The 288,358-nt window shown below is 42.4% G+C and overlaps 3 protein-coding genes and 2 pseudogenes across 18 annotated transcripts; 1 reads left to right on the plus strand and 4 right to left on the minus strand.

The window, feature by feature from the left end:
* Positions 1-484: 484 nt before the first annotated feature.
* Positions 485-139,686, minus strand: adcy9b (adenylate cyclase 9b). Of its 2 annotated transcripts, none has more exons than XM_078240497.1 (10): positions 136,988-139,686; positions 41,208-41,395; positions 27,586-27,690; positions 26,460-26,659; positions 21,675-21,777; positions 10,462-10,667; positions 6,305-6,464; positions 5,719-5,867; positions 3,825-3,863; positions 485-1,782 (listed from the first exon to the last, which is right to left on the minus strand). In XM_078240497.1, the coding sequence occupies exons 1-10, from the start codon at positions 138,699-138,701 to the stop codon at positions 627-629; spliced, it is 4,020 nt and encodes a 1,339-aa protein (XP_078096623.1). In that variant the 5' UTR covers positions 138,702-139,686; the 3' UTR covers positions 485-626. The 2 variants fall into 2 exon arrangements, with proteins under 2 accessions (XP_078096623.1, XP_078096622.1); XM_078240496.1 differs by having other exon boundaries at positions 485-1,785.
* On the minus strand, positions 115,383-115,535 carry LOC144510733 (small ribosomal subunit protein uS14 pseudogene; annotated as a pseudogene).
* A 36,207-nt stretch (positions 139,687-175,893) lies between the features above and the next one.
* Positions 175,894-184,194, plus strand: LOC144510734 (G patch domain-containing protein 11-like; annotated as a pseudogene). The gene is made up of 2 exons (XR_013500683.1): positions 175,894-180,533; positions 183,751-184,194. The product of XR_013500683.1 is annotated as a G patch domain-containing protein 11-like (transcript).
* A 4,573-nt stretch (positions 184,195-188,767) lies between these two features.
* srlb (sarcalumenin b) lies at positions 188,768-243,895 on the minus strand. 9 transcript variants are annotated; one of them, XM_078240498.1, is made up of 8 exons: positions 243,779-243,883; positions 212,603-213,739; positions 209,426-209,551; positions 206,257-206,352; positions 201,969-202,001; positions 193,930-194,046; positions 191,392-191,625; positions 188,768-189,729 (listed from the first exon to the last, which is right to left on the minus strand). In XM_078240498.1, exons 1-8 carry the CDS (start codon positions 243,834-243,836, stop codon positions 188,918-188,920), a joined length of 2,613 nt encoding a protein of 870 aa, XP_078096624.1. In that variant the 5' UTR covers positions 243,837-243,883; the 3' UTR covers positions 188,768-188,917. The 9 variants fall into 9 exon arrangements, with proteins under 9 accessions (XP_078096624.1, XP_078096626.1, XP_078096625.1 ...); XM_078240500.1 differs by having other exon boundaries at positions 212,603-213,794; positions 243,779-243,849; XM_078240499.1 differs by lacking the exon at positions 201,969-202,001.
* A 1,769-nt stretch (positions 243,896-245,664) lies between these two features.
* Positions 245,665-265,690, minus strand: tfap4 (transcription factor AP-4 (activating enhancer binding protein 4)). 6 transcript variants are annotated; one of them, XM_078240486.1, is made up of 8 exons: positions 265,569-265,690; positions 264,356-264,453; positions 258,914-259,079; positions 258,157-258,255; positions 257,074-257,244; positions 255,450-255,593; positions 255,090-255,257; positions 247,531-248,282 (listed from the first exon to the last, which is right to left on the minus strand). In XM_078240486.1, the coding sequence occupies exons 2-8, from the start codon at positions 264,442-264,444 to the stop codon at positions 248,106-248,108; spliced, it is 1,014 nt and encodes a 337-aa protein (XP_078096612.1). In that variant the 5' UTR covers positions 264,445-264,453; positions 265,569-265,690; the 3' UTR covers positions 247,531-248,105. The 6 variants fall into 6 exon arrangements, with proteins under 6 accessions (XP_078096611.1, XP_078096612.1, XP_078096613.1 ...); XM_078240487.1 differs by having other exon boundaries at positions 264,415-264,453; positions 265,569-265,585; XM_078240485.1 differs by lacking the exon at positions 265,569-265,690 and having other exon boundaries at positions 245,665-248,282; positions 264,356-264,937.
* Positions 265,691-288,358: the final 22,668 nt, after the last annotated feature.

Raw genomic sequence — 288,358 nt, forward strand, 5'->3', positions numbered from 1 at the left:
TTTGATATGTGGGTACAGTCAAGGAAAGACAGATGCTGTGCCCTCAAGTTTGAAGTGGCACATTAATAGATCCTTTGAAATAAATCAGGACTTACTTGGGGCTTGCTTTTAATGCATTTGACCAAGTTCTTCCCACTCCCACCCCTTTGTCCATTATAGGCTTTCACTGACATCAGGCATTCACTGACCATCCACTCTCAGTGGTTATTTTCAGAAGCCCAAATTAAACATTACAATAATGACAGGTACAAAAAGTACAAAAAACAAAACTGCACTGAGAAAACAAAAAAAAAAATAGACTGGGTTCTAGTGGGAAAGGTGACATGGAAAGGGGAGGAAAGTTATAACCACAACTTTATCCAGGGTTCTAAATTATGCCATGCTTTCTGTTACCTCCTTCCATATTACCTGAAGTACATACTTCAGTTTTTCCAAAGGCACTTAATATCCACACAAACAGCACAGACATTTGCAATGGAGTTGGATCCTGTGTTACTGTGATCCACACAGAAATCAGGATGTAAAACAAAAATATTAAAAACCGGAAATAATCATCATGTCACGCAGACTACCAACGTGAACTGGTTCCTACCGAGTGAGGCCGGTTTGTGGTATGAAAAGATGCATCATAGTCGGCTAGAGATTTGTAACTTTGTCAGTTCATCTGTTTCCTCTGGATCCTTGTCACTCACTTTGCCATCTGTTTCCTTGGCCTGTTCTTTATTGACCTTCTGACATGCAGAAAGCGAGTTTTTAGCCTCAGTGTTATCTGAGTAACGAACAGATCTGTCTGATATTGGCAGAGAAGGCACAAGGTTGGCAAGCTCATCTGTGGGCGAACGCCCAATACTTCCGTCCACTTGCACTCGGATGTCTGGAGACACTGAGTGCTGGTGTGATGGGATGATCCCACTGTTTGTGCTTTTTGGGTACAGGTATGTTTTCATCTGGCCTTTGCCCTTAACATTGACCGTCCCTCGGTAATCAAAGTCATAACCCATTTCGCTCAATATTCGATAGCTCTCTTCACTCACCTGGATCCTACACTCCACTCCTGTAGTGTCCATCCTACTAGCAATGTTGACTGTGTCACCCCATATGTCATACAGTAGCTTTGTAGTGCCGATAACACCTGCAGTGAGGGGTCCATGGTTGAAACCAATCCTTAATTTAAAGTTGAACCATAACATGTCCTTGTTGAACTCATCCACGACCCTCATCATTTCTTTGGCAAACTCAAAAAGCGTCTGCAAGTGACTGTGCGGATGGTTGCTATCACGTCGTTGCGATGGATTCAACCCAGAAGCTGCCATGTAAGTAGCTCCAATGGTTTTAATCTTTTCAATATTGCTGTTGTATTGGGGTTTGCTCAATAATTCATCAAAATCACCAATCAGTTCATTCAACACTCGGTAGCACTCCTTTCCCCCTTCATAGTTCTCCTCATAAAACTCACTGAAATTAACTATGCTGGCAAAAATAACCCCAACATCCTCGTGGTTTTTGGAGTAATGGGGAGTCACCTTGAGCTGATCAGCCACATGGGCTGGGATAATATTATGAAGGAGCCAGTCTGCTTGGTCTTTCATGCTCTGTATCTTGTGCCGATGAAGATCTGCCTCCACGTTGCCATGGTAATTGAGACGGTAACTAACCTCAAACTCCCGGTTCAGGAACCAGACGAGCAGAAGCAACAAAACAATATCCAGAATCACTTCTTGTCTGATCAATTCCAGATTCTTTGAACTTCCACCTGACATTGAAATATTGCATCCAACTTCTCTGCTTTTGGGAGGTGGGATGGTGGGGAGAGAGAGAGAAAAAAAAGAGCTTTTTATGACAAGTGGCAACAAACAAATGGCATGTTTTACTATATAAAATATGTTCAGAGTCAAGATTTGCCTACAATATACATTGATGCTAGCCTGTATACATCACAATATATAAAACTTTAGATAAACACAAATGATGAAAATAGCCAGAATGATTGAGGAATTGAGGGAATTATGTAAATTGGCATGCTTTCTCTGGAAAAAAAAAAGTCAAGAGGATTCTCAAGGGAGTAAGGATATTAGAATCACAGAAAAGCTATGGCACAGGAAGAGACCATTTAGCCCAAAATGCCTCTGCCTGCTGAAGAAACAAGCTGCCCATTCTAGTCCCACCTTCCAGTAGCTGGACAGTACCCTTGCAGGCTACAGCAACTCAGGAGTAGATCCAAGTACCTTCTGCCCCAACCACCGTTCCCGGACAGCAAATGCTCGGCACTTACCACTCTCTCTTGGTGAAAAAGTTTAACCTAGTATCCCCTTTAATCCTACCAATCACTTTAAATCTCTGTTCCTGGTAACTGATCGTTCCACTAGGGCAAACAAGTCATTCTTGTCTGCTCCATTTATGCCTCTTATAATTTTGTACACCTCGATCAAGTTACCCCACAGCCTGCTCTTTTCTAAGGAAAACAACCTTAGCCTACCACATCTTTCCTCATAGCTGTAACTGTCCAGTCCTGGCAACATTCTTGTAAACCTCTTCTGTACTCTCTTCAGCAATTATGTTCTTCCTGTATTGTGCCGACCAGAACTGTGTGCAAAGCTCTAGCTGTGATCTAACCAATCTTTTATACAGTTCCAGGTTTACATCTTGCTTTTTTAATATACATCTCTTGAAATAAAGGAAAGCATTCCATGTGCTTTCGTTGCTACCTATATACCTGCCCTGCCACCTTCAGGGACTTGTGGACATGCACTCCAAGGTCCCGCACACTCTACCCCTCTCAATAATCACCCATTTATCGAGTATTCCTTTACTTTGCTTGCTCTCTCAAAATGCACCACTTCACACTTCTCTGGAATGAACTCCATCTGCCACTTTTCCACCCACTTTGTTCCATGATAAGCTACATCACCTTGTCCAGACCAGCAGAGTCAGAGGATATGTATGCCCTGTACTTATAGCCTGCTTTTAAAAATACATGATATCACATAGCCAGGGTAACTCAAGGCCCTGAAGTCCCAGTGAATAAGAAACAAAGCACCTTTTATGTCCTTAGTTCTCAAAGCATTTTACAGCCAATGAATAGCTTCTGAAGTAAAGTCAGTGCCGCATAGGCAAATGTGGCAATCAATTTTGCACATAACATTGAACAGAAAATTAGATCAATGTCTAGATGGACTGTCCTAATGATATTGGTTGAGGGATGAATTTGGACAGGACACCAAGAGAACTTCCTGAAAAACTGCGGTGGGATCTTTAACAATCAATTGGCCCATTGTGTCTGATTTTGTCCAAAGAGCTATCAAACCTGATCCCGTTTTCCAGCTCTTGGTCTGTAGCCTTCTAGATTACTACACTTCAAGTGTATACCTCAGTATTTTTTAAGTGCAAAAAGGGTTTCTGCTATTCACGCAGTGGGTTACACGCCCCACCACCTTCTGGACAAAAATAAATTCTCAATTCACGTCAACCTTTTTGGCCAATTACTTTAAAATTTTGCCCCTGGTAATTAACCTCAAGGCCTCAGTTTTATCGCAATGATGACACCTCAGACAATGCTGCACTCCCACACAATCTAGGCTACTAATTCAGTGCAGTACTGAGGTAATGCAGTATTCTGTGAAGTGCCATTATTCGAAGTACTGTTGGAAATGTCATTTCTTTCAAATGAAACTCCATTTCCCTGCTCAAGGAATGCAAAAGATAAAAATCAACCGGTAATCCCAAATTGACTGAGATGTTTCGAGAAAGCATTAATTGTTAAATTATTTGCTACAGACTTTCCACAACCTATTTTAAGAGACACAATAATGAATCTTAAATCTTACCCAAATGATTCTAAAGGTTCAGATTGGGGATCAGGAAAGCTGTAAAGAGAAAACAAAAATAAGTCTGCAAGCAGTTGTCTTGTCATTCATGTTCAAGATCCACCACTTTCTCCCTTTGCACTTCCCAAGACATCTAATTTCTTCAGCTAAAATGCAGTTTATACAGGTTCATCATTCCTTTGTCCACAAGTTATAATTATCCTGTTAATGTCTGTGATTGACAGTTTGGGAAGGTCTCGTGTAACATTGCTTATAGGCGAGGAATATGGGTGCTGATGTTTAGCAAAGTGCTGTTTTACTTGAGTTAGACCCATCGCTGTAATACAAAATCTCCTTTAGATGCTATTAGTAACTTTGATCTATCCCCTCCAAAATGTATTTCCCAGTTAAACCCTATTTCCAGATATTTATAGTATCTTTTCTCTACCGTACCTCCTATGATTGACTTGCACTACTAAAAACACAAGCACTTTAACTCCCTCTTTGAAAGCTCCTCTTTTTTCAGTTATTTACATGATGTAAAATATATTCCTCTTGCTTTACACAATGTAACTGTAGTTCTTGCTGAAACGATCACTGTGCGGTCTATTACCAAGTCATAAATGACTAGCAACCGTGTAAATGATCATTTGCCTTGTCTGGGCTGCAGCATCAACATTCAAGATCAACATCTTAAACAGCTTGGTTTGGCCCAGCTGCAAACATCAGCTGGGAGTCAGTAGAATCCAGGCCCAATCCAACTGAAATTTCCAGCTCCAGACCAAAATGAAAGCCTACATGGTGAAAACTTCTTGAACAGTGGGTTTAGTGATTTTACCCCCATCAGAATTACACAATTTAACATGTTCTTTTTGGCTTACCCAAGGAAGGAAGATAGTGAAAGTTGAGAATATTTTAGCTTATAGAATTTGAGGGATTTATTGTTCTTTTTCTGCTGGTTACTTACATATTATTGCTATTTGGATATTTGATTAACTTACACAGAACATTAAAAAGTAGGAGGTGGCCCCTTAACCTTGGCTGTGCCACTCGATGGCTGATCAGATTGTGGTCTCAAATCCACTTTCCTGCCCGCCCCACCTTGGCTCCATTTAGTTGGTCAGAAATCTAACTCAGCCTTGAACATATATTACGACCCACCCTCCACTGCTCTCTGTAGTAGGGGATTCCAAATATTAATGAACCTCAGAAGAAATCCTCCTGATTTCCACCTTAAATGGGAGATTCCTTATTCTGGAACTGTATCCTTGCGCTCTAGATTCCTCCACAAGACTACTTGTTATTTGACCTCAATAATTTCTGTCTTGGGAATGGGTCAATGCCAAAAGGCAGCTCTTCTGAGTGAGACAGAGAATAATCATATACTTAAAAAACAGAAGTTCCTCGTGGAAGTTCAAATGATTACAACCTGATTTCAAACTAGAATATTGCTGCTGGAATCCAAGACTATCCATCCTAAGAGTTTATTCATCTTGATTATGAAGGAAATGTTTGCAGCACAAAGTGGTTGTCACAGTTCTCAGTCGTGTGTGTGTCCCCCGCCCCGCCCCCCACATTGCCCAGCAGTCCCTTACAAAAACCTTCTTCCCACCTCTCCCTCCCCTATTGTTAGAGGTCTTCTCACCTCAGGTTAACAGCTGAACTGATCCCATATCTCCGAAACCAGCCAGTGGGACACGGTCCTCTGTAATGCATTCCCTTCTGATAGTGCAGTGTAGGTGTAAACCCAAACCCTGAAATCTCACAGCTGACTCGCTGGTGCTTCAAACTCATTGTATCAAACTCAATTTGATGCTCTTTTTTATATAAAGTCCTCACCAAAGAGAGGTGAATGTAACATCTGCAAAGGAATCCAACCCCATATCAAATGAAGTGAAAGGGATTTGATACTCACGTGGAAGGACATAGCGTCACATACAGCAGGATGAGAAGCAACACGCCTACTATAGTAGCCAAGGAGAATCTCATCCAGGAGCTCAACTGGCAGAAGTTACAGTAGTGAATGAAAGTGATGATCATTGCACAACAGAAGAACATGGTAACCTGCAGAAAGAGCCACAAGTAAAAAGAAGATGCATTTCAGTTAATTCAGCACAGACCAAGGTGCTTTTCGGTTGGCAAAGATCTCTGGCATATTACCATTTTGTTTTGTTTGAAACAATATGGTAAGATGCCTTCACTTGAAAGGCCATATTAAAAATCAGAATATAACAGTGATAAGATAATAGAATAACGCACAGCAGAGGAGGAAGTCATTTGTTCTCTGAAAAAGTTACCAATTAATCCCACCATCCCCATCGCCTTGCAAATACTTCCCTCTTGGAAGTTACTATTGAATCTTCAACCACCCTTTCAGAGTGTGCATTCCATTTAAATAACCCAAAGGGACAATTAATTCAACAGAATTAAGGCAAATTTAGTCAAAATCGATTCACCACTTGTTTTGTGGATCTTCCCCATTATGATCCAAGGATACTCACATTGATATTTGTTTTAAATTCACATGTGAACTGGGAGAACACAGCAACAGCAGGGAGAGAGATGAGAATGGCTCCGAAAAAATGACGAGGCAGCCAACCTGAGATTGCCCTCATTAGTCTTTTGGTACACGGCATCACCTCATCCAAGTAAAACGCCATTCTACAATGGAACAGTGAGCTGAGGTTAGAATAAATGGGTAATACATTAAAGCAGCAATTCCAAATTACATTCATATATTTCCTGCAAATACCCACAGCCTTTACATCTAAACTGAGGGTACAGAACTGCAATGTAAAAAATAACCTTGATTCTGTTGACTAATAAAGTGGCCCAAGTATGAACTGTGCATTTATATTGGACCCTGAATACCAGTGCCTGCACTTTGTTATTCTGTATTCTAGCATAAACAGACAAAGTTCGAAAAATACACAAAAAATGAAAGATCAAGCATCTGATACGTTACTCTGTCTGGCTCTCTCCGCAAATGCTGCCTGACCTGTTGTGCTTTTAGCAGTTGATTGCACGTTGCTGCATGTGTGCAATACTAGTTATTTCCAGGAGATGGAGCTGTAGACAGTTTTCTAAAAGAAGCTGGAGCTGGCCATGAAACTAAAATAACCAGAGCTGGGCAGTCATTTGGAGAGAAAGCACGGCTCAATCGTCTGCACTGAAACGCAGCTTCTGCTTTGCAATTCAATGTTATTTCACAGGCTATTCGGACCGAACTGGGACAGGCTGTAAAATTTAAGAAAATTGCATAAATTTGTGCTGCATTGCACAAATTCCAGATCTTTAACACCCAAACGACAAATTACGTTTCATGTCACCACCTTAAGTCTAGATTTTTTGGGGGCTTGGTGGGGGGGGGTGGTGGTGTCAGCTGAGGTGGCCTGAATGCATTTTGCAGGTGGCTGGCTGGAGTATCATTTCTAGTCACCTTATGGGGAGATGGCCAGCTACATTGCTGGTGGCAGCATGGGACCTGGAGAATAAAATTGAGAATGATTGTGACAATTTTAAAAGTTTTTAACCTATTGCAATCCATCACTACCTTCAATTCAATTCTCTACAATCAGAGAGCTAGGTGAGGCAGCCGCCAACATCCAAAGCACCCACAGAAAGTGCAATATCTTTCAATTATTAAACAAGTCCAACATCTGAAAACTCTGTCACTTGCTGAGAGCTTGTTGAGATCTAGTCTCACTCTAGTGCACGCATTAAGATTGCTTGAGGCAACTGGTTGGGTAACAGTGAGGACACAGAAGTTTTCTCACCCAAGCAAATTTGTGGGGAAAGCAGCTTCAAATATGACAATGGGAAAAGTGCTGGAATGTGGCAGGGAGAAAAAGAGATGCTGTTGAAATTTTTTGTATTGTTAATAAAAAAGGCCCCATCATTATAAGACGTGACAAAATATAATCACCGAAAGAACCACCCAAGTATGGATCGGGCACTTTCTTGCAGGTAACATTTCTATTTAGACTATTTCTTCACGGGCCTCCTGACCTTAATCAAACAGGTCCACTGGAGGATTTAAAAATCCAGGTTGGTACTCCAGTACAGTACTGAGATACCACTGCACTAACATGGTGCTGAGGTCAACCATATCATTCTACTCCTTTTGCCGAGATCAGATATTTCAGTGCTGAAACAGCAGGCTAGCTAAGGCAAGTCACCCCCCACCCCTTACCCCAAACCACTCAACCTGATTGAATTTTACATTGAGGAAAAGACTAATATTTTTAAACACTGACATTTCAGAACACACAGAATAGCTACATTCCAACGAGAGAAAAAAGTCCAAAGGGAGGTCCCATCATTAGTGGTTAACTTAAACGTTTAAAAAAAACATAATTGAACAAAGATGGGTGGCAGGTCAGAAGACTGGACTGAATATAAAAAACAGCAAAAAATGACAATAAGTGTATTAAGAAGGAAAAAATTAGAGTACAAAAAAAGAGCTAGCTAGAAATATAGACAGATAATAGAGTTTCTATAGATATTTTTAAAAGAAAAGAGTTAACAAAGTGAGCACTGATCCTACAGAAAGTGAGTCTGGGGATTAATAATGGAAAATAAGGATATGTCAGATGAATTCAACCATAATTTGTGTTAGTCTCACAAAAGAGGATACGAATAACATCCCAAATATAGCTGCAAGTCGGGAACTGGAGGGGAGGAACTCAAGAAAATTACAATCACTGGGAAAGTAGCAAATTGTTGGAACAGTGGATTCGCAAGTTCCCAGGTCCTGATGGATTTGATCCTAGTGTCTTAAAACAATGGCCGAGATGGTTGATGCATTGGTTTAAGTTTTCCAAAATTCCCTAGATTCAGGGAAGGTTCCATTAGATTGGAATGTGGTGAACGTAATTCCTTTATTTGAATGGGTAAGAAAAAAAACAAACTATAGGCCAGTTAGCTTAACATCTGTGAAAGGGAAAATGTTGAAAGCTATTAGTAAAGACATTAGAACACGGCGCTTAGGTAAATTCAAATCAATCAAGGAGAGTAAACATGGTTTTGAGAGAAGGAAATTATGTTTAACCAATTTATTGAAGTTCTTTGAAGTAACACGTGCTGTGGACAAAGGTTAGTGGATGTCCTGTACTTGGATTTTCAGAAGGCATTTGATAAGGTGGCACATCAGAAGATTATGGCAGAAAATAAAAGCTCATGACGTGGGAGAACATTGACATGGATAGAAGATTGGCTAAATAATAGCAGCGTGAGCATTAATGGATTATTTTCTGGTCGGCAAGATGTAATGAATGGTGTGCCACAGTGATCAGTGCTAGGGCCTCAACCTTCTACAATTTATATAAATGACTTGGATGAAGGGACCAAAAGTATGATTGCTAAATTTGCTGATGATGCAGATGGGTAGGAAGCGGACAGGCTACAAAAGTATATAGATAGGTTAGGTGAGTGGATAAAGATCTGGCAAATGGAATTTAATGTGGGAAAATGTGAAACTGTTCATTTTGGCAGGAAGAATAAAAAAAGCACTTTATCTAAATGGTGAATGATTGCAAAGCTCTGAGGTGGAAAGGGATCTGGATATCCTAGCACATGAATTGCAAATGGTTAGTATGCAGGTACTGCAAGTAATTAGGAAAGCTAACAGAATGTTATTGTTTATTATGAGGGGAATTGAACACAAAATTAGGGAGTTATACAGACTACATCTGGAATACTGTACACAGTATTGGTCTCCTTATTTAAGGAAGGATGTAAATGCATTGGAAGCATCTCAAAGAGGATTTACTAGACTAACACCTGGAATAGGTGGGTTATCTTATGAAGAAAGGCTAGACAGGCAAGACTTGTTTAGAAGAGTAAGACACGACTAGATTGAAACACAAGATCCTGAGGAGACTTGACAGAGTGGATGTGGAAAGGATATTTCCTCTTGTGGCAGAATCTAGAACTGGGGGTCATTGTTTAAAAATAACGTGTCACCCATTTAAGGCAGAAATGAGGAAGTTTCTTCGTGGGTCATGTGTCTTTGGTACTCTTTCTCAAAAGGTGGTGGAGGCAGAATCTTTGAATCTTTTTAAGGCAGAGGTAGACAGATCCGCGATCAGAAAGGTGATCAGGGTAGGCTGGGATGTGAAGTTGAGGTTAAACTAAAATCAGCCGAGATCTTATTTAATGGCAGAGCAAGCAAAGAGTCAACTAGCCAACTACTGCTCCAAAATTGTACTTATGCAACTCATAATAACCAAAGCAACTGCCCAAACCTGTACTCTGCATCACATAGCAAATCAAACATCTGATCAGATGTTGCAGTTAAATAAAACAATCTAACCCAAAGCCCAAATACCTAATTACACATCTTGCATTGTAAAAACATGGGAATTCAACATCATTAAGCTGTTATACAAAATGCAATGCTGCATCAACAACATGGTAACACAGGCCTCCCTGATTTGTGTTTTTTTCCCCAATTATCTTTTTTATATAACAAAGCTTCACTCGCACTTAAAGCTAAGCAACCTGTGGGAAGCACCCGATGAAGAACTACAGAGTAGATGCACTGAGACATTTACACAAACAGTGGTTTATGGAGGGTGTTGAAATTCTGGCAGCCCTTTCCCATGGAGCATGGACCCCCAATGCACACAGCCATCTACACACAGCATGCTTGCCTCACCTGATGGAGATAACCAAGGAAAGCACTTGAAGCAGGATCGCAAGGACAAAAACCACAAGAGAGGCATGCGAAGGTGATGTACACAGTCCCTGCTTCATGAAACATGTGATGGAGAGAAAGAGGAAGACTATGGTGGAGAGAAAGACATCAAGGAGTGAACTGAATGTGGCACTCGCAAACGTCTTCTCTGATGCATTGTTCACAACCTATTGGGGAAAGAAACAAAAATAAAAAACACTGTCTGTGTTCAAGAAGATCAAGTACCAGGGCATCACAAACATATAAAGCAGAACAGATGGGAACGGCATGATCTTTACAGATGCAATTCCACGTATAAAATGTTCGATGTAGAGAAATTGGTTCAAGCAAGCAACGGTATTACCAGTCTGTTACATCCAACTTCAATGAAATATTGTCCTACAAATACCAATTCCATTGTATTTCAGATGTCTGGCTCCCATTTTTGTTATATCCATGTATTGTCCTATTCTCTCCCTTCATAAGGTTTTGATCGTTTCTCTTCATTCCTGCTCATTTCTATATGATTTGCAAACATTTCTATTAAAACTGAGCTGCTGCATCCTTTCCGGAAAACTGGAGTGACAAGTTTTATATTTCTGCACGGAGAGTGGAGATCATAGTATAAAGGCTGACTAAGATGTACAAAATGTCAAAAGAAAAGGATTAGAGTCCAGGTAACTGGAATGAGCAACAGGTACTAAGATACAAAATGTTGAAATCATTAAAAACAGAGCTAGATGCAGTAAGGAAGATTTGCGTGGCATTTGATGAAAGCACAGACGTTTGGCACCATCCAAGACAAAGCAACCAGCTTCATCGGCACCTCATTCACTACCTTAATATTCATTCCTTCCACCACCAGTGCTCAGTGACAACAGTGTGTACTATCTACAAAACACACTGCAGTAACTTGCCACAGTTCCTTCGACAGCACCTTCCAAATCCCAAACCTTTTCTGTATTCATTTACGAGATTTGGCATCACTGGCTAGGCCAGCATTTATTGCCCATTACTAGTTGCCCTCAAGGTGGTGGTGAGCTGCCTTCTTGAACCACTGCAGTCCCTGAGGTGAAGGTACACCCACAGTGCTGTTAAAGAGGGAGTTCTGGGATTTTGACCCAGCGACAGTGAAAGAACGGCAATATATTTCCAAGTCAGGATGGTTGGGGAGCTCGAGGTGTTCCAGGTTATCTGCTGCCATGGTCCTTCGAGGTGATAGTTGTTGTGGGTTTGGAGTGTGCTGTCTAAGGAACCTTGGTGAGTTCCTCTATAATTGAAGTTGAGGAACGGATATGCAAGGAGATTCTGGACAGGTGCAGAAAAAATAGTGTTGTTGCAGTGGGAGACTTTAATTTCCCTCACAGACTGGAAATCGCTTAGGGCTGGGGGCCTGGACGGGGAAGAATTTATAAAATGCGTACAGGAAGGTTCTTTGGAACAATATGTTGACAGTCCAACTAGAGAGGGGGCTACACTGGACCTAGTACTGGGGAATGAGCCCAGTCAGGTCATCAAAGTTGCAGTAGGGGAACATGTGGCAAATAGTGGATGATATTTATGGATGACATTGGAATAGTGTAGGTTAGATGGGCCTTTAGATTGGTTTCACTGTTCGGTGCAACCTCGAGGGCTGAAGGGCCTGTACTGCACTGTAATGTTCTAGTGACCACAATTCTGTAAACTTTAGGATAGTAATAGAAAAAGACGAGTGTTGTCCTGTGGGTAGGGTACTGAATTGGGGGAAGGCTAACTACAGCCGGATTAGGCAGGATTTGGTGGCTGTTGATTGGGAGAGGCTGTTCGAGGGTAAATCCACATCTGGCATGTGGGAGTCTTTTAAGGAGCAGTTGATAGGACTGCAGGACAGACATGTGCCTGTAAAGAGGAAGGATAGGAAAGGTAGGATTCGAGAGCCGTGGATAACCAGTGAAATTGTGGGACTAATCAAAAAGAAAAAAGAGGCATACATGAGGTCCAGGCAGCTAAAAACAGATGGAGCACTGGAAGAATACAGAGAAAGTAGAAAAGAACTCAAACAGGGACTTAGAAGGGCAAAAAAGGGTCACGAAATGTCCTTGGCAGACAGGATTAAGGAGAATCCCAAGGCATTTTATACATACGTTAGGAACAAGAGGGTTGTTAGGGAAAGAATCGGACCTCTCAGGGACAAACGAGGGGAATTATGCTTAGAACCAAAGGAAGTAGGTGAGATCCTAAACAAATACTTTGCATCATTATTCACAAAGGAGAGGGACATGTTGACTGGTATTGTCTCAGAGATGTGTTGACCCGTTAGAAAAAATCTCAATTACAAGGGAGGAAGTGTTAGGTTTTTTAAGAAACATTAAGACAGACAAATCCCCAGGGCCAGATGGCATCTATCCTAGACTCCTCAGGGAGGCGAGAGATGCAATTGCTGGGCCTCTAACAGAAATCTTTGTCTCTTCACTGGACACAGGTGAGGTCCCAGAGGATTGGAGGATGGCAAATGTGGTCCCGTTATTTAAGAAGGGTAGCAAGGATAACCTGGGTAATTATAGGCCGGTGAGCTTGACATCCGTGGTAGCGAAGTTGTTGGAGAAGATTCTTAGAGATAGGATATATGCGCATTTAGAACTGAATAGTCTCATTAGCGATAGACAGCATGGTTTTGTACGAGGGAGGTCATGCCTCACAAATTTGGTTGAGTTTTTTGAGGAGGTGACAAAAACGATTGACGAGGGAAGGGCCGTGGATGTCGTCTATATGGATTTTAGTAAAGCGTTTGACAAGGTCCCTCATGGCAGGCTGGTGCAAAAGGTTAAATCTCACTGGATAAAAGGTGAGCTAGCTAGATGGGTGGAGAACTGGCTTAGCCATAGAAGACAGAGGGTAGCAGTGGAGGGATCTATTTCCGGTTGGAGGTCTGTGACTAGTGGTGTTTCGCAGAGCTCTGTACTGGTGACCTCTGCTATTTGTGATATATATAAATTATTTGGAGGAAGATGTAACTGGTGTGATCAGTAAGCTTGCAGACGACACAAAGATTGCTGGAGTTGCGGATAGTGATGAGCATTGTCAGAGAATACAGCAGGATATAGATAGGCTGGAGCATTGGACGGAGAAATGGCAGATGGAATTTAATCCAGATAAATGCGAAGTGATGCATTTCAGTAGATCTAATGTAAGGGGGAGCTATACAATAAATGGCAGAACCATCAGGAGTATAGACACAGTCCACAGATCCTTAAAGGTGGCAGCACAGGTGGAGAGGGTGGCGAAGAAGGCATATGGCATGCTTGCCTTTATTGGACAGGGCATAGAGTATAAAAGTTGGCATGTGATGTTGCAGCTGTGTAGAACGATGGTTAGGCCACATTTGGAATACTGCGTCCAGTTCTGGTCGCCACACTACCAGAAGGACGTGGAGGCTTTGGAGGGAGTACAGAGAAGGTTTACCAGGATGTTGCCTGGTATGGAGGGTCTTAGCTATGAGGAGAGATTGGGTAAACTGGGGTTGTTCTCCCTGGAAAGACGGAGGATGAGGGGCGACCTAATAGAGGGCATAGATTGGGTGAACAGTGGGAAGCTTTTTCCCAGGTCGGAGGTGACAAACACAAAGGGTCACGGGTTCAAGGTGAGGGGGGGCAAGGTTCAACACAGATGTCAGGGGGACGTATTTTACACAGAGGGTGGTGGGGGCCTGGAATGCACTGCCAAGCAAGGTGATTGAGGCGGACACGCTGGGATCATTTAAGACTTATCTAGATAGCCACATGAACAGACTGGGAATAGAGGGATACAAAAGAATGGTCTAGTGGGCACATGAGCGGCGCAGGCTTGGAGGGCCGAAGGGTCTGTTCCTGTGCTGTATTGTTCTTTGTTCTTAATATAGAGAAACGAGGTCAGCAGACAGATGGGAACATCAATCTTTAAGTCCCCTTCCAAGTCACACACCATCCTGACTTGGAATTGTTGTTCCTATCCTCGAACTCACTCCCTAGCAGCATTATGGATGTACCTATATCACATGGACAGCAGGGGCTCAAGAAGGTAGTTACTACCATCTTTTTAAGGACAATTAGAAGGAGACAATAAAAATGCTGGCCTTACCAGCAACGTTCACATTCCAAGAACAAATATAAAAGCAAACACGCGAGGAAAACTGTTTTGGGTCACCAATAAATGAGTCTCATTTCCCACAGCATGCTTCATGAGCTAAGAATCATAGAATCCTACAGTGCCAAAGGAGGCCATTCAGCCCATCAAGTCTGCGCCGACACAATCCCACCCAGGTCCTATCCCCATAGCCCCATGCATTTACCTGAGCTAGTCCCCCTGACACTAAGGGGCAATTTAGCATGGCCAATCCACCCAACCTGCACATTTTTGGACTATGGGAGGAAACCGGAGCACCCGGAGGAAACCCACGCAGACATGGGGAGAATGTGCAAACTCCACACGGTCAGTGACCCAAGCCGGGAATTGAGCCCGGGTCCCTGGCGCTGTGAGGCAGCAGTGCTAACCACTGTGCCACCCCATAAGCATTTGTTTTGTGAAGGGCAATTCTGAATTTCATCTGAAGTGTCCAGGTGATGACATATGATGACAGTTCCACAAACAGAAGGGTCAGGAGAGATTTTGTCACAGCAATCTGTGAACACTTTTTGTTAATGCAGAATATTGGTTGTCAATGTATGCATGGCCAAAAGCAACTAAATGGTCAAGTGTAATTTAATTCCTTTGGTTGGAGTTGATAAGAGTACAGAAAGTTAAAGATCACAGGAGCAGAGACAGATCAACTGGGCACAAATAATTTGAGAAACTATTAGAAAATAAAAACACATTAAATGAATTTCAAAATGCAGCGTTATGTAGATAGACATTTGCACATTTTGTGCACAGCAAGGTCCCATGAACATCAAAAGTGATAAATGGCCATGTAACATGTGGCACTGGTTAAAGGATAAACATTGTCCAGGATATTAGATGGTTCAGGTTGTGTAACTTCAGGTGAGCGAATCAAGACAAAAATCAGGAGATTTAAAGACCAGTCATGTAGCACTGGTAGTAAGTCAATAAGAATTGATTATAAATGTCATCATGCCCAATTCCGAGAGATCCTTATCTTAAAACAAAAAGGTGGGCAGCACGGTGGGGCAGTGCTGCTGGCACAGCTGCCTCACAGCACCAAGGACCTGGGTTCGATTCCTGGCTTGGGTCACTGTCTGTGTGGAGTCCCGTGTCTGCGTGGGTTTCCTCTGGGTGCTCCGGTTTCCTCCCACAGTCCGAAAGATGTGCTGATTAGATACATTGGCCGTGCTAAATTCTCCCTCAGTGTACCCGGACAGGCGCCGGTGTGGCGCAACTAGGGGACATGGGGATTTTCACAATAACTCCATTGCAGTGTTAATGTAAGCCTGCTTATGACACTAATAAGTAAAGTTTGAAGTATTGCACCCATTGGAATTTTGAAGTAGAAATGGAGAATCTTGGTTACACTCATTTAGCAAATAGTTTAGTGAGTGAGATAAATGAGGGGAAACATGCATTTGTGCAGTTGCAGGTTGATCAAGTCTCACACAAGTCCATGAGAGAGAGTAATGTCTCCAAGCTCATGACTATGCACACAACCTTGTTTCTTACAGTACAGTAATTAAAACAGCCAGTTGTACTTTAAAACTATAGAAACGTTTATAAATCAAAAGCACAATTTGTTTAAAATTTGTTAACATAAGCAACTGTATTTCAAAGTAACTCATTGTAATGAAGCATATGGAGATGTTTGAGAAATGAAGTGCTGTACAAACACAAGCCAACTATCTCTTTGTGCAGTTGTCAGTCAGTAGGGGGCAGCATGTTCATTCCCCCACAATACACATCTCTGACAGAGGCAGCAGCACAAGTTGTGCAATTCAAAAATGCAATAGCGAGTGTACTGGAATGCACTGCCAGAGAATCAGAAAAAAGATAATACACTGAGCATCAAATTCACAAAATCAGAACACTGTTACTAAGCTATCACCAAGGCTATTGGATTTCAGAAACTAATAGCTTAGTCAGTTACCATTTATATTCTCAGTCTGGCTGTTTACGAGACTTACAGCACTGATGCATCAGAAACTGATCTGTTCCATCATCATTAATTTACTTCCTTGCATGAACTGAAAATTCTATTGGAATACGCAGACAGGTCACCTATTTTAGGTTTTAATTGGGCAGTGAGTTAGGAGCATGGAAGATAATCTATGCTGCTACGAACTGACATGATTGACTGCACAGTGGACAGCAAATTAGACCCGGGTTATGCAGTTTGAAATGCTCGAGTGCAGAAGTGCATCCACGCTTTGATTTTGATCAGTTTGAGGGGGGCAAGAAAAGGCAGTGTGTTTTCCCATAAGGGAGGGCATGAGTAACAAGTTTCGCCAAGCTGCTCTCCTACAATCAGTTTAAGTTCAGCAGTGTGAACAGACAGAGACACAAGAGTAATGAGAATATCTTAACAGGAATCAGCGAACAGCCATGCTGCAGAGCTGTGCTTTACTTACTGGTCTGTAAGGAGACACTGCACAGGGACATGCGCTGTTCTGATGAAAGGTCACAGACCTGAAACATGAACTCTACTTTTTTCTCCACAAATGTTGCCAGGCCTTGTAAGTATTTCCAGCATTTTCTGTTTTTACTCCAACAATGCTTGTGTTTGGAGTCAAGCACTGTTGGAGCAAACTAAGGTGGGTCAGAAAGCACTGGGGCAAACGTGCACTGGGTACAACAGGCTGGATTCGTGCTGTAAACTTCTAATTCAATGCACTATCTTCCAACAAAGTCAGCACAAAGTGCCAAATGAAAATTCTGCATCGTAAGTGCTCAGCAGAATTGAGGGGTTAAAAACTAGCCGTCAGAAATTTACCATTTCAACAGTTAAGTGTTCAGCCCCTTCCAAGTTAAAATCCAGTCCGGACACACGTAAGAAGAACATCTGCAGAGCCATGGGCTGGGAGAGACTGTTCTCTTCGTGGCCTTGTATTGCATTACTTGTTTTTGTAGTTTTAGTTTATCTGAATGAAGCCAATAGCCCTAGTCTCAGTTTATTTGATTAATCGATGATTCAATGCCAATAGTTTTAGCTGCCTGACAGGAATGCAAACAGAGCCAGAACCTCTTAAGATTCTAGATTCAGCAATAGGAAACAGCAGCCTTACAGGCAGAATGATTGGCACCTATGCCGGACCAATCTATAATTAACAAGGATAAACTGTTGGGAGTTGTAGCTTATCCATTTTTGAACTGTAAAGTTAGTGATTAAACAGAATTTTCAGCCTCAAATGTTCATTTAACACACAAACTGCACAATTACCAGAGTCAAGATTTTGAAAGTTAATGGAAACCATCAATATGGGATTTTAAGAACTGGGCTATATAAGAAAAGGGTTTTGCTACACAAGTAATATTATTGTACTCTGGGGAAAGAACAAAAAAATGTAACTAGCTTCTAGATTTCCATGCAAGCTCAATCAACAGAGCAACACCTAATGATGACATGTTCCTGTATTTAAAAGCTGCTGCCAGTCTTTGGAAATTTCCATGCCTGATGGGATTTGCAATGCAATGGTTGACATTTACAGCCACAGGAGAAAACTTTAAGACATCAGGTGAGTGAAGCTCAATACTGAACCACACGGGATGCTGGAAATATCCAAGAACCTGAATGCTTGGAATCATGAGTAGACAGAGTACGAAAATAGTTCTTTGAATCTGTGATGGGCAACCTAGGTTAGTGAGTGAGCCGCACGAGCGCCTTCCTTCATTTCAGTGGGCTGTAAGATTGAAATCGTGCTTGTTCACCAACCATGACCCCATGAATAAGATTAAATACATTTAATACACGCCAAATATTTCATAATGAGTTATAGAAAATGCTAAATCATTTATATAATAAAACTATCAACTTTAAATGATAACAACAAAGGAAATATTTACACTTTGGACACAGAGGGAGCGCACTGCTCTCTCAGTAAACCAGCATGCAACTCACTTCATTTGTTTTTGCTCGACATGTATATCACTTCAATCATACCAGTAGGAGAAAACGCCGATGGAAATCAGTGGAATACGACAGCCATGCACATGGCCAACGGTCAACAAAATGTTGCGTGGGCAGCACTTAGAACCCAGATGGGCCGGCCACATGTGGCCCCCCGGCTGCAGGCTGCCCACCACTATTATAAATCCCATCACTCTGGAGCGACTTTGGAACTCTTAATCACCCCAAACACAGTGAACAATTCATCACCTTTAGGTTGCATTTCTCTGCAATCCAGTAATGTCACACCAGCATTGCCACTTAAATCAGCATCTGTATAACCATCCATAGAAACAGAGCCAGCCAGATCTCGAATTTGGTTAAGTCTGGATTCACTTTTTACAGTAAGCCAGTGGGATCAAGGTTAGAGGTTTGGGCAAGACTTAAGGTTGCCAATAGAATCTAAATATTTAGGCAAACAGGGATCCACTGGAATCTTCCAATGGAGCAACATTAGCCTATGGTGAAATGAACTTTGGATAATTTGATGCAAGGCATATTTACCTATTTGAATCCTTTTCCCCACCACGTCTTGCCCCATTAGGGAGAAAGAATTATTACCATTGCGAATCAATGGGGAGGGGGGGGGGGGGGGCAGGCAGGGAGAGCGCTTTGGGGGGGGGGGGGGGGGGGGGGCCTGGAGGGGTGAGGCCAGGGAGGTGGAGAGAGGGGGGAGAGAGAGAGGGGTGAGGCCGGGGGGGGTGGGGGGGGCTGGAGAGAGAGAAGGGTGGGGGGAAAGAGAGCGAGAGGAGTGGGTGGGGGGAGAAGAGAGAGAGAGTGAGGGGGAGGTGGGGGGGGGAAAGAGAGAGGGATGGGGGGGGAAGAGAGAGAGGGGTGGGGGGGGAAGAGAGAGAGGGGTGGGGGGGGAAGAGAGAGAGGGGTGGGGGGGAAGAGAGAGAGGGGTGGGGGGGGGAAGAGAGAGAGGGGTGGGGGGGGAAGAGAGAGAGGGGTGGCGGGGGAAGAGAGAGAGGGGTGGCGGGGGAAGAGAGAGAGGGGTGGGGGGGGGAAGAGAGAGAGGGGTGGGGGGGAAGAGAGAGAGGGGTGGGGGGGGGGAAGAGAGAGAGGGGTGGGGGGGGGAAAGAGAGAGGGATGGGGGGGAAAGAGAGAGAGGGGTGGGGGGGGAAGAGAGAGAGGGGGGGGGGGGAAGAGAGAGAGGGGTGGGGGGGAAGAGAGAGAGGGGTGGGGGGGGGAAGAGAGAGAGGGGTGGGGGGGGAAGAGAGAGAGGGGTGGCGGGGGGGAAGAGAGAGGGTGGGGGGGAAGAGAGAGAGGGGTGGGGGGGGGAAGAGAGAGAGGGGTGGGGGGGGGGGAAGAGAGAGGGGTGGGGGGGGGGAGAGAGAGAGGGGTGGGGGGGGAAGAGAGAGAGGGGTGGGGGGGGGAAGAGAGAGTTGTGGGGGGGGTGTTGGGGGGGGGGTTTGTGTTGTGGGGGTTTTGGGGGGGGGTTGTGTGGGGGGTTGTGTTTGGGGGTGGGAAGAGAGAGAGGGGTGGGGGGGGAAGAGAGAGAGGGGTGGGGGGGGAAGAGAGAGAGGGGTGGGGGGGAAGAGAGAGAGGGGTGGGGGGGGAAGAGAGAGAGGGGTGGGGGGGGAAGAGAGAGAGGGGTGGGGGGGAAGAGAGAGGGGTGGGGGGGGAAGAGAGAGAGGGGTGGGGGGGGAAGAGAGAGAGGGTGGTGGGGGGAAGAGAGAGAGGGGTGGGGGGGGAAGAGAGAGAGGGGTGGGGGGGGGGAAGAGAGAGAGGGGTGGGGGGGGAAGAGAGAGAGGGGTGGGGGGGGGAAGAGAGAGAGGGGTGGGGGGGGAAGAGAGAGGGGGTGGGGGGGGGAAGAGAGAAGAGGGGTGGGGGGGGGGGAGAGAGAGAGGGTGGGGGGGGGGAAGAGAGAGAGGGATGAGGGGGAAGAGAGAGAGGGGTGGGGGGGAGAGGGAGGTGGGGAGGAGAGGGAAGAGAGAGGGGGAAGGGGTGGGGGGAAGAGAGGGGGGTGGTGGGTAGGAGGGGGAGGGGGTGGGGGGGAGAGGGGGGTGTGGGTGGGGGGGGAGAGGGGGGTGGGGGGGAGAGAGGGGTGGGGGAGAGGGGGAGTGATGGGGGTTGGGGAGAGAGAGAGTGATGGCGGGTGGGGGGGGAGAAGAGAGAGAGAGAGACAGAGAGGGGGTGGGAGAGAGAGAGAGAGAGGGGGGGAAGAGAGAGGAGGGGTGGGGGGGGGAGAAGTGAGAGAGGGGTGGGGCGGGAGAAGAGAGAGAGGGGTGGGGGGGGAGAAGAGAGAGAGGGGTGGGGGGAGAGAGAGGGGGGGGGAGAGAGAGAGGGGGGGAGAGAGGGGGGGAGAGAGAGAGAGGGGGGTGCGGGGAGAGAGAGAGAGAGGGGGTGAGGGTGGGGGGGGAAGAGAGAGAGAGGGACAGAGAGGGGGGGAGAGAGAGAGAGGGGGGGGTGAGGGTGGGGGGGGAGAAGAGAGAGAGAGAGAGAGAGAGACAGAGAGGGGGGGGGGGGGAGAGAGAGAGAGAGAGGGGTGGGGGGCGGGGAAGAGAGAGAGAGAGAGGGGTGGGGGGGGGGGGAAAGAGAGAGAGAGAGAGGAGTGGGAGGGGGGGAGAGAGAGAGGGGTGGGAGGGGGGGGGGAGAAAGAGAGAGAGGGGTGGGGGGGGGGGGGGGAAGAGAGAGAGAGAGAGAGAGGGGGGGGGGGTCCGAAGTGTGTGAAGACAGCACAGGAGGGCCACTTGGTGGCAGCAGAGTAGGGTACGGATTAGTGGACTGAAAAAAGCAGATGGCAAGCTCAGCCTAACGACAAACTTACCCTGACAGGCCAGAAGGGGTGCGATGATGGAATTAATAAATGTATACTAATGTTTTGCACACGTAAACGTATTCAAGCTGTTACACTGGACGGACACTGAGCATGCTGAACAATACCTACGTTAATACAAGAGCAAAGATTTGTGCACATTGGAGGTAATTTAGTCTCTTCTGCTTTCTATCCTACACGTACCGCCCCTTTTGTTCTTCCCTCCTTTCTCTAGTGAATATGATTGAATGATCGGAACCACTTTATTAAGAGATTATCTGAGTGTTTTGAAGAAAAGACTGCATTACACAAGACACACTGTAGTTAGTCCAAATAAGCAAATAGATCAACAAATGCGGGCTATACCCATACCTCATCTTGATAGCTGCCTCTATAAGCTTTTTCCAAGCTCGAGTCCAAGAAATTCAAGCTGAATTTGTTAATCGGAGGTTTGAAGAAGTATTCATCCATTAGTCTGTAAATAGAGAAAACCAAGTCAAATCAGAGAATGTCAAAAAAGCTGAAATTCATTGCCAAAACCTGTATTTTGAAAATGGGAAAGTATAGACATAATGGTAATAAGATGGACATACCGTAATTTTAAAAAAAGAACAAACTTGCAAATATAAAGACAATGAATTGCAACTTTGATTTTGACTAAATGAGGAATATTGGCTTGAATGCTTGAAGAATTCCAGTGCTATTTGAATTCGGCTATGGAAACTTTCACATCCACAAGACGACATAGTGGACCCTAGTTTATTGTCTCTTCCTAAAGATGATAATGCAGCACTCCCACGGGATCAGTGTAGATTTTGATTTCAAGCCCTACGTGAACCCAGAAAGTTTCAGAGAGTGCTCCCGCTGGGCCAAGTGAGGATTTCTCAAAAATGTTACCGACAACAATTGCAGTTTTTTTGGGTGGGTGGGGCAGGGGAAGGAAAAGTGAAGGCACCAATATTTCAGAATTCTTCTGATCCTAAATGTATTCAAGCTATTACACTGGACAGACACTGAGCATCCTGAACAATACCTACGTTAATACAAGAGCAAAGATTCGTGCACATTGGAGGTAATTTAGTCTCTTCTGCTTTCTATCCTACACGTACCGCCCCTTTTGTTCTTCCCTCCTTTCTCTAATTGGCTTCGAACTGTCACATTTCTAACCAACCGACCTTTTTCTTATGTATTCAGGAGCGCCACTGGCAAGTGAGCATTTATTGCCCATCCCCAATTGCCTTTGTGGTGATACTGAACCACCTACATCATTGTTTAGTTATAGTCACAGTGCTGTTAGAAGGGAAGTTCTGAGATTTTGACCCAGCAGTGAATAAACAGCAATAAGATCCGAGTCAGGATGGTGTATGGCTTGGAAAGAGGTTTGGTGGTGTTCTCATGTGCCTCTTGTCCTCGTCCTTCTAGGTGGTTGAGGCTGAGGGTTTGATTAATGCTGTCAAAACAAAACCCGGGAGGTGGTGCCCTGGAGGGCGGCGGATATGCTGCAATGTTTTTTTTTTGTTGTGTTGTACTGATGTTTGTCACTTTGTAGGTTATGATTTGTAAATGGAGGTGTATTTAGCGGACAATGCCCTGGACAACTATGACCGTTAGTGAACCCTTCCTAAATAGAAGGTAGTAACTGATAAATGGATGGCGTTAGCCATTGGTAATGTATTTTTCACATTTGTTCTTTGTGTATTTGTAATTGTTTTGTACTAACGTATTTGTAATAAACAAAAAGAAACCAGAAAAAAAAAGGAGTTTGTGAACTGCTGCCGTGCACCTTATACATGGTACACACTGTGTCAGTGGTGGAAGAAGTGAATGTTGAAAGTGGTGGATGAGTGCTGATCAAGTGGGTTTGCTTTGTCCTGGATAGTGTTGAGCTTCTTCAGTGTTGAAGGAGCTGCACTCATTCAGGGAAGTGAAGAGGATTCCATCACAATTCTGAAACATAAGCGCTGTTTCTCTTCCTGTAGTTGCTGCCAGATCGGTTGAGTATTTCTTTTTATTATGCAGCTGAAAAATCAAGGAATGTAGCAAAACAAATGGAGTATGAAACAAAGTTTAATGCTAGCACAAACTTGCTGAAAGCGAAGAACAGATGAGAAAGCAAAAAGGGCTCCTTGTGTAAAACCATAAACCAACCCCCTTCTGCCTCGGAAGGCAATCAGGAAATAGATTTAACCTATTTATCACTAACTGCTGTTTGGTTGGAACTCCTGCATTTATCTTGAGGCATGTGCTGTAATCCTTCAGAGAATGCACACATGTTCTGGCAACTTTTAGCAGTAACTGCCAGAGAGACTGGCATCAAGAAAAACCTACTTATATCAGACTTTTAGCAGTTAAATTTATTTGATGTATTTCAGATAATCTTCAAAGCAAATCTTAAAAGCATACTTATCTTCCCAAAATGTGTAAAAGTTGCTACTACATTCCCCTTAATCTGCTCAGTTTGTATTGGAATTGTAACAATCTTAGAAAAATGTGGGCAATCCACAAACCGATTTTTCTTTTAAATGAATGGTTAACACAAAAATATAACATAGCACAGCTTAATTTTTTCCGATAACAAGCCAAAGCTAGTCTTTTTTATAACTAAAAATATTAGGCTTTATTCTCATTTGTACACTTACTGTACTTCACTGTGTTTTAAACCTCTCCGATCTGATTAGCTCGGTGATTGTGAACATGGAAACCCTAAATTCTGAGACAGATGGGAATGCAAGCCATGGTATCTAAATACCAACTCTGTTCTGTAGATTAAGATACAGCATGGCAGGCCCATGCATCAAGAGCAAATGAAGCAAGAGAAGCAATCCAGGACTAATAATCAACAGAAAAGCAAAAAAGGAAAATTGCAGGTAATTTCTTTGCAGTAACCAGATAGCCAAAATGAATAGTAGACAGCAAAGCTTTGCTTCCAACCATGGATAACCTAGTCATGCCAGCTTAGAAGTATCACAATATTAGCCCAGAACTTTTGAGTTCTAGAAGTGTACTCCCACCCTCAGATATCCACACACAAGGACTGCAGGGTAATTGCCTGGAAAAGTTTTAAACTTCCAAAGGGCAATTATTCTGCAATGGGAACAATTTGAACCATTGAATTAAATTGGAATAGTTACATGACAAAGGTGGGAAAGGTTAGAAGGATTAAAAGTACTTCTGACGCATGGATAACTATGATATGGACTTATCCCCCCCACTTGCCCACAGGACCTCCTGACAACAGTCCCCATCCACAACCACCCACTCCATGTACCCTGCCCAATACGCCACCTCCCACCTGACCACCCTAACCCGTCTTCCCTAGTTCCTCAAAGTGAATGGGACATATAAACTTACCTGGCTTATAACAGCCAGAACTGTATAAAGGGATGAGGCTTCACTTCCCCCAACACTAGGAAAGGGAGAGTCCATAGAGGCATTTGGAGGTTCCAGCAACAGAGTTGGAATTCACCAGGCAGTTATTCACTGGTTGAACTTAAAGTTCTTAGGTTCAATTAATTCACTTGTCTTTACAGTTTTGGATATATCAGTGCACTTTACAACAACTCGTGTCCGGACAAGGACACTGAAATTAGGGTGCTTGCTCATTAGTCAGCTTGCTTCTGTTTATAAACTAATAACTGATTCAAGACCAGAACATTGTTATCTTATTAACAGGACACAAAGGGTTATTCTCACAGGGGAAGTTCATGGTGAAGGAATAAGCATTTATCACTCCTTTTGCATTCTTGTGGCTCCCCATTAAGTGGTCCACATGAATTTCTGGCAGTTTGCTGGACTTGAGCCAAATGCATTATGAAAAGGGCCATTTCTAGAAAATCTAAAAAACATTTGGGCCACTAGTGGGTAGAAAGCTAAATGAGTGATCAGAATGGCTATGGGTTGAGTTCACACTTTAGGAGAAGGGATGGCAGATGATGCTAGAATTTACCAGGACAAGCTTTTTTAAAAAACATTCATTCTTGAGACGTGTGCATCACTGGCAAGTCCAGCATTAATTGCTCATCCCTAATTTCTGCAAAAAGGTGGTACTGAACTGCCTTAAATTGAAATTCAGTTGGTGGGAGTACACCCATAGTGCTCAGGGAGGGAGTTCCAAGACTTTAACTCAGCAACAGGAGAAGAACTGCGATACTGTTGCAAGTCAGGATGGTGCGCCTGAGAGACAAAATTGCAGGTGATGGTGTCGCTATGTACCCTGCTCATCCTTCTAGGTAGCAGAGTTGCAGGTTTGATGTTTTAAGTTTCATTTCTACTTTGTCTTTTGTTTCAGGCGCTTCTTTTTGGGGACTCACCCTTTTGATTTTCCCTCAGCTAATTTCGTTTGGTTACATTAATTGTTTTGCCAAAAAGAGTAACAGAATGTTTATTTGTCCCTCAGTTGATTTGATTCAATTTAATTTAATTGTTTTACCAAAAAGATTGACACTCTGCTGCCATTCTGCACCGCTGGTAGCCAGAGTTAATATTTCAGGTGGTTGATGAGGTGTTGATCAAGGCGGCTGCTCTGTTTGGATGGTGTCAAGCTTGAATTGCTGGAGCTTCACTCATGCAGACGAAGAGCATTTCATCACACCCCTGACTTGTAGGTTGCATTAAACTTTCTTGCTTACAATAAATGCCACTATGTGGCAGAATTGCTGAGTGAAGATATGGCAGCATGCTTGAACTATACATTCAGTCAGCTAAGCACATAGAGTTTCTGCCTATGAACTAAAAGTTGAAAGGAAATCAGGATAGAGTGTAAAATCTCAATGTTGTTTCAGGCTTCAAAATGGCTAAATGACAGAACTTTAAAGCACAGATATGTCTGACTGAGGATCTATAAATGAGATTTCGAGAATTACTGGCATTCCATAGTTGGCCTTCATTACTTTGCATCGAGCTAGTATTACTGGTTAAAAGTAACTTGTAGCAGAACATGGATAGGGAATGCCTGTCCATTCAAAACTGCAGGGGAACCTCACACTGTATGATGTAAGACAACAAAATGGAAGCAAAGCTGTGTTAAAGTACCACTTGTCATTGCTCCAAAAGACCCACAAACCTGTTCTACCATTCAATTACAACTAATCAGTACCTCAACTTCATCCACCCACCTTAATCCCGTAACACTTCATAACCTTGCCTAACAAAACATACCTGTCCTCCTTAATGACACTGACAAACTGAGCGTCCGTTTTCTCCCGGATCTGCTTGGAGCGTAGTGGAAGCAGTCCATCCAGCTGCCTCTCACTCTGCAGCATCTCAAACAGCGATGTCTGGCTGTTGTTTAACTTTTCTTCTTCTGGGGGACTCAGCAGGCCATTTTGGGCCTTCAGACTTCGCCCTGCTGTTGGTGCCTACATGAGAGAAAGGGCTCTATGACCTCACCACATTACAGAACAGAGGGAGTTATAGATGGTGTTACAGTTAACCTGTACTCACAAATTCTAGCAACCTACAGCAAATTCACCCAATGCAAAACATGGACAAGCAAATTTTGTGCTGATGCTGAAAACAATAATGTATTGAAGTAAAGAGTCTCAATTACAACTTGCAAGCAATGCCAATTAAGAAATCAGGGTGGCACGGTAGCAGTGGGTAGCACTGCTACTTCGATTCCCGGTTTGGGACACAGTCTGTGTGGAGTTTGCACGTTCTCTCCGTGTCTGCGTGGGTTTCCTCTGGGTGCTCCAGTTTCCTCCCACATTCTGAAAGATATGCTGGTTAGGTGCATTGACCCGAACAGGCGCCGGACTGTGGTGACTAGGGGAATTTCACAGTAACTTCATTGCAGTGTTAATGTAAGCCTTACTTGTGACTAATAAATAAACTTTAAATCATTATAATCTGTACAATTCTAGCTCAAGATGAAAAATATAATTGAATTTACTGAGGCACTTGTAGTATATTACTTTAAATTTTGCAGAAACAGACCATTTGGCTCAACTGGGTTGGTGCTAATGTTTATGCACTACATGAGCCTCCAACCACTCGACTTCATCCAGCCCTATCAGCATACCATTTATCTCCTTTCTCCATCATGTACTTATCTAGCTTTCTCATAACTTCCGTTATAGTACAAGTCATTAATAAAACATACCACATGACACAATGGTACAGTAGTGTAGTAATACCTTGGAGCCCAAACCCAAACCTCAAGCAAGTAAATTATAGGATTGGATAGAAAACAAAAACTCCAGTTTCATCTAGTTGATTTGTTTTTAAATTTCATCCTGTTCCAAGTCTTTGTACTACAGGGTCTACATTTGCTATGGATTGATACCTTGACATTTTTGCGCTCATCTTGACAGCCATTTTGTACAGCACTTTCCTCTGCACTGACATTGGATCCAGGGAGCAGCATGACGTTACAGGATGGACACATGGGCTGAAAAACAAAATACAGGGTATAGTTTAGAGGACTATCACTATAAGAGGCCTCAAATATTATTTAGTGTTCATGGAACACTATGCACCATCTCATTTCAACTGATGCGATATCCTCTATGTTTGAACAGCATGATGGCATTCACCATCTATTATCGCAAATAAAAGTGACCACCACCCTTCTCAGGGTCTATTATTGGCATAGATTACACACATCCCTCTCAAAACAGATGGGTTAAACTAGACGATAGTCCCCTAACAGGAAAGATGCTTTCTGGTTAATGAATGGATGCAAAAGAACCAAATTTTAACTTCCTTTTGTGCTGCATTTCTCGTGATTTGTATCAGCTCTCAAATGTTCTGCTGTGCACAAAAGTTTAGTATGTATCACTTATTCTTTGAAAATTCAGCCGTCACAAGGGGGGGAAAAAACTTGAGCACCAAACCAAATCTGAGCTTTAGGTCCCTGTTCACTCAGCTGCCCATATGGCTTTATGCTGGAGCCAATAGCAGACAGCAAGTATTTACACTGGACTAGATTCAAATTCTTTGGTCACAGAGTGAGCTAACCCAATCAGAATATAGGTTTCAATCTAAAATAAGAAGTCCTCTGCCAGAAGCAACAAGCCTAACTTCAGCTTCTGTTGGATTTGAACATTTTTGAACAAAGCTTTCAGGAAGAGGAAGCTCTTTGTTCATCATGGATCTTATGAACATAAATAATGCATAGACATGCAGTTGTAAACACTTGCTTTAATGACAGCTTTAGCAGCAGCACTTATAACAAGATAGGATGCAGGCTGAACTGGAAATTACTGGACAGTCCACTGTTTTATCCATTTATGAAGTATTAATTGAAATTTTAACTCCTTTGCAATCTGATAAATCAGAAAAGTGCATAATATTTAAACCACAGATAATTCTGCTTCTGATCCAGACAGCAAGCTTGATGTGTAGACTTTTGCATTTAACCTAGATAGTGATTATTGTCCAACAATATGTCAGAATGAGCCTTTTGTGTAATCTGAGAGCACAGTGTCTGACATTAGACATAGAACAGGAAGCATTGCAACACTCAGTAATCCTGCAATCTTGGTAATCAAACATGTGTTTTAAGTTGTAGTTGGATATGTTTTTTGTTGAGGCCAGTGTCCCTTTAAGTTGCTGCCCTTTTAACTTTGGACCTTAGTTCATTTGATTTAGTTTAATCGGTTCATCCAAAAAAGATGGAAAATCCAGCCCAAGAATAAATACAAAATGCAGTGCACCTGCGAATGATTATCCCCCTCATTAATACTGCACAGTACATTTACAAGGACAAAGTCTGGTCTGATATTAAGGACATGCACAAAACATTGGAATGTTTAAGTGCAAAAAGTAAACCTCACATGAACAGGACTATATTTGTTATGCAACAATGTGAACCTGTAACTGCACAAAGAAAATGATCTGGTTGGACCACAGAAGTCAACTTGCAAAACTCATGGACATTTAGGTAGATTTTGTTGAATCTCAGCTGATAGGCTAACACCCAAGCAGGCTAACACCCAAGCAAGCACACCCATAGATACACAAAGGAATGGGTGCAGTAACTAATATATTCCTCATTCCAGAAGTAGAAATTCAAGGTCCCAAATGTGTCATCCCAAACTATTTAACATGGAGGTTACACTCCAATTACTTCTCACACAAAGACATCATGTCAATTTACAGGAAAAAACAGTGATCTGCGCCATACATCCGCTCATTTCACTCCACAGAATCGAGTGAAATGAGCGCTCGTCAACTCTCTCTCTATTAGAGGATGGTCTCTACAAAAGAGTCACAAGCTTCTAACATGGGTGTTCATTTTATGTGACTGAACAAACTAATTCTCAACCCACAAATCATTGGGCACATGGGGCATGGAAGAAACAGTCTTTAGGATATTATAGAATTAACTGGCATAGTATTATAAACACCTAGAGGAAGGCCCTATGCTGACTTTGTCCTTTTGAAAAAAAAATATTCTTAGCAACCAGGCAGTGGTAAACAAAGATAACCATGGAAAATAGTGGCATCAGGAATCGTACATGGAGTTCTCCTGGTACAGGTTTGCATATTGACATCCCCAAGTCAATAGGATGGCATCTTGTACCCTCTTATTTATATGACTGTGATGGTACTGTGCCTTTAAGAGATGTATTTTAGTCATGTTTCTGTGCAGAATGTTTTTAGCAGTCCTTTCCATTTTACCGGTGCTGCTGGGTCTACAACTGGCATCCTGTATAGTTACTGCAGCAACATAATTGTTCCTTTTAGCCAGAATGTTTGGTTTAATCTGGACTAATGCTGTTCTGTTTTTTTAGTGGTTCCACTGGGGTTTTGCAGAGTAGGACTTGACTAGGTTGATTGACAGGCAAGGTCATATGGTTGGGTAGAGCTAGGCTTACATAGAGAATTCAAGATTAGTTGCTGTTTGGCAGCTGCAGAGAGGTATCCTTTCTGTCTCTGAAGTCTGGATGCTGGGAGCTGCAAGAGACTAGGTTTACTTCTCTGAAGTTCTGCTGTTTGAGGATATATCCTTCTCTGGAAATTGCTGTCCGGGTCTCTATCCAGAGGTGATCAAAGGCTGGAAATTTAACACCCACATAAGCATCCTTGCTTTCTGTTCTAGCTGGTTCTAAAGGAGGGATTTGTATGCTGCTAAATTGGAGACAGTTAGCTGTTAAGAATTCTACTTTGTCATGTTTAAGCAATTTAATTGGGAAAAGTTATGCTAATTCTTTGTTACATTCTAATTGTGTTCTTAAATAAAGCTTGTTTTGAGGAAAGCTTCCTAGTGAGAATGTTGCATCACACCTGGAGTGAAACACTTTAACTCACTCTAATGCCAAAATCAAATGTAAAAATTGGGGTCTGAGCCAACTGCATAATATACCTCGAGTCTCTGGTCTGAACCCTAACACGAGTGCCTGCCATGAATTAACAAATGGCATTCCGCATAAACTAAAAAATGACCAGAACCAAAGTTAGCAGTGGAGGTGGTGACATTTTGGGTACCTGTTCGGTGGTCAATAGCCAGAGCTATCTGAACAAGTGATTGATATTGTATAAACAACAAGCCCACAAACATAGTATACTAGTGGGTGCTCAGGGGTTAAAGGAGCAGTGCTCAGCAGACAGCTACCTTCTTCAGACAGAGGAAAACCAGGGAAGAATAAGGAAAACCAGGAGAACGATACTTTGGCTCGAGATCTGAAGGCTGCTACCACAAGCTACAGAGATCAACAGTGATCTGCGCCATACATCCGTTCATCCTCCAGGATCAGTAAACCAGCCTCACCTGTCACTGGTTCTATCCTTTTTTCTATCTGCGTAGCTTACGTAACATATCCAAATGATTGCTTCTTAATAAATAGGGAGTGCTCCATCACCCTATTTGGGTAATCTGTGACTCCCAAACACAACCTAAAGCTTACAGGCAATACAGCCCAAGAGGTAGTAGGATCCGGCGTAGAGGATGTATTTTTTTCTTTCCTTTCCTTCTAGGGATTTAAATGATTTTTCAAAATTCTGCAACAGTCTCAGTAGATTGGAAGTTTGCAAATGTCACACTCGAAAGGAAGAGAAAAAGCCATTCAGCCTAACAGTCATCAGGAAAGTGCTGGAATACTATTATTGAGGAAGTCTTAACTATGATTCTCTAAATACACTATGATCAGACAGAGTCAACATGTTTTTTGTTGTGTGGCTTTTTGGTATTAAGCCTTTTAATTTGTTACAACTTTGTTCCCTTTAAGTAGCCAGGCCAAGTCAGAGCTTTTCACAACAGCTGTTTACTGGAGCAACATAGCAAGGACCCTGGAAGCCAGCTAGTGGTCAGAGTACAGAATTCAGGATTACACAAGCAAGTAGTTTCAGATAAGTAATTAATATATACCAATCAAGCTACAGGAATTATCTCTATCCACTCAATTATTGGTTAGGGTTATATCATGCATAAGATACAAATGTTAAAACTAATCACCACCATTGCACACTTGCTTACTTATGATTTCCAATCAGCGTGAGGTTTAATTATGTTAGCTGACCATTGTTACAAGTTATCCTCGACATCCCAGCTTGTGTCTGGATTTGTAGGTAACAATTACTTCTGCCATGTCCAGATGTCTGATTTAATGAATTTTTTCAGATGCAAAGGCTTTTGTTAGATAAATGAACCTATATTCTATGGTTTCCTCCCTCGTAGCTAGGCGTTGACGCTTATCTGGGTCAACTTTAATAATAACCCATGGTTTCTTTCATAGCAGCTTGAAAGATTTTCACACGTGTGATTATTAACCCTTTCAGTTTTATTAAAGGAAATCATATTTGACAGGCATATGAAGTAGTTTTGAGGATGTAACGAGTAGGGTCAATAAAATATTAACCAAAAGATGTAGTATACCGGGGATTTCCAGAAGTAATTCAATAAGGTACTACACAAAGTTAATAAGCAAGATAAGGGCCCCTAGAGTTGAAGATAGTACATTAGTATGGACAAAGGATTAGTTAACAGACAGAATACAAAGAATAGGCACAATGGGGGTAGCTTCAGAGGTTGGAAAGCTGTAACTAGTGAAGTGCTGCAGGAACCAGTGCTGAACGTCAGCTATTTACAATCTGCGACCTGGGCGAAGAGGCAGTGTAGCGTATCTACGTTTTCTGATGATACAAAGCTCTGTGAGAAATGTAAGCTGCAAGGAGGATACAAAGGCTGCAAAGTAGTCTATACTGGTTAAGCAAGTAGGCAGATGAAGTCTAATGTGGGGAAGTGAGGTTATTCATTTTGGTCACAGTGTAGAAGGGCTGAATACTTTTTAAAAAGGTGCAGAACTTGTAAATATTGATGCTCAGAGACTTAGTGTGCTCATACAAGCAACGCAAATTTAGCATAGGAGAGAGAACCAGCTTTGAAGACCTCAGCTGGAATACCACATGGGACACTGCATTTGCCATTTTCATTCATTTGATTGCATTTTGTAGCTCTCTCACCAATGGCAATTCACCCATGGATCTGACCACAGGGTAACGGACAATATCTGCTGTCACTTTGAATTCATGGTTGACAAAACCATCTTATGAATGAAGGTCCACTTGACCTTGTCTTTAGAACTTCACATCCAGCTTTCTCTTCCCACCACATATCCCATGTGCAATTCATGATCATTATAAATAGAACAGAACATGGCCTAGAACAGAATATGAATTTAAACAGGCGACAAGTTATGTTCAGCAAAGCCAAGGTGATCGATTGGGAAAAAAAACAGCAACGCGCAAAGTCAGAGCAGTGAATTAAACTAAGAAACGTATTTATTACAATAAGTAGGGACATGACTGGACACCCGAGTCCTGTCTAAAGTAAATCTCGTACCATATGGAAAAGAGAATGCTTCTCATGCCCTGGACAACCATGCCGGAAAAACTGTCAGTTGGAGAAACTCGGTCTGACTTTTAAAGCTTAAGCAGCAGGTGGGATCGCTGTGGTGCATCCACAAGGCTGAGCGCTACATGGTTAACACATTTCAGGAAGTGATCACCCCACAGCTTAAGAATGTGCAGGCAGTGTGGGACTGGGTGGCTGTCAAAGAAACAGTGAGGACAAGACAGATAATATGAAAGTCCGAAGAAGATCTCACTCTCTAAATCTTATTCATTGTGGAGAGATGATGGTGTGGTGGTAATGTCACTGAACTAGTAATCCAGAGGCCCAAAGGCAAGAAAACAGACAAAGGAATTATTCAATGATTAATGGTATTTACTTCAACACAAGGAGTCCAGTGAATAAGGTGGATAAGCTGAAGGGGCAGTTTGATGCTTGAAGTAGAAGATATCTAAAGCTGGAACATGGCTTAAACAAGGCAGAAATGGCAGCTCAATCTTCCTGGCTACAAAGTTTTTAAATAGGAGGGAAGGGGGTGCAGTTGCAATATTGGTAAAAAAAAAATCAAAGCTGTGAAAGGGACGATATGCCAGAAGGATCATCATGAGGCCACACGCATTTAACTGAGCACAAAAATATGCAGTCACTGTTGACGAATGGTGGAAAATGGAAGAGCAACTATATTGGCAAATTGCTGAAAGTGCAGAATCAATAGAGCAGTTTTCAGAAGGGATTTCAACTACTCTGTTAACTGTAATGAACTCTGTGCAAAACATAGTTTAAAAAAGCCTACCAATGAATGCTTCTACTTTCTCAGGAGACTAAGGAAATTTGGCATGTCCTCTACAACTCTCACCAACTTCTACAGATGCACCATAGAAAGCATTCTTTCCAGTTGTATCACAGCTTGGTATGGCTCCTGCTCTGTCCAAAACTTCATGAAACTACAAAGGTCATGAACGAAGTCCAGTCTTTCACTCAAACTATCCTCCCATCCATAGACTCTGTCTACACTTCCTGCTGACTCGGAAAAGCCAGCAGCATAATTAAGGACATCACGCACCCTGGACATTCTCTCTTCCACTTTCTTCCGTTGGGAAAAAGATACAAAAGTCTGAGGTCACGTACCAACCGACTGAAGAACAGCTTCTTCCCTGCTGCCATCAGACTTTTAAATGGATCTACCTCACTAAGTTGATCTTTCTCTACACCCTAGCTATGACTGTAACACTACATTCTGCGCACTCTCCTTTCCTTCTCTATGAACGGTATGCTTTGTCTGTATAGCACACAAGAAACAATACTTTTCACTTCATACTAATACATGTGACAATAATAAATCAAATCAAAATCAAATTAGATAGAGGGTGCCCCCAGTAGGTAGCAAGCCCAACAAGAGATGGGGCAATTCTGGACTTGGGTTTTTACGGAATGTAGATGAGCCAGTTAGATTTAGAGTAGGTATGGAAAAGACAAAGTTAGACCAAATGTCTAAGGGCCAATTTTACTCAGATGCAATATAAATTGGCAAAAAGGATGTGGATACAGCAAGCTGAAGGCAAATCAGTGTCAGTGTAGTGGGAGATTTTCAAGGAGGCTATAGATGGAGTTCAAAACAAAAAGTGTGGGCTCCCAAATCTAGACCTTGTAAATGTCAAAAAATATTCACGGTAGGATAATAGAAATCATAAATAGGGACGGTTATGGTCAATGAAGAGCACGCAATACTGTAGAAAGCCTAGGAACACAGTGTGCAAGTGAAATTAAAGACAACTAAGAAAGGAAAGAGAAAGCATGAAAAACATTGGCAAGGAAAATCCAAAGAGGCTTTATAAATTGAAAGAATTAAAGGATAACTAAGGGCAGAGTTGGACCTATAAGAGACCAAAAGTAAAAGGAACAGGTGTGTGGAAGCAGCAGCCATGGGCATGGTTCTTAATGAACACATTTGTCTTCACAAAATTAGGGAGCAATGCGGAGACTAGTTTAGGAGTGGTGTGCAAATATTTGGCACATCAAACCTAGCGAGAGCAACTTTAAAAGCCGATTAATTACCATGTCCAGATTAAATGTATCCCAGGTTGGTAAGGGAAGCAAGGGGTGTAAGGGGGAAAATACAAGGGGGGGGCACACTCTAAAATGGCAATACAAGAAAGCACACTCTAAAATGGCTGCCTGGCACATAAAGGGTTAACTGGGAAAGCCAAAAGAGCAGACACAGGCTCCTGCTGTTCAGAAAAACCTAACAGACAAGCCATTTCCAAATCACAGACAGTGACTCATAGCAAACAAACACCTCAGGAAGCCAAAGCCAAGGGTCAAGACATCTTTTAAGATAAGGAAACCCCAAAACAAAGAGCTTAGATTAATGTTAAAGGAAGGCGGGAAATATGAATGCGAGGGAACCGATTAGCACCTGAACGAGACGAAACTAGCCATTGATAGATACAGACATAAGGAGATGTACTCATTCATAAAATGCTAAATGTCTATACCCGTTTGTACTCTTGTAAACATGGGGAAATGTACCCATTCATAAAATGTTAAATACTTGTACTCACGTAAACAATGTGATAATGTTCGACTCACCGGTTTACCCATTGTGTAAAGGGTATAAAATTGAACCGCTCCCGGCATACAATTGAGAGAAGGTTTGCTACAGACCAAGTACCTTGTCTCCATGGAGCTCCATTTAATAAATCGTATTTTCTGAATCTCGAAATCTGACTACTAGTGGATTTTTCCCACAACAGGAGGAAAAGCAGAGGCTCTCGCCATCATTTTCTCATCCTCTCTTTCTACAGACATAGTGCTGGGTGACTGCTAACAATATACTGTTATTTAAAAAAAGGGGGAAAGGATAGGTCAAGCAGTTGCAGACCAATTAGACCAACTTTGGTGGTGGGAATATTAGCAGAAAAAATTCTGTGGGGCAGCATGAATTTTCATTTAGAAAGGCATAGATCAAAGACAGTCAGCAAAGATTTGTTAAGGAGGGATCGTGTCTGATGAATCTGACAACTTTTTTTGAGGAGATAACAAGGACAGTGGATGAGAGTTGTGCATTTGATGTAGATTATATGGATTTTAACAAGGTTTTTTAACAAGGTCCGCATAGAAAATAAACACTCACGGGAACCAAGGAAAGATGGCAAGTTGGATCAAAGGAAGAATGAAAAGGAAGGCTTGGGACAAGGAGGAGGGTAGGAGAGATTAAATGACAAAGATGTCATGGAACAAAAAGCAATGCGAGTGGTAACAGTTGTAGTAAAGAATCAAAACATTGGTCCAGAATGTTTGTGGACAGCAGGGTAACAAGCTCTGCCCAAAAACATGAAAAACAAGATTCAGAGAGCATATGGCAAAAAAGAAAATCAAAATGGGGGCCAGAGTTCATTGTCTGAAATCGAGTCCCAAAGATTGTAGAGTGCCTAACCGGAAGATGAGGTGCTGTTCTTCGAGCTTGGGCTAAGCTTCACGGGAACATTGCAAGTTGAGGACAGGAATGTGAGCATGAGAGTTAGGTGGAGAGTTAAAATAGAAAGCAACTGGAAACCTGGAGTCATGCTTGCAAATTGAGCAGAGTTGTTCTGCAAATCCAATCTCCCCAATTTAGTCTCCCCAATGTAGAGAGGGGCTACATGTGAGCAGTGAAAACAGTTTACTGAACTGAGTGCAAGTAAATCAGTGCGTCACCTGAAGGTGTGCTTGGGACCCTGGATAGTGAGGAGAGAGAAGGTAAAATGGGCAGGTACTACACCTCATAGGATTGCATGGGAAGGGGACGAGTTGTTGAGGGGAGAGGAAAGGGTGAGACCATCTCTGTTATTTAATCTCTCCTGCCCTCTACTTATCCCTGACTGTCCCTTTTGTTCTTCCTCCCTTTCCCAGCTTTCAACATCATAAAACCCATCACATTTCTGCCTTCTGAAGTCATTTACTCAAAATGTTCACTGAATTTCTCTCTCCAAAATGCTGCCAGACCTGCTCAGTATTTCCCACACTTAAATATAAGGGATGATTAAATTTGCAAATAATATAAAAGCGTAGGCTGCAGGAAGAGACGAATGGACTAGCCAGGTGGGTAGAAAAGTGCCAAATGGAATTCAGTTTGGTCAGGAATAACAAGGCATGGACATACACAATAAATGGTAGGACACTGAGAAATGTAGAGTAACAGTGGGAACTTGGAGTGCATGTTCAATGATCCCTGAAAGTAACAGAACAGGTGGTTAAGTCAGCAGACAGATAATTTCCTTTATAAGACAAGGTACAAGGGCAGGGGGGTTATTCAATCTAGAACTATATAAAATACTAGTTAGGCCACAGCTAGAGTACTGCATATAGTTCTGGTTATCACACTGGAGAGGGTACAGAGAAGATTTACAAAGATGTTGTCAGGAATGGAGAATTTTAACTATGAGGAATCATTTAATAAATTGGAGTTATTTTTTTCGGAGCAGAGGGAAGTTGAGAAGAGATTTAGTAGAAGTATATAAAATTATAAGGGACCTAGAAAGAGTTGATAGTAAGGATCTTGGCAGAGAGATCAGTAATCGGGGGCATAGTTTCAAACTAAGTAGCAGGTAGAACATAGGAAATCATAGAAATCATAGAAACCCTACAGTACAGAAAGAGGCCATTCGGCCCATCGGGTCTGCACCGACCACAATCCCACCCAGGCCCTACCCCCATATCCCTACATACTTTACCCACTAATCCCTTTAACCTATGCATCTCAGGACACTAAGGGGCAATTTTAGCATGGCCAATCAACCTAACCTGCACATCTTTGGACTGTGGGAGGAAACCAGAGCACCCGGAGGAAACCCACACAGACACGAGGAGAATGTGCAAACTCCACACAGACAGTGACCCAAGCCGGGAATCGAACCCAGGTCCCTGGAGCTGTGAAGCAGCAGTGCTAACCACTGTGCTATCGTGCCGCCCATAGGAGAATTACATTTTTTCACCCAGAGGGTGGTGGGGTCTGGAACCCATTGGGTTAAAGGATAGCAGAGGCAGAAGCCGTTGCTGTATTTAAAGCATATTTAGATAATGCATTTGAAGTGTTATCACCAAAAGGACTACAGATCAAAAGCTGGAAAGTGGGATAAGCTCTTTATTGGCCAGCACTGACACAACAGGTCAAATAGCCACCTTCTATGCCATACATTTTCCATGTTTCTAATCTTATTTACATGCTAATTATTTAAGGTATTTATACTACTTTTGGTGCTGTTACAAGTATTTTTGCTCTGTAGTGAAGCAACACATCATTGTACTGTAAAATTATTTAGTGTCTTGTTTAACATGCACAGGAGTTAGAGGTTAAACAATGACTATAACAATTAAATGCTGCCACACTGAGCAAAATACGTGGCATCAGGCTGAACATCAGGCACCCCTTGATGGCTAATTAGAGCAACACAAATAGGGCCCAATTAGCAGGATGCCTACTTAATCTTCTTCTTAAAATTTATTTTATTATGGAGGTCTGAGATTCTAAGGTAGGATAAGAAATTAATATAAACTGCTTAAAAACAGACTGCCTTTTATATTATCTGAATGTTTGCCAACAGTTTAGACTGGCTGCAGCCCCCAGTTGCTTTGCCAATGACTTGCAAAATAGAGCAATCAGCATAGCTGAAGCAAAACGCATTGCATCTGGAGAGAGTATTAACATCACAAGAATCAAACAGCTGGCAGAGCTTTACTCTGGTAAATAGCGAACTGTGAGAACGTAGTTCCTAACACCCCTCTGCTCCCTTTTTAAATGGCGCACAATGGGCATGGTTGTAAAACTTGTATGAAGACAACACACTACACAATGACCGTGGCAATTAATTATACTGAATTGGACAATTGACTGCATAGTATTTGACACTTCATCCCCTTTGTTGGAATACCAACTAGTAGTCATGATGTGGAGATGCCGGCGTTGGACTGGGGTAACCCCAGTTTACCCCAATACCAACTGGTGTCATACAAGGTGCTCCATCCACCCTGTAAGAATAAAAACATTCAAATCTCCACGGTTTAAATGTAGTTTCAATCCAATTGGGTTGAAGTCCTATATTTCCCATCATACTTATATAAAAATGTTAGTTTGGCTCAGAGACCAATGCCTGAGTCACTCTGTACTCAAGTACCAATCCAGGACACAAATTTAAATATAGGCTGACTCAATAGTACAGAAACAAAAAGGTGCTGCATTGGTAAGAGGTGTTGAGCATCAGAAGAGATGTTAAATCAAGACACCTATTCAGGTGATTGTCCAAGATCTTATGACACTGTTTGAAGAGGCTCTTGCTCTGGCACATCCCATGCACATGAAAAAGACCAATCATTAATTTCAATAATAATTGTTCAGCAATATTTGCTGAGCACAGATGGGCTGCTGTATTTTCCTATATGAACAACAACCACAAAGTAATTCACTGACGGTGAAGTGAAAAGTGTTGTTTTTACTGGAAAGCATCAAGCCCCCAACCCCAATTACCACTCTTTTGTGGTGAATTTTGTAATCTTAAATATTGTTTGAAATTTATGAATGTTGTCCTTACATCCTGCACTCTTTCTCATTATCCAAATTAAATATTGCTTATTGTATGCAGCCTTTGATGTTTTCTAAATGAAACCTATCAAATGTCACCACAGTTTTTGCTCCAGCAAAATTAAATTGTCATTCGGGCCATTCATGACATGGTTCCCAAGACTGGAAACCATCCCAATCATTCTTTACTAAACTTTTTCTAACACATATCCTCATCACTGATCTGTATAAAGCCAATATATTGCTCCCCTATTCATTCCTCCCCCTTGATCCTTAATTTTAAAATCTTTCTCCTGTTTCCTAGTTTTATTATAGATCCCCAATAGGTACCTTGATTGGCTGTGATGTGGTTAGCAACTGATTTAGCTTGCCTAATGTCTGTATGGCTCAGCTCACAAATCAAGTCATCGGGGAGCATTATTTGTGCATTTTAATTTCATGATGTGAAATTGTATATTTGTATGCAGGAAAATATAGGGTAGAGCATTTGAAATACAACAAAGGATAAAAATAAAATCAAGATTTTGAGAAGGGATGAGTGATTACTGAGTGAGATTTCCTCATCATCTTACTTAATCAAACTCCATGTCCTTTACAGAGATCCCGGTCACAAAATAAACACATCTGTGCAAATTATAAATTCTAAAAGGTCACCAAAAGGATTACAAGCTTTTTTGGCTACATAAAATATGCAGTTTGACATCACACAGCTTGACTCACTCACAACTGTCAATGTTGGCCATTTTCAAAATTAAAAATCACCAGTTTAGAGTTACTGAAGAACAGGTGCCCAAAAGGAGTATGTGGCTGGCTTTAAAATTATTTTCTAAAACTTGCCCCTAAATTGATTTCTAGCATTTCATCTTCAAGTATGACTTTGCACTTAATTTGCTCAGTCAAATGTTTTCATTCTCAAATTTTAGTGCTTACATTATGAGAATGTAAAACAATGAGGAAGTCTTACCACATGGCTACTTTAAAAAAAAATAAACTTCCATTCACATACTAAAAGAATAAAATATCCCAATGTACTTCTCAAATTTGAATGGTCAGGAAGAGTTGGGTTTTGAGAAGGGCTTTAAAAGTAGAAGAAATGAAAGGCAGCAGCAAGGTTTAAGGACAGTTTTGCAGAGCACAAGTGTGCTGTGATGATGCAGAGTTAGGGTTTGGGATGTCCCATTCACGAGGTTAAACAATAGAGGACACGAGGCAGGGCTGCAGGAAGTTTCCACGGCATGGAACAAGATGATTTTTAAATAAAGTGAAGTGATCAAAAATATTGGGGGGGGTTTAATGATGGCAAGATCGACTAGCACAAATAGTTGTTGCCTAGTGGTTAACTGCATCAACTCAATTCTCTCAAGGTCTGTGTTAGTAACATCTCCAAAGTGGGTTCTTTCAATCAGATCAACATTTTCCATTAAATAGTTCTAAAACCCCTTCCTCAGTTATATATTTTTAAACCAGTGTTGTGGAATAAAATTCCTTTCTATTCCCTTCTACAATTATTGCCACATTATGCAACCTATGGTCTAGTTGAACCTGCTTGAACACTCACCTTAGCTTTATCCATCACATTGCTTGCGTGCCCCGCTTCAGCAGCAGCCTCACTTGTAGTTTCTCGCTGCTGCTTGGGAACGGTAAGAGGACTCGAATCTCCTACGTCAAGGTGAGATAATATCGTATGGGAGCAGGTACACAATGAATGAGTTAGCTTTCGGCCAGAAATAAGGAACGTCTGCAATCCTGTGAAGGAAACAGACAGGAGATTATCAAATCAAAATGTTTTTCCACAATAATATATAGGCAACTAGAGTTCAAACACTTTGCAAAAACAAACTGAAATGTGACCCTAAACAAACTGCGCACCACAGAAAAAGGTTCTTTTTTGGTGGGGCAAGCAATGAATTTCTCAAAGCAAAGTCAGCTACATCACTGAGATCTTCAAATTGCTGCCAAAGAAAACAGGTTGCATAATGCAACATGGCTGACCGAGTAGTCTGTTCAGTCCAGGATGTTGGATTTGGTGATGGTTATAGCAGCCCCACAAAACATTTTTGTACCAATGAGCAGTTAAAATTCATGAGGTGAAGGAACCTTTCATTGCCACTGAGCTGAAATAAAATAGCGATTGTACTAATATGAAGCCCACAGACCTGTCCCTTTTAAAAGCACCTAATTCAGCTCATGGTGTATTTCCTGCTGGCTCTTTTTCTCCCTTGAACATCTAGGAAAGGTGGTGCAAGAATCTGTTCCCCAGACCCATGTCAACATCACTCAAACCCACTACTGAAGGGATGATGAGAGTGATCTAGAGGTCTCTGGGATGTTCTATATTCTCTACCAACAGCGAGATTTAGAAATCAACAGGCAGAGAAATGATGAGCTGAACTAACTTTGGAGTACAATCTAGTATATAAAACAAATACTTTGTGAAGCAATAATCATATAACTGAAATTATTTCAATTACCTAGTCTGCTGAACACATTCATTCTCTGGTTGAACAACTTGGTTTTTGAGGCATTTCATCATGTTGAGCATTGTCCCACTCGCCACACCCAAACAAGTAAGTAGTCTCACAACACCAGGTTAAAGTCCAACAGGTTTATTTGGAACCACGAGCTGAGCTTTCGGAGTGCTGCTCCTTCATCAGGTGAGTCACCAAAAATCCAGCGGACTCAGGCTACTTGCGATGATGAGCAAATGCAAGCATCCTGAAAGTGGGGCCTTGTACACCCCACTGGTTACTGGGCTCTGGCTATTTCACCAAACAGAAAATCCTTGGTTATGCAACCATCTTCCATCCTGCAGACATGCCCATTTCACCAAAGCCACCTCTGTTTGATTAGTGTCAACATACTTGGTAGCTTTATCTTTGAGAGGACTGCCACATGTGTGATTTTGTCCTGCCAGGATATACACAAATGCACCAAACAGCAAAGATGCAAATTAATTTCCTGGTAGTTGTAAAATCACTGTTTCACAGCCATACAAGATGCTGAGAACAGTGTTTAAAGAACCATCATCTTGATTCAAGAATCAACTTGAGGTTATTCAACGTAATTTTGCGAGTTAGCCGCTAGCTGCTTTCCCTACATGTCTATCAAACTCTGCATCAAGGGATAGATTGTCCATCACCATGGACTTGAGGTATCAGAATTTGCTAACCATTTCCAATGGGGTGATATTTAGTGTGATCAGGGGTAGAGATGCAACACCTTGCATACTTCCTACACATCTTTAGACTGTGGGAGGAAACTGGAGCACCCGGAGGAAACCCACACAGACACGGAGAATGCGCAAACTCCACTCAGACAGTCACCCAAGGTCAGAATTGAACCCGGATCCCTGGCGCTGTGAGGCAGCAGTTCTAACCATGGTACCAGCATGGGCTGTACAAAATACATATGTTTTGTTTTATCCCAGATTTTTATTTCCCTTGCTATTTGTCTCCTATAAGCCATTTATCTTAGTGTCAGGGTGATTAGCAGAGGTTACAGGGATAGGGCATGGGTGGGATTGTCGTTGGTGCAGGCTCGATGGGCTGAATAGCCTCCTTCTGTACTGTAGGGATTCTATACTTTCTTGACATTTTGTCAGGGATAATGTTACAGGTCATGGACTCATTCAAGTCCACAGGTTTTTGTGGCTGAGTTGCTACAAGGGTGACTAGCTCAGCATTGTAAGCGTGGAGCAGTTCTCTGATCAGACACTGTTTTTATCTTTGCTTTCAGTCTTGATAAATTGGAGAGCTTGCTATCTGATCTAATGTCTAAGTACACTCCATTCATATTTGCAGGGAAGGCAAAGGTCAGGAGCATGAAGATGATGATACCAAATAAGAGTGTGGCTAGCTCAGAGCCTTGTTTTACTGCATTCATTACTTCAAAACTGTTGGAGGTGGAGCTAAACTTAATGCACGTTGTTATGTAAAGAGTGAATGAGACTGAGCAGCTTTGCTAGCCAATTTTTGCCATTATCTTGCAGAGCCCTGCTCTGCTGATGGTGTTGAATACTCGTATGATAGCCGAAAGTAAGATAAAAGGGCATGACCTGCTTGCTACACTTCTCTTATAGCTAGCATATGGAGAATTATCATGTTCACAGCAGATCCAGCATTGTGTTGAAACTGCATTGTGCTTTTGGGTATGTTCAGTTTGCAAGTAGTTGGAGTCTTTTAAGAATGATCCAAACAAAAGCTTTCCCTGCGACACTAAGGAGTGAGATGCCCCCGTAGTCATTGGGAATCTCTTCTGTTGCCTTTGATTTTGAATAGTGTTTTTGATTTTGGATTCACAGAACCCATGAATCACAGATTCTATCTTTCAACAGTTCTTTTCAAATTTCAGTTTTTTGGGCAATATGCAAGTGGGAATACAAGGAAGATTTGTTTTAAATGCAGCGAGTGGTAATGACCTGGAATGCATTGCCCACAAAGGTGGTGGAAGTGGAGATGATCAATGATTTCAAAAGGAAAATGGAATGGTACTTGTGAGAAATAAACTTGGGGCTTCTGTTAGTACGTTAAATACAAGTATTTAAATATATGCTCATGCTAACATGCATGACAGCACAGGAAGATTGGAATATCATGTAATTCAGTTCTCTTGCAGTCATTAGCATGTGCAAGCTAAAGTAACAAGGAAAGTTCTGTTTAACCTCTAGGTCTGCCTTTCAGCTTCATCGGTAATCATCTAGAAAGGAATAATACAACATGGTGGCAGCAGTAGTCAACAAAAAGCCTTGATCAGCAGCTGAAAATTACAATTCAAGTCAGGAGTCTTAGCTGTAGCACTGCGACTGGATCACAGTTCTCACATCAGTAGAGCAGTACGAGTAGAAATTGCCAGCAATTTTGACACTGCTGAGATTTCCCCTACCCCCAGAGTCACCAAAAACAAACAAAAAAATCAATGGCAGTTTCAGCTGCAGACATTAGTGCAGCTTTGTGTTTTGGTATTGTTCTTTGCTGCCATCATTGCAATTAGAGTTTTAGCAACACCAGGTTAAAGTCCAACAGGTTTATTTGGTAGCAAATACCATTAGCTTTCAGAGCGCTGCTCCTTCGTCAGATGGAGTGGAAATGTGCTCTCAAACAGGGCAGTGTTTGAGAGCACATTTCCACTCCATCTGACGAAGGAGCAGCGCTCTGAAAGCTAATGGTATTTGCTACCAAATAAACCTGTTAGACTTTAACCTGGTGTTGTTAAAACTCTTACTGTGTTCACCCCAGTCCAACGCCGGCATCTCCACATCATCATTGCAATTGCCAGCCATCAGACAACCTCATGCCAGAACCCCACCCAACTGCAGGCTCCAAGTCTGAGCTACAAGAACACAACTCAGTATGTGGCTCTGTTCAGTTCTATGGCTCCTTTTAGCTCTGATGTGGAGATGCCGGCGTTGGACTGGGGTAAACACAGTAAGAAGTTTAACAACACCAGGTTAAAGTCCAACAGGTTTATTTGGTAGCAAAAGCCACACAAGCTTTCGAGGCTCTGAGCCCCTTCTTCAGGTGAGTGGGAATTCTGTTCACAAACAGAACTTATAAGACACAGACTCAATTTACATGAATAATGGTTGGAATGCGAATACTTACAACTAATCCAGTCTTTAAGAAACAAAACAATGGGAGTGGAGAGAGCATCAAGACAGGCTAAAAAGATGTGTATTGTCTCCAGACAAGACAGCCAGTGAAACTCTGCAGGTCCACGCAACTGTGGGAGTTACAAATAGTGTGACATAAATTCTGATTCTAGGATCGCATGATAAAGACTCAGGAGGAAAAAAGCAGAAATATTTATGTGAAATAGTGTGACATAAACCCAATATCCCGGTTGAGGCCGTCCTTGTGTGTGCGGAACCTGGCTATCAGTTTCTGCTCAGCGACTCTGCGCTGTCGTGTGTCGCGAAGGCCGCCTTGGCGTTCTCCAAGGCGGCCTTCGCGACACACGACAGCGCAGAGTCGCTGAGCAGAAACTGATAGCCAGGTTCCGCACACACAAGGACGGCCTCAACCGGGATATTGGGTTTATGTCACACTATTTCACATAAATATTTCTGCTTTTTTCCTCCTGAGTCTTTATCATGCGATCCTAGAATCAGAATTTATGTCACACTATTTGTAACTCCCACAGTTGCGTGGACCTGCAGAGTTTCACTGGCTGTCTTGTCTGGAGACAATACACATCTTTTTAGCCTGTCTTGATGCTCTCTCCACTCCCATTGTTTTGTTTCTTAAAGACTGGATTAGTTGTAAGTATTCGCATTCCAACCATTATTCATGTAAATTGAGTCTGTGTCTTATAAGTTCTGTTTGTGAACAGAATTCCCACTCACCTGAAGAAGGGGCTCAGAGCCTCGAAAGCTTGTGTGGCTTTTGCTACCAAATAAACCTGTTGGACTTTAACCTGGTGTTGTTAAACTTCTTACTCCTTTTAGCTCTGCAGACATCACAATTTGCTGCAGACCTGAAGAATAAAAGACTTAGGCAATAGCAGCCAGGTCTCCAGAGATGGATCGGGAAGGATCTAATGTCCCAGTTAAATTCAAACTGTTTAAACAGAGGATTGGCCTATGTTCCCTAGACCTCAAGGTTGTGGGTGCAGAGAAACAGATTATAACGATTAAGATCAAAATGGAAATGAAGGTATGTGCAGAATCAATATCTATGTTTTAGCTGGTCAGGAGGATCCAGAACTATGGGTAACATTAGAAAATCAATTAGAGATGTCTTCATTAAATACTAACACTAAGAAGAGTTAATTACAATGTTTACTGGAACAAAGCACTTTACGTTTGATGTTAAAAACTGATATTGATCAATACACTTGCCAAGAGAATTGCAGTCGCTAAAATTTAGAACTTGTGTCATTCAGCAAGACTATATTTCAACAGCAAATTAACTAGGTAACAGAAGTAGTCCCAAACTCTGCATTGCAACGATACCTCTAGAAGGATGCATGGAAGTCGAGATCGAAAGAAAAGTTACACTTGATGCAAAAGATGGGGGAGAGCAGGGACGCCGAGGGGGAGAAAGAGGGGGTGTTGGGAAATGAGTATGTGCAAGGGAGGGGCTGAATGGGGTGTGAGAGTAAAGGTGGGGAGAGACGAGAGTAGGGGAAGAGAGGTGCGCAGAGGGGGAATGGAGAGTGGGTGGGGGAGAGGGGAGAAATGGGGGTGGGGGGTGCGATGGCAGAAACAGAGTGCGCGCGCAAGAGCGGAATGTGTCCATCAGTCCGGCTCACTTGCAGCATCAGGGTTTTCATTTGCCCTCACCCACATAATCCATTATGCATTCTCATCTACTCTTACAGTTGGCATGGGTGAGTGAGAACACACAGACTGGGTGTGAACCAAATAAAGACTCTAATACCCGTCTTTATTTATTATTTTTTCTTTGCTCGGCAAGTTGTTTCTTTTCATGTGTCTTTTATATTCTTGTGTAATTTGCTTATTGGCCACACAAAAAAGATGCTCCGATAGGATGTTGGAACCCCGACGTCAATGGTAGAAGTAGACTGATAGCCTCAAATCGACAGCTGCAACCCATTATCTCACTGCGAAGTAGAGGAGAATAACAGATGGAATAATGGAATTGTGCCCCCAAACCCACAAAAATCTGTAACAGCAAAGTAGCACTGCTTTTAGCCCACCGAATATTGGCCTGAAGACAGTCACAAAGTGATCAGAGAACCATTCTACTCGAGACAGCATTAGCACCACTGGTTCAACGAGTAATATCCTGAATGCAGTTCCAAACCACATCACGTGGCACAGAAAATGAGGATTTGGAATCCAGGAGCATGACTAGACCATTCAGCCTCTTGGACATACTCCACCATTTAACTAGATCATGGCTGATTTTGAACCTCAATGCCATCATTCTGCATTATTCCCATCTCCCTACATGTCATTGGCATCTAGAAATCTATCGATCTCTGCTTTGAACATACTGAACTTCCACAACCCTCTGGGGTAGTCAATTTCAAAATTTCACCAACCTCTGACTGAAGAAATTCCTCATCGCGATCCTAAATTGCCTGCCTCTTATTGTGAGAATGTGTCCCCTGGTTGTAGACCTGGCAACCAGAGAATGTTTCCTTCCGGCAACACTCTGTCAAGCCCTGTAAGAATTTTGTAGATTTCAATGAGATCAACTCTCAATCTCTTAAACGCTAGTGAGTACAGGCCTGGTCTCCTCAATCTTTCCACAAAGGACAATCCCACTATCTCAAGAATTAGTCTGGTGAATTGCCATTGCACTCTGGTCCTTCCTTGGGATAGGAGACCAAACTGCATACAATACTCCAGGTGTAGTCTCACTAAGGCTCTATACAACTGCATCAAGACTTCCTTAAAAATCCAAAAACACCCCATCCAAGGGTTCTCCCTTATCTATTCCTACTAGCAACTTCCTCAAAACACCAACAGGTTTGTCAAACAAGATTTCCTTTTCATAAATCTATGTTGACTCTGCCCAATCTCATCATTATTGTCTCAGTGCCCAGTTATCACGTATTTTGAAACTGATTCTAGCAATTTCCCTACTACTGATGTCAGACCAACAGGTCTGTATGGTCCTTGTTTTCTCTCTCGCTCATTTCTTAAATGGTGGGGTTACATTTGCTACCTTCCAATCTGCAGGAACCATTCTAGAATTCATTGAACTTTGAAAGATGGTCAACAATACATGCACTATCTTTACAACCACTTATGATCTACATCCTAGAGTGTTGAAAGAAGGTTCAGGAGATTTATCAACTTTCAGTCCCATTAATTTTTCAAGCACTTATTTTTTAAAAAAGCTAATTTCTTTAGTCCTCACTGACTAGTCCGCAGGCTCCCCAATATTTCAGGGAGGTCTTTGTATATTTTTCTGTGAAGACTGTTATAGGTCAGGTTAGAAACTCCAAAGTACTTCATGGAGACCACCCAAATCATAAGTTTTGCATCTTGAATTTAGCTAGGGTAAGCATGATTTGTTTCACATCAGGTATGATTCAACAACCCACTAGAGAGCTTTTATCAAACAAAGTTTATTTAAGAATATAGTTAACATATATAGAAAGAAAATTAGCAATACCTTATAACAATTACACAAAAAAAAACAAAGAAAACAACCACTATAATGTATTTACCCTCAATTGAATATTAAGGCTGTTCCAACAAACCAAAACCTTTCATGGACAAAACCCTTTTAACCCTCTTAACACATCATAGATTAAAACTTCACTTGACTAGAAGAGTCTTTTTGAAGGCTGCACTTTCCTTCCAGAAGGCAAAACATTGCCTTGAGATAACCAGCAGAATTTCTAAAATGCATAGGGAGACAGAGACTTCAGCTTCTTTCTTGCTTGATGCCCCTGCTAAAACTAACTAAACTGCAGCTTTAGAACTCTCAAAACTGAAACCTTAAACTCACAGGAAAGAAAACAAAAACTGTCCAAAAACACATGACCTTTTCTCCTAACAATGCAGGATCGTAAACTAATCCCAGAGTAAACAGAAACAACCCCATTTAAGCCACGTAAGCAGCAATAAAAGGACAATTCCAGTCAAGTCGGCAACAATGACATCACTGATGCTGTGAACTAAGAAACCACTGAATTTGAGAGCTGAAGAAATCATGATTTTTTAAAAAATCACTTTAAGGTAAACATCACAAGACAAAGTATTTATTTAGTTTCTCTGCCATTTTTAGTACCATTTATAAATTCTCCATGCTCTAGCTGTAATGGGTTCACGAGTCTTTACTCCTCTTTTCCTTTTTACATACCTATAGAAGCTTTTACAATCTGTTTTTAGTTCTTCACTAGTTTTCTTCAATATTCTATTCTCTCATCAATTTCTTGGCTCTCCTTTGCTGAATTTTTAAAAAGCTTCCAATCCTTAGGTTTAAAATGTTTTTTGGCAAGTTTTACATGCTTCTTCCTTTGATCTAATAGAATCCTTAACTTGTTAGCCATGGTTGGACACCTCATCAAAGAACAAAGAAAATTGCAGCACAGGAACAGGCCCTTCGGCCCTCCAAGCCTGCACCGACCATGCTGCCCGACTTAACTAAAACCCCCTACCCTTCCAGGGACCATATCCCTCTATTCCCATCCTATTCATGTACTTGCCAAGACGCCCCTTAAAAGTCACTACCATGTCTGTTTCCACTACCTCCCCCAGCAACGAGTCCCAGGCACCCACCACCCTCTGTATAAAAAATCTGCCTCGTACATCTTCTTTAAACCTTGCCCCTCGCACCTTAAACCTATGCCCCCTAGTAATTGACTCTTCCACCCTGGGAAAAAGCTTCTGACTATCCACTCTGTCCAAGCCTCTCATAATCTTGTAGACTTCTATCAGGTCGCTGCTCAACCTCCGTCGCTCCAGTGAGAACAAACCAAGTTTCTCCAATCTCTCCTCATAGCTAATGCCCTCCATACCAGGCAACATCCTGGTAAATCTTTTCTGTACCCTCTCCAAAGCCTCCACATCCTTCTGATAGTGTGGCGACCAGAATTGAACGCTATATTCCAAGTGCGGCCTAACTAAGGTTCTATAAAGCTGCAACATGACTTGCCAATTTTTAAACTCAATACCCCGGCCGATGAAGGCAAGCATGCCGTATGCCTTCTTGACTACCTTCTCCACCTGCATTGCCACTTTGTGACCTGTGTACCTGTACACCCAGATCCCTTTGCCTATCAATACTCTTAAGGGTTCTGCCACCTACTGTATATTTCCTATCTGTATTAGACCTTCCAAAATGCATTACCTCTCTGCTGACATTTTATACTTTAAAAGGAATGTAAATTTGTTGCAAATCATGTTTTAAATCTTTAAATGCTAGCCATTGTCTTTCTAGCCTTAATATCTTTAATGTAGTTTCCCAATCTACCTCTACAATTCTGTCCCTTGCCTTGCAAGTCCTCCCAAAGTGCATCACCTCACACTTTTCGGGGTTAAATTCCATTTGCCATTTCTCCCACACCAATCTTGAAGCCACTCATTTAACTCTCTAATGTATCTACGCCAATGTGCTCGTGGCTCAGAGATTACCTATAAGGTTTAATTTTTAATTTAGTCCCTAGCTGCTCGTATTCTAAGCACATCCTTGCTACTCCTATCTATGTTGTTGATGCCAACAGGGACCACATCTACTGGATCCTCCTCCCACTGCCAACACTCACCCACTTCAAGTTTGTCTCCAGCCCAGAATAGATGTCCCCTCTGGGCAGACAACACAGTCTTCTGGACTCCTGCTTTTGGCTTCAGAGAACTGTCTATCTCCCAAACTACTAACACATTCTTGTTAGCTCTCCCCACTTGAACTGGTTCCTGTATTACAGTACCATGCTCAATTTGCTCATCCATCTACAGTCCTATCTGTATTAGACCTTCCAAAATGCATTACCTCATTACCTCTCCTGCTGACATTTTACACTTTAAAAGGAACGCAAATTTGTTGCAAATCATGTTTTAAATCTTTAAATGTCAGCCATTGTCTTTCTATCCTTAATACAGTCTACATGCACCACAAACATGCTGGACAATTACAAGAGTGAGGCTCTTCCACTTCTACCTTCTCGATCCCCTTACCTGCCTCACTTGCAGTCACGCCCTTCTGTCCCTGACTACAGACCAAAACAGAAGATTCTGCCCTGCTGCCATCAGACTTTTGAATTAATCTACCTCGCACTAAGTTGATCTTTCTCTACACCCTAGCTATGACTGTGACACTACATTCTGCACTCTCCTTTTCTTCTCTATGAACTGTATGCATTGTCTGTATAACATGCAAGAAACAATACTTTTCACTGTATACTAATACATGTGACAATAATAAATCAAATCAGTAACATGATGCCTCCAAAATACTTTCAATTCTAGATTTGGTTTGCGAGTAATTTCTGTGAACTCAATAAGCCAGAAAGAACGGAATGGCACAACGACAACGATCCACATTCCCAACCAAAGCAAACAAATGGTCACAGTGGTACAACAGAAATCTTTTTGTAGAATTCACAACTTGCATCACAAGTGCCCTATTCAACTGAAGATCCAATAAATGCATCAAGAGCACAACAGGTGATTAATTCATTTTGAAACAAAAACAGAAAATGCTGGAAAATCTCACAGGTCTGACAGCATCTATGGAGAGAGTATAGAGCCAACCTTTCAAGTCTGGGTGACCCTTCATGAGAACTGATTTCGTTTTGATTTCTTTCCCAATTGCATCTTATCCTGTAAACATCTACAAAGCTGCTACTGACTTAACCAAAACATAAAACTGCCTACCTGATTCTGTGCCACAACTGTCGAGGAAAAACAAAACATTTCAACATCTACATCGAAGTACGATAGAATTATAAATTGTTTGATACTTTTGCTAGTTACAGCAAAGTGCATTTTTGGAGTTACTCCATGACCACAGCTATTGGACTGCACAGTCTTTCATGAAAAGGGAAGTTCAAATGGCAGCCCACTACACACTATTCAGAAGAATTCAGATCAGTTTATTTGACAATCAAAACGCTCAATTTCATTAATCTTAATGCTTCCATCCTTAGATTTACACGTTTCATTAATTCTTCTTCTGCCAGTTTACTGATTAACTGCAACTAAAATTAAACAGTCTTCCTCTAATTTTGCCTATTGATACGTTCAACTTTGAGACAAGCGGCTCTAACACCTGCATTGGAGAATAGCCTGCAGAATTCAAACATTAAACAAGGTCTGACACTTGCCCATAAAGGTGGAGTGAAAATAAATAAAGGAGGAAGAAAGAAACAGAAAACAAAGCATTTGATGGTCTCAGGATGTTACAAACCATGATGGTGAGGGAGGTCAGGAGCAAAGGGGTAGGCTGCCTAGTTCTACACGCTTCTGAATTATGTACTATGGAAAAGAAATCTGCACTAAAAGAGTGGCGATCGACAATAGGCATCTACTCAGTGTGATCATCTTTTTCCATGAAGAACATTGGAATTTTTCACGATCCAAATTGGATCAATCAGGGTTGCATCCTGATACTGACTCTTTAGCATATTCTTCCCTTTGCTGATGTCATATGCCTTTGGCTCATCTATAAAAGATAGAGTTATAGAGCAGAACTGACAAGCAGTTCAGCCTTGTTCACTTGAGATCCAAGACAAAAGTGTGCCACATTCTCAGTGCTGTGCTGATAATGCCACAATAGCATTCCAACCAAGAAAGTCAGTGGCAAATGGCCAAATTCCCTCATGTTCTGAGAGAGTTTGATTTGACCATTAACTTTGGGAAGACAAAATAAAATGGTCCTGGACATTGTCAATGATGATTGGTGGTATAGCAATGTGCCAGCGTGGATTAATAGCTTTGCATATCTAGGTTCTACAATCACCAAACTGTCACTTGGTGCCGACATTAACACGCACATTGCAAAAGCTGCAGCCGTTGTGTCCTGGCTGAGAGAGATGTTTGAAAAATCAGCAACCTGACCAAAAATACCAAACTGCAAGTCTACGAAGTCTGCATTCTTGCTACACTTTTCTACATGAGAGAGACTTGGACAACATATAAAGTCAGGAGAAAAAATAAGGTTGAATAATTCTCATCTCTGCTGTCTCAGATGTATTGTTGGCATCTCTTAGCGAAATGTCACCAACACAAGAGGTCATGGAGCATGTTAATTCCATCAGCATACTCATACATCTGCATTATCCCAGACATGTGCTACAACCATTTATCCAAAGACCTTCTATACAGTGAACTGTCCACAGGGTTACAACCTCCATTTATACTTTGGCTACAGGAACACACAAGATGATGTGTTGAAAGCATCACTGTGGTCTACTGCAGGGGGTCAGACTATTGGCCAGTTTGTTCACATGCTATACGACAGCAGTGCTGGCGACCTGAAGATACTCAAGTTTTCCCCCAACACCAAAATCTGAAAGTGTTCGGAGGGTCAAATGCTATGCTCGCAATTTGAGTTTGTCTCTCTCAGGTGAGCTCAGCAGCAGTGCACCTGCCCTTAACTCACTCATACTGAATGTCACTTCACTGCCAATGCAGGGAAGTGCCGGTTCATGCTTGGGGACATTGTCAACAAGTATGAGATCAGTATTCCATATACATGCCGACATCTTTTAAAGAAACATCCCAAAAACCATCCTTATCTCAATGACTGCCATTGTTTTGTGAATAATTGTCAGATCAGAACCAGCAACTTACGAGACTGGAACTAATCTGTTGGGTTCCTAACAATAACCCTACATACTTACTCTGACTCAGTTCTTCTACTTAACTGCTCAGTCAGGCCCAATCTGACAGTATGCAAATTCAGCCTCCTGTCCGACACCGGGCTCAGTTTCAAACAATAGCACAGCAATCAAGAATATTTACCTTTTCTTCAACATCACTCGTCTATGACCTGCTTATTGGCCTCCCAAGTTCCATCATACACAAATGCCAACTCAATTAAATCTCCACTTCCTGAATTCAGTTTTGCACCAAATCCGGCTTATTCACCCTGCTGTCGTTGCAAATGATCACTGATTCCAAATCTCCCAATTCGAAATCCTTTCCGAGCTTAAATCCCTTCCTGCCCTCACTCCACTTTTTCATTTAAAGGCATAGAAAATAGGAGTAGACCATTTGTCCCTTTGAGCCTGCACTGTCATTCATTACGATCATGGCTGATCAGCCAACTCAGTAACCTGTTCCCACTTTCTCCCGCCCATACCTTTGATCCTTTTAGCCACAAGAGCTCTATCAAACTTCTTCTTGAAAACAAAATGTTTTGGTCTCAACTGCTTTCTATGGTAGAGAATTCTGCATGCTCACCACTCTGGGTGAAGAAATTTATCATCTTAAGTCGTTTAAGCGTTTAAGACTTAAGATGTTTAAGACTTACCTGGATAGTCACATGAGCAGCCTGGGAATGGAGGGATACAAACGATTGGTCTAGTTGGACCAAGGAGCGGCACAGGCTTGGAGGGCCGAAGGGCCTGTTTCCTGTGCTGTACTGTTCTTTGTTCTTTGTTCTAAGTCCTAAATGGTTTACCTCATATCTTCAGAATGTGATCCCTGGTTCTGGACTCCCCCAGCATCATTCCTGCATTATCCCGTCTCGTCCTGTTAGAATCTTATTGCTTTCTATAAGGATTCCCTCCCCCACCCCATTCTCCTAAACTCCAGCGAATATAATACTAACTGACTCAACCTCTCTTCACAAGTCGTTTGACCTCCTCCATGCCTTACACCCGAGTCTATACCTTTCAAATTTTTGATTATAGTCTGTGCATTCTGGACCTTCCCTATGTTCCACTACTAGTAACAGAGCCCACAGGTATCTCAAATGCCTCTCTACCTCTCTTCCTATCTGCAGAACCTATTGCTTTAACCATGCATTCAGTAAACTGTCTTAACCTGATGACTGCTTGGAAGCCAAATTTATTTTATGAACCTCCTTATATTTGATCAAGTTAAGAGATGCAACGTGAACACAATGTGTCAACATCGAGGAAGAGGTGACAAGAACACAAAAAATATGCAGATTGTATTTCTAGGATCCTCTAACAAGTGAAACAAACCAGCATGTTCACAAGAATAGAATCTCAACACAGTCTTAACTTCATAAGTTTCAAGCCTTCCTTGCAATGCAAGCATAGTTATCTTCGATAAATATATAGAAGTACAAATAAGAACTGCTTAAGTCAATTATAAAGCAAAATGATTAAACAATTATTGTTTGCATCTCTACATATTTATCAAAGATAACAATGCATGGATCAAAGGTGATAAGGTAATTACTGGTATTGGATGCACATTATAATCAAAACAGTGCCCAAGAATCCAGTTTTTAAACACTTCACGCTGAACAGATTGAGAAGTAGGGATGAATGTGATCTCTTGGCTCATGCCAGCTGGATTTTATTGAAATTCATTACAAACCGTCAGTTCTTCCTTTCCAACTGATCCTCCTCCCAACCCCTTTCTTAATGACATCACTCACTAGCAGACGAGATAAACAACAATGTAGATGCAGGCAAATGCTGCACAAATTAGACAAAATAAACTGGTCTATCATTTTTCTTCTGTTTTGCATTTCTTCCAAACAACACTGGGGACAAACTGTATTAAATTGAGCAGTTACCCTGATAAGCCAGTGTTCCATGCCAATGTCACCTCTGGATGAATTGTTACAAGTACTGCACCCAAAAATTAAAACAAGTTTGAGAAAGAAATTCACAGCATAACTTAAACTGAGGACATGTCTGAAGAGGTCTAGTTATAAAGATACGTAGCAGTACTGCAGAATAATGCTAGTAGCTCAATAATACATTCATGTTCTGCAACTAGAATTTTTAGCACTGAAAATCTTGCTTCAAAGTAAATCTTTTGGCCTTAAGTAATACAAGTAGAATTAGATGTTACAGAAATTGAGAACACATGGCCTTAATTCAGTGCATAATAGTGGCAGACCCTTTCCTTCTCATGTCCTGTAAGGACATTTAAGTCTGGGAACTTGAAATAGTAGTATAATTTTTAAAAAATTAAATTAACAAGAGTCCAATTGGATGGTTGGCATGTGGTTTGTAACAGCTATCTTCATTCAAACATCATTGAGATCAACACACATGCAGGATCTCTTTCGTCACAATACAATATCTACAGGACCCCTGACTCAAATATGGGGGACATTTATAGGTCCTCAATGAGATCTGAAAACAGATCCAATAGGCCCTTATTAATATTTTTAGAGACAAATATAACAGGATTCTGGCATATAGGTCATCCTTTGAAGCCTCCAAAAGTAATTTGAAAAATAGGGTTTGACTTGCGAACTCAGTGTGGGCAGTGTCATTTTGTAAATATGAAAATAACACTGGTAATTCATATGGCACTGTTTATTAAATAAAATTATTGTACAGATAAAGCTCTAAATAGGGAGTTTTAACATTTGTTAAAATTCATTCTGCTTGGCATCTGGCAGTTCATAGAATTCATTCTGAATCACTTTGGCTATGGCATCATCATTAGAATCCTACTCTGGATCTGATGTAGTACTTTAAGAATCATCGCTCCACAACAACTCATCTTGCTCTTTATCCACTGAATTGATTATTATACATTATTTGAACAATCTAATAATAGTGTGCATGAATAGCATTCCACAATTTTATGACAAAACCACACAAAACACCAAGCCGGGCCGTGCACATATTTCCACTTTTGTAAAGGCTTGTGTGTGTCAACTATTGACCTATTCCATTTGATGTGAACATGACCTTTGAATGGCTAGAGGTACACATTCAAGGTTGAACTAGGTTGTTAGACCCCCTGCAATGAGAATGTTATTTCTTTGCAAGTATCTCAAACTATTTTATTTGGTTATATGGGATCTGAACATGTCCCAGACTAATAAGCTGCATTCTTCACAGAAAGAAGTTTAACAACACCAGGTTAAAGTCCAACAGGTTTATTTGGTAGCAAAAGCCACACAAGCTTTGAGCTCTAAGCCCCTTCTTCAGGTGAGTGGGAATTCTGTTCACAAACAGAGCTTATAAAGACACAGACTCAATTTACATGAATAATGGTTGGAATGCGAGTACTTACAACTAATCAAGTCTTTAAGAAACAAAACAATGTGAGTGCAGAGAGCATCAAGACAGGCTAAAAAGATGTGTATTGTCTCCAGACAAGACAGCCAGTGAAACTCTGCAGGTCCACGCAACTGTGGGAGTTACAAATAGTGTGACATGAACCCAATATCCTGGTTGAGGCCGTCCTCGTGTGTGCGGAACTTGGCTATCAGTAGCTGATAGCCAAGTTCCGCACACACGAGGACGGCCTCAACCGAGATATTGGGTTCATGTCACACTATTTGTAACTCCCACAGTTGCGTGGACCTGCAGAGTTTCACTGGCTGTCTTGTCTGGAGACAATACACATTTTTTTAGCCTGTCTTGATGCTCTCTCCACTCACATTGTTTTGTTTCTTAAAGACTTGATTAGTTGTAAGTACTCGCATTCCAACCATTATTCATGTAAATTGAGTCTGTGTCTTTATAAGCTCTGTTTGTGAACAGAATTCCCACTCACCTGAAGGGGCTTAGAGCTCCGAAAGCTTGTGTGGCTTTTGCTACCAAATAAACCTGTTGGACTTTAACCTGGTGTTGTTAAACTTCTTACTGTGTTTACCCCAGTCCAACGCCGGCATCTCCACTTCTTCACAAAAGCCATTGAGACACAGATTCCATACATTATCAATCCACAACTTCACTCCACCTTCATCCAGCCAACTGTTGCAATGGATACGCACAAAAACTTCCTGGAGGCAATTTGATTTTACATTTGAAAATTACCATAGGCTTTAATTTTGTTCCATCTGCTATGCAAGCTAAGGCCACCATGAAGCTTGTTTTCTCATATCCTGTGACTTACACCAGAACTATTTCCAACCTTTTGACTTCACAGTTCAGTTGCTGGGCATATCAGAATTTATGGGTGGTTCATCTATGTTGTCTTTTAGAAGTCTGAGTGATTTTGGTCTTCTGCTGCAACACTGAACACTTTCGTTCCATAAAATTGGCTGTACTAACTAACTATTGCTCTGAAATCTTTTTTGGACACGGGGTTTGATTTGGCCCACTTAAGTGTATATATATGCGTCATATTTCTGGTGACTTTGAAGCCATTCTTGACAATTTTGAGGACTCATTCCAATACACGTTTCTCAAGATCAGGCCAGTGGTTGTTCCTGTTCTCATGGTGTATTTGATTTTGGGTATCTTTAGGGCAGATTTCTTCTTCCATTCACACACCAGTTTTTCCTCGAACTCCAAATTCCCTTGCTACAGCACAGTTATCGTGTGCAAACGTTATGACTTTTAGCTGGAAACCGGTTTCATATTTTGCTCATTTTATTGGAAGACTTATTTCTCTTTATTGTGCACCACACGGGAGTGTGCGCTGTGTGAACATCTTAAAACTCCCACATCTTCGCAACATAACCAGTGTTGCCTGTTCAATCCCTTGTCCCTGATATTAAGTAAAATATGCATTTGTGTGGCAAAAAGGTGAGGTTTACTACTAACGCAAGTGTCATATGTCATGTCTGAAAAGCTGGGGTATTCCAAGCACATACTGTAGATTCTAGGGCATTTGTTTTTCTCATCAGGAATGGTAAAAGAATGGTCAATATTTTAGGTACTTTTCCTTTTATCCTGCGTTTTGGAAGTGAGGAGAGACTCATCTGTGTTATTGTGTTTATATACTATCCTCGGTCCACTTTTAGGGCCAATGGAGACAGATATTGAAAACAAGGAGAGAACTTTCAAACTGACAAACTAGTGCCTTCAGGTCTCAGGCTCCTCACCACGCAGTACAGAAGCATATAGTAGGTCTCAAAGTAGAATTACAACCTCTCAACACTTGCCATTTCAGATGGACCATTTCACTATTGCTGGCCATATGGATGAAATATTCACATATCTTCTCCATCTTCGTGTCCCAACTGGGAGAGGGAGGTAGAAAAATGAATGCACCCAACTGCTCCATGCATTGGTGTAGGGAGTGACAGAAGAGCACTTGATTAGAAGTAACACTGGCTATTTCAACATCCTGTAGGCAAGATGTCATTAACCAACAAATCCTGTCTGCCCTGGGTACCTGTATCTTGGAAACTTGCTCACCCCAAGGAATAAGTTAAAACAGCTGCTTAGACATCCTTACAATACAATGGAAAACTGAGAAAAAAGCCAGGCAAGAAATTTACATTCAATGTAAGTGAATCAATATTTATTAAAATGAAAGCAGCTGTGCTGAAAATTTCCACTGAATTTAACTTCTAAGATCTTACAATAAATTGATCAAACTGGGCCAACAGGTACAGATTGGTTCTCTATTGAAACCTGAAAATTAAGAACTTTAGATCAATTTTAATTCTACGTGAACAGATACTACTACTGAATTTTTGAATTCAGCTGTCAATTCTGAAATAACAGCAAATATTTTCTGTTAGGTTCATTTAGTTTCCAGACTAACTTGCAAGCTGGGGAAATTATTTGAATAGTTAAAGAGCAATATGGTCCAGCTGGCAGTGCCCTTGGAAATAAAGTAACTTGCTGCAAAAATCTAGGTGGTCATTAGTCAGGGCCAATTTCAGAAGGGTTTGCCAGGTGCTAAAAGTTTGACTCCTCAGGTTCCCCAGTGGTATCTACTGGCAGGACGTAAAGGACAAGCTAATAAATTTAGTTTGGAACTGGCAGTGTACTGGCACACTAGTGTGCAGTGCCTCAGCATGCTCAGATGCAGTCTCATGTGCACAGCTGCCTCTCTGTCTCTCAGCAGCATTGCTAATACCAGCAATGAGCAACGGCCGCATGCCATCAGTCTAAGAATGGACAGGGGAAAGAAGCCCATGGTACCCAACCGAAAAAGAGATGAACAACAAAACAAAGTTGAACAGCTTTGAATAATCAATAATGGAAAAGCTTGGAATCTAGCCCCAGATCTCTATAAATACTTCCAAAATTAAACAAAAGGAAACAAGCCAGATGGTTGTTTTTGCAATGCAAAAACTTTCCTCTTCCTGCTTTGGTTAATTAATTCACATTTCCAGGCAGTTTTTAAGACTGGGATTTTAAATTGTACAAAATACAAGCTCTCAAAGGCCTAAAAGGCAAAGGCATGGAGTATGACTCAGTACACAAATAAAAATAGCTGCATTATATAGAACTTTTCATGACCATCGACCATCTCGTAGCGCTTTACAGCCAATGGAGTAATTTGAAAAGTAGCCGCTGTTCTAATGTAGGAAATGTTGTTGCCAATTTGTACAAAACGAGCTTCCATAAACAACAATTTAGTAATAATGACCAGATATTCAGTTTTTGTGATGGTGATTCAAAGATAAATATTGGTCAGGTTATTGGGAATACCTCCCCTGTTCGCCTCCAAAATTATGCCAAGGGTGCGCACACCCCACTCCGGGCAGCAGCGCACACCCCACTCCGGGCAGCAGCGCACACCCCACTCCGGGCAGCAGCGCACACCCCACTCCGGGCAGCAGCGCACACCCCACTCCGGGCAGCAGCGCACACCCCACTCCGGGCAGCAGCGCACACCCCACTCCGGGCAGCAGCGCACACCCCACTCCGGGCAGCAGCGCACACCCCACTCCGGGCAGCAGCGCACACCCCACTCCGGGCAGCAGCGCACACCCCACTCCGGGGTCAGAATGCTACAGCCATAACGGGCACACTAAAAGTACCTTGTCCAGCATGCTGTTAAATATTCACATGTGGGCCAGCTGCAAGGAGGTAACAAACAGTATGGTAATTTGAGTTTGCTGAGAATCAGGATGAAGTAAAATCAGACACTGCTTAGAGACATAGCCTACTGTAAAGTGCACATGTAGGCACTGGGTAAAATTAGGACTAAACTCAGCAGTGACAACACAGGACTCCACCATCCATCACATGTCTGTGGTAGTTACTTGAGAGCAAGTAAAATAATGCTACTCTCCTATTCTCACTCTAGTCCTGTAACTTTGCGCTTTTAATATTCGCCCCAGTTTTGGGTTGAACTGGCCTTAATTCCTAAGTAGCTTGCACAATATAGAGCATCAGTAGGTAAGCACAATGATTCAAATGCAGCTGATTCACAAAAGACTATAGTGGCAGCACGACTGAAATAGAACCAGGTTTTAAAAGGTGAAGATACTGGAGACATTCTAGAACGTGTGGGAGTGCACACAGGACTAACTAAACGCCACAATACAACATCTCTTATGTTAAAGGATCTCCTAATAGAAGCCTTATGAAACTAAATCAAGATATACACTGCAATGGATGAGTGATGATGCCGGCGTTGGATTGGTGTAAATACAGTAAGTCGTCTCACAACACCAGGTTAAAGTCCAACAGGTTTATTTGGTAGCAAAAGCCACTAGCTTTCGGAGCGCTGCCCCTTCGTCAGGTAAGTGGGAGTAAGTGGGAGAACAGAACTCCCACTTAGTATGGAAATCCTGACCCAACTACAAAGGAGCCATCTCTTGGAAAGCTGGGATTCTGCTTCCACTCATAGCTACAATCTTCAGGAACCAGTTTGTGGTCAATAAGGCAGTCACTGGAAGAACTGCCCTCTTAAATTGTTGCAAAGACCAGGGAACTGAGGAAATGCATATATAAGTGTCTAGGAAAATCCATCAAGGTTCTGACATTGAGTGTAAATGCACAAACTGATGGTTGTTCAGAGAAGCACATGCTTCATCTGGACACACAATGCCTGACCTAATGCTAGGATCTTCTGCTTGAGGGAAAAGGGCGAGTCAACTCTGTGGTGGCTGAGCATCCGACACCATGGTGGGTGTAACCTGCACCTGATTTTCTCACAATTTGGCAAAAGATGGTGCCAGAGCCAACTAATTTAATATACCAACCAGAATTTGAATCTCAACACAAAGTGGGGCCAAAGGTCCTCTGCTCACCAAAGTGAATCTCCAAATTAAAAACCTGCTGATGCCAACGTGTCTTCATTGACTTAAAACTGTGCACGGCTGACTTGTATGTTTTCTGTGGTTGTGTATCTCAATCTAAACACAGGAAACACAGTTGCATGTTCACCATTGATGGATTACATAAACCTGAGGGTTTAAATCAGCATTTTTAAAGTGATAAGCATTTATTTTCAATGATGATCGAGACAAATATCAATAAATTAATGGATTTGACACAGCAGGTGACTTAATTATGAAGATACTTAAATTTGCTCTCTATAGAGGTAAAGCACTGAAAGTGTCGGCACTGAAGACATAAGACATAACCATAGCCTAGCTGAAGCATGCATAGTGTGTCAAGTGTAAAGTTTTATTTTGAGCCTTCGCCTGTTCTTTGTGCCAGTTTTTCTTGCAGCCTATACAAATATCTGGGGAGCACTGGACTGGTTACTGATACTGCCAAACAAACTAAACAGCCTAACATTTTATTAGTATTTTGCTGTAAAAGTTATGATTTTTCCCAGAGGCTTATCACCTGGTGCTGTTGCTTCAGGCTCCTGGAAAATGTGAATAGGAAACAAAAACCCAAACAAATATCAATAAATAATAAAAAACATCAGTGCATTCACTGATCTGCCGACAGTTGTCAACTCTTGTTCAGGGGTTATGCATTGTCTTAAACTTCTGATGAAAGCACCAAGAGAACAATGGAACTGTTTAGGTGGGGGGAGTGGTGCTGGGCTTGTGCAGGTCCTGAGGCTTTCACATCTGGGAGACAACTGTCCTACTTATAAGGCTACGTCATTTCAAAGGCATGTTCTGGAGGACTACACTCCTGCAGCATGCACTGTGTACAGCATGCACATGATTATCCTGAACACAGTGGTGTTTGGCCTGGGGCTCTCCATGGGTTTTCTCTATCATCATCATGATGCCACTAGGTTTAGAAAGTTTACAACAGCCTACATGAACTGAACAAGAAAAAAGCAAGTCGCATTTGTTGCCAATCAGCTGCTATGATGCATAACTGCAGGCATCAATAGAACAGAATTTTACTATTTAAGAGTCAGCAGTGTGGCCCACCAAAAGCTGTTTTGGAACACCTATTTCAGGAAATCCACTGCAAATTGGCTTGGCAATTCTTTGATTAAAAACAGGGAAATATTTATCTATTAAAGGGAGGGCTCAGGTGAGAGGTGAGCTATTGTTTGACATGCACTATACTAATCAATGGCACAATACAATCCAAGTGACGACTGCCAAAAGCTCAAATGGCTCTCATTCCTTATTAAAACCAGTTGTGCTTTTAGAACGAACAGGACTCAAAATCCACCTTCCAGGGCAAGTCTTTACCTGCCAAACCAATGCAGGCCTAAGCATTGGTACTTGAGGTTGCTATATCCCGCTATATCACTCAGCTTTCCTCTCTGTGCCCACCCCATTCCCTCCTAACTCCAATCCATAATGATATCCATCTCTCTCAAACTAGCAGTAATATTTCAACCTCAGTGGCAGTTCTTTAGAATCCAGGAGGCTATAGAATGATACTTTCAAAATCCCAACTGGCTAGCTTTTGGCTCTCCATTCATCATGAAATTTCTGCAGCTGCTGATTTGCTCAACAGGACCCTCACCTCCACCTATGAAGCCATTGTCACCATTAAAACCATTACTTTTTTACCCTCAACATTCCCCTGATACTGCCCTCATGTTACAGGACTCAAACTTGAATGGATATGGCAACCAAATGGTTTACTGCCAGACCTGACTGCGCCAGGGAACAGTTAACTGCCATGCCTTTGTTTAAGTCAGGCAGGTCAACTGTGATTGGTCAAGGCATTGCCCTGGGGAATGAACGAGGGAATAGTTGTTCAAGCTTTGGAATAGGCGCAAAAGGAACAATGCATAGACCCTTCTGTCTGCAATAGACAGGGCCGTGGTGTGTGAATATTTGTAGCTTCCAGCACATGAAAGTGAGTCATAATGCAAGTCTAACTGAATCTTAAATTGGTTGTCAGTGTTATTCTTAGCACAATCAAGATTGTTTAGCAAGTGTTGTCCAATCGCAGAATCACATCAAATGTTGGACACTTAGGTTTTGAGTTTTGCAAGCATGGGCTAGTTGAGTAGTCAGTATTTTGTTGTGAACAGCCATGATACAATCCACCAGTTATTGGGACATACGCCTTGACCAGAGTTGACCTGCCTGGTTTGAATTTAGTCAAAATCTTGGCAGTTAACTGCTCCCTGGTGCATTCTCCATGGCAATGCCTCTACCAGAGTCCACTTGCCAACAAATCAGCCCTCTCCTCTTGCGTCCTGATGAGTGCATGATGAAAAGCATGTCTCCTTTTTTAAAACGATATACAAGTCATGTACTACCAAACATTTAAATACAAGGGTCTAAGAATGGCAAAAGGTTTCATGGTACATGGTCAAAGAGAGTGACATAAAGAAATAAAAGTAAGTGGCTTTTATCAAAGTCATAGTTGACATCCTGTGTCTCTCTGACAAGGAAAAGGATCCCTATAAATCTTTCTTCATGCTTGCTGGCCTACTTTAGTTATCAGTCAAGCAACATCTTGTTTTAAAATTCATCCATGGACTCATCCCTCCCTGTCTCAGAATCTCCCCCAGCTTCTCAATCCATTGTGATGTCTGCGTTCATCTTTTAGCTTTCAGGATCCCAGAATTTAATTGCTGCCCCTTTTGTGGCTCCATTTACTACACCCCAGGAGAGGGTGTGTGTGCAAGGTGTAAAACACCAGGGCCTGTGCCCAAGCAAATATCATCATACGATTCAGATCATTATCTGCAAACATGAAGAAATATTATTCAGGCATAAACAGATCACAAGAATAGGGCATGCCACACAGCCAATCACACCTGCTCCACCATTCAGTATGTTCATGGTTGATCTTGAGTTTCAACTCCGCTTTTCTGCATGCTCCGAATATCCCTCGATTCTGAGACACTACTAAAAACCTGTCTATCACAACCTTAGAAGTACTAAACCATGGAGCATCCACAACTCTCTGGGGCCGAGAATTCCAAAGATTCACAACTGAGTGAAATAATTTCTCACCTCAATCCTAATTCCTTAAGCAGAGACTGTGCTTTCATGTTCTGCTTTCCCCACCCAGCAGAAACAGCCTGTGTCTATCTACCCTCTCAAGCCCCTTCAGAATTTTGTATATTTCAATCAGATCTAAACTCTGCAGAATAATAGCCCAATTTACATAGCCTCTCATCACAGGACAAGTCCCTCATTCCAGGGACCAATTTAGTGAACCGTCTCCAGTTCAAGCATATTGTTTCTTAAATGCAGAGACCAAAACTGTACACAGTAGTCCAGATGTGGTCTCACCATAACTTTGTAAAATTGTAACAGGAACTTCATCCCTGTACACAAATCCCCTTGCAATAAAGGCCAACATGCCATTTGCCTTCCTAACTGCTTGAGGTACTTGCATCCTAACTTTGTGCTTTGTACAAGCACACCCAAGTCACCCAAGTCACCTTAAACATCAACACTCCCAACACACCTTGAAAAAAAAATCCTGCTTTTCTATTCTTATGACTAAAGTGAATAACTTCACACTTACCCACATTCTACTCCATCTTGTTGCCCACTCACTTAACCTGTATTTCTCTTTGCAGCCTTTTCCATGCCTTTGTGGCAGCATGGTGGCACAGTGGTTAGCACTGTTGTCTCTCAGTGCCGGGGACCTTGTTTCAATTCCGTCCTTGGGTGACCGTGTCTGTGTGGAGTTTGCACATTCTCCCCATGTCTGCGAGAGTTTTTCCCAAATGCTTCACCTTCCTCCCACAGTCCAAAAACGTGCAGGCTAGGTGGACTGGCCATGCTAAATTGTGCCTTAGTGTTCTAAGATGTGTAAGCTAGCGGAATTAGCGGGGTAAATACGTGGGGTTGAGGGGATAGAGCCTGGATAAGATGTTGGAGAGTTGGTGCAGGCTTGATGGGCCGAATGGCCTCCATCTGCACTGTGGGGAATCTATGATTCTTTCCACCTAGCTTTGTATCAGATACATTACTCTCTACTTTAGCTAAGTCATTAACATAGATTTCAAATAGCTGATGCCCCACACTGATCCTTGCAGCACTACACTAGAGCCTGCCAACTTGAAAAAGCCCCATTTGTGCCCACTCAGCTTTCTACCCATTCACCAATTCCTGATGCATGTCAATATATTACCATGCCCATGTCCCATCCCCACTCCGACCCTTCCACCAACTCCATGAGCCTTATCTGGCCCATTAACCTTTTATTTGGCACCTTACTGAATGCTTTTTGGAGATCCGTGTATACTACAGCTATTGTTCCCCTTTATCTACTCTACAAGTTACATTCTAAAAAAGCTGATAAATTTGGATTTAGGATTATGATTTCCCTTTAATAATATAATATTGACTTGTTTTAATCATACAAAGCTTTTCTAAGCATATTTTAAGACTTCCTTAGTAATAGATGTCAGCAATCTCCCAATGACTGGGTTAGGCTAACTGGCCTGAAAGTTTACAATTGTCTCCCTCCCTTTCTTGAAAAGCACTGCAACATTTGCCAACTTCCAATCACTTGGGAATGACCAAAATTCAAGGAACTATGAAAAATCAGAGAAGCTCAGCTCGCATATCTATGATTTTTTTCAGCAGCTCTCTCCTAAAACTTTGAGACGGAAGCCATCAGGTCCTGGGGATTTGTTGGACTTCAGTCCCCTAAGTTTCTCCAATACTTTTTTATTGCTGATATTAATTTCCTCTTAGTCCCTAGGTTACTGTCAATTTCTGGTATGAAACTTGTATCTTCTCCTTCAAAGATGCAAATATTTGTTCAATGCCTCCACCCTTTCCTCCTTCCCCTGCTTCTCAGGGACCAATACTCACTTTAGCTAATCATATACAACAAAAGTTTTTGCAATCTATTTTTATATTTCTGGCTAGTTTACTCTCATTCAATTTTTTCCTTTATCAATTTTTGGGTGGCCTTTTGTAATTTCTAAAACATACAATCCTCAGACTTGCTACTACTTTTTGTACGATTGTAAGCCTCTTCTTTCAATCCAATACCATCCTTAACTTCCTGAATGAGCCATAAGTAGATCTTTCCATTGAAAAACAAAACGTCAGCAAGAATGTAGTTCTGTTAAATATTTTGAACTGTTTCTTTAAACATCTCCCATTGTTCATTTGCCACCATACCTTCAAGTCTATTTATCTAATTAACCATAGCAAGTTCTCCACTCACCCATGTAATTGGCTTTGTTGAAGTTTAAGAATTTTGTCTGTGATTGGAATGTCATTTTTAAACTTCACATGGAATTGATTGGTATTATGATCATATTTCCTAGTGGATCTTTACCTGTGACATTACTAATTAACTCTGCTTCAGTAAACAATACTAATTCTAAGTCAGTTCCACTTAGTATTGCTCCAAGTGTCAATATATATTCTATATATTCATCTTTTAGACCAGGGTTTTTCAAATTGGGGGTCATGACCCACCTGAGGGGGTCGCGGAGATCTTGAAAATGATTGCCAGGTATACGGTTTTTAAAAATGCAGTATGTTCTGGGGTCATGTTCAAAGCATGGCGAGGGGTGTTCAAAACTTCGCAAGATGTTCTGTGATCCTATTCAAGAGAAAAGCTTAGATCCAGCAGAGGCAGCAGAAGAGGATTCTGGGAGAAGTCAACTCAGTCACCTCCACTGTACTGTGGATAGCTGAAGAACTGGTGTCAAGGAGCGGTTAAGCCCGAAACATTACCTTAGTGTTTCACTCCCTCCCTCTAACACTGAGGAGGACAAGCAACGTAAAAGCAAAGTAAGGTCATTATTCTTATATCTTTCTGAAGTGTACAAGGGTAGAAATGGCAGTTAGAGCAGTGATATGCTCCTCCTGGCAAATGTGGGAGATCAGGGAGCTTTCTAGCATCCCTGATGAGTACATCTGTGGAAAGTATGACCAGCTGCAGCTCCTGACAGACCGCACAGGTCAGATGGAGCAACAGCAGGACACATTGCAGAGCATTCTGAGGGCAGAGTGTGATAGGCACTAGCTCACCAAGCAGACATGTGGCACAACAACTAGTTCTGCTGTAGAGCAGGGTCAGACTAAGTCCAAGCGAGTGATAGTAGTAGGAGACTCAATAGTCAGGGGCACAGACTGGCGTTTCTATGGCAAACAAGACTCTAGGATGCTGTGTTGCCTCCCTGATGCCAGGTCCTGGATGTCTCTAAGCAGATGTATTGCTAGTGGAGAGAGGAGAGTGAAAACCTTGTAACTCTCTCCCTTATAGCAATGTGGGGTTTCAATACACATTTGAAAACAGCCAGCAGAAAGCCAGAGACAAAACTAGCTTAAATGTAATTATAAATTGAATTCAAACATTAAAGGAGCAATATTATAATTTAATGTTTCAAGTTTTGTTGCATTGTGTAAAAATTGTCACTAGATATCCCAGAGGCTAGACCTCAATTGCTCTAAACATCCCAACTTAAAAGCCCCAATTAATTTTCCCACGATTTTGAGCATTTCAAATGCAGCTATATTAAACCAGTGTTCTTAAGATTCAAGCATGAAGGAAAATGCACTGCCACCTCTATTTAAATTGAAGGAATCCAGTAGGCTCACATCTGGTAGCACTCTTGCCTTGGAATCAAAATTGTGGACTTCAGTACCCAATCTCGGCTGATGGAGAAGCGTTTTGTTTAAAATGTAAATGGTCAGAATTGACATCCTTCAGATAAGAACATTAAACCAGTCATAAACATCTATTTTAGTGGCTGCTGTGGACTCTATAGGTCCCACAGCATTGTTCAAATATGAGGCACTTATAACAGTTTTCAAAACAATATCTCTCCCAATCAACAACAGATTACGTAATTTCTGGGATTGTGCTATGCACAAAACCACCGTCACATTTGTCTACTTAACAGTCAGAACACTCCAAAGAAATTTATTAGGCAGAAAAACACTCATCCACATTCAATACTGGTGACTGTATGTAAATTAAATATCTGTTTTATCGTATTTAAACTGGCATTCCTTACACAAAACAAAATGTAAATATTCTGACCTGTCATACAATCCTAAACGTTGTGTGTATTATGAACTGTACTTATTAATTAATCTCAGGTACTCGCTATCTTTAGAATTTTATGTGCAAGGCTCATAGCAGAACAATGAACTGACACCCAACTATAATATTTTGTTCTGATCCTTTCAATGTTGATTCCCAATAACAGAAACTCATTTGATTTTTTGCCACCTAGCTTAGCCAGGAGCTATAAAAATCTCATCACCAATCCACAATTAACTGATAAGTGTGTGTATTCTAGATAGTGTTTTCTGAAGTGAAGCCATGGCCAGGTAAGTCACAGCCAACAACTTGGATCATATTTTACTACTTTCTACAATACAACATAGGTTCTTCAATTTGATTGATTGGCTGCTCATTTAACCTCCAATATGGCAAGCAGGTGAACAGGTGATCCTCTTAATATTTACATGCTACATCATTACAGGCACAATAGTGATAAAGCACATGCCCATTGTACAGCATTATTTTTAGAAGAAGCTTTGCACAAGAGGATGCAAGACAAAAGAAGGGATGGAACAGAAGAAGTTAGCATAAGGCTGAATTTAAAACCTTAGAATTGCACCTGATTTTCTTTATAGTTTAGTTGGACACAAGATGAAAGTTTCATTGTGCCATTGCTATACCTAGCTGATGTCCTAATGGTAGAAAAGTGCTTTAAGGTGAGCAATGACATTGAGAAGCTTGGTTACAAGATTTAGAATTTCAAAGTTGCCATGGCACAAATAATTCACACCAACACAGAACAAATTGAAAAGTTAGTATGGAGACTTTGTTCATTCTAAGTCAGGATTGCCATGTGCTGCAATCACCTGCAGCAAGTGGGCAAGTGAAAACGCCACGAAAGCTGGTCAGACCACACACCACCTGTGAAAACTGTGCACACAACTTGGATCAACTGCTCCAGTAACTCAGCAAGAATCATCGGCTTGAGCTTTTCCTCCCTTTAAGAATCAGAGCTACTTATCAACTGTGCAGTTTATTAGCTTACAATTTACTTTAAAAATAATTCCTGTGCACATTCTCCCATACCAGAGATGCATTCCTCCTGTAGTTTTATTTCTGCATAATCTATCATTTCTAATTTACTAGGTTAGACAAAGTGCATATGCATCAGAGACTGCTCTCGCATGTCATGAAGTTTGGCACAAAATCATGAGTGGTAAAATTACAATTATCTAACTTTATTTACAAGTTAATTAATGACAATTATTCTAACTTCTTCTGTTCCATCCCTTCTTTTTGTCTTCCATCCTCTTGTGCAAAGCTTCTTCTAAAAATAATGCTGTACAATGGGCATGTGCTTTATCACTATTGTGCCTGTAATGATGTAGCATGTAAATATTAAGAGGATCACACCTTCATAGTTTCAGTATTACTGTTACTTTTGGATCCCATGCACCTATTGCTCTTTATTCCAGATTGTTTGACTGGTGTGACATTGGGATTCAGAGATTTCAGTTATTCCCTGTTCTTTATCTGTATGTGCAAAGAGGATAGAAAGTAATTTCAAGAAGGTAAGAACCCATAATTAAATGATCAAGGCATAAAAATATTCCATTTGAATTTGTTCCAAAGATTATTAATGAATTCACATCTGCTTCAGCATAACAAAAATAGGGATGACAATTATTGACCTAAATCAACTTTAAAAAGGCACTGAAATTAATCAAGAGCTTGCAGCTTGGTCACTCCGTTTTAAACCTTTCATATGGTTCAGGATGATGATAGAAAAGGGAAATAGGCAACTAAAGTAAAATAATTATCTGGGGGAGAGCTGACATCAATGGGGCAAGAACAGAGCTGGGCCAGATTGACTGGAACAAAAGACTGGTGGGGAAACTGTGTCTGTACAATGGGCTACCTTCAAAACAGGAATAGTCTGGACACAGTCACGGTATAGTCCCTTAAAAGGCAACAGTAGGGTAAACAAATCCAGAGCTCTCTGGATGGAAAATGTGATAGAAATTAATACAAGGAAGATAAAGCATGCTAATGACAGGTGTCAGGTGGAAATTACAGTGGAGAGTCAAGGGGAATACAAAAGGTTCAGAGGGGAGGTGAAAAAGCACATTAGAGAAGCTTAGAGGGATTATGAGAAAAGACTGGCAGCCAACGTAAAGGGGAATCCAAAATTATTCTACAGGCATATAAATAGTGAACGGATGATAAAAGGAGTAGTGCCAATTAAGGAGTTGAGGTGATTTACACATGGAAGCAGGGGGCATTGCGGATGAATACCTTGCATCCACCTTTACTAAGGAAGTGAGGCAATTCAGTACCTAGAAAGGGTTCAAAATTGATATGAAAGGAGTGTTGAATAAACTGCCAGTATCGAAAACAAAGTACAGGGACTGGATAAGATGCACCCAAGGATATGGAATGAGGGGAGAATGGAAATTGTAGGGGTGTTGGCCATAATATTCCAGTCTTCTCTAGATTCAGGGGAGATCCACAAGACTGGAGAATTGCAAATGTTATGCCCTTGTTCAAAATAGACTGTAAGGATAACCCCTGCAATTAAAGACTAGTCAGTTTATCAGTAATGGACAAGCTTCTAGAAATAATTATTCAGGATAGAATTAGCAGTCACATGGAAAAATGTGGGCTGTTTAGGAAGAGCCTGCATGGATTTCTAAAGAGGAAAATTTGGGAGGTAACAGAAAGAGTCAAAGTAATGCTGTTGATGTGACGTACTTGGACTTGCAGAAGGCATTCAATAGTGTCTCACATAACAGACTTAGAAAAGTTATAGCTCATGGAATAAAAAGGATAATAGCAACATGGCTACAGAAAGCTTTCGACAAAGTCTCACATAGCAGACTACAATGCAAAGTTAAAGTGTGAGATTGTGGACTGTGTTTCGACATGGATAGAAAGCTGGTTAGCAGACGGGTTGCGAAGATTTGGCATAAATGGGTCTTTTCTGATTGGCAGGCAGTGACAGGGGGGGGGGGGGCAACTGCATCGATCTGTACAAGGACCCTAACTGTTCACATTAAATATTAATGATTTGCAAGAGGGAACTAAATGTATTGTCTCCAAATTTGCTGATGATATAAAGTTGGGTGGGAGGGTGAGCTGAGAGGAGGATGCAGAAATGCTTCAGCATGATTTGGACAGGCTGAGTGAGGGGGCACATGCAGTATAATGTGAATAAATGTGAGGTTATCCACTTCAGTGGCAATAATAGGAAGGCAGATTATTATTTAAATGGGTGTAAATTGAGAGAGGTGGATACTTAGTCAGACCTTGGTGTCCTCGTGCACCAATCACTGAAAGTATGCATGCAGGTACAGCAGGCAGTAAAGGCAGCAAATAGTTCGTTGGCCTTATAGCGAGAGGATTGGAGTATAGGAATAGGGTGAACTATAATAGGATGTTGATGAAGCTACACCTGGAGTATTGTGTGCAGTTTTGCTGTACTCTGAGGAAGGATGTCCTTCCAAAAGAGGAAGTGCATCAAAAGTTTACCAGGCTGATTCCTTGGATGGCAGGTCTGTCATATGAGGAGAGACTAAGTCAGTTAAGGATTATATTCATTGGAGTTTAGAAGAGTGAGGTGGGGGGTGGATCTGACAGAAACTGCATCACGCAGAGTGGCGTGCGTGTGTGCAATTATCTAGATCTTGGTGAGCAGGGGGCAGTTTCAAAGTTTGCAAATGGTACAAAACTTGATTATAAATTGTGAAGATAAAAGTGTAGAACTTCCAAAGGACATAGACAGGTTGGTGGAGGAGTAGGCAGCTGGGTGACAGATGAAGTTCAATGCGGAGAAGTGAGAGATGAATTTTGGTAGAAAGAATATGGAGAAACATATAAAATAAGGGGTGAATTCTTAAAGGGGTGCAGAAGCAGAAGAATCTGGGTGTATATGTGCATAGATCATTGAAGGTGGCAAGACAAGTGGAGAGAGCAGCTAATAAAGTATACAGTATTCTGGGCTTTATTAATTAAAGTACAAGAGCAAGGAGGTTATGCTGAACTTATATAAGGCACAAGTTAGATCTCAGTTGAAATATTATGTACAGTTCTGGGTGCCACACTATAGGAAGGACGTGGACGCATTGGATGAAGAGAAGGGAAATTTATTCAGATGAACATCGGTTTACTTGGATGAAATGGGTAACATTAGTTATGTTCCAATTTAAATCTGAAAATTGTTCTTATAACATTGATATGCAATAGTATAAAAGTCACACATACACTTAAACAAAGAAACATAGAAACTCAAAGCAGGAGTAGGCCATTTGAAACTTCGAGCATGCTCCACTATTCATCTTGAATATGGCTGATCACCGAATTCAATATTCTGATCCGCCCCTTCCTCCCAAATCCCTTGATCCCTTTATTCCCTCGAGCTATATCTAATTTCTTCTTGAAATCAGATAACGCTTTGGCTACTACGTTCGGTAGTAGCGAATTCCACACATTCACCACCCTCTGGGTGAAGAAATTTCTTCTCACCTCAGTTCTAACAGGTTTACCCATTATCCTCAAACTATGACCCCGAGTTCTGGATTCCCCCACCATTGGGGACATTATTTCTGAAATCTACCCTATCTGACCCTGTTTGAATTTTATAAGTTTCTATGAGATCCCCTCTCACTCATCTAAACTCCAGTGGATATAATCCTAACCGACTTGGTCTCTCCTCATATGACAGGTCTGCCATCCAAGGAATCAGCCTGGTAAACCTTTGCTGTACTCACTCTATAGCAAGGACAACCTTCCACAGATGGTATGGCCCATACAACTATCCAACGCCCTATACAATTGCAGCAAAACATCCCTATCCCTATACTCAAATCCTCTCACTATGAAGGCCAACATACCATTTGCCTTCTTTACTGCCTGCTATACCTGCGCATTTACTTTCAGCAACTGATGTATGAGAACTCCTCCAAGATCTCGTTGAGTATCCATCTTTCTCAATTTACGCGCATTCAAGTAATAACCTGTCTTCCAATTATTGCTACCAAAGTGGATAACCTCACATTTATCTACATTATACTGCATCTGCCATGCAGATATACACACACTCAGCCTGTCCAAATCACGCTGAAGCACCTCTGCATCCTCCTCACAGCTCACCTTCCCACCCAGCTTTGTATTATCTGCAAATTTGGAGATAATGCATTCAGTTCCCTCTTCCAAATCATTAATATATAATGTGAACAGTTGGGGACCTAGCACAGATCCCTGCAGTACCCCACTAGTCACTGACTGCCAATCAGAAAAGACCCATTTATGCCAACTCTTTGCTTCCTATCTGCTAACCAGCTTTCTATCCATCTCAAGACATTACCTGCAATCCCATGTGCTTTAACTTTAAATAGTAATGTGTTATGTGAGACCTCATCAAAAGCCTTCTCAAAGTCTAAATAAACTACATCCACTAGTTCTCCTCGGTCAACTCTACTAGTTAAATCCTCAAAAGATTCCAATAGATTCGTCAAGCATGATTTCCCTTTTGTAAATCCATGCTGACTTTGTCTGATTATACCACTGCCTTCCAAGTTATGAAACCCTTGATAACAGACTCAAGCAACTTCCCTAGTACAGGTAGGCTCGCTGGTCTATAGTTCCCCCCCCGGTTTTCTCCCTACCTCCCTTTTTGAATAGTGGGCTTACGTTAGTTACCCTCCAATCTGTAGGAACCAGTCTCGAAGGATTTTGGAAAATAACCACCAATGGATTTACTATTTCCAGGGCCACTTCTTTAAGTACTCTGGGATGAAGATTATCAGGACCTAGATATTTATCCATTTTCAATCCCATCAATTTCCCCAAAACCATTTCTCTAATGCTGATTTCCTTCAGCTCCTCACTAAAACATGTTTCTCTCAACACTTCTGGCACCTTATTCATGTCTTCCTTTGTGAAAACTCAAGCAAAGTACAAATTTAATTCCTCAGCCATTTCTTTATTCCTCATTATGAATTCTCCCGTAGGGGCCTACATTTGTCAATCTTTTTATCTTTACATATGTATAGAAACTTTTACAGTCAGCTTTTATGTTCCTTGCCAGCTTACTTTCGTACTCCATTTTTCCCTTCTTAAATCAATCCCTTGGTCCTCCTTTGCTAAATTTTGAACTGCTCCCAATCCTCAGGCCTATTGCTTTTTCTTGCCAATTTGTATGCTTCGTTCTTGAATCTGATCTCTCTAATTTCCCCTGTAAGCCATGGTTTGGCCACAATTCCCTTAACACTCTTGCGTCAAACAGGAATAAACAACTTCTGGAACTCACCTACTCATTCTTTAAATGCCTTCCACTGCCTGTCCACTGTCTTTCCTTTCAGTAATGTTTCCCAGTCTGGTCATGGCCAATTCATACCTCATACCATCAGAGTAACCTTTATTGAGATTCAGGACCCTGGTCTCAGAATTAACTATGTCATTATCCACCTTGACAAAGAATTCTACCATATTATGGTCACTCGTCCCCAAAGGTTCTCTTACAACTAGATTGCCAACTAATCCTTTCTCATTGCACAACACCCAGTCCAAAATGACCTGTTCCCTTGTTAGTTCCTGAACGTATTGCTCCAGAAAACCATCATGTATGCACTCCAGAAATTCCTCCCCTATTGTACGGTGACTAATTTGACTCTCCCAATCTATATGCAGATTAAAGTCGCCTATAATCACAGATGTTCCTTTAACACATGCACCTTTCATTTCCTATCTAATGCTTTTCCTAACATTACCACTACAGTTCGGTGGTCTGTATACCACCCCCACCAATAATTTTTTCCCCTTCTTGTTCAACTTGAACCATACAGATTCCACATCTATGCTAATATCTTTTCCTCAATAGTGTATCAATATCATCTTTAATCAACAATGCAACTCCACCACCTTTTCCTTTCCATCTGTCCTTCATTAACACCGAATAGCCCTCAATGTTTATTTCGCATCCTTGCTCACCTTGGAGCCATGTCTCCATAATGCCAACGATATCATAACCCTTTGCATCTATCTGTGCAACTAATTCATCAATTTTGTTTCAAATGCTCCGAGCATTCAGGTACAAAACCTTAAGGTGGGCACTTTTAATGTTTCTTTTCCCTTTCCTGCTCTTTTTTATTCGTTCCTTATCTGACTCTGGCCCATGATTTCTCTGCCTATCACTTTCCTTACTGTCTTGAAAGTATGATGGTTACTCCTATTCATTTAGAAATTAAACAATTTAAACCTTTGGAGCTAATTTAAGTCACTACTTAACCTTCTAAATAGCTGGCTGAAATGATACTTACAGGTATTGTTTCAGTTAAGTACTTAACCTTTTGAAATGGCCTGCACATGATGACCACGGAATTATCAAAATCCAAACTAGCCATGTTAGCCATTGGCACAAAAGGTAACAAGCCACCATGTTTCTTGCCACTGACTTTGTCACTACCGATGCAGTTTGCCCTGCATACCAAATGTACAAGTAATGCAAATAAAAAACTATTCCAATAATTGTTCAGGAGTTTAATAGAAGTTTAATTAAAACCTGGATTTTCTACCTCCTTACTTTGAAAGTAGTGAACAGACATCCTCATTCATAGAACATAGAACAGTACAGCACAGAACAGGCCCTTCGGCCCATGATGTTGTGCCGAGCTTTATCTGAAACCAAGATCAAGCTATCCCACTCCCTATCATCCTGGTGTGCTCCATGTGCCTATCCAATAACCGCTTAAATGTTCCTAAAGTGTCTGACTCCACTATCACTGCAGGCAGTCCATTCCACACCCCAACCACTCTCTGCGTAAAGAACCTACCTCTGATATCCTTCCTGTATCTCCCACCACGAACCCTATAGTTATGCCCCCTTGTAATAGCTCCATCCACCCGAGGAATTCAGATGGAACACCTTTGAAGGAAAATGAACAATGACAAATGCAACCTGTTGCAAGTTGTATTTGGGATTGTACTTCTATTTGGACCTTCATTATGGGTCACTGAGCCCACTAATACTTCCTTAATACTCCACAGGTTTTTACAAATTGGTTTATAAGGACAAAAGAAAACAAAATTTTAAGCAACTCTTGATAGAATTTCCAGCTTTTTCCAAGCCTGACAGGATCAGGATAAGTGCTGTGCAGGGATGAGATTATGGCCCCAGTTTTAGTCTGACTTTCTGAAGAAAATTAGTGCTCTTTAACAATGTATCGTGTGATAGAGATATTAGATCGAGTAAACACACAAGCCCCATTTTAAATATCAGGCTTTCATTAATTTCCAGATAATCTGTACTAAAACCAGAAAGGTGACAACTCTAATTTGTGTTAACTGCACACTTTGAACAGTAATGAAAAATTAGAGGGTTCTTAAACCAATGTAATTTGAAGCACACACCAACATACAAAGCAGCTGATGTTTACATAACACCTTTAACACAGTCTCCAAAGGAATGTTTAAAAGCAAAATTTAACACCAAGACAGGTGCAATATAAGGGCAGCTGATCAAAGGCTTGATCAATCAGGTAAGTTTTAAGCAGCATCTTAAATGTATGAAAAGAGATAGAGCAGCAGAGAGATTGAATGAGGAAATTCCAGAAGTTAGGGCTAATGTAGCTGAAAACATGGCCACTGATGCAGAATTAAAACTGAGGTTGCTCAAGAGTTTGAAGGTTCATCAACAATGCTGCTGTTAGCAGGTTATAGGCAGTTGAAGTTCAAAAAAGCTCTGGGAGCCATTCAGTGCAACTACTGGTTGCAGTTTAGACTGTGAGATTTGCAGCTCACAGAAAAGCACTGGGAGCTGTTAGCAAGGTCCACAGTTTGGGTTAGAAGTCCTGGGAGCTATTTATTGCTTGTGATAGGCAGGAAACAAGAGCTCAGAGAAACTTGGGCAGTGCCAGCTTAGTAAAGCTAGCAATTTTTGAGAACTAGAATTGTATCGGTAATGGAAGGCAGGAGTGCAGTTTTATGGATCTTGTGGAACTCCGTCTCAGAAGAGACTGAATTAGCAAGAAGTGAGCAGTCATTGAGGCAGCCAGAGTCAGAGCAGCTTTTGAGGGAAATTTAATGCAAGATCTTAGAAAAAGAGTTGAAAGCCCTCTTGAAGAAAACAATTTTAATGAGATTTTGAGACTCTCAGTGGTCATTGGCATCTGGGTGGGTTGGATCTATCTTGGTCGCATCTGCCATTTAATGGACAACGTGATGTGTTCAACCATAGTTTTCCTCATCTGTTAAGGATACAAGATAAGATATTCAAGATTGGTTACTTTCCTGACTTTGCATAGTAAAGTTTATTGTGCTCATTTAGATCAGTGGAATCTTGTGGCTTTATTCTCCTTGTGAGTAACTGGGATTTCAAACTTGGTCTAAGTTAATGGTCCCTAACCGGATCATAACACCAGTATAACTCTGCAAACAAGTGTGCCATTCAGGAGAACCACTGCTCTCTTTTCACAAACTGATCTGTTCTTAGCAATGCATAAATACTAACCTCACCCTACCACATCCAAAAATAAAAATTAAATGTTAACCACTTCTAACATATGGGTCGATAGGATGAAAATGGTTGGGAGGCTTCGGATAGGCTAATCTGCTTTTGAAATCCTGCAGCAGCAAAAAAAAACAAAATTCCGTCTTACTGGATAAACTGAGTGATGCAATAACATCTACTTGGGGCACAGACATGTCTCTGGTAACAGGTCTAGAGGGTCAATGAACACAGTTGGAGAGAAATCAAGCCAATGGGTTAAAAAGATCCCTACATTACACGTATCAAAAATAATGACTATAATACAATTCTTTTACCAAGCTTTTTATCTTATCCACAATCGCCATTGTCTTGACATCCATTTTTGTCTGATTACACCTCTATGAACAACAGTGTGGAGTGTCTTGAATGTTTTACTACATTAAAGACAACAAGCTATTGTAGAATGCATAGCTGAAGTTTATTTCAGCAAAAAGTTATTTCATTCTTTACTACTGTAGCCAACCAACTTCAGATGAACAGTCAGTCAGAAAAAAAAGCCTCCTTCCTTCCCTCCATCATCTTTAAGGAAATGAAAGGTTAAGCTAATGTGTTGGATGGGAAGGGAGAACAGGAGAGGAAATATTTTATTGTGACATCTGTTGTGGCTCAGGTCAGAAACTCCAAAGTATTTTCTGGAGCCCACCTGGATATGTTTTGCTTCTTGAATTCAGCTAGGATAAGTATGATAGGTTTCACTTCAGATATGATTCAACTGACCCATGAGGGAGCTTTTATCAAAAAATGTATTTAAGAAAATAGTTAACATGTACAGTAAGAAAATTAGCGAGAACTCTTATCAATTACAAACAAGAAACAAGACAACCACTATAATGTATAACACTTAATATATCTAATGTGTTCCAATCAAAACCAAGCTTCCTTTATCATAGAAATCATAGAAACTTGATTGTTCTCTTCATGTTTGTTAAATCTGATGTACGTAGATCAGGAGAAGGGGTCAGGCTTGTAAAATTGAACAGTATGCTGAAAAGAGATCAACTTTTATCAGCTTCCTTTAGACAAAACCCATTAAACAGGTTCAATACAGCAAAGACTAATGCTCACGTAATACTGGACTTGGGTCCTTTGGGTGAAGTCTGCAGTTCTCTGGATAGATTCAGAACAGTTTGAAGTCGGAACAGCTTCCCAAAACACCAGGGACTCTGGGCAAGGCCTCACTTTCAAATAACCAGCAACACTTTCAAAACCAGGGAGAGAGAGACTTCTCTTCAGCTTGATGCCCCTTATAAAACTAAAACTCAAAACTGCAGCCAAACAGACAAAAAACCTTAAATTCTCTCGGAAGAAAAAAACCCGACCAGAGCCCATGACCTTCCTCCTAACAATGCAAAGCCATAAAACCAGTCCCAGAGTAAACATACCCCCTTATAAGCAGCAATTAAAGAACATTTCCAGTCAAACTGGTGCCATAATGACATCAGCTAAGGCTGTGAGCTGGGAAACACTGACAGAGCACTGCAGAGATCATGATTTAAAAAAAACACAAAGTCACATCGTTGGGAAATGTAACACCCTAAGAATGGTATTATGGAAACTAGTTTTCAAGCAGACAGAAATCATTTAGGTCATACCAGGTGTTACTTTATAATGTTCTTGTTCAATTGCAAAAGCTCCAGAATGAATTGAATAATTCTTTTCCAGTGCTGATTAAATTTGATCTCTTTTCAGCCTACTGTTCAATTTTACAAGCCTGACCCCTTCTCCTGATCTACGTACATCAGATTTAACAAACATGGAGAACAATCAAGTTTGTTTAATTTCACAATTAATTTACTGATTAGATTTTATGGCAGTGTTTTTTAAGCTCTTGGAGAAAGCTCAGGGCATCTTCTTGAAACACTAAGACTAATTAAGATATTCCCACAACTATGTTAACCAGGGGCAATCATGGGTAACATACGCCCAAGCCGGAATGATCAGTGATTTAGAGGGAAACCTGTTCCTATGCATTTCATATCACGTCCTTCTAGGTGGAAAGGCCAAAGAAACCTTGGAGACTTGCTACAGCACAGTCTGTACAGTACATAAATACACACTGCAGCTACATACATCAGTGGAGGAGTTACTGGATGTTTAAGCTCCTGGGTGTGGTGCTAATCAAGTGGTCCATGTTGCGATGGTATATGTAGGTTGTGGAGGCATTTAGGGAATCAGGATGTAAGCCACCAAGTCTGACCTTCTCCAGGAGCCATAGCATTTATGTGGCTGGTGTATTGAAGTTACTTCATTTATGTCTTCAGCTTCAGGCACAGATGAAGTAACAACACAGCACCTAAAAGTCCCTGGATAAACAGAAATAGAAGGGATAACATAAATTTGTGATCAAACACATTCCAAGTAACCCGAGATATTAATTATTCATCAAGATACTAAGAAACCGATGGAGTGCAATCATTTTAGAATGAATTTTGAATGAGTTCTCATTACAAATCTTGAAACTCCTAATACAAAGATATAATTACAAGTTTCAAGCAGAAATTGGTGAAATGCAGTTGGGAGGTTAGAATAGTGTGTGACTTGGAGGGGGTGGTGTTCCCAGGTATTTGCTGCTCTTGTCCTTCTGGATGGTAGGGGTCATGCGACTGACCAGACGAGAGAGAAAGAGAGAGAGAGAGGGAGAGTAGGGACAGCTGTGCAGAGAATTGGAAGAATTACAAAGAAAAAGGAAGAACAGACAATGTTTGAGAAAATAGAAGTAAACAGGTGCGAAGAGAAATTGCTAGTAGAGGTAGTATGCTGCTTATAGAACCTGAGGAAATAAAGAATAGATGGAAAGAGTATATCAAAGGCCTGTATGACGAAGATGGCAAGCTAATAGAACGAGAACCAGAGAAAGATGATGACATTTCCCAGGATGATTTTCGGATCTAATCATCTGGAGTTTGAAATATTTAGAACTATTAAAGAACTGAAGGCAGGAAAAGTAGAAGGATGTAATTGAATCCCTGCAGAAACGATGGAAGGCAACAAAAGAATTGATTAACATGTGGTTTAGGTGTATAAAATCATGAGGGGCGTAGATAGGATGAACACACAGTCTTTTTCCCCAGGGAAGGGAAACTGAAAACTAGAAGGCGTAGAGTTTAAGGTGAGGGGGGAAAGATTTAAAAGGGACCTGAGGGGCAGAGGGTGGTGCATATATGGAATGAGCTGCCAGAGAAAGTGGTTGAGGCAGGTACATTTAAAAAGCATTTGGATAAGTACATGGATGGGAAAGGATTAGAGGGACATGGGCCAAACGCAAGCAACTGGGACTAGCAGGGAGGACACCAGGGTCGGCATGGACCAGTTGGGCCAAAGGGCCTGTTTCTGTGCTGTGTTGCTCTACGATTATATGATTCAGATCACAGTTGGAACAAGAGAGGGAATATTTAACCCAAGAAAAACATTTACATAGGTGTCATAGACTATGAAAATGCACTCAATCATGTTTATCACCAAAAGCTAACAGACGCATTGCTGAAATGTAACACTGACAGTCAGATTTATCCAAAGCCATTACAGGGACCAAACAACGAGCATTAGGCTAGACACAGGACAGATATTTCAAATGAAGGAGTATGACAAGGTGGTATACCGTCATCAGAATTACAGAGAACAAGTATTCAGAATCAAATGTACTTCAAGGGGGGGGGCAGGAACAAACTTGAGTCACACTGACCACACAGCTCCATCTCAAAATCAGAAGAGACCTTACAAAATATTCATAGATCAAGTAAAATCTAGAAGTTCAGAATATCAATTGAGCATGAACACCAAAAACACAAAATCAATGGTGCTCAGAAGGAATACCTTAGAAGAAGCTAGAGTGAAGAATTGGACGGTGTGACACTGGAACTAATAGATAAGTTTGGTTCCTTCGCACAAATGATAACATAAGATGGTAGGTATGATGCCAAAGTCAGGAGCACAGAAATAGTCACAAGTAATTTTGTGAAGATGAAGGATGTGTTAACAAGAAAACTCAAGACTGTGACGAGGAAAAATTCACAAGACACTATACATTCTACCCACATTCCTGTATGCCTTAGAAACTTGGACAATAAAGATCTGTGGTAGAAAATAAAACAAATCAAGAGATCATAAAACAAATCAAGAGGTGCTTGAAAATGCAACAGAAAAATAGCTCTAAAAACTTACATTGAGAAGTCAATGTCAGTTTTTCAGCCATTTGGTCAGAGCTGAAGACTCTGCCAGATGACAAAATGGAGGGCAACAGAAAGAAGGGTTGACCTGGGCATAGGATGACAGAAGTCACAGAATGGATACCGATGAGCTACAGTGGATGTATGGGGATGCAGCAAGACATTGATGCGACTTATATTGGCTCCCAATCAAGCAATGTCTTCTAAAATTCTTATATTTGTTTTCAAATCCCTCCGTAGTCTCGCCTCATCCCTCCCTATCTCTGCAATGCCAACATCTCTCCAAGAAATCTGCCCTCCTCTAATTCCAACCTCTTAACCATGCCTAGGACCTACCTCCGGAATAACCTCCGACACTTCTTTTCTCTACTGTGCTATCTCCTTGCTTTACCACTCTCTAAAACCTATCTCTGGCCACGCCTTTGGTTATCTGACCCAATATCACATTGTGGTTCAGTGTCATTTTGTTTAAGAATGCTTGTGAAGCATATTGGGATGTTTTATTATGTTAAAGATGCTATGCAAATATGTCAGTAGGCATTTCATTCAGGAATTCAATTAAGTTAAAGTAATCTCAAAGATCTGTTGACTAATCAAAGTTTAGCCATACCTTCCCAAGTGTTCACTATCATCCACATTATGGACTCGGTATTTAGTGTAGCTGGAAACAAGTTTTTACAGAAGCTATTAAATACCAGTAATAAACTGAGCTCTCCCAGTACACACATAGCTCATAACTCAGCCAAATAGGTAGGTTAATATGAAAATACTTCTTATGCACGATCACAGTACTGTCTCCAAGTCACTATCTCCATACTCACTTGTTAAAATAATAAGAGGACCATTTCAAAATGCAAAGGTTCCATCCAATGAACTGCAGTGCAAGCCTCAGCGCAACTGCCATTTTCAACACCAGCCATTATCTGGGGCAAAACAAATAGCTGTACCTTCACACCACGAGCCTCCCAATAAAACTAGTCATATTCTAACATTTAATGTCAAGGAAACAAACTGGTTAGTAAACTGCAAAGACTTCAGTGACAATTATGTACACACACAATGTCAGGGTAAATTACAGGAAGATAAAGATAGCTGCAAGTATGTTGGAAAGAAAAGCTTAGATTGGTTAGAGCGTTGTTCGTGACTCCAGGATGTCTCCGTGCTTTACTGAGAATGTGTATAAAGGTAGATTAAGAGGAAAGAGTTAAAATTGGGATGCGTAACTAGGAATCAGTTGAGGGATAAACTGGTTATGGAAAGGGCCTGCGGCGAGGGCGACAAGGCCCACCGAAACTAATGATCACGTTAAAGAAACTGCGAATAGGTAATTGTGGTTCTGGCTTTGGAGGGCAGGGTTTTATCGATTGGCCTTTTGTTCTTGAAAGTAATATGATCAGAAACTTTAATAGCCATGTCCTTGCGTGGCTATCGCCTTTTGCTCTTGAAAGTAATCTAATCAAAATGTAACAATACAGCTATGCCCTTATTGGCTAACAGAAGTATGTGGATGTATCTCCGTCGTGTATAACTGAAACTGTTTTGTAAGCCAGACAGAGACTCACGAACCCATGCTTGATGCGCATCGTCTAGCGATCTCTCCTCCGATGCAATAAAGAAGGTTTGCGGAGAAACCTATGTCTCATCAGTTTTTGATCCGACTTCCAAAAGCGAATTCTACATTACTGCCAATAAAGATCCTTTGAAGTGCAGTCATTTTTGTAATATAGGAAAGGCCCACATATTTAACAAGCTGAAAACAATTTCCCTTACCTGCCATGTAATCTCAAATGATGGAGATGTGCAGCGGTCATGTTTCCCGGTACGCAGTCTTTTGGGGACTGTATGGAGCAAGGATTCTACATAAAATTCTGGGAAACTACTTTGCTGACCACAAACACTCTCCACCAAATCACACTGAATGGGCTATGGACTTCCAACGATTAAACCTTGCGATCAAGGCTGAGTTTCATGTAGTATTTCGTAGATGAGCCTACTTTTATTTCAGAAGGCCTGCTGAAAACATTTACATAGCCACAGGGCAAATTTTAATCTTAAATTAGGTACATTGAAACTAAACCAATGCTATCCTAGATAACTTGAGTGACAAGAACAAAGACAGCACAAGACTGGTGTTTGGTTTATGGTGAAGCGATTTTACACAATTTAATCTGAGCCAATAAATTTAAAATAAAAGGTTACTTTAGCTGATTAGCTAAAAAAAAAACACAGCTGTTGCCCTCAGTTTCCAGCTAGAGTTTAAGAAGTGCAGCCTCCATCAGCAGAGATAGATTACAGCCTCTTTAACCAGGACAACAAAACACTCGTCAATTCCCACGGTTATAATGGGAATATCTGCAGGCCAAGCAAATTTAATTTCACTTAAAGGGAACACAGTTTGCTGAATATCTTGGCTATTAACTAAATGAATGCAAAGGACCCAAACATTCTGGCATACTTCCAGTACTACAATCTTATCATAAACTATTAACCTGCTGTCACACGCATTAACCTGTTGCTTATTAAAATAAGGAAGCTAGGAAACTCAACTGTGTAATGTTTTTGAAAATCAGGGAAGGAAAACAGCAACAGTACCCAGAAGTACTCTGAACTGAAGCCGTTAAAAATCTCCTAAAAGTAACTATACCAAAAATGGTCAAGAACCCATAGAAGATTTGACTGGCACGATTTATACTGTAGACAAATATTTCAGAGTCCTCTGGAGACCACGCTTTTTAAAAAATAATTCTTCCATGGGACATGAGCATTGCTGGCAAGGCCTGCAGTTATTGCTCATTCCTAACTGCCCTTAGCAAGGTGGTGGTGAGCCACCTCCTTGAACTGTTCCAGTCTATCCACAATGCTATTGAGAAGGCAGTTACAGGATTTTAACCCTGCAAGTGAAGGAATATAGTTCCAAGTTAGGACAGTGTGTGCCTTGGAGAGGAACCTGCAGGTGTTGATGTTTCCGTGTACCTGGGAAGTGTATTAATTTATTGCAAGCTCACCATCAACTAGGTTTGGAGAGCAATAGGGACGACAAAGTACTCAATCATTTGTTCCATTGACAAATGATTAAGGAGGCAAGTGTGCATTTTGAGCTTTTTTTTGTTTGAGCCTATGTGCAGGTATTTTATTTGTGGAACTCATCCCAGTATCTCCTTAGTTTTGTGCAAGAATGTAGCATCGTATGATGGAAGAATGCAAAGCACATTGCTCATTTGGTCCATACTGGTGATGTTATTTGATCACTTAGCCAGCACCAACAATTGACATCCATAGAATCAACTGCACACAAACTATTTTGTTGAGACTTTCAATAGTATATACAAATTACAGAACTCTACATGCACATTTTAAGGGAATCAACACAACTTCTACTGCTGTTACATGTTGTATAATATCACTCTCTGCAATGGAACATGCAAATAATGGAATATTTGCATATTCCATTAAAACAGTATCACAACATCCCTTTCTTCCTTGAGCAGAACATTACACAATAAGAATACACATAATAGAATGGCGGGACCCATTAATTACATAAAAAGTTAAACCTTCATCCATCTTTTAAGAGTTCCTAAAACAGTGATTTAGCTGGCATCCTGAAGATCTCACATGTGCAGCCGTAACACATCACTTGTCATTCTTGTTTTTTTTAAAATTCATTCGTGGGATATGGGCATCATTGGCAATCTCTAGTTGCCCAATGGCAGCTGAGAGTCAACCACATTGCTGTGGGTCTGGAGTCACAAGTAGGCCAGACCAGGTAAGGATGGCAGATTTCCTTCCCTAAAGGACATTAGTGAACTAGATGGGTTTTTCCGACAATGGTTTCATGGTGATCCATAGTTTCTTAATTCCAGGTTTTTTTTTTATTGAATTCAAACTCTACCAGCTGCCGTGATGGGGTTAGAACCCAGGTCCCCAGAACATTAGCTGAGTTTCTGGATTAATAGTCTAGCGATAATACCACTAGGCTATTGCCTCCCCAAACTAACTGTTAAATTCAATTATATATATTACTTTTGTTTTTATATCTTTTATTAATTTTACCACTATTTTAAATCTTAGGAATAGAATAAACCTTAAGTCACTTACCAGATTCTCACCAAATAACTACCTTCTTCGCCTGCAGCAGGGTAAGACATTTAAGCCTGAGAAAGAGCGAGCAAAAAGAGCATTTTTTTTCCCCTGCCTTCCTTAACTCCCTTAATTACCCAACTTCCAGCACGCTATTTTAAAATCACACCTCTTGCAGTAAACCTTACCTAAAGCACCTCATTCCATCCATGCACCAAATATCCACTTTGAACCAAATTCCCAAATATATTCACTTGGTCAGTCTCACACAGGCCAAAGTCTCCCCTCACTGACTGTGCGCCTCCTTGTCACACAAACAGAACCCCTTTGCCTAGCAGTTCTCACAATGATGATGCTCTCTCGGCAAACCTGGGTACATAAAGTGCTAAGAAATTAAATAACCCGAGATATCACTGCAAATCTTTATGATCTTTAGGTCCAAGCATAAATTACACCTCTTCTACTTTGACTGCATCAGGACCTCAAATGTTAGAATAAATTAAACAAAAAATTTAATGTCGTTATATTACAATACCTTCTCTTCCACATTTCCATCAACACAGAGATTTAGATAATGCTCTTCCTTAGTGGTACCCAGGACTGTAATGTCAATCATTACATTTACAACCTGGAATATTTTTAGTGATCTTATCCATATGCTGATGGAATAAATTGTGATTTACAGACAAGACAAATGATAATCTCTGGAAATAATACTTTCCAAATGATGTTGTAAATGTGATTAGTTCCTGTGATTCTTCAGATAAATGCAGAGACCAATAACCATGTTTTGCATCTAATGTGGAGAAAAACCTTGCTCCAGCATACCTTGGGGTTAATTCTTCCAATGTCAGGATTATCTGTGGACACCTCTTAAATGCATGATTCAAACATCATGTCAGTGTAATGATTCAGTGGATTGATGACCCATTGTAAGCTGTCAACCTGGCTGTCATAGGCTCTCATTGGAAGATAGGTGTCTTTTAAGATTTTTAATGCCAGAATGTTGACACTAGCTCACTTTTGGTTACCATTCTTGTCCTGAAACGTAATGCTGATTGCAGCAGAAGCCTTTGATCACATCCACATTTGTGAAAAGTCTGCTCACTTTTAAGTTGCTGAGCATCTTCCATCTGGTCTGTCCCGTTGCCAAACTCATGAACAAGTGGTGCAATTAAAGACACAATGAAAAGTCATCAACCCGTAATGTCAACTGTTTCTCTCTCCACAGATGTTGCCTGCCCTGGTGAATATTTCTAGCTTTTTCTGTTTTCAATTCAAATTTCCAGCATCAGCAAAATTTTGCTTTGATTCGGTGCTCATTTAGTGCTAGCCTCTTCAGAACTTCATTTTAATCGCTCCATCATTGGTGGTTCCACCTTCCATAGTTTAGTCCCATTATAAATTTCTACCTGACACCTCGTTGCCCCTCTATCACTTTCTTCCATTAAGACACTGTTAAAGCCTACCTCTTTAACAAAGCTTTTGGTCACCTAACAAAGTATCTCAGGCTTGGTATATTTTATTTGATAATACTTTTGAGAAGTACACAGGTCCTTTTAATACATTAAAGATGCTTTATGAACATACGGTTGCTATTGGTATCAGGGGAGAATATTCTGAAGCTGGAGACATTGATGAGACCCAGCAGAGCGTGTGAAAGTACTTGGATATTGGATGGATACTTTTATATTTTAATCCTGGAATGCCTTGCTTTATCCAGATATGGTCTAAACATTCATTTTCAAGGGGGTATAGAGTGGAAAGTGCGTTTCGGAATTTGTTTTGGTAGTGATACATGGGAGAAAATTGAAATTGGGGATACCATTTGATGTGATCAAGGAGAGAAAAACAAAAGTAAACTTTTTCCCTCCCCAGTGGGAAAAAATTGACTGTACATACATTTAAAAAAACTCTAAATGAATATGACGCAGTCAAGACTTCAGATCATATTACTTTAGTCTCACAGAGAATGAGCATAAAGATATTTCAAATTTATCAACCATAATGTAAAACATTGAAGTGATCCTCTTTAGAATGTCAGCTAGGAATGTCAGGGCTATAGAAGTGATGCAGGTTGATTTCAAAGATGAATCTGTCCAAATTGCAGCTCAGTCCCTAGCCAGGTGTGACATTATAGTGTCCCTTTAAGAGATGTTTTTTTTTAAAATCATGATCTCTGCAGCTCAGTCTTAGGTGATGTCAGTGTGGGAGGAGAAAACTGTGCAACTCAGGTGACAGGGATTTCTGAGAGATGGAGTGTTAAAAGCATCAAGTCCCTTTCTCTCCCTGTTTGTTTTTTTTTGAAATTCTGTTGATTAGCTGAAAACAAGATATTCCAATCCTGAAGGGTGGAAATCTGTTGTTTTGGGGGGTGGAGCAGAGTCTCAGGTGTCTTGCAAACCTGTCCTGTTTTCAAACTGCTCTGAATCACATGAGTACTTGACTGCAGCCTCAAAGGAAAAGAATCGTTCCCAATATCAAGTGAGCATTAATCTGTGTTGTATGAAACCTGTGAAGAGTGTTTTGGTTTTAATCGGAACACATTAGAGATGTTCATTAAGAATTATAGATTATGGTGGCTGTTTTGTTTCTTATTTGTAATTGATAAAAGTTCTTGCTAATTTTCTTACTATACATGTTAACTATATTCTTAAATATAAACTTTGTTTGATAAAAGCTCCCTACTGGGTCAGTTGAATCACACCTGAAGTGAAACATCTCGTGCTGATCCCAGCCAAATTCAAGATGCAAAACTATGATTCAGGTAGGCTTCATTAAACACTTGAGTTTCTAACCTGAACCATAACACAGGTAACTCAGTCATATTTGTGCATACATTTCTTATGCACTGATTTGTTCTGTTTAGAAGTTTGAAAAGAATCACTTTGTCCTGTTATCCAGGAGCATTGGTGACTAAATTCTAAATTAGAACACTATAATCTAATAGTTAATATGTATATAACAGGAATGTGAATGCTGTTAATGAAAAGAAAACGAAAAAAATGTGCACAGGTTGAAGGTCTCTGCTACATTATTGCTCTGAACACTATTAATAAAATTACTAGTGTTGGGGCAAGATGAGGAATTCATGCCGAGGCAAGAATCGGCCTCCATTTATTTAATAAACTTAGTGAAAGCTTGCTATTCTGTTTCTCTAGTGCAATATCTGGCAGATACTAGTCTGCATTGTTTGAGTGTGGTACATAGTCAGCGATTCATTCCTAGCTAGCTTTTCTATGTGGGCAAGATTGGTTGATGTGTTCATGTACCAGAGTGGAGTAGCTGAGACCTTTACAGATTGTTAAAGTGCTTATACTTTTCACACATTATAGGATGTCAGACTTCAGATCTAGGTAATATAATTACAAGCAACATCTGTGCAAAGTCTCTTGCACTGAACAAGTTTTTATCGTTAAGATCCTGTTAGGGACCATTAACATTTAAAGAAGAAATCCAATCATCCAACAAACAGACAAACAGACAGAACTGCTTTTTAAAACAAAACCAAATTTCATGTATAGAATAATTAAAAAGCAAGCAGTACTAACTTAACACTAGTTTATAACTACTTGCGCATGAACTCAGTTCTACTTTTGACACTGCATATCTTGGATGTTCTCAAATAGAAATGCAAACAAATTATTTTACCTTCAACACAATTCTGATCTGTAACCCATATGAATAATTTATATCCCTTATAGAGTTTCACCCAGAATTTCTAGCTTTTAGCTGCTTTTATGGAAACGCCCCTGGCTCTACCAAGAGATCCAGAAATGGGCCACCCATTGTTTAGTGTTTTTTCACCATCAATTCCAACCTTAGATGACAACTTGTGTTTATCTTACAAGAGTAATAAACCCCGAATAAAATTCATACCTGTTTGAATTGCAATTACTTCAGAGTTATCAGTTTCTCAAATGTCCAATGACTATGTGCCAGACTTGCTTACATTTCCTCACAAGACAATTCCTTCATCCCAGGAATCAGAGGAGTAAATATACTACTATTTGCCTCCAACACAAGCACATTCATCCTTCAATAAGGAGACCAAAACTGCACAATATACTCAAGGTGTAGTCTCAGAAACACCCAGTTGTAACAAGACTTCCCTTATTTTATAAAGCCCAATATTTATTTTCCTTCCTAATTACTTGCCATACTGGCATGCTAACTTCTTGTGTTTCATGTACGAGGACATCCAGAAGCTTCTGCACCAGAGCATTCTACTGTTGCTCCAGTTAAAGCATTAAGAATTTAAAAGTGTATTCTTCTTTTCTATTATGCATGCTGAAGTGGACGACCTCACAATTTCCTACATTATACTCAATGTTATTTTTGCCCACTCACTTAACCATCTCTCCCTTTTCTGACTGCCCTCCTCACAATTTGCCTTCCTATCTTTCTTAGTATCAGGAGCAAATTTGGCTAGACACTCTGCACCTCTTCATCCAAGTAATAAATATGGATTGCAAACAGTTGAGGCCCCAGCACCAATTCCTGAGACACTTCACTCGTTACAACCAACTTAAAAATGACCCATTTATTCTGAATGTTTCCTGTTTGTTAGCCAATCCTCTATCGTACTAATATATTCTGCCCAATGCCATGTGCTCTTAACTTGTGTGGTAACCTTTCATGTAGCACCTTATCGATAGCGTTGTACTCATTTCCCCTCATCCACCTTGCTTGTTACATCCACAAAGAGTTCTTAAATACAATTTGCTTTTCATAAAACCATGTTGATGCTACTCAATTGCTTTATAATTTTCTACATATTCTGGTATTACTACATAACAAATTCCAGCATGTCCCCAATATTAGATGTTAACTGGCCTAGGATTTCCTGCTTTCTGTCTACTTCCTTTCTTGTCCGGGGGGTTGTTTGTGGCTTTCCAATCTGATGGGACCTTTCCAGAATTTAGGAAATTTTCAAAGGTTACCACCAATTTCTGTAGCCACAATTTTTAAAGACCCTAGGATGCAAGCCATCAATATAAGGGACTTGTCACACTTCAGTTGCATTAGCTTTCTTCATACTTCTTTCTCTAGTGGTAGCAATTGTTTTAAGTTCTGACACCCTTTTGTCCCTTGATTTTCTATTATTAGGATACTTCTACCCTAAAGACAGATTTAAAGCACAACTCTCTCCAGTTTCCTTATTTCTTATTAATTCCCAAGTCTCAGCCCCTGAGGGTCAAATGATTATTTTAGCCACTTGTTTGTCTCCAAAATATTTTATTTACCGTGTGCTTTTATTTCTCTGGCAAGCTTTCTAATTTCTCCCTTTTTTGTTATTCTTTGCCGTCTTGAAGATTGTTCCTAGCTTACCATTATCTTCACAGCATTGTACGTATCTTATTTCAATATGATACCATCCTTTAATTCCAAAGTTAGCCCTGGATGGTGCAGCCTTCTCCTGGAGCCTACCTCATTCTCTGTGTGAAATGTCTGCCACTGCTTTTCTACCATCATATCTTTTAACCTGTTTTCCCAGACTACCAGTCTACTTTAACTAACTCAATCTTCATACTTCTGTAATTACCTATTTTTGAATTTAAGACTCTAGCTTCAGACTCTCTCACCCAGAACAGAATGGTATGATCACTCTTCCCCAGAGAATTTCTTTATTAATTTATGGGATGTGGGCGTCACTGACTAGACCAGCATTTATTGCCCATCCCCAGTTAGACGGTAATCGTGAGATGCCTTCTTGAACCGCTGCAGTCCCTAAGGTTTAGGTACACCCATGGTGTGTTAAGGAGGAGTGCCAGGATTTTGACAGATGGTGAAAGAATCTTGATATATTTCCAAGACAGGAGTGACTGGAGGAGATGCTCCAAGTAGTGGTGTTCCCAAGTATCTACTGCTCTTGTCCACCTAGATGGAAATGGTCATGGATTTGGAAGGTGTTTCCTATGGAATTTGTGGAGTTCCTGCAGTGCATCTTGTAGATGGTACACACGGCTGCCACTGTTCATCAGTTATGGAGAGATTGAATATTTGTGGAAGGGTACCAATCAAGCAGGCTTTGTCCTGGATGGTGTAATGCTTCAAGTGTTGGTGGAGCTGCACTCATCCAGGCATGTGGAGAGTATTCCATCACAGTCCTGACCTGTGCCTTGTAGATGGTGGACAGATTTTATGGAGTCAGATGACGAGTTACTTGCCATAGCATTCCTTGCCTCTGACCTGCTCTGGGAGTCACAGTATTTATATGGCTAGCCCAGTTAATTTTCAGGTCATGGTAACCCCCAGGATGTTGACAGTGGGGGATTCAACAATGGTGATGCCATTGAATATCAAAGTGCGATGATTAGATTCTCTCTTGTTGAAGCTGGTAATTACTTGGCACTTGTGTGGCACGAATATTACTTGCCACTTGTCAGTCGAAGCCTGATATTGTCCAGGTCTTGTTACATTTGGACATGGACTGCTTCAGTATCTGAGGAGTTGCAAATGTTGCTGAACATTGCAATCAGCAGCAAACATTCCCACTTCTGACTTTATGATGAATGGAAGGTCATTCATAAAGCAGCTAAGATGGTTGGGCCAAGGACACTACTCTGAGGAAGTCCTGCAGTAAAGTCCGAGAGCTGGGATGATTGACCTCCAATCACCACAACCATCTTTATTTGTGCTATGTATGACTCTAACCAGCAGAGCATTTTTTCCCGGTTCCCACTGACTCCAGTTTTGCTGGAGTTCCTTGCTGCAATTCTCTGTCAAATGCTGTCCTGTTGTCAAGGGCATTGACTCTCACCTCACTTCTGGAATTCAGCTCTTTTGCTCATATTTGAACAAAGGTAATGTCAGGAGCTGAGTGGCCCTGATGGAAACCAAACTGAGCATCCATGAGCAAGTGCCAATTGATAGTGCCGCTGATGATCCCTCTCATCATTTCACTGATTAGATGAGAGTAGACTGACAAGGCAGTAATTAGCCAGGTTGAATTTGTCCTGTTTGTGTGTGGGACATACCTGGGCAATTTTTTACATTGCCGAGTAGATTTTGTAGCTATACTTAAACAGCTGAGCTCAGGGTGTGGCAAGTTCTAGAGCACAAGTCTTCAGGACTATTGCTGGAATATTGTCAGGGCCCACAGGCTTTGCAGTACCCAATACCTTCAGCCATTTCTTAATATCATGTGGAGTGAATCAAATTGGCAGAAGACTGACATCGCTGTGATACTGGGGACATCGGGAGTAGGCCTAATGGATTATCCACTCAACTCTTCTGGTTGAAGATTGTTGTGAATGCTTCAGCCTTACCTTTTGCATTGATATGCTGGGCTCTCCATCCTTGTGGATGGGGATACTTGTGGAGCCTCCTCCTCCAGCGAGTTGTTTCATTGTCCACCACCATTTACAGCTGGATGTGACAGGACTGCAAAACTTAAATCTGATCAGTTGGTTGTCGGATCACTTAGCTCTATTACTTGCCATTTATGCTACTCGGCACGCAAGTAGCCCCCCATTTTGTAGCTTCACCAGGTTGACACCTAATTTTCAGGTATGCCTGATGCTGCTCTTGGCGTGTCCTCCTGCGCTCTACATTGAACCAGGGTTGATCCCTGGCCTGGCTTGGTGGTAATTGTAGTGGGGAAATATGCCGGACCATAAAGTTACAGATTATGGTCAAGTACATTTTTGCTGCAGCTGATGGCCCACAACACCTCATTGTGCCCAGTTTTGAGCTGCTAAATCTGTTTGAAGTTTATCCCAGTTAACATGGTAGTAGTACCACACATGATGGAGGGGATCCTCAATGTGAAGATGGGACTTAACCTCCACAAGGACTGTGTGGTAGTCACTCCTACCAATTCTGTAATGGACAGATGCATCTGCAGCAGGCAAGTTGGTGAGCCGGAGGTCAAGTGTGTTTTACCCTCTTGTTGGTTCCCTTACCACCTGCTGCAGTCCCAATCTAGTAGCTATGCCCTTTCGGGCCCGGCCAGCCTGGTCTGTAGTGATATTACCAAGCCACTCTTGGTTATGGACATTAAAGTTCCTGACCCAGAGTACATTCTGTATCTTTGCCACCATGAGTGCTTTCTCCAAGTGGTGTTTTGAGGTTTTAAATTCCACCAGCTGCCATGGCAGGATTCAAACCCAGGTCCCCAGAGCATTAACCTGGGTCTCGGGATTACAAGTCAAGCAGCAATATCACAGTGCCACCGCCTTCTTTACTACGGGATTAATCCAAAGTTCAGGTCTAAAATAGCCTTTTCCCTGGTTGATTTCATAATGTATTGTTTTGAGAAACTGTTCCAAATTCACACTTATGAACCTGTCCTTGAAGTTACTTTTGCCAACTTGATTTTGTCCAATTTATCAAATTTGTCCAATTTTGAACTCATGAAATCATTTCTTCCTTCCATGGGAACAGAAGAGTTTCATCAGGTACAATGGAGCATTATGGGAGGCATTTAGGATCAGCAGTAGGGTAAAGCAGTGCTGCAGTCTAGTGCCAACTCTGCCATATTTTTCTCTTTACTATTGTCCGATTTTGGTGACTCAAAGGAAGGTTTTTACCTGCATGCCAGAGTCGACCATAAGCTGTTCTTGCCAAGACTGCACACCAAGACCAAGTGCGCAATGTTCTAGTTTGAGGATTGCAGTTTCCTGGCGATGCCATGCTGACATCACATACTGGAGTTCAGATGCAACAGCTCTCAGATGAGTTCTTCCAGGTCTGCAAGGAGTTTAGAGTCCCTATCAGCATCAGAATGGCCAAAGTTATGGGCCAGGGATGTAGAAAGTTGATCTTGCAACAACACTGACAACCTCACTCTGGACGTCATCCACAGCTTCATAAAACACGGTTCAACAATTACAAGAATGCTGTCTTTTGATGCCAAAATCAGCATCAGGATTGCAAAGGTTGCAGCTTTCATGCTATATTTGACAAGTGTGGATCAAAAAGCAAGCTAACTGAAAATAAAAAACTCCATGTGTACCAGGCTTGTGTTCTCATCACCTTAATTTAGTGGCGAGGCATGGACAATTTACACAAGCCAAGGAAAGCAGTTGAAAAGATTCCACCTCTTCTACCTCAGATGAATCTTGGGTATCTCCTGGCAAGACAGAGTGCAGAATTTGGGATTACACTGGTGTGCAGGAATCTCCAGCATGTTTGCCCTCTTAAGTCAGAGGGGACTCCATTGGTTGTGTTAAGTGATCTAAATGGATGATGACTGCATCCCCAGACATGCTCTGGGTGAGCTTGCTATTGGCACAAGACCAACAGGTCATCCATGTCTATGATACAAGGATGCCTGCAAGCAATCCTGTCAAGTTGACCAGGATTGGAATCATGCATGGGATGTCCTTGTTGCCTATGGACAAGCAGGCAGGAAGGGTGTGGAAAAAGTAGAGGGCGAGAGAAATGGTCAGATGGCAGAAAAGATAGCTTGTGGGAAGAGGGATCAACCAACCTCGGGCCAACGTGATTCATCTGTGCCAGGTATAGAAGAAACAGCCACTCACAAATCAGTGTCTACAGTTGCAACAGATGATGTTCAGTTCAGAAATGACATGCACCCTGGGCACAGTCCATCATTCCCCGAGATAGACAAATGTCAATACTATATGGTTAAAATCATTGCAATTATTACATTACCTTTCTTACAAGTCCCCATTATTTCTTGATTCATTCTCTAATGTACCTGTTAGGATGTTTATAAACAAATCCCATCAGTGACTACTTTCCCTTGCTAAGCTCCACCTAAACTGATTTTACATGTTACTGAGTCTAACTCATCTCATTACTGTACTGATCTCGTCTTTGATTAACAGAGCTACCCCATCTCCTTTTCCTTCCTATCCTCCCGAAACATCAATTACCTCTGAATATTCAGTTCCCAGATCTAATTGCTTTGCACTCGATGGCAATAATATCTCAGCCATTAATTTCTATTTGTGCTATTCATAGAATTGACGGCATGGAGACAGGCCCTTCCGCCCAAACTGGTCCATGCTGACCAAAATGCCCAGCTAAGCTAACCCCATTTGCCTGCATTTGGCCCACATCCCTATAAACCTTTCCTATCCATGTATCTGTCCAAATGCCTTTTAAATGTTGCCAATGTCCCTGCCTCAACACTTCCTTCGGCAGCTCATTCCACATATATACCACCCTCTGCATAGAAAAGTTGCTCCTCGGGTTCCCATTAATTCTTTCCCCTCTTAACTTGAATCTATGCCCTCTAGTTATCAATTCCCCAACCCTGGGAAAAAGACAGTGCATACGCCCTATCCATGCCTCATAATCTTATATACCTCCATAAAGGTCAACCCTCAGTCTCCTAAGCTCCAAAGAAAAAAAGTCCTAGCCTATCCAATTTCTCCCTACAATTCAGCCCCTTGAGCCCTTAATTTATGCATCTATTAGAAGTAGTTCAGTATTTGGATAATGGGGCTTTCATTCAGATTTACCTTCTCTCCCTCAACCCCCACCCCCTCGAAAATGACTCTATTCGGTGCCCCTTCTGGTCACACAGTGGTTATTACCCATTGGGATACCCCACACAAGTACCTTGCCCTTTCTCAATTTTATAACTTTCCCTTCACATGAATCCTTCACCTGGCCCCCCACCCTACTATTAACTCCAAAGCAACCTCTACTGCATTAGTTATTTAATTTGCTAGGACACTTGTTCCAGCACAGTTCAAGTGAAACTCATCCCAATAGACTCATCCTCTTTTTCCAGTCCCCAATAGATTGAAACCCATTTCTCCCATATTAATCTCTGAGCCACACATTCAACTCTCTGATCTTATTCATCCTAAACCAATTTGTTTGTGACTCAGGTGCTAAACCAGAGATTTTCTTTCTTAATTTAGCCCCTCACTGCTCACCCTCTCTTAGTAAAATGTCATTTTTAGTGTTACCTTAATCAATGGCACCCAAGTGGATTATGCCAGCTGAATTCTACCATTCCCACCCCAACTTCCTCTCGAACCCCAAGGAGATGTTCTTAACATTGAGCACATTTCAGTACATCAATTCTCAGACCATACAGCAATCTTTTCCAATTGCTCATCAAGTCCCCAAAGAATGAAGTCATTGTGTCTGCCAATCGTTTAAAATGAGTCAGCCTGTCACATAATACAGACGATACTGTAATCAGTTGGAAAAGAAACTGTGAACCCACCGAGAAAATGCTGCTGCTTTCAGGCTGAGTTCACTGTCCAAAACTGGTTTATTTTTGGGTAAAGTGTGTCACGGCATATATCCATCCTTGGACATACAATAAAAGTGTCAGTCTGACTTTAAATCTTGGCTCTCAAGCTCTGCTGCATGCAGGGATTGATTGTTTGATCATAACTAAGTAATCAGCAACCCCCCCTAAGAAATGAATTTATTCTTTAAAGGATCTTTACAGACTAAATTGCACTAAAGTACCACAGAACAATAAGACTAAGTTTGATGAAGCTTCTGAATAGACCGGCCTCAACCAACTAACTTGGATTGACGTGCCCAAGGTGACAGTAAAAAGACCAATTAGACCTCTCATCACTATTCTCTTCTCCCTCAATGTATCAAAACAGGTGCCAGAGTGTGGCAACTAGGGATTTTCACAGTAACTTCATTGTAGTGTTAATGTAAGCCTACTTGTGTCACTAATAAATAAAGTTAAAAATTAAGCTTAAAACAAAGACCTTGACAGTGCGTGCAAACTGATGCCATAAGGGCAAGGCGAAATGTTCACATGATTTCCTCCTTTACCAAATTGTCTTTCGATACTATTGAAGCTCAATGGCTAACTGGGTAAGATAAACACCCCTGGAGCTAATCCACAAACACAAAAACACCTTCGAAGACAAGGATAACGATAAAATGCCGTAACATGAGGTGCGGCTTGTGATCTAGATTTTACTCTAGCTAGAATTTGGCTAAATAACTTTTCTTTATAGTATTGCAGTTAATAAATCTTGAGATAATGCACAAAATACAGATTTCTAGTATTGACCACTTTCAAATATAGCAATCTGACACTTCCAATGAATGCTTCCAGTCTGAGTTAGCTGGCCTTGGCCAAAGCATCACAGTCATCCTCTGCACATGTTCATGACCTGTGACTCCATCTGGAAGTATAAGCACATGAAAGTCAAATAGAACAGGATCTGGCTTGGCTAAGGCAATATCCACAGTCAATAGTCTAATGATAGTCGCTCCCATGGGCTTGTGCATGAACAGCCAATTGCACAAGGTGAACACAGTGAGTCAGGAATTTCGGAAGAGGGGAGGAAAAATCGGTTAAAATAGTTGAAGTGGAGAGGGAAGACAGCAAAGGGCAGTAGTGAGATAAAATATAGATTCTATAGGGAAAAAAAATTGAATCCATTTGGGTGGAAATTAGAAATAGTAAGGAAACAAAGTCACTGATAGGCATAGTCTACAGGCCACCAAATAATATCACGGTGGGGTGAGAAATAAACAAAGAAATAACTGATGTAAAACAGAAATTATTATGGGAGATTTTAATCTACGTCAATTGGTCAAACCAGATCGGTCAAGGCAGCTTTGAGGAGGAGTTCATAGAATGTATTTGCGATAGCTTCCTTGAACAATATGTAATGGAACCTACAAGGGAGCAAGCTATCCTAGATCTGGTCCTGTGTAACAAGACAGGAATAATTAATGATCCTACAGTTAGGGACCCTCTCGGAAAAAGTGATCACAGTATGGTTGAATTCAAAATACAGATGGAGCGCGAGAAGGTAAAATCCAATACAGTGTCTTGTGCTTAAACAAAGGAGACTACAATGGGATGAATGAGGAGTTGGCTAAGGTAGACTGGGAGCAAACATTTTATGGTGGAACAATTGAGGAATAGTGGAGGACTTTCAAAGCGATTTTTCACAGTGCTCACTCAGCAAAAGCATATACCAGTGATAAGGAAGAACTGTAGAAAATAAGATAATCAGCCATGGATATCTAAGGAAATAAAGGAGGATATCAACTTGAAAGAAAATGCATACAATGTGGCAAAGATTAGTGCGAAACTGGAGGATTGAGAAATCTTTGAAGGTCAACAAAAAGCCACGAAAAAAAGCTATAAAGAAAAGTAAGGTGAATTATGAGAGTAAACTAGCTCAGAATATAAAAACAGATAGCAAAAGTTTCTACAAATATATAAAATGAAAAAGAGTGGCTAAAGTAAACATTGGTCCTTTAGAGGATGAGAAGGGGGATGAGGAAATGGTTGAGGCATTGAACAGATATTTTGTGTCAGTCTTCACAGTGGAAGACACAAGTAACACGCCAAAAATTGACGACAAGAAGCCTATGGCAGGTGACGACCTAGAAACTATTATCACGAAAGATTTAGTGTTGGGCAAGCTAATGGGGCTAAAGGTAGACCAGTCTCCTGGCCCTGATGGAATACATCCCAGGGTACTAAAGGAGATGGCAGGGGAAAATAGCAAATGCACTAGTAATTTACCAAAATTTGCTGGACTCTGGGGTGGTTCCCGCAGATTGGAAAACAGCAAATCAGCAGAGTACAGGATTGAGATAAAGAATCTAGTGAACTGGTGCGGTAACAATAACCTCTCCCTCAATGTCAACAAAACGAAGGAGATTGTCATTGACTTCAGGATGCATAAAGGAGAACTTGCCCGTCTACATCAACGGGGACGAAGTAGAAAGGATCGAGAGCGTCAAGTTTTTAGGTGTCCAGGTCACTAACAACCTATCCTGGTCCTCCCATACCGACACTATAGTTAAGCTCACCAACGCCTCTACTTTCTCAGAAGACTAAGGAAATTTGGCATGTCAGCTACCACTCGCACCAACTTTAACAGATGCACCGTAGAAAGCATTCTTTCTGGTTGTACCACAGCTTGGTATGGCTCCTGCTCTGCCCAAGATCGCAAGGAACTACAAAAAGTCGTGAATGTAGCCCAATCCATCACGCAAACCAACCTCCCATCCATTGATTCTGCCTACACTTCCCGCTGCCTCGGCAAAGCAGCCAGCATAATTAAGGACTCCACACACCCCGGACATTCTCTCTTCCACTTTCTTCCATCAGGAAAAAGATACAAAAGTCTGAGATCACGTACCAACCGACTCAAGAACAGCTTCTTCCCTGCTAGTCAGACATTTGAATGGACTTACCTTGCATTAAATTGATTTTTCTCTACATCCTAGCCATGGCTGTAACACTACATTCTGCACACACTCGTTTCCTTCTCTAGGAATGGTATGTTTTGCCTGTATAGTGTGCAAGAAACAATACTTTTCATTGTATGATAATACATGTGACAATAATAAATCAAATCAAATGTGATGCCACTGTTTAAAAAAAGGAGGTAGACAAAAGGCAGATAACTATAGGCTGGTTAACTTAACTTCTGTAATAGGGAAAATGCTTGATTCCATCATCAAGGAAGAAATAGCGAGACATCTGGATATAAATTGTCCCATTAGGAAGACGCAGCATGGGTTCATGAAGGGCAGGTCATGTTTGACTAATTCGATGGAATTCTTTGAGAACATTACGTGCGCAGTGGACAATGGGGAGTCTGTGGATGTGGTGTATCTGGATTTCCAGAAGGCATTTGACAAGGTGCCGCACCAAAGGCTGCTGCATAAGATAAAGGTGCACAGTGTTACGGGTAATTAGCATGGATAGAGGATTGGTTAACTAACAGAAAGCAAAGAGTGGGGGTAAATGGGTGTTTTTCTGGTTGGCGATCAGTGACTAGTGGTGTGCCTCAGGGATCAGTGTTAGGACCGCAATTGTTTACGATTTATATAGATGATTAGAAGTTGGGGACCAAGTGTAGTGTGTCAAAATTCGCAGATGACACCAAGATGAGCGGCAGAGCAAAGTGTGCAAAGGGATATAGATAATCTGAGCGGGCAAGGGTCTGACAGATGGAATACAATGTTGGTAAATGTGAGGTCCATTTTGGTAGGAATAATAGCAAAATGGACTATTATTTAAATGGTAAACAATTGCAGCATGCTGCTGTACAAAGGGATCTGGGTGTCCTTGTGCATGAATCAAGAAAAGTTCATTTGCAGGTGCAGCAGGTAATTAAGGTGGTAAATGGAATTTTGTCCTTTGTTGCTGGAGGGATGGAGTTTAAAAACAGCGAGGTTATGTTGCAGCTGTATAAGGTGCTGGTGAGGCCACACCTGGAGTACTGTGTACAGTTTTGGTCTCCTTACTTGAGAAAGGATATATTGGCACTGGAAGGTGTGCAGAGGAGATTCACTTGGTGGCTTATGAGGAGAGACTGAGTAGACTGGGGCTATACTCATTGGAATGCAGAAGAATGAGGGGAGATCTTATAGAAACATATAAGATTATGAAGGGAATAGATGAGATAGAAGCAGGGAAGTTGTTTCCACTGGCAGGTGAAACCAGAAGTAGGGGGCAGGCCTCAAAATAAGGGGGAGCAGATTTAGGACTGAGTTGAAGAGGAACTGTGAATCTGTGGAATTCCCTCCCCAGTGAAGCAGTTGAGGCTACCTCATTAAATGTTTTTAAGGCAAGGATAGATAAATGTTTGAACAGTAAAGCAATTAAGGGTTACAGTGAGTGGGCAGCTAAGTGGAGCTGAGTCCACGAAAAGATCAACCATGATATTATTGAACGGCGGAGCAGGCTCGAGGGGCCAGATGGGCTACTCCTAGTTCTTATGTACTTATGTAAAGTGTAACTTTGGGGTACAGGCATCATACAGGTTCTAAGCTAACTGATCAGTTCTACAACCTAAGGGGGTCACTGCCAATGCTGTTAAAGCTGTTAAAATTTGGTGACAGAATCCAAACGGATAAAAAATATTTTTAAATTTTGTTTCAGGTTGCAAAAAGATGAAAGGGTGAAGAGGAAACAGGATTTATTAGGTAAACAGGTCCAAAGAAAGGATATCAAAATTGCCATTATCCAGAAATAGAAATTTTACCCAGCAGTTTTACATCAGCTTAAGACTGAACAGAATTTAAATGATCCCAACCATATATCAATGCTTTTAAAAAGTGTACATGCGGCAAATTACCTTGCTCAACAGGTCATTCAGTGATGTACACCAGATTGGTTATCCTATAATTAGCCTGCATGTTAAGCTCGAGACTTCTTTGAATCTAATCCAATTCTATTCAGTAACCAGACTTTCTTCACAGCAACCCCACCCAGGCACTCACTTCCATGTTGAGTTGCACCGAAACACAAAATATCACTTGGTATCTCACTCAAATAACCATTGCTCCTGTCTAAGCCTAGACAGCAGCACCTGTAGGCTTTTCAACCATGTATATTTTTATTTCAAGTATTTAGATGTACACTAAGGCAGGAGGGTTTTTCATCATTCAACTTCTGCAGCAGCTACCCCCAAGCTTTAGATCACTCATCAACACGTGATCTTATTGTGCCACTGCACCACTTGGTCATCGACAGCATTTTGCAAAGGAAGACAGCAAGCTTCAGACATACCAAAGAGTGTTTCACCACATTGATGGTCCAGTGTCAGCTGATTTTTGTCTTTTTAAAAATTTGTTCATGGGATCACTGGCAAGGCCAGCATTTTTAATTTCTATTTCTAATTACATTCGAGAAGGTAATAGTGAGCTGCGTTTTTAAACTGCTGCAGTCCATGTTTTGTAGGAACACCCACAGTGCCATTAGGAAGGGAGTTCCAGAATTTTGACCCAGCAACAATGAAAGAACAGCTATATAGTTCCAAGTCAGAATGTGTGATTTGGAGGTGGTGGTGTTCTCATGCATCTGCTGCCCATGTCCTCCAAGGTGGTAGAGGTCATGGGTTTGGAGGGTGCTGTCCAGATGTCTTTTGTTTTAAGCTACAATCAAGAATGGTTTCATGCTCACCATTAAACAAGCTTTTACTTCCGGATTTATTAAATTTAAATTCCGCCATCTGCCATGGTGGGACTCGGGCCTACGTCTCCAAAGCATTAGCCTGGGACTGTGACAGTGCCACTACGCTACTGCTGGTAGGTCCCTGGGAATATCCTTTACAGCACAGTCATCTGTTATGGAGCTGCTGAGGAATAAACTTCAATAGAAGCTACTGCATCTCTTGCCAGATCTTCTTTGCAAAAGCACATTCCAAAAGGAGGGAGGCGATAGTCTCTTCCTAGTGCAGTAATTTCAAGGTATTCATGAAGGATATGATAAAGGAGGGTTCTTCTCATCACCAGATAAGTCTTGGCTCTTGCTGCAAGTTCTGGTAATGAGTTATTTGGCCAAATGACCTGACAGTTTGCTCAGGAAACTGACAGGATCCACCTTCTCCTCAAGCCTGAGGATGTTTTGTGCAGACCTGATGCACTGGTGGTAAGTTGATTTTCCTGCATAAGAGACAAGGGACAAGTGGAATGGCATAGTCTACATCATAGTCTAAGTGAAACAGAGTGCCCCATCTACATAGACAAATTCTAGAATTCCACAGGTAATTCAATGCAGACTTAAGCATCAAAATAGGGTCTTGATTGTATGGCTGAACTGCTCAATGGATAATTTCTTGAAGCACCTGGCAGCAGCCTTTTAAGCAGAATACTGCTACTCTCCTATCATAACGCATCCAAAATACATCTGACCATGGGTCACAAAGCAAACGAGGATACAGGTATAAACTCAAGAGTATTGATTACTCAGGTCTGAGCAGTTGGGACAACTGCAATTCCAAATTTGGCAGTGAGGACAGGGGAATAGAGCAAGCAAGAGCTCCCAATCTTGAGATCTGTGGCTATCAAATAGGGAGGTTTGGGGGGGGGGGGGGGGGGGGGGGAACAGAGTGTGGCAAAGAGGAGAAATATGTTTTTTTGTTGACACTTCAAGTTCCTGTAGACTAAATAACTGCAAGCAGTTTTTAAATCTCAGCTGCAATGTGAGCTACATAAACTAGTTTGGCGCAATCTCCCAAACTGAGTTATTTTTAGTACTTAGCTAAATGGGAGGGGTCAGACTGAGGATGCATTGCTCTATCTGCACCCTGGAGTGTTTATTTAATTCCTGAATAAGGGCAACTATGTTAACTTCCCAGTGAAGCAAACTTTGGAAAATAAAATATTCAACATATTTACTACAGTCACCAACTGAGTGCATTTCTCACCTAAAGAGTCAGTATAAACCAATTATATTTTTAAAAATACTTAAAATAGGAATTGTTAGACAAAAAGAGACTGTGATCCCGCAAGCTCACCTGCCATCCTAGTATTCACGCAAAATTGTTGTTTATTAACATAGCAATTGACAGACCCAGGCAGGAGGCGAGGAAACTCAGTGATGTGAAGTTTTGAGAACCATTGGTCCCAAAAATCACCTATTTCTCTCAAGCATGTTTCACTTAACAAGTTGAAAATTACTAACAAGATCTCCCATTTAGCATGAGAGTAATCATGGTTCAGTTTCACAATTAACTTACCCAATTTCTACACAGATAATTATCACATTAGAACCAAGAACCCTGCACTATTCCCCTCCCTAAACTAGGGACACAATTATAGAGCCTCTTCCACAGCTAAGATCCATTAGTTCAATGTAGCTCAACAAAGAAACTTCTTGATTTGTCTGGTTTAGCAGCCCCCATTGTGCAGTTGATCTGAAGTGGTTTGGGCAGGGGAATAGGGTGATGGTAAAATTAGCACAACATTCTAAGAACAAAAAAAAAAGCAACAGAAGGTGGAAAGGCATCAGGAGGTGGAGGTGGAAATATATATACCATAGGCAAGTACCAGTCAACAATGCTGGGGAGTCAATAAACTGAAGCCATCCTAAAGCATATTTGGCGACATCATTTGCAGTGTGATTAAAATGCAATGTACTCATGGATTCCTAGTGTGCTGGAGAAAGAGTACAATTAGCTCATTTAGCAAATACATAATGTATTCACATAGTGCCTTGAACATAAAATATTCTATGTGCTTCACGGGAGCATTGTAAAGAAAAGTTTGACACCAAGCCACAGAGATATTAGGGCTGCGCATGAACGTAAAGCGGTGAGTTTTAAAGATTGTACTGAACAAGAGCTAGAGAGGCAGAGAGGTTATGATGGTGATGGAGCTTAGGGCCCAGCAACTGAAGACACATCTGTCACTGATGAAGCAGTTAAAATTGGGATGCACAAGAGACCAGAATTAGAGAGACCAAAAACCTTAAAGAATTCTGGGGCTGGAAAAGATTACAGATATGGCAAGGAACAAAAACATGGAGGGATTTGAAAGCAAGGATGAGAACTTTAAAATTCAGGCATTGTTTAACAGGAAGCCAATGTAGATCAGTGAGCACAAGGGATAATTGTGAGAGTAAGGACATGGACAGCAGAGTTTTGGATGATCCCAATTTTCTGGAGGGCAGACTGTAAGAGGCTAACCAGGAGAGCTTTGGAATAGTCAAGACCAGAGGGAAAGCCATGGATGAAGGTCACAACAGTAGGCGAGATGAGGCAGGAGTGGAGTCAGGCTAAGTTACAGAGATGGAAATAGACACTCCTAGTGGCAGCACAATTTGTAGTCAGAAGCTCATTGCAGGGTCAAACTCGACAACAAGGTTATGAACCATTTGATTCGGCCTCAGACAACTGCTCAGGAGAGAAATGGAGTTGATAGCTTCAGATCAAATTTGTAGCAGGAATTGAAAACAGAGAATGAGATAAATTTTCTGCCCATTCAGTATTGGATGTGAGACAGACAGTCTGTCCATTTAAGGATATGATGTGGAGATGCCAGCGTTGGATTGGGGTGGGCAATTTAAAGATAATAGAGGAGTGAGAGAAGTGGTACTGAGGCAGAGTTGAATTTCATCAGCATGCTTCTTAAGAAAAATGTTGTTTTCAAATGATGTCAGTGAGAGGCACCATATAAATGGGATATCGGACATGGCTAAGTATAGCTACGAAGAAAAGAGAGATAACAGTGCAGGACTGGGAAGAGAAGCCATTACAAGTGATATTCTGGCTGTGATTAGATAGATAAGAATGGGCCAAGTTGAATGCAGTCCCACCCAGTTGGTGGAGAGGCATTGAAGGAGGAAGGTATGGTCAAACAGGTAAAAGGTTGCAGGCAAGTTAGAGATGAGGGATTTGTCAAAATCATATCAACATACTCTGACCTCAATCAGAGATGTTTTGGTATAGTGGCAGGAACAGATCTGGTTGCATGAAATTCTGGAGAAGATAGGTACTGATTTAGAGACAATATTTTCAAGGATTCGAGAGAAATGGGCAATTGGAGGTGGGGCACTAGGTTGCAAGGACAGTGGGGTCAAATAATTTTTTGAGAAAGGTGACGAGAGCAGTTTGAAATAGAGGGACAGTGTATGGTGAGGAACCATTAACAATATCAGCTAAAATGGGGACCAGGAAGGGAAGATAGAAGTTAGCAAGTTAGAGGGAAGAAATGTTTCTTGATATCAGTCTCCCAGTCAAAGTCACTTAAGTAGAAGTGGTACAAGCCAAAATACAACTGGAAAACTTACAGGCATGTTGAAGCACTCCACAAATTTCCTCTGTTTAGAGTCCAGGACTCCAGAGTTTGGAAGTCATGACAAATTTGGAACAGTTTCAAATAAACAGTCATATGCACAATTTTTAGTCCTTATTAGCCAGTTACGTACAGAACTATATTTGTCAAAACACTCCCTTCATTTAACAAAGAACACCAAACTGACCGGAGCAGTAAAGCAGCCTTGTGTTGTAGTGGTTGGCATTTAGTTTTATCAATTCTGTGTTGTGGAAATGTGAAACTTACAAGATATAAGCAAACATTTCCCCTCTCCCCACATTAAAAAAAGCTGGATATTCAACTACTTGGAAATGAAGATCAATGAACCATTTACACTTCCAAAATTTGTTATGACTCATCTGTTATCTAGTGAAGACATTACTTTCATTTCAGTAACATTTATGCACACAGAAAGACATCTGAAATACGACAGAAGCTAACAAAAATAAAGACCGAGTAGAAAGGAGAGAATATACAATGGGTGTGAAAGCATGATGGAAAAAGCGATTTTAGCCTCTTTAGAAGTAGGGAATACACAAGGCACACACGATAAGGAAATTCAAGGGCAGGAGTATAGCAATAAAGAGCAGTGGGCGACTGATGAGTTTGGGAATAGATATGGAGGATAATTCAATGCAGGAGCACAGGATTCACACAGTATATATGGTGAGAGATCACAGAGATGGGATCACAATTCAGCCTAATTGAGTCCATCCCTATATCACAGCAGCAATGCTGGTCAACAGTGCAACATGTAAAGCTAAGAAATATTACCAAAAAACATAATTCAGGCCTTTGTTTCCACAAAACAAAAAGTCTACATGCAAGCGAAGACTAAACTAATAAAATTCGGCCAAATGTTTGATTATTCCCCCGGAAATAACCAGCACGATCAATTCCAGGGGTATGCAGTGTACAGAAGACAAGCATGGATGCTTTTCTTTTTATTAATTCACAGGATTCAAGTGTGTCCCTGGTACGGCCAGTGTTTATCAGAAATCCCTAATTGCCCTCAGGAATTTGGTGCTGACCCACTAACTTGAACACTGCAGTCTGCAAGGTGACGATGCTTCCACGTTGTTGCTAAGTAAGGAGCTTCAGGACATGAAAATACAACATTGAAGTCTGCAGCCATTACAAAAAAAAGTTTGAACGACAAACAAAGTAACTGCATTTCACATTCTCAACTTGAACTGCTGTCTTTCTGGAGTTTTAAATTAATGCCCAATGTTTTAATGAGGTAGCACAATTTCCATTTAAAACAGAACCATCACTAAATGAAACAATCAAAGTATGCGACATGGAGGGAACTGTGGAGGTGATTGCGTTCCCATGTTTCTGTTGCTTTTGTCCTTGCAGGTTATCTGGAAACGCACCAGTTCTCAATAAATGCAGCAAGTAACGGAAAGCAAGTTGATCTTTGAAGCAGCAAATTTGGATAAATTTAGCTAATGGAACAAAATGAGCAAGGCTTTGTTCAGAGAAGATACTGTTTAACTAACTTGTTTGAGTTTTTTGATGAAAGAACAGAGGGAGTTGATGAGAGCAATGCAACTGATGTGGTGGACAGGCTTCCAAAAACATTTTATAAGTGCCACATGACACGCTTGTCAAAGTTAAAACCCATGAAAAAAAGAGAGACAGCAGAAGCAAGAATGCAAAATTGGCTGAGTGACAGGAAACAATGGTAGTGAATGGTTGTTTTTCATACTAGAGGTGGGTTTACATAGCGGGGCTCGCAAAAAATTGATGTTAGGACCTCTGCTTTTCTTGATATTTATTAATTATCTAGACTTGGATGGACAGGCACAAATTCAAAATTTACTGATGACACAAAAATTAAAAATTGTGACCTGTGAGGAGGATACTAGTGGACTTCAAGAGGTCAGAAAGGAATGGGTGGACAAGCAGGACATCAAATTTATCACAGAGAAGTGTGAAGTCATTTTGGTAGGAAGAATAAAGAGAGGTAATTAAAAGTAAGGGCACAATTCCTTTGGAGTGTGCAACAGCAGAGGGACCTGGGATTATGTACAAATCAAAGGTAACTGGGCGAATTAAGAAAGCAATTAATTAAGCATATGGAATCTGGACTTTATAAATAGGTACACTGCAAAGGAAACTATGACAAACCTTTATAAAACATTGATTGGTTTCAACTGCGGTACTGCAACTAATCTGATACCACGTTTCAGGAAAGATGTGAAGGCATTAGAAAGAGTGCAGAAAAGATTCTTAAGAATGGTTCCAGGATGAGAAACTTCAGTTGCATAGATAGATTGGAGAAAGTGGGGCTGTTTTTTTTGAGAAGAGGAGACCTTGATAAAGCTGTGTAAAGTCATGAGGGAGATGGATAGAGTAGTTAGGGGAGAAACTGTTCCCATTGGCAGAAGGATGAGAACCAAAAGATTCACTTATGATTGGCAAAACAAAAGCAATGGCATGATCGGGAAATATTTTAAAAACAGCAAGTGGTTAAGATTTATAATACACCGCCTAAAAGGGTGATGGGGGCAGATTCAATCAAGAGAAAACTGTGGGAATGGGACCAGCGGAATTGTTCTTGCAGAGAGTTGGCAAGGACATTACAAGCCAAATGGCCTCCTCCTGTGTTGTAACCACTATAAGGTTCTATGATTCATGTCATACTGAAGAAACTCCCCAGCATCCAAAAACTGGCAGTTATCCAAAACATTAATCCTTGCATGATCAGGGCATTTTTGTTTTCCCAATTATGAAAATTTGATGACAAAAAATTGAGTAGCTGAGTTTTGCATCAAGTTAAAACTTTTGACTTTCTGGAGATTTAATTTCACTGCCCAATGTTTTAATGAGGCAGCATAACAAAATTGTACAATTTCCTGATAAAAATAGGACCATCACCAAATACAGTAGATTTTGTGTTATCCAGCACTCTACCAACCAGAATTCTCTATTAACAGGAATTTCTGATGTTCTAAAATGAATCACCACTTTGCCCCGAAGCAATTCCAAAGTTATCTGGAACCCATACCTGTATCCTGTGCTGTTTGAGACATTTATGTTTGAATGTACTGTTGATGAACACTTCCTGAGCATTGCATATTAGTTCATGCTACAAGCATTGCACAGTATTCCACTAATAAATGGAACTCTCAGTTAACCAATATTTTTGATTAACCCAGCACCACCCACTCCCAATGCGTACCAAATAAAATATTTTGCTGTAAATTGGTTTAAAACCAATAAAGCTTTGCAAGCTCACATTATGGCTATCCACAACTCTCCTAATCCCACAAATGTTACAGCACAGGAAGTCATTTGGCTCGTTGTGTCTTCACTGACTCAGTAGGAGCAACTTACCTAATGGCACTCCCCCACCTTTCCTCCACACCACAGCAAATTTTCTCTCCAAATAATTATCCAATTTTCTTGGATGACCTTGATTGAATCTGCCTCCAACATCCTCTCTGGTATCAAGCAGCTATGGTTATCCTCCTTTCCAAGCTGACATTTTACAGTCCTGATAAAATTACATTTAAGCTATTGCAATTCTTACATTACTCTGCGTCCAGCTTGATCTAACACGAGTCACTCAAGAATTAAATTTAGCTATAAAAGATCCAATTTATAACTTCATACACGCTTGAAAATTATACTCAAAATATCTTCAATCAAGTTCAGGCACACAATCTAATCCAGGCACACAATCTAATCAAGAACAATCTTGAACCACTCTGAATGAGGTGCCATACTATTCCTGTCAGCATACTGTGATAGAAATTTCTCTGCAACTCTATCGTTGTGACACATAAGTGACCTGTTCAAGTCGGAAAATGGGACTGGTCATCCATGGAGGTGAACAACTGTGATGTGTCAGAGTGAGGACGAAGACATTTTATCTGAAGGTCCTTCCTTCAGAATACATAAATTTTCAACTTGAGTAACTTACTAAGAAACAGAACTTTTTGCTGGAAAGCTTTGAAACCTTTTTCCACACTTATACAAGAGCTACAGATTTTGCATGACTGTGCATTAATTCATAAGCTCGCAGGGCAAAAGTTGGCATCAAGTGCAGGCTCGCTAATGTTCATAGAATCCCTACAGTGCAGGAGGAGGCCATTCCACCCATCGAGTGTGTACCAACCACAATCCCACCCATGCCCTATTCCCGTAACCCCACATATTTACCCTACTAATCCCCTGACACCAGGGTCAATTTAGCATGGCCAATCAACCCAATCCTCACATCTTTGGAGTATGGGAGGAAACCAGAGTACCCGGAGGAAACACATGCAATCACAAGGAGAATGCGCAAACTCCACACAAACAGCTGAGGCTGGAATTGAACCCGGTCCCTGGCACTGTGAGGCGTCAGTGCTAACCACCGTGCCGCTTTTACAGCTAACTTCAGTAAAACAGTAGACAAATATATACTTTCAGAATCAGGGAATTAACTGAGCGCTGCAATATCAACATCAACAGACAGGAAATTGTGCATTTTCAGGGGTCAGAGGAAGGGAGTGGATCGTTTATCTGTTACTGGTGTAGGGCATGCATATCCAAAACATGACTGGTCCCAACAGATTAGTAACAAATGATCAACTACAGCATGTACATCAATGCAGTTGCACTTATAAATGTTTGAATTTTTCTGGCTCAGTTCCCAAAGCACCTCAGTTGATACATGAACAATCTTCCAGATTCAACTACCTGTCTGTGCTAAGCTAACTGGGAACAGCTAAGATGTTTAACAACATCAGGTTAAAGTCCAACAGGTTTATTTGGTAGCAAAAGCCACACAAGCTTTCGGAGCTCCCACTCACCTGAAGAAGGGGCTTGGAGCTCTGAAAGCTTGTGTGGCTTTTGCTACCAAATAAACCTGTTGGACTTTAACCTGGTGTTGTTAAACTTCTTACTGTGTTTACCCCAGTCCAACGCCGGCATCTCCACATCACAGCACATGTGCTCCAAGTGACATTGGTAGCCCTGGGCTAGGAAACAGAAACAACCAGATCACTAGCTAATAACAACTTGATCACTACCCAATGGCAACTGTGATCCAGAGACATCTCTTAGTTTCAGCCTTTCATTCTTTAAAGGAGTTAAACAGCTGTGAGACACATTCTTAAAAGTCAAACAAAGGCAGTCTTTCCAGAGGGGCGCCAAGTATCAATTACTGGTCTGTGTAGTACACGTGGGAACTAAGCACAAATGTCCAATTGAAAGAATGAATTCAGTCACCTGTACAATAATAATGTAACTTTTGCTATTGCTGCCTTTATTAAGAGTCATGTAATTAGTTGCACGCGTATGCATGTACACAAACAATTCCAGTAGTTACAACACTGACATCTACCCAACAATGTGGAAAATTGCCCAGGTATGTCTAGCCCATAAAAAACAGGACAAATCCAATCCAGTCAATTACCACCCCATCATCCTACTCTCAACAATCAGCAAAGTGATGAACAGAGTCGTCGATAGTGCCAGCAATAACCTGCTCACTGATTCTGTCAGGACAACTTGGCTCCTGTCCTCATTACAGTTGTGGTCCAAACATGGACAAAAGAGCTGAAATTCAGAGGTGAAGTGAGTGTCCTGGATATCAAGTCAGCATTTGACCAGCGTGGCATCATGGATTATTTTATTCTTTTAGAGAGAGTGCAGAGAAGGTTTACCAGGATGTTGCCTGGTATGGAGGGTCTTAGCTATGAGGAGAGATTGGGTAAACTGGGCTCGTTCTCCCTGGAAAGACGGAGAATGAGGGGAGACCTAATAGAGGTGTACAGAATTATGAAGGGGATAGATAGGGTGAACAGTGGGAAGCTTTTTCCCAGGTCGGAGGTGACGATCACGAGGGGTCACGGACTCAAGGTGAGAGGGGCGAGGTATAACTCAGATATCAGAGGGACGTTTTTTTTTACAGAGTGGTGGAGGCCTGGAATGCGCTGCCAAGTAGGGTGGTGGAGGCAGACACACTGGCATCGTTTAAGACTTACCTGGATAGTCACATGAGCAGTCTGGGAATGGAGGGATACAAACGAATGGTCTAGTTGGACCAAGAAGCAGCACAGGCTTGGAGGGCCGAAGGGCCGTTTCCTGTGCTGTACTGTTCCTTGTTCTTTGCAGCCCTGGCAGAACTGAAGTCAATGGGTCAGGGGAGATCTCCACTGATTTGAGACTTACCTAGCACAAAAGATGATAAATGTGCTTGTTGAAGGCCAGTTCTAGGACACTTGTCCTAGGCCCAACCTTCTTCAGTTGCTTCATCAATGGCCTTATCTCCATCATAAGATCAGAAGTGGGGATGTTCGCTGATAAGTGCACAATGTTTGGCACCATTTTTAACTCCTCAGACATTGAAGCAGTGTGTGCCAATATACAGCAATGCCTGGACAACATTCAGACTTGGGCTGATAAGTGGCAATTAACATGCATGCTATAGAAATGGCAATGGTCACCTACAAGACAGACTCTAATCTTTGCCCCTTTGACATTCAATGATATTATTATCACTGATCCTCCATTAATCAACATCTTGGAGCTTACCATTGACCAGAAACTGAATTTTTTAGAAATTTTATTTATTACTGTCACAAGTAGGCTTACATTAACACTGCAATGAAGTTACTGTGAAAATCCCCTCGTTGCTACACTCAGACACCTGTTCGGGTACGCTGAGGGAGAATTTAGCATGGCCAATGCACCTAACCAGTACGTCTTTCAGACTGTGGAGAAAACTGGGGCACCCAGAGGAAACCCACGCAGACAGGCGGAGAACATGCAAACTTTGCAGAGACAGTAACCCAAGCTGGGAATAGAACCCGAGTCCCTGACGCTGTGAGGCAGCAGTGCTAACCACTGTCACCATGCCGCCCCTGTCCGAATTGGGCCAGCTATTTAAATACTGTAGCTACAAGAGCAGCTCACAGATTGGGAACTGAGGAGAGCAACTCACCTCCTTATTCCCCAAAGCACGTCTACCATCTACAAGACCCAAACCAGGAGCGTGATTGAAATACTCTCCACTTGCCTGGATGAGTCCAGTTTCAACAACACAAGAAACTGAACACCATCCAGGACCAAGCAACCTGCTTGATTGGCAACCTATCCACTAACTTAAACATTTGCTCCTGTCCACCACTGATGCAGAATAATAGCAGTGTGTCCTATATACCAGATGCATTGCAAAAACTCACAATGGCTCCTTCAACAGCACCTTCCAAACCCATAATCAATGCAACCTAAAAAGACAGGAACAGCAGATCATGGAAAACTACCATCTGCAAACTCCCTCTAAGTCTCTTGCCACCATGACTTGGAACCATATCACTGTTCCTTCACTGTCATGCGATCAAAATTCTGGAATTCCTTTCCCAACAATACCATTGGTGTACCCGCACCACCAGGTGGATTGCAGTGGTTCAAGAAGTTGGTTCACCACCACCTTCTCAAGGGCCATTAGGACAGGCAATAAATTTTAGTTAGTCTCATTGCCGGTTCTGCATTACAAAACTTGGGGTTTAATTTTTATTGGAAAAGAGGTAATGGGACCATCACTTTGTGTTGATCATTCCACTTCCAGTTGGTGTAGCAACACAAGGCAGGAATAAGTCAAAAGGGAGACCCTTTTAGAGAAGGATACATGTACGTATATAATTTTGAAAAAAGCAATCATGCAGCTTACTTGTTAATCAAAACAGACAGAGACCACACATTATAGTACTGATGTAGACACACTTGTGGATCTCTATTTTGTGCTGAAGTTAGCCGAGTTGCCATCTTTTTTGAGCACAAATGACAATCAAATTTTATTTACAAAGATGGAGCATCGTAAAAGTTTGCTTCTTCCAAGTGAAGACGGTAGAAAGTTGCTCCACAAATGCTACTTTCCATTTCTTACTGCATTAGAATGCACTCGTGCTCCTTTTGCAATTTAGTCCAGCTTGACAAAGCCAATGTCTTTAATGTTTTGTCTGAAGAATGGCTACACATGTTGAGGCTGCATTTCCGGATCAGGCCATGCCGGTTCACGGGACCCCAGGCCAAATTTCCTGGGACGGGACCAGTAAAGCTGCTGATAACCCATGGCAGCCAGGCACAGAACAATTGACCCCAAAACTAATGGGTTGGGAAGGGGGAAGTTTTGAAAAGATCAGGGTTCCTGCTCACTAACATACCCTTTCCAGCAGGTGTATTGTGTGTAAACATGCTGGGTGAGCACAGGATCTGGCTCTGCTGCAAGGTCCTCACATTATAATAGCTCATCACTCTCCCAATACTTAAAAGCTAAAATAAAGGCAGTCACTCCAGAGAAACATCAAGTATCAATTATGTGTGTGTGCACTGCACATGGGAATTGGCACAAGCATCTGATTCAAAGAATGAATCCAACTTGCTGGCTTGCCACACGCAAATGTAAAATCTTACTCCAGTAAAGGGCAGCACTTTCAGGAGGATGGAGAAAACAAGCAATAAAAAAAAATACAGTTTGCCTATTGTAATTTGCTTCCGAAGAGAAGCAGAGTTCATGTTTACAACGGCACACTCATAGGACCATACAATTCAAACCAAAAGGAATTATTTGATTATACTGTAGACACTGTAAACGTGCATATACTGTCTCGATTTGAGGGATGTATTTTCTCTGAACAGTTACCGTCATAAGATTTCCTTATTTTCTAAATTAGAAAATGCTTTAAGATAATTCTCTAACAGTAAAAATTCTAGCACTGTCCATTCTACCTATTTACTAAGTGGGGGTAGAAGCATTTAAACTCGCACACTCACACATGCAAATACTTTGAAAATCATAGTTCATGTTTCTCTTCTAGTTCCAAAATCTTGTCCAGTCATGGGAAAACCACAAGGATCCAAACTATCTATCTGCGACCAAAAAAACAAAATTGCCTCAAACCTCTGGTACCTGGAAAAAACACCTCCCTAGATGATTCCAATGTTTCTAAAGGCATCAATGCTGCTTCATATTAATTACAGCATTCTAATATAAAAAACAAAAAAACATGTTTTGTATCCCAAAGCACAGCGACTTTAAAAATGTAATTTTATTTTATTATCAGAATTAAGATACCTTTCACTATTTTGATTTCATAAAAATTATTGCTTATGGCTCAAAACATTTATATAGTGGCAATAATCAGCCTAGTTGCAAAAAGCATTTGCATCACGAGGTCATTAAATACTCTGTATTTAGCCAAGTGTTACTGCTACAAACATTAACAGGTATAAAAATACTGCCCTTCTCAAGAGTACATGCAAACCTGCTGTAATGCAAAAAACCTATTAGCTTGTAAATATAAAGTAGCATATTTCCAATTGGAAGACTGTTTAGCACTATTTCAAAAATTGAACAGTTAGACTGTTGGACTCTAGCCATAGATCAACAACTAACAGCTCAGCATTTGCAACTACAAGATCATGGATGTTACTGAAAAATATGTACAACACAATTACCATGTGTTATGTCTATTTAATGAGAAAGGAGTAAGCACTTAACCTACAATTGCATATCAGAGATAATGACTTGAATAGCCAACTAGTGAAAGCCAAGTAGCTGATGTGTTCAGGGCCGCTTCTTACATATCCACATATTAGTGCTTCCTCTATGAATGTATGGACTTCCGCAGTCAATGGTAAAGCTAGCAGTCCCCAAATAACGAGTTGAAAAATATTAATATTGTATAAACATATGCAATTTATGTTCCATTAAACTGCATGACTGTCTCTGACTGCAAGAGTATTATAGAAAATCTTCTACTTTCCAAGATCTTTGCGCTTCTCCAATTCGCTCCACCTTCATCAATTTCACCAACTGACATGGGAGCGGAGAAAAATAATAGATTTATACTAAAAATTTGCTGTCAATCCTATCTATGCATATTTTTAAACATTAACAACAACCTCCTGCTACTTCAAAACATAATATTCATTCTAGTATCATTTATCCTTCGTTTTCCCAAAGTAGCAGTTTGATACAAATTAGTTTGCTGGGCCACATCAGAGGACAATTAGATTGAATCATGTTAGTGAGAGAATGGGAACATAAGAATAGAGAGTTGGCCATTCAGTCATAGAATCCTACCGTGCAGAAGGTGGTCATTCGGCCCATCGAGTCTGCGCCGACCACAATCCCACCCAGGCCCTAGCCCCATAACCCCATGCATTTACCCTAGCTAGTCCCTCTGATACTAAGGGGCAATTTAGCATGGCCAATCCACCTAACCCACACATCTTTGGACTGTGGGAGGAAACCCACACAGACACAGGGAGAACGTGCAAACTCCACACAGACAGGGACCCAAGTTGGGAATCAAACCCAGGTCCCTGGTGCTGTGAGGCAGCAGTGCTGACCACTGTGCCACCCTTCAAGTCCTTCAAGCTTGTTCCACCATTCAATGATACAGATGTCATGATCCAGTAACTCCACTTAGCCACATATAGGCAAGACTCAAAGTAGGTTTTTTTCCCTAAATTACATTCGTGAAACAGTGGTTTTTTTATAACAATCCATCAGCTTCATGGTTACTTGCTGATAGTGGCTTTTAATTTGCAAATTCAAATTCAATTCAAATGCTCAAGCTGCCATTGTGTGATTTGAACTCCTGTTCTTTGGATTAGGATTCCAATTTCCTCAAGCCAATTCATTTTCATGTTGTGCCAATGTGCTTCTTGTGGAAGGACTTAATTCATCACTTCAAATCACTCCCACCACAAGTGACTAACCTGCAAATGCAAATACTTCATTCTCCTGTTATCAGCTCAACACACTCTTTCTAGACATGGAAAGAGAAAAGGTCTAGAATTCTTTTGGTAGATGCTTTCACAGTTCAAGTAGATATGGCATGAAAACTTCACATACCCACAACTACACTCCTAGTGTAGTGAAGTCCTAGTGACAGTATTATGCCAAAAGAATGACTTTGCAAAATGGCGAACAAGGCCTCATTCATGAATGATTTTTGTTTTCTAGATCAGAAGGAATAGTACTGCATGTTGGAAGAATACAAAAGCAGTTTAAATAAATCAGAGAATTAAATGCAGAAGGAAACTCATGCCTGTATCAGATCTCAAAGAACTACCAATTATTCATACTCACCCTGATCCATAACACAACCCTGTAACGTTTCCACTTGAAGTATTTATCCAATTCCCTTTCCAAAATTATTAAATCTACTTCCACCACCTTCTCAGGCGGTGCATTCCAGACTACCTAAAGCAACAACACATTCAAGTAGAATTAAGGACATGTTAAGCCAAAATGGGTTCACCATGTTTTGTGAATCCACCCTTTTGCGTTTGTTGATGGCTGGAGTAACTAGAACTAGCTGTTCTGATTTAGTTTAACTTGAAGTTGTGTTGAAAATAACTTGTCTTGTAATGGAATGTGCAAAATTGAGAGGAATTTCTCCTGCTTGGGGAAGTGGAAGCTGGAGAAGAGGTGGTGATGCTGTATTATGAATCAAGGAGTCGATTACTGCAGTGAGGAGTAATTTTTTAAAAAGATTAAAAAGTTAAAGCAAACTCTCAGCAGGCTCCTCAATTAAGGCCATATAGGTAGAACAAAAAAGGGGCCATCATTTTGCTGGGAGTGTACTATAGACCCTAAAACAGTCAGGGAGAGAAAGAGGGGCAGATATGTAGGTAGATCTCAGCTGTAAAAGGTAAAAACAGGGTAATAATAATAATAAAGCATTTCAACTTCCTCAATATTAATAGGAGGGTCTAAGTATGAAAGGTTTAGAGGTGGCAGAATGCTTGAGGTGCATCCAGGAGAGCTTTTGAGCCAGTATGTAGAAAGTCCTGACCTAATTTTGGGGAATGAAGCCAGGCAGGTGGTAAAAGTGTCAGTGGTGGGGCATTTCAGTGATAATGACAATAACTCGCTAAAAGATTGCAAGGATGGCGCCGGGCGACTTCTTGCAAGCTGTGCCCAGCATACCCTCTAATTCTATCTTTTACTCATTACATTCTGCACCTCTCCTTTCCTTCTCTTTGTAAGGTATGCTTGTCTGTATAGCATGCAACAATACTTTTCACTGTATACCAATACATGTGACAATAGTAAATCAAATCAGGGAGAGGGACTGTGATATAATTGAACAAATTAGCATTGGGTAGGAGGTATTAGCAGTTCTAGCAGACCTAGAAGTGGCTGAATCCCCAGGCCCAGGGAGGCAAGGAAGGAAATTGCAGGGCTCTAATACTAATTTCCAATTCTCCGCTGACCACAAGGAGGAATGGAAGACAGCTGATGTGATACTATTATTCAAGAAGGGAAGTAGGGATAAACCAGGTAATTACAGATCAGTGAGCCTAATATCAATGGTAGGGAAGTTATTGGCGAAAATACGGAGGAACAGAATTAATCTCCACTTGGAGAGGCAACAATCAATCAAGGATAGACAGCATGGCTTTGTCAAGGGATAGTGTCTAATAACTTTGACTGAATTTTTCATTGAGGTAACTAAATATGTAGAGGGTGGTGGTGCAGTTGATGTGGTCTAAATGAACTTCAGTAACACTCCTAACAAGGCCCACCGTTGGAGACTCATCAAGAAGCTAAACGCCCATGGGATCCAGACAATTTGGACCCACAAGTAGATTAGTGGGAGGAGGCAGAGGGTGATGGTCAAAGGTTCTTTTAGTGATTGGAAGCCTGTGTCCAGTGGTGTACTGCTGGGATCGGTGTTGGGTCCATTGCTGTTTGTGTTCTAGACGTGAAAGTAGGAGGTATGAATAAATTCGTAGACGACAAAAATTGATGGCATGGTAAGTAGCAAGGAGGAAAGCCTTAGATTACAGGATGATATAGACAGGTTGTCAGATAGGAAGAACAGTGGCAAATGGAATGCAAGCCTGAAAAATGTGAGGTAATGCCTTTTGGAAGGAGTAAAAAGGAAAGGGAATACACAATGAACAGTAGAACGCTAGGAAGTACAGAGAACCACAGGGACTTCGAAGTGCATGTCCACAGATCCCTGATGGCAGCAGGATAGGTAAATAAGGTGGTTACGGCAGCGTAGGGATTACTTGCTTTTATTAGCTGAGACATAGAATATAAGAACAGGGAGATTGTGATGGAGCTGTACAAAATGTTCTTTAGGCCAAGTGGGAGTGTGCAGTTCTGGTCGCCACACGATAGGAAGGGTGTGTTTGCACTAGAAATGGTGCAGAGGAGATTCACCAGGATGTTTTCTAGGCTGGAGCATTGCAGCTATGAAGAGAGGCTGGTTGAGCTGGTGTGGTTTTTAGAGCAGAGAAGGCTGAGGAGGGACGTGATTGAGATGTACAAAATTATGAAGGGGTTAGCTAGGAAGGAACTTTTCCCTTAGCAGAGGGTTCCACATCCAGGGGGCATAGATTTACATAAGGGGCAGGATATTGAGAGGTTTTGTGAAAACATTTTTCACTGAAACGATGGTGGGAGTCTGGAACTCTGCCTGAAAGGGTGGTAGAGGCAGGAATCCGTATAACATTTAAGAAGCATTTAGTGGGATGACATGATGCGTGGGAACAGCTGTGTTTCCATGAACTCTGGCTCTACTCTGCATGTAATCCTTTTATTGTGCTTACCTAACCCAGGAGTGAGAACTCCATATTACTTCCCTGGGTGAGTTCTGGTTAAACAACCCCAGCTCCTAATTATGTGTTTGCATAACTTCAAGGATCGCCAAAGAGTATTGGAGGCAGCTAGACATAATGAAGTCTTGTTCTATGATGGAGCAACGGTCACTTTCTTTCAAGATTTCTCAGCGGCGATACACCAGAGGTGCAAGGACTTCGATGAAGTTAGAAGGCTACTGAAAGCCACTGAAGTGCAATATGCCCTACTGTATCTTGCTACACAGAGGGTGACATTCAACAACTTTACAAAGATGTTCAAAAAAAACCTGCTGAAGCCATAGCTTTTGTGACTCCATAGGAGCCAATAATTTGTAGTAGTAGACTGCAGTTCACTGTAAAATTCATGCTTCAGAAATTGGGAGGGGATTCGTTAAGTGGATACAGGTGCTTTATAAAAATCTACTAGCAGCAGTCCTTACTAACGGTTATAGATCTGATAAATTTAGACTTCAACAAGGGACTAGACAAGGGTACGCATTATCCCCACTATTGTTTGCAATAGCTATTGAACCCCGAGCAGAGGCAATTAGACATAATCCTTCGATATTTGGTTTGTCCAGTGGTGGAAAGCAACTCAGGATCACGTTATACCTGAAAGATGTGTTTCTATTCATGTCTAAGACAGATGTCTCTGTTCCTGTTATTATTGATATGGTGATTAGTTCCGGTTCCTTTTCGGGCTATAAAATTAATTTTGCAAAATCCAAGGCTATGCCTTTGGGAAGGCTTAGAGAGAGACCTCCCTTCCCTCTTCTTTCTTCCCCCCCACTGCCTCTTCTCCTTTAGATGGTCCTCCTCAGGGTTTACTCATTTGGGTATTTCCATGCCAATAATTATAAAAGACCATTGCAATGGGACCTACATGGTCCTCCTTACTGATATTGTGGCTGGGCAGGCCAGCACTGATTAAGATGAACGTGTTGTGTTACCTAGATTGCTGTATTCTTTTCCAAATACTATCAATGCTGCGTTCTGTTAAGGTTCTAAAGGAAATTTAATAGTATGATTAGCTCCTTTACATGGAACAAAATGAAACCTCACTTAAAATTGACCAAAATGCAGCTTTCTTGTTCAAAGGAGGGGCTAGGGGAGCTGAATATCAAGATGCATCAATTAGCCTCTCATCTTAAATTTATATGCGAGTGGGTAAGAGAGAACTTCACCTACATTTGGCTTGATATTGAAGTTTGCCAGTCTGAGTATTCCTTACAAGCTTTGTTGTTTAAGGGTTTCAAGGATTACAAATGTGAGAATCAAATATCATTAACATTCAGCTTCGAAGATGGTCTGAGAGTTGGAAGGAAAATTTAATTTGACTTCCGCTCTCTCCCGTTCAGGGTAACCCACATCTCCCACCAGGTCTTTGAACGGTTATGGTGCTCATTAGGTTGGGTGACATGTTTAGTGGTGCTGCCTTGTTATCTTTTAAGCAACCGTGTCAACAATATGATATCCCGAGATACTCCTTTTTCAGATACTTGCAACTTAGAGACTTTATTCTTAATAAGACACCTCTGCACCTTGATGTTTGCGTTCTCCCATGGAAGAAAATCCTGACATTTTGACATCTATGGAACCAAATCAAGTGATCAGCAAATTTTATGACACGTTCTAGATCCTGTGTGAATATGCCAGAGACACTGATCTTGGGGAAAAAAAGATTTTGCAGCAAATATCGATGAGGAAACCTGGGGCAGTATCTGGGGAAATGCCAGTAGAATCTTAGTTTATAATAGAACGAAGGGGACCCATCTTAAAATACTACAATGTCTACACCAAGCTTAAGGCACAGAATAGACCCCATTATACCCTCACTATCAAAAATGCAAATTAGTGAGGGGTGACCACACATATTCGCCGTAACTCTACTACCTCGTCCGCCACAGAATCGGAGCGGGCGAGGGTCCAACAACAGAAATCTCCGTTGACCTCCGGCAGACAATTTCCAGTCTCGTTCGAACGAGGCTGTAAAATCCCGCCCAGCGTGTCTGGTCCTGTTTCAAAATTATATCTGGCTGGCTGGGCATACTTAAAGAGCTTGAGAAGATAGTTGATATGGCCTCAAGCGTTTACTTAAAACGTAGAACAGTACAGCACATAAACAGGCCTTTCGACCCACGATGTTGTGCCAAACATGGCGCCAAATTAAACTAATCCCTTCTGCCTGCCCTTGGTCCATATCCCTCTATTCCTTGCATTTTCGTGCGCTTATCTAAAAGCCCCCATCATATCTGCTTGCACCACCACCCTGGCAACACGTTCCAGACCTACCACTGAGTGAAAAAACTTGCCCCTCACGTCTCCTTTGAACTTTCCCCCTCTCACCTTAAGTGCATGCCCCCTTCACTCAGACATTTCAACTCTGAGGGAAAAAAGATTCTTGAAACCCTATCTTGTGCTCCAGAACTAGTCATGCTTCAAGCCAAACTGTTCCAGTACAGCTACACACTGACATCTACCCCACAACATGTCAGACCTAGTATAAAAGAATAATGGATGCGGTATTGGAGACCAATGCAGGAGCTTCTCAGGAAACCACCCTAGGCCCAACAATCTTCACCTGCTTCAAGTATGTTCTGCAACACAAAAAGCAGGACATATCGAATCCAGCTAATTGTCACCCTATCAGCCTGGTCTTGATCAACAAAGTGATAGAAGATGTCAACAACAGTGCTATAAGTGGCACTACACAGCAATGACACACTCAATGATGCTCAGTTTGGGTTCAGCCAGGGCCACCCAGTTCCTACCCTCATTACAACCGTGGTCCAGACATGGACAAGAGGAGCTGAATTCAAGAGGTGAGCGGCAAGAGTGACTGCCTGTGACATGGAGGTAACATTTGACCAGTGTGGCATCAAACGGGCAGAGGAAAATTTAAGTCAGTGATCAGGAGAAAACTCTCCACTCGTTGGAGTCAGACCTAGTACAAAGAATGATGGATGCGGTATTGGAGACCAATGCAGGAGCTCCTCAGGAAAACATCCTAGGCCCAACAATCTTCACCTGCTTCAATTACCTTCCTGCCATAATGTCAGAAGTAGGGATGTTGACTAATGAGTGCAGTGTTAAGAATCATTCGCGCATCCCCAGGTACTGAAGCAGTCTGTGCCCACAAGCAGTAAGACCTGAACAACATTTAAGCTTGGGCTAATTAAGTGACAAGCAACATCTGAGTCACAGAGGTGCAAAGCAATGACCAAGAGAACATGTCAGACCTAGTATAAAAGAATAATGGATGCGGTATTGGAGACCAATGCAGGAGCTTCTCAGGAAACCACCCTAGGCCCAACAATCTTCACCTGCTTCAAGTATGTTCTGCAACACAAAAAGCAGGACATATCGAATCCAGCTAATTGTCACCCTATCAGCCTGGTCTTGATCAACAAAGTGATAGAAGATGTCAACAACATCTATCCATCTCCCCATGACATTCAACTTCATTATCACTGCCAAATCCCCCACTATGAAAATCAACCAGAAACTGAACTGGAGCTGCCACATAAATACTGTGGCTGCAAGAGCAAGTCAGAGGCTTGGAATTCACTTTGGAGGAAATAATAGCAAATTGGATTATCTAAATGGAAAAAAATTACAACATGCTACTGTGCAAAGGGACCTGGGGATCCTTGTGCATGAGACGCAAAAACCCAGTCTGCAGGTGCAACAGGTGATCAAAAAGGCAAATGGGATGTTGGCCTATATCGCAAGGGGGATAGAATATAAAAGCAGAGATGTCTTGCTGCATCTGTACAGGGCATTGGTGAGGCCGCAGTTGGAATACTGTGTGCAGTATTGGTCCCCTTATTTGCGGAAGGATATATTGGCCTTGGAGGGAGTGCAGAGAAGGTTCACCAGGTTGATACCAGGGATGAGGGGTGTTGATTATGAGGAGAGACTGAGCAGATTGGGTTTGTACTCGTAGGAATTTAGAAGGCTGAGGGGGGATCTTATAGAGACCTAAGAGATAATGAAGGGGCTGGATAGGGTAGAGGTGGAGAGATTCTTTCCACTTAGAAAGGAAGCTAGAACTAGAGGGCACAGCCTCAAAATAAAAGGGGGTCAGTTTAGGAGGAACTTCTTCTCTCAGAGGGTGGTGAATCTCTGGAATTCTCTGCCCACTGAAGTGGTGGAGGCTACCTCGTTGAATATGTTTAAATCACGGATAGATGGATTCCTGATCGCTAAGGGAATTAGGGGTTTTAGGGATCAGGCGGGTAAGTGGAACTGATCCACTTCAGATCAGCCATGATCTTATTGAATGGCGGGGCAGGCTCGAGGGGCTAGATGGCCTACTCCTGCTCCTATTTCTTATGTTCTTATGAATTACTGACTCCCAAATTCTGTCCATCATTTACAAAGGCACAAGTTGGGAGTTTGATAGAACATTCTCCACTTGCCTGGATGAGTGCTGTCCTAACACCACTCAAGGAACTTTACATCATCCAGATGAAGTAACCTGCTTGATCAACGTCCCATCCACCATAGTCAACATTCACTCCCTCCACCACCAGCAACAGTGTCAACAGTGTGTATCTTATACAAGATCCTCACTAGAAATCACTAGTAGAAACTCAGTAATACTCCTTCAACAGCACCTTGCAAAAACTGTGATCCCCATCAACACCACCACCTGCAAGTTCCCCTCCAGCCACATAACATCCAAAATGTGAAATTCTTATCAATGTTCTTTCACTATCGCTGGGACAAAATCCTGAAATTCTCTTCCTAACAACACTGAGTATACCTATGCTAGTTGAAGTTGTTCAAAAGATGGCCCTCAAGGGCAATTAGGGATGAGCAAATTATGGCTTTATCAGCGATGGTCACATGCCAGGAAGGAACACCAAAAAAAAGCTTTCAGAGTGTTCAAATTTCCTCCTGCAAACCTCTGGAAATATCTGTTTTTTTTCTAATTGAATCAGACCATTCCTTTCAATAGAACATGCCTCAGATCAGTTGTTAGAGCACAAAAATACCGGATGTGCTGCTGACAAAAACTTGCATTTATATAGTGGCTTTATCAAGCCAAATTTATCAAGCCGCATAAGGAGATAGAATGACAAATGATCAAAAACCTGGTCAAAGTAGTAAATTTTAAGGTGCATCTTAATTAGAAGAGGGGTAGAGGAAGGGGGGTTGAGAGGCAAAGTGTTTAAGGGAGGGAGTTCTGAATTTAAAAGGTCTTTGCAGTTAAAAGCATGGCCATCAACAATAGACTAATGAAAATAGAGGATGTGCAAAAACTGAAGAATTCTAGAGATCTCAAACAGTGGAGGGACTGGAGGAGGTTGCAGAGATACGGAGGGACAAGGCCATGGAGGGATTTGAAATTAAGGGAAAAAGTTAAAAATGAATGTGTTGCTGGACTTAAAGTAATGTAGGTCAGCAAGCACAGGGATAATGAGTAAATGAGACTTTAATTTTGGATAAGTGCATGTGTAATGTGGAAGTCAGCAGAGCACTGGCATAACCAAGTCCTGAGGTAACAAAAGCATGGATGAGGATTTCGGCAGATAGTCAGTTCCACATTTCTACTGCTTTGTCAGTAAATCTAAATCTTTTCCTAGATATTAAGACAAATAGCAGCAAAGATATTTATCAATTGGTTTGGAATTCCTGCTTTATAGTTTTTGTTTGCAAAACTGATTTTTCTTTTCATCTGCTTTATTTAAATTGTTAGATTAATGAAAGTAAATCATGATTCTATTGGAACCGTTTTGATATATTCCTCTTTAGAAATATCCCCCTCCCCCACACTCCCAGCCTGGAAAGCACCTATTCAAACACCCATGGGAAAATAAAATTCTGCCAAATAACCCGAGTCCACAGGCCACAAGTAGTCTGCACAGCAACCTGGCTCAAAGTCCAAGCTCTTCACCATTTAGCACTTAAACCTGCTATCTGCAAATGAATTCTGTGAGCTTGAGGTGGGTAAGGTTGTTTTTAGTTCTGTTGCCTCATTGCTAGGTAAACCTGATATTGCAACGTCAAGAGCCACTGGTGGCCATAGCTTGTGCCATGTGTTTTCATTCCCATAGCATTGGTGTGACAAGCCCAACAGTTCTCTTCACGAGCTTTGGGTGTGATAAAATGTTATAGATTAACATGCAGTAATGTTCAATTATCTAAAACACACTCATTTTGCATAAAGTCCTAACAACTGAACAAGTGCAGATGTTTTCCCACCACGCTGGGTTACTTTTTAAGTTGTCAGATGAATCAGAATCCCTACAGTGCAGGAAGAGGCATTTGGCCCATCAAATCTGCACCAATCGTAATCTCACCCAGGCCCTATCCCCATAACTCTACTTATTTACATTACCAATCCCCTAACACTAAGGAGCAATTTAGCATGACCAATCAACCTAACCCGCACGTCTTTAGAGTGAGAGAGGAAACCGGAGCACCCAGAGGAAACCCACGCTGACACGGAGAATGTGCAAACTCCACACAGTTACCCAAGGTGGGAATCAAACACGGGTCCCTGGTGATGTGAAGCAGCAGTGCTGACCATTGTGCCACTGTGCTGCCTGCATTGGTGAAAGGGCAGTGGGTTAATCCATTATCAGTAAATAGTTTAAATTTTCTGCCAACTGTAGGGTAGATGTTTACTTTCCCTATCAACTTAAAAGGCATTCTGATGTAGGAACTCCCTGAAATGCTGATTGTTCCCTTGAAACGATGCTGAGACATATTGCCGGTTAGCACGATCCAGCCTCTTGAAAGTTGTGTCGTATTAGACAAACGTATGGGGCTAAAGGCAGATAAGTCCCCTGGCTCTGATGGCTTGCATCCTAAAAGAAGTAGCTGCAGAGATAGTGGATGCATTTGTTGTAATTTGATTCTGGAGAAGTACCAGAGGATTGGAAATCTGCCAATGTGACACGCCTGTTCAAAAAGGGAGGGAGGCAAAAGCAGGCAACTACAGGCCGATTAGCCGAACATCTATTGTTGGAAAAATGTTGGAATAAATTATTAAAGGAAGTAATAGCAGCATATTTGGAAAATCATAATCTAATCAAGCAGCATCAGCATGGCTGCATGAAAGGAAAATCATGGCTGACTAAATTAGAGTTTTTTGAGAAAATGGATAGAGGGGAACCAGTGGATTATTTTTTTAATTCATTCATGGGATATGGGCATTTATTGCGCATCCCTAGTTACCCTTGAACTGAGTGGTTTGCCGGGCCATTTCAGAGGGCAATTGAGAGCCAACCACAATGCTGTGGCTCTGGAATCACATGGAGGACACACTAGGTAAGGACAGCAGATTTCCTCCCCTAGAAGGACATTAGTGAACTAGATGGGTTTTTCTGACAATCAACAATGGTTTCATGGTCATCAGTAGATCCTTAATTCCAGATTTTTTTATTGAATTCAAATTCCACCATCTACCATGGCGGGATGCGAACTCGGGTCCCCTGAACATTAGCTGAGTTTATGGATTAGTAGTCTAGCGGTAATAGCATTAGGCCATCAACCTCCCCTGGTGTGTTGTATTTGGACTTCCAGAAGGCATTTGACAAGGTACCTCACAAAAGGTAAGAGCCCATGGTGTTGGAGGTAGTTTATTGGCATGGATATGAAGTTGACTAATGTGCAGGAAACACAATGGGGATAAGGATTTATTTTTTAAGGTTGGTGATCTGTAGCCAGTGAGGTTCCACAGCGATCAGTGCTGGGACTGCAACTATTTACAATATATATTAATGACTTAGGAGAAAGGAAGAAAATGTATTGCAGCCAAATTTGCAGATGGCAAAAATAGATGGAAAGACAAGTTGCGAGGTGGTTGCAAACAGTTTACAAAGAGATATTGATAGGTTAAGTGGGCAAAAAGTTAGCAAGTTGAGTACAATGTGGGAAAATGCAAAGTTGTTCATTTTGGAAGGGAGAACAAAAAAAAAGTATTATTTAAAAGGGGAAAAACTGCAGGAAGCTGCAACACAAAGGGACTCCGGTGTACTTGTGCACGAAACACAAAACTAGTAGACAGATGCAGCAGGTAATCAGGAAGGTTAATGGAATGTTGGTCCTTATTTCAAGGGGGTCGGAGTATAAGAGTAGGGAAGTCTTGCTGCAGTTGTACAAGATACCAGTGAGACTACATCTGGAGTACTGCTAGCAGTTTTGGTCCCCTTATTTAAGGGAATAAATTATTTCATTAGAGGCAGTTCAGAGAAGGTTCACTAGGGTGGTCCCTGGTATGGAGGGATTGTCTTATGAGAAAAGGTTAAACAGGTTGAGATCTTACTCATTGAAATGTAGAAGAATGAGGTGATCTCATTGAAACAAATAGGATTCTTAAGTGGCTTGACAGGGTAAATGTTGAGAGGGTGTTTCCCTTCACGGTGGAGTCTAGGACTGGACAGCATAATCTCAGAACAAAGGGGTGCTAACTTAAAACAGATGAGGAGGAATTTCTTCTCTCTCAGGGTTGAGTGTCTTTGGACTCCTTGCCACAGAGAATTGTGGGGGTGTAGCCCTTGCATACATTTAAGGGTGAGATAGATAGATTTTTGATCAGTAAGGAAATCAAGGATTATGGGGAAAGGACAGGAAAGTTGACACAAGGCATGTCAGATCAGCCATGATTCTCTTGAATGGTGGAGCAGGCTTGAGATGCTGAATGGCCTATTCCAGTTCCTATTTCTTCTGGCCTTCATCTGCTTCCATCACCTTTTCAAGCAATGCACTCCAGATTGCAACAATTCATTACATAAAAACATGTTCTCATCTCTCCTCTGGTTCTTTTGAGAACTACCTTAAATCTGTGTCCTCGGGTTACAATCCACTATGCATTGCAAACAGTTTCTCCTTACTCTATCAAAGTCCTCAATTTTGAGCACTTCTTAACACCTCATCCCCTTTACTTTCTCTGTTCTAAAGAGAAACTCTAGCTTCTGCAATCTCTTATTTGTGCTTTGAATTTTGACAACAATGGCCCCAAGGAACCTCCAGTAATATGCCTGCAAAACTGTCAGAAATTAAACTATCAAGAGCCAGCTGGCTGTTCTCTCTGGGCTGATGAGAATGACTTGGAAACCTTGACATGCACCAATTTATTTCACTCACTTATGGCTAGCAGATTGGTTATTCAAGGCAGTTACTGTGATGGGACAATGTGCATAATTATACAAGTGTTAATTGCGTGGAGGGAACGTTGGAGTTGGCAACTAGTTACAACTGGATTTATTGAGGGTGGTAGTTTAAGTGACACGCTGAACTACCAGAGCCAAGCTGAAACAAGTGTTCCCCTAAATTCAGATATTGAATTTCAGATGATAATCCTCATACATGTGGAATTTTTATAGCCTTATATTCTTTTGAAATCACATGTTAATGATATGGTGCAGAATACTGGGCTGTGACGTGACATTACACAGAACATTGCATTGTTTGGATGGTGAATTTCCTGTCATGTATGGTTTTCATACTTGCGAAAACGTGAGGTATATAAAGGATACAGTTTCCTTGTCTCCTTTCTGTTTAATTTCCATTTAAGCCTGTTTTGTTAAAGTGAAGGCCATTTCAGTAGTACATTACATCCAGAGAACCTGTCAATTGAAATGTCTTTCTCTTTCCATGCCACAGCCCTTTGTAGAGTATGACAGTGCAGTGGTTGTGTTCTTTGGATGCACCAATTTAAGGTAAATGGCAGAAGAAGCTATAGAGACAGGAGGAAAGAAATATTTTATGCAACGTGTGGTTAGAACCTGGAATGCACTGCCTGCAAGTCTGTTGAAAGCAGGTTCAAGCAAAGAATTTAAGAGGGAACTGATTCATCTGAAAAGAGCGCACATGAGGGATATAGGAAAAAGGCAGAGGAATGGTGCTAGATAAATTGATCCTTTGGACAGCTAGCATAAACACCTTGGGCCGAATGGCCTCCTGTGCTTGGTAGTTCTATGTTCCAGGACGAATTATTCAGAGACCTGGGATAATAATCCAAGAGAAAGTCTATTGACAGCACTCATGCTAACTTTGAACAGTGCTGTTGAATTTAATTGAATGGTTAACAGAACTCTTCTTTTGTCTTCCTCACCTGCATGTGTTGCACAGATAAAAAAATATTCTGGACTTTACAAAACTTGCGATATGATCAGACATGTGCAGGCATTCAAACCCAATTTGTCAAGGGCAGGAATGGATAACACCATAAGTATAAACTCATTTGAACTAGAGCAAGACAAATACATGAATAGCCAGGTCCATCCATAACTTCCATTTTAACACAGCTATAGCAAATCACACCAATTGCATTTTGGACATAACAAATGAGCCAAGTTGCTCTACATGAGCAAAAAGGACAAAATATGGCACCTAGCCACATAAGGAGATAACCAAAAGCTTGGTCAAACAGGTAGGTTTTCAGGAATGCCTCAAAGGAGAAAAGCAAGGTGTAGAAGGGGAATTCTAGAGTTTAAGACCTAAGCAACTGAAAGCATAGTTTTAAATGGTGGAGCAAGTGAAGTCGAAGAAACGCAAGGTGCCAGAAACCATATGGGGCACTTGCCTTTAATCAATCCAGACATAGATTACAAAAGCAGGGAGGTCATGTTGGAGTTGTATAGAACTTTGGTGAGGCCACAGCTGGAGAACTCTGTGCTGTTCTGGTCGCCACATTATAGGAAGGATGTGATTGCACTGGAGGGGGTGCAGAGGAGATTCACCAGGATGTTGCCTGGGATGCATCATTTAAGTTATGAAGAGAGGTTGGATGGGCTTGGGAAGTTTTTTGTTGGAGCAGAGAAGACTGTGGGGTGACCTAATCGAGGTGTATAAGGTTGAGGGATGTGGATAGGGAGCACCTGTTCCTTTTAGTTGAAGGACCAGTCATGATGGGACACGAGTACAAGGGGAGGGACAGGAAGTTTAGGGCAGGTGTGAGGAAAAATCTTATTACCCAGACGGTGGCGACAGTCTGAAACACACTGCCTGGGAGGGTGGTGGAGGCAAGTTACCTCACATCCTTTAAAAAGTACCTGGAAGAGCACTTGGCACATCATAACATTCAAGGCTATGGGGCAAGCGCTGGCAAACAGGATTAGTTAGGTAGGTTAGGTGTTTCTCACCTATCAGTGCAGACTTGAAGGGTCAAAGGGCCTCTTTTGTACTGAGGTAAACAAAGCACAAATGAGGGTTTCAACAGATGAGCTGAGACAGTGAACTGGGCAATGTTATGAAGGATGAAAATAGACAGTCTTTGTGATGGTGCAAATATGTTGTCAATGTCAAATATAACAAAAGTTGTGAACCGTTTGGTTTAGTCTCAGACAGTTGCCAAGGAAAGTGAGCGAGTTGGTAGCTAGGGAATGAAATTTGGGGCAGAGATCAAAAACAATGGCTTCAGTCTTCACAATATTTAATTGGCAGAACAAGACTGACTACATTAAACAGGAGAATACTGTTCAACTGTGTGCTATCAGAGTAAAGCTGCACTGTGCATAATCTATTGTGTTAGCTCAAGGACAATAGGATAGAAAGCTACTTATTTATAGTGGACGTAAAACAATGTTTCCAGCATCAAAACAGTTAAGCAACCCTTCAAACTAGTAGTCTGACTCATGTCAAATACTTGTCACAAAGTAACCACAGTTCTTAGCCTGATTTTCAAGCAAGTTAAATGACTTCAAACATTTTAAGATACCACCAGAACACTATTTTTGACAGCACTCCCACAACTAAGTTAAAATGCCATGGTTGCCAGCCCTATACTTCACTGCAGCTCAGCGGAAGTGCTGCATTGTCAGAGGCACTTTCTTTTGAATGAAACCACCTCAAAATTTTAAATCCTCAACTAATATCTCCAAAACAGACCAGCTGGACATCCATCTTGTTGTTAATGGAATATTGCTGTGCATAAATTCACAGCACCATATACAAACTAAGACTGTACTTTGAAATAATTCTATTGCCTGCAAAGTGTTTTGAAACACCTCTTAGATATTATGAGAGTAAAGGTTGTTGCTGATACATAGTCAAACAAAGTCATGTTGGGCAGGGCAAGGCTGAACAATAGCAAAGAGACAATTAACCCTTTAACCTGTTTTGGTGGTGCTGCTGAAGGATCAGTGCTGAGCAAAGACATAAGAACACTGCTTTTCTTCAAAAAATGTTATAAAATCGTATATTAAAATGTCTAAATGTGCTTTAGCACTTGATAGCCATAGAATTGAGTACTTTTTTTTGAAGTTGCAGGAAAAATATAGCTAAGTGCTGACTACAAATGGAGTATGTGAAAATATTCATTACCATTCTCCAAAACTGTCCCAGATGCAATAATGAAGTATATAAAAATGTTACACTTCAATTATAGGACTACGTGGCATGTTCATCTGATATACAGTTGTAAGTTTTAAGCCAATTAGATTTCATACATCTAGTTTCCATGCTATGTAATCACAGCTTTCCAAACAATTTATCCAATAGCAATTTCTTCGTAATTCACAAGGTCGAAAAAATTAAGTAAAAATACCAACACAGCAATAAATTGCAAATAAAGCAATTTCATCACAGCAATGAAATCAAGAATCTCAGGAAAAACTGACTTAAAAAGTATTTGTCAGACAAGCTGCTTTAGAGACTGAAGTTCTTGACTAGTAAAATTAGAAAGCACTAAACTAATGCAAACAAATACTGTAGGTTTTATAGTATTAAAGTATCACACAAATAAATCATTACCTGTATAATGAGCTTGATGTGCTGATTGGGTAACAACATTTTAGCTAGATTGCCTTGAGAGGATACGGATTTAATTTATATTATGGAAGTAAAATGTAGTTCACAGTTAAGGCACAGGAACATTCATGTATATTCAGAATGAGTTGCAAATGAAATGGTAAACAAAATGACTTGCTCTTGCATACAAGATCAAGATGAGACAAATGCAAATCATCTAGCTAGCACCCAACAAAATTTACATTTTTAATATTAGAATGATTTTTGTTCAAAGGTACCCTGTAGCATATTTGGTTAAGAGATTATGTAGTCTCAGTTTCCATAAGCCATTTTGGTGGGGTGGAAGGGGTAAATAACAGGGAAGACAGGGGTGGCAATAAGCAATATCTTACTTAATACAATAACTTTGAATAACAACTCAGTAACCAATCGCTAACAAGGACCCAAGGAAGAAGTCAACCTTGTCTATGATATCTGTCTGTTTAAAAAAAAGGCAGTCAAGTTTATGGAACCTAGACCCAGTTGGAATGAGGCAGAGGTCTCACTTTCTAAAGGTGAGTTTGTATTAAATTGTCCTTCAAAATACTAACCAAAGCAAATCTTGAAGGTATCCCCATTTCTTCTTTAGGTCCCTGGAGGTGTACATGACGCCTGGCTCAAAACAACGATAACATGCAACAGATGTATGTCAGATATGAAGTTCTGCTTTGGCAGTTTACTTACAAATGTGCAGTTCTGTAAAACTTTTCATGCAGAAATGTTTCTTTCCCAATAATTATATTTTTGAAGCACAAAGGACTATTACTGGATACACTCTATCCTTCTTATAAAATCCCACAAAAGTCTGGAATAAAACCTGACTTCTAAAGCCCAGGATCCTGAGCTAGCTGAAGCATTGGTTCTGTAATCCTTGTATTTCACAACAGATTTGAAGAAAGTTTAATTTTTCAATGATGGCTGGCAGTGTAACTGAAAATATTTTTACAGTGAATCATACAAAGTGCTTGTTTATCATTTCTTCAGAATTAGCTCTTCATACATTAAAAAAATTACTTGAAATTTTCTGTTTCCGTGATCTAAACAGTAGAACTTCTAATGCATGAATGACAAATTATAAAACTAATAAGCATTTTCCAAATATATATTTATTTTATGGATATTTCTATTCGAGAGCATACAACATTTAACCCTTGCACTGCTGCCAGCTTAATTTAACAACCCAAGTGTATGATTCACTTTTGAACTACTCTCAAATTGGGTGATACAACTACCTGTAAAAACAAAATCACTCACCTAATCATTATAACTATTGGATTTTGAGCATTGGTAACAATACACAATGGAAAAAGTGCACTCAACAAAAATGCAACTTGCAAGATGCTCTTAATTTTTATCTCAGATTCACCTCTAGTATTTCACTCTAGTGCTAAATACTGCATGCTATCCAGCACTCTTACTAACATAACACTCTACTAACCAGAATTCCTAACAAATCACTTTGCCAACCGGAAGCAATTACAAGTTATCCTGAACCCGTCCAGTATACATTATTTTATACTTTTAAAAGTTTTTAAAGTTTATTTATTAGTGTCACAAATAGGCTGCCATTAACACTGCAATGAAGTTAGTGAAAAATCCCCCCTTGCCAGCCTCCAACACCTGTTCGGGTACACTGAGGGAGAATTTAACACAGCCAATGCACCTAACTAGCACATCTTTTGGACTGTAGGAGAAAACCTGAGCATCCAGAGGAAACCTGTGCAGACCCTACAGACAGTGACCCAAGCCAGGAATCAAACCCAGGTCCCTGGCACTGTGAAGCAACAGTGCTAACCACTGTGCCATCATGTCGTCCCTGCTTTAATTTATGGTTTAATGTACTATCAAAGATTAGAAATAAAATGTACATTGTTCTTTACTTCCTGAGTATTTATATATTAGCTCATGCTACAAGAATTGTGCTGATATCCATTGGTAAGTGGAATTCTCCATTAACTGGCATTTTTGATTAACTGTCAGCACCCATTCCCCACATATACAAGATAATAAAGGTTTTAACGCAGTGAAAATTATCCCTCCGGCCACAACTTACTTTTGGAAATACAACATTTTTAATTACGTTTCTGGGCATTTTTAGTAATTCAGATGGTCAAATACTGAAAATTTCATAGTCCCATTAAATGTCAGTCCAGTGAGAAGATTATACACTGATTATAAACAAGATCATCTTTTTAAATGCTTTACTTGACGCACCAAAAATGTAGAGGAAATGCAGTGCAACTTCATGAAAGGGGAGGTGGACATCTTTGAGAGAGAGTAGTTGGAATAAAACAGCCAACATTATGCACAACCGGTACAATTACATTCCACTATGAATCACATCAGCATTGCACATTTACAAAGCACCATATTTTTTTCCATCAGTGGTTAGCACTGCTGCCTCAATGCCAGAGGCCCAGGTTCAATTCTGGCCTTGGGTGACTTGTGTGTGTGGAGTTTGCACATTTGTTCAGTGTCTGCGTGGGTTTCCTCCGGGTTCTCCGGTTTCCTCCCACAGTTCACAAATGTGTAGGTTAGGTGAATTGGCCATGCTAAATCGCCCATTAGTGTCCCAAAATGTGAAGGTTATGGGCATTAGCAGGTAAATATGTGGGGTTACAGGGATGGGGCCTGGATAGGATGCTCTGTCAGAGCTGATGCAGACCTGATGGGCCAAAAGACCTCATTCTGCGCTGTAAGAATTCTATGATCTGCTGAAGCCACTTACTTCTGAAAACAAGCTCATTACAGCAGGAAATGTAAATGAATTTAATAATTTATTAAAATGTAAAATACCTTTAAAGAGATGTTTTTTTATTCATTAATTGATTGCTCATGAGAAACTGCAAGCATTAACTGAAATAGTAATTCCGACCAACAAAATCTGCACGGAGGTGCTTTCCTAGATTTTTCCCATCAAACCTCCTGGATAGAATTGAACAATGACCAAGAAATCAATTTAATTCGTACGACTGAATGTGTTTGGAAATTAACATTTATAGAAAATTAATAAAGTGGTTGAAAATTTTTCAGTGACAAACATCTAATAATAATTATGGACACATCGCTAACGAAAAGCAACTTAGATACTTCTACATCAACAAAACCTTAAACGAGTTAAAGGATAATCCATTGTTTGTTCGGTTTACTATGATATAGAAGTGAATTTATTACCTTTCAGCTGATCAACCACCACACTCTGGGTGCCAACCCTCTCCATCACTTTCCCATCCTCCTTTTGGTAACGTTCATCCAAGTACTTGGCCGTAACTTCGGAAAGGTGCACCTTTCCAGCCACCCCGAGCTGTTCCATCAAATTGGCCAAGTTCACATCGTTGGACCAAACGTCAAACTTGAAACGTTTCATTCCCAAAATGCCGCATAGGACAGTACCCGTGTGTACCCCGACCCTCATGTTTACCATTTCTTTTTTCTCCTGGCAGAACTGCTCAATGGCCTGGATCATGCCCAGTCCCATCTCAATACAACAGTATGCGTGGTCGGAGCGGGGCTCAGGACAGCCGGCCACACAGTAATAGCAGTCGCCCAAGGTGCTGATCTTCTCGCAGCCGGTACCTTCGCACAGACGGTCGAAGCGTCCGAAAAGGTCATTGAGGAGGCCGACCAGCAGGTGGGCGGATTTGTTGGCGCTCATCTTCGTGAAGCCCACGATGTCCGCGAAGAGGATGCTGACGGGCTCCATACGCTGCATGGTGAAGGGCCTGAAGATTATGTGCGCTCTCTGCATGGAGGTTTTCTTCTTCTTGCTCTTGGGACTGGAGGTGGAGTAACGCTTGAAGGAGTTCTCGCTCTCATCGTCCCCTTGCTTCATCAGCTCGTCCGCCACCATCCTGGGCATGACCGAGTGGATCATGCGCTCCTTCAGGGCTTTCTCCACCTCCAGGTCCTTGCCGTGCATGATGGACTGGCCCACCTTCAGGAAGGTAGTGCGGGAGCGTACCTGCGACATGGTGAAGAGATGGATGCCCACGGCATGGACACAGGCGTGTAGAAAAAGCTTGGCCAGAGCGTCCAGTAGCAAGTGCTGGCCTGAGTCCGACGGCTGGGGCCACTCAGCGCTGCCCAGGTGATAACCCAACACTTCGAAGAGCAGCGAGTAAGAGACGCCGAAGAGAAAGCAGAGGTAGAGGGGCAGCGGCATGACGGTGTAGAGCAGCAGCAGCACCTCCACACAGATGGAGAAACTCCCGACCGGCGACAGGTAGTTCCAGCAGAAGGGAGGGCCGCCGGCGCGGCTGTCATTCCCGTTACAGCCCAGGCCGCTGCTTCTGCCGCCCTGGAAGCGGGTAGCCAGGGACAGGGCGAAGACCAGCAGCGTGAAGAGCAGGGAGATTCGGACGTAGTGGTGGGCGTAGAGTCCGCTGAAGGTGACCGCCAAGAGGCCAACGCAGCACAGCATGAAAAGCAAGGTAGGCGCCAGGAAAGCGACCCCCAGAGCATGGTCCACCTCCCTCACGCTGCAGCCGAAGTAAATGGCCCAGAGCAGCGCGGCCACCATGAGGTAGAGCAGCGCGTACCTGAAGCGGCGCTGGGTCTGCGGGAAGCAGCGCTCCAGGCACGCGTCCTCCAAGTTCCGCGAGTCGAAGGCGGGGTCCCACCACTTGGCCGATGCCCGCTCGAAGAGCTGAGGAAACTTGCGGCGGCGACGCCGCGGGCTGCGGGTCGCCCGCTTGACTGACTCCCCCGAGCTGCAGCTGGATGAGATGCTGTACTTGGTGGGCCCAGGGCCTTGGTGCTGAGGAGCCGCCGCCGCCGCCTCCTGCTGCTGCTGCTGGTTGTTGTGACTCTTGATCTTGACAGCAACATGGTTGCAGTCTCCGCTGGCGTCGCAGTAAACCTCGGTGCCGCGCAACTGCTGGGCCGCCATGTAGAGTGTCCGCGACCCGCCGGGGCGTGTGGTGGGAGCCGGAGTCGGCGCCCCGCCGCTAATGCTCTCGCCGTGTTGTGCTGTGTAGTGTACGGCCCCTCACTCGCTCCATCCACCATTTCCGCCGCGGCCGGGACTGGTGGAGAGGGGGGGGCACTCATCCGGGAATCTGCCACCGGAAACGTCGCTCATGCGCAAACACGCTCTCGCGCTCCTTCAATCAAATCAAATCCCAACCGCCATCGGTCAGCGTCACGTGATGCGCCCGTGGGCCCGAAGCCTTCACTACGCAAGCGCTGGTTCAGGGAGGCGGGAAGGTGGTGAATGTTGTGAGGCTGAGGTGAAGTTAGTGGCTGAATGATAAACTGCACCACCAGAAAGGTAAAATAAGTTCACCATTTAAAGTTTATTTGTTAAGGTTCCCAAAGGGTGCGGCGAGAGAGGATGGCAAGTGTGGTGGGAAGATTCAAGGACAATCAAAGAAACGTTTAAACATGGACAGATATTTTTCTAAAGTGAGAGCAAGAGCATCAAGTGATGCTGAGGACGATGTCCCATGATCATATTATAAAGTATCATAGAAACCCTACAGTGCAGAAAGAGGCCACTCGGCCCACCGAGTCTACACCAACCACAATCCCACCCAGGCCCCACCCCCACATATCCACCCACCAATCCCTCCAACCCACGCATCTCAAGACACCAAGGGGCAATTTTAGCACAGCCAATCAACCTAACCCGCACATCTTTGGACTGTGGGAGGAAACCCACGCAGACAATGTGCAAACTCCACACAGACAGTGACCCAAGCCGGGAATCGAACCCAGGTCCCTGGAGCTGTGAAGCAGCAGTGCTAACCACTGTGCTACCCTAGTTGTGTTCTATGTTATGAATCAAGCACTGCTAGGAGTTGGGGTTTTTTTGTTTTTGAATGTATTTCTTATCAATAAAAAATTCGGTGTGGCGCAAGCAAATTTTTATTCCGAAAGTGCGGCCCAGTGAAAAAAAGTTTGGGAACCACTGTGTTAATGTCACAAGTAGGCTTACATTAACACTGCAATGAAGTTACCGTTAAGATCCCCTAGTCGCCACACTCTGACTTCTGTTCGGGTACCCAGTGAGGGAGAATTTAGCATAGCCCAATGTACCTAACCAGCACGTCTTTCAAACTGTGGGAGGAAACTGGAGCACCCGGAGGAAACTTGCACAGACATGGGGAGAACGTGCAGACTCCGCATTGACAGTGACCTAAGCCGGGAATGAAACCTAGGTCCCTGGCGCTATGAGGCAGCAGTGTTAACCACTATGCCACCGTACTATTGAAAGTAGTGCCGTAGTACAACACTAATAGTTAAATGGGATAAGTCCATCATGGAGTAGATTATTTCAAATAGTACCAAGGATGGAGGGTTTCAGTTATTTGGAGACCTGAATGGTTATCCTTTGAGTAGAGAAGGTTAAGAGGGAATTTAATAGAGGTGGTCAAAATCATGAATGATTTTAATTGACAGAAGGTCAGTAGTCAGAGGATATGTAAGGAGCAGAGTTTTTTTAATACAGTTAGCTGTGATACACTGTCTGAAATGGCAGTGGAAGTAGATTGAAGCCAATGGGAAACAGGGAAATCTCTCCACTGGTTGAAGTTATACTTAGCACAAAGGAAGATGTTTGCAATTGTTGGAAGATAATCAACTGAGTCTCAAGACATTGCTGTAAGAGTTTCTGAGGATGGTGTCCTGGGCCCAGCCATCTACAGCTGCACTCTCAATGACCTTTCCTTCATCAGACATGGGGACATCCGTTTGTGATTACACAGCATACAGATCCATTTGTGACTCCCTAGGTAATGAAATAGATGGCACGTGCAGCAGGATATGGACAACATTCGGGCTGTGCCTGATAAGTGACAACATTCGTGCCACACATTGTTCGATTCTCTTTTGTTGGAAATGGCAATCTCACCTTGACATTCACACTGCCATTGCTGAATTCCCACCATCAACATCCTGGGGATCTTGACCATTGACCAGTCATTTAAATTCAGTGGTTACAAAAACAGGTCAGAGGCTGGGAATTTAGTGGCCAGTAAGACAACACCTGACTCCCCCAAGGCACAAGAGTCTGATGGAATACTCTCCACTTGCCTGGATGAGTGCAGCTCCAACAACGCTTCATACCAACCTGCTCAATCAATACCCCATTCATCATCTTAAAAATCTACTTCATCCATCTACAAAACGCACTACAGCAACTAATCAAGGATCCTTCGACAAAACTTTCCAAACCCTCTCTACCATCTGGAAGAACAAGGGCAGCAAACTTGTAGGAACACCACCACTTTTGTGACTCACTGGTGTAGATATGCCCACAGTGCTGTTAGGGAAGGAATTCCAGGTTTTTGACTGAGCAATAGTGCAGGAACGGTAATTATAGTTCCAAGCCAGAATGGTCTGTGAATTAGTGGGGACCTGCAGGTGCCAAACCTCTGTTTGCTGCCACTTACCTTAAAGTGGACACCCCCCCTGCCCCCCCGCCCACCCACCATCACTCTTCTCCAGCAAGAGAATTTCCACCCAGAGTCAATATCATTTGGGAGCTAAATAGGTGGGAATCAGGGTTAATGTTGCACCCTCACTATGCCTGTTAATATGATTTCAGTGACAATGAATTTTGAATGGTCTATATAATGAGTATCTGATCCTCAATTCCAGTTTTATATGAAGGCAGCAAACTAAAAATTTACTCTCTGTCTCTTTGAGCTAATTAACAGTTAATGATGTAAAACTATCAGAAAATATTCTGCAGCTGGATTCACAAATATTTTGAGAAAACTCGGGAAGAATTTCAAACCCTCCTCCACCAAAAGGATGTCCAGTCATCAAGGCAGATAGCATCCAACTTTTGAACATGTTCAGAGTGCATCATCCACCTTAATCTAAGAATGAGCACTCGGGAACAGTGTGGCTACTTCGAGTTCAGAAATTCAAGACAGGCCACGGCTGCCTTGTAAAACCTCAGTGAAGCTTCTGAAACATGTGAGACAACTTCACCAGCTGTCCAATTTCTCTGCAATATATAAACATTCATGTTTTCATGATGCTAGTTTATTTGGAATCCTGAGTAGTTTTATTTCTTTAGTAAATGCAAAGCCCCTAAGTCAAGCAGTTTCTTCTAGTCCTGCTGTGTTGTGTCCAGATAGGCCTCCACTGAATCTGTGGATTGGACACTCTTCTGTGATTTGGTGCATAGTTTTCTCTCTCCAAGAGGCATGTAGGAACTGGCACTAATGCCCCATCTGTGGAAATTGGCCAAGCAGGGGCCATGGCAAGTCCTGAACCTGTTGAGGGTGGACCACTCTCTCCTTGTAATATTGAAACCAGGCAGATGTTGGTTGGGTTTGAGACCAGGTACTTGTTTATTGTGTCCAATGATTCCCATTCATTTGTCCGGGTGAAATTTGCATTGAAGTCCTGTGTGGGAAGGTTTTTCCAGATTGGCCTTCTTGATTGGAGTTGTACCTTGGGTTAAAGTTTAATTTATTAGTGCCACAAGTGAGCTAACGTTAACACTGCAGTAAAGTTATTGTGAAAATCCCCTAGTCGCCACACTCTGGCTCCTGTTTGGGTACACTGAGGGAGAATTTAGTCTGGCCAATGCACCTAACCAGCACAACTTTTGGACTGTGGGAGGAAACTGGAGCATGGGCTGAATGGACCAGCATGAAGTGGTATTGTTTTGTGGGTTGTTGCAAGTCGGCAGACATGTGGAGGAGTGATGTTTGCCAGGACAGGGAGCCAAGGGAGTGGTTTTGAGCAGAGTGTTCTAGTAATGATAGGCATGAGTAGTGGGAGAGGGACCAACAACAGCTGAAAGGGATTTTGCAAAGTGCCATGATGATTTGTGTTCTTTTTTTTATATAATCAGATCATGTCTGCCAATCAATTTACTTGTTCTTTGCTACAATTTCACATTAGAAATATAAGTTACTGTTAGAAAGATTTGTTTAATATTTTGCTTAAATTTGTTGATGAATCTGACAGAAAATTTTGATGCATAAAATTGTGATGTAGAGAAAGTTACATTAGTTTTTGATATACTACTAGCACATCTGCTATGGCACTGTTCATTAGTTGAAAGAGAACCTTATCTTGTATAAAACAGTCTTTGTGCCAGGTATCATGATTTACTGTGTGAAAGTAGCTCAAATTATGGGTTTATAATTTGGGAAAATCTTTGGTTTTTACTGGTATTTTGGAGATAAAGTTCAGTGACTGTTCCTATTAAAACTACAATTCAGTTATCCTATGTTTGACAGTTTTGGCTCAGTGGTGGCACTCTTGTCTCTAAGTCAGAAAGCTGTGGCTTCAAGAGAAATCAGGGACTTGAGCTGGTTGATGTTGAAAGTGCTGTCTATCAGATGAGACATTGATCCAAGGTACGAGTCGAGCCCTTCAGGTGAACATAAAAAATCCTTTTGCATTATTTTGAAGACCAACAGAGTCCTTACATGTGCATTGCCTAATACTTATTCCAGCAACACTAAAACAAATTGTTTTCTTATTTATTTCATGGCTGCCTGTGGCAGCTTGCTGTGTGCAAATTGGCTGCTAACATTTCCCAATTTACAACTACAATTCAAAATAATTTGGCTTTGATGTCCTGAGATCATAAAATACATTATATAAGTATTAGTTCCATTTTTGACTGTATAATTGTTATCATTTATTAAAGCCCACAATACATGAGAAGATTGTCGGCAACATGTAAGAAGTAATTATGCTGACTTTAGCAGTAGTAGGATGAGACTTGTGGGGTTCCCAGCAGTTTGCTGTGCTTTGGTAATGTTGTGAGGTGGATCTTTGATGTGGAACTATGGTAGAGGGTGACCTGATGTTTGGCAACCCTGCAGAAAGGAATTTGGGATCTCGCTCAGTGATTTCGGCAGCATGAGAAGGGCACTATATTATAGATTGTTATTAGTACTTTAATAATACTTTTCCTATTTTACTTGAAGTCATATTGTAGGCAGGAGAGAAATTAACTCTGATATTAACTTCCCTGTAAGAAGTCTCACAACACCAGGTTAAAGTCCAACAGGTTTATTTGGTAGCAAAAGCCACCAGCTTTCGGAGCGCTGCCCCTTCGTCAGGTGAGTGGGAGTTCTGTTCACAAACAGGGCATATAAAGACACAAACTCAATTTACAAAATAATGGTTGGAATGCGAATCTTTACAGGTAATCACGTCTTAAAGGTACAGACAATGTGAGTGGAGAGAGCGTTAAGCACAGGTTAAAGAGATGTGTATTGTCTCCATTCAGGAGAGTTAGTGAGATTTTGCAAGTCCAGGCAAGTCGTGGGGGTTACAGATAGTGTGACATAAACCCAAGATCCCGGTTGAGGCCGTCCTCATGTGTGCAGAACTTGGCTATCAGTCTCTGCTCAGCGACTCTGCGCTGTCGTGTGTCGTGAAGGCCACCTTGGAGAACGCTTACCCGAAGATCAGAGGCCGAATGCCCGTGACCGCTGAAGTGTTCCCCAACAGTTCCCCAACAGAACACTTCAGCGGTCACGGGCATTCGGCCTCTGATCTTCGGATAAGCGTTCTCCAAGGCGGCCTTCACGACACACGACAACGCAGAGTCGCTGAGCAGAGACTGATAGCCAAGTTCCGCACACATGAGGACGGCCTCAACCGGGATCTTGGGTTCATGTCAGATTATCTGTAACCCCCACGACTTGCCTGGGCTTGCAAAATCTCACTAACTGTCCTGTCTGGAGACAATACACATCTCTTTAACCTGTGCTTAACACTCTCTCCACTCACATTGTCTGTACCTTTAAGACTTGATTACCTGTAAAGACTCGCATTCCAACCATTATTTTGTAAATTGAGTTTGTGCCTTTATATGCTCTGTTTATGAATAGAACTCCCACTCACCTAACGAAGGGGCAGCGCTCCGAAAGCTAGTGGCTTTTGCTACCAAATAAACCTGTTGGACTTTAACCTGGTGTTGTGAGACTTCTTACTGTGTTTACCCCAGTCCAACGCCGGCATCTCCACACCATTAACTTCCCCAACAGCCCTGTAGGGATCAGGAACCAGCTAAGTCAGATCACTGTACAAAATCAGTTGGCTCAACTTCAAGTCCAAATTAACTACAATAGCTTCCAATTGCTGAGTTTTCAAAATGCCAGATACCCCAGCCTTCTGTCAGGCTGTGCCAGTTGCTTTCTTCATCCAGATTCCTTCACTTCCTAAGTTTTACCTGAGCAACGCAATATCTTTTTCAATCTGGCTTTTTCCTTACAGTTTTATCCAATGCCACTGACCGCTTGCCAGGGATGGACTTTGTGCACCAGCACTTCACCAGCCACTTGTGTCAGCTGTAGCTCAGTTTGTATTCTGAGTCAGAGCTTGTGGATTCAAATACCACTCCAAGATTTGACACGGCAGTGGAAACTGAGGGAATTCTGTACTATTGGGTGTTGTCTTTTAAATGAGATGCTAAACTGAGGCCCTGTCTCTTCTGTAAGGTGGATGTAAAAATTTCTACAGTACTATTTTGAAGGAGTGTCCCTCCCTGTACTCTGGCCAGTTTATGTTGATTTGATTTATTATTGTCACATGTATAAGCATACAGTGAAAAGTATTATTTCTTGCACGCTATGCAGACAAAGCATACCGTTCGTGGAGAAGGAAGCGAGTGCAGAATGTAGTGTTATAGTCATAGCCAGGGTGTAGAGAAAGATCAACTTAATGCAAGGTAGGTCCATTCAAAAGTCTGATGGCAGCAGGGAAGAAGCTGTTCTTGAGTTAGTAGGTATGTGACCTCGGACTTTTGTATCTTTTTCCCGACGGAAGAAGGTGGAAGAGAGAATGTCCGGGATGCGTGGGTCCTTAATTATGCTGACTGTTTTGCTGAGACAGTGGGAAGTGTAGACAGATTCAATGGATGGGAGGCTGGTTTGCGTGATGGATTGTGCTACATTCATGACCTTTTGTAGTTTCTTGCGGTCTTGGGCAGAGCAGGAGGCATACCAAGCTGATACAACCAGAAAGAATGCTTTCTATGGTGCATCTGTAAAAGTTGGTGAGAGTCGTAGCTGACATGTCAAATTTCCTTAGTCTTCTGAGAAAGTAGAGGCGTTGGTGGGCTTTCTTAACTATAGTGTTGGCATGGGGGGACCAGGACAGGTTGTTGGTGACCTGGACACCTAAAAACTTGAAGCCCTCAACCCTTTCTATTTCGTCCCCGTTGAGGTAGACAAGGGCATCTTCTCCTCTATGCTTCCTGAAGTCAATGACAATCTCCTTCATTTTGTTGACATTGAGGGAGAGGTTATTGACACCACACCAGTTCACCAGATTCTCTATATCATTCCTGTACTCTGTCCCGTTATTGTTTGAGATCTGTCTCACTACGGTGGTGTCATCAACAAACTTGAAAATCGAATTGGAGGGGAATTTGGCACCACACTCATGGGTGTATAAGGAGTATGGTAGGAGCTGAGAACACAGCCTTGTGGGGCACCGGTGTTGAGGATGATCGTGGAGGAGGTGTTATTGCCTATCCTTACTGATTGTGATCTGTGACTTAGGAAGTTCAGGATCCAGTCACAGAGGGAGGAGCCGAGGTCCAGGCCACGGAGTTTGGAGATAGTTTCGTGGGAATAATGGTGTTGAAGGCTGGGCTGTAGTCAATAAATAGGTGTCTTTGTTATCTAGGTGTTCCAGGGTTGAGTGCAGGGCCAAGGCTATGGTGTCTACCGTGGACCTGTTGCGGCGGTAGGCAAACTGTAGTGGATCCAGGTAGCCCGGGAGGCTGGAATTGATTCGTGCCATGACTAGCCTTTCGAAGCACTTTATAATGATGGATGTCAGAGCCACTCGACGATAGTCATTGAGGCATACTGCTGATGGTCGTTTTCTTAAAGCAGACAGGGACCTCAGATTGTTGTAAAGAGAGGTTGAAGATGTCTGTGAATACCCTCGCCAGTTGATCCGCGCAGGATCTGAGTGCACGTCCGGGTACCCCTTCAGGGCCAGTCGCTTTCCGTGGGTTGACGTTCGAGAAAGCTGCTCTGACATCTGCAATGGTGACCCCAGATACAGGTTCTTCCAGGGTGAAGGGCATGCTCTAGCTGACCTCCTGCTCAAAATGGGCATAGAATGCATTGAGCTCATCAGGAAGGGTGCGTTGGAGCCGCCGATTTTACATGCCTTCATCTTGTAGCCTGTTATGTCTTGCAGACCTTGCGATAATCTCTCAATTAACATCACAAAAACAAATTATCTGATAATTCTCACATTGTTTGTGGAAGCTTGCTGTGTGAAAATTGGTTGACATGTTCCCTATGGTACAATAGCGATTACACTTCAAAAGTATTTCATTTGTTGGAAAGCATTTGTAATGTCTTTTAGATAATGAAAGATGCTATATAAATAATAGTCAGAAACAGGGGAATTTATAATGGGAAGCAAAGAAATGGTTGACCAACTAAATACATACTTTGGAAATATCTTCACAAAAGAGGACACAAATAACATAACAGAAATGTTGGGGAAAACAGGGTTTAGTGAAAGGAAAGAACTGAAGGAAATCAGTATTAGTTGAGAAATGGTGTTGGGGACATTGATGGCATTGAAGGCCTCAGGGCCTAATAATCTACATCCCAGCGTACTTAAGGAAATGGCCCTAGAAATAGTGGATACATTGGTGGTCTTCTTCCAAATTCTATAGACTCTGGAACAATTCCTACAGATTGGAGGGTAGCTAATGTAAAGTATTTCATTTGTTGGAAAGCATTTGTAATTTAAAAAGAGAGGCAGAGAGTAAATGGGGAATTATAGACCAGCCAGCCTGACGTCAGTAGAGGGGAAAATTATAGAAGCCCTACAGTGCAGAAGGAGGCCATTCGGCCCATCGAGTCTGCACCGACCACAATCCCACCCAGGCCCTACCCCCACATATTTACCCGCTAATCCCTCTAACCTATGCATCCCAGGACTCTAAGGGGCAATTTTTTTTTTAACCTGGTCAATCAACCTAACCCGCACATCTTTGGACTGTGGGAGGAAACCGGAGCACCCGGAGGAAACCCACGCAGACACGAGGAGAATGTGCAAACTCCACACAGACAGTGACCCGAGCCGGGAATCGAACCCGGGACTCTGGAGCTGTGAAGCAGCAGTGCTAACCACTGTGCTACCGTGCCGCCCAAAATTCTAGAGTTTATTATCAAAGATTATATAGCGGAGTACTTGGTAAAAAGTGGTAGAATCGGACAGAGTCAGCTTAGATTTATTAAGGAGAAATAATTCTTGATGAATCTACAGGAATTCTTCAAAGATGTAACTAGTAGACTTAATGAGGGGAACCCGTGATTGTGGTTTATTGGGACTTTCAGAAGACTTTCAACAAAGTCCCACCTAAGATATTAATGTGTAAAATTAAACCGCATGGGATAGGGGCTACTGTATTAAGATGGATAGAAAACTGGTTGGCAGACAGGAAACAAAGTGTAAGAATACACTTTGGCAGGCAGTGACTAGTGCAGGGATCGGTGCTAAGACCCCAGCTATTCACAATATAAATTAATGATTTAGATGAGGTAACTAAATGTAAGATCTCCATATTTGCAGATGAAACAAAGCTGCATGGAGGGTGAGCTCTGAGGAGGATGCAGAAATACTTCGGTGTGATTTGGAAAAGCTGAGTGAGTGGGCAAATGCATAGCAGATGCAGTATAATGTGGATAAATGTGAAGTTTGGCATTTTTGTAGCAATAACAGGAAGACATTATTATCTGAATGTCTATAAATTGAGAGAGGGGAATATGCAATGACAACAGGATGTCCTCGTACACCAGTCACTGAAAATAAGCATACAGGTGCAGCGAGCGGTAAAGAAGACAAATTATTTGTTGGCCTTCATAGCAAGAGAATTTGAGTACAGGAGCAGGGATGTCACTGCAATTATGAAGGGCCTTAGTGAGGCCACACCTGGAATATTGTGTGCAATTTTGGCCTCCTTATGTGAGAAAGGATGTTCTTGCTATAGAGGGAGTGTAGAGAAGGTTTATCAGACGCATTCCTGGAATGGGGGGATTGACGTATGAGGAGAGATTGAGTCGGTTAGGATTATATTCACTGGAATTTAGAAGAATGAGGTGGGGAGGGGGTGGGATCTCATTGAAACCTATAAAATTCAAACAGGACTAGACAGGGTAGATGCAGGAAAGATTTTCCCAATGGTGGGGGTGTCCAGCACCAGGGGTCATAGTCTAAGGGTACGAGGTAAACTGTTTAGGGGTGAGATGGGGAGAAATTTCTTCACCCAGAGAGTGGTGAATCTGTGGAATTTGCTACCACAGAATGCAGTTGAGGCCAAAATCGTGTATGTTTTCAAGAAAAAGTTAGATATAGCTCTTAGGGCGAAGGAGATCAAAGGATACGGTGGGCAGCATGGTGGCACAGTGGTTAGCACTGTTGCCTCACAGCGCAAGGGACCCGGGTTCGGTTCCCAGCTTGGGTCACTGTCTGTGTGGAGTTTGCACGTTCTCCTTGTGTCTGTGTGGGTTTCCTCCGGGTGCTCCGGTTTCCTCCCACAGACCAAAGATGTGAGGGTTAGGTTGATTGAACATAGAACAGTACAGCACAGAACAGGCCCTTCGGCCCACGATGTTGTGCCGAGCTTTATCTGAAACCAAGATCAAGCTATCCCACTCCATATCATCCTGGTGTGCTCCATGTGCCTATCCAAGAACCGCCTAAATGTTCCTAAAGTGTCTGACTCCACTATCACTGCAGGCAGTCCATTCCACACCCCAACCACTCTCTGCGTAAAGAACCTACCTCTGATATCCTTCCTATGTCTCCCACCACGAACCCTGTAGTTATGCCTCCTTGTAATAGCTCCATCCACCCGAGGAAATAGTCTTTGAATGTTCACTCTATCTATCCCCTTCATCATTTTATAAACCTCTATTAAGTCTCCCCTCAGCCTCCTCCGCTCCAGAGAGAACAGCCCTAGCTCCCTCAACCTTTCCTCATAAGACCTACACTCCAAACCAGGCAGCATCCTGGTAAATCTCCTCTGCACTCTTTCCAGCGCTTCCATATCCTTCTTATAGTGAGGTGACCAGAACTGCACACAATATTCCAAATGTGGTCTCACCAAGGTCCTGTACAGTTGCAGCATAACCCCACGGCTCTTAAACTCCAACCCCCTGTTAATAAAAGCTAACACACTATAGGCCTTCTTCACAGCTCTATCCACTTGAGTGGCAACCTTTAGAGATCTGTGGATATGGACCCCAAGATTTCTCTGTTCCTCCACAGTCTTCAGAACCCTACCTTTGACCCTGTAATCCACATTTAAATTAGTCCTACCAAAATGAATCACCTCACATTTATCAGGGTTAAACTCCATTTGCCATTTTTCAGCCCAGCTTTGCATCCTATCTATGTCTCTTTGCAGCCTACAACAGCCCTCCACCTCATCCACTACTCCACCAATCTTGGTGTCATCAGCAAATTTACTGATCCACCCTTCAGCCCCCTCCTCTAAGTTATTAATAAAAATCACAAAGAGCAGAGGACCAAGCACTGATCCCTGTGGCACTCTGCTAGCAACCTGCCTCCAGTCCGAAAATTTTCCATCCACCACCACCCTCTGTCTCCGATCAGATAGCCAGTTACCTATCCAATCGGCCAACTTTCCCTCTATCCCACACCTCCTTATTTTCATCATAAGCCGACCATGGGGGACCTTATCAAACGCCTTACTAAAATCCATGTATATGACATCAACTGCCCTACCTTCATCAACACACTTAGTAACCTCCTCAAAAATTTCTATCAAATTTGTGAGGCACGACTTGCCCTTCACGAATCCATGCTGACTATCCCGGATTAATCCGCATCTTTCTAAATGGTCGTAAATCGCATCCCTAAGGACCTTTTCCATCAATTTACCAACCACCGAAGTAAGACTAACCGGTCTATAATTACCAGGGTCATTTCTATTCCCTTTCTTAAACAGAGGAACAACATTCACCACTCTCCAGTCCTCTGGCACCATCCCCGTGGACAGAGAGGACCCAAAGATCAAAGCCAAAGGCTCTGCAATCTCATCCCTTGCCTCCCAAAGAATCCTAGGATATATTTCATCAGGCCCAGGGGACTTATCGATCTTCAGTTTATTCAAAACTGCCAGTACATCCTCCCTCCGAACAACTATTTCCTCCAGCCTATTAGCCTGTAACACCTTCTCTTCCTCAAAAACATGGCCCCTCTCCTTGGTGAACACTGACGAAAAGTATTCATTCATCACCTCGCCTATCTCTACTGACTCCATACACAAGTTCCCACTACTGTCCTTGACCGGCCCTAACCTCACCCTGGTCATTCTTTCATTCCTCACATATAAAAAGTGCAAGAAGCTACTTAAGAGGGAAATCAGGAGGGCTAAAAGAAGACATGAGGTTGCTTTGGCAGACAGAGTGAAGGAAAATCCAAAGAGCTTCTAAAGGTATGTTAGGAGCAAAAGGATAGTGAGGGATAAAATTGGTCCTCTTGAAGACCAGAGTGCTAGACTGTGTATGGAACGAAAAGAGATGGGGGAGATACTAAATGGTTTTATTGCATCCGTATTTACTGAGGAAACGGGCATGGAGTCTACGGAAATAGGGCAAACAGGTAGGGAGGTCATGGAACCGTTACAGATTAAAGGGGAGGAGGTGCTCGCTGTCTTGAGGCAAATCAGAGTGGATAAATCCCCAGGACCGGACAGGGTATTCCCACGGACCTTGAGGGAAGCTAGTGTTGAACTTGCAGGGGCCCTGGCAGACATATTTAAAATGTCAGTATTCACGGGGGAGGTGCCGGATGATTGGAGGGTGGCTCATGTTGTTCCGTTGTTTAAAAAAGGTTCCAAAAGAAATCCGGGAAATTATAGGCCAGTAAGTTTGACGTCGGTGGTGAGCAAGTTATTGGAAGGTGTGATAAGGGATAGGATCTACAAATATTTGGATAGACAGGGACTTATTAGTGAGAGTCAACATGGCTTTGTGCGTGGTAGGTCATGTTTGACCAATCTATTAAGAGTTTTTCGAGGAGGTTACCAGGAAAATGGATGAAGGGAAGGCGGTGGATGTTGTCTACCTGGATTTCAGCAAGGCCTTTGACAAGGTCCCTCATGGGAGGTTAGTTAGGAAGGTTCAGTTGCTAGGTATACATGGGGAGGTAGTAAATTGGATTAGACACTGGCTCAATGGAAGAAGCCAGAGAGTGGTTGTGGAGGATTGCTTCTCTGAGTGGGGGCCTGTGACTAGTGGTGTGCCGCAGGGATCGGTGTTGGATCCATTGTTGTTTGTCATCTATATCAATGATCTGGATGATAATGTGGTAAATTGGATCAGCAAGTTTGCTGATGATACAAAGATTGGAGGTGTAGTGGACAGTGAGGAAGGTTTTCAAAGCTTGCAGAGGGATTTGGACCAACTAGAAAAATGGGCTGAAAAATGGCAAATGGAATTTAACGCAGACAAGTGTGAGATATTGCACTTTGGAAGGACAAACCAAAGTAGAACGTACAGGGTAAATGGTAGGACTCTGAAGAGTGCAGTTGAACAGAGGGATCTGGGAATACAGATACAGAATTCCCTAAAAGTGACGTCACAGGTGGATAGGGTCGTAAAGAGTGCTTTTGGTACATTGGCCTTTATAAATCGGAGTATCGAGTATAAAAGTTGGAGTGTTATGGTAAGGTTATATAAGGCATTGATGAGGCCAAATTTGGAGTATTGTGTACAGTTTTGGTCACCTAGTTACAGGAAGGATGTAAATAAGGTTGAAAGAGTGCAGAGAAGGTTCACAAGGATGTTGCTGGGACTTGAGAAGCTGAGTTACAGAGAGAGATTGAATAGGTTGGGACTTTATTCCCTGGAGCGTAGAAGATTGAGGGGAGATTTGATAGAGGTGTATAAGATTTTGATGGGTACAGATAGAGTGAATGCAAGCAGGCTTTTTCCGCTGAGGCTAGGGGAGAAAAAAACCAGAGGGCATGGGTTAAGGGTGAAAGGAGAAAAGTTTAAAGGGAATATTAGGGGGGGGCTTCTTCACGCAGAGAGTGGTGGGAGTGTGGAATGAGCTGCCGGATAAAGTGGTAAATGCGGGGTCACTTTTAACATTTTAAGAAAAACTTGGACGGGTTCATGGATGAGAGGGGTGTGGAGGGATGGTCCAAGTGCAGGTCAGTGGGACTAGGCAAAACATGGTTCGGCACAGACAAGAAGGGCCAAAAGGCTTGTTTCTGAGCTGTAATTTTCTATGGTTCTATGAGTAAAAAGCCTTGGGGTTTTCCTTGATCCGACCCGCCAAGGACTTCTCATGTCCCTTCCTAGCTCTCCTAAGCCCCTTTTTCAGCTCATTCCTTGCTAACTTGTAACCCTCAATCGAGCCATCAATTTTACATTTGAAAATTATTTTGTGGTCAATAATTATATTGCATTAGGTCAGTGATATGTATGTCCTATTTCTATCTGATAATAGCATAATCTTTGACTTGGGAACACATGTGCCAATTACCACCCCCACAATGCATTGTGCATTTTCTCTTCTGTGCATGTGCTGAATATCGCACAGACAGAGAAGAAATATCACAAAGCATTATGCACCAATTTTCATGACTCCCAAACCACAAATAAGGGTACAGTCAAATGAGTGTATTAATAAAGAATCAGAAAGCTGCCAGCTTGCTCAGAAAGTGAGCAGTCCACAACTACAAATAAAGAACGTTTAATCATCAAGAGTAGACTGTATATCAAATGCAGAACAGAAGTTTGCATGCATTTTGTTTTAGAAAACACCACCTGGTTAATCATATAACATTACAGCACAGCAGGAGAAGAATCAGCCCCTCAAGTCTGTACAGACATTAAGCAAAGATACAATTAAATGATTGTTTTGATTTGTTCCTTTACATATAAATGATCAATTGCCAAATGAAAATCATAACAGTGGCTTGCACCACATGAAACAGCATTTGCCATGCCAAATGAAATTTCAATTGCAAGTAAAAACAAAACATCACTGCCGTACCTAAAAGCAAAGACCCCCAAGTGAAATTTTCACAACTGCTTTCACATATCAAAAAGGTAAAAGGAATGAACCATATCAAATTTCACAGCATTCTAGGAAAACCAGAGCATTCACTTATGAGAAAAAAAAACACATTTAACTATTAAACAGTGAAGGCTGTCACCTGATATATCCTGAAAGGAACAAATCGGAATCCGCCTTCCTCGGTTGGATACTCCATTAGTTTTCGATTGATGGCCCAAAACTGGTGGCCATGGTAAATTGCCCCTTGGTGTCAGGAAGAATAGCAGGGTAAATACGTGGGGCTACAGGGATAGGGGCTGGGTGGGACTATGGTCGGTGCAGACTTGATGGGCCGAATGGCTTCCTTCTGCACTGTAGGGATTCTATGATAGGGGGCAAGGTGGGATCAGGCTATTGAGTTGGCTGATCAGCCATAATCATAATGGCTCACAGGGCCGTTGGAACTGTCAAATGCAACATACAATGAATGAACATACAATCTTGACAGCAGGAGCTGATTAACTAAAACCCCAATCAAATTATTTATTTTTTTAGACAAACATAACATCTACTCCCATTCCTATTTTCTATGTTTCAATATCATATCACACGATGCATTTATTCACTAAGCCATTGATGGAGCTTGAAGATTATAACTGATTCCCATTTTGATCTGTCATCTATTACCGGAAATTGTGATGTTTGAAAGTCTGACAGATGGAAAGTTTAAACTTACATTTCCATTTTTGTTAAATATTAGCAAACCTTCAGTGGCATTGTTCATGAGGTGAGGTAAGAGCTTGTTATAAGGAGAAAGACGAGCACAGTCCTGCATTATCCTACAACCTTGGAGAACCAATTAGTTGAGTAGCAAATTACTTAGTCCAGTCACAAACTCTTGCAGAGCTCCATTGTTGGCAGCACTTTGTCTAATATATTGTACTTCAAATTGAACTATGTATTATTTTACTCCCTATATATTTTACTGATTAAGTTGAATATTTAAAGTATTAATAATTATTCACTCAAATGCTTGTTAACAATGATTAATGCAAACCCCACAGAACTTGAGCTTGTTGAAACTGTCAAATGCAACATACAATGAATTAACATACAATCTTGACAGCAGGAGCTGAATAAATAAAACCCATCAAATTGAATTTTTTTAGACAAACATAGCATCACACACAGAATAAAACCCAGTAAATTGTTTGGATATAGAACAATAAAGACAGGCTTCAATCCAGGAAATTATTCAAGATGAGTGTTCTAGATTATACTCATCCCATGAGACATCAAATGAAGGAAAATGTCGCCTTGCATTATTCAGCGTATTTGGACTCAGAATGAAAGGCTGATGGCATATTATAAAGTGCGATAATATTCCATTATAGCTAATTAATGAGAAAAATCCTCATAACAAATAATCTGCTCAACAATGGAATTGTTCTCTTAACATAATGAATCAAACTGACCAATCTTACTTGGTAATAAGCTTATGAAATGAAACTTTTTAGCAGGCTGCACAGTAGATTTTTCAAGTCTTGGCCCTGCTTCTGGAACTATTACTGGTAGATCTGCTGCGTACTGAGAATGCAGAAAGATCAGATGTTTTCCATTCATTTAACTTAATGCACTGAAACCATTTGGTTTCCTCTAGACTTAGATTAAATATTGGAGTGGCACTTGAATCCACAACCAACTGTCTCAGAGAGAAACACACACACACACACACACACACACACACACGCTGTCTCTCTCCAACACATTCCCACTTGCATATGTCAGTAAGTACTATCTTTTGCTTTGTAAACAGCAGGATCATCTTTTAAAATTGGAACCTTTATGACCCTAACCAATACCGTATCTCTTCCAGTTATCAGAATCCCTTAGGTCAATTATTGATGGGCAAAAAGATTGGTGCAAATTCATTTTAAACTGATTACAGCAGAAGTGGACAACATTACCAGAGAGGGGCCTCGGTGGTAAAATTAATAGCCGAAGGTTGAAGAGGACTCCAAACTGAAGCCTGGCAGATTGAGCCTGGGAAGAGAGTGGTATCAGGTGGTGACAGTCCATTTCCTGCCAGGAACGGAACAGAACTGTGGCAATCTAGATGTAGCTTTAGGAAGTTGTGGTTCCTCCATAGCTCGATGGGGGACAGGCAGTCAAACAGCATAATAATGATAATGAGATGGAGGGATAGAGTTTAGTGTTGTAGAAGCTGCCTTAAGCCACTTTGGTGCTTACTAAGGGTCATATAACTGCCCTATCTTTGCTCAATGATTGTTTCCTCCTGTATTGGTAACGTTCCTCTGCTACATTAAAGAATGTGGTAAGAAGTCTCACAACACCAGGTTAAAGTCCAACACGTTTATTTAGTAGCACAAGCCACTAGCTTTCGGAGCGCTGCTCCTTCATCTGTTAAGTGGGAGTTCTCTTCACAAACAGGGCATATAAAGACACAAACTCAATTTACAAAATAATGTTTTTTTGTAAATTGAGTTTGTGTCTTTATATGCCCTTTTTGTGAACAGAACTCCCACTTACCTGATGAAGGAGCAGCGCTCCGAAAGCTAGTGGACTTTAACCTGGTGTTGTGAGACTTCTTACTGTGTTTACCCCAGTCCAACGCTGGCATCTCTACATCACGTTAAAGAATGCGCAGTGTTGTTTTAAATAAGTTCTGCACATGTTAAGGCTGTCATTGTTGGAGCAGAGACTAGAGTAATATGAGCAGCAATATCTGTTATTACTGCTTTCCTTCATTTTTTCTTTTGTTGGTAATAACTATTGTTTTTCCACAACTTTTAATGCTGTGAGGATATCAAGACCACACACAGGACATGGCCCTATACCCAGCAGAAGAGAATCCAAGGAATGAAGTTTTTGTTGCTTTTTTTATTCTTTCATGGAATTTGGGTGTCACTGTCAAGGGCAACATTTGTTGCCCATCCCTAATTACACCCTTGAACTGAGGATTGCCAGGTTACTTAAGAGGGTCTGGAGTTGCATGTAGGCCAGACCATGTAAGGATGGCATATTTCCTTCCCTAAAAGATATTAGAGAACCAGATGGGTTTCGACAACAATTGATGATAGTTGTCATGGCCATCATCACTGAGACTAGCTTTATTTTCTAGATTTATTAATTGAATGCAAATTCTATCAGCTATCATTGTGGGATTTGAACCCGTGGATTAGCCTGGCCCATCTTACCTCTTATCAGGCGATCTGCTTCATGGTGTGCTGGACTTGTCTGTCTTGCACCGTCCTCACACATCCACTCATCAGCAACCACTCTGTGTCATCCATCAGCCAATTATGCCTCGGTCAACCTTTTTTTCTGCTGTCCTCCGCTTTGCCCTCTAGAAGGGCTCTCTGTAACTTTTCAGTTCTGATCAACTGGCCAAAATACTGACATTTTCTTCTCTGGATGTCACTTTTTAGAGTTCTGTGTGCTCTTGTAATCTTAAGTGGATGTCATAGCATCCATGTTGCAGAAACCTCTATTTCCTTCCACAGATTTTTACTTATTGTCCAGGTTTCTGTGGAATACAGGAAAGTGGGTAGAATATAGCATCTTAACGAACCTTTTCCTTGTTACAAACTTAAATTTTCTTGTTAACACATCCTTCGTCTTCACAAAATTACTTCCAGCTATCTCTATCCTCTGACCTTGGCATCACATCAGCCATCTTCTAATGAGACAACCTACCTTTTGTTCCAGTGTGACACCATCCACTTGAGCCTTTACTCCATTTTCTTCTAATGTATTCCCTCTGACTACCATTGTTTTTGTCTTTTTGGTGTTCATGCATGATCCATATTCTAAACTTCGAGTTTTTACCTGATCTATGATATTTGGTATGAAAGCTTTTGATTCTTCAAGTAGCTCTGTGCCATCAGTCTACTGCAAGTTTATGTTCTTGCCTTCAATTTTTACCCCTGGAAGTACATCTGACTCTAAATGTTTGTTCTATATACAGATTGAATAATTTTGATGACCATCCACAGTCTTGTCATACTCTTCACATGAAACATAGATGATTGTCCATCATCTAGACTGATGTTTTCTATTTGGTGTCAATATAGGCCATGGTTAAATCTCACATCATCACTCTCAATATCATATTTTAGCAGTATGCCTATCAGCGTTTGATGGTAAACACAACTGAATGATTTTTTTCATAGTCTATGAAGCCTATGTAAATGCTCTTGTTTACTTCTAGATATTTATCAAAGATTGTTCTTTGTTAAATATTGTCACTCTTGTTCCTACTCCAGGTCTAAATCCAGATAGTATTTTATCAATTACTGCTTCAAATATGTTACAGATTTCTATTAAGATTTTCAAGATCACTTTAATGAGATGACTCATTGAGCTCATTCTAAAATAATTGCACTCCATTGCTTTAGCTTTCATATGTATCTTAATGAATAATGAATGTCTCAAATCACTTGGAATGTATCCTTTGGTATATATTTGATCACAAATATTTGTTATGGCTGCTATTTCTGTTTCTCCAAGGGCTTTTAAATGTGCTGTTGTTATTTCATCTATGCTGGCAGCTTTTCCTGTACTTGCCAATTTCAAAGCATTCTTTGCCTCTGATATCATGATGTTTGGTCCATAATTTGCCTCTATAGCTTGAGGAATCCCACAATTTGGATAATCATATGATACATTTGTATATTCTGTCTATCATTTTGTTACAGCTTCCCTTTCAAAAAGAAGTAGATAAATCCCCGGGACCTGATGAAGTATATCCCAGGACGTTTTGGGAGGCTTGGGAGGAAATTGCGGATCCCCTAGCTGAGATATTTGAATCATCGATAGTCACAGGTGAGGTGCCTGAAGATTGGAGAGTGGCAAATGTTGTGCCTTTGTTTAAAAAGGGCTGCAGGGAAAAGCCTGGGAACTACAGGCCAGTTAGCCTCACATCTGTGGTGGGTAAATTATTGGAAGGTATTTTGAGAGACAGGATCTACAGGCATTTAGAGATGCAAGGACTGATTAGGGACAGTCAGCATGGCTTTGAGTGGAAAATCATGTCTCACAAATTTGATTGAGCTTTTTGAAGGGGCAACCAAGAAGGTAGATGAGGGCAGTGCTGTTGATGTTGTCTACATGGACTTTAGCAAGGCCTTTGACAAGGTACCGCATGGTAGGTTGTTGCATAAAGTTAAAGCTCACGGGATCCAGGGTGAGGTATCTAAATGGATACAAAATTGGCTTCTTGACAGAAGCCAGAGAGGGTGGTTGTAGAGAGTTGTTTTTCAAACTGGAGGCCTGTGACCAGCGGTGTGCCTCAGGGATCAGTGCTGGGCCCACTGTTATTTGTCATTTATATTAATGATTTGGATGAGAATATAGGGGGCATGGTTAGTAAGTTTGCAGATGACACCAAGATTGGTAGCATAGTGGACAGTGAAGAAAGTTATCTCCAATTGCAACGGGATCTTGATCAATTGGGCCAGTGGGCTGACGAATGGCAGATGGAGTTTAATTTAGACAAATGCGAGGGAATGCATTTTGGTAGATTGAACCAGGGAAGGACTTACTCAGTTAATGGTAGGGCGTTGGGGAGAGTTACAGAACAAAGAGATCTAGGGGTACATGTTCATAGCTCCTTGAAGGTGGAATCACAGGTGGACAGAGTGGTGAAGAAGGCATTCGGCATGCTTGGTTTCATCGGTCAGAACATTGAATACAGGAGTTGGGACGTCTTGTTGAAGTTGTACAAGACATTGGTAAGGCCACACTTGGAATACTGTGTGCAATTCTGGTCACTCTATTATAGAATGGATATTATTAAACTAGAAAGAGTGCAGAAAAGATTTACTAGGATGCAACCGGGACTTGATGGATTGAGTTATAAGGAGAGGCTGAATAGACTGGGACTTCTTTTATCTGGAGCGTAGGAAGCTGAGGGGTGACCTTATAGAGATCTATAAAATAATGAGGAGCATAGACAAGGTAGATAGTCAATATCTTTTCCCAAAGGTAGGGGAGTCTAAAACTAGAGGGCATAGGTTTAAGGTGAGGGGGGAGAGATACAAAAGTGTCCAGAGGGGCACACAGAGGGTGGTGAGTGTCTGAAACAAGCTGCCAGAGGTAGTAGTAGAGGCGGGTACAATTTTAACTTTTAAAAAGCATTTAGATAGTTACATGGGTACGATGGGTATAGAGGGATATAGGCCAAATGCGAGCAATTGGGATTAGTTTAGGGGTTTTTAAAAAAAGGGGCGGCATGGACAAGTTGGGCCAAAGGGCCTGTTTCTATGCTGTAAACTTCTATGACTCTAAGTTATGAGAAGCTTCAACTAACAGAAAGCAAAGAGTGGGGATAAATGGGTGTTTTTCTGGTTGCCAATCAGTGACTAGTGGTGTGCCTCAGGGATCAGTGTTAGGACTGCAATTGTTTACAATTTATCGATGATTTGGAGTTGGGGACCAAGTGTAGTGTGTCAAAGTTTGGAAATGACACCAAGATGAGTGGACGAGCAAAGTGTGCAGAGTACACTGAACATCTACAAAGGGATATAGATAGTTTGTGAGTGGGCAAGGGTCTGGTAAATGGAGTTCAATGTTGGTAAATGTGAGGTCACCCACTTTGGTAGGAATAACAGCAAAATAAATTATTATTTAAATGCTAAAAAATTGCAGCAGGCTCTTACGCAGAGGGACCTATGTGTCCTTGAATCACAAAAAGTTGGTTTGCCGGTGCAGCAGTAATTAAGAAGGCAAATGGAATTTTGTCCTTCATTGCTAGAGAGATGGAGTTTAAAAACAACAAGGTTATGTTGCAGCTGTATAAGGTGCTGGTGAGGCCACACTTGGAGTACTGTGTACAGTTTTGGTCTCCTCATTTGAGAAAGGATATACTGGCACTGGAGGAGGTGCAGAGGAGATTCACTAGGTTGATTCCAGAGTTGAGAGGGTTGGTTTATGAGGAGAGATTGAGTAGACTGGGATTATACTCATTGGAATTCAGAAGAATGAGGGGAGATCTTATGGAAACATATAAAATTATGAAGGGAACAGATAAGATAGAAGCAGGGAGGTTTGTTTCCACTGGCAGATGAAACCAGAACTAGGGGGCATAGCCTTAAAATAAGGGTGAGCAGATTAAGGACTGAGTTGAGGAGGAACTTCTTCACCCAAAGGGTTGTGAATCTGGAATTCCCTACCCAGTGAAGCAGTTGAGGCTACCTCGTTGAATGATTTTAAGGCAAAGATAGATAGATTTTTGAACAGTAAAGGAATTAAGTGGGCAGGTAAGTGGAGCTATGATCTTATTGAATGGCGGAGCACGCTTGACGGCCAAATGGCCTACTCCTGCTCCTAGTTCTTATGTTCAAGTTCCTAGGTGTCCAGATCACCAACAACCTGTTCTGGCCCCTCCATGCCGGCACTATAGTTAAGAAAACCCACCAATGCCTCTACTTTCTCAGGAGACTAAGGAAATTTGGCATGTCTGCTACAACTCTCACCAACTTTTACAGATGCACCATAGAAAGCAATCTTTCTGGTTGTATCACAGCTTGGTATGGCTCCTGCTCTGTCCAAGATTGCAAAAAACTACATGAACAAAGCCCAGTCTATCACGCAAACCAGCCTCCCATCCATTGACTCTGTCTACACTTCCCGCTGCCTCGGAAAAGCAGCCAGCACAATCAAGGACCCCGGACACATTCTCTTATAGAATTCTACAGTGCAGAAAGAGGCCATTCGGCCCACAATCCCACCCAGGCCCTTTCCACATATCCACCCACTAATCCCTCTAACCTATGCATCCCGGGACACTAAGGGGCAATTTAGAATGGCCAATCAACCTAGCCCGCACATCTTTGGACTGTGGGAGGAAACCGGAGCATCCGGAGGAAACCCACGCAGACACAGGGAGAATGTGCAAACTCCACACAGACAGCGACCCGAGCCGGGATTCGAACCCAAGTCCCTGGAGCTGTGAAGCAGCAGTGCTAACTACTGTGCTACCGTGCCGCTCTTCCAGCTTCTTCCATCGGGAAAAAGATACAAAAGTCTGGGGCCACATACCAACTGACTCAAGAACAGCTTCTTCCTTGCTGTCTTCAGACTTTTGAATGGACCTACCTTGTATTAAGTTGATCTTTCTCTACACCCTAGCTACATTCTGCACTCTCTCCTTTCCTTCTCTGTGTATGATATGCTTTGTCTGTATAGTGCGCAAGAAACAATACTTTTCACTGTGTAATACATGTGACAATAATAAATCAAATCTTTATCTTTTATTCACTTACTATCTATTGTTATCCTTTCATTCTATCATCCTCTGGTCCATAGCTCTCATTTTGTGATTTCTTTCCAGTTCCAGTAGTTCATCAGGCATGTCATTATGCCATCTCGTTAGAGAGTAAAGTATTACATAAAAAGAAAAGTTGAAGTTGATTATTTCTGAATCAGTACAGTAGTAAGTTTACCATTTAGATAAACATCTCACTTCATGAGTAATTTTGCCTAATGCTGCTCAGGTCAAATGTTTTAAACCAGCACTGGTATGAATTGAGCTTTGGCCCTTGTCCAACACATGGAACAATGTGGTGTCCAGTTCCTATACAATTTGCAGCTTGTTGTTTGGTCTCCTAGCGCAACCTGCTGATTACTTGGTGTAAATGCATGAGATTCAATACAGCAAAGCTGGTCATTGCTAGAGTTGGTATTATTAAAGGAAGTGAAGTAAATGCAGACAGAATACTTTGTTCAGTCGCTAAATAGGCCATCAGCCTTTAAAACTATCTGTAATCAAGATCTATCCTCGGCAGTGAACCAAAGTGGCTAACTCTGCAGGATCACACACACTGTTTGAGTGATCGCTCGCTTCCCTCTCGATAGAAAAAGATTTCAAGGTTCATGGAGGAGATTTTATCTTCATAGAGTTTTTATTTAGCAAATGCAAGTCCCTGAGGCCAAGTGACAGCGTCCTTATTTTTAAAAATACTTTTCCAATTCAATCAAATCAAGTCCAATTCAGAGTCTCAACAAGTTGAGACATTTCCGATCCAAGCTGACAAGACAGGGCCTACACTCCTGTCTTGGGCCTGATCTACATGAGCCAAGTTGATTGGAGGAGGCGCAGGTCTTCCTCCTCCAAGGCTTGATCTCATTTGCATCTTAGCCAAAAGGCCGAGATGCCGCTTTAAAAAATTGCTTCATATGAAAATGAAGCTTAAATGTAACCTAGTGACCTCAACCAAGTGCAGCATCCAATCCATACTACACTTGATCTTAGCCAAAAGGCCGAGATAGCGTCCTTATTTGCTTAGTTTAAGGTGACGAGTCGACCACTTAGTCCGTAGAGGGCATACCCCTCGATAATGTGCAGCTTTGTTTGTATCTTGTCACATTCATGGCGTGTTGGGTAACAAAATATCCAATGAAGTTTTAACTTGATAGCTGATGATCCCACTACATTAAGTTATAATATTCAGAGGGCATATTCAATGCCATAGAGCCAGAAGCCTGCTCAATGTTGAAACTAGGCGAGAGGTTGGGGGCTGAGATTCCGCAAGGCAGCTCTTTTGGAGTCCTTTAATTTTTACTTGGAATTCAGTCTCTTAAATTCCACAGTTTTCACACAAAGCACCTACAAAAGTTTCCAGCATCATATGTGTTTCTTTTAAAGTTGAGATATAATCCTGAAATGGCCATTTGCTATTTAAATTAGATATGTCCAGAAGCTAAACAGATATCCTGTCATCTCTTTCCTTCTCTTTCTCTGGGAAGTCTTTTGATCTGTCTTCCAGTTTAGCCTGAAAACACTTGCTACGCACTGCTTTTCAAAAAGATTATTATTAGTGTCAAAATCAAATTACAGTTGCTGTCATTTAAGGTAGAATTTGTTTTCAGTGAGGGGGACAAAACCATTCTCATGAAGACTGGAGTGTGCTGATACAACAAAATAAAATCTCACCAATTCAACTTCTGTCTGAAAATGAAACTCCTAGTTTCTGACCTTCTTCCCCACTTCTTCAACAACTTGTGTTTATAAAGGACCTTGGAAAGCATTTCACCAAAGTTTTATCAAACACATTTTGACAACAAACCCACGAAGATCAAAGAGGTAGGTCTTAAGGACTTTCTTAAAGGAAGAAAGAAAGTTGCAGAGATAGAAAAGTTTTGGGACATAATTCCAAAGCTCAGGACCTTGGCAGCTGGAGGCATCAGTGCCAATGGCACAGCAATGGAGATCAGGGATATGCAAGAGACCAGAATTGGAGGAGTGAGGGGATCTTGGAGGGTTGTTGGACTGGAGAAGATTATAGAGATGGGGAGTGGTGAGGCTATGGAGGGACTTGAAATCAAGGATGAGAATTCTAAAATTGAGGCATTAGTTAATTGGGAACCAGGATAGATCAGTGCAGGGAATCTGGTGTGGTAAAAGCAAAACAGTGCGGATGTTAGAGATCTGAAATAGATGCAGAAAGTCGTGGACAAACTCAGCTAATCTGGCAGCATCTTTGAAGAGAGAAACAGAGTTGATGTTTCAAATCCAATATAACCCCTGTTTGGAACTGCAGAGAGGAAAAAGCCAAAGGGAGTGGTAATACTTGTAGTAAACAAACTAAACATTGGTCCAGAATAGCAGAATAAAGTTTAATTCTGTCTGAAAGCAAGAACATGAAAACAAGACACAAATAGGCACTTTTTGGGGAGACAAAATGGAGGACAGGATTCTTGGTCTGAATTTCTTGAACTTAGTTGAGTCCAGAAGGCTCTAAAGAGTCGAATTGGAAGATGAGGAGCTGTTCCTCCAGCTTGCGTTGGTCTTCACTGGAACGATGCAGCAGGTCGAGGTCCAAAATGTGAGCATGGGAGCAAGGCGGTAAATTGAAATGGCAAGCAACTGTAACATTAGGGTTATGCTTGCGATCTGAGCAGAAGTGTTCCTTGAAAAGGTCACCCGGCTTGGTCTGCCTTTGTGAGCAGTGAATACAGTAGAATCATAGAATCTTTACAACACAGAAGACTTCAGCCCATTGTGTGTGTATTAGCTCTTCTAAGGAGCAACTCACAAGACCATAAGACATAGGAGCAGAATTAGGCCACTCGGCCCATTGAGTCTGCTCTGCCATTCAATCATGGCTGATATTTTTCTCATCCCCATTCTCCTGCCTTTTCCCCATAACCCCTGATCCCCTCATTAATCAAGAACCTATCTATCTCTGTCTTAAAGATACTCAATGACCTGGCCTCCACAGCCTTCTGCAGCAAAGAGTTCTACAGATTCACCATTCTCTGGCTGAAGAAATTTCACCTCATCTCTGCTTTAAAGGATCGTCCCTTTAGCCTGAGGTTGTGCCCTCTGGTTCTAGTTTTTCCTACTAGTGGAAACATCCTTTCCACATCCACTCTATCAAGGCCTCACAGTATCCTGTAAGGTTCAATAAGACCCTCCCTCATCCTTCTAAACTCCAATGAGTACAGACCCAGAGTCCTCAACCGTTCCTCATACAACAAGCTGTTCATTCCAGGGATCATTCTTGTGAACCTCCTCTGAACCCTTTCCAAGGCCAACACATCCTTCCTTAGATACGGGGCCCAAAACTGCTCACAATACTCCAAATGGGGTCTGACCAGAGCCTTATACAGCCTCAGAAGTATATCCCTGCACTTGTATTCTAGCCCTCTCGACATGAATGCTAACATTGCATTTGCCTTCCTAACTGCCGACTGAACATGCATGTTAACCTGAAGAGAATCTTGAACAATGACTTCCAAGTCCCTTTGTGTTTCTGATTTCCTAAGCATTTCCCCATTTAGAAAATAGTCTATGCCTCCATTCCTCCTTCCAAAGTGCATAACCTCTCACTTTTCCACATTGTATTCCATCTGCCACTTCTTTGCCCACTCTCCTAACCTGTCTTGCAGCCCCCCTGCTTCCTCAATGCTATCTGTCCCTCTACATATCTTTGTATCATCTGCAAACTTCGCAACAGTGCCTTCAGTTCCTTCTTCCAAATCATTAATGTATATTGTGAAAAGTTGTGGTCCCAGCACCAAACCCTGAGGCACACCACTAGTCACCAGCTGCCATCCTGAAAAAGACCCCTTTATCCCCACTCTCTGCCTTCTGCCAGTCAGCCAATCCTCTATCCATGCCAGGATCTTACCATTAACACCATGGGCTCTTATTTAACAGTCTCCTACGCAGAGACAGTCTCCATACTGCCACTATCCAAAATCTTCCCACATCCCATCACATTTCTCCATTTCAGATATTTAGAAAATTCAGGGTACAGAAGGAGACTATTCTGCCCATCGTGTTCTGCCTCTACTACCCTATTAGGCAGTGAGTTCCAGACCCCAACGTCTTCTGGTGAGGAAAAGATATCCTAGTTACCCCTCCAATCCTTCTACCAATACTTTATAGACTATGGACTAAATCTCTGCCCCCTAGTCATTCACCTTTCTACTAAGGGAAATAGGCCCGAACTTCCATTCTAACCAGATCCCTCACAGCCTTGTACATCTCAATCAGATCTCCCCTCAGCCTCCTCTGTTCCAAGGAAAACAACACCAGCCTAGTGAATCTTTCCTCATAGCTGCAATTTTCCTGTCCTAGCAACATCCTCATTAATCTCCTCAGTACCCCCTCTAAGAAAATTACATTGTTTCTGTAATGAAGTGACTAGAACTGCACAAAATACTCAAGTTGTGGCCTAATTTTGTTTTCTATAGCTCCAGCATTACCTTCCTACTCAGCAAATAAAGGAAGGTGTTCCACATGAGCTTCTTAACCACCTTATCAATCTGTCCTGTTACCTTCAGGGATCTGTGGATATGTATTCCTTTGCCTTGTTTGACCTCCACAAATGCATCACCTCACACTTTTCCAGGTTGAATTCCATTTGCCACATTTTTGCCCACCATCCAGTTCATTGATATCTTCCTGCGATCTTTAGTTTCCTTCCTCCCGATCAACCACACAGTCCCTTGCAAACATATTGATCATGCCCCCTACATTTAAGATCAAATCATTAATATATACCACAAAAAGCAAAGGTCCTAGTGCTGAGCCCTGTGGAACCCCACTGGGAACAGCCTTACAGTTGCAAAATCATCTGTCAACCAATACCCTTTGTTTCCTGCCATTGAGCCAAATCTGGGAACTGAATATCCAAGGGTGTTTGCTATTTAGGAAGGACAGGCAAAAGGGAAAAGGAGGTAGGATGGTGCACTAATTTCATCCTTAACTAACAACACCACCCTACCTCCTTTTCCCTTTTGCCTGTCCTTCCTAAATAGCAAACACTCTTGGATGTTCAGTTCCCAGATTTGGCTCAGTGGCATAGATTGGACAACTAACAAAGAGCCATCCTCCTGACTTACTGCCAATTCCATGTGCTTTAATTTTGCACACTGACCTATTGTGTGGGACTTTATCAAATCATAGAATCCCTACAGTGCAGAAGGAGGCCATTTGGCCCATCGAATCTGCACCGACCACAATTCCAACCTGGCCCTATTCCTGTAATCCCATATATTTACTCTGCAAATCCCCCTGACACATGTAATTAGCAGTAATGTACTGGAATAGATTGAGAATTGATGATCAGGCAGGAAATGAGAGAGCAGGAATAAATGGTAGTTTTTGAAGTGGCAGGAAGCGCTTGCTGGGGTCCCACAAGGATCGGTGCTTGGGCCCCAACTATTCACAATATACATCAATGATTTGGATGAACAAACCAAATAAATATTTCCAAGTTTGCTGATGATACAAAACTTGGTGGGAATGACAGTAGTGAGGAGGATGTTAAGAGGCTTCAAGATGATTTAAAGTGAGTGGGCAAATACATAACAGATTCAGGATAACTTCGGACGGTGAAACAGAATGGCAGAATATTATTTAAAAGATGATAGATTGGGAAATGTTTGAAGTTTATTTTAGTGTCACAAGTAGGCTAATATTAACACTAATGAAGTTACTGTGAAAATCCCCCAGCCACCACAGTCCGGCACCTGTTTTGGTACACTGAGGGAGAATTTAGCATGGCCAATGCACCTAACCAGCATGTCTTTCAGACTGTGGGAGGAAACCGGAGCACCTGGAGGAAACCCACGCAGACACGGGAAGAACATGCAAACTCCGCACAGACACTGACCCAAGCCGGGGATTGAACCTGGGTCCCGTTGATGTACAAAGGGACCTGGGTGTCCTTGTATACCAGTTACTGAAAACAAGCATGCAGGTGTGACAAGCAGTTAGGAAGACAAGCGGTATGTTGGCCTTTATTGCAAGGGGACTTGAATACAAGAGAAAGGATGTCATATTGCAGCTGTACAGGGCCTTGGTGAGAGCACACCTGGAATATCGTGTGCAATTTTGGTCTCCTTATCTAAGAAAGCCATAGAGGGAGTGCAGCCAAGATTAATCAGAATGGTTCATGGGATGGCAGACTTATTGTATGAGTGGAGATTGGGTCGACTGGGCCTGTATTCACTAGAGTTTAGAAGAATAAGAGGGGATATAAATATGTAATTCTGACAGGGTTGGACAGACTGGATGCAGGGGTGTTGCTTCCTCTGGCAGGGGGTGGGAGGGCGGTCTAGAACAAAGGTTCACAGTCTCAGAATTTGGGGTAGGTACTTAGGACTGAAATAAAGAGAAACTTCTTCATTCAGAGGGTGTGGAATATGTGGAATTCTCTACCACAGAAGGCTGTGGAGACCAAGTAACTGAATATATTTAAGAAGAAAATAGATAAAGACATCAAGGAGTATGAGGAGAGTGAACAGTTATGGTGTTCAGGTAGGGGATTAAATGGTGGAGAGGACACGAAAGGCCAAATTGTCTGCTCCTGCTCCTATTTCCTATGTCTTCTGCGAGCTAATTTTGTATCCAGCTTGCTGCATTTTCCTGGATCTCATGGGCTTTGTTTTCTTAACCAGTATGCCATGCGGGACCTTGTCAAAGCCTTGCTGAAATCCATGTAGATCACATCAATTGCATTACCCTCATTAAACCTCCTTGTTATCTCCTCAAAAAATTCAATGAAGTTAATCAGACACAATCTTCACTTAATAAATCCATGCTGAATGTCCTTGATTACTCTGCCATTCAAAGTGACAGTTTATCCTGTCTCAGAATTGATTCCAATAATTTGCGTACGACCAAAGTTAGACTGACTGGTCCATAATTATTAGGTCTATCTCTCACTCCATTTGTAGACAAAGGTACAATGTTAGCAAACCTCTGGCACCAAACCTGCATCCAGAGAGGGTAGGGAAATAATGGCTTGCTATTTCCTCCCTGGCTTCTTTTAAAACCATGGGATAGATTTTATCCAGCTCAGGTAATTACTTTCAAGGATGCTAATTCCCTTTATACTTCTTCTTTCCCTCCATTTATCACATTCAATATTTCACACTCCATCTTCTTAACGACAATGTCTGCATCATCCCTCTCTTTTGTGAAGATAGACTCTAAGTATTCAATAAGAACCATACCCATACCCACGTCTACACATTGGTTATCTTTTTGGCTTTTTTGGGGTCCTACTCTTTTGTAAATTAAATTGAAAGAAGTATCAGTATATTGCTGCTTCACCTGAAAGGTGTGTTAGACTTTGGACATTGAGAAGAGAGGAGGTAAATGGATAGGTGTTACACCTGTGATTGCATGGGAGGGTGCTGTGGGAAGGGGATAAGGTGTTGGGGGTGAAAGAGCAGTGGACCAGGGTGTTCTGGAGGGAACAGCCCCTTCAGAATGCTGACAGGGGATTGGAAGATGTATTCGGTAGTGGTATCTTTCGAGAGGTGGCAGAAATGAGGAGGATGATCCTTTGAACATGGAGGCTGGTGGGATGGAAAATGAGAATCAGGGAAACCCTATTATTCTCAGAGGGAGGGGACAGGGTGAGGGCAGAAGTATGAGAAATGTATCAGACATGTTTGAGCAGTCTGTCAATCAAAGTGAGGGGGGAAGTCCTTGTTCGAGGCAAAAGGAAGCTATGTTGAAAACACGTTTGTGGAAGATAGCATCATCAGAATAGGTGCAAGGGAGATTAAGAAACTGGGAGAATGCAGTAGAGTATTACAGGAAGCAGTGTGTGTAGTCGAGATAGCAGTGGGAATCAGTGGGCATGTAATGAATATTAGTAGACAGTTTACTCCAGAAATGGAAACAGAAGTCAAGGAAGGGAAATGTTAGCATTGGACCATGTGAAGATGAGAACAAGTTGGAAATTGAAAGCAAATTTGGTAATTATTTCCACTTCTGAACGACAGCAGAAAGTAGCATCAATGCATCATCAATGTCCAGGAGAAAGAGTTCCAGAAGGGAATTTGAGTAGGACTAGAGCAAGGAATGTTCTACATACTCTACCAAAATACTGACACAACTAAGACCTAGACAGTTGCCCATAGCCACACCTTTTACTTAGAGGAAGAAGAAATTATTCAATGAGAGAACAAGTTCAGCCTGGCGGAGGAGGGTGATGGTGGATAGGGACTATTCAGGCTCTGTTCAAGAAGCAGAAAACCCTCAGACTGTCCTGGTGGGGGATAGAGGTGTGGAGGGATTAGACAGTCCATAGTGAAGAGAAGACAGTTAATGCCAGGAAACTGGAAATTTTTGAAATAATGTTGGAGGTCATTAGAATCAACAAGTTAGGTGAGAAGAGACCGGAGAAGAAGAAGAAAAATAGAGTCAAGATAGGAAGAAATAATTTGAGTGAGTCAGGAACAGGCTGAAACGATGGGTCTACCAGGACAGTTCTGTTTGTGGATTTTGGGAAGAAAGTAAAAGTTCATTTATTTATTAGTCACAAGTAGGCTTACATTAACACTGCAATGAAGCTACTGTGAAAATCCCCTAGTCGCCGCGCTCTGGCGCCTGTTTGGGTACACTGAGAGAGAATTTAGCATGGGCAATGCACCTAACCAGCACGTCCTTCAGACTGTGGGAGGAAAACGGAGCACCCGGAGGAAACCCACACAGACACAGAGAACATGCAAACTGCACACAAACAGTGACCCAAGCCGGGAATCGAACCCAGGTCCCTGGCGCTGTCAGGCAGCAGTGCTAACCACTGTGCCACCGTGCCGCTGTTCAAGGGTGGGGGATTATAAAGTGGGAAGCTGTGGAGGGAAGATCTCCAGAGGAGACATAGTCAGTGATTGTCCTGGAAACAGTGGCTTGATGTTCGGTGGTGGGGTCATGGTCCATGTGTGGTAGGAATAAATGTATGAGAGCTGGCACTCAGCCTCTTCAAGGCAGAGGTCAGTAATCTGACACCAACAGCACCGCTCTTGTCAGCAGGTTTGATAAAGTCAGGATTAGACCTGAGAGAACAGAGCAGTAAATTCAGGAGACAGATTAGACTGCATGAAGGGAGCAGAGAAATTAAGAAGGCCAATGTCTCAATGAAAAGATCACGAGCAAGTAAGGCCGGAGGAAGGATGGGAGGGAACTTATAAGTGACAGGCGAAACCATCTATTGAGCCGGGGCAGGACTCCTGTCAAAGAAGTGACCACACAGGTGAAGGTAATGGCAGAAGAATTCAGTGTTGTACAAATCTAAAATTAATTGAGGTGCGAGTATTAGGGGATACAACTGAGTCCTTTGCTGAGCACAGATTTTTCAGAGTTAGAGGGGGAAGGTCAGTGTATAGTGAATACACAGCAAGAAGTAGAATTAGAAAAGGGATGCGATCAAAGGGAAAAGGAGGAATAATCCAAGGGGCTCAAGCAACCATGAGTTGCTGCGAGTTGGAACAGATGCAACTGAGTTTTAGATGACCTGAAATTTACAGCGAGTGCAAAATGGGAGGCTGACAAGGAGTGCATTGGAATAGTCAGGTCTAGAGGTAACAACAATGTGGTTGAGGGTTTCAGCAGCAATCTCCACACACTTTCGTTAACCTCTGTCAGTGGCTACTATCAGGTGCATTAGAGCAGTCCAGGTATGCCCAGCCTTTTTCCCACATATGAAAATCCCTTGGAAATGTGGCATCAATATATTTATTCAAATAATAGCTATTTAGGGATAATATAAATGTAAACCAATGTGTTTAAATATTGTGTATGGCATTTTGACAAACTTCACTTCCTTTGAATCACAATTTTGCATGTCAATATTTAACATTTGTCGTGAACTCTGAATTTTACAAGACACGTATGTTTTGAAATATACCTTTAACTCAAAGTAAAACAGAATTGCAAATAAACATGTCCACATGATCCGGTTGCCATGACCAGAGAACTAAAACAGAAACCCATGAAAGTATTGGGTACCAATTTTAACACCTTTGCACAATATCTTAGAGAAAAAAGGACAGCTGCTGTTTGAGATGCAAAGACAAAGAAACTACTGCTGTGGAGAAGCAGGAGAAATATTTTATGTTGACAACTATACAGGATGCTTGTGAGAGTTCAATTTCTGTTGAAAAGGAAGGAAAGAGAATAAGGCTGTTGAAGATTTACAGTTGTGGAGATGCCGGCATTGGACTGGGGTGAACACAGTATGAGTTTTAACAACAGGTTAAAGTCCAACAGGTTTATTTGGTAGCAAATACCATTAGCTTTCGGAGCGCTGCTCCTTCGTCAGATGCAGTGGTAATCTGCTCTCAAACAGGGCACAGAGACACAAAATCAAGTTACAGAATACTGATAATCAGTATTCTGTAACTTGATTTTGTGTCTCTGTGCCCTGTTTGAGAGCAGATTTCCACTCTATCTGACGAAGGAGCAGCGCTCCGAAAGCTAATGGTATTTGCTACCAAATAAACCTGTTGGACTTTAACCTGGTGTTGTTAAAACTCTTACTGTGAAGATTTACAGAACAGGGAGTCACCAAGGTGTGCCTTGCTAGTGATAATTGGATCCGGAAAACTCAAATATGGAGTGGAACAGTTATCAAAGGACATCCTGGAAATTTCAACCCAGCATGGGGGAGAAAAGTGAACCTGCTGGAGATCTGAGAGTAACTGTGGGACAGTTCCTGCAATACTAGCTATTTGCCAGAAGTAGGGAGCACAGCGAAAGGATTTCATGAGACATATCTAAGTTGCATTGGTTAGTTAATGTGAAAATATCTTTTCTTTCATTTAATGTATGAGTGGCCTGTTAAAGAACACTCATCTATGTTTATTTTGGTTTGTTACAGTAAAAGTCTTAAAACATGAATTCATACCCTTGGGTTCTGTCAGTCACTGGGAGGAATAATTCATCTTTCTTAAAATGATCGGTCTCTATGGGGATCGTAGCGTGTTGAAACTGTCTTGTCAACTACAGTGGCAGAAGCCTCCTTAATGCATCAACATTTCCATCCCCTATACCAGGCAAGGGGGAACAACGCCTGCACTATTTTCAGCCCACTAAGGTTTTCACCTTAACAAGAGGAGGGGCAGCACAGTTAAACCAACAAGCAAGGTGCTGTGATGCCCTTCCTGGAAGTTTTTCAAAAAATATTAAAATCTTATAATTTCATGTTTGATATTTTGTTTGGGGTTTTCTTTTTCTCGAATACCGTTTCTATGGTGATCTCCCATACTGCTGGTGTGACTTGAGCAGACGATGGATGAAAACTTGTTTCTCTAGGGTTTACGTTAATCTGCTGATGTTGGGAGAAACTATGAAAATCCGTGGCAGTCATGTTTGAAAGATTGTTTCTTCTGTATTCTTTTCTCTCAGGGAGGCATTGAGTATAGCTGAGGTGTGGGTTCACAGATTCCCTCTAGCACGTCTTCCAAAATGGCAATTCTTGTGAGCTTTGTTGTACTGGGATTATCCAATAATAGTCAAGAACATGAATCCTACCCTAATTTACCTCGTCAGCCCATGGAAATTATAATTACCACCTCAATTAAGATCAGTCATAGAACATAGAACATAGAAAAGCTACAGCACAAACAGGCCCTTCGGCCCACAAGTTGCGCCGAACAATTTCCTTACCTTCTAGGCTCATCTATAACCCTCTATCTTAATAACCTCCATGAACCTATCTAAAAGTCTCTTAAAAGACTCAAGATAACTGAGTGACTGTGAGAAAAGTCTCCAGGTTCAGCTCTTTACAATCTGCACTGCCTCTTTCGTTTCCTTCCTGCCAATGCTTTCTCAGTCTTGGCTGCTTTCACTTTGGGCTCGGCCTTCGATTTAATCTTTTTTTTAAGTCTTTCAACCTGTTATTGCCTTCACAGGAAATTATTTGCTAACTTCTTCACTGCCTTGTTTGATCTTGCTGCTTTCTGATCATTTTTGTGGCTGTAGATTTATTGACTGGGGGTTTCTTGTCTGGTGGTTTCTCCATTGACATCTTCTTGATTTGCAAAACATGCATTTAATATCTCATCGACAGCCTTCTCCCACTGTGTAAATCCGGAATTTATCTAATCAGCCCCACTCCTTTCATCACTCCCTCACTGTTTATTTATCTGTAAATTTTAGCCTGCTTCTCAATTGTATTTTCTACTTGACACCTGTCTAAGGAAACATTTTCCTCCTATTCTTCATTCTAAACTCTTTTTGTTTTCCAATGGAGTATGGATTTGTTTGCCCCACTTTGCTCTTTATCGGGAATAAAATTCAGACAGATAAACCCAGAGTCTGGTTCCTGTATCAAAGGGGTTCAGACAGATAAACCCAGAGTCTGGTTCCTGTATTAAAGGGGTTCAGACAGATAAACCCAGAGTCTGCTTCCTGTATCAAAGGGGTTCAGACAGATAAACCCAGAGTCAGCTTCCTGTATTAAAGGGGTTCAGACAGATAAACCCAGAGTCAGCTTCCTGTATTAAAGGGGTTCAGACAGATAAACCCAGAGTCTGCTTCCTGTAATAAAGGGGTTCAGACAGAGAAACACAGAGCCTGCTTCCTGTATTAAAGGGGTTCAGGCAGATAAATCCAGAGTCTGCTTCCTGTGTTAAAGGGGTTCAGACAGATAAACCCAGAGTCTGGTTCCTGTATTAAAGGGGTTCAGACAGATAAACCTAGAGTCTGGTTCCTGTATTAAAGGGGTTCAGACAGATAAACCCAGAGTCTGGTTCCTGTATTAAAGGGGTTCAGACAGAGAATCCCAAAGAGTAATTAAACCTGCTCAACGCTACCAAGGCCGCATGGCTGTAAGACCTCATTGTAACTATGGTCCAAACATGGATGAAAGAGCTGAATTGTAGATGTGAGGTGAGAGTATTTACCCCTGTCATCAAAGTAGCATTTTACGTAGTCTGGCATGAAGGAGCCCTAACAAATTGAAGCCATTGGAAATTGGCGGGTGGGGTGAACTCTCCGTTGCTTGGAGCCACCCCTACACCGAGGAAGACAGTTGTGGTTGTTGGAGGCTAATCATCTAGTTTCAGGACATTGTTGCAGGAGATCCTCAGGGTAATGTCTCAGGCCCAACTATCTCCAGCTGCTTCAGAATTACGTTCCCTCCATCATTAGGTAAATATTGGATGTGTTTGCTGATGATTGCTGTGTTTAGTACCATTCGCAACTCCTTACTGTAGCAATCTCTGCCCACGTACAGGAAGACAACATTCAAGCTTGGGTCTGATAAGTGGCAAAACATTCGCTTCCTACAAGTGCCAAACAGTAACCTTTTCCAACAAGAGATCCAATCTGGCCATCTCCTCTTGAGTTCAGTGGCATTACCATCACTGAAAACCCCATCCTTAAGAACCGACAGGTCACCATTGACATGGACTGCAGCAATTTAGCAGACAGCTCACCACTGCCTTTTCAGATGCAATTAAGGATGTGTAATAAATGCTGGCTTTGCTCATGTTCCCTGAATGAATTAAAAAACCCGTAGCACATTTACGAACAGATATCAGTTCAGGAACTTTTGATTTAATTCTTAATGGTTAGTGGATCTTCTCAGGATTCTGCATTCATTTATAATTATTGCACTTTTCATGAGGAATGAACAGAAAAGCATTCCTCAGATACTTTACAAAGATAAGTAGAATTTCCAGAATAATCAGCGGAGATGACATGGGAGACCAAGAAGTTAGTGTGCACAAGAAGGATACATTTTATTCTAAAAAAAATTGTTAGTAAGCCTGCTACCTTTAAGACTTAAAGAAAACTAATTGATGCAATTAAATAAATTTTATTTGTGCAAATTCAAGAGAGAAATTGCAACTCGGAACAACTAAAAACTTCTAAGGACAAAGTGAGATGTTTGAAAATGAGCTTTATTAGAAGGGTCTGCGTTGTCTACAAAGTGAAGTACTGTAAACTTGTCTTTTGATGCTTAACCTCAAAAATTAACAGTAAGAACCTGATCTTAGGATATTCCCAAGATTTCAGGCTTTAACCTGCTTCAAACAAACAACCCAAAAAGATGAATTCCAAAACTCAATTTCAATCTATTCAAACCAACTTAAATCTTTTAAGTAAGAAGGCACCACCAACTGGCCATAAATGTTTGCATTGGCATGCGACCCACCCCTTTGCTATCTGTAGACTCCCTTTATTGATTCAGCTTGTCTGCCTCCTGTCTTGTTAAGCCTGGCGTTTTCAGATTCAAAACATAATGTTTCATTTTTGAGTCAAAAAAGCACAAATTTTCTCACCGTCAATTTAATCCAAGGGGAAGTGACTGAGAATTATAAGGCCTGGCTTTACAAATGTTTGCTCCTAACAATTTTACTTGCATTAAACTTGTGCCAATCCCTGGCCATAATGCCCCAATATGTTTCCATGGGCAAGGTTCCTCATTAAACACTGCATTCATACATTCAACCCTGTAGAGTGTTGATTGCCTTTTTTTTGCATGGAGTGAGTTTTCTCTGAACATTGAGGAACCCCCACATACTGGAAATGCAAGGACTCCTCACAAAATACAGTTTCAAAACAACATATTTCACAGGTTAAAGGCAGGCAACTTTTTCTTTGATATACCCAAATGATCCTAACACCTACATTCACATATCCACCCTATTTGACCAAAATTGTCCTCCCACCAACACCCAGAATTCATGGATCAGGGACATTATTATCAGATGCTCAAAGGTCCTCACTCTCCATCCATAGAAGATGCTGTGTAGTCTGTATGATAGGACATGGCTAGCTACTGTTCACAAGTAAAAGGTCGAAAGACCATCAGCTACCTTTCACCACCGTGTAATTTTTAAAAATTCATTCATGGGATATGGACATCGCTAGCTGGCCAGCATTTATTGCCAATCCCTACTTGCCCTTGGAGGCCAGTTGAGAGTCAACCACATTGCTGTGGCTCTGGAGTCACATGTAGGCCAGACCGGGTAAGGACAGCAGATTTCCTTCCCAAAGGAAAGTGAACCAGAAGGATTTTTTTGACAATTGACAATGGTTTCATGGTCATCAGCAGATTCTTAATTCCAGTTTTTTTTAATTGAATTCAAATTCCACCGTCTGCCGTGGCGGGATTCGAACCCGGGTCCCCAGAACATTAGCTGAGTTTCTGCATTAATAATCTAGCGATTATACCACTAGGCCATTGCTTCCCCATCATTCAAGAATGATTTTTGGAAGAATGTAAAGGTAAAATTTTGAGTACTAGGAAATACGTGTAGAATAGATCATTCTATGATAGAATACACTATCAGGATCTCCCAAAGTAATCATCTTCAGCTATTTTGTTTTACACTTAGCATTTGAACCTGTAATTCATGTGGACAATTAATGGACAAGCATTAAATTTTAAAGCACGTATGGACAAAATCTGAGGTGTTGCGACACCTCCATGTTAACTGCTCCACTTTACCCATTGAATATCATATTAGATCCTTTCTGATCCTCACTTTCCAGGGAACTAGTATTACTATGCCCTCCCCTCCTATTCCCAGTTCTAGGTACCCATCTGTCATGTTGATGAGAATTGGGAGAAATGCAAGACTAAACTGTGATAACTCTCACGAGGTCCATGAAGAATTACTGATTAATCTCCCTGCGGGACTCATTGAGTACGCATTTTCCTGGTAACAGGCAGTGGCCTGCCCAGCAGGAACCCATCACCTGCACCTTTTATAAGGCAGGCCCCAGACTGGGCCTACTGAACTGCAGTATCAGGCAGGGGCTAGTATGTGTACACCACGGTAGTGGTTTCAATTTGCATTCTGCAATAAATTATATTCCCCTCCTGTCGGGCTTCCTGAGTCATTACATTGGCGATGAGGAACAAGAATTGTCTTTCAATGAACCCGGTAAAAAAGTGATAGGGAGATATTGAAAATTCCGCTGTTTGGGAAACTGGAATCTTATGATGCAGGTGTGAAGGATTAGCCCCAATACTCTGAAAAAATTAGATATTTCTTCGAGGCAAATGGGATAGAAGGGAAAACTGGCAAAAAGCCAACCTCCTGACTGCTTGTGGGGCTCCGACTTTCAGCATCATAAAAAGTTTAACCTACCCGGCAGCCCCGGATTCAAAATCTTTTGACTAATTGGAAAATGTGATATCAGACCATTATGATTCTAAACCATCTGAAATATTGCAATTCTACAGGTTTAACACAGCAAATAGACCGCCTGGGGAACCAGTCACTGAATTAGTGATGAGATTGTGGAAATTGGGGAACACTGAGTACAGGTCATCACTTCCAGAGATGTTAAGGGATCATTTAGTATGTGGAATTAATAACATTGCGACCCAAAGGAAGATACTGAATTAACTCTGGACCTGAAGAAAGCCATAGAACTGGCTTTCCCATGAAAACGCAGAAAAAGGGGCCCAGGAGCTTCAGGGTACCATCCTCAGCCTTGGGCGACCCTCATACCAAGTCCCCACTGGATAACACTCGCGTCTCCCATTTGCTGCCAAGAAAGGGCGATTGGAGTTGGAGGCCATGAGATTCCAGAACTAGATGGGAAGTCTCTCCATAATACAGAAGGAGCGAACACGTCCGCGCTCCACTTGTAGTCATAGGGTCTGCCCTAGACAAAGCTACCAAAACAGGCAAAATAAGTACCACCAAGGCCAAAGGGCATTTGTAAAGCCCTCAGAATAGGGCTTTACAAGTAGCCCAGCCTAAGAATGAGGAATTGATGCAACTAAATTGCATAGCCTCACCCAAGATGTCTCCAATCAAGATTAAACTCCAGGCAAATAGCCACCCCTGGACATGGAGGTAGACACGAGCTGCTTTACCTAGTAACTCAGAGAGTTGGTGCAGACTCAATGGGCTGAATGACCTTTTCTGCACTGTAGGAATTCTATTCTATTAATCTTGCCTTTATGCCTGCACGTATCAAGGCTAGATTGGCCACATACACTGTGGCGCCCTTGCGTATTGTTGGGACCACTGTAACCCCAGTTACACAGGGGCTACAGACAGTCCGAATCTCCCTACGAGTGGTGCAAGGACCAGGGCCCAGCCTTTGGCGACAGAAAATCTACCTGGATTGGCAACAATCTTTAAAATGGCAATTTATACAATGCTTTTGGGAAGTATCCCAAGGTGTTCCAAGAAGGCTCAGGAAGATTAGAGGTGCTAGGGCCAAGATCCATGTGGACCCAGAGACCTGACCTAAATACTTCAAAGCACAACCGGTTCCCTATGCCCTACATACCATGGCTGAATTGGAATATCCAGAGGAACTTGGCATTATATACCCAGTATAATTTGCTGAACGGGCTGCACCAGTAGTCCCAGTTTTAAAACCTGGCAATTCGGTCCATCTCTTTGGGGATTATAAGTTGATGATCAACAGAGCCTCACGCTTAGACAGATACTCTTTGCCACGCATAGAATATTTGCATGCAAAAACTGGCTGGGGGTCACATGTTCTCCATATTAGACATGAGCCATACCTATCTCCAACTGGAGCTTGAGGTGTCATCCAGACAGTATGTCATCATAAATACTCTCAAAAGACTTTGAGTTTGCCCTTTGGGATGTCTTTGTCTTGCACCATTTTTCAAAGGGTGATGGAGAACATCCTTCAAGGGGTGCCCAGAGTGGCACTCTATCTGGATGACATTTTAATCTCAGCTACTGCAAAGGAACGTTTGGAGGAGGTCTTGTGACTTTTCTCTGATACTGGCATCTGATTAAAAAGGGAAAAATGTGTGCTCCAGGTTAACGAGGCAACATATCTTGCATTCCGCCGACCATGCACACGCATAGTCCCGTCACTCAGCCGTCTGTGCGCAGGCACGGTTCTCAGACCCCGTCTCCATGCCGGCCATGTGCAGGCGCTGTCCCCAGGTTCCGTCACCCCACCAGCTGTGCGCAGGCGCAGTTCCCAGGCCAAAGGCAAGATGGCGGCCAGGCAGCAGCAGGAGGAAGAGGAGGATGACTATGACGACATGTCGGACACTTTTGTCAATTTACAGCAAGATGCCAAACCAGGGCTGGTGACGGTCAGAAGAGTGAAAAAAGAAATCCTGAAGAAAGATCGTGCACTGGAAATAATCCTGGAATACAAGCAGAAGAGCGAAAAGGAAGAAGAGAAGGAAAGACATGAGACCATGTTACAGAGCTCATTGGGAAGTGAAAATAAGGGATTTGTGTTACTTCAGAAAATGGGGTATAAGAAAGGTTGTAGTCTTGGAAAAAGTGGAAATGGAATGTCGAACCTATTCCACTACAGATCAAGATAGGACATGGTGGAATTGGCCATGAGGCTGCCGAGAAATGGAAAGCTGAGGAAACGACAGAACATCGCAAATGAATGTCACAAGTGAAAAAACGAGCAGAGGAATTAGCCCTTAATGAATATAAGCTGCACATCAGACAAAAAAAGGATCAACGTCAGATGGCATCAGTTTTGGGGCAGGGGGGACCTATACCGTTGGGATGGTCTCCACCTGGACCGAGCTGGGATCAGTGTTCTGGCGAAGAGAGTAAATGGGGTGGTCAATAGGACTTTAAACTAGAGATTGGGGGGGAAGGGAAAGTCAGGGAACCAAGAGGTGAAGGAATCAGTGGGAAGCGTAGCTGCTTAGGATTACAAAAAATCACGAAAAGACAGCACTCAGGAGAGGTTACGATAGTCCCCATCTCACAAAATATGACACAGTGTCTGGAAAGGCTCAGTAGACCAAGGTCCACCACACTACGAAAACAAAAAGGGACGGTCAATAGGGAATTAAAGGTGCTATATTTAAATGCCCGCAGTGTCCGGAACAAGGTAGATGAGCTTGTGGCCCAGATTGTGACTGGCAGGTATGATGTGGTAGGCATCACAGAGACGTGGTTGCAGGGGGTTCAGGACTGGCAGTTAAACATCCAGGGATTCACAACCTATCGAAAAGACAGAGGGGTGGGTAGAGGGGGCGGGGTTGCCTTGTTAATTAGAAATGAAATTAAATCAATAGCACTAAACGACATAGGGTCAGACGATGTGGAGTCTGTGTGGGTAGAGTTGAGGAACCACAAAGGCAAAAAAACCATAATGGGAGTTATGTACAGGCCTCCTGACAGTGGTCAGGACCAGGGGCACAAAATGCACCACGAAATAGAAAGGGCATGTCAGAAAGGCAAGGTCACAGTGATCATGGGGGATTTCAATATGCAGGTGGACTGGGTAAATAATGTTGCCAGTGGACCCAAAGAAAGGGAATTCATTGAATGTTTACAGGATGGCTTTTTGGAACAGCTTGTGATGGAGCCCACGAGGGAACAGGCTATTCTGGACTTAGTGTTATGTAATGAGCCAGACGTGATAAAAGATCTTAAAGTAAGGGAACACTTAGGAAGCAGTGATCATAATATGGTAGAATTCAGTCTGCAATTTGAAAGAAGGAAGGCAGAATCAGATGTGAAGGTTCTACAGTTAAATAAAGGTAATTACAGGCGCATGAGGGAGGAACTGACAAAAATCGACTGGAAGCAGAGCCTAATGGGAAAGACAGTAGAACAGCAATGGCAGGAGTTTCTGGGAGTAATTGAGGACACAGTGCAGAGGTTCATCCCAAACAAAAGAAAGGTTATCAGAGGGGGGATTAGGCAGCCATGGCTGACAAAGGAAGTCAGGGAATGCATCAAGGCAAAAGAGAGAGCCTATAATGTGGCAAAGAGTAGTGGGAAGTCAGAAGATTGGGAAGGCTATAAAAACAAACAGAGGATAACAAAGAGAGAAATAAGGAAGGAGAGGATCAAATATGAAGGTAGGCTAGCCAGTAACATTAGGAATGATAGTAAAAGTTTCTTTAAATACATTAAAAACAAACGGGAGGCAAAAGTAGACATTGGGCCGCTCCAAAATGACGCTGGTAATCTAGTGATGGGAGACAAGGAAATAGCTGAGGAACTTAATAAGTACTTTGCGTCAGTCTTCACAGTAGAAGACATGAGTAATATCCCAACAATTCAGGAAAGTCAGGGGGCAGAGTTGAATATGGTTGCCATCACAAAGGAGAAAGTGCTAGAGAAACTAAAAGGTCTGAAAATTGATAAATCTCCGGGCCCAGATGGGCTACATCCTAGAGTTCTAAAGGAGATAGCTGAAGAAATAGTGGAGGCGTTAGTTATGATCTTTCAAAAGTCACTGGAGTCAGGGAAAGTCCCAGAGGATTGGAAAATCGCTGTTGTAACCCCACTGTTCAAGAAGGGAACAAGAAAAAAGATGGAAAATTATAGGCCAATTAGCCTAACCTCAGTTGTTGGCAAAATTCTAGAATCCATCGTTAAGGATGAGATTTCTAAATTCTTGGAAGTGCAGGGTCGGATTAAGACAAGTCAGCATGGATTTAGTAAGGGGAGGTCGTGCCTGACAAACCTGTTAGAGTTCTTTGAAGAGATAACAAATAGGTTAGACCAAGGAGAGCCAATGGATGTTATCTATCTTGACTTCCAAAAGGTCTTTGACAAGGTGCCTCACGGGAGACTGCTGAGTAAAATAAGGGCCCATGGTATTCGAGGCAAGGTACTAACATGGATTGACGATTGGCTGTCAGACAGAAGGCAGAGAGTTGGGATAAAAGGTTCTTTCTCAGAATGGCAACCGGTGACAAGTGGTGTCCCGCAGGGTTCAGTGTTGGGGCCACAGCTGTTCTCTTTATATATTAACGATCTAGATGATGGGACTGGGAGCATTCTGGCCAAGTTTGCCGATGATACAAAGATAGGTGGAGGGGCAGGTAGTATTGAGGAGGTGGGGAGGCTGCAGAAAGATTTAGACAGTTTAGGAGAGTGGTCCAAGAAGTGGCTGATGAAATTCAACGTGGGCAAGTGCGAGGTCGTACACTTTGGAAAAAAGAATAGAGGCATGGACTATTTTCTAAACGGTGACAAAATTCATAATGCTAAAGTGCAAAGGGACTTGGGAGTCCTAGTCCAGGATTCTCTAAAGGTAAACTTGCAGGTTGAGTCCGTAATTAAGAAAGCAAATGTAATGTTGTCATTTATCTCAAGAGGCTTGGAATACAAAAGCAGGGATGTACTTCTGAGGCTTTATAAAGCACTGGTTAGGCCCCATTTGGAGTACTGTGAGCAATTTTGGGCCCCACACCTCAGGAAGGACATACTGGCACTGGAGCGGGTCCAGCGGAGATTCACACGGATGATCCCAGGAATGGTAGGCCTGACATACGATGAACGTCTGAGGATCGTGGGATTATATTCATTGGAGTTTAGGAGGTTGAGGGGAGATCTGATAGAAACTTACAAGATAATGAACGGCTTAGATAGGATGGACGTAGGGAAGTTGTTTCCATTAACAGGGGAGACTAGGACGCGGGGGCACAGCCTTAGAATAAAAGGGAGTCACTTTAGAACAGAGATGAGGAGAAATTTCTTCAGCCAGAGAGTGGTGGGTCTGTGGAATTCATTGCCACAGAGGGCTGTGGAGGCCGAGACGTTGAGCGTCTTCAAGACAGAAATTGATAAATTCTTGATTTCTCGAGGAATTAAGGGCTATGGGGAGAGAGCGGGTAAATGGAGTTGAAATCAACCATGATTGAATGGTGGAGTGGACTCGATGGGCCGAATGGCCTTACTTCCGCTCCTATGTCTTATGGTCTTATGGTCTTATGGAAGGAGATCTAAGGAAGAGCCAGCTTGCCTGTCAACAGCTAGATACACCAGAAGGGTGTAGATGTCCCACAAGAAACATGGTATTTGTTGTCCACTCCTGTTGAAGATGATGGAATGTAGGTGGAAGAAGAATCAAGCGAATGGGATTATAAAGCAGTTGCCACAACTGAAGAAAAGCTGTTGAATTTGACCAGCTATCGCAGAAGCAAATACTTCTACTGTGTCTGGTGTGTGATTTCTTACCAAGATGAGGACTTATTTGATAACTGTCCTGGGGACTGTGCTGCCGATCACTGCTGACTGACCCAAGCGCAGTGCAGAACAGTAATGGCATCACTTCAGAGCCAGTCTGCTGTAACTGGAGCAGACCGAATACAAACCGATTTGCAAAGTCCAGTTGGCAATTCGAACCTGAATGCTGGTTGTGGCAGAGTGCGTTGTGGCTTGTGTTCGGAAGATATCAGATGCCACTTCTACAGTGATCGTGGCCGTCTCTCATCTTTGCGAGCTTCTTGACTGACAGGCAACTGTTCATATAAAATACTCGCGCTTCCGTTACTTCATTTTGAAAGTATCTGTGTATTTATTGAGCTGTATTAAGTGTGGCTTTGTTTGCCTGAGAACAACTCACGGCACGGTGGCACAGTGGTTAGCACTGCTACCTCACAGCTCCAGGGACCCAGGTTCAATTCTGGCCTCGGGTCACTGTCTATGTGAAGTTTGCACTTTCTCCTTGTGTCTGCCTGGGTTTTCTCTGGGTGTTCCGGTTTTCTCCCATTGTCCAAAGATGTGTGGGTTAGGTTGATTGGCCATGCTAAATTGACCATACTGTCAGGGGATTAACAGGGTAAATGCGTGGGGTTGCGGGAATAGGGCCTGGGTGGGATTGTTGTTGGTGTCGACTCAATGGGCTGAATGGCCTCCTTCTGCATTGTAGGGATTCTATAGGTAACAGAGTTGACAACGATGGATTACACCTTGTTGCAAAGAAGGTGAAAGCCATGAAAGGGGTTCTAATTCCAAGAATCACAACAGAGCTGAAGTTTTTCCTAGTCTCACAAATTACTATGGGAAATTCACACTGAACTTAGCAACCCTGCTGGTACCCCTCCACGTACTGTTTTTTAAAACAAAATCAAAAATGGTTGTGGTAAATGCCACAAGAGAGTGCCTTTGCAAATATCAAACAACAGTTGCTGTCAACAAATATACTAGCCCATTATGACCCCGAGACCACTCATTGTAACCTATGACGCCTTCCCCTCTGCGATAGGAGAGGTATTTATCTCATCATTGGGATGATGGCACAGAACGTCCAATCGTGTACGCAGGACGAACCCTGGCAGATGCAGAGAAGTATGCCCAGATTGAAGAAGAAGGTTTGGCCATGACGTTTGCAATGATAAAGTTCCATCAGAATGTCTACGGTTGGCATTTCACCATAGTAACTGATCACAAACCTCTGTGGGCCACTTCAAGGAAGACAAAGTGATTCCTCCCATCACATCAGCCTGGATCCAGTGCTGGACACTGCTATTAGGTGCCTATGAATGTACTTTAGAAACCCGTCCAGGGAGACATATAACCAACTTGAGTCGCCTGCCACTACCCACTAGCCTACCTTCTCCTCCAAAGATGGATGAAGTCATCATGACTCTGAACTTCATGGACACTCTGCCAGTACCTGCCAAGCAAATCCAAGCATGGGCCCAAAGGGACCCTATGTCGGTGAAACTACATCACATCGTCCTAAGTGATGGACCACAATGGCATCCTACGGAGGATTTGAAACCTTATCTCCTAAATATCAGGAGATGAGTATAGAAGAATGCATCACCTTGTGGGGAGCCCAAGTGGTTGTCCTGCATCCAGGCCAGTGACCGATACTTCAAGAATTGCACAATGGCCACCCAAGAATTTCTAAGATGAAAATGCTCGCATGGAACTATGTCTGGTGGCCTGGCTTAGACAGTGATATCGATAACCTAGTCAAGTGGTGCAAAACTTGGCTGGAAAACCAGAAGGCCCCACCAGCAACCTCATTACACCCTTGAGAACGGCCAGGGAGACACTGGGTGCAAATACATGCAGATGTTGCAGAGCCATTTATGGGCTCCATGTTTTTAATTCTCATTGACACCCATTCAAAATGGAACGAAGTGCACCGGATGGCCTCTACCGCCTCTTACAATACCATAGCTAAACTCCGTTAATCGTTTAATACACATGGTATACCCAAGGTCCTCATGACACACAACCAGCAGGGAGTTTCAGATCTTCATGAGTACAAACAGAGTAAGACACATCCGCACACCATCCTACCACCCATCCTCAAATGGCCTGGCTGAGCGAGCAGTCCCGACATGCAAAAGTGGCATGAAGAAAAAAACCACAGGTTCTCTGGAAAGAAACTCACACGTTTCCTCCTTAACTATAGGACTGTGCCACATATGAAGACAGGAATAGCCCTGGCAGAACTGTTGATGGGCCGATGCCTCCAGACTCGGCTTAGTTTGGCGTTCCCAAATTTGGACGGCAACTTCGAGCTAAAACAAGAAGCCCAGAAAAGGAGCCATGATGCTTAAGACCAGTTAGAGACTTCAAAGCAGAAGATACAGTCCATATGAGGAACTTCGGCAACAGATCTCCGTGGATTCCAGGAGTTATTCTTAAGAAAACAGGACCAGTGTCTTATAAAGTAAAAACCAGGGAAAAGACCTTAAAGAAGCACGTAGATCGTTTCCATTAGAGAGAACCCTCCATAAAGGCAACTGTGTCTACGGACACACCACCGTCTGCATACTTTACACCAGCCTGTGGACGGGAAGCCCCACCCTCTTAAAAACCCTGGCTTGTACATGGAGACAGAGGTGATGGACACCCAGTCAGAAGTCGCCACCAAGGACGAGCCCCCATGTAGTGGCCCTTTGACGCTCTTCATGGAACAGGCATTCACCTATCCATTACACGCACCTCCCCCCAAACAGATCCTACAAGCAATGAAAATGAGGCCACTGGCAAAGAGACGGAGAAGACTTTATCGTCATGGGAGCGAGGGGAACCTTCGGACTCGGTGGGGGGGGGGGGGGGGGCAGCGGTTTATAACCCCCACAAGGTCCATGAGGAATCACTGATTGATGTTCTTGTAGGGCTCAGTGAGTACGAGTTCCTTGGTAGCAGGCAGTGGCCTGCCCAGCTGGAACTTCTTACCAAACCTTTTATAAGGCAGGCAGGACTGGGTTTGCTGAACTGTTGTGTGTACACCACAGTAGTGGTTTTACTTTGCATTCTGTAATAAACTATGTTCCTTTTCAGTCGAGCTTTCTGAATCATTACATTTCACAAAAATCAGTTTTGCATCGATTCAATCTGCACAGCAATGATAATGCACTGTCCCTCCCTTCAGTAAGGCCACTCGTGTGCAATCCTTTATAAGTGAATCACTTAAATTTAATTGATCAGAGTGGTCAGCTAATGGCCTGTGTTCTGACATATTTCATCATCGTTAATTCCATTTTACCACAATATTCCTTACAAATCGCCAAGGCCCATGTTGATTCACCGACACATTGTCTCATAACCTCTTCTCCCTTTCTACTTGCACTCAACACTTTTCTCCAATCATCTCAATGGATTCCTTTGTCCAAGAAGAGAAACTTTATTATCTCGAACTGAATCAGGGCACTAATTATTTTCAGTAGCCTGTTGTGAGTTTTTTTTTGTGGAGGTGGTGAGATTTAAAACTTGAAGCACCTTCTCAAATGTCACACAACAGGACATCGAGGGAAGCATAATGAGGATTAACTATCAGTTCTCAGATGGACAACTATAGAAATGGCGGGGGAAAAATATAAAGGGATGCATTGAAAAAGGGAATGAAGAACAAGCTGAAGCAACAAACCGTCAAAGTAAAATTCACCGTAGCTGTGCTGTGGAGTGAGTCTACATTTATGCATGCATTTTACTTCTAAATTGGCTCAAGTACAGTCAAAAACTTTAGACGGCCATCATTTAACCTGAATAACCATAAGATTACATCTCAAAGCTACAGTGTCAAATTGTGTTGTAGAGATATCAACATAGAGTACTTGCATCATGCCAATGTTTCTGGAAAAATGCAACACAGAATGCATAAGGTGCTCTGACATGCCTCAGACACTGTGTATCAATTGACTAGCTGATTATGTTGGGCGGATCAAACAAAAGTCAATTGAAAGAAAAAAGTGAGTGGAAGAGAAATTGAGAAATGGCAACTAGCTGAATAACCTACAAGTTTGCCACAGCCTATAATTCTAAATACCAAAGCTGGGACATACATGAAGCTACTTAAAGTTTGTACAGATTGTGAAAGTGCATTTTAAGATGTTGTAATAATAGTTCTTTCCTAATCTGTAATGATTTCAACCACCCACCACCACTTTTTATTTATATATCTGCTGTACTCTGCACTTGCTATTTCCTAGCACAAACAACTGAGAAAAACCTGTATGGTTCAGCATGGAACCAACTATATTGGTCAGTAAGTTTCCAGGCAGCCTGAATGTTTTAAAGCATGCATGCCTTTTTCAGGGTCTGGGTATAGTTGCCCTCCAGATTAATTATCCAAAATGTGGGAGGCAAACATGCGAAGCTGGGTTATTTAGCTAACGAATGGGTTGTGCAAAGGTGGGAAATTAGTTTTAGACACAGCAAGCAATGATTCCTTGATCATTGTGACAAGGAATAACTAATGAGGGATAGGAGGAAAATGAGATAAAAAGGTACAAGAACAAAATGTTAGCAGCAGCAAGAGTTGAGTCACCATGCTCCAAACGGGGCAGCTGTGTTATCAAAGCTCTATTCTAAACATGCACTGAGAGACACTAACCATTTGCTATACTGCAAATAAATTAACCCTCTGAGCCCTTTATAAACCTTCTAAATGGTGTGAAAAATGACCAGGTTGGTACATCTTTGCTCATAGAATGCTAAAAAATATCTTGTCCTTCATCTTTTGCATATTCATAGTACAGATTTGATAAAAGTTTTTTTTAATATCCTTTAAGGTATACAACAGGTGCCTGGATGCTGAAAGCTCAGTTCTCAAAGGGTTAATGAACCATGGCTTCTTGGATAGATAAGACATAAGCTATTTCACCCATAAATAATGTACAAGCTCCTTGTTCAGGGCTTTCTATATCGGTTCTTTGGCGTTTCTCCACATCCGGTGACATCACAGGATGAAAGAGATGGGTTTTTCCCAGCAGTGATGGCTCCCAGCAAAGCAGGAAGCTCATGGGTGATGATACGCTCGATTTTCTCCAGCAGACATCCTCCCATGTATGAGCACTGTGCTGACAGCAATTTGAAAGTGTGAATAGAATTAATGCCAAAGAAATCTTTATAGACATTAGGATTGGGCAGGTCAAACTTGCTGACGTTGGTTTTAGCCAGGATGGATTTAAAGATGTAGAATTTGTCTGGTTCATCCAATATTTCATTGAAGACTAGCTCAGGATCACTGAAGAAGGTCATTTTTTCCTTAAAAGTCTGCAAGTATCGGTCCACAAGAAGGGCGTGAATGCGCACACGTATGGCATGCTGGCGGATGAAAGCAATTTTGTTCTCCAGTCTATTCTCAATGACTTGGTTGAGATCCTCCAGTAGGGAGACCTCCTCTTTCAGGAATAGGTTTTGGTTTGTATCAGGTTGGTACTCGTACGGCCAAAAGGAACTAACGTAGACCCTTGGTGGTTCTGTGACATTAATTAATGGTGCCAGGCTCCAGAAGAGAGCCCCATAGACTCGCATCAGTTCCTGAGTGGCCACGTTGTCGGCTTTGTTCAGAATTATTCGGATTTGAGACTCGCGACCCTTCAGCTGACGGAAGAGCATCTCCAATTCCAATCCGACGTCCAATTTAGTGGGGTCAAACACAACAAATATGAGATCGGCTCGGTCAATAAACCACTGGCAAACATCATTGAAGGGATAACCTATGAAAAGGTAGAAAAAAATAGAAATTTGTTATTTTATTCCATGTTGAAATAATCAGATAACTGGGATCTAGAATTGAATGAAGGGGGCCGATTGGTACTCATACACCCAACTATTTTTAGTGAATTGAATGAAAATCCACTCTTCCCTTTTCACATCATGTTCAAAATCCCTCCAAGTCATGTGCCTTCTGACCATGTCTAACCTTAGGTTCCATATCAAGCTTCTTTTTCTTTCAGCTGGGACTTAATGTGCTTTCCCCACTCCACACCTCTGCCCCACTTCCTGCCTGCATACCTGTTGGGCTGAGCTCCAGCACTTAATTGCTGTTGTTTTTCCTCTCAATGCAATACATTGGAATTATCTCCAACACAAGGGCACTACATTGATGCCAGACTTTTGTTGTAAGCTATTTAAAATAAGCAAGTGGCAACTGAAAGTGGCAACGCAGGTGGAGAAGGTAGTCAAGAAGACATACGGCATGCTTGCCTTCATCGGCCAGGGCATTGAGTTTAAAAACTGGCAAGTCATGTTGCAGCTTTATAGAATCTTAGTTAGGCCGCAATTGGAATATAGTGTTCAATTCTGGTTGCCACACTACCAGAAGGATCTGGAGGCTTTGGAGAGGGTACAGAAAAGATTTACTAGGATGTTGCGTGGTACGGAGTGCATTAGCTATGAGGAGAGGTTGGAGAAACTTGGTTTGTTCTCACTGGAACGACGGAGATTGAGGGGCGACCTGATAGAAGTCCACAAGATTATGAGGGGCATGGACAGAGTGGATAGTCAGAAGCTTTTTCCCAGGGTGGAAGAATCAATTACTAGGGCACAGGTTTAAGGTGCGAGGGGCAAGGTTTAAAGAAGATGTACGAGGCAAGTTTTTTTACACAGAGGGTGGTGGGTGCCTGGAATTCGTTGCCGGGGGAGGTAGTGAAAGCAGATACGATAGTGACATTTAAGGGGCATCTTGACAAATGCATGAATAGGATGGAAATAGAGGGATACGGTCCCCGGAAGGGTAGGGGGTTTTAGTTCAGTCGGGCAATGCTTGGGGGGCCGAAGGGCCTGTTCCTGTGCTGTAATTTTCTTTTGTTTTTTTCAAGTTAAGAACATTGGTAAACACCCAAAGTAGACTTTCTAACAAAGAGGATAAAATATCTGAATGATATTCTTGCAGTTTTACATTTTACCTCCATGTGTTTTTGTCTCGAATATATTGTGATCGTTATTGTCCTGTATCTATCAGTAATCTGGGCACTTCCCTCTAAATCATTGACTCACCTACTGGGAACACATGGGGGTCTCCACGAGTTCCCAACCTGCGCTTCATTTTGACTGCCAGCCCCCACTAAAAGTCCCCCAGTGTGGAATCAGCCCTACTGTGTAGCCAATATAGCTTATCTGGTCCTTGTACGTCTGTATAACCATGGGTATGAGAATCTAAAAGGTTTCTTGTTGTCATTTTTCCATCTTAACCTGCATCATCGCGGTTTTCAGTTCATTACTGTCCTATTCAGTAACATTGTTACTTTTAAATATAATGTCCGCATCCCATTCCCTAGGTCCGAGGTAGAGATGGTTATAGTTCCCCAATTATATCTCATCTCACCTCACCCAAATGAGTCTTCGGAGCTCTTATTAGCAGACTTTCTGCTATTTACCTCTTTCTTGCTGTTTACGGTTTTCGATTATTCCAGGCGTGTCCACAACGGTCACTCGTTCCAGCAGCTTGTGTGGGAGTTCGATGCCAACAAGTTTCTCTAGAAAGTTCTGTCCGAACTTTTCCAGAGGAGAGAATGACCGAGCGCTGTCAGCAGCCATGACAATTCCTTCTATTGTGCGTATCTTAGACCCGTGCATCAACACGGTAAATTCCGATGTAGTGGGTTCCGCGCCTTATGGACGAAATGGAGAACATAAGAAAATTAGGGGCATGAATAATTTATTCGGTATTTCAAGCCTGTTCTGCCCTTCAGCTCAATCGTGGCTGATCTGCACCTCACTCCATTTAGTTGCCTTTGCTCCCTTCCATGAAAATCTATCCACTAAAGCAAACTACTGCCAACACTGGAAGTCTGAAATAAAAACGGAAAAAACAGACGGCATCTGTGGAGAGAAGCCGAATTCACGTTTCAGCCCGATGACCTTTCATCGGAACAAAATTTCAGCCTTGAACCTCAAATGTTCCTGGAGAATTCTAGATTTCTACTGGACAAGAAAGGTTGTGCTGCAAGAAATGCATCCTAGAGTTCAATGTGTTCAGTTTAGACTACATTAGCAGGAAACTTCTGCTTGTTGCTCATGAACTGTGTTCGCCCATTTTTATATATATATGTATATATAGACATTATGTGGAGATGCCGGCGTTGGACTGGGGTAAGCACAGTAAGAAGTCTCAGGTTAAAGTCCAACAGGTTTATTTGGTAGCAAATACCATAAGCTTTTGGAGCACTGCTCCTTCGTCAGATGGAGTGGATATCTGCTCTCAAACAGTGCACAGACACAGAAATCAAGTTACAGAATACTAATTAGAATGCGAATCTCTAAAGCCAGCCAGGTCTTAAAGGTACAGACAATGTGGGTGGAGGGAGCATTCAACACAGGTTAAAGAGATGTGTATTGTCTCCAGACAGAACAGCTAGTGAGATTCTACAAGCCCAGGAGGCAAGCTGTGGGGGTTACTGATAATGTGACATAAATCCAACATTCCGGTTTAGACCATCCTCATGTGTGCGGAACTTGGCTATCAGTTTCTGCTCAGCGACTCTGCGCTGTCATGTGGATCTCACTAGCTGTTCTGTCTGGAGACAATACACATCTCTTTAACCTGTGTTGAAAGCTCCCTCCACCCACATTGTCTGTACATTTAAGACCTGGCTGGCTTTAGAGATTCGCATTCTAATTAGTATTCTGTAACTTGATTTCTGTGTCTGTGCACTGTTTGAGAGCAGATATCCACTCCATCTGACGAAGGAGCAGTGCTCCGAAAGCTTATGGTATTTGCTACCAAATAAACCTGTTGGACTTTAACCTGGTGTTGTGAGACTTCTTACTATATAGACATTAGCCAGTGGTCACGCTTTCCCAATCTGTGAGTGCATTCAAAATATAGATTTTTGGACAGTGACTATTTTATTTTGTTTGAACCAATAAGTGACATTTTCCGTAACGAAGTTATGGGTTTGTGACAAGTGATAACTAACGATAATGAATAGGAAGGGCACCATTAAAAGCGATTGGCAAACTAAAGAGATTTAAAGATGCATTACCTGCTATTTTTACGCAACTGAGTTGTTACGATCTGGAATGCACTGCCTGAACGAATAGTGGAAATAGATTCAATATTAACTTTCCAAAGAAAGTGGAGTTATATCCTTACTTAAAAAGGAAAGATTTGCAGGGCAATGAGAGAGCAGGGAAGTGGAACTAAATGGATAGACTGAATGGCCTTTGTGTTGTATGATTCTGAGTGCTTGTGAAATAAGCCTCAAAGTTAATTAAAGATAGCTGCAAAAGGCAATACTTTAAACACCCATTGATTTTAGATATTCTCTCACCGTTCTGGTAGTGCAGGTTCTGTTAACAACGCAAATGACTAACTGATACCAAGTTTTCTGAAGGTTCCTGCACTTCAGCTGACCAGTTCAATCACTGGCAAATCGTTCATCCTAAGCAATGATTTAAATGAAGTATGAATAACATTGGGTTCATGCCAGCACAGCAGGGCATGAACCCAATTGAACCAATTGTTCTTTCCAGTCTGGTTTCCTATCTGATCATAAACTCTAAGTAATTTCTCTTGGAGCTGACTGCCATTGATATGCAGTGAATTAAAACTCATGTGGAATAGATCATTTGGCCCTTTGAGTCTGTTCAATAAGACGTCAACTCACCATCCCCACACCCCTTGATTCTCTTAGTACCCCAAAAATTATTAACCTTTCTTGAATATACTCTATGACTGGGATCCACAGCTCTGAGATAGAGAATTCCTTAAATTCACAAACCTTTGTAAAGACATATCTTTCATCCCAGCCCAAATCACCTATCACTTATTTTGAGACTGTGACCTTAGTTCCAGAATCCGTAGCCCATCAAACCCCCAAATAATTTTATACATTTCATCAAGTCACCTATCATTCATCTCAATTATAGGCCTGGATTCTTCAATCTCTCTTTCAGATTGCCTGTCTCAGTACCTGTATAAAGCTGGTAGATAGTCTCATCCAACCCCAGGAGATAGTTGACCATGGTGGACTTTCCAACACTCCATGGTCCCAAGAATAGCACCATTGGTTTTGATACGATTTCTCCATCTGGAAGCAGAGCAGATTATATGCAATAACAGAAAAAAACAATTAATTGTAACACAAAAGTATAGTGAGTTATTGGTCAGTCCCTGTTAAGCTAAAATAAATTCCTCCCAAGCAGAAAATGTAGAAGGGTCCTACAAGTAGGTGCAAATGCTCAACTCCTTCCTACACTCACACTAGAGATTGATGGGTGTCAGCCTTGGGACAGTGGTAGTTGCTGAATCAGAAGGTAGTGGGTTCAAGTCCCATTCCAGAGCACAAAATGGTGCTGATATTCTGATGCAGAAATGCTGTCTTTCAGATTAGCCTCTAAAACAAGTACCAAGTTGTCCTTTGAGGTGAAAATTACAAGATGCTATGTCACTCTTTTGAAGAGGAGCAAGAGTGTTCTCTCCAGCGTTTTCGCCAATACCCTCCACCAACATCCTCACATTGCTATTTATGGAACCTTGATGTGCGCACACCAGCTGCCGTATTTCCCCATATTGCAAGGAACACCATAGGTTAAACAACATTTGATTAGCTGTGAAACTTGTTTGAATCTCCCGAGGACCTGAAAGACTCATTTTCCTTTCATATCGGTGACTGTCACCACTAAAGGGATGTGAAATGACCAAATCAAGGAGCCATATCTCACTGTGACCCAATAATTTTAGAGATTAAATATTTGAATCGTCTGTTTTAGAAGACCTTATTTGTGTTGTTGGGAATTGCCTGGTAGGCTGTTAACTAAGGTAGATATCACTCTGATTCCTTGCTTGGATTAACTGGGTTCTGTTAATTTCAACTCGTGGCTACTGAACAAGGAAAGCATTTGCGGTATAGGGAAGTGAGGCCTGGGTACGAAGAGGTCACTTTGTCGATTAATTTATTGTATGTGAACAAAGATTCGTACTTTTGAATTGTGTTGTTAATCGAGAAGGCCCAAAGGAAGAGGGATCCTAGGAAATGTACAGAAAGGTATGCAAGGAAGCTTGAAGAAACACTAGAGTTAAATGAAACCAAAACATCGTGAAACAAAGGGAACACAACAGAAGCAGAGACTGAAACCGAAAGAAGAGATCTTGACAGAAAACAAAATATACATTGGAACAATGAAACTAAGACAAGAATGAAATAAACAGAGACTGAAAAAGAAACACAGGTTGAACTAAAGGAAGGAGAGGGTGAAACAAACAAGTGAGACAAACTCAAATAGACCAGTCCTGATGGATGAGGGATGTCAGGGATCTAAGTGACAATTACCATCTGTGAAGTCATTTCTGCCTGTGTTTAGTCAATTTACGAAACCTCATTAGAGAAAAAAAGAAACTTGCATTAATATCGGCCTTTCATGGACTTGGGACCTCCCAAAGTCCTTCGAGCAATGAGTGTGGCATTGAAGGTTTGGTGATGAATAAGCAGCTCTTGAACCTGCTGTTTCAATTTTGGAGAATATTTCCATTTGAAGAAGATAGGAAGAGAGGGGTCGTGTCACTGAGAGAATTCCAGAAGATAGATTTTCCGGTTTCTCGCCCAGGATGAATTCCCCATTCTGTTGGAGTGAAATAGAAAATTGGAGGCAGCTTGCCCATTGAAATCACAGGCAGAGGGCCGTAATACTCAAATGGACGAGGATTTCGAATTTACAAGGAAGCTGGAGTTCCTTTATTTGGAAGCTATGAAAAGTAGCCAATGATGGAATGAATGGGACTCTATGACAATAACTATAGTTTTCAAGACTTATAGAACATAGAACATAGAAAAGCTACAGCACAAACAGGCCCTTCGGGCCCACAAGTTGCGCCGAACATGTCCCTACCTACTAGGCTTACCTATAACCCTCTATCTTACTAACTTCCATGAACTTATCCAAAAGTCTCTTAAAAGACCCTATCGAATCCGCCTCCACCACCACTACCGGCAGCCGATTCCACGCACCCACCACCCTCTGAGTGAAAAACTTACCCCTAACATCCCCTCTGTACCTACTCCCCAGCACCCTAAACCTGTGACCTCTTGTGGCAACCATTTCAGCCCTGGGTAATAGCCTCTGAGAATCCACTCTATCAATACCTCTCAACGTCTTATACACCTCTATCAGGTCACCTCTCATCCTTCGCCTCTCCAAGGAGAAAAGACCTAGCTCTATCAACCTATCCTCATAAGGCATGCCACCTAATCCAGGCAACATCCTTGTAAATCTCCTCTGCATCCTTTCTATGGCTTCCACATCCTTTCTGTAATGAGGCGACCAGAACTGGGCACAGTACTCCAGGTGGGGTCTGACCAGGGTCCTATACAGCTGCCATTATCTCCCGATTTCTAAACTTAATTCCTCTATTGATGAAGGCCAGCATTCCATACGCCTTCTTAACCACAGCCTCTACCTGCGACGCTGCTTTGAGCGTCCTATGAACCCGGACTCCAAGATCCTTCTGATCTTCCACACTGCCAAGCGTCTTACCCTTAATATTATATTCTTTCATCCTATTTGACCTGCCAAAATGAACCACCACACACTTATCTGGGTTGAAGTCCATCTGCCACTTCTCCGCCCAGTCTTGCATCTTATCTATGTCTCGTTGCAACTGCTGACATCCCTCTACACTATCCACAACACCACCAACCTTTGTGTCATCAGCAAACTTGCCAACCCATCTTTCCACTTCCTCATCCAGGTCATTTATAAAAATCACAAAGAGCAAGGGTCCCAGAACAGATCCCTGGGGCACTCCACTGGTGACCGACCTCCATGCTGAAAAAGACCCATCTACAACCACCCTTTGCCTTCTGTGGGCAAGCCAGTTCTGAATCCACAAAGCAATGTCCCCTTGTATCCCATGCCCCTTCACTTTCTCAATAAGCCTTGCATGGGGCACCTTATCAAACGCCTTGCTGAAATCCATATAAACTACATCTACCGCTCTTCCCTCGTCTATGTGTTTAGTTACATCTTCAAAAAATTCAAGTAGGCTCGTAAGGCATGATCTGCCTTGGACAAAGCCATGCTGGCTATTTCTGATCATACTATTCCTCTCCAGATGTTCATAAATCCTGCCTCTCAGGATCTTCTCCATCAACTTACCAACCACTGAGGTTAGACTCACTGGTCTATAATTTCCCGGGCTATCTCTTCTCCCTTTCTTGAATAACGGAACCACATCCGCAATCCTCCGGAACCTCTCCCGTCTCCATTGATGACGCAAAGATCATCGCCATAGGCTCAGCAACCTCTTCCCTCGCCTCCCACAGTAACCTGGGGTACATCCCATCCGGTCCTGGCGATTTATCTAACTTGATGCTTTTCAAAAGCTCCAACACATCCTCTTTCCTAATGTCCACATGCTCAATCTTCTCAGTCCACTGCAAGTCTGCACTGCAACTACCAAGATCCCTTTCCACTGTGAATACTGAAGTAAAGTATTCATTGAGTACCTCTGCTATTTCTACCAGTTCTATACAGACTTTCCCACCGTCGCATTTGATAGGTCCTACTCCTTCACATCTTATCTTCTTGCTCTTAGCATACTTGTAGAATGCCTTGGGGTTTTCCTTTAGAACATAGAACATTACAGCGCAGAACAGGCCCTTCGGCCCACGATGTTGCACCGACCAGTTAAAAAAAAAAAAAACTGTGACCCTCCAACCTAAACCAATTTCTTTTCGTCCATGAACCTATCTACGGATCTCTTAAACGCCCCCAAACTAGGCGCATTTACTACTGATGCTGGCAGGGCATTCCAATCCCTCACCACCCTCTGGGTAAAGAACCTACCCCTGACATCGGTTCTATAACTACCCCCCCTCAATTTAAAGCCATGCCCCCTCGTGCTGGATTTCTCCATCAGAGGAAAAAGGCTATCACTATCCACCCTATCTAAACCTCTAATCATCTTATATGTTTCAATAAGATCCCCTCTTAGCCGCCGCCTTTCCAGCGAAAACAATCCCAAATCCCTCAGCCTCTCCTCATAGGATCTCCCCTCCATACCAGGCAACATCCTGGTAAACCTCCTCTGCACCCTCTCCAAAGCCTCCACATCCTTCCTGTAATGTGGGGACCAGAACTGCACACAGTACTCCAAGTGCGGCCGCACCAGAGTTGTGTACAGTTGCAACATAACGCTACGACTCCTAAATTCAATCCCCCTACCAATAAACGCCAAGACACCATATGCCTTCTTAACAACCTTATCTACTTGATTCCCAACTTTCAGGGATCTATGCACACATACACCTAGATCCCTCTGCTCCTCCACACTATTCAAAGTCCTCCCGTTAGCCCTATACTCAACACATCTGTTATTCCTACCAAAGTGAATTACCTCACACTTCTCCGCATTAAACTCCATCCGCCACCTCTCGGCCCAACTTTGCAACCTGTCTAAGTCTTCCTGCAAACTACGACACCCTTCCTCACTGTCTACCACACCACCGACTTTGGTGTCATCAGCAAATTTGCTAATCCACCCAACTATACCCTCATCCAGATCATTAATAAATATTACAAACAGCAGTGGCCCCAAAACAGATCCCTGAGGTACACCACTTGTAACCGCACTCCATGATGAATATTTACTATCAACCACCACCCTCTGTTTCCTATCCGCTAGCCAATTCCTGATCCAATTTCCTAGATCACCCCCAATCCCATACATCTGCATTTTCTGCAGAAGCCTACCATGGTGAACCTTATCAAACGCCTTACTAAAATCCATATATACCACGTCCACTGCCTTGCCCCCATCCACCTCCTTGGTCACTTTCTCAAAAAACTCAATAAGGTTAGTAAGGCACGACCTACCTGCCACAAAACCATGCTGACTATCACCTATCAATTCATTACTCTCCAAATAACTATAAATCCTATCCCTTATAATTTTTTCCAACATCTTGCCGACAACAGAAGTGAGACTCACCGGTCTATAATTCCCGGGGAAGTCTCTGTTCCCCTTCTTAAACAATGGGACAACATTCGCTAACCTCCAATCTTCTGGTACTATACCAGAGGCCAACGACGACCTGAAGATCAGAGCCAGAGGCTCTGCAATCACTTCTCTTGCCTCCCAGAGAATCCTTGGATAAATCCCATCCGGACCAGGGGATTTATCTATTTTCAGACCCTCCAGAATATCCTGCACATCCTCCTTATCAACTGTAATACTGTCTATTCTACTCCCTTGCAACCCAGTGTCCTCCTCAGCTATATTCATGTCCCCTTGCGTGAACACCGAAGAGAAATATTGGTTCAATGCTTCACCAATCTCCTCCGGTTCCACACATAACTTCCCTCTGCCATCTATAACTGGCCCTAAACTTGCCCTAACCAACCTTTATCCTGTCTGCCAAGGCCTTCTCATGACCCCTTCTTGCTCTTCTAATTTCCCTCTTAAGTTCCTTCCTACTAGTCGAATGAAGGGAATTGAATAAAATGATTGAGTTTTTTTTATTGCCGTGACGAGTTTAATTATCGGGAACATGTGTTTAAAAGTATGTGATGAAATTTTGGGACTACTTCCACTGGGGCAATTTATTGAAGCCGAATTAGGTTCAAGAATTGAAGTAGATGTGTAGGGAGAGAGGTTTGAGAGCGTATTTTTAAACTCGTCCACAGAGCATCTTGAATGAGCGGAGAATCCGCCTGGTTTGGTCTCGCAAAGAATGAGTAAGGTGTGGCCCAGAATTGTCCAAGTAGAAAGTGGAGGCGGACAACGTGAAGAAATTCACCAGGGAGCTGGACGGATTTTTCTTTGAATATCGAGACTGGTTTGAGTAATAGGTTAGGTTAGGTTGATTGGCCATGCTAAATTAACCCTCGTGTCAGGGGATTAGCAGGGTAAATATGAGAGGTTATAGGAATAGGGCCTGGGTGGGATTGTGGTCGATGGGCCGAATAGGCCTCCTTCTGCACTGTAGGGATTCTAAGATATGGTTCTAATAGGGTGTCAAATGCATGTCTCAATCGTCACGCACACCTCTCCAGTGAATAGAGTGTTGCGCAGTTTTTATATGTGGGGGCACATTTCGGATTTGTGCTTTTAGCAGGAGCCTTTGCGCTGCTGTGTAAACTGGGTACAAACGAACATCAAGGGGACTCAACCCGGACCTGTAAGGTTTTATTTCGAGACTTTTTTGGGAATTTCCTGCATTATCTATGTTTAGATAACATCAGAGTTCATATATATAGCATGTTAATATTTTCAAACACGGAAGCTTACCAGCTGACCAGCAATTGTTCCAGAGTCATCGGAACAACCTAAAGAGCAACATGCTCCAATATTTTATATTTTAAAAGTAAACCCCATGGGAATTTTCCTAGGTCTGCGCCCGCTTTCACTGAATAAAAGAGGTGGGAAATTGGGCGGGTTCACAGTTATGCCCTCCGATCCACTCTTTTTTTGGTTCATTGCTGCGGTCAAACAATCCAACATGCTTGGGTGCAGAGCTAGGAAAATCTCCCAGAACATTTTAATACAGATACTAGAGTACACATCCTCCTGAGGACCCTTGTCTCACCTATTGTCAAACATGTCGGCTAGTTTCTTGCTCATGTCCGATTTCAGCAGTCAGATGCATGCAATTTGTTCCATCCACAGGGACAGGAACTGATCTAGAGAGTGACAGTGCACTTACACACAAACTTCAAGGGTTGAGCAAAAAGGTAACATGCACAGTCCTGCAGCCTGTCATCTGCTGATCAGTGAGCACTCGTAAACACCAGCATCAAATCCATATCACTCCTTCAGAATATGGATTTAACAAAGCTGTCTCCATCGTTTGGTCCCTCAGGTAAATGAAGAGGGTGGAGCATTTATTCATAGAATTACAGCCTCTTCCTCACATTCTTGATATTTTGCTATAGCTGTGAGTAATAATGTAATTTGTTCCACTTATTGTAACCTAGTGTCAGTGTCAAACTCCTCGGCAGGTACAGCTCCGGTTAGACATATAGCTTCTTCTACACTGCCCCATCAAACGCTTCCAGGATAGATCGGCTTCTGCACTTTCTGACAACGTTCCATATCCTGAAACTCACTGGACTGGTGTGCCAATTACGTTTCCCATTATAGCCACCTTTTTGAATCTCCAGCGAGCTTCCTAGCCTATCCAGATAGGGGGTCAATTGCTGAGTATTCGACATCTACCTTTGATGGGAGAGGGGGCAGCACAGCATATACCAGTTACCTTTTCGTGCTAGTTCTGGTTAGTTCTACAATTCTGATTTGCAGTTTCCACCCTCCACTTAACCCACCAACTTGATTGAAGCTCGTGGCGAAGTTGCTGTTGATTGGGTTTTGCTATAATGTTAATGATTGTCCTTTAGGGAAGGAAAGCTGCCATCCTTACCTGGTCTGGCCTATATGTAACTCCAGAGCCACAATGTGGTTGACTCTCAAATGCCCTCCAAGGGAAACTAAGATTGGGCAATAAATGCTGGCCAGCCAGCGATGTCCATGTCCCACAAATAAAAAACATTGATGTTATGTTACTGGGATCAGGGAGCTGGTCAATATATTCCATACATATAGCATCAAGATTGGGTTGGATAAAAGCAAGTCCCCCTTGATTGATAGTCAAACTTTGTTCCATCGCTGTTTGTATGTGTTCACTGGACTTGCTCAATATTCTGAGATTTCAAACCAATGTTATTCAAATTTTGGCCGGAACATCAAAGCCCCTGCGTACTTTCAGATTGATAGGAACCCTGAACTTGAACGTAAGTGGAACTGACAGACGTACAAACACCGAGTAGACTGGAAATGTGATAGATGGAGCCTGAATTAAGCAGAAGCCGTTGGCCGCCGGATGATTAATTTCTGGTCACTTTCCAATGGTGTTTCTCCAACCAAGTTGCACACTCGCTCAGTTGTGTTACTGCCTTTTGCCTGGTAATAGTTAGAAGGTTGGGCTTGAGCATGCAAGAGGCAGATAATGTTACCAACCTTGGAATGAGTTCATGGAACGTCCTGGGTAGGCTGTTAGATGGGAGGGGAAGAAAAAGGCAGAGTGAGTGGAGTCAAGCAAAGGGAAAGAAATGAATTCAGTGAAGAAAGAGAGAGAAGAAGAAAGAGGCAGAAATGGTGACAACAAAACATTAAACAAATACATGGAAGTTGGAAACTCCGACATTTAAACATGCTATTCCTTTCTGCATGCAAGAGTTATGTGTTTATCATAAATTTTAAAATCTGAGTAGTTTTTGCTCAAAGGATCTACTTGGATCCAGAACAGTTGAAAAATTCAAGTGAAACATTAGCCTTGATTTAAACTGGGGACCAGGAGTTGTGCGGGTAGCTTAGTGGAGGAATGGAAGGGGGCAGTGTTTTCGTGGCTGAGTCAGGTGGATGGGAACCAAGGTGGGTGCCAAACTGTCCACATCTTGGGATTGTGCGGCTTAGGAAATTTTAACTTCCAGGTCTTGTCTACAGAGCCTCAACGAATGCTCCCCACCAACATCCTACCCACCCCGGAAATTGGCTGGGAGGCGGGTGTGCAGTTGCAATAAAGCAATGGCTACTACTGGAGACCAAAGCAGGGGCAGACAGGTGATATGCAAGGGGAAGTTTCAAGAGGACCTTGCGATTTGAAGAGTTGGTGGGGAGGTGCCTGGGGAGGGGTAGAGGGAACGCCTGGGTAAGGGAGCCCTGAGTTCATGTAGCTTAGCAGAAGAGTCCTGCTCCTCATGGATCCCCAATGGATTTTTAAAAAACTTAAGACTTGGCCTTTCAATCACAACACAACTTCTCACTTATTCCTCGTGTAAAACCACAACTGCTTTCCCCACACAGGCCTTTGATTAAGACAGCATTCCATATCCCAATTATGTCTCTCAAACCTAAACTGCATCTTTAAAGAGGGACCCTGCAGGTTTCCAGAGGTTGTCCCCTCGCTTGCTCAGAAGACCAGGAATTAGTGTCTGACATCAGTAAGTGAGTCGCGTGTGGCAATTCCAACTGCCTGGCCTGTTTCTGTCGATCAGGTACGGTTAAAATTGGCCAGGTCGAATCTGAGATGACCATGGACAGGAGTCTAGACTTAAAACATCAATAATATAACCTGCGAGTCCCTAATTTCTTCTATGTGCCTGAGACCATAAACATAGGGCAATACAGGAGGAAAATGTCCATTAAAGTCCACTGACACAGTACATATGCACTGAAGGGGAAAATGTTAAAATTATATTCCCAGGCATCTCTGGCCTTCTACAAGAGCATGTTGCTTGTAACTGGGCTGTTTAACCTCATAAGGTCCAGTTTCTCACGTGTCATTTTCTACCCTGCCCCAAATGGCCAACCACCATTGATCCCAGCCAACCTGGCACAGTCAGGATGCAAGTCGAGTTAGAGTTTGTTTCACAGACCATGTGCATGGTCCACAGTATTGGTCCTTAGATGTTATATAGTATTTAACTGTGGAAAGCATCACATTGTCAAGACCCATACAGTTCTCTCCACACTTGGATTTTCTAGAAACAGTCACAGAAGGAACATTAGCTGATATTTCCCTGCCTTCCTATCCCACCCAAATCCCTGAAGATGTACCTAGACCTTGCGGAAATATTTCAAAGTGCTCAAATTCGTCAGTTCGGTATTTAAAATTTTGTATTCCAACACACTTCATGTTCTCGCAGAGTCTCTTGTGTTTAAACCTATAAAGTAATGTCCAGTGATTCCCTCAAAATGTTGTGACAGGTTCTAGCCATCCAAGCACAAATCTCACAGTTGCTCAAGCAGCTCCAGCTGTTATTCTGTTTAATCTCAGGTTCTCCTGATTTTAAGGATGCTTAAAACTTTATTTTCAGGTATTTCCCCCATTGAAGGAGACACCCACCCATATCTATCGGGTTGTCAAATGGCTGAATGATTGTTCAGGATCATTATGCCATAAAGACAGCACCCATGATTGTATCAATAATAAAAATAAATGATGTTCGAACACAGAAAGATCGAAAACAATGTTATTTCCTTTTTTGACAATCATTTCTATAATCAAAGCCCTAGCACCTTACTCTAGATTTTACAATCCCTATTGAACATCAACAACATTGTATAACTAACTTGTTTATTTTGCCGCTTTTTTGTGCCCTCTCGTGAGATTTTCATCCAATGTCCACACACGTGCATTTTTCAAAATGAGCCATTGTAAAATAGAATAGCACCGGATTACGAGCTAATTCCCACGTTCCTTCCCTAGCCTAATTAGTTCTCATGCTGTCACCTTGAGTGACATTGACTAAGTCAGCAGGAGCCGAGTTCCTAGTCCATGCCACCTCATCCAGTGCATTCACTCTCAAGTCATTACCCACGTCATTTCTAATCCTTAATTTTGAAAATCATTCAGGTCTGTAGCTGAGCGGTTAGTTCAACAATTTCAGTTCTGGAAACTATGACAAAGGAGCTGGTCACAGGATCAACAGTAACGATGAACTAGAGAGTTTAGGGATGTGTGCGTCAGGGGTTGAGGCAAACATCTGTGTGCTTCAACACTACATCCCTAAATCATTTCTGGAGTGCTTCTTTATAATCAAATAACTCTGATTATAGAAACAGAAGTCATTTGACTGCAAACATTGAGTCAGATTGTTCTTGGATTTGCTCCCATATCTAAACTGAAAATAAACAGGTTTCACTGATACTTTCATCTGTGAAAACCAGAGCACACTGTTATGGTTGGAACTGGTGTTTCACAGAATAAAACGTAATACACTTTTCTGGCGCAAACTCAATTCAACTTCAATGGCAAGTAACACATATTTAAAAAGATTTACAAAAGTAACAGCTGGAAATCCAAAATAAAAGAAGAGTGCAGCAGGAGAAAGAATAAAGGACAAATTAATGAGTCCTGGAGTCCCTTCATCAGGTCTGGAAACTGGAAGACAAATAAACTGTTTTCTAAGATTGAGCAAAATTAAGGGGAAGGATATCAGTGCAGGATGTTGCCCTCCTGTCATGAGACAGATGTGGGCTCAGTTTGTAGCTCTCATGCCTCGGAGTCAGAAGGTTGTGGGCTCAAGTTCGTCTCCAGAGAGGAACACATTATCTACTCTGACAATCCAGTGCAGTATTGAGAGAGTGCTGCATAGGAGTGGTATGAATTGACTTGTTCTCTACTTTAACAGTGAATGTTTGTCTAACATTCTGACGTGCCACATTTTAGAATTTCTTCCATAATTTGTCAATGCTGCGGAATACAAATAAATTGGCAAATAAATTAAGATACATTATCTGAAATCCCTCAGCCACAAGAACCAGAGGTGTTTGAATACAGTTCAATCTCATTGGTGAGAAGTTGGTGAGAAGACATGCCACGGATTCTGGATTTATGCTGGTATCCATCCAAAGATTTTCCCCATTAATCTGTATTGTCTCTCCTTCACATTTCAGGGCTACATTACAGCTAGCATCAGCAACAAAAACTACTTGGGCAAAGAAATGCAATGTTGAATAAAATGACCTCTTTGAGCTCAAATATATTTAAACAAAAGGGAGCACTAGGAAATTCAATCCCAAATAAGATAGTTTTTGGTTCATTAGTAGCTGGCAACATCTTCCTTCTAGTTGACTGCAACATCCTCTAAACACCTTGATCAGCCAGTGCCTTAAAATCAATCAATAATGCAAAAGCCAGGCTTTAGAGATGGAGCAGACAGAAACTCTGTTGCTAATCTTGGCTAGATCTGATCTTCCTCAAGCATGAATTCCCTGTCGAGATGCTGATGGACTGGTCAAGTGATTATATCATAGAATCATAGACAGGGATGGATATTGAGAAATCATATACACAACATTCCACTCAACATGGCAGCAATCTCACTGTATATCACTTTAATGGACTTCAGCTTCATGGAATGTTCCGTAGTTAATAACTAACACAACAGTGTAGGATTTCACAGTATCGCCAATTTTCACAATTAACTCCTTTTCCTTTCAATGGCATTAACTTCAGATGCTAAAATTCTTAGGATACAAGGAACAAGACCAATAGCAAATTATTCTAATAAAATGTTGATTATGCATTTGCTAAGTGGATGATAATGTTCCATTTTAGACACAGTTGTATAATTGAAACTCTGGTTCCCTCGCTCAGTAGATTTTACAATGTTTGCACCCATGTACAAGCCAATGGTATGAAATGATTAAATCTTTTTTTTATTTTGTTACGTTTTTGGGTCTTGTCACTGTTAACTTCTTCATCTAATTTCCATACATATGCATTTTCCTCCTGTCCTACCTGTGATTTCATGTTGTCTCAGCTCATTGTACTTGTATGCTTGCTCCAGGGGTCTAATGGCAGTGTGGTATATCTTCCGCAACCGCTGAAGCACACCTAGTGACAGGATGGGGAACACAGAAAATGTATATAAAAGGACAAGAAAACACACAGAAAAACATTTGTCGAGTAAACCAATGACTTTGCCTTTCATAGTATGCATTTAATATACTCTCCAATGGACTCCATCCCATTGCTCTGTATAAATGCTCACTGATCACCAAAGGTATAAAACAAAACTACAGAAATTGCCCATGCCTCCAAAATATTCCTCACATCCCCAGAAGATTCCAAATCTCCACTAATCAACCTCGTGGCTAATTTGACAAGGAAGTATACATGAATAGGATGGGAATAGAAGGATATGGTCCCCGGAAGGGTAGGGGTTTTTAGTTCAGTCGGGCAGTATGGTCGGTGCAGGCTTGGAGGGCCGAAGGACCTGTTCCTGTGCTGTAATTTTCTTGTTCTTTGTCCTTCATATTCAATGAATGGCATGACACCTAGGACTTTCTGAGGAATAAAGGGACCTTGGTGTGTTTATCCATAGATCTCTGAAGGCGTGGTAGTAGGATGGTGAAAAAGGCATACAGGAAAATTGCCTTTTATCGATCGAGGCATAGATTACAAAAGCAGGGAGGTCATGTTGGTGTTGTATAAAACTTTAGTGAAGCCCATCTGGAGTACTGTGCAGTTCTGGTCGCCATATTATAGGAAGAATGTGATTGCACTGGAGGGGGTGCAGAGAAGATTCACCAGGACATTGCCTGGGATGGAACATTTAAGTTATGAAGAGAGGATGGACAGACTTGGGTTGTTTTCATTGGAGCAGAGCAGACTGAGGGGCGGCCTGATCGAGGTGTAAAAAAGATTGTGAGGGGCATGGACAGAGTGTATAGGGAGCAGCTGTTCTCCCTAGTTGGAGGGTCAGTCATGAGGGGTCACAAGTTCGAGGTGAGGGGCAGGAGGTTTAGGGATAATGTGAGGCAAAAATCTTTTACCCAGAGGGTGGTGACAGTCTGGAATGCGCTGCCTGGAAGGGTGGTTGAGGTGGGCTGCCTCACATCCTTTACAAAGTACCTGGATGAGTACTTGGCATGTCATACATTCAAGGCTATGGGCCAAGTACTGATAAATGGGAATAGGTAGGTAGGTCAGGTGTTTCTCACATGTTGGTGCAGACTTGATGGGCTGAAGAGACTCTTCTGCCCTGTGTAATTCTATGAACAGCTCCAGAAAAACTGATGACTCAAAAGCAGCCTTCAATGTTGGTCTGTGACATGTAGTTGCACTGAAAAACCTTGCTTATCACACCTCACCTACAGGTTTACCCAATATTCAACATTTTGCAAGGGAGTAGTTAGTGGTGGATATAGACATTTCTGTCAGGGATGTTAGCAGCTAATGATGGGTTTCTTCACTAATTTCTGAGAAAGTGGGGTTTGTGAATGTTCTTGAAAATAAGATTTTCTCAGCATTCTCAATAACAGTAAAGTCTCAGCTGCCTGATTTTCCTCAAAAATGGATGAGGGGGATTCTGCTCCATTTCACCGTGCTAATGATGAGACCTCACTCCCATTGCATCCCAAAAATGTCAAACCATCCAAGGAAAGTTGGATCCAATACTAGCAGAGGTTGTTTAAAAATAATTTATATTAAAACAAATTCAAATGGCGTACAATGATTGGATTTCAAAAAATGCAATGCTAATATGAACTGCAGACTCCACAGTACTGAAAAATGCACCAAACGAAATGTCAGAAATCAGCCTTGAGTTATTGTGGCCCAGACATCTGTTCAAAAAAAAGGGGCAATTCTCCAGGGTCACTAGCCCCTGGCAAGAGTCATGATGGCCCATTGAATTGGGAATTAGGCAAAAAGTGTGATTCTCGCATCAAACCTGTTGCGAGTCCACCTGCCCACTGCACCAAGCCCAATCAGGTTCCCAACCAGAGTGGATGCAAACCTAATGAATAATTATAATTGGTAATTTAAATGCGAGGCCCTCCTGTATTGCATCTGCCCCCACAGCAGGAGGTTCAGTGAACAGGATTTGGCGCAGGTCCTGACAAGCATGGACCTGGCACCTTGGACTCTGAGGTTGGGGGGGGTGTCAAGAAGGTGGGTTTTGTGCCCATGTGCCAAGTGATACTGCTGCCAAGCTGCAGAGGAATGGTCCCTAAGGGACTTGGGGGTTGGATCGGCTCGGGCTTAGGGCAAGGGGTTGACCTCGGGACTCTCCCCGGGATGGGGGTCTCATGGCTGGATTGCCCCTTCTTATAGAACATTACAGCGCAGTACAGGCCCTTCGGCCCTCGATGTTGCGCCGACCAGTGGTACCAATCTAAAGCCCCTCTAATCTACACTATTCCAATATCATCCTGGGAAAAGTGGAAATCACTCTTGACATGGTGATCTCGGGCATGTTCTAATTTACAAGTCAAACAGCAGCCAGGAACTTTCACTTTCACTCCTTTCTAACCACAATGTTTATAAACAGGCTTACTGTTTGATCTGAAGACCTTGGCTGACTGTTTTTCTCAAACAATCATGCTGGAATCACATGCTTGTGCTGGAGGTGACTTTCAGCCTGAGAAGAGGCTGTCACCACTTCCCTGCCACCCTGGTTGCGTCACTGTGGCAGTGACACCCTGACTGGGGGGGAGTGGCTGTCTCCGAATGTAGAGATTGGGGCACCCTTTAAAATGGCGCCCTGATCTCCGTGAAGCCGCCTGGCTGGCGTGTTTTACATCTTGCATATTTTTATATGTCAAAGGTGCTTGAATTCCTCCTGACATACACTGCTAGCACCAGCGTGAAACACTCCGGTTTTCCTGCAGGCAGGAACACTTGGAATAAAAATGGGAGAATCACACTGAATGATTCTTACAACTTAAAGACACGTATTTCTGCTTGAAACCTTAAGTGGAGAAATGTTATGTGTAACTACAACTTAAGTTAAAATTTCATGTTCCATTGTACTTTCAGTGTAGTCTTTTTTGAGTTGTCTGCCTTTTTGAAGCTTTATTTAAGTTGCAGGTTTTTTTGTATTTATGAATTTGTGAAAGTTCCAGACCACATTCTAATCTTTGCGCAGAGCCAGAGTCTTTCTCCTTCCCGGCAGTTGACTTACCAGAGAAATCATCAGATGGAGTCTTCTCATTCAGCCGAAGAGTTTTATCAATATGATGTCGATCTCTGTAAAGTAGCTGTAGCTCAGGCTGCTCCTCCACCTCCGCCTCCACCTCATCTCCTTCATCTGCAGACAAAGAGAAAAGAAAACATCAGAAATGAACAGCTCTTCTCAATTTTAAATACTCTGAATCCCCATTCCAAAAGATTTGCTGGAACAACCTTCACTCTCCATGTCAGCCTTGGATCAATAATAACATTCTCAACTCTTGTCCCACTTCAGAGACTTGAATGCAAAATCCAGGCTCACACTTCCAGCATTGTACTGAGGTACTGTCACACTGTCAGAGGTGTCATCCTTCAAATAAGATATTAAACTGAGGCCCTGTCTACCCTGTCGGGTAGATGTAAAAGGTCCCATGTCACTAATTTGAAAAAGAGCAGGTGAATTCTTCCCAGTGTCTTGACCAATTTTAATCTTCAACCAACAATGTTAAAAACAGCTTATGAGGTCATTCATCTTATTGCTGTTTGTGGAAATTTGCTGTGAGCAAATTGACTTCTGCATTTTTCTGTATTACAACAGTGATTATACTTAAAAAATAATTCGGTGAAATGTTCTTGGACATCCTGAGGATGTGAAGAACACCATAAAAATCCAAGTTCTTTCCTTCCTCTGTACAATGGAGGTAAAATTGTATTCTGGGTGCTGGTTATATCTAACTAGATATTATAATACTGCAACATGGAATTTTTTCCCAACTTTCTTCCCTTCTGAAGACACTGATTCCTAGTAGGAGTCCTATTTCATAGGTATCAGCCATTACTGTATTGTGTTGACAGGCTGCTCCATAGTCCAAGTGTCCTTAAATTTAAAAAAAAAACAAAATCTGAAACTTTCCTTGATTTCAAAACTTTAAACAAACGCTTAAAGGATGTGAAGTCAATGAACCTGCTATTGGTTTGGCCAAAGCTGTGCAGGTTAAGTGAATTGGCCATGCTAAAAGTTCTCCCACAGTGTACCCGAACAGGCGCCGAAGTGTCTCAACTAGGGGATTTTCACAGTAACTTCATCAGTGTGAATGTAAGCCTACTTGTGACGAATAAATAAACTTTAACGTTCCTTTAGCCTTCAGGTGGCTACAAAATCAATGTGCAGACCCAGTCCCCCATGGTCAGGGGACAGGTATTTGGCCTACTTCAGTATTTCTGATTCCCTTCATTGTGATGGGCCTGAGTCTATGTCTGATTCCCCACAGTGGTGGGCTGTGGAATACTTTCAACCACCGATTTATGGAACCAGCTCATCTCTGATGGTTCACTGTCCCTTAATTTTATGTCATTCACATTTAGAATCTTTACAGCCATGGTGCAAAGTCATCTGTTCTTCTCAAGCATGTTACACTTACCATGTCATGTCTCGCCAAAGTATTATTTTCTGAAATAAACCTGTACAATTTGCCTTTGAATGTATCAGTATTGGCTTCCACCATCTCCCTTGGGAGCCTGTTCCATAGATTGCCTACCATAGATCGTGAAATATTTCCACAGATTCATTTTGAATTTATCTCCCTTCAAGCATAGGCCATTATCTCTGCTTCTATTGTTCTTACCGACTTCTTACTCTATTGTTCTGGACATGGGCTACATTATCTCCAATCCCAAAAACAGCAATTATATCACTTCTCAATCTTCTGTCTCCAAATTACCTAATCTATCATTACCTCTATATACTGTTTACCCTCCTTTCCTTGCATGAAAGTAGATAAAGGAAGACAAGCAGAAGGCTGGATTAAAGTAGAAATACATTTCGTAGAATGACCTGTTCCCACATGGCCACCACTCACAATAGCCTGGTTAAATGAAGAATTCAGGGACTGAAGACTATGTCCCATCATTCTGTGGGGCAAGGCCCTTGAAGCATTTCACCTCCTGTAATCCTTGATCAAGAGTAAACACTGGTCTTTTGAGCACTTTGGCACCCTGCTTTAGACATGTACCAATGCACAAAGACTACTAAAATATACTATAGTTAGCATACTCTCATAATGCACTGTTGCATTAAGAACACTGAACAAACCTTTGGGCTATTATGTCTTCTAATGTCTTAACTGGTGGATACTCAGACAAATAAGCATCATTATCCAATGTAAAATGACTAATCCGTAATTAACTGCGAGTGAAAATCAGACAAAACAGTTCAGTTCAGTTATCTGTAATGCAGGACTAAGGGACATAGAGATATAGAACCTTATCCTTCTATTTCTGGACCTTCGATTGAATCTGTTTCCAAAAAGTGTGTTCCCACTTGCCTGTAAAAGTCTGATATGGAATCCATTCTCCCAGTCTCACCACAGTTCCTAGAGGCATAAAACTAACTTGACACTATTTTGGCAATCTCCTCCTCCATGCAGCACAGATAATGTATATGAACATAGTATAGAAGGCTTTTTTGAAGATGCAATTAAGAAAGTTTATTTCAGCATAGTAAAGACAGATTTACTTGCATGCAGTGTAGAGAGAGATTTACTCTGTATCCCTGTCCTCGGAGTGTTTAATGGGGCAATATAGAGGGAACTTTACGCTATATTTAACCTGTGCTGTCTCTGTTCTGGAATGTTTTTGGACAATGTAAAGAGAGTCTTGTGTAAATTATGATAAATTATGTAAATTATCTTATGTAAATTTTGGGATTCACTTGATGCAGATGCTGGCTGCACATGTAATTTCTCTGAACACAAAATTCAGTGGACAAACTCGTAATTGAATGAGCACAGCTAATTTCATTGATTCTTGGGATTACTTCTGTATGGCTCTAATCTTTTAAGTATTTTTTGAGAGTACAACATCACACTAATAGCACAGAGAGGCATCTCCCGAAGCAAATTTCTGTCCACAAGTATTAGGTAAAGGAGGTAAAACCACTCAGAAACTATGAAGTCATGCATCATGAGAAGTATATATGTGATGTTATCAATGAATCATGCTAGGCATTAATAATGAAATTAGTGGCATCACAAGCAGAAAGTCCACAAAAGTAGCTCCACTCCATTGGTCAGTCTCACTCATATTAACTGATGTGTTAAATAAAATTGAGGTGGGAAGCCAAAAGAAAAATTAAATCCCACAACTGAACATGTCAGTGCCTTGTTAAGATGATGAGTCCTCATTGACTCACCGTCTCTGTGCTGCTCCTTCATTTCTAGAGATAGGCTTGGGTTATCACTGGTGCTGATGGGCATACTTCCTTCAGAATCAGCAGATTCTTCCTTTCGTATGTTCTCAGATCCTGGGAAGGAAGCAGCTTTATCAGAAATGAAGCCTGGCTCAATAATCCCATCCTCAGCAACTTCAGATTTTTGATCTGATACTTGCATTTTCTTTGCAAATGCTTCTTTATTATCTTCATCTTTCACAGATCCATTGTCACTTGTTGAAATCCCTAGAGTTTCCTGACGATCCGAATCTTCAGGTTCCATCAGATTTTCCTCTGTTCCATTTTCATCTGATTTATTATCAGTACCCTCATCATTTTGCTCCTGCCCCTCAGGTTCACCTTTTCTCATACTAGCTTCTTGTTCAGAATCTGCTGCTTTGGTATTCTCTTCCTGACTATCCAATGGTTCCTCTTCCAGATCCTTTGTTTTGTCTTCTTGACTTGAAGTTTCTTCTTCTGTTTCCTCTGAAGAACCTTCCTTAAGATCCGACTCACCATCAGGATCATCTTGCTCAGGTGAGTGCTGATTTCTATTGTTGCTGTTTAGCTCAGTTTCTTTAGAATTTGCAGCATGTTCAGGAGCCCCATTTTGTGTTGGCTGTCTTAGTTCTGTTTCTTCATCCTCGTGGGATTCATTAATGACATTTTCTGCAATTTCATTTGATTCACCTTCCACAGTTGGTTCAATTTCTGTGCTGTTGCGATCCAGTTCTTGAGAATCGCCAATGTCCTTATCAGTAAGAACACAAGCTGCGTCCTCCGTAGTGTCAGACACTAGATTTTCATTTCTTGCATCATTTACAGTCAACTCCTCAGTGTCATTTTTGGAGTTGGCTTCATTGCTTTGACATTCTTGATCTTCTACACCTCCATTAACCACATTATCACGTACAGTAGCACATCTTGAACATGCTGCTGCACAACTATCAATTAGTGACTGACCTTTTTCTTCTGTGGGACTGTGTGATCCCAAGCCTGAACTACCATCAGATGAATCTGCGTACAGTGGGGGACTGGCCTTCTCTGCTTGCTGCTTACCATTCATAAACTTCTCATCATTCACATCGATATCTGGGTCTGCAGCCAAGGCTCGGTTCCCTGCAAGAATGATAACATCTTCACTGTTCAGTTTGGTGAAGTCTTGAGCCTGGCTCTAAATGATCAGAACATTATCAGTCAGTTTGAGGCCAGTTTCTCCCTTGATGTGTTTCTGGTCAATATAATTCAGAGGGAAAATAAACATTCAAACCAATGCTGTTACAGGCCCAGAAATATATCAAGAGCAGGTGTTATTTCTAGGGAAGGGGACAGATCGAGCAATGTAGGCCTGCATCACTCAATGGTGAATCATTGATTATGTGAGAACTCCATAAAGTAATGATAAATTTGTGCATCCTTTACTAATCTGGATTTGATTATGATTTCCAGTAACAGAAGACTTGTCCTGAGTCAGAAATAGGGTAATTGAACTATGATTAGCCCCTCAAATGAAGCTATTTGTCATGAAATGCTGTAGATTGTAGTGAACTATAACACTAACATTGTCCTTGCTGGACAGTGAAAATGCAAATCAGGGACCTTCTGATACAAGTCTATACAAATATTGGAAAACAGTTGTGGGAGCTGCCTCTGGTTTATTTGGTAAATATTCTGCTCACTGCGTAAATGAGCCATACAGACCATTTCTCAGCGAGGAAAGCAGTAGGTGTACTGAAATTGGGCTAGGGAGAGGTAAAATCACCTAAGCTGTTGTTCCTAGCCATCGACCAGCTTCTGGCTTGCATTTAAAAAAAATGCTGAGAAAATGGCACTGAGAATTACAGCAAAGCAACAGGCCAGATTAGTCAAAGCTTTTGCTTGATGATAAGCAATTAGTTGAGGAAAATGAATGCAGTGAAGATAACCCTGTGTGAATACCTCCATGTTTTGCAATTACAATGGCCAGCACTGTGATGTTAAGGTGCATATATAAATACATACTATATATATAGTATCTCCTGTGGCATTCAACATAGGAAGTCAAAACCAAATATCGTCCATGTGTGATGGGAAAGTTCGAAGGTGAAAGCATGTAGGCAGAGCTCAGTTCCCATTTGTAACTCTTACATTGTTCATATAACATTTCTTACCTTAACACACACCCGCTGTCAACTTTTTTCACCATAAATACTTTGGCCACTTTTGTAATGGAAATACCCTATGTAAACTGGTCATGCTGTAATTATTATAAACATTTTCAACATGAGTACTTCATGGGCTGATTCCTTGAGTCATCGGGTCAGATTTCCATCGAGCCAGCAAGACTCTGTGGACATTTAAAAATTGCAGACAGGACCTGGATGGTGAAGCCCCTCAGTGCCGAGTTCAATCATACCACATTTTGGCTGGTTCGAGGACCTTAACCTGCAGTGTGGGAGTCACAAATCAATGGATGTAAACCTTCTTGGAGGATTGGTAAGGTCTGTATAATTGTCATGATTTGATTTTTTTTAAATGCCTTACTGCTGTCAGTGTCAACCCTATGCTAGATTATTTTGATTGATTATCTCTGGTTAGAAAATAAAGTAGCATCTGGTGGTGCAGTTTCAATTGAGTGTCAACAATCATTAGGCCATAATGAATGCTTGGCTGAGTTTCAAAAACTACAATTGTCTAAACAGGGATTCTGAGTGCACAGTTTTATTTTCAGTTTAAATAGACTGTTAGTTATTTTTAAAGTGAGGTCTGAATAGAAGTGTGTTTGCATTTGTAGGAGATCAACTACTTAAGGTAATTTAACAAATTGAATGGATTTTATAAATGGGGTTGTTTCACTATCAAGAGCGTAGCAGTGAGAGCTGTAATAGATTGTTACAAGTATATAATTTCATTTTTGCATGGCTCCTGTCATCTGCCCATGGTGGATACTGGGTGAATGGCTATAGACGTTGCACAGAGGGTATGAGGGGCATTGGGGGTGTGTGGGCAGCTTGAGTTGACAGAGCTAATAGAGGCCAGGGGATTTGGTTATGCGAGGGGTGAAGGTTACTGAGCATAACAACACCTAACTGGGACAAAGTCCCAGAGAGCTGAGACAGGCCTTCGAACCAGTCTGACTTGACACTTGCCCCATGGTTGCCTACACTCATACTTTTGGGGTAGGCAGGCTTGAATCAATCTCTCATCCTCTCCCCCACCCATCCAAGCAAAAATTGCACATTTTGGGGTACTCAGTGCAGCACAGTGGCAGAGTGGTTAGCACTGTTGCCTCACAGTGCCATGAATTCGGGTTCAATTCCAGCCTTCGGTGACTATCTGTGTGGAGTTTGCACATCCTCCAAGTGTCTGCGTGGGTTTCCTCTGGGTGCTCCGGTTTCCTACCACAGTCCAAAGATGTGCAGGTTAGGTGGATTGGCCATGGTAAATTGTCCCTTAGTGTTCCAAGATATGTAGGTTAGATGGATTGGTCATGGTAAATGCGTGAGGTTACGAGGATAGGGCAGGGGAGAGGGCCTGAATAAGATACTCTGTCAGAGAGTCAGTGCAGACTTGATGGGCCAGATGGCCTCCTTCTGCACTCTAGGGATTCTGTGATTTATTACCAGCGGATCTGGCAAGTCGGGAAAAAATCTGGCCCATGAAGCCAATTAGGGCACAGAAGGAGACCATTCATCAAGTGCATACCTATTCCCTGCAGGGCAATCCAGTCAGTCCCACTTCTCTGCTTAATCTTCATAGCCCTGCAAGTTGAAATTACTGATTGTTTCCACTTCCACTATCCTGGTGGGCAGAGATTTCAGGTCAATACCACTTACTGCATTAAAAAATTATTCCTCACATTTCCTCTGCATCCGCTGCCCAAAATCTTAAATCTGTGTCCCAAAACTAATCCCACTGCCCACACTCTCCCAAAATGCTGCATCTCCTTTTATTTCAATTATATTTCTGATTTTTCCTTAAAAGATGTAATAGTCTTTGCCTGAACTATAATAAATATATGTAATTTTTAAGAGATCCAACAACAAGACAAGATTAGTATTGGAGCACATCAGGTCTCATCCACTGATCCATGGTGCAGGCATCATACCTTACTTAGTCTGTTGGGAAGAGGCCATCATAGCTGATTCAGGTGCCAATAACAGCTCTCTAGCCACTGCCAAACCTTTGTGGACAATCCCAGTTTTCTATCACCTATGCACACTCTTTTATGACTTATAACAGAGAAAGGTTATAGATGGTGCAAGAGGGAGGATGGACGCGGGATAGAGAAGGGGAGAGCTCAGACCAAAGGATTGAAATGTGTTTACTTTAATGCCAGGAGTATAGTGAATAAAGGGGATGAGCTCAGAGCGTGGATCGATGCCTGGAAGTGTGATGTGGTGGCCATTACGGAGACTTGGATGTCTCAGGGACAGGACTGGATACTACAGGTGCCGGGATTCAGATGTTTCAGGAAGGACAGGGAGGGAGGCAAGAGAGGGGGTGGAGTGGCACTGCTGATCAGGAATAGTGTCACAGCTGTAGAGAAGGTGTATGCTGTGGAGGGATTGTCTACAGAGTCTCTGTGGGTGGAAGTTCAGAGTGGGAAGGGGTTGATCACTTTGCTGGGAGTTTTCTATAGGCTGCCCAATAGTGACAGGGAGGTGGAGGAGCAGATAGGGAAACAGATCCTGGAGAGTTGCAATAATAGCAGAGTTGTTGTGATGGGAGACTTTAATTTCCCAAACATAGATTGGAATATCCCTAGGGTAAGGGGATTGGATGGGGAAGAGTTCATTAAGTGTGTTCAGGAGGGTTTCCTGACACAGCATGTGGACAAGCCTACAAGAGGAGAGGCTGTACTTGTTCAGATACTGACCAATGAGCCTGGACAGGTGTCAGATCTCTCAGTGGGAGAGCATCTTGGGGATAGCGATCATAACTCTATCTCCTTTATGCTTGCATTGGAAAAAGAGAGGATCAGGCAAGCTAGGAAAGCGTTTATATGGAGTAAGGGGAAATATGAAGACATAAGGCAGCAAATTAGAGGAGTAAATTGGAAGGAGGTATTCTCGGGGAAATCTACTGAAGAGAGGTGGCAGTTTTTCAAGGAATGTCTGTTTAGGGTTCTACAGGACAATGTTCCGAGCAGACAGGAAGGAGTTGGTAGGTTAAAGGAACCGTGGTGCACGAAAGCTGTGCAGGACCTAGTCGAGAAGAAAAGCAAAGCGTACAAAAGGTTCAGGGACAGGACTGGATACTACAGGTGCCGGGATTCAGATGTTTCAGGAAGGACAGGGAGGGAGGCAAGAGAGGGGGTGGAGTGGCACTGCTGATCAGGAATAGTGTCACAGCTGTAGAGAGCTTGGCGAAGATAGGGATCTCGATGAGTATACGGCTTGTAGGAAGGGACTAAAGAAGGAAATTAGGAGAGCCAGAAGGGGTCACGAGAAGGCCTTGGCAAGTAGAATTAAGGAAAACCCTAAGGCGTTCTATAAATACGTGAAGGAACAGGGCCTATAAAAGGTGAAGACGGGAAAATCAGTACGGAACCAGTAGAAATGGCAGAGGTGCTTAATGAGTATTTTGCCTCGGTTTTCACAGAGGAGAAGGACATGGGTGGATGTACTGTGGGCTTGCGGTGGACTGAAAAGATTGAGTATGTGGACTTTAACAAAGAGGTTGTGCTGGAATCTTTGAATGGCATCAAGATAGATAAGTCGCCGGGTCCGGATGGGATGTACCCCAGGTTACTGTGGGAGACGAGGGAAGAGATTGCAGAGCCTCTGGTGATGATCTTTGCGTCGTCGATGGAGACGGGAGAGGTGCCCGAGGATTGGAGGATTGCGGATGTGGTTCCTATTTTCAAGAAGGGGAATAGGGATAGCCCAGGAAATTACCGACCGGTGAGTCTAACCTCAGTGGTTGGTAAGCTGATGGAGAAGATCCTGAGGGACAAGATTTATGAGCATTTAGAGAGGTTTAGTATGCTCAAGAATACTCAGCATGGCTTTGTCAAAAGCAGATCGTGCTTTACGAGCCTGGTGGAGTTCTTTGAAAATGTGACTAAACACATTGACGAAGGGAAAGCGGTAGATGTGGTTTATATGGATTTTAGCAAGGCGTTCGATAAGGTCCCCCATGCAAGGCTTCTCGAAAAAGTGAGAGGGCATGAGATCCAAGGGGCTGCTGCCCTGCGGATCCAAAACTGGCTTGCCCAAAGGAGGCAGAGAGTGTGTATAGATGGGTCTTTTTCTAATTGGAGGTCGGTCACCAGTGGTGTGCCCCAGGGATCTGTTCTGGGACCCTTGCTGTTTGTTATTTTCATAAATGACCTGGATGAGGAAGTGGAGGGATGGGTTGGTAAGTTTGCCGACGACATGAAGGTTGGTGGGGTTGTGGATAGTCTGGAGGGATGTCAGAAGTTACAGAGGGACATAGATAGGATGCAAGACTGGGCGGAGAAGTGGCAGATGGACTTCAACCCAGATAAATGCGTAGTGGTCCATTTTGGCAGGTCAAATGGGATGAAGGAGTACAATATAAAGGGAAAGACTCTTAGTACGGTAGTGGATCAGAAGGACCTTGGGGTCCAGGTCCATAGGACTCTAAAATCGGCCCCGCAGGTGGAGGAGGTGGTTAAGGAGGTGTATGGTGTGCTGGCCTTTATCAATCGAGGGATTGAGTTTAGGAGTCCGGGGATAATGATGCAGCTATATAAGACCCTCGTCAGACCCCACTTGGAGTACTGTGCTCCGTTCTGGTCGCCTCATTACAGGAAGGATGTGGAAAAGATTGAAAGGGTGCAGAGGAGATTTACAAGGATGTTGCCTGGATTGAGTGGCATGCCTTATGAGGATAGGCTGAGGGAGCTCGGTCTTTTCTCCTTGGAGAGACGTAGGATGAGAGGAGACCTAATAGAGGTATATAAGATGTTGAGAGGCATAGATCGGGTGGACTCTCAGAGGCTTTTTCCCAGGGTGGAAATGGCTGCTACGAGAGGACACAGGTTTAAGGTGCTGGGGGGTAGGTACAGGGAAAATGTTAGGGGGAAGTTTTTCACTCAAAGGGTGGTGGGCGAGTGGAATCGGCTGCCGTCAGTGGTGGTGGAGGCAAACTCAATAGGGTCTTTTAAGAGACTCCTGGATGAGTACATGGGACTTAATAGGATGGAGGGTTATAGGTAGGCCTAAAAGGTAGGGATATGTTCGGCACAACTTGTGGGGCCGAAGGACCTGTTTTGTGCTGTAGTTTTCTATGTTTCTATCTTAAAATCTTCTCAACCAAAGTTAGCTGCAAACACTCCATAGCTAGAAAGAAAGCCTTATTCAACAACGTATAGCTTGCAAAGTTTAGAGATCCACCTTGCAAACAATTCTGACTAGCTCCATCAATGCCTTTTTTTTTAAAAAGGCAAAGTGGTCACAGAGGCAGATGAAATTAATTAATCAACCCAGTGCTAATGCAGGTGTGCAGATCAAATTTTGCAAATGGAGGCTAGATGTTTTCCTACAGAGAGGAGAGAGAGTGATGCAAGTCTCCTTCACACAACTCTATACTGTTGGATTGTTACATATGGATGTTAGTAGGTAGCAGCCTGTTAATTTCATCCTCTTTGCCAGATATTGAATGGTATTGCAAAACTCAGGCCGAGGCCTGCCATGGCACACAATACCTGTGTTGTCCTTTCTCATTCCAGGAAAGAGAATGTGAGAAAACAGTTTCAAAAAAAATTGGCAGAATAACACTGATCTTCTGGAACTTGTCAGTTCCATGCATCTACTTTCAACCAGCAGAACCATTTTACCAGGCAAACTGAGCATTGACATTGAGCATCGAGTGGGATCAGCAGTATACACGTCCTCTAGCATTCACCAAGGAGTTCCTCTCCCTGTTGTACACTGTAGCTTCGGCAAAAGAATGCTATTCTACTAAAACCATGGAGTAAATCCCAAATTGTGTTTTCAAAGGAATGGCTCCATGGAGTGAAACAGGCCTCAATTAGTAGCATGAAATGTAATCATGGTCGATTAGCAGATCAGTATACACCACACCAGAGTTTCTTTTTCATTCAAATCAGTTGGACCCCAGCCTCTAACTGACTTCCAGCAATGTTATGTTACTCTGTATATGAACCCCTTGATTAGATTCCAGCCGACAAGTGGCTTCCAGATAGCTGCTATTCCATCTAGCACCCTCCACTGCACCCTACCCCCACAAAATCCTTTGATTAGATTTGAGCCTGTAGCACACATTGGTATAGCTGTTACTCTGATTATAACCAATTTAACATCTTCCATTAAATCCAACCTGTGACTCACTGGAAGGTACTCATTATTCTATATATAGACTGCTTGAAACTCTCCATTAGTTTCGCTGCTGGATATCCATTATTCTATATATAATCCACCCGAACCCCTCTATTAGATTCTGTAACCTAGTTCTGTGTTCTATATATAAAGAGACCTTTACAGAGTATGGGTTTATATGTTGGCATTGCTATTGCAATGCACTGACCTCGCTGTCTATTTGAAGAACCACAAAACTGATGTTGGAAATCCATGAACATTCTAGCAGAGGCATGCACATGAGATAGGGTGTTCAGATAGACTAGCTGTCAAAATGACATCTTCAGAGGATGTCCCTTGCTGTTTTACTGGAGCTGTTAATCTGCTTCACCTGGAGAAATGTTCTACAAATATTAGCATCATAAGCAGTGATTTCCGATCTATTTTTTTGTAAAGGGAGGATTTGAAGCAGTGACACATCCTGCTCTTGGTTTTTCATTCTCTGTCTGATATTTCCTCTGCAATGGTTACTATATTCAAGAATTTACTGATTGGTAGAATTGGAACACCTCATCCAAGTAGGCAATTCTTCACCTGTGTATCAGAATTCTGAGAATCGGTGAGCTATTCAATCATAGGGTTATTTACCCATCCTGTCACATCAAATGTTTATACACAAACTCCTTGTGATCAGACAGGACTATTTCACTGATTCAATTTTTAAGCTTCAATCCCCCCCCCCCACCCCTGAGGACATGAACAATTAATTTCAGCTGAAATTTCAGGACGGTTATGAGAGTGTGCTATACTGTCAGAGGTTCTGTCTTTCAGATGAGATAGGAAGTCTCACAACACCAGGTTAAAGTCCAACAGGTTTATTTGGTAGCACAAGCCACAAGCTTTCGGAGCGCTGCTCCTTCATCAGGTGAGTGGGAGTTCTGTTCACAAACAGGGCATATAAAGACACTCCCACTCACCTGATGAAGGGGCAGCGCTCCGAAAGCTTGTGGCTTGTGCTACCAAATAAACCTGTTGGACTTTAACCTGGTGTTGTGAGACTTCCTACTGTGCTTACCCCAGACCAAAGCCACCATCTACACATCATTTCAGATGAGATGTCAGGTGTGTAAAAATTCCAATGGCATTATTTCAAAGGTGAGCAAGGGAGTACACTCGCTATCCTGGGCAACAGGAGTTCCACAACTAACACTGCCAAAAATAGTCTTATTTGTCATTCATCTTATCATGTGTGGGATCTTGTTGTGCACATATTGGCTGTAGCATATCCCTGTAAAATAGCAGTGACTACACTTCAGAAGTAATCCATTGACCGTGAAGTACTTTGGGATGTCCTGAGAACATGAAATAGAGCTATATAAATGCGTGGGGAGGGGTTTCTTGAATTATTCTGGAAATCTTTCCACGATACATACATTGAGGCTCAGCAAGTGTTGACTGATTGTTGTATGCCTTTGAAATCCAAAGCTGGTTCATCTCCTAAAACACTTGGACTTGTTCATTTTGCCTTGTTCAGTGGGGCTGTTTCAATCAGTACATGTCGCAATTGTCGCTATTTGGCTGTGATTCTTGTGTAAACCACTTCACTCATGCTCACATTCTCAGTTACCTTACTGAAATGCCTTTACTTGCAATGACAGCAGTTTGTGTTTCTACTTGCACATTTTTCTCATGTGGCTGAATTTGCTGGTATTTACTTTTCTATGGAGGTCAGAAGCAGCAATTCGTGCTTCACACTGTAGTGCTGTCACCCCTCTTGTGACTATATTATCAATAACTAGTCCCATTGTTTCACTGCTCATAGTACCACATACCTGCACCAGAGGGGTTGTTATTTTATGAGTTGGCACTATCAAATAGAGAAATTTCTTCACACAAAGTGCAGAATTGTGCCATAGAACCATAGAAAATTACAGCTCAGAAACAGGCCTTTTGGCCCTTCTTGTCTGTGCCGAACCATTTTATGCCTAGTCCCACTGACCTGCACTTGGACCATATCCCTCCACACCCCTCTCATCCATGAACCCGTCCAAGTTTTTCTTAAATATTATGGACGGGGTTCCCCTAAAATTCCAGGAAGTTTTCCTGCCACCAGCCACTTGTCCCTTAACAATCCACAATTTTATGTAGGGTTTGTGATGCCCAAGTCAGCTTGTCTGCCTGCCCTCATCCCAATTGCCGTCGCCCCAATTAAGGTGCTTAATTGGTCAATAATTGGCTGTATCTCATCTGAAAGACAGAACCTCTGACTGAATGTAGCTACAATGACAGAGGAAATATCAGAGAACGAAAAGCCAAGAGCAAGATCTCATCCCTTTACAAAATAATTGGCCACTTAGGGCCACTTCCTATCCAGCCTCAACTGCGAGGCTTTTGGGAGGAGTTCAGGGCATTGAGCTGGAAAGGGTGGGCTGGGGAAGGGCCACCTCAATGAAGGCTACCGTTCCACATTGGACACCCATGGCATGTTATGTGCACGTGTCTTCCCCCCATTACCACCCTACCTTTCCATCAAGACCTTAACCACCTCTCCCCACGCCCACTGGCCTCATCTTTCTTCCCTGCTGTAAGTCTCCCAGATTTACCTGGTCCTGGACTCTAGGAATTAGGATCCAGGGTCTGCTTGTAGTTCCAGTCCTGACCACTTCTGTCACTATATCACTGGGACTACAGAGCTGTGGGCCAATCAGATTGGCTGATAGCTCTCTGAGGCAGGACTTCCACCTGAATGGGGGATGGAAGCCCCTTTTCTAGCCAATTAATGCTACATGGTGTGTTAAATGGCTGCAGGGCTGCTTTGATGAATGGGGATGCATCCCTTGCCAACTGTTCAGGTGGTGGGGCAGAAACACTGCTGTCCATAAACTTGTGAATCTTTGAAATTCTCAAACCTAGTGGACTTTGAATGCTCGGTATTGAGCATTTTCAAGACATTTATAATTCTTTGACTCTTGGGGGAGTAGGCCATGATCTTATTGTTTGATCAAAGGTACATCTGGCCTACACCTTTTACTATTTCTTATATTTTTGTTTTCTTATTATGTTAACAATTAATAGTGCTTAATTTGATGTCACATCCCCAAGAAGTTGATTCCCAATTTTTGTCTGATCAGAAGCCCATTGCCTCCTCTACAAGATCAAGACCTGAATGAACCTAATTTTCCAGCCGAGATTAAACTAAAGCCATATCTTTTGCTTTGGTTCCTGCAGAACCTTCCAGTGTCCAGTGCATTTTTATCAGTTCTTCCTGGCAAGCATCTCAGTCTGGATCATGTGATGTGCCAGTCTGACCTCAAGCTAACCTTTTACACACAGTTCTATGTCTGTGTTCTTCCACATTCTGAATATAGGAGTTTCTAAATGAAGAAAGACCAACATCCATCTACTATCATGATAAACATGATATAATGATAATGGGATTGTTGACAGATCATTCTATCAGCTGGCCTACAGCATACTTCAAGTTTCTAGGTGTCCAGATCACCAACAACCTGTCCTGATCCCTCCATGCCGATGCTATAGTTAAGAAAGCCCACCAACGCCTCTTCTTTCTCGGGAGGCTAAGGAAATTTGGCACGTCCGCTATGACTCTCACCAACTTTTACAGATGCACCATAAAAATCAATCTTTCTGATTGTACCACAGCTTGGTATGGCTCCTGCTCTGTCAAAGACCACAAAAAACTACAAAGGGTCGTGAATGAACTCCAGTCCATCACGCAAATCAGCCTCCCATCCATTGACTCTGTCTACACTTGCCGCTGCCTCAGAAAAGCAGCCAGCTTAATCAAGGACCCCCACAACCCCAGACATTCTCTCTTCCACCTTCTTCCGTCGGAAAAAGATACAAAAGTCTGAGACCACGTACCGACCGATTCAAGAACAGCTTCTTCCCTGCTGCCATCAGACTTCTGAATGGAACTACATCATATTAAGCTGATCGTTCTCTACACCCTAGCTATGACTGTAACACTACATTCTGCACCCTCTCCTTTCCTTTCCTATGTACGGTATGCTTTATCTGCTTAGCGTGCAAGAAACGATACTTTTCACTGTATACCAATACATGTGACAGTAATAAATCAAATCAAAAAATCAGACTTGATGCAAGGGAAACCCCAGTGATGGAAAAGATTTGAATACCAAATGTCCAAGTTTCCTGTTCCTTCCCACGTACCCTATGCCACTGTTTATGCTCCTGCCTCTCTCGCTCTGTCACTGAAACCGTAATTTATGCCTTTAGCCCATCAGAAGTTGACTTTTCAATGTCTCTGCACTAACCGCTTGTCCTTCATAAACTTCAATTAATCTAAACCTCTATAGCTTGTGTTCCTTTCAGACACCAGAAAACGCAATCCTGGCAGTCTGCATCCCTGACAGACTCCACCCATTCCCTATTTATCTCTATTGTCCTACACTTTCCTTCCCTTGTAATTTCCCATCGTACATCCCGGACCTAGTTATCCTGACTTGCTGCTTTCTCCTCACTTTTTCGACCATGGTGCCCCTAAACTCTCCACTAAATCACTCTGCATCACTTCACTCAGTTCTTTCAAAAGCTTTTAAAATCTGATCATTCTGACTTTGGTTTCAGATTCCTCCATCTCTCATGGTGCTGAGTGTCCCTTCCTCATCATCAAACACCTGAAATGTCTTCCTACAAATAAGGTATGTGGATATATTGTGGTTGTTTGAATAAAACTGTTAACTGTCCCTGTTCACCTTCCACCCCCTCAACCTCCCCGCCAAGTCAATCGTTGCCCTGGCGATCCCCGGATGCAGAGTGCATAGCCCCCATGTGCTGCCTCCTCTTCAGGCTCTGCCCCTCCCCTTAAGCACCATCCTTTGGCACTGCCCAGTGCCATGCTGGCAATGCCAGGCTGCCTGGCTGGCAGTGCCAGGTTGGCACTGCCCAAGGGTCACTACCCACCCCTGCCCCCAACCACTCAGGGGTCCCAATGGCCTCTGGTCTCACTGGAGAGGCCATCACGTTGCTGGGGACCATACGTAGTCCTCGCTGGTGAAGACCTCCACCAGCTAGGCCATTAAGGTAAGTGAGTCTGGACGATTGCATCCAGCCTCACTAATCACATTAAAATGAGATGATGAATATTATAATCAACCTCGCACCCTTCCCAGGCGCGAGGCTAATTTCAGCAGCAGATTAGGGCCGGTAAGGTTACGAGAGGCAAGAAACCAGGCGCAAATCCAGTTTTTCGCCTCTGATCGACCGGCGGGACAAGCCAGTAAGATTGCCACCTAAGCCTTTATTGCAGTCATATTTGTTATATAAATCTTAGTTTGTATTCACTCAAATTTAGAAGATTAAGGTGTTTAAATTGAGGTGTTTAAAATGTTAAAAGCATTAGAGTAGATACAGTGACATTATTTTCTATGGTGGGGGAATCCAGGAGAAGAAATATCATCGTAAAATTTGAGCTAGGCCACAGGAGGTAAATTTGGGAAGCTTAATTTTTCATTCAAAGGGTAGTGGAAACCTGGGACTCTCTTCAAAAGGCTGCTGAAGTTGGGAGGAATTTTGAAACTGAGATTGATGCTGCAGTACTGAGAGAGTGCTGAGATGTCAGAGGTAGCATCTTTCAGATGCAGCGTTAAACTGAGGCCCAGTCTGCTCTCTCAGGTAGATGTAAAAGAACCAATTTTACTATTTTGAAGAAAAGCAGGGGAGTTGTCCCCACTCTCCTGATCATTATTTATCTCTCAATCAACATCACAAAAACAGGTATCTAGAGAGGATTCACCAGCCCCACTAGCCACTGGAGGGAATCCTGACGTTGCGGCTAAATTGGGATTCCTGTCGAATGGCAAACCTATCACAATTCACCCGGCTCATCCCTGCCACTCCTGTTCCCACACCATTATTATATCAGAACCCCTACTTTAGGAACTGAACAGTGCAGTCTTTGGTGCAGGCCCTGACAATCATGGACCTGGGGCATTGGACCTCAAGGGGGATCTTGGAGGTAAGTGCAGTGCCCAGGTGCCCCCCTGCCACTGTCAGGCTGCAGAGGGAGGGTCCCACAAGGCACCTGGGGGTTGGAGGGGCTCGGGCTGGAAACAGGGAGTTGACCTTAAGACTCTCCCTGGGATGGGGGTCTCATGGCTGGACTGCCCTTCTAGCCCTGGGAAACCTGAGGATCACTCTTGACGTAGTGATTTCAGGCAGCTTTCTGATCAAAGTCTTTGTTCTCGTCTGTGTACAGTGAAAACATTGAAGTGGCCTGGGCACACTAATCTCCATGCCCCTGGATGGCTTCCAAATCACAGCAGCACTCCATTCCACAGAAGCCCCCTTTTCTCTCTCGGAAGCCCCCTTTGAAGTCCTCTGACTGACAGGAGAAGTCAGTTTCACTCGGGGGAGATTCCCTTCTGCACGGCCACTCACTCAGCCCCATTCTTTTAACACTGCATTTTTTTCTTCCTAGAAAGATCAAAACCTTTGGGGCAGAGTTTTACCGTCCCAATTGTAGCGGGCGGGACACGGACCATGCGAAGGTATGTTGACTTCGGGCAGGATTTTCCAGCCTTGGGACGAGCGCGGCCAGAAAATCCCACCCTTGAAATCCCTCAAAATCCTTTGTTTCTATTCAATTTCATGGTCTAGTACCTTTAACTAACCTTTGGTTGACAGCTTAATGGTATGTGGAAAGACCATTTGACCTGATAACCATATTCTACAAAGGGGTTGTCTCTAATTTGTAATGTCAATTATGGCTCCACTTTTCAGATACGTACAGACATATGAATTAGGAGCAGGATTAGACCACTCAGACCATTCAAGCCTGCTCTACTATTCAATAAGATATGACTGATCTGACTGCAACCTCTCACCTTTCACACCCTCGCTCATCAAGAATCTTTCAATTTCTGTCTTGAAAACATCCAAAAACTCTGAGTGAATTCTCCCCTTACAGGACTAAGCCCTGTGGCAGCGACAGAGAGTGTTTTCCACTGCAGAGGGCGACGGGAAACCGCACTAAATCTTTCAGCCCCAACATCATTAATTATTCACCCAGGGATTTTGCACTATCTACCGTGGTGGGGCGCCATATCCAGGCACTATATTTGAAAAGGTGCCCAGACATCCTTATGTCAACATTAAGATGTCAGGAAACGGAGGTGAAGGTCCAGTGCCCAAGTTCAGTGACACCTCCCTGCACATCCTCCTTGACCATTGCCGAAGTCAGGAGAAATGTACTGTACCCAGCTGATGGGAGAAGAGGCCCAGCAGAAAACCAATGCTACATGAGCACATGGTGCCTAAGTGCCCAGGGGGTGCACACAAGGTGCATAACCCAGTGCCAGAGGATGAATAATCATATTCACTCCACCAGGGTAAGTCTCAAGAACGGTCGCATAATCCACAAAGACTCCAAAACGTAAGGATCCAAGAACCTGATTTATTATTGTCACAGGTATTGGTATGCAGTGAAAAGTATCGTTTCTTGCGTGCTATACATACAAAGCATACCATTCATAGAGAAGGAAAGGAGAGGTTGCAGAATATAGTGTTACAGTCATAGTTAGGGTGTAGAGAAAGATCAATTTAATATAAGGTAGGTCCATTCAAAAGTCCGATGGCAGCAGGGAAGAAGCTGTTCTTGAGTCAGTTGGTATGACCAGTGGCAGCAACATGTTCTGTCTCACAGCCCTACCTCAGTACATTCACACTGCAGTGAAGTGACCATTTTTGTCTCCTTCACCCTTCAGCAGACGTGGGATACTCAGGGAATCAGGTGGGTGAGAGGAAAGATTGAAACCTGGCACAGGTGCAGAGGGAACTAGCAATCTCCACAAATCAGATGCATGTATAAGCCTTCCCCTTGTATGTGGATATGCTCAGCGCTCTGGAGGGAGCTGGTCCACAACCATTCTGCCCAATTCATACCAGTGATGACTGGCCAAACACAAGTGGACTATCTTATGAGTACCATGAACCAAATTCCAATGTTCCAACCGATATAACATGCAACTCCTCTCAAATGTTCTCTTCTTCGAGCAGGAGAGGTTTAATCATAATTGTCCCAAACAGGAGGGATGGGGGGGGGGAGGGGGGCGGGGGGAGGGCACAGCGCTTGCAGGAGTGGAGTGCACAAGAGCCATTGGCGATTAGAAACTCGGCCTTAAGCATCCACCAAGTAAGGATTTATTCATTATATATGAACCTAGGAATCAAATGTGCCTTCGCCTCCATCTTGGAAGCAGCTGACACTGTCACTTGCACTATCCTTTCTCACTTCAACATGTGTCCAGGAAGAGATCAAGGCCAGGGGAAGAGGACTCTTCCCCCACTCCTTTCAAGCCCCGACCACAGTCCAGAAAGAAGCCAGGAGGAAGCAGAAGAGAAAAACTCCACACCTTTAAAAGTCACAGCGCCCAATTGCACTCTCCCAACAGCTCAGGAACACACACCTCAGTGAGTTTTAGTACTAGTTCAAGAAGGTTCTCACAATCTGGTGGGCTCACTGCACTGTCCAGAGGAGGAGGAGACTTGTTCAGCTGAGCTCCCCAGAACTCGCTGGACCAGGAGGGGGCATCTGCGAGGTCCCAGTTCGATGAGCCTTAAGAATTGACTTCCCAACTCATGGTGGAGAGTCAGCAAGAGGCGGGGCAACATCAGACAGAGCTGTTGGATGCCCTCAACAGGGTGGCCCCCGAGTCAGAGGAGTCTGTCCGCCTGCCCTCTGATGAAGCCTACCTCGAGGTCTCCAAGGGGACACCATGGAGATCTAGCAGAACACCTAGTTTCAGCTGAAGATGCATGCAGAGTTGCATTCCATTGCTATTGCCATGGGTGAGTTTGTGCAATGGCAACATGAGAGAGGGACGGGGCTTCTCGCATTCTTCCAGGTGCCCCTTCCCTTCAAAGAGTCAGGCTGAGGCCTTCAAACACCCGAAGGGAGGAGGAGATGCAGCTAGATACCCCGGTTCATCCATTCAGGATTCTCAAATGTTGTATGCTTCCTCCGAATCCCCTCAGCCTGTGACCCCTTCAACCTCATCCTCTGCAGAGGGAGCTGCAGGCCCACCAGTGAAAAAAAATAAAGAAATTTTGATTAGCAGTGGTCATACGGGTGAACTCTGTCAATAAATAATGTCTAGTGTTGTCTTTCAGCATCATTATATCGACTTTGTGAGACCTCCACCATCATCCTCCCACAACATTTGCAGTTCAGCTGCACATAGCCGCAGCACGTGTAATTTTGGAGGGAGAAGTGTCTGTGGCGGAGGCTTACACACCTACCCACATATACACCTAATCTTTATTCCTTTCTCCCTCCCTTACTCCATCCCCTCTCTGAACTCTCTCCCTTATTCCTTCCTCCTCCAAACTCCTTCCCTATTACACCTATCTCCCCACTTGCATCTTTCACTCCCATTACCCCTTCCTCCCTACTGACACCTTCTCCCTCTATGGTCTCCATCCATCCCCCCCTAGCTTCACTCCCCCGACAACTTCACCCCCACCTCCCACCTTAACCCACCCTTCTTTCACCACATATCATTCATTATCAGCGCATGGTGAAGACTCTGATGTTCCAAAGCAGATCCGACAGCAGCAAAGCCTTAGCTGCTGTACGGACACCTCCCATCTTCAAGGACTGCTTCACGGCGGAGACATATGATGAAGATCCACCCACCACGTGATGCATGATGGGTCCAGTAGCTGCAGGCCTTCAGCATTATCTTTTCCTCAGACGCCTGTGATCTGAACAGGACCTTTAAGGTATGTCCTGACTTTTGCACACCACATTGCTCCAGACATGTTCTGGACTGGCAAGTTTTCTCTTTGGCCAACCAATTAGTGGGATGCAAATCGATTTCATGCCGGTCTCCAGTGGGATTCCTGCTCCACCATGGCAAGCACCAGCAGAAAATCCCACTATAAACTCACACCAGTGTGAAACCAACTTTTGCACCTCCTGCTATATTCTCCCCCACTCCCAGCTCATCATTGATCCTGCAGTGAAGACATGAGATAATTCTGCCCTATGCTTCCACTGCCTTTTGACGAAGGGGGTTCTAAAGTCTCTGAACCCTCAAGAAAAAAACCTCTTCTCATCTTTATCTTAAATGGGTGACCCCTTATTTTTAAACAATAACCCCTAGTTGTATATTCTCCCACACAAGGAAACATCCTCTCCACATCCACCCTGTGAAGACCCCTCAGATCTTATATGTTTCAATCAAGTCGCCTTTTACTCTTTTAAACTCTAGTGGATACAAGCCTAGCCTGTCCAAACAAAAGACACCTGCTTTCATTCCTACATAATTGCCCTTATTTAAGTCTTGGGCCCACTTTTCTCTCCCTCAAACTGAATGTAGAGTTCAAGCATATTATGATCACTGCTACCTAGGGGTGCCTTCAACATGAGGTTATCAATTAATCCTATCACATTGCACAATATTAAGTCTAGTATGGCCTGCCCTCTGGTTAGCTCCAGAACATGTTGTTCTAAGAAACTATCCCACAAACATTCTATGAACTTCTCATTTCGGCTATCTTTGCCCATTTGACTTTTCCAGTCTGTATCTAGATAAAAATCCCCCAAGATTATCGCTGTACTTTTCTGACAAGCTCACATGATCTATTCCTTTATACACTGTCTTACCATGTAGTTACAATTAGGGGGGGCTGCACACTACTCCTACAAGTGACTTCTTGCCTTTATCATTTTCATCTCAACCCATACCGCTTCTACTTCCTGTTTTCCTGAACTTGGGTCATCCCTCTCTAATGCACTAATACCATCATTAATTAGTACAGCCACCCCTCCACATTTTCCTCACTTCCTGTCCTTCCATAATGTCATGTACCCTTCAATATTCAGGTCCCAATCTATGTCATCCCACAACCATAGTGACTAAACCATGGGTGAAACTTCTAGGACAGATGTGACAGTTTTCCACTGAAGCAACTGAGTGAAAACTGGGAGGTCTAATTCTCGGTTTATGAACCACATTGCTCAGCCTTGACGGTTTGCATTCCACATATAGCACTGGCACCAATCCCAGTAGTGCTCAATCATATTATTCAGTGGGAGTATTCAATCAATTCAAGGCCAGTACGTGTCCCTATAACCTTCAAATTTTTGCATTTAAAGTGGAGTGGAGTGGCTTGTGCACCAGGATTGTCCGGGCTCTTTGTGTCATCATCTATCCATGCATAATGATAGGACCCTTGCCTCCAAGTCAGATAAGTTCAAGTCTCACTTCAGATTGGAGCACAAAATCCAGACTGATACTCCAGAGGGAATGTTGTACTGTTAGAGGTGTTATCTTTCCAATGAGTAATTGAACGGAGACCCTGTCTGGTCTAGTTGAAACTATCCCTTGATACTATTCAAAGTAAAGCAGAATAGTTCTTCTTGGTATCCTGCCAATAATTATCTCTTAACCAACATCACTAAAATGGATTACCTGGTTATTATCACATTTCTGTTTTTGGGACCCTGCTGTACAAAATTAGCCAAAGTGTTTCCTCATTACAACAGTCACTGCACTTCATAAGTAATTAATTAACCATGAAGCATTTGAGGGATTGGAGGGCCGAAGGGCCTGTTTCCTGTGCTGTACTGGATGCCCTGAAGATGTGACAAGGGCTATATCAATGCAAGTTCTTTCTTAATTATTTCATTCAATTAATGTACCTGTTTTTCAAGCTGGAAATATTAGCAAATCTTGATGCTCCGATTTGTGAGATAACAGGGATCAGAACAGGCCATTCCAATCATGCAAAATTCAAACAAAAGAAAACAGTCAATAATATATAGGCACAGCTTTATAAAAGAGACTTCACTTCAAAAGTATTTTAGCTAAAAATCTAGGTTGATAATCAAGCACAGTACAAACGGAATTGCCATCCTTTGGATGAAACATTGAAATGAGACACCATCTGCCTTCTTAGGTAGAAGTAAAAAATGCAGTTGTGCTTTTCAAAGAAGAACAGGGGAGTTCTCCCCTGTGTACTAGGCCAATATTCATCCTTCAAAGAACACCTAAGACAGATAATCATGTTGTTTTGTGGAAATTGGCTGCAGTGTTTCCTACATTTCAACAGTGACTGCACTTCAAAAGTACTTAATTGGCTGTAAAGTGCCTTGGGTGGCTTGAAGTTGTGAATGTGCTATGGAAATGCATGTCTTTCTTTCTTCTGTAAGGCTGTGCTACCTGTGGTTAGGCGACTGGTTTTCCAAGACTGAAGATGGTCTTTGGGTTGTAATTCTGCTAACTTATTCAGTGATGCTATAGAGAGTACATGATGTGGAGATGCCGGCGTTGGACTGGGGTAAACACAGTAAGAAGTTTAACAGCACCAGGTTAAAGTCCAACAGGTTTATTTGGTAGCAAAAGCCACACAAGCTTTCGGAGCTCCAAGCCCCTTCTTCAGGTGAGTGGGAATTCTGTTCACAAACAAAGCATATAAAGACACAAACTCAATTTACATGAATAATGGTTGGAATGCGAATACTTACAACTAATCAAGTCTTTAAGAAACAAAACAACATGAGTTGTTTTCACACTCACGTTGTTTTGTCTCTTAAAGACTTGATTAGTTGTAAGTATTCGCATTCCAACCATTATTCATGTAAATGGAGTTTGTGTCTTTATATGCTCTGTTTGTGAACAGAATTCCCACTCACCTGAAGAAGGGGCTTGGAGCTCCGAAAGCTTGTGTGGCTTTTGCTACCAAATAAACCTGTTGGACTTTAACCTGGTGTTGTTAAACTTCTTATAGAGAGTACAGACAGACCATTCATCCCATCCCAATAGCCCTTCAACTAGAGCTCTCAATTTTAAATCTCATTTTCCTGTATATTGTCCAAAATTGGTTATAGTCTTTGTTGGGGATCTTCTACACATAACTGTCGCAGGGATGAATGATACAGGGGAGAGGAGAGGGCAGCCTCCCCGGAAACAACATCAGTGTGGAGCTGTCAGGCGCCATGCAGACCTGCCCTGCAGCCATAAAGCACTGCAGGGCAAACTAATGAGGGTGAAGTGGGACTTCTAACTGCCTCACCTGCCCTCTGGAGCTGCCAGCCAACAGAGTGGGCTAACAGGTCCATCAATGCCAGCTTGAGTAGGTAAGGGAGAGGGGAGGGGGTTGGTTTATGGAAAAGGGGGGGTTGACTTAAGGGGGAGATACCCCGTGATTAGCAACAGGCAGCCCCAAAAAGCAACCATTCCTCCCTCACCACCTGCCCAGCCTTCATGCATTTGAGTGAAAATAATCAGCCTTCCTGCTCCTGCCTGGCTGCACACACCAAACATTTTATAGCATAGGCAGCGTATTGTCAGAGTCAATTGACTTGATATCAAGCCTGATTCACCCTTGATTATTTGTTTAAATATGATGGGTGGGCTGCCGTATTATGGGGGTGAGGTCAGTGGTGGGATTGGTGCCCACCCAATTTTGCCTACAGGGGCTCATAAAATTCAGCCCACAATCCTGCGATCCCCTACAAATATTGACACAATCTTGAGATTCCAAAAAATATTTACACACTTCTGGGACCCTTGATAAATACTGGCAGACTTCTGGGGAGCCCGTACAAACATTGGCACTTTCCTGGAAAACCCTTCAAATATTGGCATGCTCCTGGGGACTCCTACCAATATTAACAAGCTGCTAGGAATCACCTATGAATATTGACACATTCCCAGGGAACCCATTCATTTATTGGCACACTCCTGGAATTCCATACCATTATTGCCACATTTCTGGGCACATCTGTTCTAACCTCTAAAAGATAGGGTAAGCCCAGAGGACATAGGGCTGGGTACATTCTGAACACGTGCAAATAAAGGAAGTACATCATTTAATATTTTTCTCATCCCTTGAACCCTAGCAATGCTGGCTGCTGAAAATACAAGTGCATTCCTTATATCCAGAAGTGGTAAAACCAGGGTGATGGGTTTCTTTTAAACATTTCAAAAGCTGCTGCATTATATGCAATTGATGGTGGGACAGTTGAATACATGGATGTGGGTTAGGGGTTGGTAAAGAGATTGTGCTATATTTTCAGGACTTTCTAATCTAACCACTACTGCTACCATCTAGAAAGACAAGGACAGCAGACACTACCTCCTAGAAGTTCCCTTTCAAGCCACACACCATCCTAACTTGGAACTATATTGCCATTCCTTCACTGTCACTGTTCTCCCCATGGGAACACTGAGTATACTTACTGCAGCCGTTCAAGAAGGCAGTTCACCATCACTTTCTCGAGGACAATTATGGATAGTAAATGCTGGCCTAGCCAGCATTGCGCACATCCCATGAATTAATTTTAAAGAATTATTATTGTGGCTCTATTCTGATTTAAGTGGACATATAATAATTAATAACTAGCCATCAAATGTCACCAAAGCAGTTAGGAAAGATTGTCTTGTACAATGGATTGTTAGTTTGGAATTCTTTGCTAAAGAGAATAGCTGGAATTTTTAACAACAACAATTTGTCTTTCTATAGTGCCTTTAACGTAAAACATCCCAAAGTGCCTTACAGGAGCATTATAAAACAAAATATAACACCGAGCTACATAAGGAGATATTAGTGTGATGAACAAAAGCTTGGTCAAAGAAGTAGGCTTAAGATATTTTTTAAAGGAGGAAAACAGTAGAGGGCAGAGAGATGTGGGGATGGTTTCCAAAGCCTTTTAGCATGTCCTCTCCTAAAAGAGGAGTCACTCTTTTAATGACTAAAAGGGCAACACCTAAAACGAGCGAACAATTTGCAATGTCAACTGGGTGTTTAATGGGAATGTGATCATGGGAGTGAGAGGTGGGTCTCATGCATAAGGTAAGTTGAGAGAGGACATGTGGGGAGATGGGATAGATACTGGTGAAAGATGCAAATACAGAGCTAGATGAGGGGGTAGCATTATAGGAGGTGTGGCCAGGGCCAGGGGAAGGGAGGAATGTGGCAAAGGCAGATGATCCATGAGCTCCTTGCACTTTTTGCTGAAGGTGAGGGTGGAGGCGACAGGGGAGAAAGATGCATTTAAGCAGACAGTTTGCAATAGAAAAAGAAATGCTGCGGGTTATTTTCGCTTTCCTGGAAACTCTGAAGAGAAAATTCAATAAATGTTTGAAGCAGAGGATGATGAAAGACAATGGGGAGAGGTTAGGACAATGAATAGTTTTGAATCTGCTCTAGCAAGGTGCCAGTAACGGTAGAAAAAGCCAATGTAACTTGAGATCAGACCTGCTGAGATTTTTCCAGCATTTTCTGTTGTTGTTCCCCAGAGCATTGAGTCTTCTGAATAACCAAGCTAGGATCCTACCACTACATCACCATCATATTATGTACAGTAATAAAAGTTCAAACTCAGAAACTGTCCAGCACACAGAAGCTGAGTGACTAGTGGACCACCGTCCTTAACCACGGTTTTGAGTGCTGTGTACATTGTAACTGGATATTGTCTCGTGATCATTCCTTTACTGATCTAGGTTGTTGTCTTAATCAAGCTTCTCATGCTACTGGCTGTTTCCTTTTTTTTGTAAATTCACACCAAAAACCAAGGACCCAACTATAATATGCATAGTCCTGATCTAGTTGGACAGTGAACATTCTGGTCTGTATATTACAAAAAGGACATAAAAGCACTGATGAAGCTGCAAAACATTTTTACAAGGATGCAATCAGAACAGAGGGTTGCAAGTGTTGCAAAGACTGAACAGTTTGGGGCTCTTTTCTGTCATAAAGAGGTGAGGGGTAACCTCATATAGAGGTCTTTAAAATTATGAAGGAATTATGGTGTCAATATGGAGAAGATGTTTTCATTTGTGGGGTCCAAACTAGAGACCATAAATAGAAGATGGTCAATAATAATCTAATAAGGGTTTCAGGAGAAACGTCTTTATCCAGAGTGGTGAAAATATGGAATGTATTACCAAAAGGTTTAGTTGAGGGTATTAGCATTTTACAAGGAATAGATAAGGGAGAAAGGACTAGAAGAATATGTTGGTAAAGTTAGATGAACTAGGGTAGAAAGAGGTTCATGTGGAGCACAAACACTGCCATAGGCCAGTGGGGCCTGTTTCTGTGCTATGCTTTCTATGTGTAAAGAAATGCCCAATATTGGATGCAGTTAATCAAGCACATCCACCTGTTGCTCAGAATTCTGAGGAATGTAATTAAATATAAATAGAGATTCACACCAGCTGTATTTAGCACCAGCTCCTGAAAGACTAAGACACTCGACCAAAATATCCTGAGATCGTTAGACTTCAGTAACACATGGCAGACAATTAAGAATTTTTTAAAATAAATTGTAATTTCATTTACAGATAACAAATGTCCTAAATATTGACTTGTCGCTGGGAAAAATGTTGACTTGTCTCTGAGATTAGGTTGACCCTGGGCTTCCTCATCACTTGTATAATTCAACCCTCATATCTCAACCCACAATTGCCTTATTTCTGGGGTACCTGACTCATCCAGTACTTCACCCAAGTACCTAGCCCTTCTAGCACATCATCTATCCAGTAACTCATCCCTCAGACATCTTGTCCCTTTCCCTGACTTCTGCTCCCTACTTCTATTCTCTCACCCCTTTGGTTCTTCACCCCTCCAGTCTCTCATTCCTTCAGTCATATTCCCCTTCAGTTCTTCATCCCTGTACTCTCTTGCCCTCCAGTAATTGCTCAAGAGATCACTTCACAAGTGAGTCTACAAAGAAAATCTTACCAGGAATTCAACCTTGGAGGCACCACAACTGAATCTCATTCTGCCCTAATGTCCGCACAGACACACAAGCATGTACAAACCCACACACCTAAATGCTACAAAACAATTTCTACACAGCACTAACAAGAGTAAGGCAAGAACCCTAATACCATTTATAGCTTGAGGGTCTGAGCTGTAAATAATCGGGTTCATGGTCAGAAGTGCTTTTACAACTTGGCATCAAGTGTCAAATTATCGTCAGTCTGTAACATAAGTTTATAAAATGGCATAAAAGAAGTTGCTCTTTGACCCAGAAGTGACATAACCATGATTATGTTACATGTTATATGAAGTGATGATCTGGGGATGTTGGAATGTGTTAATTCATTGCAGCATGGACTAGGCTCCAGTTCTCAGTGGTGTCCTTCGATGGCATTTTGCCATGGTTCAGTAGGAATTAGAAGCAACAAGGAGCAACAGAAGTGCTTTTTGTGGTCACACTTGATCAGTTTTTATTAAAGTTCCATCCATCATTCAAAAAGGGCTTCCCCCCCAATTCCCAGTGAACACAACAAAATCAATGGCTCATTTCTTGACCACTCAATTCTCCAAGATTTACCAGGCAGGAACTTGATAGAATACCGGTTAGGGTTAGCTACAGGAAAAATCAAGAAGCTCAACACCATCCAAGACAGAACATGTCACTTGATGGGTATCCCTGCCCCTGACTTAATAGCCAGTCCCTCCATCACCAGTGCACTGTACCTGCCAGATATGGGATCGACAGAATGCATTGCAGCAACTCACCGAAGTCACTTAAGCAACTCCTCCTCCCCTGCAACCACAATCACTGAGAAGATTAAGAACACCAATGTCATGGGGCACCATTCTCTCTAGGGCACACACCATCCTTACTTGGAAATATATTGCTGTTCCTTCGTCACCTTGGGTCAATATTGTGGAATTCCCAATCTAACAGCACTGTGGTAGTATCTTCATCACACAGACTGCAGCAGTTCAAAGAGGAGGCCCACCACTCCCCTCTCAAGGGAAACCAGCAATGAGTAATAAGTGAACCAAAAGAGAGACCCTTGCAACAGGGAACAAGCTTCCCTAATTCTGGTTGCAGTCAGGACATTTGAACATTTTGCAAACTAATCCAGGACCTCCCCCTACTGGCTGTACAACAGCAAAACATGATTCTAAATTGGAAAAAGTGAAGTTTCGTTTTTACTCAATTCAACTTTAGGGAAATCACTGGAAAGCCCACTAAAATTGGACTGTCTGCCCCTGAACCAGGCAGTGATAACCCCAAACCAAAAGACAAAATTTATAGAAATCAAGGAAGATTTAAGACTGAATCTGACTGTAATATCTGGTCTCAGTAGAGTATTTTTGGTGACCTCAGTCGATTTAATTTTCACCTTATTAAATGTATTTGTCCTACCTGTATTGTGGTCTCTTTTCATACCTGCAGGAAATATTTCAGCTGTTTGTTGTTTCCTTTGTATCAACAATCACTGAATTTCAGAATATTTCTTTATGTGAAACAGTATAAGATATTGTGATCTGGTGATAGTACATTATTGTGTTCATTAGTAGAATTAATAAATTTGCTTGTTTTACTGTCTATTAACTGCTTTCTTATACCTCATCTTCAATCAATGATTAGCTACAGATCAAAGACTCCTGTCTGTGCTGTAAATCTGTATGATAAAAATATATTTAGTTACAATCCTTTCCATTTACCAATGATAAAGGTATTGAGGTGATAATCATCAGTTCAGTCTCTGGTTCAAGATGGCGGACATGGCACCTTTGAATGGATTATAATAAGAAGTCAGCTAATGCAGTAATGAGTAACGCAGAGGGCTTTCACAGGCTTTTCAGCTTCCTCACCTGGGCTCAAATCCAGCCTACACAAATAGGATGAAAGTCTCCTCTGTTTTCTGACTTTAAATTTGTGTATGTGGAATGAGTTTGGCATAGTGGCCCAATTCTGAGTGGGCATAGCCCTATGGAACTGAACCATTATTGATACAGTACAAATCTCACTCAGACACACCTAAGAATGGCCAGTATGCCAAATGGGCAAAACAAATGTCACACTGGAATGGAAGCTGCTGTTTGAAGAATGTTATGCAGCCTATAATTGAACATGAAACCAAGTGACTTGAATCCTTGTAACACTAGCATAGGATTTAGAAAAAAACATGCTTCTTTAAATGTGGGAAGATAGGTCAACAACATTTCTGTTTCATGAAATTTAGTTTTGAATATATTGTGTTCACCCTTAAAGAGTAACATATCGGTTTAAGTGCGAGTCCTTCAACCACCCCGCACCATAACCCCCCACCCCCGCCCCCCACGTCCCGCAGTTCCCAACCCCATCATATAATTGTAAATATATGTTTTATGTTCAGAGGCATAGTTATTTTTAATAATGACAAATAGAGTTGGTAAAAGGGTTTTTTTAAAATCTCCGATTAAATCCTGGACTTTATCAATAGGGAAATGGAGCAACAAGGCAAAGAGTCTATGCTAATGCTGCACAAATCATTGACCAGGCCATGGTTAGAATTAATGTTTTCAGTTTTAGGCACCTTCCTTTTGCAAGAATGTCAAGATCATAGAGTGTGTACAGAAAAGACTCACTAACTTAATACCAGGGATGAAAGGCTTTGATTATGAGGATACCCCAGGAAAACTGGGCTCTTGACAGGAAAAGATTTGAGAGAAGTGCCAAAAATTATGAGAGGAATTTGATAATTTGGGAATAACTATTTCCATTGATCAGTTAGTCACTCACTGGAAGGTGTCAATTTAAAATCATTAAAAGAATAAATGGAGAGGTTCAGAGAGTTTTCTTTACATTGAGCAACACTCAACCAGAAACAATGAGAAGCCAAAACCTATCATAAATTTTAATGGGGAAGCAAATAAATGTTTGAAAAATAAAATTCAAATTTATGTGGGAAAAGCTCAGTGGAATGTGACTAAGTGGATAACTTCAGAGAGCTGGCACAAGCACAATGTGCTGAATAGCCTCTTTCAGTACTATAGGGTTTTAGGACTCAGTGTTGACTATGTTGTGATATTAAACTTGACTCCATTTTGATTTTCCCCTCTCCACTGGGTGTGAACTGCTGCCTGGTACAGTTAAATGAAGGAACAGGAGTAGGCCATTCAATCCCTCAAGCTGTTCCAATTCATTACACAACCCATTCATTACAATATCCATCCCAACTATCATAAGGACAGATAATTCACAAATTTGACCCACTGGGTGGCACAGTGGTTAACACTGCTGCTTCACAGCACCAGGGACCCAGGTTCAATTCCTGGCTTGGGCCACTGTCTACAAGGAGTCTGTACATTCTTCCTGTGTCTGCGTGGGTTTCCTCACACATCCGAAAGATGTGCTGGTTGGGTGCATTGGCCATGCTAAATTCTCCCTCAGTGTATCCAAATTGAGCTCATTGGATTCTGGGAGGGATAGGGACACAGTGCTCCCAGAGAAATGGCTCATCACAGGGAGAACAGGGTCATGAAATTGCTCCCCAGAATTTCAGACAATGACACCATCTGGAGTGAGAGTTCCACAGGCAGGGAGAAGTTATATGGCAAGCTCTACCCATGATCATGAATGGATTTGAAGATAAAATGACCAAATAGGAGGGAGCAAATATGTTAATGTTGAAATTGGGCTGCAATAAAGTAAATGCTTTATGCGCATTCCTTACTATGGTATGAAAACAACTCTCACTGATGTTTAAAAACAGTGCGTACTGGGTGTTGGGGAAAACTGAAGAATTTGTGTCTTTGTAGTCTTGGAAATAAACCTGTCTAAAGGTGAAGACTAGCTTAGATTCATTCTTTCCCCAATGTACAATTAGTGGAATTAACAAATAATGATGTCCAGGCAGGTTGTGTGTTGGAGATTAACTTGGTTCCTCAGGCTGACCTCGCCTGTTCTTAAAGGGCTGTTTGCAACTTCTATAGAACTATGGCATCCTTTGTTGTTTTAAAATTTGCTGTGCAGGAAGTAAAGGCTCATTTCACAAATACAAGATTAAAGCTCATGATATCCAGCTATGAAAGAAGTAGGGTTATATGGGAGAGAGCTGTCCAACAATGGAGGCTAGCCATTTTTTGTGGACCCTTTGAAATGTCTTTTAAATGAGCAGGTGAATTATGGGCATTGTCCCCATTAATGAGTCTAGGGTGCATAAGGATGAAGACACCTTCAGCACTTGCACAGTGGTTAGCACTGCTGCCGCACAGCGCCAGAGACCCAGGTTCAATTCTGGCCTTGAGTAACTGTTCGTGTGGTGTTTGCACATTCTCCCCATGTCCGTGTTCTTCCACAGTCCAAAGATGTGCAGTTTAGGTGGACTGGCTATGCTAAATTGCCCCTTAGTGGCCCAAGATGTGTAGGTTAGGTGGATTAGCCATAGTGAATACACAGGGTTATGGGGATAAGCTGGGAGGGATGGGTTGGGTAAGAGGTACTTTTGGAGAGTCAGTGCAGACTTGATGGGCCGAATGGCCTCTTCTGCACTGTAGGGATTCTATGCTATGACTCTAGGGTCTTCTCTGCACACTGGACACTAAGTAGGCCGCAGGCCTCAGAATACCATAGTACAATGCAACAAATACACATTTTCATAAGAGTTGATTCATGTAGAATAATTTGTTGCATTTACCTCAACCACTTGGTTCCCAATTTGTTTGTTCAAAATCCAGGCTAACAGTCCCAGTGCAGCACTCAGAGGGTGCTGAGGATCAGTGCTGAGGAAATGACGCACTGTCAAAGGTTCAGTGCTGAAGGAGTGCTGCACTGTCAGAAAGTCAGTGCTGAGGGAATGCTGCACTGTTGGAGATGCTGTTTTTTGGATGATATGTAAACCGAGGCCCTGTCTGACCTCTCGGGTAGACATAAAAGACCCCATTTCATTATCCTGAAGAGGAGGAGTTCTCTCCAGTGTCCTTACCAATATTTATCCATTGACATCATCATTAGAACAGGGTTATCGGCTCAGTATCATAATGTTGCTTGTGGGAACTTGCTGTGTATAAATTGACTGCAGTACAAGGTCTACACTTCAAAAATACTTCATTGGCTGTAAATAATTTTGGAACATTCTGAGATCATGAAAGTTGCTATAGAAATGCAAATTTGTGTTTATTTCTGACAAGCTGGATGTGTTGTATGATAGTCTGTCTGTGGTATCTGGTGGAACCAGGCAACTGAATGAAGCAGGTGTTGGGAATTCTAACACCAACCCAATCTAGCAACTGCCAAGTAGTTTCACAGAGAAGGAAAAGGGGAATATCTAAAAGCTGGAATTCCTAAAAGGAGAGAGTCCAAACTCACCTGGGCTGGTGAAGATGGCTGTATCTCAACTGGTCAAATGGGGCACACTGGATTCTGTTCAAAACATTTCAATTCTTTTGAAAAATAAAAGATGTCCTTAAATGGTCAGAAAGATGGGATAAATCTGTGTGACAGCGCACGGAGCCAACAACTGCTACTGGCAGAGGGAGGCAATCGACCAGAGCTGGTGTCCAGTTACAAAGCCATTTCCATACTTAGTTCCTTTACACTAACCCAGAATACTCGGACATGAGCAACAGCAGAATTGCTAGATCAAATTAACCCAAGGGCGCACAAGGGTAACTCAAACAATCCCCTCCCCCCTTCACAAAAAAATTACATTTATATTTACTGCAGAGTAGTAGAAAAAACAGCCCTTTTTAAGTTCCATTCACTATGTTCAAGAACTACAGTCAACTTAATCTTTTCATTTTCCAATTTCACAAGCTCTCCCGTCACGCTTTTGCAGCCTGGCACCATTTGTTTAAGCCGAGGGATTGGATACATAAAAAAAAACTTCTAATTCCCAAACCCTTGAGCTCAGGCTGCAATATCAAGCCAAGTTTTAAAGATTTCAGCACCCATCCCTTCTAAGTGTGTTTTTACAGAACCAGTTGCTTGCTGGCAAATACTTCCAGCTGCTGTTTTTCACTCTGCTGGTTAGCCTCTGGAGCCAGACTCATTGAAGTAAATTTTAAGGTTGCCAGTTTGCGGATACTATGACACTGAGCCACAATGCAAAAAAAAAGCGAGCTCGGGTAATACTGTCAATCTACCAACAAGTGAAAAAGAGGAACTTACCTGCCGTCACAAAGACGAGCAGAGAGAGGAAGATAGTGAATGAGACCAGTCCCTTCATTTTGACTGTCAGGAGCAACCTGTCAGCGAGCAGTAATATATAGGGGAGAAGGTCGGAGGTCAGAGGGTGACCTTAAAAGGAGGAATCAAAGGTCAAGAGTCCAAGATGACAATTGCCATTCAGTGTGAAATCTGTGAACAGCATTGACCAACATCAGCTGTTGTTTTATGTTCTTTGAAATGTGCACAAGGCAGCACTGGAAGGTTTGATTGTGAATGTTTATTAAAACTACCCTGCATATCCTTCAGCTTCAATTATTAGAACTCAGAAATTATACTTCCATCTGAGCACACAATGTGGTCCATCTTTGACTTTAACAGAGATGTTATTTTAAATACCTTTAAAACAATGAACAAGGGAACTTCCTCGGAATGAGCAACACGTTTGTGCAAAATCACAATTTCCACATAATTTTGCTTGTACGAAATATTTTAATGTATTTTTGGAAAATTAAACATTTGTGACCTTGTCAGATTTTTAACTGCCTTTCAGTGTATCCTTTGTCCATCACTGTATTGTAAGCTCTAATCTGCAATACAGATCCGGAAGTACAGTCCCAGTCTGATTGCTCTCTGGGGTCACTGTCAGCTCTCTTCTCTCCTTTTGTCCGTCTTTCTCAGTCTTGTTCCAGCACTTGGTCTCTGTTTTTCTCATTCCATGTCTTCCACTGCTTCTATTTATTTCTTTCTCTCTAACTTCATATCTCTATCGAAGGTTCAGTGTGGTTTATATATGGAATAATGGTTATCCCCAGTTGCAGGTTGGAATCTAATTGAGGCGTGCGTGTGGGGTGCTGGGGTATATATAGCATTGATGTGGAGATGCCGGCGTTGGACTGGGGCAAACACAGTAAGAAGTCTCACAACACCAGGTTAAAGTCCAACAGGTTTATTTGGTATCAAGGCATGGTACATTGGGGAAACCATGCAGACGCTACGACAACGGATGAATGAACCCCGCTCGACAATCACCAGGCAAGAGTGTTCTCTTCTTGTTGGGGAACACTTCAGCGGTCACGGGCATTCGGCCTCTGACCTTCGGGTAAGCGTTCTCCAAGGCGGCCTTCACGACAACGCAGAGTCGCTGAGCAGAGACTGATAGCCAAGTTCCGCACACATGAGGACGGCCTCAACCATGATCTTGGGTTCATGTCACACTATCTGTAACCCCCACGACTTGCCTGGGCTTGCAAAATCTCACTAACTGTCCTGGCTGGAGACAATACGCATCTCTTTAACCTGTGCTTAACCCTCTCTCCACTCACATTGTCTGTACCTTTAAGACTTGATTACCTGCAAAGACTCGCATTCCAACCATTATTTTGTAAATTGAGTTTGTGTCTTTATATGCCCTGTTTGTGAACAGAACTCCCACTCACCTGATGAAGGAGCAGCGCTCCGAAAGCTAGTGGCTTGTGCTACCAAATAAACCTGTTGGACTTTAACCTGGTGTTGTGAGACTTCTTACTGTAAATATAGCATAACAGGCACCCAGAATTAAAGGAAAGAAACTCAAAGCACTGTGATGAGTTCAATAGGAAAAAATATAGTTCTTTGGTGAGAAGTAAAGTTTGATTGCTGGTCTGTGCTGAGTTACCCAATCATAGCAATTAATAGGGTTCATGGCCCCTCCATTAGGGACAGGACAGGAAAATAAATCGGCCAGGATTGCCTCCCAGTCACATCAGGGAGGTGTGCAATGTTGAGTGAGGATTGGATGGGACTGGTGTGTGATGCTACCTACAGTGGAAGAGCCTATCAACAATCAAAAAATAAAGAATGGACATCCAACATCTATCATGCAGCATAAGTCAGGAAGAGGCAAAGTTGAAAAGAAAACTTGTATTAAATTTTGCAACATCTCAGTACATAATCACCCAGCCCCTCATGCCAGGACTGTTCCCAATGGCTGGGAGTGCAGTGTATAGGAGAGTACAATTGGGAGGGGTGTCAAAATTCATTCAAGGAAAAACTTGCCCATCTGTATTTTTTTTCCCCAAATGGGTTTCAGTGAATTTTCCAGTTATTAGATTTGTATATTGTGGGAGCTTGATGACCTTTAATCCAGTCTTGCTGAGCATGTACATGTCACAGTATAAACTTCCTGCGTTCCTTTGACACCTTGTAACTGGGCAGGCACTAGTTTTGACCGTGTGCTCTCTAACTGGCCAGGAATGGGGCGCCTCGGCTCCTGGTGCACACATGGCCCAAACATTCTTGTACAGCCTCGAGATTAATCTTCCTCTGCTGTTGCTGACATACAGGGAAGGGACTGTCTTTCCATCGAACAGGGACACCTGCTGCTGCTGCTGGAAATGGCAGATGTATTTGCAGAGAGCAGTGGCAGAGGGGATTAGCACCACAGAAATAGCAGCGGATGCCATTATTCATCATACCCATGACACAGGATTGCCATTTTTAAAATCTAGCCCCCTCGGTGCTATTGGGCCAATCACATGCTGCCACAAGCAAGCAAAGGAGCCATGTGACCTGTTGGCCTGCCTCACCCCCTCCCCCATCAAAAAAGGAGGTTGTACTGATTCTGTTAACTAACAAATGGACTGGATTTTTTATTCCATGCATTTACTCTGTCAGATTTCTTTGGATCTTTTTCCTCTTCACTCCTCTGCTCCCAATCCTACTTAAAATTTAAAAGTTGCATTCTCCTATTCAATTGATCTCATCCATCAGCATCTTTGTAAACTCATCCAACTGGACAACCCTCCAGGATATCTGCTTTCTTCTAGCTGTGGGCTCTTAAGCTATTTGTGCCCGTGACTTCAGCTGACTAGGCACCAAGTTCTGGAATTCCCTTCCTAAAGATCTCTAACTCTCTTCCCCCACTTAAGGGGAGGCGATAGCCCAGTGGTATTATCGCTGGGCAATTAATCCAGAAACTCAGCTAATGTTCTGGGGACCCGGGTTCGCCACGGCAGATGATGGAATTTGAATTCAATTAAAAACAAAATCTGGAATTAAGAATCTGCTGATGACCACGAAACCATTGTCGATTGTCGGGAATAAACCCATCTGGTTCACTAATGACCTTTAGGGAAGGAAATCTGCCGTCCTTATCTGGTCTGGCCTACATGTGACTCCAGAGCCACAGCAACGTGGTTGACTCTCAACTGCCCTTGGGCAACTAGGGATGGGCAATAAATGGTGGCCAGCCAGTAACACCCATGTCCCTCGAATGAATAAAAAATGATTCACTTTTAAAACCTAACTCTTGGTCACCTGCCTAATATCTCCTTAGGTGGCTCTGTGTCTAATTTTATCTATTAATGCTCATAGTAAGCACCATTCAACCTAGTACCACATTAAAAGTATTATTTTAATATAGGGGGTTGGTTTTATGCTGGGTATTAGGCAGTTGCCTACAGATTTGGACAACCACTATCTCTACTTTGCTTTTTAAAATCACAGACAAACCTTAATCCTGTCCACATGGATGTAACTTTTGGCAAGGGTTGAGCAATAATTCAGGAGTAGAATCCCTGGTGCTAACCAAAGTAAAAATGAAGAGATGTAAAACTGGTGACCAATTAATTATTTTCCACAAAAAGTCAAGACTACCCTAATGTCCTGAATTTGAGTGGTCTTCTGGTCAACATTAATCGGATGTTTATCTGCACACATATGCTTAACACTTAGTCATAGAAAAACGCATGCACACAAAAAAAACGAATTGTTTTAAAAAAAACAAAGTACAAACTTTATTTCTTTCTTTGCAAGGCAGGTGCCTTTTTTCCCCACTTTCTTAACAAAATATAATAGTTTTTCCATGAACAAACCTCATCTCAACTTAAAAAACGGATACGGGAGAAATGGAAGGAACTAACAAACCAACTACATGAAGAACAATGTTTAAAAAAATCACCTACATCAGTACAAGAAGCGGGGGGGGGGGCGGCAATTACAGAAGTGGGGTCCACAGTTCACACTGGGAGGAAGTGCCCCACTGGACTGAACAAATTGGTAAGTGCTTGAAACTCCCACCCCTCCCCAAAACGTAAAAAAATAAAAGAATGCTAAAATGTCCTTCAGCAACACTTGAGCTACGAATTCCAAGGTAGTCATGAGCGCAAGAAAGGATTTTGCAATCCCTTCTGGTATGGTCCAGATTTTTAATAGCCTCTCTCATTCCAGGCTGAGATGGTTTACAGTATTGGGAAGGTCGAAAAAGAGACCTCAACCTTTTTTTCCTTTCTCGGAATAAAAACATTGAGAACGATGTTTGGATCAATCCCGGCCTGGCACATCAGTAGTGTCATGGAAGTACTCTCTCCATGGGCTCTTTCTCCTCGCCTGGCACCATAATTTCCGTCGCTTCACTCCTCTCCCTGTCTGATTCGGTGCCTGACCAAGCACGGTTAGGCTGGACAATGACCACTCGTCGCTGCTCCTCTTCCTGCTTCTCTTGTGTTCCTTCAATGTGCTGGATCGCCTGCAATTTAAATAGAAGAAACTCAGTGGTCATCAATCCATTGGGAGCAGGTGAAGAGAGGAGCACAGGGATGATTGTTTGATATGGAAAAAAATCTCAGTAAAGCTTCCCAGGTTGGCTGATTAGGAAACTACCACAAGAATCTTAGTGACCCACGGTTCAAATTGTGACTGTACCAAGTTAACCTGTCTTACTTGAGGTGCCACAGTTGGCATCAATGCCTGATCGTTCATTTCCCCAGCCCAGGGCAGGAATCTGCACTTGTGAAAACAGAAAATGCTGGAAATACTCAACAGGTCTGGCAGCATAAGTGGAAAGAGAAACAGAGTTAATATTTCAAGTTGAAGACTTTTCATCAAAACTGGGAAAATTTAAATAAGTATAGTAAACTGTGTTATCCGTGCTCTACCAACCAGAATTTTCTATTAACCAGAATTTCCATACACTCCTTACAGAACAGAAGGAGGCCATCGAGTCTCCGAAAGAACATCTTATCCCCACCCTATACCCGTAATCCCATGCTTTTACCATGGCTAATCCACCTAACCTACACATTTTTGGACTGTGGAAAGAAACCAGAGGACCCGGAGGAAACCCACCAAGCAGGGAGAACATGCAAACTCCACACAGTCAGCCAACGCTGGAATCAAACCAGGTCCCTGGCTCTGACGTTCTCCTAACACAAATCATCACTTTACCAACCAAAGGTAATTACAAAGTGATACAGACCTCAAAGCTGTTTATTGTATTATTTTATGTTTTAATGCACTATTGAAGATTAGAAGCAAGAATACTATTCTTTATTTTCTGAGTACTTACATATTAGTTTGTGCTACATATCGTGTGTTTTATTCCATTAGTAAACTGAACTCTCCATTAGTCAGCATTTGAGTAACCAACACCACCCATGTATATAGGATTGGTGGTGCAAGACAAAAGGGAGTAATAATAGGACAAGAGAAGAAACATAAGATGCGGCTAGAGGAGATGTGAATGGCAGAATGATGAACAACTGCCATTTGAAAAAAAATAGAAAAATCAAAACCAGAAAAGAAAAAGGAAACAAAATGGAGACAGAGATGACAATTTGGAATTGTTGGAACCCAATGTTGAGTCCAGAAGGCTATAAAGTCCCTAAAGAAAAGATGAGGTGCTTTTCCTCAAGCTTGCATTGATCTTCATTGGAACACTGCAGAAGGCCAAGGGCAGAGGTCAGTATGGGAGCACGGTAGGGATAAATGGCAAGCCACAGGCAACTTACAGTCATCCTTGTGGACCGCAAAGCAGTCACCCAATCTGTATTTGATTTCCCCAATGGAGAGCTGATCACATTGTGAACAGCAAATACAGTAGACAAACTTTAAAGTAATATTTATAAATTGCTGTTTCCCCTGAAAGGACTGTTTAGGGCCTTGGACAGCGAAGAGGGAGAAGGTAAAAGGGCAGGTGTTGGATCCATCTTCGCTCACAAGGGAAGGGAGTGACTGAGGAGCAGACCTTTCGGAATGCTGAAAGGGGAGGCCAAGATGTGTTTGATGGTAATGCTGAAGGTCGTAGAAAATGAGCCATTGAATATGGATGCTGAATATGTACAGATGATGACAAGGGAAACCCTCTTATGCTTCTGGGAGGGAGGGTAAGGGGAGAGAACAGAAGTGTGGGAAATGGAGTATTCAGAGTCAAGGATCTTGTCAACTGCAGTGAGGGAGGTAGGGAAATCCTCAAAGAAAAAGGAACAAATATCAGAAGGGTTAGTGTAAGAGATTGTATCATCAGAATAGATGTAACAGAAATGGAGAAAGTGGGAGAATGGTAGAATCCTTACAGGAAACAGATTATCAGGCTGTGTAGTCAAATTAGTGGTGGGTTAATGAATATTGGTTGATAGCCTATCCCCAGAAATGGAGAAGGGAAGTGTCAGCCATGGACCATTCGAAGGCGAGAAAAGGGCAGAAACTGGAGGCAAAATTGGTAAAATTTTCTATTTGTAATGATTATTAAGAGAAACCCCCATTCCCAATTCAAAGAGTTTTCAGCCAAGAGAGACATAACAATCTCATATTGCTGGACTGGAGGAGAGAAAACCAGCAGGGCTCGCTCCCTCTCTGCACAAAGTTAGGAGGCATGGGAACTTATGTAAGTGAGAGCAGGATGTTACAAAAGGGAACAGAGAGAATAAATAAGTGGCTAAACTACAGCATATGCAGTTCAGTGTAGGGAAGTGTAAGGTCTTTCAGTTTGGATCTGTGAAAGACAAGTCAGAATATTTCTTAATGATGGAAACAAGAAAGGTGTCTGAGTACACAAATCACCAAAAGTCAATTCACAGTTACACAAATCAGAAATGGCTAATGCAATGTTGGCCTTTATCTCAAAGAGACTGAAATACAAAGGGGAAGAAATTATGCTTCAGTTGAATCATCTTGTTTAGACCCCATCTGGAGTGACTGCATTCAGTTCTGGGCACCACACCCGAAGAGGAATGTCTTCTTTGAGGCAAAGATGACCATGTTCATCCTTTGGGGTTTTTGTAGGGTTCCAGTCGGTACATAGGTGGCTGCTGCGGCTGATCTGTGCCCAAAGAGTTCTGCTGAAAACAGGACAGGATACTGAAGCCGACTGAGTTTTGGATGAGTGGCTGGCTCATCGATTCCTCTCCTTGCGTTTCTCTCTACCTGTGATTTGCACTTGAAGAATGTGATGATACTGTGCCTTTAAGAAATGTATTTGGGTCATCTTTCTTGAGCAGGATCTGTTTTAGCGGTTTGTTTTATTTTCAGTGCCATTTTGTCTGCATCCAGCAGCCCTACTGTTACTGCAGTAGCATAGTTGTCCTGGTTGCTAGAATGTTTGCTTTAATCTGGCCTGATGCTGTTCTATTATTTTACTGTTTTCCCCTGGGGTTTTGAAGAGTGGGGCTTCATTAGGTTGATTGACAAGTAAGGATATGTGACTGGATGGTGCTAGGCTTATACAGAAAAATCAATCCAGTTGCTGCTTGGAAGCTGCAAAGAAAAGTAGTTCTTTCTCTCTCCCAAGTCTGGAGACTGGGATCTGTCAGAGACTAGGTTTATTTCTCTGAAGTTCTGCTGTTTGAGGATTATATGCTTCTCTGGAAATTGATGTATGGGAGTCAAAGATAGGTATCTCTCCAGAGGGGTTAAAATGTTGGAAATGTAGCACCCATGTGAGCATATCTGTTTTGTGCTAATTCTGAAGAGTGATTTATATATTTGAGGATACTGCTTACAATGGAACTATAGAGATGGATAGCTGTTAGGAATTATACTTTGTCATGTCATTCTATGATGATGATGATTTCTATGATGATGTTTAAGTATTTTAATTGATAAAAGTTATGCTAATTCTTTTTGTTATATTCTAACTTTCTTAAATAAAGTTTGTTTTAATAAAAGCTTTCTAGTGGGTCAATTGAATCGTACCTGGAGCAAAACATGTTATGCTCACCCTAATTCAAAAAAGTTGGGATCTAGGCTAACTTCATAATATTCCTTGGAGTTTCTGATCTGGTCCCTAACAAGAAGGTCACACCAATTTGCATCAGGTGCAGTGATCCTGGCAAGCTTTTCCAAGGACTTTATGTTGATATCAAAACTCCTAAATGAAGCCTCCATTCAGCATGGCTTTGTAGCGCTTCCTTTCACTATCACGAGAATGCACCCTAGACTCAACTATCCATTGAAGATTCACTTTGGTAAGCAGGTGTCAGGCATTATGGCTACATGACCAGCCCAATGTGAATCTGTTGTGACTGTCTCAAAAAGGTTTGGATGCTTGGTATGCCAGTTCAGGTGACCACCTCAAAGTTTGATATTTTGTCCTGCCATCTAATCCTCAGATGCTTCCAAGGCAGCTCAATTGACAATGGTTGACTTTATTGGCATGGCGCTGGTACACAGTCCACTTCTCACATACATAGAACAGAGTGGGCAGGACTATTAAACTCTATAGACTTTGTTTGGTAGGCAGATTAAGTCCTCTTCATCCCCTGACTGATATTCAAAGTCTGCCAAAGGCTACACTTGCTTTAGCAATTCTTGGATGTCTCTTGTCATCAATATAGACATCCCGAGACGGTGTGCTGGTGAAATAAATGAACTTATTCACTGCTAATAGGTTCTGGTCATGAACTGAAATTCTGGGCTTGAGGGAGCAAGCTGGTACGGTACTTTTCGTTTCCATCATTCTGATCACAAGGCCACATTGGAGAACAATTCCAGCTCTGAAGCAGCAGCTAATGCAGTCATTGACAGACAGGAAACCACAAAGCATGTCTTTGGTGACCTCGGTCTTTGTCTGCAGTCAGCTCAGATTGAGCAGCAGTCTGTGCAATATCTTATTTTGATGCTAGGATCAGCATCATGGAAGGGATCAGAAAGCATGGTGAGAAAAACGCCATGTTTTGGTGAAGAGGAGGAGTGCTAGCACAGCTAGCACAACAAAAGGTCGTGAATGTAGCCCAATCCATCACACAAACCAGCCTCCCATCCATTGACTCTGTCTACACTTCCCACTACCTCGGCAAAGCAGCCAGCATAATTAAGGATCCCACACACCCCGGGCATTCTCTCTTCTACCTTCTTCCGTCAGGAAAAAGATACAAAAGTCTGAGGTCACACACCAATCGACTCAAGAACAGCTTCTTCCCTGCTGCTGTCAAGACTTTTGAATGGACTTATCTTGCATTAAGTTGATCTTTCTCTACACCCTAGCTATGACTGTAACACTACATTCTGCACTCTCTCGTTTCCTTCTCTATGAACGGTATGCTTTGTCTGTATAGCGCGCAAGAAACACTACTTTTCACTGTATGCTAATACATGTGACAATAATAAATCAAATCAAATCAGTTCTATTTAACTCCATTAATTACTGAGAATGGGTCAGAAGAATCACCATCATCCAGGCTACACACGAGTATGTTGAACCATTGTGTTGAATTTTCCAGGGGAGCCAAATTTCTCCATGAATTTCAAAAATGTTTGACTGTGGGCACAGCGGTTAGCTCTGCTGCCTCACAGCACCAGGGACCCGGGTTCGATTCCCAGCTTGGATCACTGTCTGTGTGGAGTTTGCACATTTTTCCCCGTGTCTGCGTGGGTTTCCTCCGGGTGCTCTGGTTTCCACCCACACTCCAAAAATGTGCAGATTAGGTGGATTGGTCATGCTAAATTGCCTCTTAGTGTCAGGGGGACTAGCTATGGTAAATGCTTGGGATTATGGGGATAGAGCCTGGGTGGGTTTGTGGTCAGTGCAGGCTCGATAGGACAAATGTCCTCCTTCTGCACTGTAGGATCTGATTCTAAAGGTCTTGGTCAAACATGGTGTAGAGGTCCATGTTGTTCTTGGCAATTCTCCTGGAGTCATCTAACAGTAAACACCACATCAGTGGTTCCTCAACCATTTCTGAAACCATACTGATTCTCTGGCAGCAGATCCTGGTCGAGATGTTGCACTAACTCATTCAAAAGAATTCTGGCAAAGATTTTGGAGGGAAGTGAGATTCCTCTGAGATGGTCACAAGATTAGCAAGTTCCTTTCTGCTTGTACAGCTTGACATGGGATGTACCTTTGGACTCTTGTGAGATGGTTCCTTGCTGCGACATAGACTTAAAGAATTCAGTGAGATTCCTGATCAGGCATTGACCTCCTGCCTTGTAGGCCTCAGCTGGGACAACAACATCAACGCCTGGAGTTTTGCCACTGGATAGAGGTTTGATTTTGGTTGTTGTTTCTAATAGTGTGGGAGGATGATCAGGAGAGAAGTTGATGGCAACCTATGGCAACTTGTTTATTGTTTCTTCATGATGGGGTCGAAGGCCAAATGAGGATTTAGTTCAAGTAATTAGCTCAGGCGGCATGGTGGCACAGTGGTTAGCACTGCAGTTTCACAGCACCAGGGTCCCAGGTTCAATTCCAGCCTCGGGTGACTGTGTGGAGTTTGCACATTCTCCTCGTGTCTGCGTGGGTTTCCACTGGGTGCTCCGGTTTCGTCCCATAGTCCGGGTTAGGTTGATTGAGCATGTTAAATTGACCCTAGTGTCAGGGGGATGAGCAGGGTAAATGAATAGTTACGGGAATAGGGCCCAGGTGGGATTGAGGTTGGTACAGACTCAATGGGCTGAATGGCCTCTTCTGTACTGTAGGGATTCTATGATAATCTGCCCAATTTTGCAGAATTTAGGCTTTTTCTGTGAGCAGTGTTGACCCATTGGCACCAAGAATTGCTGATAAACTAGTAGATTGGGGCCTATGGAAGTAGAATCTAGAAGAAGAGATCTTGATGTTTAAGGTGAGATACGTTAGTCTTGAAGGGGTGCATTGCAAATCTGCCAAAACAACACTGAAGCTTGGAGGTTTAAAGAACAGTTTAGAAGGTTGAGGTGTGATCTGATTAAAGTGCAAGACAGTTAAAGAAAAACTTTTCCTCTGGTAGGGGAGCAGAACAAGGGGCATAATCTTAAAATTAGAGCCAAGTCATGAGTGAAATCAAGAAGGACATTTTTAGAGAGTACTGGAAATCTGAAACCCTCCTCCAAATGGTTGAGAATGTTGGGGGTCAATTGGAGATTTCCAAGACTAAGATTGTTTTTTTGTTGTTGGATAAAGGGCTATGGATCAGAGGTGATTAAATGTTAAGTGCTAAGCTACAGATCGTCCATGATCTAACTAAATGGCAGAACAGGTCTAATGGGGTGAATGGCCTCTCCCTGTTCCTAAGTTCTTAAAATCTAGAGGGCTGCTGGAAGCCCTGGGGAGTTGTGGCCATCAGGGCAACAGCCTTACCTGCACAATGGTGTCTAGGTTCTGTCTTGATGTAGTGGAGGGGCTATTGATGACTGAGGATGGTCCCATTGTTACCACGGTGACTTGGTGTGAAGCCGGTGGGGGTGGAGTCTGCACTATGACAGTGGGATGGTGGGTTGACGCTGGGAAGACATGTGCTGGCAGGAGCTAAAAGATAACCAGAGAGGGGAAAAGAAGAAGTTATTATAACAAGTTAACCTGTGTTGCTCACTAACTTCTTATAAGAGCCCACTGCTGACACTGGCTGAAGCCTCACACAATTGTGTTCTGATTCTAAGAGAGGCATAACGAATTGATGTTACTGCATGCAGTTTGAGCACTAGGGAGGCAAGTGCTGACCTGTGTCATAAGATGGGACTCGGGCTCATGCTGCTCCTCCTGTTGAAGGATCTTGGGCTGCTCCTGGTGCCGTTGCTGCAGCTGTACTTGTTGCGCAATAGCCTTTAGTTTTTCAGGGTAAATGTGGGCGTCCAGCGAGCGAACCTGACAACAGATGCACCTCATCAGTTTCTGAGGGACAGTGGAGAGCTTTCCGGAGATCAAATTAAAATAGGCTCTGGAAAAAGCGTGGCCTCCGATCCACTGGGCTCCTGTTTCACATGCAATGCTGAGTCTAGCTGGAAGTACCTGCTGCATTACTATCCCTCCCCACCACTCCTAACACAGCTCCTAGCTGCTCGACAATACTTTGCCCAGGTGACAACTGTGTGCCCAGTCAGTGTCTGTGTGCCATTTAGGAATACAATAGTATAGTGACAATGTAGGAATCCAGAGGCCCAGAATAATGATCTTGTCACATGAATTGAAACCTCACCAAGGCAACTGGGGAATTTCTATTCAGTTCATTAGATAAATCTGGAACAAAAAGCTAGTATCAGTAGCAGTCACAATGTCACAATGAAACTACCAATTGTCGTAAAAACCCATCTAGTTCACTGACTTCCTTTTGAGGGAGGAAATCTGTCATCCTTATCTGGCCTACAAGTAACTCCAGTTCCACAGCAATAAGGTTGACTTTTAACTACCCTTTGAAATGGCCCAGTAAGTCACTCAGTTGTAATCAAGGCGGCAGTTCATAAAATCCCTACATTGCGGAAGGAGGACCATTCGGCCCATCGAGTCTGCACCAGCTCACCGACAGAGCACCTTAGCCTGACCCACCCCTTGCCCTAGCCCTGTAGCCTCACGCATTTACCCTGCTAATTCCCCAAACGTACACATTTTGGGACACTAAAGGGAGAATTTAGCATGGCTAATCCATCTAACTTGCACATCTGTGGACTGTGGGAGGAAACCCACGCTGCCACGAGGAGAAAGTGCAAACTCAACACAGACAGTCGCCCAAGGCTGGAATCGAACCCACGTCCCTGGCACTGTCAGGCAGCAGTGCTAACCACTGTGCCACTGTGCTGCCCCTTCTCGTGAGCAAAAATCCTTGCACTGCCACTGGTGCCCATCTTCATGAATGAATGGAATAAAAGGACTATTTTTTATTTATTCATGGGATATGGGCGTCATTGGCTAGGCTAACATTCATTACCCATCCCTAAGAGAAGGTGGCGATGAACTGCCTTCTTGAACAGTTGCAGTCATTAGGTGTAGGTACACCCATAGTGCTGTTAGGGAAGGAGATCCGGTATTTTGACCTAGCGACAGGGAAGGAACGACGACATATTTCCAAGTCAGGGTGGTGAGAGGCTTGGAGGGGAACGTCCAGGTGGTGGCATCACAACCAAACTCCTCACCTAACATCCACACACAGACAGATTCCAGAGTAGCTTCCCGGACAGCATTCAAGCACAGAGATCATGTTCCCTTTCTCCCTCATCCGAGTGCTAAAGGTTAGTGTGATCAACTGACTCGGCCCCAAGATCAAATCTGGTTCCTTCGGGTGTGCGTGCCTTAGTACTGCACCTGGTGCTGTTTCCATCTGTGAACATGCATCAAAGCAAACACCACCAACCTGTTCCTCCAGCATCATCCTGACTGAACGCTCCTTGTCCAACTGCTGTCGCAATTCAATCATTTCCCGCTTTAGGTCATCCAGCTTCTCATCTTCCCAGACATCAGGGGAGCCAATCCCTTCATCTTTATCCTCTGCACGTCTCCGCTTGGGGGAGGAACCACTGTACTCCTGGAAGGCAAAGCTCCGTTAAACGCAATGACACCTAATCCAAGTGTAATCACAATGGGAGTACTATGCTATTGAATGCGCTGCATTTTAGATGATACGTTAGGCAACTTCTCCCTGTGGCTTAACCAATATTTATCCTCGATCAACATAACAGAAAACAAGTTATCTGGTCATGTATCTCACTGCTGTTTGTGAGAGATTGCTATGTTTAAATTGGCTACTGTATCTCTTCATACTCAGTCCTTAAATGCAATCATTGTTAAACACCCACATAGAATATAACTGCTCATCACATGTGCCTGACAACACCCCAGTCAAGATCAATTGATGTTTATTGCTTGGGGCTATTAAGGCATATGAAGCAAAGACAGAAAAATTGAGTTGGGGAATAAACCAGCCACAATCCAACTAAATGGTGGAGCAGGCTCAAGAGTTAATGGCCTCCTCCTGTTCCTCTGTAAAGCACTCACTACAAGGATCATTCACTACTCAAACAGGGACATTAAAGTTATGGTCAACTATTATTGTTGTACCTGCCAATGTCAGAGGACTATTGATGTGGTAGCCAGTTAAGCAGTCCCACATTGATGGGGCATACCTGTTTTAAAAATGGCAATAGGTTGTACTATCCCCTCCTTTCCAGCTACTATCCTCTGCCCACCACCTGTTGTCCACAGAGGGCATGTGTCTTCCTTAAAAGAGGCTTCTTTGAAAAGTGCAATGTGCAGCTCACCACCAGCACCACGAGTTACAAGACCGTAACCAAACTGTACAGTCCCCACCTCAACCTAAACACTGTATTCGTTCAATCTGCCAAGGCTGCACCCAGCGATGTCCCAGGAAAACAGGCAGCTGCCACTGGCCATTGCACACACCATCCCTTACCCCACCAAGTCCAGGCACTCTGCCCACCTGAATAAAACGCTTCAACTGAGAGTTCTGTTGAAGTAGTCGGGTTTTCTCTTGCTCGAGTGAAAAGATATATTCTGCCGTTTGCTGCAAAATGGCTGCCTGTGAGGAAGAGAAATAACAGGTGCATGAATTGGGCCTCTCCAATCAGGGTAATATTTAATCACTGAAACTAAATTATCTCCTTCAATTGGAGAAAAATGCAACATGAGGGAAGCTGATTATTGGGACTTTCTCCAATTTTGCATTTGTTCAACAGATACAGTAACACTCCATCATTAGCATTGGAAGACTTTCCTCCATCACCCAATTGGACGCATTTAATCTCTCACGCTGAAACAGATTGTCCAATTAAACATGATCAACAAATTAATGTCATGGCAAAGGAGTATTGCTTTCCAGTCCTTTTTTTGTTTCAGTAAGAGACACACAACAGCTATTCTCAATGTATGCGACAAACGATTGAAAGGGATTCGCAATGCCCCTTCTGGAGTGTTTGGAAAATGTCCCTTTTCAATGTTTGAATCACTGTATTTTTTTTCTGCATTTATATTTGATATAAAAGTGCTTGCAACTTAACTTGGTGTATTTGAATGATAAACTACTTCAAATTATCAAAAAGAAATAGTTAAAACAAGCCCTCTGCCCCTACCCCTTCCTATTCTAAGTGCTGTAACCCTCTCTCCGATTCGGAGTGGTTTTGTCTCAGCACCTCAGTCCCCTGCTGGAAACTGTACAAATGGATCAATTGGAGCCTGACCTTGCTGAGTTTCTCGCCATCAGTGTGTGGTATCAGTGTTTTCAGGGACTGGAACCCAGCGTTGATGCTTTGCATTCGGCGCCGCTCATTGCTGTTGGCAATTTCTCTCCGTATCCTCCTCTCCTGGTCTCTCTGAGACTCTTGGGTCAGTGGGATATTAGCCAAGCTGGAATATAATATCAAGACAATCATAACTTTATCCCTCCCACTCACTTTCTAACAATTTCTCTTGCAGGACTTCACCTGAATGACCATTATTCAATTGTAAAAACATTTTCGTGGTCTATTTGACTCCACTGGCATGGCCGTCATGTCCAATCCCATTCTCACCTGGTACCCATCTACTCAACAGCTTCTATCAGGGGTCACTGGTATGTGACAGACTCCCCATTCCACAACACAAGAGACAATGAATCCAATGTGAGTGGCGTAATCTGCTGTACCAGAAAGCCTGCTGGTCTGAACCCTCTGCAGGCAATTAACACAGGTTCCCACTTCTTTTCACACTAAGTCTACCACACAAATACCTGCAAAATTTGATTACTGATCCAGTAATCAAAATGGAACCATACTGGCGAGTAAGATCCAGAGGTGTTAGATAGTTAAACAGACAGAACTTTGCCCACATTTTTGTATCTCCATTATTTTCTGTACCTACATCGATAATAAAAGTTGCCAGTCAGGTTGTAATGACTGCTTCCTGCCAATTGTGTTGTAGCACAAGGGAGTGCAGTTACAGTGAGACACGTTTTAGGTGTAGGTACCAGAAATGTAAAACAGGAATTTACAAAGGAAACTATCAACAGGAAGTACATACAGATGCAAAATTTCAATTATGTTGATTTTTTTAATGCAAAAGGAATGTTAAAAAAAAGCAAAATTGTTCATGCAGCCTGCATCAGAATTTCAACGATAAATTAACAAGTCGTTTTCAATTGCAGAACTTCTTAACTCAATAATTATTAAACATTTTCTCACTCCAGACAATTTCCTTAGCCTTTTCAGTGCGTGGACATGAAGTTGACTGAGTGACAGGATAGTGGTGAATGGTTGTTTTATAGACTGGAGAAACGAAGAATCAATATTAGGACCACTGCTTTTCTTGATCTATATTAATGACCTATTCAAAATTTACAGATGACACAAAATTATATTGTGAACTGCCAGAATAGTCATAGACTTCAAGAAAGCATAGACAGGCTGCTGGCATGGGTGAACATGTGACTGATTAAATTTAACGCAGAGGAGTGAAGTAATACATTTTGATGGGAAGATGGAGGAGAGGGATTTTAAATTAAAGGGTACAATTTTAAAGGGCATGCAGCAGCAGAGGGACCTTGTGGTATATGTGGATAAATCATTGAAGATGGCAGGACAGGTTGAGAAAGCAGTTAAGGCGGCATTTGGGTTCCTGGGCTTTATAAATAGAGATAGAGGACGGGGTTTTCAATGCAACCCACTGCGAAAGGAGATGGGTCAGCGGCGGGATCTTCTGGTCCCTCCATTTTCAATAGGGTTTCCCATTGAATGCACCCCCCGTTGCTGGGAAACCCATGGCCGAGGCGTGCCGTCAGCAGGACCTTCTGGTCCGTCAGCATGGACGGCCAGAAAATCCCTGCGAAAGGGTACAAAAGCAACAAGTTACGAATCTTTATAGAACACTGGTTCAGCCTCATTGTGTCCAGTTCTGGGCACCACTTCAGGAAGGATGTGAAAGCACTGGAGAGGGTGCAGAAACGTTTTATTAGAATAGTCCTGGGGATGAGAGTCAACCACATTGCTGTGGGCTGGAGTCACATATAGGCTAGACTGCATAGGGATAGCAGATTTCCACCCCCCCTCCCCCCGCTTAAGGGTATTAGTAAATCAGATGGGTTTTACAACAATCTGATAGTTTCATGGTTATTATTAACGAGATTAACATTTTATTCCAGCTGCTCTGATGGAGCATTATTCTGGACCCCTGAAATACGAGTCCAATAATATTATCACTGTTAGGGACAGGTTAGCTCAATTGGTTAGATGGCTACTGTGTAGTTCCAAATAACATCAACAATGTGGTTTGATTCCTGTTCCAACTGAGGTAGACTTGGAGTCTCCTCCTCACTGAGAATGGAGGGTAATGACAAAATCTGTCAAGAAAAAGGCTCAGGATGAAGCTTCAGCAGACAATGAGTCAAGGGACCTGCTTTTGGGCAGAGCACACATCACTCACTCATTAACTATGGTATCATCGTCACCCTCAACCGCAAGGATAGATTGGAGAAACTGGTGCTGTTACTTTTTATAAGAGAAGAAGGTTTAGAGGAGACTTAATAGGGGCATTTAAAATCATAAGGGTCCAGACAGGGTGGAAAGGGAGAAACTAGTGAGGTGAGAGTGACTGCCTTTGACATCGGGACATCATTTGACTGAGTGTGGCATCTGGATCTTGAGCATAAGTGAAGCCAATGGGAATCGGGGAAAACTTAAGTGTTGTAGTCGTACCGAGCATGAAGGATGATAGTTGCGGTTTTTGAAGGTCTATTATCTCAGCCCCAAGACATTGTTGCAGGAATTCCTCAGGGAAGTGTCCTGGTTGCCACCATCTTTAGCTGTTTCATTCATGACCTTCCCTTCATCATAAGGTCAGAAGTGAAATGCTCACTGATATATGCACAATGTTCAACACCATTCACGACTTCTCAGATATTGAAGCAGTCCATGACTATATGCAGCAGGACCTGGACAACTTTCAGGCTTGGGCTGACAAGTAACATTCATGTTATACAAGCACCAGGCAATGACCATCTCCAACAAGAGAGAATCTAACCATCTCCCCTTGAAATTCAATGGTATTACTGTCACTAAATCTCCCATTATCAACATTGTACAGGTTACCATTGACCAGAAATGGAACTGGACCAGCCATTGCAATATTGTGATGCATGAACATGTCAGTGGTTGGGAATTCTGCAACCAGTAACTTCCCCAAGCCTGCCCATCATCTGCAAGGCACAAGTCAGGAGCATGAAAGAATACTCTCCATTTGCCTGGATGGGTGCAGCTCCAACAACACTCAAGAAGCTCGACACCATCCATGACAAAGCAGCCCACTTGATTGACACCCCAAGTGCTACCTTCAACATTTAGTCCTTCCACCACTGATGCACAGTGGTAGCAGTGTGTACCATCTAATAACTTCTTCAACAGCACCTTCCAAACCCACAACCTCCAGCACTCAGAGGATAAGAGCAGCAGATACATGGGAACACCACCACCTGCAAGTTCTCCAATCTACACACAGCAGTGCTTTGGAACTAAATGACTATTCTTTCACTGTCACTGGGTGAAAATCCTGGAACTCCCCAACAGCAGTGTGGGTGCAGCGGTTCAAGCAAGTGGCTCACCACCACCTTCTCAAGAGCAATTAGGGATGGACAACAAATGTTGGCCTAGCCAGTGACATCCACCTCCCATGAAGTGGATATTTTTTTAAAACTTCCCATTGATGGAAGGATGGAGAAACAGAGAACATTGATTTGAGATGGTTGGCAATCTGAGGAAAAACTTCTTTACACAGCAAATGATTAGAATCTGGAATGCAGTGCCTGAAGTCTAGCAGAGGCAGATTCAATCAAAGCTTTCAAAAAAGAGAACTGGATAATTATTTGAAGAAATAAAACGTTCAGGGCTATAGGGCTAAAGTGCTGCACACTGGTACTGGCTGAGCAGCTCTCTCAAACACAATAGACCTAACGGCCGCCCTCTGTGCAATAACCATTCCATGATATGCAGCAAACAATGTGTGGGTATTGTCAAGTACTGTAAGAACATGTCAGCAATGAACAGAAGTGTCACCATTAATAAACAGAGTGAAGATATATACGATAGAAAAAAATCTATATAAATAACTTCCATGGTGCCCATACTCAAGAGTTCAGTGAATACATCTCACCAGAATAGCTCCCTCCACACTATCCCATCAAACACTCCTGAGGCAGGTACAGAATCAAATAATCCTAGGTCTACTACAGCACGTCTTAAGTATAGCTCCTTTTTATAGTATATTGTGGTGTGCATTTGATAACGCTTGTGAATTTATGGGGGGGGGGGGCTTAACGCATATATGAGGGGGGAGGATATAGAGGGGAAAAGAGAGAGATGGCTTATGAGAACTAGCATTGACCAATTGAGCCAAATAGCCTGTTGCTCTGTTGTGGATTCAGGATGATCAGGTATCAACGGTTGTGAGACCAAATGTGTGAATGCTGGTCCCCAGATGAGATTACATCAGTAAATCCAGTAACCTGCATTGACTGTGAACAATCCGTTCCCAATATATTCAACAATGCGAACAGAAAATGTTGCAAATACATATATAGTATTTACATCACAGGACTGTTCAGCCCAACAGGTCCGTGCTCCACACACAGCTGATCTGGCAGCATCTGCGGTGACAGAAAGAGCTTCAGGTCGGTGACCTGATGAAAAGTCATTGACCTGAAACTACCTCAGTTTCTCTCTCCTCGGATACTCAGCAGGACTGGCAGTATTTCCGACATTATCTTGTTTTTATTTAAGATTTCCAACATCCATAGTATTTTGCTTCTGTCCTGGTAAAATCAAAGGTATTTTAAAAGGGACTCAATTTTAGAATAATTTACATAGGCGTTGAGTGGAGGTCAGGTTGAGCTGGATGAATTTGGTTTTGGGGCAAGGGGGGGTAATCCTTTCTGCAGCGTAAAACTACAACTCCCAGAGTTCCGAGCAGCCAAGATGGACTACAGCTCCCACGCTGCCGCACGCCCGCTACCTCCAGCTGGGCTGCAGAGGAGCAGGCAGGCCCGAAGCTCTGCACGGCCCCAACACTAGCTGCAGATGGGGGGGGGGGAGGAGATGAGCTGATCAGTGCTTCGCATCGCCCCCGAAGAACCGACATGGGGGAAATCTTTCAGACATTTTGTTTTTAAAAATCCGACCCGATGGCCCGCAAATTACACCCGGAAAGTAACCACTGGACCCACGTGCGCCCCTGGGGCGAGGAGGAGGGGGGATTGTTTGGACTCCGATTGAGAGAGGAGAGTGAGAGATGGATCGGTGACCGGGAAGTGGGCGCATCAACACTCCCCCGCCCCCCCCCCCCCGCTACCTAGCTCGGGCAGCGTGGATGCAGCGCTTCCCACGTGGGTGTGTTTGGAACCTCCGAATGTATCCATTCCGCTTTGGAACGTTGCCCTGGAGCCGCCGCGTTCCAAACCCCGAATCCACGTGGAACCCTTCCTGCAGCCCCATCACTCAGCAACAACACCGCATCCCCCACCTCTCTGTCTCTCCTCCTCCTCCTGGGGCTCTGCAAGCTCCTCCATGCAGACAGCAGATGGAGCCTTGCTTGTTAGTAGCAAAAGAAAAATGATATATATATATTTCCATATTTATAAATGGGGAGAGAAAAGTACACACCTACAGAGACCTCCTATCACTTCTTTCTCACTCTTCCTGAATTCCTGGAATGACGGTACCTTTTGAGTCGGCACCACGAAATATTCCATGTCTTGCACCTGGAGAAAAGAATTGTCCAGAAATAATAATTGTGTTAAATAAAAGGCTGGCTGAGTGCAGGTTCTGTGTGTGTGTTTCCAGCTGATCGCTCTATCAGATGGTTGTAAATGGCGGGAAACAGCTGGTGCTTTCGCAGCACCGCCGCCTCCTTCCGCCGGGACCGGGATTGCATGTAAACAAAGGACTATTCCCCCCGGTCCTCTCGCCAAGCTCCCGGACAGACTGCAGCCAGGTTACCGGTTCGCTTCTCAAAAAAGGGGCTTCGTCGCAAAGTGGGAAGAGGGGGCACACTTGGGGTGAAAGGGGAAAAGAGGAAATGGGCAATGATCAGTTAGAGAAGGGGGATGTTTCTGCATACGCCACTACGTGTGTGTGTGTGTGGGGTGAAGCGGCTCATCAGCTGACGGGCTGGCAAAAGCTGAGAGGAAAAGCAACAGCTTCTGTGACATTGGAGCAGCTGAGAACACAGAGAGGCGCAAATACAACCCCACCCGCCCACTTACTCCGACTCTGCTTTAAAGAGACACATCCTTTTGCATATTTAAAGCAACATTCGGCGTTAAAAAGTACTGCGGAGAAAGCGTCGATCGTAGTAAGAGGGGAAGGAACTGCTGGGGATTTCCGTGAAGTGCAACAAGCTGGAGGATCTCAATATTAAAATACCATCTGGTTAATATTTTGTACCCCACTCTAATGTAGCACAGCAGAAAACAATGTCCTGAATGTTCTTTTTTTTCTCTGAAAGGGGTGGGATTTTGTTGTACCCAAACAGAGTAGGGTGACATTGTCTACCCACCACAAAGAAAGAATTGCTGAAGGTATTTAAACACAGAATAGCCTGCCCGCCAATTCAGGTGGTCAGAAGTTCCATTCCCTTGTTTCCTGTCACTCAAGCATTTCACAGTCGGAAGTCAGTTGGGTTTTTTTTTGTAGCTTTGAAGATCCTCTCCTCCTTGTTCAGGCACTGGAACAAATGACCAGATATCCCCAGAACCAGCCCCCCCCCCCCCCCCCCCCCCAAAGCAACTGCACGTTTGGGAGTGATAGAAATCACCGTCATTCATACAGCAACTTTCTGATAGGATTGCAGATCTTTGTTACAACAAAAACTTACATTTAAATAGTGCCTTTAACGTCCCCGAGGTGCTTTACAGAAATGTTGGAGGACAACATTTGACACAGAGATACTTAACGTGATATTAGGCCAGATGACCAAAATTATTCTCAGAGGTAGCTTCCAAGGAGTGCCCGAAAGGAGGAAAGAGAGGACGGAATTCCAGAGTTTGAGACAGTCTGAGTGACGGTGCGATGTGTGGTAGGAAGTGGAGTGAAATATAACAAGTTGCGAACAGTCCAGCTTCAGATGGAGTCAGCAGCTCGAGAACAGAGTTTGTGATGGAAACCAAAGACAATGGTTTCTGTTTAATTGGAAGGATTTTTTGCTCCTCCTGTTCTGGATGTCTGACAGGTAGACAATTTTAAAACAGAGGAGGTCAGGAAGATATCTGGATATGGTCAGCATACTTATGGAAACTTGACACCATGATTTTGGATGGTGACACCAAGGGCAGCAGATGAATGAGCAAAAGGCACTGATGAGGACTATACCGAGGGAACATTAGGGTGAGAATAGTTCCAGAGAAAGAGACAGGGCATTAAAGGTTGTGTAGAGAGTTTGATTTAGTGAATCAGTAACTGCCCGGATATCACGATTAATTAAAAGCCGAAGGCTAATTAGCTAGAAATTTAAGTGTACACAGATTGGACAGGAAGGACTTTGGAGGGGCTGAAGGTACATGGATAGAGCTGAAAATTTTCAAGTTGTTCTTGCTATCCTTATTATCAAGCACCAATTTCTCAATAGCAGCTGTTAGGCTAACTGGTTGATAATTCCCCTGCTTCCCTCCCACACCTTTGCTGAACAACTGAGCAACATGCACAATTTTCCAGTCTAAAGGAACAATACTCATGGTGGGAATACCACTACCTCCAAGCCAAACACCACTCTTAACTTGGAAATATATCACTATTTCTTTGCTACCACTAGGTCAAGAACCTGGAACTGCCACCCTAACAGCACTGTGGGTGTACCTAAACCAGATGGACTGCAGTGGTTCAAGAAGGCAGCTCACTGCCACCTTCTCAAGATTAGAGAGGGCAACAAATGCTGGTCTTGCCAGTGATGCCCCCATCCCATGAACAAATGAAAATCGAAAACCTAAGGGCAGAGAAGAACAAGGACACATAATAGGGGGTGGGGAGAGGGGGGTCTAAAGAGAAAAGTGGAGAAGGGATAAAGGAGGAAATAGTAGTGATGGGCTCGGGTTGAGAGCGCCTGCCAAAGTGTACACAAAAGGTGGCAAGGTTATAAATTAGATCAAGATAACTAAGATTGAAATACATGTAGGAGTAGAGAGGAGTTAAGACATAAGTAAAAATAACGATTTAAAATCACCTCTTCTTGATTGCTCTTCTCATCCCATGAAATAATGTTGCCAATTTCAGAGAAATCATGCCATGTTCAATCGCACTCCTTGTTTAGTCCTGTGGCAGCTTGTGGCTTCTTAACCCCTCTATTCTATTAGGCAGGAGATAAAAGCTGTTTTAATTAATCTTCCAAATTCCTCCAACATTAGCTCGGATGATAGGAAACTGATATTTGAACACTTGGAAGAAGGTAGGGCCAAAGGCTGCAAATATGAGTTTGCTCAGGTTATTTTCTCTCTGTCATAAAGCTATGGGTTTAAACTCAGCACAGTAAGAAGTCTCACGACACCAGGTTAAAGTCCAACAGGTTTATTTGGTAGCAAATACCATGAGCTTTCGGAGCTTGCTGCTCCTTCGTCAGGACATCCTTTCCTGCAGCGTATCAGGTAGACAACGTTGGCCGAGTTGCAAGAGTATGTACCGTGTACCTGGTAGATGGTGTTCTCACGTGAGATGATGGCATCCGTGTCGATGATCCAGCATGTCTTGCAGAGGTTGCTGTGGCAGGGTTGTGTGGTGTCATGGTCACTGTTCTCCTGAAGGCTGGGTAGTTTGCTGCGGACAATGGTCTGTTTGAGGTTGCGTGGTTGTTTGAAGGCAAGAAGTGGGGGTGTGGGGATCTTGCAACTCGGCCAACGTTGTCTACCTGATACGCTGCAGGAAAGGATGTCCCGAGGCATGGTACATTGGGGAAACCATGCAGACGCTACGACAACGGATGAATGAATACCGCTCGACAATCACCAGGCAAGACTGTTCTCTTCCTGTGGGGGAGCACTTCAGCAGTCACGGACATTCAGCCTTGGATCTTCAGGTAAGCGTTCTCCAAGGTGGCCTTCACGACACACGACAGCGCAGAGTCGCTGAGCAGAAACTGATAGCCAAGTTCCGCACACATGAGGACGGCCTAAACCGGGATGTTGGATTTATGTCACATTATCAGTAACCCCCACAGCTTGCCCCTGGTCTTGCATAATCTCACCAGCTGTTCTGTCTGGAGACAATACACATCTCTTTAACCTGTGTTTAATGTTCCCTCCAACCACATTATCTGTACCTTTTAAGACCTGGCTGGCTGTAGAGATTTGCATTCTAATTAGTATTCTGTAACTTGAATTCTGTGTCTGTGCACTGTTGGAGAACAGAGACCACTCCATCTGACGAAGGAGCAGCAAGCTCCGAAAGCTTATGGTATTTGCTACCAAATAAACCTGTTGGACTTTAACCTGGTGTTGTGAGACTTCTTACTGTGCTTACCCCAGTCCAACGCCTGCATCTCCACATCACATTTAAACTCAGCACCAGGATTTAAATGTAGAACCTAGATTGGGAGCCATTTGTGTTTTGATTTATCATTAAACTAAGATCCTATTTGCCTGTTCGTGTGGAACAACTCGGGAGTTCTCCTGACTCGTATTTATCTCTGAGTCAACACCAAAAACAGAATATCTGGTCATTCATCTCATTGTTGTTGCAGGACCTTGCTCTATCCAAATTGGCTGCTGTGTTTCTGACATTACAACAACAACTTCACAAAGATGTAATTAATTAGCTGTTGTAAACACATTAGGATGACCTGGGGACATGAACAGCAAATAATTAGGAACACTAACAGAATATTTTAATTTATTGCAAGGGGAATTAAATTAAATTAAAAAAGTGGAGAGGTTGTACTTAAATTGTACTGGGCACTGATGAGACCACATTTGGAGTACTGTGTACAGTATTGGTCATCTTATTTAAGAAAAGATGTAAATGCATTGGAAGCAGTTCAGAGAAGGTTTACCAATCTAATACCTGGAATGAGTGGGTTGTCTTATGAGAAAAGGTTAGGCAGGCTAGGCTTGTATCTGCAGGAGTTTAGAAGAGTAAGGGTGACTTAATTGAAACATATAAGATCCTGAGGGGTATTGGCAGGGTGGATGTGTAGAGGACGTTTCCTTTTGTGGAGAATCTACAACTCGGGGGTCACTGGTTAAAAATTAAACTGAGTTGAGGTGAATTTTTTCACTCAGGATTGTGAGTCTTTGGAACTCATCGTGAAAAGGTTTTGGAAGCAGAGTCTTTGAATATTTCTAAGACAGAGATGATAGATTCTTGGTAAGCATAGGAGTGATAGAACATTATCAGGAGTCGGTGGAGTGCAGATTTGAGGTTACCATAAGATCAACCATAATCTTATTAAATGGTGGAGAGGCTCAAGGGGCTGAATGGCCTATTCCTGCTCCTTGTTCATAGATAGAAGAAAACTATTGCAAATATGTAATTCATAATACATATGTTTTGGAAAATAACTTCTGGTTCAAGGAATTAAAGTTTCAATTCTAGAAAATGGGGACATCTGAGAAAATCGTAAAACAAATCTGATGTAAAGGCAACTCAAACAAGTCTGGGCTTATTGCACTTAAAATGTAGCCTGTGTTTATCTTGCTAGGTCAACGCTAATTGTGAAAAACCTGAACAATGAATGATCATCTCTAAGTTTGTAATGGAGCCAATGAGTCTGGAGTGTGGTAAATTGCATCCATTCAAAATATAAATTATTCATATGGGTCACAGAATCAAAAAGTTGTGTTGAAGGTAAAAAATAATTGTTTGCAGTTTTGTTTGAATCATCCTGAAACATGTCATATTGCACAGACGTAGTGATTCAGAGTGGATCCTTTTTCACTTTGTGTTTACTGACAGAAGCAGGCATTTCAGTTCAGGTTTCATGAAGAGAAAGAAGCTGGAGGATTTGCTCTAGCTTGCAGCTAATTGAGGAAATCTACCGTGGTCCTCTCAGGGCCTTGTGGCAGAAAGCAGTCAATTTGAGTTGTTAGCTTGGAAAGAGCTGTACAGAAAGTATAGGAAAAGACTGGAATAAAACAATCTGTGTATTCCCAAAGCTAGAACAAGGAGCTGAGCCATGAAAAATGCTGGATGATTGCTTAGTTAAAAGATACTGGAAGGATCCCCATTAAATTGGAATTGCTGGAATGAGTTCTTCCTCATGTCCCCTCTGCACCTTCTGTCAATTATCTTGAATCTATGTCCCCTGGTGCTAGAATTCTCCACCAAGAGAAACAATTTTATCCTATCCACTCTATCTCTTCCGCACATAATTTTGTACACCTCAATCAAATCACCCTTCAGTCTCCTATTCCAAGGAAAATAACCCCAAATATCCTATTTCTCCTTATAGCTTCACTTTTCAAACCCTGACAACATTCTTATAAACCCCCTCTGCACTCTCTGCAGAGCAATTAGGTCCTTCCTGTGATATGGTGACCAGAATTGCATACAATACTTGAGTTGTAGACTCACCAGTGTTTTATACAATACAACAGTATATCCTTACTTTTATATTCTATACCTCTGCCAATGAAGGAGAGCATTCCAGATGCCTTCTTTACAACCTTGTCCACTTTAACTGCTGCCTTTAGGGACCTGTGTATATGCAAGATATCTCACTTTATCTACCCCTCTTAGTATATTCCCATTAATTGTGTACTCCTTATAATTGTTTGACCTCCCTAAATGAATGACCTCACACTTCTCTGTGTTAAAATCCATCTGCCACTCTACCGCCCGCTCCACCAACCCATCTATATTGTTTCACAGATTATAGCTATCCTCTACACTATCCACTACTCAGCCAATCTTTGTGTCACCTACAAATTTCCTAATTGTGCCCCCCACATTCAAACCCAAATCATTAATATATAACACAAACAGCAAGGGTCCCAACACCAAGTCCTGTGGAACACCACTTGATGTGGAGATGCCGGCGTTGGACTGGGGTAAACATCCCCTACGGACAAGCCCTCCGTATACACAGGATCTGCTCGGATGAGGAGGATCGCAACAGACACCTCCAGACGCTGAAAGATGCCCTCATAAGAACAGGATATGGCGCTCGACTCATTGATCAACAGTTCCAACGCGCCACGGCGAAAAACCGCACCAACCTCCTCAGAAGACAAACACGGGACACAGTGGACAGAGTACCCTTCGTTGTCCAGTACTTCCCCGGAGCGGAGAAGCTACGGCATCTCCTCCGGAGCCTTCAACATGTCATTGATGAAGACGAACATCTCGCCAAGGCCATCCCCACACCCCCACTTCTTGCCTTCAAACAACCGCACAACCTCAAACAGACCATTGTCCGCAGCAAACTACCCAGCCTTCAGGAGAACAGTGACCATGACACCACACAACCCTGCCACAGCAACCTCTGCAAGACGTGCCAGATCATCGACACAGATGCCATCATCTCACGTGAGAACACCATCCACCAGGTACACGGTACATACTCTTGCAACTCGGCCAACGTTGTCTACCTGATACGCTGCAAGAAAGGATGTCCCGAGGCATGGTACATTGGGGAAACGATGCAGACGCTGCGACAACGGATGAATGAACACCGCTCGACAATCACCAGGCAAGACTGTTCTCTTCCTGTTGGGGAGCACTTCAGCGGTCACGGTCATTCGGCCTCTGATATTCGGGTAAGCGTTCTCCAAGGCGGCCTTCGCGACACACGACGGCGCAGAGTCGCTGAGCAGAAACTGATAGCCAAGTTCCGCACACACGAGGACGGCCTCAACCGGGACATTGGGTTCATGTCACACTATTTGTAACCCCCACAGAGTTTCACTGGCTGTCTTGTCTGGAGACAATACACATCTTTTTAGCCTGTCTTGATGCTCTCTCCACTCACGTTGTTTTGTTTCTTAAAGACTTGATTAGTTGTAAGTATTCGCATTCCAACCATTATTCATGTAAATTGAGTTTGTGTCTTTATATGCTCTGTTTGTGAACAGAATTCCCACTCACCTGAAGAAGGGGCTTGCAGCTCCGAAAGCTTGTGTGGCTTTTGCTACCAAATAAACCTGTTGGACTTTAACCTGGTGTTGTTAAACTTCTTACTGTGAACACCATTTGAAACAGCTTTGAATTTGCATGGGCATCCATCAATCATTACCCTTTGTTTCCTGTTACTAAGTCAACTTTCTATCCAGCTTGCCACATTACCCTGTATCCCATGGGCTTTTATTTTTATGACCAATCTGCCATATGGGATCTTGTCAAACGCCTTGCTAAAATCCATGTACACAACATCCACTGCACTACCTTCATCAACCCTTCTTGTCACTTCCTCAAAGAATTCAATCAAATTTGTGAGGAAAATCTTTGTTTGATCTTCCCCTGTATTCTAGACAACCAGGGTGGTCTAGATTTGGCAGTAACACTTTTATTTTTGGAGGGGACATGTCTATGTTTTACATTTAGGATCTCGTTTTTTAGTGCTTCCCACTTGTTTTCCACTACTTTATCCTCTGGCAGTGCTGACCAGTCCACCTCAGCCAAATCCCTTCTCATTTCTGCAGAATTTGCCTTTCTCCGGTTCAAAACTTTTACTCCTGCTTTATCTCTGTCCTTTTCCATGGTAATGCTAAATCTAACTGAATTGAGATCACTATTCCCATTATGGTTGCCAACTGTCACTTCATCCACTTGCCCTTCTTCATCCCCTAAGTCTAGGCCTAGATTGTATCTCCTCTTGTTGGGTTTATCACTAATTGGTTGAAAATAGATTGGGGCAGCATGGTGGCACAGTGGTTAGCACTACTGCCTCACAGCACCAGGAACCCGGGTTCAATTCCAGCTTGGATCACTGTCTGTGTGGAGTTTGCAGTTTTCCCCGTGTCTATGTGGGTTTCCTCTGGGTGCTCCGGTTTCCTCCCACAGTCTGAAAGATGCGCAGTTAGGTAGATTGGCCATGCTAAATTGCCCTTTAGTGTCAGGGAGACTAGCAGGGTAAATTTGTGGGGTTACGAGGATAGGGCTTGCATGGGATTGTTGTCGGTGTAGGCTCAGTGGGCTGAATGGCCTCCTTGTGCCCTGTAGGGATCCTATTTGAGGAAAAATGAATGAACTCTCAGGGGTAAGGGGATTTTTTTTGTTCTTTCATGGGATGTGGTTGTTGCGGGCTGGGCCAGCATCTGTTGCCCATCCCTAATTTCCCTTGAACTGAGTGGCCATTTCAGAGGGCATTTTAAGTGTCAACCACATTGCTGAGGATCTGGAGTCACATGTAGACCAGACCAGTTGAGGATGACAGATTTCCTTCCCTAAAGGACATTAGTGAACCAGATGGGTTTTTACAACAATCAACAATGGTTTCATGGTCATCAGTAGTAAAAAGTAGAACTGAGATTATACCATAAATCGTTATAAGTGATATTTTGTTTAATTCTTTTTGTTATGCAATACAGTTTGTTTTTGTTTAACAACATTAAATCTTGTGGCAGAGTTCTGTTGGTTAATTGTAGGGTGTTTAGATTTTTTCTTTAAATATTAATGGTCCCTAACAGGATCATAACAAAGTCTGTTAATCTTTTCTCCCCAAATTTCCTTCAGCACACTTTCATAGAATCTTGAAGCATTCGAAACCCATTTAGCTCATAGTGTCTGCATCCCATTCCCTTTTGAAAGTTATAATTGAATCTGCTTCTACCACCCTTTTTGGACAGTGAATTCCAGATCACAATAACTTACAAAAACAAAACATTTCTCCTCATCTCTCCTCTGACTCTTTTGCCATTTATCTTATATCTGTGTCCTTGGGTTACTGACCCTCCTGCCAGGACAAGCGGTTCTGTCACAAACAACAATCCGGACTTAAATAATAATTTTATATAGAAAAATGTTACACAGCACCTCACAAAGACATAAAGAAAGAATGAGCATCAAGTCAAGGGAGAGATCAAGACTGGTGATAAGATGGAAAAGCAAAGGAAGGGAATTCAAACAGCCATTTTAAGTGACTGTGTGCACTCTTTTATTCATGGTTTAACTAAATGGTAAAATAGGTTTGAGGGACTAAATGGCCAGACCCTGTTTCTATGGTGCTTTCTTTCTGGTGCCTTAATGCTGACATTTTGCTCCTAATTACTCACTGTTTCCTAATATACTTTTCACGCAATCAATATAATGTCTGTGTTAACATGATAGCCCAAATCACAGAACAGACTCAAAGACATTGAGAAATATGTCAAATATAAAGTCACAAAGCAACAGTTCTCAAAGAAGTCATATTCCCAGACCATTGTTGAAAATAAATCTCAGGCTTGCTTCATGCCTATAGCCCATGTCTACTAGGCCCAAACCAGACTCTCCTATGTGTGGTATTGGGGGTGAATTGATGCATTTGCATTGTTACTACATCAGAAGAAGCAACATATATATCCACTATAAAACTCAGCTTGGCTACTGGTCAGTAAGAGCAGGTCACATTGTGCTAATTAAGCCCTTTAAAGCATGATATTGGGTGATCTGCTGTCCCTCTGACGTCTCTTTCTCCCGCTGTCTCATTTTCTCCCATTCTGTTGCTCTCCTCTCTGTGAGTGGTGGAGGGAAAACTGTGAAGAGGAGGAGATGAAGACAAGTTACTAAAAGTGCAGAGATTTGGCTGGTGGGATCTTTGTTTGAAATAATCAGTTGGGACTGGAAACTGCATGAGACCACATGAATCTTGAATGCTTTGTTGTTAGCTGCACAAGTTCTCAAATAGCTAAAGGTAAAGAGTTATTCAAGCTGCAGTTTTTGTTCCTTCCTCTTGGTATCCCAGAGCACTATCAGTGTGCTTAGCTCCCACCTTCCCTCTCTCTCTCTCTCTCCTCCTTTAAAACATTCCTTAAAACCTGCTCTTTTGACCAAGCTTTTGACCCCCTGTCCTAATATCTCTTCCTGTGGCTGTCAAATTTTGTTTGAAAACACTACTGTGAAAATTAAAGGTGCTATATAAATCAAGTTGTTACTGTATTAATGACCAAATTAAATGGAGAGGCTGGAGGTTAATTCAAATTCTGAGCCTGGAAATCACTGTGAGTTTCAGCATTATCAGAGCATGATTCACTGTTCACTGCACTAGATGGCGGTCTAATCCATGAGCCAACAGCTCCACATGTGAAGAAACCATTCCTCAAAATAATTCCTACTTCCTCAGTTTGCACTTGTTTCATTCCAATCCTTTATCCACCACAGAATTTGCACAGAATGATCTCTCAAGATCCACATCACAATGGCTCTCAAATCCTGAATTGCACCCTCTCATTAAACGTGCTTTCAATGAGAATAATTTGAAGATTTGTCAGCTTCTCTTACAGCTCAATGATGTTGTCATTGTTACCTCTTTCTCTTAGTCCTTTACGCTTTATATGTTTGGGTGGCCAATATTAGTGCGGGTATAGTTTAACTGTGCTCCTAGTCTGTCAAGCTATTGCCATTGACAGTCCTGAGTTTATGAGGGTAAATTTTCCAGTTGCTTGCTGCCTTTGCAGAACCTTGCCCACCAGAGCTAGGAGTGCACAATTGGAAAAGTTGCCTTGCTGGTGAGTGCAAAAATTTCATTATCTTATGCACTACCCCATCGTAACCTCAATTTTGCCATACAGTAAATCATAAAATCTTACAGCATAGAAAGAGGCCATTTGACTTATCGTGTAGGCCCAGGTTCCATTCATATTCTGTGCTGAGGTCACAGCTGGGGTAGCATTAGGGTGCTGCAATCTGTGCCCCTGCGTCAAAGAGATGAACGATTGCCAAATTTCATGTATGCTGAATCCGGGTGATGGTAGGATTTGGTGAGACTGTATAGTCCCCCACAGTTGGTTTAAGTTCCTATGAGTGAGATACAAGAAGATGCCAGTGTCTTGCAGTGTCTTGTGACACTACTCCACCATGAGCTGTGGGGCAGGTGAATAAAGTATAAGTTGTTTTTCCTACCCATTTATTAGCTCTTAATTGCAGAGTAAAGGGAGAAACAAGATAATTCAGATTAGGTAAAATCCAATGGCCAAATGTAATGGCTCCTTCTGTTAACCACGGAACACTCTCCTGAATGAACTACAGTACGGAATCCGATCTTTGTACTTGGGATGAGCATGTGCTTGTTGACTGAGGAGCTTGTTAGAGCTTAGAGCTTGTACTACAGCAAAGGCTCTGACTTGTCAGTGACTGATACCCAGTACATATCTCCAGGGACTTCCATCTTCAGAACTATAAATTGGTTATTTTTGCAAGATGTCTACCCTTGTTGTAGGAGACTGTCTATTTGGACTATCATTTCATCAAATATATAAAAACAATTAAAAGAATAAGATGAATAAATAGATGGACAGGTCAGTGTAGATACACACACCAGGATTTGCACCACTTGTTGGGCATATCCTTGAAGGTTTGGTCATGTGACATTTAATCGCGTGAGTTCTGATCGTATAGTGTTACAGATCCCTAAGGTTAAAGACAACATTCCATTTGTCTGTTTGATTAGTGTGTGTACTCACTAGTTTTTAATGATTTGTATAGTTGGACATTTAAATTATTTTCCTCCTACCGTTCTTAGTCTGTCACCATTACAAAAGCATTCCAATCTGTCTTTCTTGGAACCACTATTGATGACGTGCGAATATATGAGGAACAACATTCAGCCCCTCAAGCCTGCTCTGCCATTCAATAAGATCGTGGCTGATCTGATTGTGGCCTCAACTCCATATTCTGCCTATCTGCAATAACCTCTGACTCCCTTGTTAGTCAAGAATCTATCTACCTCTGGCTTAAAAATATTCAATGATCCTGCCGTTCTTCAGGGACAAGAGTTCCAAAGAAGCTTATCTCTGTCTTAAATAGGAGACCCCTTATTTTTAAATGGTGTCCTTAGTTATAGTCTCTCACAAGAGGAAACATTCTTTCAATATTCATCCTGTCAAGTCCTCTCACAATCCTATGTGTTTCAGTAAGATCATCTCTTATTCACCTCCAATGGGTACAAGCCCAGCCTGTCCAATCTTTCCTCATAAGATAATCACCCCATCCCAGGTTTCAGTTGAGTGAACCTTCTCTGACCTGCTTCTAATGCATTTATATCCTTTCTTAAATAAGGAGACCAAAGCTGTACACAGTACTCCAGATGTAGTTTCACCGATGCTCTATGCAACACCCCTACTTTTATATTGTATTCCCCTTGTTGCAAGCAACAAATTCCATTTGCCTTCCTAATCACTTGCTGCACCTGCACCTGCAGGCTAACTTTTTGTAATTCATGTACTAGGACACCCAGATGCTTCTGTATCTTGGAGTCCTGCAATCGAGCTCCATTTAAATAATGTGCTGCTTTCCTATCCTTCTTGCCAAAGTGGACAAGTTCACATTTTCTCACATTAGATTCCATCTGCTAATTATTTTGCCCACTCACTTAACCTATCTATCCCTTTGCAGATTCACTTTGTCCTCTTCACAACTTACTTTCCTACCAACTTCTGTGTCATCAGCAAATTTAACAACCACACATTCAGTCCCTTCACAAAAACACAGAAATAGGAACAGAAGTAGACCATATGACCCACTGAGCCTGCTTCACCATTCAATACAATCATGGTTGATCTTGGGTTTTAACTCTATTTCCTTGCCTCATCCCCATATTCCTTGAGAGACCAAAATTTTGTCTATCTGATCCTTAGATGCATCCAATAATGAAGCACCTAGAACCCTCTGAGATGCTAATTTTCCCTGTATCTTGTACAAGTACACTCAAGTCTCTTTAAACATCAACTCTTACAGGTTTCACACCTTTAAAAAAATATTCTGCTTATTCTTATGATCAAGGTGAATAACTTCACACATTCCTACCTTCTACTCCATCAGTCATCTTGGTGCCAACTCACCTAATCTGTCTATGTCTCTTTGCAGCCTCCTTGTGTCCTCCCCACAGCTTACCTTCCCACCGAGCTTGGTATCATCAGCAAGCTCCCTGTCTCTTCATCTAAGTCATTTATATAGATTGTAAATAGCTGAGGCCCCAGCACTGTTCCTTGCGGGATTCCACTATTCACTGCCTGCCAAAAAGCCCTGTTCATACCCATTCTCTGTCTTCTATCCATTAGCCGATCCTCTATTATACACACCACCCCAACCTGATGAATGTATCACCTTCATCCAAGTCATTGATATAAATTGTTAGTTGAGGCCCCAGCATTGATCCCTGTGTCACAACTTGCCAACCCAAAAATGACCCATTTATGCCTACTCAGTTTCCTGTTAGCTAACCAATCCTCTATTCATGCTAATTTGTTACCCCCTAGACCATGTGTAGTAACTTTTGATGTGGCACCTTGTCAAATGCCTTCTGAAAATCTTGGTACAGCACATCCACCGATTTTCCCTTTATTCACATTGCTTGTTAATTCCTCAAATAACTCTAATAAATTAAGCAAACATTTCACAAAACTATGTTGACCCTGCCTGATTGAAATTTAATTTTCTAAGTACTCCACTATAATCTCCTTAATAATGGATTCCAGCAATTTCCCTATGATAGATGTTGAACTAACTGGCCTGTAGTTTCCTGCTTTCTATCTCCCTCCTTTACTGGATCAGGGAGTCAGATTCCCTATTTTCCAATCTGATGGAACCTTTCCAGAATCTATGGAGTTTTATAAAATTAAAACCAATGCATCTACTATCTCAGCAGCCACTTGTTTTAAGATTCTAGGATGAGGTTCATCAGGACCTGGGACTTTTCAGCTTTTAGTTCTAATAATTTTCTCAGTACTCTTTCTATGGTGATTGTAATTGTTTTACGTTCTTTGCTCTGTTTCACCTTCTGATTCACAATTATTCCTGGGATGCTATTTGTATCCTCGACAAAATATTAGTTAAATTTATCAGCAATTTCCTTAATTTGTCATTATTATTTCCTCAGAATCACTCTCTAGAGGACCAACACTCACGTTACTTACATTTTTTTTCTTTTTAAATATCTGTAAAAACTCTTCTGTTTTAATATTTCTAGCTAGCTTTCTCTTATACTCTAATTACTTCCTCCTTATTAATCCTTTAGTAATTCTTTGTGTTCTTTGTATTCTGTCCAATCTTTTGATCTGCCACTCATCTTTGCAGAATTAAATGCTTTTTGTTTAAATCTGATATTATCTTTATCTTCATTAGTTAGCCACTGATGGTGCATCATTCCGTTGGAGTCTTTCTTTCACACTGGAATGTATCTTTTCTGAGTATTCTGCAATATTTATTTCAATGTCTGCTGCTGCATCTCTCATGACCTGTCCCTTAGCCTGATTTCTCAGTTCACTTTAGCCAGCTCTGTCTTCATGCCCTCAAATATGCCCTTATTAAACTTTAAAACACTAGTCTTAGATCCACTCCTCTCTCCCTCAAACTGCATGTGAAATTCAATCATATTATGATCATGGCTACCTAGGGGTGCCTTCACAATGATGCCATTAATTAATCCTATCTCATTGCACATTCCCAGATCTAGTATAACCTGCTCTCTGGTTGATGCTAAAATGTGCTGCTCTAGAATTGGTCCCGAAAACACTGTATAAATTCATCATCCATGAAGGGACTAAGACCTCACCCTGTATAATTCTGTAAATAAAATATAAGTAGCGATATGCTCATTGTTGTCTCAAAATCTATATCTGTCTGTGTCCCTGAAAAAAGGAGTTATCTCGCAGTATCAGAGAAATCTACACCTTATTATCCTGAAGAGCCATTAATGATTCCACATGGGCTGCACAGATCAAATTCAAAGAGAGCTACACAAGGCATCTGCATTTCATAACCCAGGCTGGCCAACTGGAGTGTACTCATCTGCTAAGACAAAGGACCCCACAACCTTCTTTTCAATTCTGAATGATTGGACATTTAACAATCTCAGGGACCCAGATGAGGGATACATGTCCTTTATCAAAGGCAGTGTGGAGAGATAGGAGTCATGTGACATGGCCTCTAGTGTGTGGAACCAGTAATATTGCCTTGAGGTACTGTAAAGTCTCAGTCTGCCATTTTACTATCTAGCAAGCAGCAACATAAATAGAGGTCTAGCCCAGGTTGGACACCTGGCCTCATCTACACTGCTTTTACTGGAAATTCTGTGCCATCATATGCACAACTAATTCATCTTTTCTGGCCTACCTCATCATGTGAAGTCAATACCACCGGAAAAGTCAAGTACACAGCATTGGTTTTAAGCCTGCCGGCATCCATGAAGGAATACCTAATTGGACTTTGATTCTTGACTATGGAACCTACGTGAAATAATATTTCTTTTGTCTCTTCCTTGTAAATATTTATTTTTTCTATCCCTCTTTGTGCCCCATTCCCACGTTTTGAGTGTGTGCAAATAAATTAACTCTTTGAGTTCATCCTATCTCCAGTTTGCTGTGGGGTTATTATCAAAAAATTGGATCACACTGAAGCTGAAGGGTTGGGAAAGGCACCATTGCTTATAAAGGGGAAAACAAATCAAAACACCTTTCTATTCATGGATAGGTGGTGAGAGGAGAAATTAGTGCTTCGTAAATCAACCCCATCCTGTCTGTAACACTATCTTTGCTGAGCTGATTCAACCAATCTTTATGTAGATTAAAATCACCCATGATTATTGCCATACATTTCTCACGAGATTTCATTATTTCTTCCCATATGCCCTGTCCTACAGTGTGGTTACTGTTAGGGGACCTAGAACCCACTCCCACAAGTGACTTCATACCTTTACTGTTTCTACCTCTGCCCAAACTGATTCAACATCTTGATCACCCAAACAAAGCTTATCCCTCTCTATTCTACCCATGTCATCCTTGATTAACAGAGCTACCCCTCCACCTTTTCCTGACTTCTTGTCCTTCCAAAATGTCACATACCCTTGACTATTCAGATCACAGTATTTGTCGTCCTGCAGCCATATCTCTGTAATAGCTATCAGATCATGTATATTTATTTCTATTTCTGCTGTCAATTCATATGTTTTGTTACAAATGCCAAATGCATTAGACACACAACCTTTAGTTCTGTCTTTTCACTATTTTTGTAACCTTTGTTGGAGGGCTGACCATTGCTGGGTCTAGATCCATGTATTGCATTGCTTACAGTTTGGTGGCCTGAAAAAGTCATACGCAGGCTACCTGTAAGTCTTTATTGACTCTTAAAACTATTTGCAAATATACAGTAAAGGGTGCAAGCTAGGACCTGTCTCCATGCTCGCTGTGGCTCTGTCCAACTCTCAACTGACCTTGGGACAGGTCATGTGCTTCTTTCCTCACTTTGTGGGCAGTACTGTACTCCCACATTAACCCTATTATGTTCCAGACCCTTTTACTACACATGGATATAGGGAGTCCTCTAGTCCTCCTTATTAACATCTGGGGGCTAGTGCCAAAATTGGGAGAGTTGTCTCACGGACTAGTCAAGCAACAGCCTGACATAGTCATTCTCACGGAATCATACCTTACAGATAACCCCCAGACACCACCATTACCATCCCTGGATATGTCCTGTCTCACCAGCAGGACAGACCCAGCAGAGGTGGCGGCACAGTGGTATACAGTCAGGAGGGAGTTGCCCTGGAAGTCCTTAACATCAACTCTGGACCCCATGAAGTCTCATGGCTTCAGGTTAAACGTGGGCAAGGAAACCTCTTACTGGTTACCACGTACCGTCCTCTTTTGGCTGATGAATCAGTATTCCTCCATGTTGAGCAACACTTGGAGGAAGCACTGAGGGTGGCAAGGGCACAAAATGTACTCTGGATGCGGGATTTCAATGTCCATCACCAAGAATGGCTCAGTAGCAGCACTACTGATCGAGCTGGTCGGGTCCTAAAGGATATAACTGCTAGACTGGGTCTGCCGCAGGTGGTGAAGGAACCAACAAGAGGAAATAACATACTTGACCTCATCCTTACCAATCTGTCGGCTGCATATGCATCTGTCCATGACAATATTGGCAAGAGTGATCACCGCACAGTCCTTGTGGAGACAAAGTCCCGCCTTCACATTGAGAATAACCTCTATCGTGTTGTGTGGCACTATCACCATGTTAAATGGGACAGACTTCGAACCGATCTAGCAACTCAAGACTGGGCATCCATGAGGCGCTGTGGACCACCAACAGCAGCAGAATTGTACTCCAGCACAATCTGCAACCTCATGGCCCAGCATATCCCCCACTCAACCATTACCATCAAGCCGGGGGATCAACCCTGGTTCAATGGAGAGTGTAGGAGGACAGGCCAGGAGCAGCACCAGGCATACCTAAAAATGAGGTGTCAACCTGGTGAAGCTACCAAACAGGACTACTTGCATGCCAAATGGAAAAAACAGCAAGTAATAGACAGAGCTAAGCGATCCCACAATCAACGGATCAGATCTAAGCTCTGCAATCCTTCCACATCCAGTCGAGAATGGTGGTGGGCAATTAAACAACTAACTGGAGGAGGAGGCTCCACAAATATCCCCATCCTCAATGATGGAGGAGCCCAGCACATCAGTGTAAAAGGTAAGGCTGAAACATTTGCAGCAATCTTCAGCCAGAGGTACCAAGTGGATGATCCATCTTGGCCTCCTCCAGTGGTCCCCAGCATCTCAGATGCCAGTTGCCAGCCAATTTGATTCACTCCATATGATATCAAGAAATGTTTGGAGACACTGGATATTGCAAAGACAATGGGCTCTGATAACATTCCAGCAATAGTACTGAAGACTTGTGCTCCAGAACTTGCCGCTCCCCCAGCCAAGCTCTTTCTGTACAGTAACAACACTGGCATCCACCCAACAATGTGGAAAATTGGCTAGGGGTATGTCCTGTACACAAAAAGCAGGACAAATCCAACCCGGCCAATTACCGCCTAATCAGTCTACTCTCAATCATCAGTAAAATGATGGAAGGGGTAATCGACAGTGCTATCAAGCAGCACCTGCTCAGCAATAACCTGCTTAATGACGCCCAGTTTGGGTTTCATCAGGGTCACTCAGCTCCTGACCTCATTACAGCCTTGGTTCAAACATGGACAAAAGAGCTGAATTCCAGAGGCGAGAGTGACAGCACTTGATATCAAGGCCGCATTCGACTGATTGTGGCATCAAGGAGCCCTGGCGAAACTGGAATCAATGGGTATCAGGGGCAAACTCTCCACTGGTTGGAGTCATACCTGGTACATAGGAAGATGGTTGTGGTTGTGAAGGGTCAGTCATCTCAGCTCCACGACATCTCTGCAGGGTCTCTCAGGGTAGTGTCCTAGGCCCAACAATCTTCAGCTGCTTCATCAATGACCTTCCCTCCGTCATAAGGCCAGAAGTGGGGATGTTTGCCGATGATTGCACAATATTCAGCACCATTCGTGATTCTTCAGATACTGAAGCAGTCCATGTTCAAATGCAACAAGATCGGGACAATATCTAGGCTTGGGCTGACAAGGGGCAAGTAACATTCGTGCCACACAAATGTCAGGCAATTACCATCACCAATAAGAGACACTCTAACCACTGCTCCTTGACATTCAATGGTGTAACCATCACTGAATCCCCCACTGTCAACATCCTTGGGGTTACCATTGACCAGAAACTCAACTGGACTCACCACATAAACACAGTGACTACAAGAGCAGGTCAGAGGCTAGGAATATTGTGGCGAGTAACTCACCTCCTGACTCCCCAAAGCCTTTCCACCACCTCCAAGGCACAAGTCAGGAATGTGATGGAATAATGCCCACTTGCCTGGATGGGTGCAACTCCAACAACACTCAAGAAGCTTGACACCATCCAGAACAAAGCAGCCCGCTTGATTGGCGCCACATCTACAAACATTCAATCCCTTCATCACCAACGCTCAGTCGCAGCAGTGTGTACTATCTAAGAGATGCACTGCAGCAATTCACCAAAGATCCATAGACAGCACCTTCTACACCCACGACCACTTCCATCTAGGACAAGGGCAGCAGATAAATGGGAACACCACCACCTGCAAGTTCCCCGCCAAGCCACTCACCATCCTGACTTGGAAATATATTGCCATTCCTTCACAGTCACTGGGTCAAAATCCTGGAATTCCCTCCCTAACAACAATGTGGGTCAACCCACAGAACATGGACTGCAGCGATTCAAGAAGGCAGCTCACCACCACCACCTTCTCTAGGGCAACTAGGGATGGGCAATAAATGCTGGCCAGAAAGCGACGCCCATGTCCCATGAATGAATAAAACAAAACTACACCCATGTAGTTAGCTTTTGCTGGTCATCATATATGACATCCATTTTGTAGTGGCTGGGGCCTTTGGAACAGGAAAAAGAATTGCTGATTATTTTTCCTCCCTCCGCTCTCTGAAACCTCAGGACAGTAAGGCTATGTTCTGCTGGCCAAAACCAGTTAACTCAGCACAGGCTGGGGATTTTAACCTAGAGTCTTGTGTGTCTTCAGTGGGAAACAGGGCAGTGCATTCAGCTACAGAATCAGCTAGGCAATGCCATGTTCTAAGAAATGAAAATTCCTGCTGATAGTTTCCAACATTAGTGAAATACATACAGGCTGTATAGAGAAAGCAGCTCTTCAGGGGCCTTAATCGTGGTCTGCCTTAGAGTTCCTATTCCTGGTCAGGTTTGACTTGTTTCCTGTGTTGTCATACATCAAAATGCATCCTCTTAGTTTGCAAAAGGTGTTATTATGTTGGCGTAGAAATAAGTACAGCCAGTTAAGATCTGTCTGTGAGGAATGCATTAAAACCTTCAAACTCCCTTTATTGCAGTATAGGAGATCGTGATTCTGTCACACCCAGGTATAAGGCTCATAAACATTTTACTACAAGACCTCAGTCACTGCTTGTAACTTCTAAACCATCTCTTAACCATTTAACTGTGCTACAGGTTAAACTATGGCTGAAACTTTACAAAGCTATTCTGTGCTAAGTTTCCATTGTTTAGAGCTCTGTCTGTAACTAACCTCCACCATACTTTGCTACAGTGTTTCTCTCAATCAATACCTTTAAAACTTTCCTCAGAACTTGTTTGACGTCACTTTTGCTCCGAGCTCTCTGATGCTAAGAGTCTGCTCATTTTTTCCTCTGTGAATCTTTGTGGTCTCTTTGTTATGTTAAGCTGTGGCTCAGTAGGCAGCACTTTTACCTCTTAGTCATAATATGGATCAAAGTCCCAAACCTGAGACTTGAGCACAAAATCTAGGCCAGTAAGCCTGCTGCGATATTGAGGGATGCCATCACTTTGGAAGAAAAGCAAGACGGCAGATTGCTACCTGAATGGCTGTAAATTGGGAGAGGGGAATGTGCAGCGGGACCTGGGTATCCTTGTACACCAGTCACTGAAGATAACATGCAAGTGCAGCAAGCGGTAAAGAAGGCAAATGGCATGTTGGTCTTCATTGCAAGAGGTTTCAAGTACAGGAGCAGGGATGTGTTGTTGCAACTATACAGGGCCAATGCAATCAAAGGTTATGTGGAAAAAGCAGGATTAGGTTATTGAGTTGGATGATCAGCCATGAGCTTAATGAATGGCGGAGCAGGCTCGAAGAGCCAAATGGCCTCCTCGTGCTTCTATCTTTCTATGTTTCTATGTTTTAATATTTCTATCATTGGGATGAGACATTAGACTGAGACCCAGTCTGCCCTCTTAGGTGGAGATAGGATAGCCCATGATACTCTTTGTAGAGTTTTTCCCTGTTTCTTGGTTAATATTTATCCCTTAACCTACACTGCTAAAACAGATTATCTGATCATTTGTCTTGTGGTTGTCTGTGGAAGCTTGCTGTGCAAAAATTGGCTGCTGTGTTTCCTATATTCCAACAGTCACTGCACTCAAAAAATATTTAATTGGCTGTAAAGTACTTTCAGATCTCCTGAGATCGTGAAAGGCAGAAGTATCTCTATTCCTTTCTTTGTTAAAAGTGCTTTATAAACACATGTTTTTTAGTAGTGTTTGGCATCTGTCACATGGGAGGAAGAATCAGATTTTAAGGACTTTCCTATGAATGTGCAGTAATTTTATAATTACATTTTTTTCATGTTTCTTTTAACCAATTTTGTTAACTCCCTCAAACAGCCATTTTTGACATGCAGGCTGAGCCAGTGAGTGCCCAGGGGAGGAAGTAGATAAAAAGTATCATGCTTTGGGATTGTTAGACAAGATATTCTCCTTGGTTTCAATGTCATTAGTCACTCCCATAAGTGGTTCTCATATCTCCTAGGAGCCTGATGGCACCTTTATTGCTCAAAATTTAGAGAACTCTTATCAGTGTACTCTAACTTTTTAATGTCACATTTCACCATGTGAACATCATAACTAAGCCCTGCCTTGACTTCATGTGTTGCTGACAATGCACACTTTACAGTGAGGATTGCTGCATGTGACAGGATGACAAGTTCCAACTGACTTGTTTTCTAGCCCAGACGCACTGAGGTCATACTGCCTGCCTGTGATTGGTTAACTCACTACAGATCATTAAGGAGCCAGATCTGAATGATCCTAATTCCACAATGGGCGGCTTCTTATCAAATAAGGCACTGAGTAAGCAGCGGGGTCTTCCTGCAATTATGACAACACCATAGCACTCATTGCCTGTGTCCCAGCAGATGTAATGCTTACAACATGATCTGGTCGCTAGAAACCATGTGATGGCATTGCAATGGAGAATGTGGAGTGGGTTAATCTTGGACTTCAGTCTGCTAGAAAATACCCCCAAATACCGCCATCTCTGATTCTGCGAGACTGCATCACATAACTTAGAAACACTGCCAACCTGCCATTGTTCATTGACACATCTGCCCTGTGGTGTCTCACTTTCCCACACCAATTGTAAAGCAAACAGAATTTTTGTTACCCAAATTGGATGATTCTTTGCGATCAGTTAAACATAATTTTCTCCCCTAATTTCCTATTAGTTCTTCAAAAATAAGAAAGGGACATGGATTTTTGTAGTTCCTTTCAGAAAGTCAAAATACTCCACATGCTTTACAATTAATACCGTGTAGATTGAAGGGTAGTCTCGTTTGCAATGTTGAAAATGCAGCAACCAATTTACATACAGCAAACTTCCCGAATCAGAAATATGCTAATGACCAGATCATCTGTTTCTGTGATGTTGGTTGAGAGATAAACATTGGTCAGAACAATGGGCAGAACTCCCCTATTCGACCATGGGATCCTTACATCTATCTTGGTTTGGGACGATCCTTTAAAACAGAGATGAGGAGGAATTTCTTCAGCCAGAGAGTGGTGAATCTGTGGAACTCTTGCCGCAGAAGTCTGTGGAACTCTTTGGCACAGAAGGCTGTGGAGGCCAGGTCATTGAGTGTCTTTAAGACAGAGATAGATAGGTTCTTGATTAATAAGAAGATCTGGGGTTATGGGGAAAAGGCAGGAGAATGGGGATGAGAGAAATATCAGCCATGATTGAATGGTGGAGCAGACTCGATGGGCTAAGAATTCTGCTCCTATGTCTTATGGTTTAATGTCTCATCCAAAGGATAGCACTCTGTCGGCATTCCCTTAGTAGTGCACTGGGACTATCAGCCTAGTAACACAATCAGCTCTGTGGGGGGCGGGACATGAGAACTCACATGAGACTGATTGAAGAATGTGCTACCCACTGAGTCAAAGCTGACGCTAATGTAACTATTGAACAAAGAAACAAAGAACAAAGAAAAGTACAGCACAGGAACAGGTTCTTCGGCCCTCTAAGCCAGTGCCGATCATGATGCCTGAGCTAAACTAAAAAAACCTTTACTCAGTCCGTATCCCTCGACTTTCTCCCTATTCATGTACTTATCCAGATGCCTCTTAAATGTTGCTAATGTGCCTCCTTCCATCACCTCCTCTGCTAGCGTGTTCCAGGCACCCACCACTCTCTGCGTGAAAAACTTCCCCACACATTTCCCTTAAACCTTCCCCCTCTCACATTGAACCCGTGTCCCCTTGTAATTGACACTTCCACCCGAGGAAAAAGTCTCTGACTATCTACACTGTCTATGCTTCTCAATTCTGTAGACCTCTAACAGGTCTCCCCTCAACCTCTGTCCTTCCAGTGAAAACAATCCTAGCTTATTCAACCTCTCCTCATAGTCAGCACCCTTGAGACCAGGCAACATCCTGGTGAACATTCTTTGCACTCTCTCCAAAGCTTCCACGTCCTTCTGATAGTGTGGTGACCAGAACAGCACGCAATACTCCAAATGCGGCCTAACCAAGGTTTTATATAGCTGCAACATGATTTCCCAACTCTTGTACTCAATGCCCCAGCTGATGAAGGCAAGCATGCCATATAACTTCTTATTGGTTGATAAATGAATCATTTGTACCCATGGAAGCTGCTGGTTTGTTTAAAACACAAAATTGGTTCACCTTCCGGGAAGGAAATCCTGCTACCCAACTGAATGTAGCCTATATGTAACCTACTTGTGGGGACCCTGCGCAAAGGTTCATTTTGGGGACCCTACATTTTACTAGCCTAAAATGCTGAATAAAACCAGTGGAAACTGGTGTCAATTCTGCTCACATACAATGCTAATTGGGCCTATTTGCATCAAGTGATATAAAAATAATTGCCAAATGATCAGGGGTTAGCTGTAAC

Source organism: Mustelus asterias, chromosome 23 (assembly GCF_964213995.1).
Source record: "Mustelus asterias chromosome 23, sMusAst1.hap1.1, whole genome shotgun sequence".
NCBI classification, from domain to species: Eukaryota; Metazoa; Chordata; class Chondrichthyes; order Carcharhiniformes; family Triakidae; genus Mustelus; species Mustelus asterias.

Coding starts and splice junctions, on each gene's coding strand:
- adcy9b (XM_078240496.1), bottom strand. CDS start 138,701: ATGGCGGCCCAGCAGTTGCGCGGCACCGAGGTTTACTGCGACGCCAGC. Junction 10,668..21,674: donor GAGGCAGCTATCAAGATGAG/GTATGGGTATAG, acceptor TTTCCCCAATAG/GTTGTGAACAATGCATCAGA. Junction 5,868..6,304: donor AATTTAAAACAAATATCAAT/GTGAGTATCCTT, acceptor CTCTTTCTGCAG/GTTACCATGTTCTTCTGTTG.
- srlb (XM_078240498.1), bottom strand. CDS start 243,836: ATGAAGGGACTGGTCTCATTCACTATCTTCCTCTCTCTGCTCGTCTTT. Junction 202,002..206,256: donor GAGACAACATGAAATCACAG/GTAGGACAGGAG, acceptor CCCATCTAACAG/CCTACCCAGGACGTTCCATG. Junction 194,047..201,968: donor TTCCATGAACTCATTCCAAG/GTTGGTAACATT, acceptor CTCTGCTTCCAG/ATGGAGAAATCGTATCAAAA.
- tfap4 (XM_078240484.1), bottom strand. CDS start 264,187: ATGGGGCTGCAGGAAGGGTTCCACGTGGATTCGGGGTTTGGAACGCGG. Junction 255,594..257,073: donor GGATGATGCTGGAGGAACAG/GTTGGTGGTGTT, acceptor ATCTGTTGTCAG/GTTCGCTCGCTGGACGCCCA. Junction 255,258..255,449: donor AGTCCCATCTTATGACACAG/GTCAGCACTTGC, acceptor GTTATCTTTTAG/CTCCTGCCAGCACATGTCTT.